This window comes from Neofelis nebulosa, chromosome 2 (assembly GCF_028018385.1).
Source record: "Neofelis nebulosa isolate mNeoNeb1 chromosome 2, mNeoNeb1.pri, whole genome shotgun sequence".
Taxonomy (NCBI): Eukaryota; Metazoa; Chordata; class Mammalia; order Carnivora; family Felidae; genus Neofelis; species Neofelis nebulosa.
In genome coordinates this window covers 159,407,704-159,696,061 of record NC_080783.1, presented here as the reverse complement: position 1 = coordinate 159,696,061, position 288,358 = coordinate 159,407,704, and the positions used below count along the sequence as shown (strand labels likewise).

At 37.2% G+C, this 288,358-nt stretch overlaps 1 protein-coding gene, 1 long non-coding RNA gene and 2 pseudogenes across 2 annotated transcripts; 3 read left to right on the top strand and 1 right to left on the bottom strand.

Moving 5' to 3' along the window:
* The first annotated feature begins 36,810 nt into the window (after nucleotides 1-36,810).
* Nucleotides 36,811-37,267, top strand: LOC131493441 (nuclear nucleic acid-binding protein C1D-like; annotated as a pseudogene).
* A 14,894-nt stretch (nucleotides 37,268-52,161) lies between these two features.
* On the top strand, nucleotides 52,162-53,208 carry LOC131491105 (14-3-3 protein zeta/delta-like; annotated as a pseudogene).
* Nucleotides 53,209-67,754: 14,546 nt separating this feature from the next.
* On the bottom strand, nucleotides 67,755-168,066 carry LOC131504547 (uncharacterized). The gene is made up of 4 exons (XR_009258050.1): nucleotides 167,937-168,066; nucleotides 125,580-125,662; nucleotides 108,776-108,931; nucleotides 67,755-67,787 (listed from the first exon to the last, which is right to left on the bottom strand). It is a non-coding gene; the product is annotated as an uncharacterized LOC131504547 (long non-coding RNA).
* Nucleotides 168,067-217,270: 49,204 nt separating this feature from the next.
* LHX8 (LIM homeobox 8) lies at nucleotides 217,271-241,131 on the top strand. The gene is made up of 8 exons (XM_058716949.1): nucleotides 217,271-217,515; nucleotides 217,923-218,084; nucleotides 221,977-222,098; nucleotides 224,238-224,458; nucleotides 224,968-225,071; nucleotides 230,033-230,128; nucleotides 236,409-236,592; nucleotides 240,408-241,131. Exons 1-8 carry the CDS (start codon nucleotides 217,441-217,443, stop codon nucleotides 240,482-240,484), a joined length of 1,041 nt encoding a protein of 346 aa, XP_058572932.1. The 5' UTR covers nucleotides 217,271-217,440; the 3' UTR covers nucleotides 240,485-241,131.
* The last annotated feature ends 47,227 nt before the right edge of the window (nucleotides 241,132-288,358 follow it).

Below are 288,358 nucleotides of genomic sequence, written 5' to 3'. Positions count from 1 at the left end.
AAAGTGAGAAATGACACTCTTTCTGAGGCAAACAGCACCAGCAGTTTTGCATGGAAGATGGATGTCCCAAAGGAAGCTAGGCTTTCATGGAAGGGAAGATATGGTGGGAAGTCTCCGTAAGCTCCTCAATGATATCAGACAATAAAGGAGAATTTGGAAGAATCACGAGCATGGAAGGTCAGTTTCACTCAGATGGCAGTTAATTCTTTAGATGTTTGAACTGACATCAGGGTGATTTTCTCTAATGTCAACATGAACTAAGACTGATTTGTCCTTAAAACATTGAAACTATAGAGAATATTCCTAACAAGTGGGAATCCATTTCTTATATCTTTTTGGTATCTTTTCATAGTTGAGTCTGTGAAAAAATAAAATATTTCCATGTTGGCACTCACATTTATTGAGCATGTATTCCATTCTGTTCTCGATGCTGGGCTTTAAATGTATTATCTCAGTTACTCTTCATAAAATACCGCCCAGAGTATTTTACTGAGCATGGTTGACATATATTGAGCATCTACTCTGCACCACTATGGATCATTTATGTATATTATTTAACCTAATCCTCCATAAAGTACACATGATTTTCTCCATTTTATAGACAGCAACAGAAATAATAAGTAAGAAGTTTAGATATAATAGTAACTTAAAAATTACTCCATGGCATGCATTATTCTAAATACTTTTTTTTAAATGATTATTTTATTTACTTTGACAGAGAGAGAGAGAGAGAGAGAATCCCAAGCAGGCTCCGTACTGTCAGTGCAGAGCCTGATGCGGGACTTGATCTCACTAACTGAAATTATGACTTGAGCCAAAATCAAAAGTCAGATGCTCAACTGACTGAGCCACCCAGGCATCCCACTAAATACTTTTCATGCATTAAATAACTCTGTGAAACAAGTACCATTGTTACACACATTTCTCACTTGAAGCATTTGGCTGCAAGAGGTTAAGTAATTTGCCCCAAATTACATAGCCAGTGAGGACTAAAATCCACTCAGCTGGATTTCTATATCCATTATTTTAACCTCTGAATAATATTTCCCCACAACTTAGTAAGGTGAGACTCAAGAGAAGTTCAATATCCAATGTAAGATCATACAGTTATAAAGAATAGATGGAGCCAGGTCCTAGGGTTTTCTATGTTTGTTCTTGTTTTTGACTTCAAAGCCCATATTTTTCCACTTCATCGCCAGGCTGCCTTTATACATAGTATTTCTTTGGCAGTGAGATTCTACCACAAGGCCCACAACAGTTCTTTTTGTGAGATATTCCTGGATCTGAAGACTTTGCCTGTTAGACACACTAAAAGGTTGAGGTTGGTACTTCAAAGGTAAACAACAAAACTGTGAAAGTCATTACAAACAATAAAAATAAAATTGACATCTTTGGTTTAGGCAATTATAATATAGCTTGAAATAGATCTTTTTTTTTTTTTTTTCATCTACATTTCACTGACAGGACATGAAAACAAAATCTGGTTTTCTCTAAGAAACAGTATTTTCTAAGTCAGCCACATATTTGAGCAGTCAAATATTTGATCCATCCTGAAGTAAATTTTCAAATGACTTATTTGTGTTTTAATGATGGCAAGACAAGTGATCTGTTATTACACATATTAATATGCTCATATTCATAGTCCTGGGACAGATCCAGAAAAATATATCCATTTGTATTTTTTTAATGACATCTTAAATGAGACTTTTAAACCAAAGTAGGCAACATACTATATCACTTACACATTTTGTTTTGGCATGAATCCACAAGTCATATTTTATTAGGGGAAGCTTATTCTGAAGGTTTATTGATTATTTACATCTCTTAAAACTGATGAGTATGTTTTTAATGTAATTTATATACCTTTATCATTTTCCTTTCAATCTTCCATATTATTATCTGTGATGAGTTGCAGCCAAATGTAAGAGTAATTTCATAAAAATACATAAGCCATGCCCTCACCCTATCATGAAACAGATACAACACCAAACCCCAAAATGAATGCTAAATTTTATTTTAAATGAATGCAGTCTTGTTAATTCTGAATTCAATGTAGGATAGAATCAAATATGAATAATAATTTTATATATGTATATCATCAGAACCCTACCTTCCCATCACAGTATCTGTAATTGACATTGAGACAGTTCAGAGGGGGGAAAAACCACATTGTGAGAAAATGAATCCAATCTTTATTAGTATCTGAGTATTCTGTACACTTGTTACCTGCTGTATCACTCTTTATCCATTTCCCAAGTACTTAGGGGCAACCATTTTCACAGGATTATCTAGAGCAAACAAATTAAAATATTTGAGTCATATGTGCAACTACACAGGCTGAATTATATTGTAATTATATGTGCATATACTTGTATTCCTTATTAAATTTTAAGATCTTGAGGGTAGAGATCAAAATCTTAAGAACCTTTGTATCCTACATGGTACTTAGTACAGTGCTTTGTACACAAAGGTCTTCAATGTGTATTAAATAACTGGATGGTAGTTCATCATTTGGAATTGGATTTGACTGGATATAAAAAAAAAGTCTCTTCAACAAATGTGTTGGGAAAACTGGATGGCGACATGCAGAAGAATGAAACTGTACCACTTTCTTCCACCATACACAAAAACAAATTCAAAATTGCTTAAAGACCTAAATGTCAGGCAGGAAACCATCAAAATCCTAGAGAAGAACACAGGCAACAACCTCTTTGAACTTGGCTAGAGTAACTTCTTACTAGACGTGTTACTGAAGGCAAGGGAAACAAAAGCAAACATGAACTATTGGGACTTCATCAAGAAAAAAAGCCTCTACACAGTGAAGGAAACAGTCAACAAAACTAAAATGCAGCCTACAGAATGAGAGAAGATATTTGCAAACAACATACCTGATAAAGGGTTAGTACCCAAAATCTATACAGAACTTATCAAACTCAACACCCAAAATACAATTAACCCCATTAAGAAATGGGCAGAAAACATGAATAGACACTTCTCCAAAGAAGACATCCAGATGGCTAACAGATACATGAAAAGATGCTCAATATCACTCATCATCAGGGAAATACAAATCAAAACCATGACGAGATACCACCTCACACCTATTAGAATGGCTAAAATGAACAACACAAGAAACAAGAGGTGTGGGCAAGGATGCAGAGAAAAGGGAATCCTCTTGCACTGTTGGTGGGAATAAAAACTGGTGCAGCTACTCTGGAGAATAAAACTGAGGTTTCTCAATAAACTAAAAATAGAACTACCCAATGATCCAGCAATTGCACTATTAGATATTTACCCAAAGGATACAAAAATACAGATTCGAAGGGGTACATGCACCCCAATGTTTATAGCAGCATTGTCAACAATAGCTAAACTATGGAGAGAGCCCAAATGTCCATCAACTGATGAATGGATAAAGAAGATGTGGTATACACACACACACACACACACACACACACACACACACACACTGGAATATTACTCAGCCATCAAAAAAGAATGAAATCTTTTTACAACATTTACAACAATGTGGATAGAGCTAGAATGCTAAGAAAAATAAGTCAGTCAGAGAAACACAAAAATCATATGATTTCACTCATATGTGGAATTTAAGGAACATAACAGATGAACATACAGGATGGGGGGGGAAGAGAAGAGATGGAAACAAACTACAAAAGATTCTTGATAGAGAACAAAGTATGGATTGACAAAGGGAGGTGGGTGGGAGATGGGTTAGACGGGTGATGGGTACTAAGGAGGGCACTTGTGATGAGCACTGGTGTTGTATGTAAATGATGAATCACTGAATTCTACTCTTGATCCAATACTGCACTGTTAACTAACCAAAATTTAAATAAAAAATAAATTAATAAAAATAAATTTAAAAATAAAAAAATCTAAAAGTAACAGTTGCAATGGAGATAAATACATATATATTTTTCATGTTAGAAAAATTGCATAGGTAGGCAGTCCAAGAATATTATAGTAGCTCCACAATGTCTTGCTTCCTCTGTCTTGCTGTTTTACTATTTATAGTGCATTGACTCAAGACCTGGAGTAGTTGCCCGAACTCCAGTCATCATATCTGTATTCCAGGAAGCAGAAAGTAATAAGGAAGAAAAGAATATCATGGCCTTCCCTTTTAAGGAGGCTTCCAAGTAGTCCTACATCACACTTTCATTGAGATCTTACTGAACAGAGCTTAGTCACATGACCACACCTAACTATAAGGGAAGCTGGCAAATGTAGACCAATAGCTAAATTTATTAGTGTGTCAAAGTTTAATTGATAAATTACTAAAATTATTAAGATGGAATCTTAAGGAAGACATATTTCAGTATGTCACAACTACCCATCAAAGATGAACAAAGCCATTTCAAATGGAATACAGTATTTTTTCCATGTTCACACCACTTTTATTACAATATGTTATAATTATTCAATTTTATTATTAATTATTGCTGTTAATCTCTTACTGTGTCTAATTTATAAATTAAATTTTGTCATAGTTATGTATGTATGTATGTATGTATAGGAAAAAACATAGTATATCTAGGGTCTGTACTGTCCCTGGTTTTGGGCATCTGCTGGGGGTCTTGGATCAAATCCCTGCTGACAACGGGGACTACCTTGGAACTTTAATTAAAAATTTAGGGCTTCACATGTTAGCAGGTCTGAGGTAAGATATGGAAAGAGTGGAAGAAAATCACCCGTGAAAGCGGTTAAATGACTTGCATGGGATCACACAACTGGCTGAGTCTGAATTAGAAACTTGGATTTATATTCCAGACTCTACATGCTACACTGTGTCTCCCAAATTCAATTCTGTCAGTGCTAAGTGCTATAGAGGACTGGATTGGAATTCCCTGCTCATGGGATTATTATTTTATTAGGGTATGTCTCCAAAAGTTCTAGAGGGAAAATTTTAAAATATTTTTTGGAGGAAGAGACAGTTTAAGTTAAATCCCCCCCCAAACCTTACAAACAACACTACCAGGTATTTATTATTATACAATAATATAGATGAGATGCAAGCAAATTTTTAGCTACAAGTAGTGAAGAAAAAACAAAACCCCAAACCACTGGTCTTATTTTTCTGCCTGTCAAAATAAGTAGGGAAGTAGGCAGTTAAAGAAAAAATGAATACTAAGATGTTTTCCTTACTCAAAATATGAATAGGCACTTTTCCAACATCACTCTAATGGAATATAATATTAAGATTTGGAATATCTTCTCAAATATTTATACAAAAACCTCTTTCAGTTTATTGCATTTCAGCACCAACTTATTAACCACATGCTATATAACAGGCACTCATCTTACCATTGGAGAGTCTTCTTTTGAGGTGTTTATAATTAGAATAATCAAAAAATTTTCTGCTGACACTGACAGAAACCCTACTCAAATTAATGTTTGTTGATATTAAAAAAAAATCTACCTATCATCTATCTATCATCTATCCATCCATCCAATTTATCTATATATCTTCCCATTTGCTTATATTTAAAGCAAAGAAGGGAACAGTTTCTGAGTCAAATGTGTGATTATGAGCATACTAATAGGTGCAAAAACATATCACTTGTTTTGTTTGTCATTATTATGAATTTATGCTTACATACCTGGAATAAACCATTTGAAACTTTAATTCAGGAGGGATCAAATATTTGGGCACTAAATTGTGTAGCTAACTAAGAAAATATATTTCTTCAACGTTTTTTATTTATTTTTGGGACAGAGGGAGACAGAGCATGAACGGGGGAGGGGCAGAGAGAGAGGGAGACACAGAATCGGAAACAGGCTCCAGGCTCCGAGCCATCAGCCCAGAGCCTGACGCGGGGCTCAAACTCACGGACCGCGAGATCGTGACCTGGCTGAAGTCGGACGCTTAACCGACTGCGCCACCCAGGCGCCCCAGAAAATATATTTCTTAAAGAAAACAAGATTTTAAGGGCATCTGGGTGGCTCAGTCAGTTAAGCAGCCAACTTCAGGTCAGGTCATGATCTCACAGTTTGTGAGTTCAAGCCCTGCATCAGGCTCTATGCTGACAGCACAGAACCTGGAGCCTGCTTAGGATTCTGTGTCTCCCTCTCTCTCACTTCCCCTTCCCCTCTCTCTTTCTCTCTCTCTCTAAAATAAATAAATAAACATTCTTTAAAGAACAAGATTTTATTTTCATTTTCTAGAGAGAGGTAAGTAGGTAGGTAGGTAGATTGATAGATACATAGATTTTTAAAAATAGCATGCATGAGTGTGTTGTAAGTACAGTTCTAAGTGTATCATCTCACGTAAATTCACAACAACCCTATGAACTAGGTACTACTATTCTTTATAAATGAGGAAATAAAAGGATTAGTAAATAATGAAGCTGGGATCAAATTCAGATAGTCTTGCTCTAGAGTTATCCTTCGTAATAATATTCTATCCCACTTCTTAGAATGAATGCTTTCTAAGCAACATATATTGAAAAAACAAAAAAAAAAACAAAAAACAAACTTGGGGCACCTGGGTGGCTCAGTCAGTTGAGCATGAGACTTCAACTCAGGTCATGATCTCACAGTTCGTGAGTTCTAGCTTACCTCAGGCTCGTTGCTGTCACTGTCAGAGCAGAACCCACTTCAGATCCTCCGTCCCCCTCTTTCTGCCTCCTGACTTGTGCTCTGCTCCCCAAAAATAAAAATAAATATATAAAAAAAGAAAACACGCCTCATCAAAATAATTGTAAATATGAAATAAAATGTAAAGAAACCATCTTACAATCACCTTTCTTTTATATTACCTTTTTACACATTTTTATTAACTTGCTTCTTTTAGGCAACATTATGAATGCTTGCCCAATCCTAGATTCTAGTTGTTTTGATTAGTCACAATTATTATTCTCTTTGTGATGCTCAGATTAACTGGTGGGAGCCCCCTATGTGACTTCATTATATTTTTAACACTGCTTCCAACATCATTGCACATGTACTTGCTTTCTGACAAGAGGATATTCCAGACCCACCCTGAATTTGCCAACCTTTCTGCTAAATGGAATAGAAATTTGATGGCTAGAGCTTAAGCAACCATCATATACCATGAAGTATAAGCTTATCTTGAGGATGGAGGAAGAACAAATTATAAATCTTAGTCCTTATTAGCTGCCAAACAAGTCTTAGTCTGCTTGCCATTAGACTTAATTTATGTGAGGAGAGAGATAGACTTTGTTTATGCCACTCTTATTCTGATTTTCCATAATTTGCAGCTTTATCTAATTCTGTTATACCTAGATCAGAGCAGTTGGAATTAACGTGGCTGCTAAGACCCAGACCTTCTGCAGGGCTGATGGTTACAGACAAGGGATTTTGGATGATTCCATCACTTCTAAAAATCTACTATATAATATGATATACCATCAAATGTCTGATCAAGCATCAACTAGGTTATTATCCAGGATTAAGTACGCATCAGGATAGCTCCAAGGCAAGAGTGAGAAACTACTCTGTTGAACTCTGTGATGCTATTCTGGTATGTACACACACACACACACACACACACACAGCCAATGAACCAAGAGTTGGCTAGTTTAACTTCTACTGTTATTCATTTGTTCATTCATTCATTCATTAAAATGTATTTAGTACGTATTTAGAATGTATTCATTCACTAAAAATGTATTTAGTGACTACTATGCACCAAGCACCATTCCAAAGTTGCAGCACTAAGTGTAACAGACAAAAAATTCCTGTCTTCATGAGCTTGTATTATAGTGGAGGGAGACAGAAACAAATCAATCAAAATAAGTACAATAAATGTATGTCAGAAAGAGAAAAATAATAAAGAAGGGAAGAGGGAGGGAATGTCCAGTGGGTGACAGTTTCAGATGGCTCAAGCAGAGAGGCCCTCACTAAGAAAATGGCACCTGAAGGATGCAGGTGAGGTAGGAAGTCATTTGATATTTGTATTAGAGCATTCTAGATAGAGAGAAGAACAAGTCCCCAAGTCTTTTGGCTGCTGTGCTGTGAACAGACTAGGCATGGGGCAATAAACACAGAGAATAGTTCATTCAAGAGAGAGGTGATGGTAGCTGGAACAGGGTGGTAATACTAGAGGTAACGAAGAGTAGTCAAATTCTGGATACCTTTCCAAGATCATACTGACAGAATTTGCTCTGAGGGGTTGGATGCAATTTATGAGTGAAAGAAAGAACTTAAGAATGACTTCAAGGTTTTTGGCCTGGGTAATTTTAAAGATGGTGATATCATGTACTGAGATGGTAAAGACTATATAAGGAAAAGGCACTGCAAAGATGATCCCAAAGTCTGGAGAATCTAGAAAATTTTCAACTTCTCTGTTGATATTCTAGTTTCTTTCTAAAGCCAATAGTCAAGTTGACCACTTAGATCTCTTCACTATGCCCATACTTTAGGGGGTCCTGACTTGGCTCTCCTCTGGCCACACTCCTCACCACAGGGTGAGGCTTTCATGGAACTAAGAGGATGTGTCACTCAGCCTCTTCTAGATCGTGCTCCATGTAGGATTTGTATTAGAGAATTCTAATACAAATGACCCAATCCCACTTCCATAGTCTATGTAGATGTCCATCTTTCCAAGAGTGGACCAGACTATCAACACATGCACATCTAGGCCAAATGCATAGCTAAGGGATGGCTGAATGTGAGTAGGAGAGGTGATGGACAGAGCTTGGCATGAGATGCCCACTCTAGAGGGGTACCTGAGAGGTAGGGTCAGGCCTGCATTACTGTACATAACCTTCTCTTTTGTAGTAACAGCATGTATTTTTCTTTTCAGATGAAATCCTAAAAGGAGTACTCCTGAACATGCTCCCACAGTCCTTAGCTCAGTGTTGACAAACTGTTACAAGTGTTGGAAAACTGCTGACCCCCTATTCTCAGTTTCCACACCTGTAAAATGTAGCAGACACCTCAAAGGCTGCTGTGAGAAAAAGTGAACAAGTAAAATGTGAAATAAAAAAGTAAAACACTAAGCATATTGCCTCACACATAACAAGCATTTAAATGATTGTTGTTCTGTTCTGTCTAAACAATATCTTACATTTCCATGCCTTCTTAAATTCTTGAAAAATATACATTAAGTGCAGAGGCAATGGAAAATTTTATTTAAGTGTTCTTCTAATGCCCACTGAATTCTCTTTCCCTTGAAATCCTGGGACAACATTTAGATGCAGGTCAGTAACTCTTGCGTTCTGTTTTAGGAGCTAGTGCTGTGCTTACTTCTTGAGTCAAATACAGAATTCCCATTAGTGTTGATGGTAATTACCCCTGCAGAACAAAGCATGATGAGTGGAGCCCCTGCTGAGGAATTACTTTAATGACTTTGAACTTTAAGAAAGAAACTTAAGAAAGATACACATGATGACAACCTCAGGCCCTGAACTCCTGCTGCCTCCCTAACTACTATTTTCAATTGGTCGCTCTGAGTAGGTTATTCTGGGGCTTGTTTTTCTTCATGGCCAAATAATGAGAAGGATATTATAGAGAAAGTGCTTCGATTTGGTAACTCAACATTTGATGGCTCATAGTGGTATAGACTCATCACTTACCATAAAATGCCCCAGGTATCAACTCAAAAGTCCATCGATATTATTGTGTAGTAGTAGTAACTGTATTAACAGCATCTGCCTATATTTCCGTTACTATAAATTTCTGATCACCAGCCTAAACTGGGACCTCAACTCTACCTAGCATTTTTGGCATGATCTTACTATGTTTCCATTGTGACCTCATTCTCTTGCCCATAGTAAAACTATGTCTCTTATGCTCTTCATAGCTTTTATTAAACCATATTGGGAAACAGACCATACAGGTATGAAAACAAACTTCTAATATGTTAAGTTAAATTATACTAAATAAAACTTTTTCTTAAAATTCAGAATAGAATTACTATATTATCCACCAATCTCACTTCTGGGTATTTGCCCCAAAGAATTGAAAGCAGAGTCTTGTATTTTCACAGTCATGTTCACAGGGAACTATTCACAATAGTCAACAGGTGGAAGCAACCTAGATGTCAGCCAGTGGGTAAATGGATAAACAAAATGTGGTATACAATGGGATATTATTCAGCCTTAAAAAGGAGGTGACACACTACAACATGGATAAACCTTGATGACATTATGAAGTAATGAAGTAAATCAGTTACAAAAAGATCAATACTGTATAATTCCACTTATGAGGTATCTAAAGTAGTCCAACTGGTATAAAGTTTCAGATTTGCAAGGTGAAAGAGATCTATTTCACAACAATGTGAATATTGTTGCTACTCCTCAACTATACACTTAAAAATGGTGAAGATGGTATATTTTATATATGTTTTCTTCACCACAAAAAAAACTCTGAAAAATAAATAAGCCAAAAAAGAAAAGAAAAAGAAAAGAAAAGAAAAGAAAAGAAAAGAAAAGAAAAGAAAACCCTCCACCTTTTTATGTTTTGCCATGGTTGTTCAACAAATGTATTTATGTGCTTACTGCATACCATACACTGTGCAGTTTCAAGTTCTGGCAGTACAGGCTTCCCTTTCTCTCTGAAAGTACAGTGTTCCTATGAAATCTTTCATAAGCTGAAATGGAGTAAAAAGTGCCCCTTGCTTTCCATAAGTTTGTGTTCCACCACTTTGCTTTTACGAAAGACCTACATTAATTAGTCAGTGACGGCTCTCTTCGTAAAAGTGAAAATCTTTGAATTTCTTTTCGTACTAATGTAGGTCTTTCATAAAAGTGAACTTAAGGAGAGCCTTGGAAAAGCAGGGATACCTGTATTTATTTGGCAATCAATATTAGGGAGTTGAGACTGTGGCAGTATAATAAAATTTATAAGTGTAGCAACATAATTCTGGGTATTTATCACCTGAAAATATTATGTGAATATTATGAAAATGTTATGGAATGCTCTCTATTGCTGGGGAAATACAGTGCTGATTTCTTCCTCCTTCCTTCATGCCCACCCTTACTTTAAACACATTTCTTGATTCTACAAGGCCGAAGCATCTACAAGAAGCTCTGACTATATAGCAGGAGAGATTTTAAGCAGCCTCAGACAGATTCCTTGGCCTGAAATCACCTGGACAAATTCTAGAAGGAAAGACCAAGTCGGTGTTTACCTATGTACAAGAGCAGATGTATTCCTGAGAAATTGATTTTGATGCAAACTTTTGAGTAGCAAAGCTATTTTCCCACTTATATTTAAAAATTGAAAAAACTGGTTTTCTACAAAACATGTTCATCCTGAGATATAAGTAGTATTCTAATTACATCAACACAGGCAGTTTTTCAAGAATGTATCTGCTCTACTGGCAGAATTCTTAGAAAGGCACAAACTTAGAAATTCTATCAGGAAATTTGTTGGATAAGTCATAGAATGACTGGCAAAATTCGTGGCATGTCTAAAGAGATAACTGTGAAACCAAAGACACTCAAAATTCCTTAACTTGGACTTCAAGTACTCTTCAATTTGCGTGTGCACGTGCGTGTGTGTGTGTGTGTGTGTGTGTGTGTAATTATTGTTTTATTTTTTCTTTCTTTTTCTATCCCCACCCCCAATATGAAGATGTCATGGATTTGGGGTTGGCAAATATTTTCTTAATAAGCCAGATAGTAAATATTGTAGGTTTTTTAGGACATACAGTCTCTGTTGCAACTATTAAATTATGCCACTCCAGCACTAAACCAGCCATAAACAGTAAGTAAATAAGTGGGCATGGCTGTGTTCCAAAAAGAGATGTTAGGCTGGATTTAGCCTGTAAGCTATAGTTTGCTCACCCTTGTTTTAGGTCATAGTCAGGAACTTAGATTTTATTCTAATGGCAGTGAAAGTCATTGTGTAGTTTTGTTTTGGTTTGCTTTTGTTTTGTTAGTTTTGTTTTGTTTTTTAGAGAGAGAGAGTGAGAGCATGGGAAGGGGAGAGGGTCAAAGGGAAAGAGAGAGAGAGAGAGAGGGAGAAACTGAAGCAGGCTCCATGCTCAGCATGGAGCCAGATGTGGGGCTTGATCCCATGACACTGGTATCATGACCTGAGCCAAAATAAGAGTCAGATGCTCAGCCAACTGAGCCACCCAGGCACCCTTATTGTATAGTTTTAAAGTAGGAAACTAATATGATCCTATTCAGCCTTTAAAAATGTCACTTTGGGGGCGCCTGGGTGGCGCAGTCGGTTAAGCGTCCGACTTCAGCCAGGTCACGATCTCGCGGTCCGTGAGTTCGAGCCCCGCGTCAGGCTCTGGGCTGATGGCTCGGAGCCTGGAGCCTGTTTCCGATTCTGTGTCTCCCTCTCTCTCTGCCCCTCCCCCGTTCATGCTCTGTCTCTCTCTGTCCCAAAAATAAATAAAAAAAAACGTTGAAAAAAAAAATTTTTTTTAAAAAAAATAAATAAATAAAAATGTCACTTTGGCTCCTGGACAGAGAATGGATGGAAGGGAGTGGCAAGAATGGAAACAGGAGTTTAGGCAATATATAAAGGTGGCTTTAACTGAAGTGGTGGCAGTGAAGGTAAAATGTAGTTGAATTCAGAGGAGGGACGAGGGTTGGTGATAAAATTCTGAGTCAGCAGCATGTTAATGGTATTTAAAGCATCCAGTCTCTGTCACACATATTTAACTCTGTCATTGTAGTTCAAAAGAAACCATAGACAATACATAAATGAATGAATGTGGTTGAGTCCCAATAAAAATTTATTTATAAAAACAAGTGGCTGATATTCTGGCTATAGTTTGCCAACCCCTAACTTAAAATATTACTCTTTGTTCTTTTCTTTTCTAGACTTCCTTTTATGTGGCCCTTCCTCTTGTTAGTCAAGTTAGTTATTCAATTAAAGTTGTTATAAATGGGATGCAAAGAAAAAAGAAACAAACAATATTTTTTTTACTGCCAAAATGGGTTCCTGAGAATTAAAACAGAAGTTTCGAGGGAAGAAAAGCAAAGAGTTTATGCTGTAATTCTAGAAATAGGAAGAGAATAGAAAAGATGTCAGAAAATCCTACCTTTTCCATCTTCCCTGCCCTACTCTTATCCTTAGCCCTTGAGGAAATAGATGACAATCACTGGAACTGAGGACATTAAGGAATTGGAGATGTGGTATCCTCTTGATCATGGGACCAGAAGTAATAAAACATAACAAGGATAAACACAGGGAGAAGATAGGAGTGAGCATTAGAAGGCTTTGACTATAGCCCAGGGACAGTGCCAAGAAGACTAACAAATTCTGTGCCAACATCTACAGACCATGAATTACCATTTGTGGGAGCACCATTACCGATTCTTTTCATATCTGTAGGGTAACAGGCTTATGTCGATAGCCTCTGGTATATTACCAGGTATATTATTATTCAATAGGACATTTACCCATTTATAGCCTTTGCTCAGCCCTATCCAGTGAGCTTCATGTGCATATTCCCTTTCTTTAACATCCAAACACTTTTAAATTGTCATCTGGCAAATTAGATAGTGGGATCCTTGTCTCTTGGTAAATGGTTGGTGGTATGAAAAGGAAATTCCAAGTAGATGGTTTGGGAAAAAACTGAAATGGTTGAGACCCATCTCTATTCTATAAAACTATCCCAAACATCTTTTTTTTTTTTTTTTTGAGTGAAGTAGTACCTGATAGACTTAATTGTTTCCCATAGATTTGCCAAAATTTCAAGTTGGGAAAAAGAAATACTCTAAGCCGGTTGTGTGATCCATAGTTGCTGATTTAGGGATTCAGTTTTCTTAATCTTTCAATGTATTTTATTTTCTGGTTGTTTAAAGGTCTTTGCTATTTGCCTGACTCAGATTATATTAGTTAGCATTTTAATCTAAACAATAATTATTATCAGTTAATTATTACCATTTAGTCACCCTGAAAAAAATGTTATTTTATGTCAACCACCTGGGATAACACCATTGAAGCACTACCAGTAGTAGAATAATGAGATTATTAGAGATGCAAGGGCATGGAAACTCATCAATTCCAACGTCCACATCTTACATAGGGGGACACTGAGGCCCTGATGAATGAAGCAGCATATCAAACGTCACATGTATAGAACTAAGACTAAGATGAGAGGCCATCTGACCCTACTCCATGTTCTTTCCATGATTCTACATCACTGGTGATGCCATTTAGTTCAAAAGTCTCCTGTAAAGATTGAAATATGTCTTAATAATTATTTTAGATTTCCAAGGTAGAGAAGCCCCCCTTTCAGCACAAAATAATTTTGCTAAATAAATATAAAAATAATCAGTGACTTGGGGTGCCTGGGTGGCTCAGTGGGTTGAGCGTCTGACTTCAGGCCAGATGGTGATCCCTCACTTCATGGCTTTGAGAGCCCCACGTCAGGCTCTGTGCTGATGGCTCAGAGCCTAGCCTGGAGCCTGCTTTGGATTCTGTCTCCCTCTCTCTGCCCCTCCCCCATTCTGTCTCTCTATATCACCAAAATAAATAAACATTAAAAAAATAAAAAATAAATCATTGACCAACTGTGACATTCAACTAGCCTATTCAGATGTCACCAAAGACAATATAACTCAATATTCTCTTTCTTCACAATCAGGTCCCTTGGATTATTTCAAAATCAGTAAGCCACATTTAAACTAACCTTAGTAAAGAGAGATTTATTATGAAGAATCAGGGATATTACCAAAACCCCAGAGCAAGAAACTCAGCTCAAGCTCACACTTTATCAAGAACTCTCTGGAATCCCATGGTTTCTCACCTCTTCTATTTATCACATATGCTTCCATTCTTCTGTTCTGTTGTTGTTTGTTTGATTGTTTACATTTAATTAGGTGGGTTCTGTCAGCACTTGCTCTTCAACACATACAATACAAAAATTACTGCTGAGAAACAGCAGCCTTGGTCCCCAAGTCCACATTCCTAACAAGTAGAGTACCTCTTCTAAAAAATTTGTGGGAGCATAATAAATTATTGATATATAATGTAACTGAGTATAGAAATAATGCTCAATGTAAAAATTCCTGTTGTAGGCATAAAACTGTAGAATTTTTTAAATGCTTCCACATTCTCTTATGTTTACCTCACCTTAATCTCTTAGAGGAGGCAGGCAATTGTCACTAATCTCATTTTACAGCTGGAAAAACAAACTCAGAGACTTTAAGTCTCTTTTCCAAGCAGCAAAGTCAGATCTTGAATCCAGGTTTCTTGGCTTCTAGGCCATTTGCCCTTTCAATACCCACATCCAAAGTCACCGGCTTATGAAAGGAAGAAGCTGGTGATGTTGTAAAGATAATGACAGTGGTCAAAGATTGGTGAACTGAGTAGCCACCTGACTATTTTAAATCTTGGTTCAGAGTTCTATCGTTCTATAAACTGATTATTATTCTTGGACCCAACCGTACCCTTCTGTTTTTCCTGCTCTTCTATGTGAATACACCAAATTATTTTAATCTGTGTTTTCAAATTTTGCTTAACCCTTAACTTCCTGTAGTCTGATTCCTCTTCTGATAGTGAACCAGAAGTGACCTGAAAAACTGGCAGGAAATAACGTGGATGATGATAATAATGACAATAACAACCCAAGGCCAGTCATCTATAGGATTAGAGTTTCTTTTGAAATTGAGGAACAGCACACAGACACAAATGTGAAGGCAAATGTTAAATATCTGCCACTAGATGAAAGAATTCCATATTCAGTGATTGGTATGAAGCCTGAGGAACTAACTCCATGTGTTAAAACAGAGCAGAAAACGTGAGGACAAAGGTATTAATGCAAACAAAGCACAGCATTTCCATGTGTATAAGTTTAACTGGGTCTGGCTGCAGTAAGCTCTGGGGCACCTTCCCTGACACAGACAAGAGCATCTGGGATTTGTATCTAAAACATTTTGCATGGTTAGATCATTGTTTACATAAATGTAAGGTGGTAGTTTCCAGTAGGGTATCCTGAGTGAGAATCTGCTAGTGAAGAAAAAATGGGCACAAATTTGAAATGTTTCCAAGACATATAAACAAATGCAACATTAATATGCAATGACAGCATCAGGGTACATGTAAAGCAGATAACATCTCGTTATCTGGTGGAAGTTTTCTTCCACCTAGCAGTGTGCCATCTGAGAACACCAGGGATCAAATCTCGAAGAATCAAGTTTACATTCTAAACTCAAAGCAGAAAAATCTACTCATATGGCTCATAGACCCAGCCCAAAAGAAAACCGTGTATAGCATTCTTATTCAAGTGGAAACTACAACTGATCCTGCTTGCTAAAACATTCATTTATACACCTTTTAATTGACCACTATAAAATGGATGTGTGCTTTCTGCTCTTTACAAAATGACTATAGCCCTGAATAATGTCAACAATTACACTAATACACAAGAAAAAAAATAATGCCTCCTTGTATGTGGGGAGTGAACATTCTTACGGCAACTGCTAGGCTTACTTTTATTTAAAACTTCCTTTTTCACTCAGTACACAAAAATCTTCCTGTGCCTGATCACTATTTCACCAAGCCTCTGTTCCTCCATTTTCACCTTTCCCTAGCCCAATGCCCTGGACTATGAGACTAATGGGGACCAATGGAAGAAATAACCAAACCAAGCTATCAGGACATAGGGAAAATGTTGGCCAACAGAAATCCAATCCTTGAGTCCTGAAATCTCAAGGTTTAGAATTTGAAAAGAAACTATGGAAGAAAAAGCAGTGAATTATGCAGACCAGTGGCAATGAAAATTAAGCAGGGACCTTTCCCTCCTTTACCTAAGGATCTCTACTGGGTGTGCCCAAGTCACTTAATCTCTTTTTGAAAGTCCGTTTTGTCATTTGCAAAAAGAGACATGGATGGTCCCTGACTTCCAATGGTTCATTTCAACAATTTTTCAACTTTGTAACGGTGCAAGAAGTATATGCATCTAGATGACACTGTCCTTTGAATTCTGAATTTTGGTCTTTTTCCAGGCTAGCAACATGTGGTGCAATACTGTCCTGTACTGCTGGGCAGCAGCAGTGAGCGCAGTTTCCAGTCAGTCCTGTGGTCACCACGGTAAACAATTGATACACTGCCAGGCATTCTGTGTCTCACTTTCAGTAGTGTACTCAATAAATTACATGAGATATGCAACACTTTATTATACAATAGGCTTTGTGTGAGATGATTTTGCCCAACTGCAGGCTGATGTAAGTGTTCTGAGCATGTTTAAGGTAGGCTAGCTAAGCTATGATGTTCAGCAGGTTAAGTGTATTTAGTACATTTCTGATTTATGATATTTTCATCTTACAATGGGTTTATCAGGACATAACCCCATCATAAGTAAAGGAGGATCTGTGTTTAACCCTTCTTAGTTCAGAGAGCTGTTGAAGAAATAAGTGTAAAAGTTATTTAGGAATTTATTTTGCCCTATGAAACACTACATAAATATGAGTGTAAACATAAAGTAATTTTTAAAAAAAATTTACTGCTGTTTATGGCCTCTTTTCTAATAATCACTCTTTTATCTAACTTCTCATTAACCTCTTTTCCTCTTTCTTTAGTCTGCATTTAACTTTAAAATGTTAAGGGCTTTTATTATAATTCATCTCTAGTTGAAAGACCACTTGGCCTGACATAGTACTTCCACTCACAGTAGTGGTGAGTTCTGCTCATGCTGGTGAGTGCAGCGTCAGATGTCTGCACCAGGGGCAGGCTGAGCCTTTCACCATTCCTAGCTCATGTAGCCAGTTAAGGATAGGTGGGGTATTAAAGCCCCTTTTCATCTGGGTTTGGTTGGTGCACAAAACCAACTAAAACTCCCCTGGTACTACATAAAGTACAGTTAAATCTGGAAGAAGTGGAAATAATTATGGTTTTTGGGGTCACTTTAAAAATACAAGCATCTTTTCTATTATTTTCCTTTTCTTTCAAATAACCCAGAAGTAATGAGACTTCCCAGGGATTAACTTGCTCATCTGACCAAATCTGGCTCAACATCCTAACAATGTCTGGTTAAAAGATGTGACTACCACAAATATAGCTTCTCATCCCCTACACCATGTTTTACTCATTACCTGGCAAAGGTACAAGCCAAAATTCTCGTAAACCTCCTGATTTCCCGTTCATAATTTGGGGAAGTAAACCATGGCTGAGAAACCACATGAAGCTCCATTAAATGAATCTAAATAAATGATATCTCTGCAAATGAATCACCACTTACCCAAATTCCATGCACTGCAGAGAGACAGGAATGGTCAATAAATACCAGACTCCCAATAACTACAATGCGCAGACTTGATCTCAGGGACAACTCCACCACACTGCATGAAAAGAGGAAAAAATATCCACCATTCCCGGCCACATCTTGAAATGTACAGCCCTCATGTATCTGTGTAACAACTGCCTTACCATGCAGGATAAATTAGAAAAACTGAGTTGGACCATTCAAACACATGCTGATTTTAGATAGGAGCAAAGAAAAAAAAATTAAGGACTGATGACTGCTTTGAAAGAATGCACAAAAATTTACTTAAATTGTACAACTTTTTCATGGTCACAATGAGGTTATTTTCTTGGCCACACTTATGAGATTGCCCTTTATTCCCTAAATACATGTTTGTGGAATTCTTACTGTGTTTCAGGGACTATGCTACATTGTGGGGACATAACAATCAACAAAATATATTTCCTACTATTATGGGACAAATTGAATCCATTGCCTGTTTTTATAAATAAAGTTTTATTAGGACATAATAATTTGATCATGTTTTGTCTAAGACTGATTTTCTATGGCTATCCTACAATGACAGTGTCAAGTTGTTGTGACAGAGACTGTATGGCCCACAAAGCCTAAAATATTTACTATCTGTCCCTATACAAAAAAAGTTTGCCAAGCCCTGTTATAGAGGGAGAAATGAACAAAAATATAGGCAATTATAATACTGTTTACTAACAGCTATCATGTGGGAATTTTGTAGATCCAAATCAGGATCTAAAGAATCAAGGAAGACTGAGAAGGTAACATTTAAACTGAGAATCTAAAAATGAACAAACAGCTAACCAGTTGATGGATAGAGAAAATATCCCAAGGGAAGGCCACATGCAAAGACCAGGAGGCAAAAGAGATAATATCCCATTCAGGGAACTGAAAGTATAGTCTGTCAACTTGTCTGGAACAAGTCAAGTGGGGGGGGAGTGACAGAAATGATGGCAGAGAGAATCAGAACACAGATCACAAATGTTCCTCTATATCAGGCTTAGAACTTTTGAGGTGATAAATTGTGAAATGAAATAATTCAGCTGTACAAATTTATGATTTGGTGTTTATATAAGATTTATGATAGGGCTCCTTTCTGAGATAGCCACCAGGAAAACAAAAGGAATGAACTTAGAAATTGAGATTCATCAGGAAATGCTAACATTCAAATTAATCCATCCCTTCAACCCCTACCAACCCATGGCTCTGGGAATTAAGTGGCCGTGACAGCATGATACAGGCATACCTTGTTGTACTGCACTTCACGGATATTGCACTTTTTATAAATTGAAAGTTTGTGGCAATGCTGTGTTGAGCAAGTCTACTGGCACCATTTTTCCAACAGCATTTGCTTACTTCATGTCTCTGTACCACATTTTGATAATTCTAGCCATGTTTCAATTTTTTTTTATTTTATTAGATTTGTTATGGTGATCTGTGACCAGTAATCTTGGATGTTACTACTGTAACTATTTTAGGAAACCATGAACTGCACCCATATAAGACAGTGAATTTAATAAATGCTGTGTGCATTCTGTCTGCCCCACTGGCTGGCTGTCCCTTGTTTCTCCTCATCAGGCCTCCCTATTCCCTGAAACACAACAATATTGAAATTAGGCCAGTTAGTAACCTTCAATGGCCTCTAAATGTTCAAGTGAAAGAGTCACACATCTCTCACTTCAAATCAAAAGCTAGATATGATTAAGCCTCATGAGGAAGGCATGTCAAAAGGTGAGATGCGCTGAAATCTAGGCCTCTTGCACCAGTTAGCCAAGTTGGGAGTGAAAAGAAAACATTCCTGAAGGAAATTTCAAGTGCTACTCCAATGAACACACGAATGATAAGAAAGTGAAACAGCTTTATTGCTGACATGGAGAAAGCTTTAGTGGTCTGGATAGAAGACCAACATGCCCTTAAGCTGAAGCCTCATCCATAGCAAGGCCCTAACTCTCTTCAAGTCTATGAAGGATGGGAGAGGTGATAAAGCTGCAGAAGAAAAGTCTGAAGCTAGCAGAGGTTGGCTCACGAGGTTTAAGGAAAGAAGTCATTTCCATACACACAAGTGCAAGGTGAAGCAGCAAGTGCTGATGTAGAAGCTGCAGCAAGTTATCCAGAAGATCTAGCTAGGATCATTAATAAATGTGGCTATGCTAAACAACAGATTTTCATTGTAGACAAAATTGTCTTATGTCGGAAGAAGACGTCATCTAGGACTTTCATAGCTGGAGAGAAGTCAGTCTTCAAAGCTTCAAGGGTCAGGCTATCTCATAGAAGTTAATGCACCTGGTGATTTTGAGATGAAGCCAATGGTCATTTACCATTCTGAAAATCCTAGAGCCCTTAAGAATTAGGCTAAATCTACTCTGCCTGTGCTCTGTAAATGGAACAACAAAGCCTAGATGACAGTGTATCTGTTTACAACATAATTTGCTGAACAGTTTAAGCCTACTGTTGTGATCTACTGCTCAGAAAAAAAGTTTTTTAAAAGATTCCTTTTAAAATATGACTGCTCTGGGGCACCTAGGTGGCTCAGTTAGTTGAGTGTCTGACTCTTGATTTTGGCTCAGGTCATGATCCCAGGGTTGTGGGATTGAGCCCCATGTTGGGCTCTGTGCTAAGCTTGGAGCCTGCTTAAAATTCTCTCTCACACTCTCTCTGACCCTCTCCCCCACTCAGGCACTCTCTCTCTCAAAAATTAGAAAAATATATTTAATTTAAAATATGACTGCTCATTAACAATACACCTGGTCACCCAAGCACTCTCATGAAGATGTACAATGAGATTAATATCTTTTTCATGCCTGCTAACAGAACATCCATTTTGCAGCCAAAGGATCAAGAAATAACTTTGATTTTCAAGTTTTATTTTTTAAGAAATACAGTTGCTATAGGTAGTGACTCCTCTGATGGATCTTATCTGGGAAAAGTCAGTTGAAAATCTTCTGAAAAGGATTCACCATTCTAGATGGTTATTAAAAACATTGTGATTCAGGGTTAGAGGCCACAATAGCAACATTAACAGGCGTTTGGAAAAAGTTGACTCCAACCCTCATGAATGACCTTGAGGATTCAGGACCTCAGTGGAGGAAGTAAATGCAGATGTGGTGGAAATAGCAGGAAACTAGAATTATAAATGGAGTCTGAAGATGTGACTGAATTGTTATACTCTCATGATTAAACTTTCATGGATGAGGAGTTGCTTCTCACGGATGAGCAAAGAAAGTGGTTTCTCGAGAGGGAATCTACTTCTAGTGAAGATCCTGTGAAGACTGTTGAAATGACAAGAGAGGATTTAAAATATTACATAAAGTTAGTTGATAAAGCAGTGACAAGATTTGAGAGGATTGACTCCAATTTTAAAAGAAGTTTCATTGTGAGTAAAATGCTATCAACATCATTGTATGCTACGCAAAAATTGTTCATGAAAGGAAGAGTCCATTGGTGCTGTAAATTTCATTGTTACCTCATTTTAAGAAATTACCACAACCACCTCAACATTCAGCAACCACCACCCTGATCAGTCATTCACTGTCAGATTGAGGCAAAATGTTGGAGGCACCAGCGAAAAGGTTATAAGCTAAAGAACTCAGATGATGGTTAGTATTTTTTAGCAACACAATGTATGTATGTATGTATGTATGTATGTATGTATGTATGTATGTATTTCAGTTTATTTATTTTGAAAGAGAGAGAGAGAGCACCAGCAAGGGAGGGGCAGAGAGAGACAGAGAGAGAGAGAATCCCAAGGAGGTTCGGTGCCATCAACACAGAACCCAATGAGGGGCTTGAACCCACAAACTGTGAGATCATGACCTGAGCCTAAGAGTTGGATGCTTAACTGATTGTGCCACCCAGGTGACCCACAACAAAGTATTTTTAAATTAAGGTATGTACATTGTTATTTTATACACATGTTATTTATACTTAATAGGCTACTGTATAGTGGAAACATAACTTTTATATGTACTGGGAAACCAACAAATTCATTTGACTTGATTTATTGCGATAGTCACTACTGAGGTGATCTGGGACCAAACCCACAATATCTCTGAGGTACACTTGTCCTAAAATTTCCTATAACAATTAAGTCAGTGCTTCAGCTCCAGTTTTTGCTGACATTACAGCCAAGGCACATCTGAAAAGACAGTCAGTGATGGTGCTGAAGGGGAAGCCAGCCTTCCCTACCTGAAAACCAAGACAAATGAAGCAACTTAGGTCTGATTTCTGCCTTTCCCATAAAATGTCTATATTAATCAACAATGGTTTTCATCCTCTCTCATCAGCTCCTCCATCTTAGGCATATTTCCTTGTTCTTCTTCTTCTCCTAGAACTTTTAACATAGGTATGCCCCAGCACTCAATCTTTAGACCTATTCTCCAGTGCTAACTCATTTAGTGAATGAATCCAGTCTTACTGTTTTAAACACCACCCATAAGCCAGTGATGCTCAAATGCATATCTTTAACACAGCTTTTCTCCCCAACTTCAGTCTTGGGTATCCTCTTGCCTATTTGATAACCCCACTGGGTGTCTAGAAGACATCACACACTCAATATGTCCCTCGCAAACTTCTTGCCCTCAAAACTACTCAGCCTGCAATCTTTTCCAACTTACTTGACAGTAACTACATCATTTCCACTATTCAGACCAAACATGTGGAAGTCATCCTCGACTCCTCTCTATTTCTCACTTCCTTCATCCAATCTGTCAGGAAATCCTCTTGGTCCTCACATCAAAATATATACAAAATTTAATCTTTCTCACCACCTCCACTGTGGCCACTCACTACTATCTCCTACTTGGATTACTGAAATAGCTTCTAAACTTCCCTTTTAAATAAACTAATCTATTCTCAACACAGGAGTCAGAGAGATTCATGACTTAAAATGTAAGTCAAATTTTGTCACTCTTCTGCTTATAACCTTGTATCGATGATTATGCTCTCTCCACACTATCCTCCATCACTTTTCCAATCTCAGTTCCTATTATTCTCCCTCTCACTCACTGCATTGTTGACCTACTGATCTCCTTGTTGTTTCTCAAATATACCAGAAATATACCAGGGATTCTCTTGCCTCAGGATTCTTGTACTGGCTGTTTACTCTACCTGGGATGCTATCCCCCAGATAAGCACAGAGAAAATTACTTTGCCTACTGTAGTAGATTGAATTATTGACCTCAATTCTTCATCCCTCCCTACATCCACACTCCTTTGGTTAAGCTTATTTATTCTGAGAGAGACAGAGACAGCACGAATGGGGAAGTGCAGAGAGAGAGACAGAGAGAGAGAGAGAGAGAGAGAGAGAGAGAGAGAATCCCAAGCAGGCTCCACACTACCAGCACAGAGCCTGACACGGGGCTTGAACTCATGAAACCATGAGATCATGACCTGAGCCGAAACCAAGAGTTGGATGCTTAACCGACTGAGCCACCCAGGTGCCCTCTACATCCACATTCTTGCCTCATCGTGAGTACAGTGCTGTCCCTTGACTTTAGACCTGGTCATTTGACCTCCTTTTGCCAATGTGTATGGGTAGAAGCAACAGTTTTGAGCCTAGCCCTGAAGAGATTTGCTCTCTTGAATTTTCATCACCATGAAGTCTTCCCTCTACCAGATGGTACTACACATGTTATGCCCCAGAGTAAACATACGTGGAACAGAACTGCTTCAGCCAACCTACAGACTATTACACAAGAATAAATTATTGCTTTTTTAAACCAGAAATTGGTAAACTTTCCTATAATGGGCCAGATAGTAAATATTTGAGGCTTTATGATCCATATAGTCTCTATTGTCTCAACCATACCATTGTAGCTTGAAGACAGCCACAGACAATATGCAAATGAACATGAGACATGCTAGTGTTCCAACAGAACCTACAGAAACAGGCAATGGTGAATTAGGATTTGAACTGGGTCTCTCTGGCTCCAAAGTCCTCTTATTGTCCACTATATCACTATAATATCATTTAATTCCATTAAGGCCAGGTGTCTGGAGAAACCCATGACATTTTGCTTAAGAAATAAAAACAATGGTCTATAAATATGGTTGATAAAATACATACCTAACAAATTCAACTGTTACTTCATCACTTTTTTTTTGACCTGACAATCATGTAGGATTACTCAACTCCTTGTTCCTTTATATCTTAGTATATGATTGCTAATTTTGCCAATTTTTCCTTAATTGAATAAGGTCTCTCTGGCACGCTTCATACTCATGTTCCTGACTCAGTCTATGCTTTCCTTGAAGCTATTAGACCAAGCATCCCTAAGTTAGTCCAACATATGTAAGTTCTAACTGGTATTTGGACTTTCTTGGCCTGCTACTCCACTTGATTATGCATTTGAATTACCTCAGCATGTACTCAGTTATTGCCAGTACTCAAGACCCCCATTTCTCTCTAACTAACACCCATGTTTTTCTCTGGTACAGCCTTAGAGCATACGTAATGAGCTATCAACCTCTCAATATTTTGAGTATTCACTTTCACAAGTTAAAATTACAACACTGCCAGTCAGTGTTAGCTACCATCCTTCTTCCTTTTGCAGTAAACTAAAAAACTTTAACCTTTAGCTTCCAGAAAACAAAATTTTAGAGTCACATTTCTGTTCCTTGTAGGCATTCAGGGAGACATGACAGGGGCCTGTATACACCACTCAAAAGACTATGCTATAAAGGCAGGTAGACCTGCCTTTAGATACTGGTTTCACCATTAAATAGGTGTGTACATTTGGCCAAGTTGCTCATTGTTCTCAGTTTCTTTATCTCTGAACTATTTCAATGAAAATCACTTCATAGGTTTTTTTTCTCCCTGCCTTTTGTACTTTAATTTAGTTTCCGGAAAGTTGATGAGACCTTTATGCCTATAAGTTGGGGGAGAAAGTAGAAAGATCTTATAAGGATGACTGGTTTTTGTTTCAAAATAATATTTAGGGAAAGGGGTGCATGAGCATAGTTAGAATACCTTGAAGATACATGAAAGCAATTTTTTTTGGCATAAAATATAAGGATTCCCATGTGCTAGGGAAGGAGAAATAAGGGAAAAATTTCTGAATTTCAAAACTAAACAGGATATATATCCTGCTTCTGGCAGTACCTCTGAGATTTGGCAAGATCTCAAGATATTACATATGTCTTGTATGTCAGGTTCACGAAGGATTATAACGAGAAAGAAAAATCTAGGCAGCTAGCTAAGGGTCAGATTTTGCCACCTTACAGAGTTTACACTTTGTTTAATAGAGAATGAAAAGTTTTAAGATGAGGTGAGACTTGATTCAAGAGCTATTTTAGGAAGATTAATCTGAGAGAAATCAGAATTAGAGACAGAAAACTGAAGGAGAGAGAAATTGGTGGCAGAGAGATTAGAGGGAGAGATAGGAATTAGGGTTTATTGTAATATTCAGGGCCTAAGGTGATAAAACCTTAAACTTGTATTGTTTGAACCTCCTAATTCTTGGATTTTAAAGGCTGGGTGAAGAAAGCAGGTTGGCCAAGATTTCAAGATGCTCTTAGCCTTGCCAGACACAATTACAGCCACCTGTGACCTAAGCCAGCGTTTGAAACACAGAAGTGCTAGGAATCCCATTTAACCTGGCCTCTGTATGCTAAGAATGTTATGGGATGGACCTTTTGTCTTCTCTTCAGCAATTCACTTAAGACAACCTCAGGTCTGAGAGGTAGGAAATTGGATGCTACTGAAAAGTGCTCCTGAGAGAGGATTGAGTAACTCACTGATTTTAAGGGCTCCCAAATCAGGCTTGCTGCACTCTTAAAGTCAAAGGGCATATGTGTGGTGTTTTCTTTTACACAGCACTTTTTTACACAGCACAGAATCTTCTTACCTATTTTAAAGATCATATTGCCACTGAAATACAAATTGTACTTTCATTGGCATTAAACAACATATATCACTAAACTTAGACAGGTGTCAGTTAGGCTTAGAGAAGCTTTTCATTGTTCTTGGAGCTGTTTTCCCTTCCCAATGAGAAAGTCTGACTTTCCCTGGGTACAGTAAAGCATTAACACACTTACTGACTCTGCCTAAATATTTAGTAACCATTGAATATAGGTATAAATATGAAATTATCAGTTATCCAGTAACTATACAAAGTAGTTCTGGCCTAAAGATTACTTACCTAATTTCTGTTTTTGTCTTGAAATGAAGTCTATAGAGAGGAATATAGTTAAAATATTTTTTTAATGTTTATTTATTTTTGAGAGAGAGAGACAGAGTGAGAGCAGGGGAGGGGGAGAGAGAGAGAGAGGGAGACGCAGAATCTGAAGCAGGCTCCAGGCTCTGAGCTGTCAGCACAGAGCCTGACACAGGGCTTGAACTCATGAACCACAAAATCATGACCTGAGCTGAAGTCGGAAGCTTAACCAACTGAGCCATCCAGGTGCCCCAGTATTTTTTTTTTACTTAAGGAATAAAGGAAAAGAGAATCAAATCTTTCGACTCTACAATGTTCCATATACTTTGCTAGGTCTGTGGAATACATTATTTCATTCAAATCTTATAGCAACCTTATAAGTTAAAAATTGCCACTTCATTTTACAAATGAGAAAACAGATCCTCAGACAAGTAGAGTCACATGACGATAATAAAGCACGTAAACATGTACAGATGCTGGGCTTCTACTCCAAGTTTGTCTCTCGAATTTTAGAAAATAAAGTGTATGACTAATTTCCAAAAGTAATAAGAACTACTGATTGGCATTAAAAGTAAAGAAAGGAAGAAAGGCATTTCTATATGCAAGGCACGTTAATCTGCTACATCATTAATATTAGTCCCATGTTATAGACCTAGAAATTGAACTCTGTGACTCACAAACTCCTGCTGTCTCCCACTGCATAAAATCATGTAATTCTGGAATAAAAATGTACCTTATCTCATCCAGCATCTTCATTGAACAGATGAATGAGTAGAGGCCCATATAACCTATTGTGATTTGTTCAAAGGCAAACAAGTTGTTAGTAATCAAGAGTCCTTGTGTCTGCTTCTGAGGCTCTTACTGAAGCACCGAGGCCCACCGTTCCCCTTAAGTATGAGGACTATAACTCAAGGTCTATCCCTGTTGAACTTTCACTAAAGGTACTGTCATCCTCAAGATTTCTCCTCTGCTACTCCAAATGTCTATCTTTCGTTATATCTTTCTTCTCAATATTTCTAGAATAATGATCCCTAACTTCAGGTTTTTAATTCTCAGTTTTGTTAAATCTGCTCCTGTTTCACTCTTCTCCATTTCTGTGCATCCATGTGCCTCCATCCACCTGGTTGCTCATGAAGGAAAATGGAAGCCATTCTTAATAATTCATTCTATTTCGTTGGCTCATCCAATCCATCCCATGGCCAATTTTACTGCCCTCATAATATATGCCCCACTTCATTTTGTCTCCACTGACTGCCATTAATCTGATGCAAATTACTATCATCTCTCACCTAGCCATATGCAGTAATCTTCTAACAGATATCCCTCACTGAAAAACCCCATCTCTCTTCACCTTTGTTCTTTTGCAGTCTATTCTCCACACAACCAGAAGTCAGAGAATCTTTTAAAAATACAAATCATATATTTTTTTAGATCTCTTTAAAACCCTTCAATGACTTCTAATGCATTTAAGATCAAATTTTAAAACTGTAGCATAGCCCTCAGTTGCCTATGAATTGACCTGAATCTACCTCTTGGTTTTGCCTTGTTCCACTCTCTCCTTCCATCACTAATTCTTCAGACATACTGACAATCTCTCACTTCTTAGACACCTCCAATCAACCCTTCCAGTATTTTACCCATTCAATTGTAATTTCCAAAGAAGCTTTTCCTGTTCTCTCAATCTAAATTAGGTGCTCCTTTTATTTTCAATAATAGAAATCTGTATTTTTCCTTCATTGTACTTATCTCATTTTCTTAATACATGCCTATTTTTGTGGTTAGTTGTTTACTGTTTTTCCCCCTGTCTAAAATGTAAAGATCATAAAGGCAGGGAACAGGTCTATTTGGTTCTCTGCTAAATCCTCTGCCTTATCAAAGCGTCTCATGCATAGTAGAAGCTCATGAATATTTGGCGTAAAGATGAATGCCTAAACACTCAAGAATGACCCAGTCATTTTAAGTTCCCAATGGGATTCTCTCAAAATAAATTTATTTAAATGGGTTTAGTTAATTTTTTTTAAAAGTAAAGATTTTTATGCTGCACTTAATGGCAGGGAGAGAATGAAAGTATAAAAAATACAAGTACAGGTAGGGATTAACATGTTATATATACCTCAAATATTGGGGAATTGACTTTAAATATGTTTTACTTCCTGGAAAGTATTTAATGAATGACCACTTTGTCTGCCTGTTCCAAATTCAGTTTCTTTTAAAATAATGAGAAGTAAGAAAGATCTGGCCTTAATCAATTTTTCCCCCAATATTACTGTTCTCTGATTAAACTTAGTCCTGGAGATGATAAAATATCCACAAAGTGAAAAAGGATTCCTGGCTTCCATGAACAAGGGCAGATGTAGTAACCTACTCAGAACAAAGGATAAATTGTATATACACAATAAGATATGACATCAGACTGGTTTTATATACATGAAACAGAATGTACTGATTCATCAATGGTATCTGCCTAAGAAATACATGACAGTAAAGAAATCAGAAGTTCTGGTCAAGCATTTACTGACTGACAGACCTCATAATTCAGTTTTGTGCTGATGGAGTATCCCTGAAAAAATTGCCTGACAAAGTGTTTCTGCAAGTTTTCTGTCAATGAACCACTAATACTGAGCACAGTAACTAGGAAACCATGAAATTCAGGTAATTCAAGAAAAATCATATATATATGTATATATATATATATATATACATATATATATGATATTTTATATATATACATACACATATGCATATATTTATATGTCAATGCTGTCATTGCTATTGAAACCAAAAGAATTGTCCTTAGCATCTTGAATTGCACACATATTTTTCATGTAATTTTCTCTGTATAGACATAGCCACTGTAACATATATTGTCTTATGTAAATTCTACAAAGAATACAACTAAATCAACACTTAGAGCTAATTTCACTATAATTTTGACAGCTTGTTAAGTAACATACTAGCTCTCAATCAACTCTCCTACCTAACTCCCTCAAATCTTTTGTGGAATGAGGCAGAGTAGAAGTATTTAAATAAATAAAATAACCCACTGACTTTATCTTGCTTTATGAATGTTATAAATGGGATCTCCACTAAAATGCATAAATCATTCTCCCTTGTGAGTCCCAACTAGGCTTCTGTTTACCAGATGGATGGAAGTAAAAAGTGACAGGGCATGCAACATGTGCTCCAAATCCTCCTGTCAAGACTTTCAGAAAATGATGCCTCTAAACATCCCACCATAGTCCAGATGTGTTGGGCCAATCCTTAAAAAGTAAAATAAAATAAAATAAAACAGTTATAGGTACAGGCAGGAATCTGTTCCAGCTTCTTCCTGAAGAATGCTTGGAACTTTTTTTTTTTTTTGGAACTTCTTAATGATAGTTAAAATAAAAGGCCATACAGAGCATAGCTAGAGGACTTATGCTTGAAAATGGCAGGTTATTTTACGCTTCAATCACTGTGCTCTGGAAAATAGGTCAAAGAAAAAGCCAATTCATGAGGTTACTGGAAACTTCCTGGCCAGCAAAGGGCAAGATCAAGAAAACCAGACTTCCCTTTACATTAATTATTAACAAAGTACTTTCATATACCTTCTGCTATGGTCCAAATGTATGCTTTCTCTCAAAATTAGTATGTTAGAAATCTAATCTCAAAGTGATGGTATTAGGAGGTGGGGCCTATGGGAGGCTCTAAGTATATGAATGGGATTGAGTGCTCTTATAATAAAAGAGGGCCAAAGAGTTCCCTAGCCCCTTCTCTGAATACAGGATACAATGAGAAGTCTGTGCCTGGAAGAGGGCTCTCATCTGACCATGATGGCAGTCTGGTCTTGGACTTTGGCCTTCGGAACTATGAGAAGTAAATTCTTGTTGGTAATAAGCCACTTAGTCTGTGCCATTTTAATATAGCAACCCCAACAGACTAAGATACCTTCTTTAATCTAATTCTTACTGCAACTCCATGATATAGGTATTACTGCTCCATTTTGCAGATGAAGAGAATAAGACCCTGAAAACTTACATGCCTTGCCCAATTCCATCACTGCTAACTGAGTCACCTTTGCATACAGTTCTTCATACACCAAATTTAGTGCCTTTCCCACAATATTACCAGCAAGTTCTATCCACCAAGCTTAAACTCCTGAGGGTTGCTTGACTCCTGCCTTTGTTCACAAATGTAACTAAGATTACATTTCTTAGTTCAGAACAAATTCAAGCATCTCTATTAAAACTATATAGCAATGTGAGTGTAAGTGGTGGACAGCATGGTGCATGATAACTAATTGAACTGTCCTCTGTAGCATCTCCAGGCCTGAGACACTCTGCCAGAATGGGAATATGGCCTTGAATGAATGAATGAATGAATGTTATCTCCTGAGCCCCTTCAGGCAGATGTGATTTTAATTACATTTTTTTTTAAATTTTCTTTTGTTCTTTGACTCTCACAGCCCTGTTCTCTTTTTGTTCTTTTCTTTATTAAAATCTAATCTGTTGTCTTAAGAGACAGCTAAGACAAAATTAAACAAAACCCCACATTTTAGCTAATAGCGACCCACATTATTTTATTTTATTCTAATGTCACATTCTTTATTTCAATCTCTGCTTTATGAGTCAGATACAGCCTCATATCTTTCACAAAACCTTTCCCCATAACTCTGATCTTCCAAGGATTAAGGAGAAACAGCCCATCTCTGCCTGAAGAGTGTAAACCTTGGTATCAATTGAGCATAACACTGTTGCACAAGAGAAAATATTCTTTCCTCATGACATCTTCTTACATATTTTTGCTGTATATACCATTATGGCTACACTATTATTATGGAATTTTTCCAAAGCTTAAAATAAAGCAAAAAGGAGACCACATATTCTTTCAATGTCATACTACAGGATTGTCTAGCAGGTCAATCCTGGATTATTTGTCTACCTAAGGGGGTGTAGCATTGTTGGACTGCTGGTCAAAGGGCCAAATTCTAAAGTCCATGTTACTTTGCAGATTTTTTTTATACTAAACTGGAAGTTTGTGCCTCTTAATCCTCTTCACCTATTTCATTCAACCCCCCATGGTAACCACCAGTTTTTTCTTTGTATTTCTGTTTCTGTTTGTTTTGTTTTGTTTCTTAGATTCCACATATAAGTGAAATGATAAGGTATTTGTCTTTCTCTGTCTGACTTATTTCACTTAGCAGAATACCCTCTAGGTTCACCCATGTTGCCATAAATGGCAAGATTTAATTCTTTTTTATGGCTGAGTAATATTCCATTACATATCTTCCTCATCCATTCATCTATCAGTGGATACTTAAGTTGTTTTCATATCTTGGCTTTTGTAAATAATACTCCAATAAACATAGGGATGCACATATCTTTTTAAATTAATGTTTTTTTATATTCTTTGTGTAAATATACCCAGCATTGGAATTATTGGGTTATATGGTATTTCTATTTTTAATTTTTTAGGAACTTCCATACTGTTTTCCACAATGGTTGCACCAATATACATTCTCGTTTTCTCTCAGATAGTGACAAAAAGTAGAAGAGGAGTGAATATCCATGAGCAAGGTGTTCTTTGTTACTATGAGTTTATATAACATGAACTATTCATTCAAAAATTCACTCAATAAATATTTATTTATTGAGCACCTATAAAGTGTCAAGTCCTTTGTTGACTGGGGGAGGGTAAGCAATCAGTGGTAAAAAGATAAATCAGGCACAGATTCTATTCTCAAGGAAGTTATACTCCTGAATAAAAATCACTTTAGAACATCTCCTACCCTATATGCTTTGATGCCATCTCATTATGCCCTTTATCCCTGGTTAGCTTAGTCACCACAAGAAACTCATGACTCCTAACTCATGCTGTATTCCCTAGAACTTTAACCCTTTCATCTTTGTTAAGTTTTATTTCTGTCCTTATTTCTTACCTTTAGTCTGTTCTGGAGAGACTTGTTGTCTTAGCAGATGCCAAAACCTACAAAGTGATAGTAGTTAAGAATTGCAGTACAATTCAAGTTAGAAAAAAATAGAAAAAATGATCAATAAAAAGCTCAGAAGCAAATCCACACACATGAAAATAGATATATTACATAGGTACCTTTGTAGATACATCATTAATATAGTTATTAATACTATTTATTTATTTATTAATATTATATTATTAATTATATTTCCTTGTCTTTTCCTTCTAGGTACATGAAAGGATTGCAGTTTCCCCTTCTCTTTGATGGTAGGTGTGAATTTGTGACTTACATTGGTCAAAAAAATGTGAGAACAAGTATGTTACTTCCTTGAAAAAGCTTCAAAAGCCAGTCACTAATTTGTGTTTCTCTTCCTCTTTCAAAGTAATTCTAGAAGCATATATCAGAACAGAGCTTCCATCAACATTGGCAACAGGGAGTGACTATGATGAGCAGGGTCCAAGTTGACTTGTCTCACACATATAGCATGAGCTGAGAAATAGACTATTACTATGTTATGTCATAGGCATTTTTGGATTATTTGTTACTACAGCATAACTGAGGTTATCTAATTGATGCAATAGGGACAGGATGGATTATTTAATAAATTATTCTTGATCAAGTGAGTATTCATTTAGAAAAAAATGAAATGGGTTCCTTACCTGCAACATATATAAAAAACAATTCCATATCAATAAAAAATTAAAAGCTTTAAAATTTTTAACAAAAATATAAGGTGACATATTTATGACATCAGACTTGGAATTATATCTTAAACCAAACACAAAATGTCTTAGCCATAAAAGAAACATTGGAAAATTTGACATTAAAATTCATGTTGTAGATACAACACCAAAATATTGATGCATTAAAAGAACAAAATAATAAATTGGGTTTTCTCAAAGTTAAAAACTTCTACTTTATGAAAGAGAATAAAGACAAGCCATAGACTGGGAGAAAATATTTGCAAATCATCCACTTGATAAAGGACTTGTATCTATAACATATTTATAAATAACTCTCAAGATTAAATTATGAGAAAACAACATATACTGGGGGTGTGTTATTTACATTAGCCAAGATATGGAAGCAACCTAAGGGTCTCTGATGTGAAATATATTAATTAATTAAATATATATATATATAATTATAATATATATATAAATATATTATATATTATTAAAAAGATGGATATATATATATGTATATATATATATATATATATGTATATAATAGAACATTACTCAGTTGTGTAAGAATGAGATCTTGCCATTTATGACAACATGGCTGGACCAAGAGGGTATTATGCTAAGTGAAATAAGTCAGACAGAGAAAGCCAAATACCATATGATTTCAGTTATATGTGGAATCTAAGAAAACAAAACAAATGAACAAAAAAAAAAGCAGAAATAGATCCATAAATACAGAAAACAAACTGGTGGTTTCCAGAGAGGAGGGGCATAAGAGATGGAAAAAATGGGTGAAGGGGAATGGGAGGTACAGGCTTCCAGTTATGAAGTGAATGAATAAGTCACAGGGATGAAAGGCACAACATAGAGAATATAATCAATGGTATTGTAACCACGTTATACAGTGACAGACGGTAGCTACAATTGTGGTGAACACAGTCCAACATAGGGAGCTGTTGAATCACTATGTTGTACACCTGAAACTAATGTAACATTGCGTGTCAACTATACATCAGTAAATAAATACAATAAACTAAGGAAATAACACAATTCAATTTTTTAAATGGGCAAAGATTTGAATAGACACTTTACCAAAGAAGATATCTGGATTGCAAAAATAAGACGTGAAAAAGTGCTCAGCATCATCAGTTATTATTATTAGCAGTCATTATTTGTTATTACAGGTTAAAACCAAATTGAGATGCCATTATACACCTGTTACAAAAGATAAAATAAAAAATTCAATCATACTAAGTGTTGGCAAGAATATGGAAACAACTGGAACTCTCATACACTGCTGATGGGAATGTAAAATGGTGGAATCACCTTGACAGTTTATCAGTCTTCTAAAGTTAAACACATCTACCATGTGATTCAGTCATTCCATTATTAAGTATCTGCCCAAGACTAACGAAAGCATATGTCCACAGAAAGACCTGTATTTGAATCTTAATAGCAGCTTTATTTGTAAGTGGTAAACTCTGGAAACAATACAAATGCATAAATATGCAAATAAATACACAAACTGTTATACTGATGTAGAATACTATTCAGTAATAAAAAGAAAAGTTATCAATATGTACAATATGGATGAATCTCAAATAATTATGCTGAGTGAAAGAACCTAGATTTCCACCCCCTAAGGCAGAGTATGTACTTTTTATTCCATTTACATAAAATTCTACAAAATGCAAACTAATACATAATGCCAGAGAATAGATCTGTGTCTGCCTGAAAGTGGAAGGAGGTGCAGGAAGGGATAGGAGGGAGAATTGCAAAGTTATAGGAGGAAACATTGGGGGGTAATGAATTATCTTAGTTGTGGTAATTTTTCACAGGAATACATAAGTCAAATTGTATCAAATTGTATACTTTAAGTATGGATTATTTTCTTTATGTCAATTATACCTCCAAACAGGTTTTTTAAAGTTAAATTTATCCAAAGAAATCAAATAAACTTGTTCACATGTTCCTTAGTAGTGATATCTAGTTCCCCCTCTGTCTGCAGAGCCACATGTGACCTTCCTGCTCCCTGGCACATGCTACTTCTGATTGCTCACCCCTTCTGGACACCATCCTCCTAATCAATTGCTACAGGCTATTTACTGATGGGGAGTCTCAATCCTTAAAGGAGTGAACAGTGAAGTCCAAGGTCCTCATCAGCACTCTCCCAGGTAACAGCCTCAAGAGGTAAACCTTCTCAGGTCAAACACACACTATGCAATAGTTAGCTCAGAGTAAGTCCGACTAGATGCTCCTGGAGATTTCACGCTTCATGAGCAACTGAAATCAGAAGGTTCTGAAGATCTAAAATAGAATGCCATTGGTGGCGTAGTATGAGGTATGCCTCTGCCAAGGCACTCCTGAGTTGGCAGAAGAGAAACACCTGTAAACCAAAAGAATGCATACATTTTGGTGTCCATATGATGAGGCAAAACTATGGACAAAGTGAAACAGATCATAAATCTCAAAAAGTTGTAAAATACTGGCCCCAGATATTAAAGCCAATGTTGCTAAAGCCAAGACAAAGAAGTTTAGGTCAATCTTGAAAATAGTGGGTGACTCTTTGGTTCTGCCCTCAGGAGTAGTGGCCCCTACTTACACTGTTTCCTGTCCCTACCTCTACTATATGTTATTAACAGACTTGAAAAGGATGTCAGAAGAAAGATCTGCTTGAGCTCTGTGGAAAATTTCATTTGGAGAGGAAAGGAAACAAAACTGACCTTCAAAATGATGGTGGGTGAAGGGGTAAAGCAACCTTTCTTTAAGAAAAAGTTGAGAGTTAACTATAACACATGTTAGGAAGTTGTTGTCATGCTATAACTGGTGAGGAAAATAAATTATCTAGTTCCATCGCTTCCACCTAAAAAATAAAGAAAAAACTACAAGCAGCAATACAAGGGAGAAGATATACTTAACAGCTATGATCAGCAAAGGATTAAGGATTAGTATATATTTAAAATAGAATGTTTCAACAATAAAAGACACAAAACTCAACAGATAAATGGTCGAAATACATAAACATGCATCTCATAAGAGAGGAAACATAAATGGCAAATTAGTATGTGATAAAAAGTTTAATCACATTAGTAATCTTGGAAACCAAACTAAAACAATACAGTGCCATTTTATACCTTCTAGATTGGCAAAACAAAACAAATAAAAGCAAAAACAAAAACAAACAAACGAGAAGTCTGATAATAGCATATAGGCACAGATAGGAAACAACAGGAACTTTTCCACATTACTAGCTATAGTGTATCGACTCAATCACTGTGAAAAATGATTTGGAATTTTCTGAAGTTCAACATGGGCAATTTCACTCCTAAATGCATACCCTAGAGAAGACCTTGCATTTATGTGCCAGAAAATTTGCATAAAAATATCCATAGCAGGATTGATTACAACAGGAAAAAAAAAAAAGCCCACAAAACAACCCAGCAGGAGAATGGAATGATATATTCCTACAATGGAATAGTATATAACAGTGAAATAAATGAACTATATCCTCAACAACATAGATTCACTTTAGAAATCTAATTTTAGATTTTAGGACTAGTGAGTCAAAGAAGACTTAGTATGACATCACCTTTATACCTGAAAAGTCATGCAAAACTAAAAAATAAGTAGGAAAGGGACAAGAGCAGGGAAGAACAAAGTTTGACTCTATAGCATGGTAGTGTTTGTGGTTCTTAAGCAAGGTAGTGTATTTATGGATGCTCATTTTTAGCATTTTAGTACAAGTAAAATGCAAAAATTAGATAAGAGGAAATATCAAAAATAGCAATAGATAAGAATTTTCCATAATATAAAACAAATTCTTCAGATTAAAAACTGCACTCTCCAGAGACAGGAATAGAAGGCCAGCAAGCTGGTCATAATGGCAGGTGAGGAAATTAACAAAGACTACTCAGTAAAAATTCAGGAGTATTTATCAACAATTGAGAATTCCATTGGTGCTGTGGATGAGATGCTGAAGACCATAATGTCTGTTTCTAGAAATGAGTTGTTGCTAAAGTTGGACCCTCTTGAACAAGAAAAAGTGGATTTAGTTTCTGCTTACACATTAAATTCATTGTTTTTGGTTTAGTTGGCAACTCAGCAAGTTAATCTTAAGGAATATCCAGTAAAGCAGGAATTGGAAAGAATCAGATTACACATGAATAGAATTAAGGAAACAACACACAAGAAAAAGGCTGGCAAGCTGGGTAGAGGTGCAGCTTCAAGATTTGTGAAAAATATCCTTTGGGAACCAAAACCTAAAAATGCATCCAAAGTTGCCAATAAAGGAAAAAATAAAAACTAAAAAAAATGCATTCCCCCAAAGTAATGCATTTATAAAAGTAAAAATAAGAAAGCAAATACACGCATATTATGAAATTTGTGATTTCTTACAAGATTCCAGACAGAAAAGACAAATTTTCTAAAAGACACCTCTTCAGGGGCACCTGGGTGGCTCAGTCAGTTAGGCATTGGATTCTTGATTTTGGCTCAGGTCATGATCTCACCATTGGTGAGATCAAGCCCCATGTCAGGCCTGTCCTTGGGAATCTGTCTCTCTTTCTCTGCCCCTCCCCTGTTTGCATGCACATGCGCTCTCTCTCTCTCTAAAAAAAATAAATAACCTTAAAAAAAATCCTTGTGAAGGAGATGGTCATTTAAAAAGACACTCTTCAGACAGAGAACGAAAGATGTGGGGTGCCTGGCTGGCTTAATCAGTAGAGCATGAGACTCTTGATCTCAGGGGTGTGAGTTCAAGCCCTGTGTTGGGCATGGGGACTACTTAAAAATAAAAAAGACAAAAGACAAAAGATCAGATATACAGATATACAGAAAATAATGAAAAATAAAGTAGTAAATATGAAGGTAAATAGAAGGTAATTTTGACTATATAAAACAATAACTACAATAGAATGTGGACATTTTTAAAACTGAAAATTCACAATGGTAATAAATTATAACAATAAATAAGTTGAGAGTGAAATATTAAAGTTAAATGTTAAAAAACATTAAATGTTTTTTAATGTTTATTTATCTTTGTGAGAGCAGACAGAGTACAAGTGGGAGAGGGGCAGAGATAGAGGGAGACACAGAATTCCAAACAGGCTCCAGGCTCCGAGTTGTCTGCACAGACGCGGGGCTCGAGCTCATGAACCGTGAGATCATGACCTGAACCAAAGTCAGAGGCTCAACCAACTGAGCCACTCAGGCACCCTAAGAGTGAGATATTAAAGTGTCCTAAGGTCCTTGAGCTCTCCAGGAGAATAATAAAAGTACTAACTTTAAACACTGATAAGTTAAGAATTCATGTAATAACTTCCATGGTAACCACTAAAAGACTAGAAATATTGTGTATAGCTTCTAAACTAGCCAAAGGAAACAAGGATTGAATCTTTAAAAATTTAATCCAAAAGACAGCAAGAAATGAGAATAAAATAAATGAGGGAGGCAAAGGTGTTTACAAAAGATCTCTCTAAAATACTGGAAGTACAGAACTATTAGCAGTAAAAGTGTGACTCAAAGTATGCCATGGAGACATTCATGAATAGAAAGCTAGTAGAGCTGTATTGCTATCAGTTAAACAGGCTTTAAGTCAAAAACTTTCCCAAATTATAAAGAAAGCTATGCAACAATTCTCACTTCTTATATACTGAATATAGCCTCAAAATAAATACGGGGGAAAAAAGTAACAGAACAAAAGAAAGAACTTCACAATCATAGTGGGAGACAACAAAATTATTTTTTTTCAATTATTGAAAGAATAAGCAGACAAAAAATTAGTAAAGATACAGACTTCAACGAAAATAGTTAGTAATTGACCTAAGGGGTGTACATTGGATACTGCACAAAAGAAGTGTAAAATATACATTCTTTTCAAACATTTGCAGAAATTATCTCAACTCATTTTAAAGGAATGAAACTACAGATTTTATTTACTTTTTTTAACGTTTATTTATTTTTGAGACAGAGAGAGACACAGCATGAACGGGGGAGGGGCAGAGAGAAAGGGAGACACAGAATCCGAAGCAGGCTCCAGGCTCTGAGCCATCAGCCCAGAGCCGACGCGGGGCTCGAAACCGCGGACCGCAAGATCGTGACCTGAGCTGAAGTCGGACGCTTAACCGACCGAGCCACCCAGGCGCCCCAACTACAGACTTTTATTTGCAGCTAAGCTAAAAATAAAATTTTTAAGAAGTAGAAAAAACAACTAATTTTGGAAATTAAGATACATCTAAATAATGTATTATTAAAAGAATTATAAACATAAGAAAATATTTCAAATTGAGCAGTAACAAAAGTATAGGAAGCCAAAATGTGTGAGATGTCGCTAATTAAATACATATATTACATAAGATGAAGAACTGAAAATTGATGGACAGAGTATGTATCCTAAGAAGTTTTAAAGGTTCATCTGTATTTTAGGGCCACTATAATTCATTTACTTTGCCATAAAATAACACACTGTTTGAATATACCAAAAATATAGTTACCTACTCTCTTTTAGGAAACATTTGGGATTTTCCAAGCTTTTACTGTTCTAATGTAGCTACAGACTTTACTATAAACATCTCTGCAGTGAAAGTTTGAGTTTCTTTTGGGTAAATATTTAAGAATAGAATTGTTGAAATGTTGGGTTTGTGAACAAATGAAGTTGTTATTCTGATTTATATTCCAGCAGTAAGTAAAAAAGATATTCCACATCCTCTCCAACACTTAGGTTACTGGACTTAGTATCTGCCATTCAAGTGAATGTGAAATGTGATTGGGAAATGGCATCTCACGGTGGCTTTGAATTGCATTTTCCCTTCACAGCTGGGGTTTAACATCTGTTTATCAGCCATGATAACATGATAAACATGTGTTTATCAGCCACGGTTTTTCCTGTCCATGGTTTTTGCTCATTTTTCTATTGAGTAGTTTCTTTCCTTATCGTTCTTTTATATTCTTTAAAAATATTTTTTAGTTTATTTATTTTGACAGAGAGAGACAGAGAGAGAGAAGGGGGGGGCAGAGGCGGGGGAAGAGGAGAGAATCCCAAGCAGTTTTCATGCTGTCAACACAGAGCCTGACTTGGGGCTTAATCTCATGAAACATGAGATCATGACCTGAGCTGAGATAATGACCCGAGCTAAGATCAAGAATGGAACACTTAACTGACTGAGCCACCCAGGCACCCTTAGTTCTTTTCTATTCTTGAGGTATAGTTGCTATAAATACTATCTCCTAGTTTGTAATGTGTTATTTTCTTTATTGTAATAAAATATATAAAAAACCATTTTTTTTAAAAAAAAAAGGTTTATGTATTTATTTTGAGAGAGACATAGAGACAGAGAGTGAGCGGTGTAAGGGCAGAGAAAGAAAACAGAATCCCAAGCAGGTTCCGTGCTGTCAGTGCAGACCCAGACACAGGGCTCGAACTCACAAACTGTGAGATCATGACCTGAGCCAAGATCAAGAGTCAGACATTTAACCATCTGAGCCACCCAGGCACCCCCATTACAACCATTTTTAAGTGTGCAATTCAGTAGCATTCCACACATTCACTCTGTTGTGCCAGCACCACCACCAGTCATCTCCAGAACTTTTTCATTATCTCAGACTGAAATTCTGTACACATTAAACAATAACTCCCCATTCCCTCCACCCCTCTGCCTCTCCTAACCACTATTCTCCTTTCTTTCATTATGAGTTTGTTTATAAGTTCACCTCATATGAGTGAATCATATATTTTTCCTTTTGTATTTGGCTTATGTCACTTACCATGTTTTCAAGACTCATCCATATTGTACAGTAATATTCTATCATATGTATAGACCACATTTTATTTATCCATTCACCCATTGATAGCTATTTGGGTTGTTTTCCACATTCTAGCTATTTTGAATAATGCTGCCATGAACACTGGCATACAAATATCTGTTCAGGTCCTTGCTTTCTGTAATATGTTATTTTTACTATATTAAAAGTTTCTTTGATGAAAAAAGATACTAATTTTATATAGTCTTGCTAAAAATAATTCCCTACACCAAGATCAAGAAGGTATTCTATGTTTTCTTTATGCAGCAATCAGAATGAAGTAATTTAATATGGTCATAAATTCCGGAATATTATATACAATATAATATCTCTTACAAAGTTAAAAGAAATTAAAATTATACTATTCTTTTAAAGGAATACATATATATGATAATATTTTAAAACATTAAATAAATTATTAAAAACAAGACTCAGGAGAGTGGTAGCCTGGGGAAGGGGTGGAGGCAGGGGGAGGGATTAGACTAGAAGGACAAAGAAAAGTGTATGTTAAAGGGATTGGCATGATGTTGTAAGATAATTTTTAAAAATCTAAAAAATTGTTGGAATTAATTATCATTTATAAGATTAGTAGATTAAAAAATCTATAAACAGAAATCAGTTAGGTTTTATACTGGCAACAAAGAAAATGGTATTTATTAAAAAAACAGTGCAGTACAAAAATATGATGTACATAGGAAGATGTGCAAGATCTTTATAGAAAAATTATAAAATTTACTGAAAGGCAATAAAAAGACTCTAAATAAATGGAAAGACATACTGTGGTCATGGACTAGAAAAATCATTATTTTAAAGGTGTCAGTTCTCTCCCAAACGATCTATAGACTTGAAGCAATTCTAGTCAGAACCTAAACAGACTGTTGGTGTCTATACAAATGCAGGACTAGAATAGCATATTCAATAGTGTATGGAAATTTATAGGGCCAATCATAGCCAAGATCTACCAAATATGAAAATGTATTATAAAGCTGTAAGTAAGACTGTATAGGATTACTGCTTAAGGAGTTAGTTATATGTTAGGAGTTGATGCAAAAAATACAAACTATTCAACTTCTATCTTATTTATATATGTTCCTTAATATTTCTTGATTTTTAATATGGCATTTGGCTATTTTCCTATTTAATAATGATTAAATAAGTAAGACAAAAAGTTTTGATGGATATTAACTCAAAAGGAAGTTATGCTACAGGACTCTGTCCCTGTGTTTTTTATATTTAAGATTCTTAAACAACACAGAATAATGAAAGTCTTGGGTTTCAAAATCATCTCAATATTTTTTTAAATTTGCATATACTATGCATTTTATAAAAATATTTTATAGGCATTATCATATTTAATCTTTATAGTAAACCTCTGAAATAGAGAATGTAATTTTGGCTGGAACAAGTTGGAACTCATTATTGCCTAAAGCCAGCAGAATTTAATGGACTAAATTAGTTTTAAAAGATGACTTATGCAAATATGGATGGACGGGATCTAGTTCAATGGCAATTTTTATGGAGTTGAAAAAGAGTCTTAATATGAGAAAAGATAATACTAAACAGAAATACAAATGTTTTAGTCTGTTTAATAGTAGCAAAATATACATTTCAAGGGAAGTGATGGCAAATTGTACTCTGCATTGGTCAGATAATACTAGGAATGCTGTGTTCAGTTCCAGGTACTATATTTTGAAAGACATGAATAAACTAGAGAACATCTTGGGGTGCCTGGGCGGCTCAGTCGTTGAGCGTCCGACTTCAGCTCAGGTCATGATCTTACAGCTAGTGAGTTCGAGCCCCGCATTGGGCTCTGCGCTGACGGCTCAGAGCCTGGAGCCTGCTTCAGATTCTGTGTCTCCCTCTCTCCCTCTCTGCCCCTAACCCACTCGCATTCTTGTCTCTGTCTCTCTCAAAAATAAATATACACTAAAAAATTAAAAAAAAAAAAAAACAACTAGAGAACATCTGCTGCGGAAAGACCAAGATGATTAAAAAATTAAAACTGTCATGAGAGGAATGGTTGAGATTATCCTGGAACATGTAAGCTTTCATCAAATATTTTAAAAAGCATCCTGTAAAAAGAGAAATAGAGGGGCGCCTGGGTGGCGCAGTCGGTTAAGCGTCCGACTTCAGCCAGGTCACGATCTCGCGGTCCGTGAGTTCGAGCCCCGCGTCGGGCTCTGGGCTGATGGCTCGGAGCCTGGAGCCTGTTTCCGATTCTGTGTCTCCCTCTCTCTCTGCCCCTCCCCCGTTCATGCTCTGTCTCTCTGTGTCCCAAAAAAAAATAAATAAAAAACGTTGGAAAAAAAAAATTTAAAAAAAAAAAAAAAAGAGAGAAATAGAATTATTTAAAGTTGGCTCAGAGAATAGATATATGGCCAACAGATGAAAATTATAGGAATACATATTCAAATTAAGTGAAGAACTTTTCTAATAATTCAAAATGTTCAACTTATCCTCAGGGTTTGGTATTGTGCAGATTAAATTCCAGATAAGTGGCTATTTTTTTTTAGTTCTCATTTATTGAGGCATAATCTGCACAGAATAAAGTGCACTAATCTTAGGGTTTTGTGGTTTTTTTATTTTTATGTAGGTAAACCACCATCCAAATCAAGATACAATACATTTTCCAGAACCCAGAGATAAGAGCTGTGCTGTCATGGAACTTACAATCTAGTGAAGACAAACATTAGAGAAGTACAATAAAATTTGACAATGTGGAAGCTCCAAAGGTGCTCTGAGAGCATCTAGTGGAGCCTGACTGATCCAGGGGTAAGGTAAAGTATCTCAAGGATGTGACATTTAAACAGAGACTTTGGAGAAGAGGAGAAGTTAACCTAACAGAGGATGAGTTTGTTGGGGAGATTTTTGTAAGATGGGTACAGTATATGCAAAGTTCCACCCTTCAAAAAGCAAAAGAGAGCATAAAGTATTCAAGAAACAGAGTCAACTCTGAAGGGAAACAGAATAAAAATTCAGATAAGCAAGCACCAAGCAACTGCATTATTTTCCTTTAGCTGATCCTAAAATGCTTCTATCATCTTCATATAATATTGATGAGAAAGAAACCAATTGACTTGAACAAATAAAAGAATATGGTAGCTTTTCTTCTCTGAATTTCCAGAACCTTCTGTTTAGGCCAAAGTCCCCTTTCCTAACTCTGTCCTCTCAATTTCAGCCCAGGCTTCCCATGCTTTATTTCTTACATCTCGTAGTACCTGATTTTTCCAGCTGCTTATTACATAAATATTTCTCTTGGGCTACTGTATGTTTTAGGTGAAAGACTTGATTCTTATGTCCTCAAGGATGAGAAAGAAGACGAAAGAAGCAACTGATACTTTGTTAGGAAACATCTTTATGGAATAAAAATTACTGAACTATATCATGTGTCCCAGTCCAGAAAAAAAAAGGGTCTCATCAAAGTGCTATTAACTATAAAATAAAAAATGTCCTTATTAAGAAAAATACTAACAATTACTATAAATTAAAATTTCAAAATTTGGGGGTACTCATTTCAATTATATCCATACTTTTTGTGGCATGCCTTGATTATAATTTTCTATGAATTTTAATAACAGCTAAATTCATTGAAAGCTTATTCTGTTCTAAGATCTTTATATGTATTTATTTATGTAATTCTTACAACAACATATGAGGTAGCTACTATTATTATGACTATTTAACAGATGAGGAAATTGCCCACAGGCACATAGCTGGTAAGAAACAGAGTCTAACACAGGGAATCTGATTTCCGGATCTTCCAGCCCTAAAAGAGTGCTTGTTAATGATGATGATGAAAATATTGTAACTGTAGGAAACACCTGATTGGTAGAGAGGCTCAGTGTGCTTCACTGCCTCCCTCTTCACTTGGATCTAAAGCATCTTTCCAGCCCTCTCCCAAAGCTGACCCACAAAACTGCTAAACTATCCTATGTACTAATTAGTGAGCCAGTAGTCTTTTCTATCCTTGTTGTAATGTAATGATAAAAGGATTAGATTTGGAATCAGAGGTTTCCATATACCATTAGTTATATGACCCTGAGCAGGTTACGTAATTTCTCTGAGCCTCAGTTCCTCATTGCTAATAGGAAAATGAAGAGCTTCGTAAAATATAAAGTACTGGGGGGAATACTAAATTATTGACATGTGTATCAAAAACTCTTTAAGGGAGTTTTATTCCTGGATGTAATGTCTTAACTCATAGGTGAATTTTTATAATAATATCAGGTGATACAGGTAACTGATACAAGAGTTAATTTGGGAACTGAGAGGATCTTTATGCATCCTTTGAACAAACATCAAAAACAGGTGTCTAGTGTTCCCACTTAACTTCCATATAGTCATATACTTCCATATAATACTCAGGTTCACAAGTTAAAATATATGTATCTCCCATAATGAACATTTACCCTCCAATCTATTAGCAATCTACTAGCAGAATATTGGGAGATGCAAAGGACTAGGCTATTTGTGACTGCTTTGGTTTTGTACTGTCCTAACCAGACCTCTGAACAGTAAATTGTTCTGCATGCACATCCTAATGAGCACCAAGCTTCAAAGAGGTCCCACAGACATTTCAGCAAGAGGCTTTCATTTGGTACAAACCCCAGATTACTGCTGGAAGGCTGTTTTGTATTTTTGAATGGCTGGAAAATATACTACCTTTTAAAACTGTAATTAACTATTGTTTTCTTAAGCATAAGTCATTGAATTTGGTCATATGCCACCTCTGGATTTGTTGATATAAATTTGTATTTGGGAATATTAATAGCAAAATATAATATACAATCTTTGTCCACACAAATTGCAGTAAATTACAGTTCGCCAAATTGCCGTACAAAGAGGAAAATAGAAATGGTTGTGGATTTCATAAAGCAAACATAGTATTCCAAAAATAATTACAGAGTTGTCACCTTAAAATATACAATTGTTTCTCAAAAGTGATCAGTATTAAGTAAAGACACTTTTATTCACATTAGATATCATCGACTTCATAGTTACAATCTTTCCCCCCATCTACTTTTTTGGTATTTATTTTAGAAAAGTTGGTTCTTTTTCTTTATTTTTCTGAGAAAAAAGGTAATGTATAAAAACATTTATATGTGTACACAAATTTTATTTGGAAAAAATTATATGCCACTGATATTATATGATTCATTAACTAACAATATAATCCATTAAGTATGGAGAATTTGTTATATTTTAAGACACTATGAAACAAAGTCAATTGTTAATTTGTTTTGTTTTGCTTTTGAAGCAATGCTCTCTTGAGCAAACTGAAGTTATTACAAAACAGGCCTTTTCAGCTTCCACTGTCCTATGCAAACTTTAGTTTTAAATAAATAAACTATTCTATATATATACAAAGCATATGTAAATGTTCACATAGTACACAAGTTTCTTATATATTAAGTTTATATTGAAAAAACAGAAACATCTATTTCTCAACATACAACTAAAAAACAAAACAAAGCAAAAAACAACTTTAAAATCTATGTTCAGTCCTGAATAACTGAATAAAAGATGGCTGAGAAATCTTGGAATCCAACAAGTACACAAACATGGAAATTAAGAATTGTCCTCTAAAATAAAGTTGTAATCAAAATGTTTATCAATAAAAGTCTATGGGTCTCTATGTTTTAATGACTTTCAGAGCTAAGTAGAAGTGATTCAAGCTTGATTCCAAATCTTTTATAACCATTTTATAGCATTATACAACCAAATTAAAAGTTCACCAAAAGCTGATGAATCCTATAGTATATTCGGTTGTTTTATGTAAGCTCAACTCAGAGGGGGAAAGTCACAAGGGGTTGATTTTTAATGCTAATTTTGATTTCTAATGCTTACGATAAATTAAGTCAACCACGTTCTAAGTTCCGGACTGCCACACATGATCTAAAATGCTCTGTGGGGATAAAACACTTTAGAAGCTTATAATTCCTACAGAGTGTTTTGATTATTTTATACAAACTAAACTCAAACAGCAAAAAATTTCACAAGGGAAATTGTTGTGTGGTTTAAAGCCATATAATCTGTTTTCAACCCTTGTCTTTGCCTTCAGTTAAAGGCATACTCATTAACTTGAAACAATAAACTCAAACCTTAACATTTCTGGAAAGAATTCAATTCAGAACTTTGGCAGTATCGATGGTAAATATTACACACATGCCTAATGTGATCTTATACAGATACACAGGACATGTAGGTAACGTAGGCAATGCCAAAGTTTTAAATGAGCAACAGATATACTGTATATCATTGCCTTATATATGGGCATTATCTCCTCACACACATATGCAAAACTCTGGCTTTCTCAGTACTGAATTGGAAGCTGTGGTTATAATTTAAACATTTATTTAGAGAATAAATGTAGAATAGAATTGAAGTGGTATTAATTATATATTACATAAAGAAATGCTGATCAATAACAAATTAAAAAAAGAAAAAAAAAAGGTTGGGCCATTCATAGACTAAATAGACTAAAAAATAACTATCCACTTGAGGTTTATAGTTAAAAAGGAATGACACAGGCTAAGTAAACAACCTCCTAACACCTTAGCTAAATGTGATGGAAATGGATTAGGCATTAACACAGGGAAAAGAGAAAAAAATGGATTTTTTAAATGAGTAATCATTTTATTTCTTTGTATAAAACTAACCTGAGTTAAATTTAGGTGGAAGAGATAGTAGGATGCAGCATTTTATAAAGAGAAGGAAACATTGTTGGAACAAGTAGAGAAAAAAAGAAAAGACCTAGAAGGCAGAGAGATTCAGGAAGGAAGAAATTATGTTCACAAGTCAGAACAGTCCACAGCTTGGCACATATTTCACTCATGAGTGTCTAAAACATAATCAGATAGTTTAACTCACTCAAACATAAAATAAGACCATGAACAGGCAAGAGAAAAACAGAATGTGGTGGTTTTAAACAATTTTTCAAAGTTACAACTCTCCCACACTAGCTATACATTTGTCTTTGTAATAGCAAGGCTGGAAATCACTAATCCATACAGAACTAGGCATTGTATATCTTTTGAAAAATTGTCATATATTCACTCTTTGTTTTAAAAGAGCGAACATAACAAAGTACTTCCATAACGAAGTAAAACCATGACAAAGAAAATTCCATTTAATTACAAATAGGTTTGCCCAAGAGAAGCCATGACTCTATCTCCTCAAATTTAGGGACTATTTTCAAAATTTTACTAGAGTGTAAACAAAATATCTACTGCTGCCTCCATCCCCACCATTCTAGCCCCAACCCTAAACACTATGGATTTTGAGAATATTAGCAGAGTAACCTCTAGCTCTATCTATATTGTTCAAACCTGATATACCTTATATAAATATGTGCCATAAGTTGTAGTGTCTATTCAAAGTCTTCCACCTGCTACTTCTATACTATATTTTCATTTATTGACTCATTTAGTTGAAGGGGATTTACTGAGTTCCAGACACTGGCACTGTAAATAAGACATTCATGAATCCCAGCCTTGAGGAGTCAAGAGCCTAGCAGTGTATTTTGATAAGTTTCAATATAATATGGTAAATGCGAGGATATGGGAAATACAGATTATTATAGGAGCACTTAAGAGAAATACCCAATTGTTGTGGTATAAGATGGAGAGTCAAGATAGGCTTCCTGAAGGCTGAGATCTAGAGATGCAGCTCCATCTATGTAGGAGACAAGTGAAAATTAATTTCTAACTTATTTCCTATACCCTTGTAAAATCTTATCAGTTACTAAAAGACTTCATATATTCCTTTTGCTTAAGTCTTTTCATGGCACATTCTGGTTTAAATCCTTGCTATTCTGGTCATTATCTCAATGTTTATCCATCTAAAGAAGTTTACCATTGTCCCTTGCATTTTTTTAAAATTAATATCTAACATTTATCAAATGCTTACTGAAGGCTGGGTATTAATTCTATGTGTTTTACCCATTTTATCTCAATAATCCTCTTGACAACTTTATGAGACAGGTATATTACTATGCTCATTTCACAAATGAGGAGTCTGAGGCTTAGAGTGTTTCAATAATTTACTCATGGTCAGCTAGCTGGTAAATTGTACAGCCAAGACTTGTATCAGGTCTCATTTGAATCTTCAGCCTGCATTCTTGGCCACTATCATCTACTGCCTTCTTCCCTTTTGCTACTCCAAAGCCCAAGTTAACCCCATCTCCGCCATGTATCCTCTTTCTGCAGAAGCTGAAGTGGAATACTTCCAGGCACAGGAAGAAAACAACACTTTTCAACTAAAACAATGTGAAAAAGCCCTATGATGCCATTACCCTAATACCCAAATCAGACAAAAATATTATAAGAAAATTAAAACTACAGACTAATATCTCCCATGCAAAAAGATGCAAAATCCTCTAATAATGTATAAAAAGAATTATTATACCATGACCAAGTGGGAGTTATTCCAGGCAGGTAAGGTTGGTTCAGCATTCAAAAATTCATGTAATCCATTACCTTAACAGGCTAAAGAAAAAAAAAAAATCACATGCTCATATCTCACATGCCTGTAGATGCAAAAAAAAAAAAGAATTTAATAAAATCCCATTCAAACTAGGAATAGAGGGAACTTCCTCAACTTGATAAATAAAATCTACAACAAACAAACAAAATAAAATAAAACAAAAATCCTGCTTCTAACATCATGCCTAATAGTGAAAAATTAGAAGCTTTCCCACTAAGACCAAGAACAAGGCAAGGATGTGCCCTTTCACCACTGCTTTTTAACAGTACTAGAAAGACTGGAAGTCCAAACTAATGTAATGAGAGAAGAAAAGGGGGAAAAAAAGGTATACAGATTAAGAAGAAAGAAATAAAACTGTGTTTGTTCACAGATGACATGGCTGTCAGTGTGGAAAATCCCAAAGAATCAACAAAAAACCTCCTGGAACTAATAAGTAATTATAACAAGGTGGCAAGATACAGAGTTAACATACCAAAGTCATTCACTCTCCTATATCTGAGCAATGAGCAATTGGAATTTAAAATTAAAAACACAAAACCATTAGCAGTCCCCAAAATGAAATACTTAGGTATAAATCTAACAAAATGCATTCAAGATATATATGGAAGACTACAAAGCTGTGATGAAAGAAATCAAAGAACTAAAATTTGGATAGATATTCCATATTCATGGATAGGAAGACTCAATATTGTCACAATGTGAATTCCTTCTAACTCGATAGATTAAATGCAATTCCAATAAAAATCCCAGCAAATTATTTTATGGATATCTGATTTATGACACCAAATAACCAACATAATATTGAAGGAGAAAAACAAAGTCAGAGGACTGACACTGTCATATTTCAAAACTTACTCAAAGCTATAATAATCAGCACAGTATGATATTGACGAAAAATAGACAAACCAGTGGGACAGAATAGAGAGCTAAGAAACAGACCATCACAAATACTGTCAACTGATCTTTGACAAAGGACCTAAGGCAACAAAATGCAGCAAAAATTGTCTTTTTATTTTTATTTTTAATTTTTTTAATGTTTATTTATTTTTGAGAGAGACACACAGTGTGAGTGGAGGGGCAGAGAGAGAAGGAGACACAGAATCGAAAGCAGGCCCCAGGCTCTGAGCTGTCAGCACAGAGCCCAATGTGGGGCTTGAACCCACAAACCATGAGATCATGACCTGAGCTGAAGTCAGACACTCAACCGACTGAGCCACCGAAGCACCCCAAAACTGCCTTTTTAACAAATGGTGCTGAACCACTGGACAACCACATGCAAAAAAATGAACTTAGACACAGACTTTACACCTGTCACAAAAATTAACTAAAAATGGAAGATAGATCTACATGCAAAATGCAAAAATATAAAACTCCTAGAAGATAATATAGAAGAAAATCTAGATGACCTTGGGTGTGCTGATGACTTTTTAGATACAGCCCCAAAGGCAGGGAGAGAAATAATTAATCAGCTAGACTTCATTAAAATTAAAAACTTCTCTATGAGAGACACTGTTAGGAACATGAAAAGACAAACCACAATATGGGAAAAAATACTTGTAAATGATATGTCTGATAATTAACTGATATGAAAATATACAAAAAACTTAAAACTCAACAATAAGAAAAGAAAAACTATTTTAAAATGGGCCAAAGAGCTTAACAGAACCCATGCCAAAGAACAAAAATAGATACCAAATAAGCATATGAAAAGATACTCTGGTCGCCTTGGTGGCTCAGTTGGCCAACTTGGCTTAGATTATGATCTCATGGTTTGTGGGTTCAAGCCCTGCATCAGGCTCCATGCTGACAGCACAGAGCCTGCTTGGAATTCTCTCTCCCTCTCTCTCTGCCCCTCCCCAGCTCATTCTCTCTCTGTCTCAAAATAAATAAATAAACTTTAAAAAAGATATGCCACATCATACATCATCGAGGCAATGAGGTACCACTACACACCTATTAAAATGGCCAAAATCCCAAACACTGACAACACCAAATGCTGGTGAGGATGTGGAGCAACAGGAATTTGCATTCATTGCTGGTAGGAATGCAAAATGGAACAGCCACTTTGCAAGACAGGTTGGTAGTTTCTTACAAAATTAAATATGCTCTCTTACCATACATCCCAACAATGTGCTTCTTGGTATTTACCCAAATAGGTTGAAAACTTACGTACACACAAAAGCCTGCATACAGCTATTTATAGAAGTTTTATTCATAATTGTCAAAATTTGAAAGTAACCAAAATGGCCTTCAGTAGGTGAATGGATAAATGAACTGGCATATCCATACAATGGAATATTATTCAACACTAGAAAGAAATGAGCTATTAAGCCATGAAAAGGCATGGAAGAATCTTAAATGTATACTACTAAGTGCATAAAGCCATTCTGATACATACTGTATGATTCCAATTATATGATATCCTAGAAAAGGCAAAAATATGGAGACTCCAAGATCAGTGTTTGCCAAAGGATGAGGGGCAGAGGGTATAATAGGCAGAGCACAGGGGATTTTTAGGACAGTGAAACAGTTCTGAAATATACTACAGTGGTGGATACATGTCATTGTACATTTGTTAAAACCTGAAAATGTACAACTCAAGACTGAGCTCTAGTGAGAACTATGGACTTTGGGTGACAATGATGTGTCCATGTAGATTCACCAGTTATAGCAAACACACCATTCTGGTGTGGTACATTGAGTGTTGGGGAAGCTGTGAATGTGTGGGGCTGGGAGCACATGAAAACTTTGTACTTTCTGCTTAATTTTGCTGTGAACCTAAAACTGCTCTAAAAAATAAAATCTATTTTTTTTAAAGATAAACTCCTGAGAGCCTCAGCCTTACTTACAGTGCTGCCCAGAGAGCACTGAGCCCTCATCCATCCACTGCCACCCACTCTGAACACAAAACATGTGGTCATGGATAAAAATGAGCTGGGGCAGGGGACCAAACTGACCGAGCAAGCTAAACAATATGATTACATGACAGCCTTCATGAGATCTGTAACTGAGCAAGGAGCTGAATTATCCATTGAGGAGAGGAGTCTGATCTCAGTTGCTTATAAAAATGTTGTAGGAGCCCATAGGTCTTCATGGAGGATCGTCTCAAGTATCGAGCAAAAGACGTAAAATGCTGAGAAACAACAACAGATGGATGGAGAATACAGAGAGAAAACAGAGACCCAGCTAAGAGAAATCTGCAATGATCTACTGTCTCTTTTGGAAAAGTGTTTGATCCCCAGTGCTTCACAAGTAGAAAGCAAAGACTTCTATTTGAAAATGAAAGGAGGGGCGCCTGGTGGCTCAGTCAATTAAGTGTCCGTCAGACTTCAGCTCAGGTCATGATTTCATGGTTCCTGGGTTCGAGCCCTGCATCGGGCTCTGTGCTGACAGCTCAGAACCTGGAGCCTGCTTCAGATTCTATGTCTCCCTCTCTCTGCCCCTCCCCTGCTCATGCTCTGTCTTTCTCAGTCTCTCAAAAATAAATAAACATTATTATTATTTTTTTTAATGGAAGGAGACTCCTAGCATTACTTCCCTGGGGTTGCTGCTGGTGATAGAAAGGGATTGTGTGTGGATCAGTCACAACAAGCATACCAAGAAGCTTTTGAAATCAGCAAAAAGGAAATGCAACCAGAGCATCCTATCAGATTGGGTCAGGCCCTTAACTTCTCTGTCTTCTATTTGGAGATTCTGAACTCCCCAGAGAAATCCTGCTCTCTTGTAAATACAACTTTTGATGAAGCCATTGCTGAACTTGACACATTAAGTGACGAGTCATAAAAAGATGGAATGCTAATAATGTAATTACTGAGAGACAACTTGACATTGTGGACATCAGATACCCAAGGAGATGAAGCTGAAGCAGGAGGAGGAAGGGAAACTCACCAGCCTTCTGACTTTTGCCTGCCTCATTCTAAAATTTACACAGTGGGCCATTTGTCACCCATGCTGTCCCACAAATAATTTTTTGTTTACAATTTATGACAGGTTTATGTTACTTCTTTTTAAATTTCCATTTTTCTCATGTGGCTTTTATGTTTACCATCAGGGGAGTAGAACCAGTTAACATTTAGGGAGTTATCTGTTTTCATCTTGAGTTGGCAAATATGGGGATGTGGAATTTTTATACTAGTTATAAACGTTTGGCATAATACTTGGTACATTGTGGTCTCACAAAGGCCAGATTAAAACTGCTACCATGTCTCAGCGGAGAAAACTGCCTACATACTGGTTTATCCTGGTGGGGAATAAAAGGAATAATTGGCTCCATGGGGTGCCTAGGTAGCTCAGTCAGTTGAGGGTCTGACTTTAGCTCAGGTCATGATCTCGCGGTTGTGAGTTTGAGCCTCACGCCAGACTCTGTGCTGACAGCTCGGACTAGAGCCTGCTTTGGATTCTGTGTTTTCCTCTCTCTCTGCTCATGCTCTCTCTCTCTCAATAATAAACATTAAAAAAATTAAAAAAGTAAAAAAAGTAAAAAAAGTAAAAGGAAAAAAAAAAGGAATAATTGTTTCCAGACACAGTTATTGTGGGTACTTTAAGGTTTGGAGCACTTACAAGGCTGTAGTAGAAATGGGTATCCCATGGATTTTACATGTTGAACCATGTGTAACTGTGGAATACTCATTCTCAGTGTACACACCTTGGACTATAGTTGCAGAAGTGTTCCTTTAGTCGCAGACCAATTTACTCTAGATAAAGGCAGAAACAGTTCATATTCCATTATTTGTAAAGTTACCTGCTGTTTGCTTTTGTTATATTTGCTATACTCATTTTATTTGTACGTAAATGTTTTAGGCAACCTAAGAACAAATGTACAATAAAGATGCAGTAAAAATAAATTGGTTAATTCCATTACTTTATGTATTTCAAGAACAGCAGCAAAACAAAAATCCCATGTATTTAACATTTTTAGGATTTTTTTTTTGCTTTTGTGATTTCTTTTGTGTGTGGGGGGGGACAGGGGGAGGTGGGAATACTTGCCTAACATGCATGTGCTGTAAAAACAGTTAACAGGGAAATAACTGAGATGATGGCTAGGTTTGTTTAATGTCCTATGAAATTTTCATGAACAGTCTAAGTTGTTAAGAACAAGTGTGTTAAGTTCATGTAAGTGGAATAAAAGTTTTATGAGTGGATGTTTCAACTACTTTCTCTATACCATGTCATGCCAATTAGTCTTTTGTTCTGAAACTTCTCTAAAGGAAATTGTTGGAAATTTTTGGAAATTCTTTCCTTATTTCCTCTTGGCAGCAAATGGGCTTTTACCAAGTTTAATACAAAGTTTATCATAACAACAACAGCAAGGTATAAACTCCTCAGGACAAAGAGAAGAGGAAAGGAAACAAAGTTTTGAAAGATGGAAAAAAGATGGAACAAATAGCGACTGACTCAGTATGGCAGAGAAAGGTGAAGCCCAACTACGTGGAAAGAGAGATGCCAAGGAAAAGTAAGCATGTTTGTTCTGCTAAACTCTAGAAAGATTCAGGAATTAGAGGTACCAGGTGACTTTGAAGACTAAAGGGCAAGGTAGCGTGAGCACAAGAGGATGGAGTTTTGAGTCTGTAATGGGAGTATTCAGAGTTTAGTTGTCCTCCCCTAGCCTATATCCCCAGTCCACCAAAACAAAATAGGACATTACTCTAGGTGGAGATTGACTCAGAAAGGCTCTGGTTTGGGGGACACTATGAGAAAGACATGCAACCCAGGATACAGAAAATCTTCAACAAAAGAAAGTATCCCCAGGGTAGAGATGAAGACAGATCCCAAGAAAACTATGGTATAGTAGACTTAGAAAGCAGTCAGTTAGTTATACTGGATCAGCAAGATGGAAAATCTAGGAGGGATGTTTCCAAGGGAAAAAAGTGGAACTCATCTATTACCAATGAGATCTGACAGTAAGAAGAGGAGCTTTAGTGCTTAGAAAGAAAGCTTGGGCTGAATGAGCAACATGTACATGGAAAACTAGACAAAAATAAACAACATGATAGTTAACTTTGGGAAAAACAGTGAGCGTTTTTAGTGCTTTTTTTTTTTTTTAAGACAGAGCACGAGTGGGAAGAGGGGCAGTGAGAGAGGTGAGAAAGAATCCTAAGTAGGCTCCACACTGTCGGCATGGAGCCCAATAGGGGCTCGATGTCACAACTATGAGATCCCGACCTGAGCCGAAACCAAGGGTCAGAGGCTTAACTGACTGAACCTCCCAGGTGCCCCAGTGCAACTTTATTTTTAAACAGGCATTCAAAAACATAATACTCTCAGATGAAAGTTATTTTGTTTAAAGTAGTCACTTTGAGATTTAGGCCCTGTTCAACACTGCTGCCATTTTTATTACTATACAACCTATAATACATTCTTCCGTATAACTGCAGTAATAATGAATTTTCTTCCTATGAAAATGAAACTTATGTTGCAAATCAGTAGTTATTAGTCACCAAATCTAGTACCAAGGCAAGTGAGTCAGCAGAGTAATATTTCTACTGTTTTGTAGCTTAGTTTTTAATAAAATTCCTGAAAAGGAGCTCCTCAGAGTTTTTTAAATGTAGTAACTTTAAACCTACTACTGTTTTGATATTGTTGTAGTCCTTACTTATTTTTATATATCATTTTAGGAATGTTTGTTTGGTTTTAGTCTCAAATCCCACCCCCTCCCCTACATTTTTCAGTACTTTGTAAAATGAAGACACATGATGGGCACTCAACCAATGTCTATAATGTTGAAACTTCTCTGCCTTTCTTTCTGTAGGAGGCAACCAGCAATCAGAAAGAGACATAATAAAAACCACCTGGGTAACTCCAACCAACTCAGAACCTCTAGATTGAAATTAGTGGTTCCATTTCCATCAAAAAAATCTTTTTTGTTTGTTTCTTTTCTTCCATTTTTAGAAGCAAAGACACCCATTCAAATACCTGGTGAAAATTTCTAGACAGGTCTGGGTTTCCAGTTCCAGAAAACTAAGATAGAGTTGCTGGAATATTATGCCCAGATTCTCTTGGCTTTACCTCCTGTACAAATAAATCCATCCACTGATGTGCTTGGCAAGGTAACAAAAACAGCCGCAGGGGAGGCGAAACCCATCCTGGCACAGGCTCTGGGTTGATTCCCTTTGTTAAGGACTCTCCTCTTTCTAGCATGTGGACCCTCCTAGGTTGACAGGAAGAGGCCAGGCAGCAATGGGTGGAGGGAGAGGAGAGTCAAGCACACTGACCCTTGATTGAGCTCTGCTCCCAGCTGTCCCCAACTTCTGAAATATGGTAACCTTTTCCACGCTTGCCCTGGAGATTCCCATGGGAACAGTAGAGTTCCTGAGCCACAGTCCTACAAATGGGAAGAGATGTTACAGGTTCAAATAACCCAGAGATGGGAGGGAAAGAGGAAGGGAAGAGAGAAGAAAAAGAGGTCAAGGAAAAAAAGAATCGACTGGGAGTGATAAAAGAGACTACAAGGACAGATATGAGAAGATCAGATAACTAGAAATTAGGTTTTTTGGGGTTTTTTTCCATTGGGAAAATAGAGAAAGGGAAAGGAAATAGCAACAAAAAATTTCTGAAAATTCAGGGGAATTCTGCCAGTCACAGGAGGATTCTTGCAACCGTCTTTTATCCTCAGCTACTCTCAAGGTAATGTGTCACACCTGTGCCTAGGTTAGGGCTTAAGAGCATAGACTTTGGAGCCAGATTTCTCTAGATCTACCATTGTCTAGGTATATGGCAATTATTTCACTTCTCTGTTTATAAGTTTGCTCATCTGAAAATGGAGATGATTACAGTGCCTACCATATGGGATTACTGTGAAAATTAAATATGTTAATGCATGTAATAAAAGAGTGTTGTATAGTATATGACATATAGTGTACACTCAAATTTTACTTGTTATATTTTGATGGTACCAATGAATAGCTTCTGACAATTAAGTCACTTGGTGGAGGTAACCCAATTCACCACGCATATTCATTTATTTATAAGTTTTCATTAGAGGTATTCATTAAAAGGATTGCTCATACTTTTCTGATCTTGAAATACCTATGTTTACCTCCTTATCTCATCCTATCAAAACGTAGCATTCTTCAAGCACCTGTCAGTTTCACAACACTTATGCCAACCTCCCCCATGACAACCATTCTTGATGTCACCTGTGAACTCTTAACAACATTTAACATTTGTAAGTTTGGCACTTAGCGGTTCATATACCAGCATAATCTATATAGTGTCTTCTAAAGCTAGATGGATGGATAGTAATAGTTACAGATTAGCTTCTCATAGCCTTCCTTGTATTAGGAAGGGAAAAAGAGGATGGTCAAAGAATATACACAGAGACATCACAGAAAAGTATTTCTTATGTCTTTGTCCACTACAAATTATGCAGGTCTCCAGTGCTGAAAGACCCTCCCTTTTTTGAGAATCTCTTGAAGGATGAAGTCTCCTTGAATGGTGGTGGGAAGGAATAAGTGGTATGGTATGAGTTGCAAAGGGAGGCAGAAATATCCAGAATAACTCAACTATATCCTCAGTCCATAATTATAACTGTTAAAAGATGTCACCAAATGGGCTTTGAAGTCAGAAAAGGGATTCTTCCTTGGCCTTCTATTTACTTGCTGTGCAATTCTGGAAAATTTATGAAGCTATTTGAGGTTCACTTTCCTCATCTGGAAAATTAGGGAAACAATGTCTTCATTATAAGATAGCTGTAATATTTAAAGAACTACTATGATGCCAGAGGCACCTGGGTGGCTCAGTTGGTTAAGTGTCCAACTCTTGATTCTGGTTCAGGTCATGATCTCATGGTTGGTAAGATGGAGCCTTGCACTGGGCTCTGTGCTGACAGCGTGCAGTCTGCTTGGAATTCTTTCTCTCCTTCTCTCTCTGCCCCTCCCCCACTCACACATGTTTTTCTCTCTCTTTGTCTCTCTCTCTCTCTCTCTCTCAAAACAAATAAAAATAAACTTAAAAAATAAAAGAACTTACTACAGTGCCTGGTCAAGTATGCATTCTACAAATGTCATTTCCTTTTCTCTTCCCAAGAATCAGTGGAGGCAGAAAACACCAAACCATTCTTGAACCAAGTAATTCCAACTAGTCTACTGCCAGTCAGTTTTTCACAGTGTGTCTTTGTAAATTTGAAGCGCCCCAAGAGTCACGTTAGTCATAGCTGTGACTAAATTAGATACTCTTCTGAAAGATCATGGTCCCAGGAGCATATTATCTCAGCAGGCAGAATTAAAAACCACATCCACAGTAAGCTGGAGGAATAAAAGAAATAGGTCACAAATAGTTTTTTTTTTTTTTTTATCCACTGTCATAGTTTGTTTGCTTACATGCTTTTTAATTGTTTGCCAGGCCTTCACATGACTTTGGTCAATTTTCACCTGTTCCTATAATGGAAGGGAAATAAAGAATTCAAAGTTCTAAAGTATTTTTTTAATGGGAAATTCTTTCTGAACTGAGATTTATTTCTCATATCATATACTGGAAGATACTTGTGAACTAGGGGAACAGAAGAAACCCTTTAAATACAGTGTTAATGTTTCCTGTACTATTCACTATAACTCTGTCAGAAAGGCAATCCTTTATTGCCCCAAATGAAGGTGGTATATATGTGGTCTTTTCTATCTGTAGATGGACAAAATTAATACTTATAGTCAAACTCAGAGAAAACTGTCATTAATAAAACTAGTAAGATTCAAGATATGTGAAAGTCAGTGCATGGCTTGCATGGCCTAGAATCAGACTGACAAGCATGACCCCTATAGCCAGAGTAGTCAGCATGAGCAGAATAAAACACAGTGAAGTGACTGAGACTGTGACCAGGCAGAGAGGTCCCTTACAGGGGACCTGTGATCTATGTTATGGCGTATGCATCTAAAAAACATACAACCTTGCCAGCAGAAGGGAGTGAAAAGGGCCCTGCAAACATAATTCATAAAGGTATAGATACAGAGAAAAATGAAAGAAGCATAGTAAATGCAGGCCAGAAACAAGAACAGCCACAATAAATGCTGCAGGAACAGAAAAGATTCACAGAAGTGTTGCCCCTATAGGAAGAGAACCTTCATTCATTCATTCATTCATTCATTCATACAACAAATATGTATTGAGAACCAACCATGTGTTAGATAAATAAGGTTACAAAAATGAAAAAAAACAATCCTTGCCTATAAGGAATATAGTGAGGAAAGAAACACATCTAGTTAGCATTAGGAGGAAGGAATTCTGGGAATGCCTGGGAGTATGTTATATTTTTCCAGAAACTAGATGTCTAAGGACTTTTCTTAGCAGACAAAAAAGAGGTGGGTTCTAGCAAGAAGGAACAATATGTTCAAAGTTTCAAAAATTTAAAAAAGTAATCAATTTTAGGGGAACCTAAATTGGCACATAATGGCTAGAATATGATATGCAATGGAAGCTATAGTAGATAATAAAGCTAGACTGAAACATAAAGGCTACAATCTGAAGAGCTTTGAATGTCAAACAAAGACATTTAGGTTTTAATTTTTATAGCTATTGAGGAACAATTAAAATTTTCAAGCAGAGGAGTAACAACATCAGATTTTCAGGGTAGAAATGTCATTCTGGTAGAAGTGGAAATAAAGAAGGACAAGGACAGCAGGGAGGATACAACAGTAGTTTAGGGATGTTAAGTATAGGGATGTCAAGAGCTGAACCCAATAAGAAGTAGAAGGATGAAAATGAAAAGAAGGAAAGTTTTAGGCAGCAGAATTGATAGTGTGTTTGCGCAAAGGAGAGTGAAGGATCTAAACAAAGTCCATATTTCAGGCATGGGCAACTGGTGGTACCTGGGGCTGTTCACCAAAGTAGGACATACTGGAGAAAGAGCAGGTTTCAGGAAAGACAATGAATTAGTTTAATTTTCAGTACACTATATTTACATGCTTTTGTGACAACTAAGTGGAAAGAACATATAATTAGGTCTATGCAGAAAGAAATCTACATGACATAGAGGGGTAGGAATTGAAATAAGCCAGATAATGAAGATACTAAGAATTGAAAAGAGGATGGACCTACCTGTACTAAAGTCAGAGTTCTTATTAAAAATGAAACAAAACAAAGTGAACGAACAAAAACAAAATTCACGAAGTATGCTCTGACTAGATAACACTGATGGAGGACTTAATAAAGCATATTAGGTGAAGGAATCTCAAGGCTAAGGAATAAAGCCCGCCAGTTTCTCCATCAAACCCCACCAACACCAGGAACTTGACTTCACTGAAATCACTGAAATCGGCCAGTGATACTCATGTCTCAGAAACCCTACAAATACAGGAAAATTATCACCACTCCTGCTCCTACCACCTTCACCAGAAAAACCGTAAGCTTCATTTACAGCATCTCACTCAAAAGCCTAAGTCAAAGGTAACTTAAGTGCAAGGGAAATTTGGAATTTAAGTTATGATACATCCCTTAGGGAAGAGGAAAAAAGGGGGGCTCAAACTAGACCAAAGTGAACAATAGAACAAATGGATCAGAGAGGAAAAAAAGGGATTGTACTTTTGAGACAGAAAGAGATTTTTAACTCTATGGAGGGGGTTAGTGAACATAACAATAAAAACAATCTATTCAATCTATTCAATATGACTTGATCTAATCAAATCTATTTTATCAATTATTATATGCCACACACTCTATATACACTATTTCTAAGCTTCATAAAAATGCTTTATGGCAGGTGCTACTATCTCCATGTTATAAATGACAAAAGAAGAATCACCGAAGTGAAACAACCATTCTCACAGAGCTAGTAAATGGCTAAGCCAAGACTTGAGAGTAAGTCAGTCTGATTTCTTACCCCCTCTATGCTCTTCTGTCAGAATGCTATCTACATAGAATACCTGTAGTTAGGTAAACATTTATATATGAGTAGTGTCATAAATTTATTTACACTTTAACTGTAAATTTTAGGGGTTTTTTTTCCTAAACAATTACTTTGATTCTACAAACCACAGTCAGCAACATCTGTCTTGGATACTACTGTAAAAAAATGTCTAAGCCCAAGTGAATGCCAATGAACAAGAAATCAAGAAATGTTTCCATTCAGAGATGGCTACAGGGTAGACAATGTCACACAGGTGACTCTAGACATGGAGGTACATGGAGATTTGGCCTAGGAAGGCTATAGAACTACATCCTCCTATGAATGGGAACATTGAACCAGGCCATCATCCCACTCTTTTGTACTCCTACAACAAAGAAGATTTTTCCTGACCAAGGAAGGCCCTTCTGATAATACACAATAAAATGGTCCTGCCATTTTTAAAACTTCCAACAAGTATCATCAGAATATATTTTTACCTTCTGAACCTGCATTAGTTTTTTTCTGCCAAAGAGTTAAAAGATATACTTCTGTGTTCTGGCTGAAATATAATTTTGAGAAGGTTTATGAAAGGTCATGAGAGTAAATCCACATGTGGGAGAATATGAAGGCAGCAAGATAATTCCCTGGTCTGATTCTGACACATTTAAATTTTTCTAATCATCCTTGAAGATTTCAATAACGTGGACTTATTTCTGTATAATGTGTGTGTGGTAAAAATGATTCAGTTCACATGAACAACCCTTTCTTTATTATCAAAATAAAAGCATACTTGATGTGCCTCTATGTTTATTGCAACATTATTTACAATAGCCAAATTATGGAAACAGCCCAAGTTTCCATCAACTGCAGAATGGATAAGGAGGATGTGGTATATACATACAATGGAATATTATTCAGTCATAAAAAAGAATGAAACCTAACCATTTGCATAGATCTAAAGAGTATAATGCTATGCGAAATAAGCCAATCAGAGAAAGACAACTGATTTCACTCATATGTGGAATTTAAGAAACAAAGCAAAGGAACAAAGGGGAAAAAAAGAGACAAACCAAAAAAACAGCCTCTTACCTATAGGGAAAAACAGATGGTTACCAGAGGAGAGGTGGAAGGAGGGATGGGTAAAATAGGGGAAGGGGATTAAGAGTACACTTATCTTGATGAACACCGAGTAATGTATGGGACTATTGAATCATTATATTGTACAACCAAAACTAATATAACACTCTATGTTAGCTACACTGGAATTAAATTTTTTTTTAGAAAATAAAAAGGCATACTGGAGTGATATATTTAAAAGTTAAATTGGATCATGTGACACCCTGCTTAGATCCCTTTCATTGCTTTTGTAAGAGAATCCAAACTCTTTGCCACAATGAAAAAGGCCTTACATGCTCTGACTCCTGCCAACCTCTCTAACCTCTTCTGGCATCACACCATGCTTTAGCTCTATAGGTCTCCTTTTGATTTCTCAAAAGCACCAAGCCCTTCCCCACTCTAGGCTTTTACATTTATTTTCTCTCTACTTAGAGTGCTCTTAGCCACCTCTCTGCATGACTGCCTTTTTCTCAGCCTTTGGGATTCATCTCAGATGCTGCCTGCTCAAAAGGCCCTTCCTTCATCACCCTATCCCTGATGTTCTACTCCCTGTCTTCAACATCGCCTAAACTCTCCGTTACTTAGACATTTCAACAATAATACCTGGACATTTCTCCTGAAGTACTTATCTCAATAGATTTATTTGTGTATTTATCTGTTTATCACCTCTCTCACCCAATAGAATACAGATCCATGACAACAGGGATATCACATATCTGCACTGTTGCATCCTCAGTACACCTGGCAAGTAGCAGTCACTCAATAAATGTTCACTAATGGAATAAATGAAGCAATGAAAGAAAAGAATCAGTGTGGTTTGTGCTATGCACCCTTCCTTAAAGTTGTGTAGCTTTTTATTCTATGCCACAGCTTATTATCCTAGTCACAGCTAATAAATGTTCTTATACTTCCTGGTTGGTTTTTAAGCCCTGTTTCTTCTACAGTAAGAACATCTATCCTGGTTTGACTCTTTTCCTCAAGGCTTGCAACTCAAAAACTACTGAATCCCTATTCCACCCTCAGCTGTTTGGAGAACTTGGGAATTTATTCTATGGTCTACCCTTTGTGCCAGCTAGAATTTAATGCACTCTGTGATGTGATCTGTTACTTCAACGTGGCCATTGTTAGTCACTGGCAAGGCAGTAAGACTTCCCCAAAGTCATTTCATATGTAGCCTTGGTGCCAAAATAATGTCTCAGGAGTGCTGAGGAATTATTTCAGAGGCTCCTTAAAGCCACAGATTTGGGAGTACCTTGCTTATATATTCTGAATAAATTAGTTCCTTGGGATATGAAATCATCTAACAATGAAAATACAGATTTATTCATACAGGTAAGGATTTTTCTTTTCAATAGCTGGGCAAGAAATTCCTTTTCATAAGTCCTACTCCCTTAAAAATTAACCACTGTGCCCACAATACCAACTATGAAAATTCCCATCAGGTAATTATAGCTTTAAAAAAATCTCAAATGTTATGAGGGAGAAGCTAAACTAAAGAGTGCAGAGCAGAGAATGCAGAGCAGAGCATTCTTGTGCATGTGCTTAATGGCACTTAGGGGCATGGCTTTTCATGTAGTATAAAGCTTATTTTCAAAATAATTTCCTTAATTGTACTTCTACCTGAAGGGACAAATTATATTTGATAAATGATCTTCTTGTGCAAAACATCCCAGGATAGGTATTCAATATCATATAGCACTCACTCTCATGGTATCCACTCTTTACAAAATAGACTAAAACAGTATTTGAAAGAAACACCTCCTCATCATGGCTGAGAGTGATTTTAAAATGGCTATCAGACAACCAAAATCTGTTCTTTCTAAAGAAACTCAGTGTTTGCTATGTAAGATAAACATTCAAAGTTGCTAATCATAAGATACATATTCTTCAGGTACATAAAATCCTCATTTTTTACTTAAGTATGTTTGTAATGGATAACAAGTGTTGTATACTTTACGATTAAAATATACAATAATGATTTCCAGTACTGTCACATCAAAACATCCCTGTCCTTAGTCTAGCTACTGTGAAAACACAACATATATCTAGCCTAAAAACTAAAAATCACTTAAGGCCTTTTGTTCCTCAACCCCCACATGTCCCCAATCATTTACTGACCCCTTAATATTCCAAATGCAGTTGCAATTCACAGCAGTGTGTGTGCATGTATGTGCACGCGTGTGTGTGTGTGTGTGTGTGTGTGTGTGTGTGTGTGTGGTGTCTGGCTGGATAATGATGAGCTAAGCTTAATTACATCATTAGGCAGGAGGCCGCAGATCTCCTGCTGCCTTAAGGGACTGATTGGAATTTTAAAATATTATTTTCACTTAGTGGAATTTAAATTAAATAAATAAGTTCCATTAAAAGAGAACCATGGTACATTTGCTGTTGATTTTTGTCCGTTTACAATTGTGCTAGAGGCTGAGGTACCCAAAGCGGTATACAGTTATCATCTTACAAACTCATAATTACACCCTTTAAAATATAACTGACAAGACTTTTTCTGTTGTGCCAGAATAAACTTATTTTTTAAAGTATCTTCCTTTTATTTCACTTCTAATATATTTCCCTAACATTATTCTGTACCTCCCAAATTACTGTTTAATGTAAGTCATTACTGTATGATGAATGTGTTATGTTTTTTTACATTTTTACATATTTATTTCATGGTGCCATTTATGGCCCTATCCCGCCAACCACTGCAATCTGAAGAACACAGAGAGCTAACATTTTTTGGTCTGAGTTATTTCTAGGTAAGTCATGAGAAAGGTGAAAAGACAGGAGAACTTAGAAATCTGACTTTTGGTCCTGAAAAGCTGAAAGCATTAGATAAGTTCCCTTAGTTCCCATTCAGAGTCAGACTACTTCTCCTTCATGTAAGCAAGGTTATAAAATTGTCTCTATCCTTCCTAATTAAAGACCTGAGAAACATGAATTTTAGGTTACTTAGAGAGTCGGGGTCGGGTTTGAGGCACCACAGGCCACCCAAGGAAAATCCAGCTGCATCGCATTTGAAGCTGTCCTATCATAGTCTGGAAAAAATGTTCCAATCTTAAAAATATGTCTAGACCACTTTATTTCACCCCTTTGTGACTCCCAGGTGAAGTGGGGGGTGGGGTGGGGATGGATGGGTAAGATAAGGGTGGCAAATGAGCATTCTACATGAAAAGTCTTTTCCAAAAGGAACCCATCAGTCTCTAAGAAAGCTGACTTATATTTTTTTAAAAAACCCTGACATTACAGATCATGTGTGTAATCCCTTCATCAGTCTGTGGTAGGGAGTTTCATACCCTGCCTACAAATGAAGCATATGGCAAAGGTCCTCCTCTAACTCAGGGATTCAGGAACGGCTCCAGGCACGCTGGGGGCAGAATGTCTTCACAATGGCCTCACTTCCCCATAGGCATGCCCCTCCTTTTCAAAGCCTGTGCCCCCATGATCCCCAGATCTTCAGATTCTCATGTGCAGCAATTTGCCTGGGTCTGTTCTCCCCAGCAAAACTACCCCCAATTTAGGATACATCGATTCTCTATGATGTCTTATGAAAACTTAACTGCATTCACTTAAGATCCTACTTAGATAAACTTAACATTTCTGTTTAGGGACAAAAATGGGTCTTGGCTAAAAATGCCTTAGAATCTTGGACTTTTGGGGAATGGGACCTCAAATGTTATTTTACAAATGAGGAAGCCAAATTCCCAGATAAGGTGTCTAATTTCCCCAAGGTCACACAGTTACTTAATAATTTAGCTGGGGCTAACATCTCTGTTTCTCAATTCCTAATCCGTTGTTTTTAATCCATGGCATCAAGCTGCTTAATTTTTCAGCCTTCTAGGGAAATCTTATCATCTATACAAAGGTTTTCTAATTCCTTGACCAAATGAATATGAGATGGGAGATTTAGGCTCTGATACACACCCTTAAGAGGTGATGTAACCAATCCTCTGAGAAATTGTGTCTCTAAAACAAATCTTTACACCACACAACTTATTTAAATGAATTGCTTTGCATTCCTTTTCATTTGTGGCTGGCAATGCCATCCCTTAATCACAGGAGAGGAGGGAGGGACTGCAGGAGTTTCTTCTAGAAATACTGGTAAAAGTCACTCCCTGAGAAGCAGGGAAGAAACACTGACTCTGGTGTTTGGTTAAGTGGGTCACTTAATGGCCGAGGTAGGGACTACCTACATATCCCCTCATGCCATCCCATTAACACACAAGAGTGTGCATGAGTGCAGGAGGGCGTCATTAGGGTAAATGAACGGGGTTTAGGGATTAGTGCTGTTAACACTGCTGCCTGCTGATAGGAAGACAAGGCAATCTCAACCTGTTAAACAACCTACCACCTGGGAAGTTGAACTGCCCATAGTCAGCAGAGACCAGCATGGTATTGAGAATGAGTTTCAAAAAAAAAAAAAAAAATCTGAACCACAGGGATATCATTAAAAAAAAAAAAAAAAGGATGCAGAGATATTTTTCAAGGAAGAAAGAAAAGATGGGAAAACCAACAGAATTAACATATTAAGCTATTTTATAAGACTTAAGAGTACTGTGATATGATTTGGTCCTAAAGAAAGTATTTGATACAGATATGAAGTATTTCAGCTTTTCTAATATTTCTATTATATAATTTGAGAAGGTCACCTTGTTTGGGGGTTTCAAGTAGTTTTTAATTGGTAGTTTATTCCAAAATATCTCTGTACTACCATTCTTACGAATATATTCATAAAATATATATGTGGCTTCCCAACAAGATGGTGTAACACCAGAATGTGAAGTCCTTTCCCCAAAATCAACCCTGGGGAAACATGGGTCAGAATAACTATTATAAAATCAATGAGAAACTCCTAGGGAGAAAGCTGTAGAAACTGGTGTATAGGGTTGCAGCACCCTGGGGAAAAGGCTACTGTGTCACAGCATTAAAGACTGGTTTAGGGAGGGTTTTAAAACTCTGTTCTTATCTCTGGATGGTCACAATCTGCCCCTTCACCAAAGAATCCACAACAGCAGTTCAGGTCATTACCATGGGTAATATCAGGGCAAGATAAAAGTCCTGCTAGAGTGAAACTACAGTCCCACCAACCAGTCACATGACATGAATCCCTCCTCTACTTCTTCCCTGTCTAAACTCCCTAAGGGGATTGCTCATCCCCAGGAATATAAAGCAGATGCATGGTGGAGTGCCAGTTAACCAAAATGTTCTGTAAAAATAAGTCCTAATAGTGATTACTATAAATTTAAGTGGGTTTAATACTACTTAAAAGGCAAAAGATTCTCATACTAATTTTTAAATTTAAAAAAAAATTTAATAACATGTTGTTCGTAAGAAGTACCATTTAAATAAAATGATACAAAAAGGATGGCAAAATGTAATCTGTCAATTGTTCAAAATTCCAAAGAAAGCTGGAATTGCACTTTAACATCCAACAAGATGAAAATTTATGGGAAAAAATCATAATAAAGAGGATAATTATATGTTGATATAGGGAATAATAGACCAAGAAGATTTAGGTATCATGAACTTAAATGTACCTAATAATACAGGTACATTGCACTGAGGGGAAAAATAGGTAAATCAAAAAAGTATAGCTGGAGACTTTTACACACACCTCCTGAAACTGATAGATAGAAATAAATAAATAAATAAATAAATAAATAAATAAATAAATAAATAAATAAGATTATCTTCTAGCTTCTTAATTGGATTGCAATAAAATTAAAAATTTAATAAAATTTTCAATCTCATATGTTTTAAATTTACAAAATAGGTACTAAATAGCCTATGGAAATCATAAAAGAAATAACAAAGTATTTAGAAATGAACAATGAAATTAGTACTATATGTCAAAATTTGTGGGGCACATCTGAAGCAGTATTTATGGAGAAATTTGTAATTTTTAATACACTTATTAAAGCACAAGAAAGATTGAAGAAAAATAGAGCTAAGCAAGAAGATGAAAGAAAGAAAATATCATCCTAAAGGAAACAAATAAGTTTCTTAAAAGTAAGAGTAGAATTCAAATAAATAAAAAATTTAAAAGAAAATAGAGTGGATCATAACACTAAAACATTATTTTAAAAGATCAATAATGATCTTCCTCAACCAGGACTAACTGAAAAAAAAAAAAAAAGAAAAATGAGATATAAATCATATACAATATAAAAAGAGAAATAACTATAAAATCAACACAGATTTATAATAATAATAATGAAATAGTATTATGAAATGTGAAAATTTCAATAAAATGGATGTTTCTGAAGAAATATAAAATGCAAAAGTATATACAACCAGAAATAGAAAATGTGAATAGACAAATTGGCATTAAAGAAATTTAAGTGGTGAGCAAAGACCTTCCACAAAAGTCTCCTGCCCATGTTTACAGTTGAGTTCTACCAAACTTTCAAAAATTATAAAATAGAAAGGGAAATAAGACTGACCAGTTCATTTTATGAGGCTAGTGTAATCTTTATTCAAAAACTAGGTAAGGATTAACCAGGAAAATAAAATTATATATCATTTCACTTTTAAGTCTTTTAAGTACAGATGGAAAAATTCAAAACAAAACATTATCTCATGAATCCAACATTGTATTATTTAAGTGCCACATTATCAGGTAGAGTTTATTTCAAGAATGCAGCAATGTTTAACAGAAAAAAAATCTATCAATTATATATATATATATATATATATATATATATATATACCAAATTAATAGACTAAAGAATACAATCATATATTTTTAAAGAAAGAAAGAAAAATGAAGGTTCAACATGTTATAAAAGGAATTAGCAGAAACTTCCCTAACTAGGTAAAGGTTATGTATACAAACCCTTCAACTTTCAACACATTCCCTTGAAGCTTAGAAAAAAGACCAAAATACCTATTGTTTATGCTATTGTTTAATCTCCTACAGTAAAGTATTCAAAGCAAAGAAAAAACTCTCATTATTTGAAGACTTTCTATACAAGAAAAACAAATAAAAAGCAACATATAAATGATACTATTAAGAGAGTTCAGGAGGTGGCCAGATTCAAATTCAATCTACACAAAATCAATACTATTCTCTGTATCAGCAATAAGCATCTAGAAAATATAATAAAATGAAGACACCATTCATGAGAGTAATAAAGACTATACAATTTCTATGCATTAAAAAGTACCCAAGGTTTTATAGAGATAAATTTAAACTCTATTGAATACCATAAAAAATAGAGGGATATTTATTCTCTACAGTTGGAAGAGATAATAGTTTAAAGATCCAGTTCTTTTCCATATTAATTCATAAATTTAATTAATTCACAAATTCATAAATTAATTCATAAATTTAAGAGGCTTCAGGTTCCAGGCTCCAAGCTGTCAGCACAGAGCCCGATGCAGGGCTCAAACTCATGGACCTTGAGATCATGACCTGAGCCAAAGTCAGACGCTTAACCAACTGAGCCATCCAGGTGCCCCACAAGTAGATAATTTTAAAGTAAATCATTTTAAAATTGGTTTCAAGGAATAAAAATCTATGATCAGTTTAAGGTAACTTTGAAAAAGAAGAGTAAATAAAAGAGACAGTATAACAAAGTATGGGAAAAATAGATCATAGAACATAATGGAAAACTCAAGACAGACACATGCAAATGTGAAAACATTATATATAATAAAGTTGGCCCTACAAATCGTGGTTAGGAAAATGCATAGATCAGAGTTTCTGTTGCAGAAACATAATTGATTGATGGCCCCAGATGCTCTCCCTCTGCATCCACAACCACATTTATGCCAAGGCCACTTCCTGGAGGGTGTTCCCAGCCAATGACTGAGCACATGGGCATATTAATTCCCACAAGATGTGATACTCCTATGACAGGCAGCTTTGGTTTGAGGACTCCTTACTGGCCTGGCCAAAACTTTCTTAGAACTCTACGGTAGTTTGAGACTCTTCCTATCTAATCCACCTTCTGGCTTTCTCTCCTTCACAAGTGTTAGACATATAGGAGTGGTCTTCTGGGCACTCCCCTTTATCCTTCACAGGTGTTTCCCCCAATTAATCTCTTGCACATCTAAATCCATTCTGGCATCTGCTTCTAGGAAGACCTGAACTAACATATAAAAAAATGATGAAAAGATAGATTGTTGAATAGATGTTATTGGGAAAATTGCCTCCTACATAAAGAAACATATAACGCATCCCTCTCTTATACCATAATTGCAGGTGAATTCCAGATAGATTTAAACTTATATACAAAATGTATAACTAAAAATTAAAAGATGTTAGTCATCTAGTGGTAGTGAAAGATTCCTCAAACAAAACTCCAAAAGCACAAATAAAGCAAAAGTATTAATTTGAGAATATTGAAATTCAGGATTTCTATTCACTAAAGACCAATGTGGTATGATGGACTGCTGTCTCCCAAATTCACTTGCCCGTCTCTAAACCTAACAGGACTCCTTAATTTTTGGTGGAAGCATGGTCACCTGGGTAAAAGACTACATTGCTTAGCCTTCCTTATAGGTAGATATGGCCCTGTCACTACCCTCTGGCCAATGAAATGTGAGCAGACTTCCAACAAATGCATGTAGCATTTATGTCATGCCCTTAAAACAAAGGGACTTACTACACTCTTATCCTTCCTTTCTCCTTCTCAACAAGCTGATAAGAACCACCTTGCATCATGCTGAGAAACCACCTTGCATCATCCTAAAAATGGTAGAATAGTAAGACAGAAGGATCACCTTCTCCAGACTACTACTTGAGAGAGAAATAAACCTCTTTCTTGTCAGAGCCATTGTTAATATGGGGCTCTAATACAAATGCCAAAGTTACCTCCTAAATAATATAAACACCATGGACAAAGTTAGTGGACAGAGGACAAAGTGGGAAATTATATTGGCAATGTCTAAAATAAAAAAGGTATAACAACCAAGATTAAAAAAAAACAACCTCATTTAACCAAGCAAACAAAAAATGAAAATCAGAAATGTTTAAAGCTATTAACATGCAATAAGAGGAAACCCAAAAGACTAAAAAGCATATTAGGAGATGCTAAATTTTACTAGTAACTAGAGAAATTAAAATTTAAATAATGACATATCACTTACACTCATCAAAATAGCCAATATTGAGTAATGCCAAGAATTAAGGATATAGGTATTTAATGTAAGGATATAGAGATATTCTTGAACTTTTCATGGGAATGTAAATACAATTTGGAAAGCAGTTTGACAGAACCTAGTTAAATTAGGTATATATATATATATATACCCTTTGGCCCAGCAATCTTACTCCTGGGTAGATATCCCAAGATATCCTTATACAGATCCAGAAGAAGATACATAAAAGACCATTTATTACAGGGCTATTTCTGGTAGTAAAGAAATGGAGATATTGTAGCTCTCCTAAAGTCAACAGAAACAACATATATCCAATATACATTACATAGATACTAAAAGCACAGTGCTAAATAAAACAAATGAGAAACAGGATGAAATTTATAGCACTGGATCATTATAGACAGAAAGAATGTGTGAACATAAAAATAATAAAAATAATATATATTTATAATAAATAGATAATAAAATATATATTTTACAAAAACACAAAACACACATAAAACAAACCACATTAGAATGGTTAAGAAATAAGAATGAAGGGGAAAATAAATAAATAAAACAAGAGAGAGTCAAGGGTGACTTGGTGGCTTGGTCAGTTGAGCATCTGACTCTTGATTTTAGCTCAGGTCATGATCTCATGGTCCATGAGTTCGAGCCCCACATTGGGCTCTGCACTGACTGTGTGGAGTCTGTGTGGATTCTCTGCCCTTCCCACATTCTCTCTCTCTCTCTTAAAATAAATAAACTTAAAATAAATAAATTTTAAAAAAAACAAGAGAGAGTCATTGCATGGACTGGTGACAACAGTGTGCCATGCCCTAATATAACTCAGACTTCTGCACTCCAAAATGAGAAAAATGATAATAAAACAATATAAAGTGCATACAAATATTCTGCTACGAAATTAAGTCTGCTTTTATTACATATATTATTGCTTCCTTTGTATACTCCTTAAAGTATTTTTCTAATATAATAAGCAATCCTGGGAATCTTGTGAAAATTAACTTTCACAAGTCACTAATCTAGGAAGTCGGCCAGAGGGTAGGGGTAACAGGAATATGGGAGATACAGAGAAAGTAACTGTGTTATCTACTTACCTCTGAAAATGTGAGATATTCTTTTTTTTTTTTTTTAACAATTTAACGTTTTTTTAATTTTTATTTTTGAGACAGGGAGAGACAGAGCATGAACAGGGGAGGGTCAGAGACAGGGAAACACAGAATCTGAAACAGGCTCCAGGCTCTGAGCTGTCAGCCCAGAGCCCGACGCGGGGCTTGAACTCACGGACTGCGAAATCATGTCCTGAGCCGAAGTCGGCTGCTCAACCGACTGAGCAACCCAGGCGCCCTGAAAATGTGAGATATTCTAATACTAGGTCCTGGTGTTATCTTCCTTCATCACCTTAGGCCCAGTAATACAAATCTGTTTCCTAGTGAACCTCTCTGTATTCGCAATTACCAGGCCAAAAAGGAAATGGAAAGGAGGTTGACAGGAGAATCAGAAAAGCACCAGAAGAGAGGTGAAAAAAATATATATGACTAGTGAAATAAGTATCTGGCTCTTCCACTCAATGTAGATTCCTATGTCTTCAGAGTTAGGAGAATAAAAGGAAAGAACTGAGTAGTGTAGAGCTTGGTCTTTGCATCAGTGAGACCCCCAGCCATTCAACAGAACCCTTTTATGTTTGATCTCCTTTTTAGCCAGCTAACTTTTCTGCTCTATACGGTTCTCAATGGCTGCAAGAGAAAATTGGGCTTTTTCCTCCATGTTCAATAATACTATTGATACCCATACTTATTTCCTATCAGAAATGAGGACACAGCTGTATTTTCAAAAACAGATTTGGCCTTTTTTGCATCTCACTTTGACAATTCTTTACTCTAAAAAATTGAACTTCAGGGTACCTGGGTGGTTCAGTTGGTTAAGCACCCGACTTCAGCCTAGGACAGATCTCCCCATTCCTGAGTTCAAGCCCTGCCTAGGGTCTGTGCTGACAGCTCAGAGACTGAAGCTTGTTTCAGATTCTGTATCTCTTTATCTGTCTCTGCCCCTCCCCACTCATGCTCTGTCTCTCTCTCTCTCAAAAATAAACATTAAAAAAAATTAAAAACAAACAAACAAACAAAAAAAACCCTGAGCCTTGGCTTGCTAACAGGACACCCTCCAGGCCATACAACGGGATCTGTAGTGAAAATCAGTTCTCCTACAATGAAGTGTTCTATCAGTTATCTTGTAAAAAGAAAATCTAAAACTAATCCTTGCTTCAGGTGAATAAGCACTAATCCTTCACTCTACTAGGGCAAATATAAAAAGTAAACAACTATGCTTGTTTACTATGCCACAAAAAGTGCTTAGGGAAAGAGGGTCAGGGCCACAATGTGGATATAAAGGTCTACTATGCCCTCTTTAATAAAATATATCCTACTTTCAGGACCAGCTTCATGGGATGTGCAACTGGTGAAGTCTCACAGGGTCTCATGCTCAGAAGGCCCCTGCTTGGGTTTAATGCTCTAAGGTGGCTATCTTGAAACTCTCCCAGCTCTGGCCCTCAGCCACTGCCACCCTCTATCTAAGATATAGTTTGAACTGGCTAAAGGAGGTCACATCCCCTTTGTCCAACCACCCTCCCTATTCCTTTGCATGGAGTTGGGCTCAGGGAGGTTCTGAGTCAGGTATGTGCCTGCTGAGTCTCTGGCTGGCAGAGAGGCAGTGCCTTCAGGGGTGACTCCATGCACTCTTTCCCAATTCCACAGAGGTATCAAGTAAGGCCTGGTGCTGGACCCCAGTTGCAGTAAATTGAGCAGCAGCAGATATGTGCCAAAGGGAGATTGATTTTCCTGTCCCTGGCTGGGGCCCTACATTTTCATTTTGCCATTTGCCCTGGGCCCTGCAACTTATATAGCCAGTTCTGCCTAAATCCCTCCAGGATCGGTACTGAAAGGAAACTTTTCTGATGAGAAAAAGCAGCTTAACAAGTAATATGACTCTGTTCCTGTGCGTCTGACCTTCTTGGTGAAGGTCTCTCACTGGGGGCCCTGGTGCCACCATCACATTGGCATCTGGGGTGCACACCTCTCTTAAATACTCTGCAGATTCAAGTAATCCTCATTATACCACTTTATGCAACTGAACCAAGCCAGAAATTTCAGATAGGTTTATTAAATAGTAAAGAAAACAAGAAGGAAAATAAATGCACATTACACAAGGAATAGAAATAGTAAATCTGACAGAATAAAGACTGTGGCCCTAGGATAGTGAACTCATTCTTAGGAACCCCATGACTCAACCACTCCACATAACAGTCCTTTCTACTCCCTTACCTCTCTAACTTTCCTTTTAAATAGTTTTTACTTCTATCAGATAGTCATAGTTTCCTTTTAGAGAGACTTACCTCTTCCATGGATGACTAATAACAGGAATTAAGTCAGACTTGAAAGGAAATGCTTTCTTCTCAAAAAAATAAATAAATAAATAAAATAAAGGTAGGTTTAGCTTTGTAGGCCTACCAGAATAGCCAAATCTTAGTAAAGCATAAAATTAGTTCATTCCTACACTGGGGAATAAGTGATATAGTAGCAAGGACATCATTCTCTAGTGTTGGAAATGTTAGGATTATTTTTGTTTTCATTTTAAATCCTTTCTATTCAAACAATGATGTGGTCTATAGGTTCCACTAAAAAAATAACATGGATATAGTGGTAATGAAAATAAAGTACCATGTTTAAGCTTCTTTCTAGAGCTCTGACCTTCACTGTTTCTAAAAGTTTTCTTCTATTGTTTTAATTCCTGATTATTATTATTATTATTATTATTATTAGAGAGAGTGTGCGCATGCATGCGTGTGGTGGGGGATGGACAGAGGAAGAGGGAGAGAGAGAATCACAACAAGCTCCATTCTCTGTGTGGAGCCAGATGTGGGCTCCATCCCACGACCCTGGGATCATGACCTGAGCTGAAATCAAGAGTTGGACGCTCAAGCAACTGAGCTACCCAGGTGCCCCGATTATTTTTTTCTAAAACGTAGGACATAATTGTAAGAGTATTTGATAATTTCTTTACTTGTGGTGTCATAGCTTGCTAATTGCCCCCCCCCACTTCTTCCTCATGTAATTGGTTGATGTGTGGCTATGACAGATTCTTTGTACCAGCTTAAATAATAAAAGGGAAATTCTGCTGACTAATTTCTAAGTTCTCTTAAGCTAGCAGATGGCTAACTTTTGGGTTTCACAGGATATTTTTAAAGTGAAGGTGAAACCCATAAATGCCAATTTTTAAAAGTTTTATCAAGTAGAGATTTTTAAAAGTAAAACATACTAATAGTATTATTTCATAAAAGAAAGGACATTTTAATTCTGAAGGAAGTCCTTTCACTGAACAAACTGAGCAATGAACTCACTGAATTCTCATTTCTCTGAGGAACACTTAAGAAGACCATAGAGATCATTACCAGATAACCTCCTGAGTCAGAGGTTGGCAAAATTTTTAAATTATTAATAAATATTTCCCTGCAAACTTTTCAACTATTTTGAATATTTCTATCAGTTTTATGAACTTTTATGATGACCATGTATGAAATTCAGCAGTATGTACTCTGTGGGTTTTCAAAGCCACCCTAAATTTAAAAACCTCTGAAGTAAGCATTTCATTATGCTTTTTTTTTATTACTAAGAACACTAAACAGAAAGCACTGTAAAGTGCTATTGTCTTCTCTTGAATTGCTCCTTACACCAAAAATTTCAATTATAAGACAATAGAATACCACATATTACATGATTGAGATATGCCATGGGTATTTTTAACACCAAGGACATAACTTTATAACTGATAGCCTGTTTTGATAAAGTAGGCCTGTAGTCTTGTCACTTGTTATCAATATAAACATCTTCATTCTTAAGAGGCTCTCTTCTATATCTAATTCCTCTTGGAAAACATACTTTAGATACATTCACATAGATAAAAATGTGTTAGGAATTTAAAAACTTCTGATGAAGATATTTGCTTAATAAATGTTGCATTAGCATGGCTGTTTAGAATTTTTTCATTAACTGCATAGAAAACAGAACACTATATAGAATTAATAAACCCTCACCCTTCATTGCATAATAATCAATGTAAGGATGTTATAAGGAAGTATTTATTATATTAAAACAAAGGACATTATTCTGATAGCTGTTGGGTCTAAAATGTAACATTTGATTTGCAAAGCAAGTAAATCAGCAGAGCTCCAAATAGGGAGACTCAACCAACAAAGGATCATAAAGTTAAAAAGTCTCTGTTAATCAATGACAAATTTAGTACTTGTTGCTACAATTACAAAGATAATAGTTCCTTTATGTCAGTGCCTTTGGTTTTGCAGCTGTAAAATAGCTTTGAAATTCAGCATTTCAAGGAATAGAAATTAATAGGAGGTCATTTCTACCAGAGAAATTTTAGGGGCCCATCCTCTCTAATCATCATTAAAAACTAAATCCGTAGGAGAAGAGGCACTTTACTGATTGTCAAGTGGAAGCTATTATTCATTTGATGAAGCTCTTGGCACTGTGCCATTGATTCTGCACTACAGCCTGCTGCTTGTTCGCCTTCATCTCGTGCAATCAGAGTTGTTTCTGCCTGCCAGGAGCTATTTATAGAGCAAAGGGTGGGGGGAGAAAAGCTGATATGTTCTCCTTCTTGAAAAACAACTTTCAAACTTTGTAAGTACAAATCTGTTTTTCTTGTCATCAGACTGTCTGCTTTTCCCTTCAGTGTAGAAGATAAGGAAGCTGACTTCAAGACAATTGCCCTTCCTAATAATGACTGTGAATTTGGTGGAGTTGCAGGCTACAATCACACTGAGTCTGACTCCCTTGGATTAATGCTCCTCAAAACTACATACACCATCATATGTCTACAGTAATGCTTTCATTTCTATACTTCCATGTCCATTCCAGTTTTCTATCTTAAAAATTTCTAAAAGATACCCCCTGCTTTCTTATACTTATTAAAAGCAAATATATCTTGCAAAAAAAAAAAAAAACACTAAAAATAAAAACCTCCAAATATAAGTATAGGAAAATATTTGGGGGCTCAATTATTTAGGAGTTGATTCAAAGTGAATCAAGTGTTGGTGAAATTGTTTTGCCTATAATTGTAAAAGAAGTTGGATTTGCATAAGTTTTACTTAGAAGATTCATTGTCCCACGGCAATATAAATCTCTGTTAAAAGTTATCCACATGATATGAACATGGCATTCTCAAAGTTATTTGCAACTCTCATTGTCTTGGGTTGCAGTTGTGAACATATTTTAAAACCTAAACTATTCAGAATCTTTATTTTTGGAAAAGTTTCAGGCTTTATCTCAGCAGTTGCAAAATCCACTTAAAATGTTTCATCCTCTAAAACAATAAATAGAGAAAATTTTTTTAAAAGTATGCATTTAAAATACTTCAGGATAGCAATAGCAATACTTCTGAATGCTAAAATTTAATATAATGGAAAGGAATTGTATTTGTTGAAATACAAAACAACAAAACCAAAACCTGAACCTTTAAAGCATATGGAAATAAAACATATGGCTATGAATTGCCTGATATAATTTTTTTTGAGAAATTTAGTGTCAAATGTTTTAACAAAGTGAAATTTTTTCTTTTTTTTTTTTAATGTTATTTATTTTTGAAAGAGAGACAGAGAGAGAGAAAGACAGAGTGTGAGCAGGGGAGGGGCAGAGAGAGAGGGAGACACAGACTCCGAAGCAGGCTCCAGGCTCTGAGCTGTCAGCACAGAGCCTGATGCAGGGCTCGAACTCACAAACTGTGAGATTATGACCTGAGCTGAATTTGGATGCTTAACCAACTGAGCCATCCAGGTGCCCCACAAAGTGAAATTTTTTAAAAAGTAGCCATAGAGCCACAGCATTGCCAGTAAATGTTTGATTTTAAATAGAACTCAAAATACAACCTTAATCAATTGAAAATACAATAAAAGATCAGCCAAAGTAGTTAGCAAAACAACTTGAGTTAGCAGGGTGGAAAACAGACCACGGATTTGTTTTGTTTTGCTTTAACTTCATAGAAGACCCATATTTCAGCACGCCTTTTAGATTGTGGTATTTTCAGAGCCCTGGCTTGCAGCAGGAACCAGAAAGGTATATTTACCAGGGATTCTATAGTGTCTTCTCTCCTGAAACTTACATGCCTTACCACTAAGACATTTACCTAGAAGAAGCTAAGATTAGATGAAATGCTCTGTTTCAAACAAACCTATAGGATATCAAGTGGAACTAAGTATCGTGGATCCAGGTATTTTAGAAAGTCAAATGGAATAAGAAAATTAAAAATCCATTTGATTCTGAATTGCCCAGAGTAACTCTGCATAGCCTGAACTTCTGAATAATTTTCAGCTCTTCCTCCCCTTCACTTTTAGTTATCAAAACTTTCTTCTTATAGTCTTTCATTCCAAACAATAAAAAATTGAGGCATTTTTTAGAATAGTATTTTGAAGGGAACCTGGGTGGCTCAGTCATTGAGTGTCCAACTCTTATCTCAGCTTAGGTCACGATCTCACAGTTCGTGAGATTGAGTCCCTTGCTAGGCTCTGCACTGACAGCAAGGAGCCTGTTTGAGATTCTCTCTCTTCCCTCTCTCTCTCTCCGCACTGCCCCCCACCCACCCACTTGCACTCTCTGTCTCTCAAAATAAATAAACAAATTTTAAGAAAAATAAATAGAATAGTATTTTGAAATCTCTGCCATTAATTCAACAGATTACACTGGGCTCAGAGGTTAGGTTTGTGGAGCTAATCTCCCTCTTACACATTCAATAATTCACTCAACAAACAATTTATTGAGTACCTATTATTTCCCGGCACCATCCTAGTTGTCAAGATATATTTAGGAACATAAAACATGCAAAGTTCCTATCTTTATTTAATTTATATTACAATGGAGCTTCAGCTACGAAAAAACAGAAATCAACCTCAAAAGACATCTTTCTTTCGTGAACATAGTCCTATATTTCTCAAAATTGCACAACATTCAACTGAAGGGCAACAACTACATAGCAGTTACAAGTTTTTGAGCACTGACCATATATGACGGATACCGTGTTGAACACTTTTTCATGCATTATCCCTCTTAATCAGTGCCTTTTAATCTTCAAAAAAAATTTTCCCATATTGATAAAAGAAATGAATGAATGAAGAAATGAATACTTAGAAAAGTTAAATAACTTATTAAGCTTGCACAATTAAAAGGGCAAATTTAACAGAGGTCTCTCCTGTCTATAAAAATAATTTCAGGCAAGTCTTCTACTGAGGACTTAGTAGCACTTATTCATTCATTCATTCATTCATTTGGCATTTATTCAACAAATATTAAGACCGTCTCATATGTGCCAGGCACTGTTTTAAATACATGGGATACATTAATGAGCCAAAGAGGTAAAGACCCCTGTTCTTAGGGAGCTTAAATCTTAGTGAGAGGAGACATACAATAAAAACAAACATAATAAATAAGGAAATACATAATACATTAGAAGGTTAACATCCATTCATTGGGAATTATATAAAGTCTAACTTGTTTTTCCTAACAATTTGAGTTCTTAAGTTAGAAATAAAGATAACTTTTAAAATGAAAATAAAAAAGGGGCGCCTGGGTGGCTCAGTCGGTTAAGCGGCTGACTTTGGCTCAGGTCGTGATCTCACGATTTGTGAGTTAGAGCCCCACAACAGGCTCTGTGCTGACAGCTCAGATCCTGGAGCCTGGAGCCTGCTTCGGATTCTGTGTCTCCTTCTTTCTCTGACCCTCCCCCACTCACACTCTGTGTGTGTCTCTCTCTCAAAAATAAATAAATATTTAAATTTTTTTAATTTAAAAAAAGAGCTCAGGAGACCAATGACAAGCACCCCAAGAAGGAAATGCTACAGCAGAACAAGGTGTTGAAGAAATGACTTCATACTGGGGAAACTGACACCTTTTTGCCACCACTGTAGAGTTGAACGTGTTCTAAGTCTTCGTTATTTTGATCATCAGATGCTTGGAAATAAAGGGCAGAGCAGGGCATCAGTAATTGCCCATCTGGAGTACAACAAACACACGTAAATCACTGGAAAATCACGTGCGGTTCGATGACACTTATCCACTTTGGTTTCCACAGACTGGTATGCCAAACCCCAGACACCAAAATGACTAAGGTTGGAGAATAAATACCCATCATTAAATTTCCAGTGGTTTAATAATTATCCCTCTTCCTGGGGACATGATTAAACCTCACACAGCAGCAAAACAAGAAACTAAGTTGCTGGGCATCAGAGGTGAAGAGAAAGTAAATGAGAAAGAGAGAGTGAGAGTAACAAGGGAAATGAGAGAAGACAGGGGGAGAGGGAGGAAGAGCATAGAAGGGAAAAACCTCTTTGGTGATTACTCTCAACCATCCTGGCGCTTAAGACAATCACCCACAGGCACTAAACAAGTGATTGAGCTGCAAACTGGATGTGTCCCTCGTTCTCATAATTCCAGGGGCTGGGGGACGTTGCTCCACCAATGGGAGCAGAAAGTGCAGTAATACGGGAAATATCATCCCACTCCAGTCAATGCTTTTCTCCTCGGGGTAAGGCTGAGCTTGATCCCTTTAAGACAAAAATGGTGAATCTTCTCTCTTACTGAAGTACTGACTTTCAATATTGCTTTCTTAAGAGGGAAAAAATGGAAGCTTTCTTTTAATAGTATGTTAAGTGGTCCCAGAGTTATAACTGACATAAACCTCAAAGTTCCTTGTAATGGTTAAAAAACCCAGCATACCTTCCTATCCATGGAGTTTCCAGGCACAGCCTAAGGAAAAATTCCCAATTGCTGACTGGAACTAAGAGAAATCAATTGGATACGAGATGGCGATAAATCCCATTTGAGATAATGGTACCAGGGATTATATATTAACTAAGATCAAAGTCAATGCTCCTTAAGTAGTTTACTTCCAAATTTTTCCTTTTATAAACTGAAAATATTCTAGCAGTCCAACTCCAGAAACCATGTCTATGTTACTCACCTCTGTATCTCTAGTACCTTGCACAGAACTTAGCAAATGATAGCACTCAATAAATGTTTTGACAAAAACAGTACAAATATATGAATATATTATTATTATTATTATTATTATTATTATTTTACCTGGAGTACAGCTGAGAAACAATGTTACATTAGTTTCAGGTGTACAACATAGTGATTTGACAACTGTGCATTATGCTATGCTCACCACAAGTGTAGCTACCATCTCTCACCATGCCATTGACCATCTTCCCTACGTTGTACCTTTTATCTCCATGAATAATTCATTCTTTAAGTCTATGCCTCCACTCCCCTTTATCCTTTGCTCATCCCCATGCTTTTCCCCTCTGACAACCCTCAGTTGTTCCCCTCAGTTTGTTCTCTGTATTTACAGGTCTGCTTCTGCTTTTTTTGGTTCATTTGTTTTTTAGATTCTACATCCAAGTGAAATTATATGGTATTTGTCTTTCTCTGGCTTATTTCACTTAGCTTAATACCTTCTAGGTTCATCCATGTTGTTGCAAATGGCAAGATCTCATTCTTTTTTGTAGCTGAGTAATATTCCATTGTGTACATATGTACCACTTCTTTATCCATTCATCTATTGATGGACACTTGGGTTGCTTCCATATCTTGGCTATTGTAAATAATGGTGCAGTAAATACAGAAGTGCATATATCTTTTCGAATTAATGTGTTTTGTTTTTTTTTTTTTATTTCTTTGGGTAAGTATCCTATAGTGGAATTACTGGATCATATGGCATTTCTATTTTTTAATTTTTTTTTTTTTTAGAAACCCTCAAACTGTTTTCCACAGTGGATGCACCAAGTTACATCCCCACCAACAATGCACAAGAGTTCCTTTTTCTCCACATCTTTGCCAACACTTGTTGTTTCTTGTCTTTTTGATACTACTAGACATTCTGACTGGTGTGAGGTGATATCTCATTGTGGTTTTGATTTGCATTTCCCTAATTATAATGATGTTGAGCATCATTTTTTTTCCTGTGTCTGCTGGCCATCTATATGTCTTCTTTGGAAAAATTTCTATTTGTTTTTCAGTTCTGAGTTATATAAGTTCTTGGTATATTTTGGATATTAACCCCTTATAGACAAATCACTTACAAATACTTCCTCTCATTCAGTAGGTTGCTTTGTCCTTTTGTTGATTGTTTCCTTTGCTGTGCAGAAGCTTTTTATTTTGGTGTAGTCTCAATAGTTTGTTTTTGCCTTTGTTCTTATTTTTCTATCTTACAAGAACATGGTAGCAATTTATATATAATTATTGGGTTCCCTGTGTTAATTAGGCACCCTACAAAGTATAAAATGACTCTTAAATTTTATTATATTTGTATGCCTCATTTTTTACTTTTATATATGTTATTTTATTTTATCTTATTAAGCCAAAATTCCAGATAACTCTCTGGCCAACATATGACAGGAAGGGAAAGTAGCTAATATTTATTAAGAATTCATTAAGACTCACATGTACCACATGTCTTCATTTGCATTTTCTCATTTCTTAATTTTTTTTTACATTTATTTATTTTTGAGAGAAAGAGAGACAGAGCACAAGTGGGGAGGGGCAGAGAGAGAAGGAGACAGAATCTGAAGCAGGCTCCAGGCTCTGAGCTGTCAGCACATAGCCCGACGCACGGCTCGAACTCACAAACCGTGAGATCATGACCTGAGCCAAAGTTGGATGCTCAACCAACTGAGCCACCCAGGCACCCCTTTCTCATTTATTTCTTGAGTCACTCTGATAAGTTAGACATTATTAATCTCCTTTAACAGGGAAAGAAGTATAGGCTTAAAGAGGTTAATTAATTTGCCCAAGGTTATACAACAGTAAGCAGCAGATGCAGATTCCAATCTAGGCCCTTTTGACTTGAAAGTTCATACTCCTTCTTTCTCTTATATCAAACTGCCAAAGGAAAACATATGCAAAAACATATTCAAACTACAAAATCAAGCACCTATCTATCAAAAGAGAAGCTTGGGGTGTGCCTGTGCTGGCATGGGTGTGTTTTCATTATGATAAACAATTTCAATAAAGGAGAAAAGTGTCAATTGCCTCCTACCACCAAAATATCTTTTACTTAGAGATTTTATTTTATAGTAGTAGATTAAGAAATTATTCTTCTTTCTCAGGGGTTATTTCATTAAAAATATTTATTTCCCTCTTGTGTTTTAGTTTGACTTACCTTTAGTCAGATCAATAGGGAAAAATGTAATTCAAAGAAAGTCACAGATGGAAGCAAAAAACACAGAAGAGAATTGGAGAGACCCTGAGCAGCATGCCTATAAATCCACTAATGTCCACCCGGAAAGACATGAAAAGCAAAACTTTCTTGATGAATACCAGTTTCCTGGAAAAGGGCAATTATGCTCTTCTCTTCCAGAAAGTTACTTAGAAAAGCCAGCATGACCTCTGCTTAAGTCTCCTGTGAATAAGTTCTGGAAGACGTCCATGGAAGTGTAATCCTATATAAAACCGAATAATCTTGAGGCAATTAGACTGATAGTGAATTTGAGTCTTAGTGGAAAGAGTCCTACAATGGTAAGTGAAGTAAACATTATTGGTGTCTTACCCACTCATATCACCTGCACATGTACATTGCACACAGCACACTGAATTAATAATTACCAGAGTTCAAAAGATGTTTGTGTATGTCTGTGTATCTCTTGAGAAGAGAAAACTAATCCTTAGGAGGGAAAATGGCTCATTTTTCAACTGACTTAATATGGAAAACTCCCTGCAATAAACATGTGTTGAGTTAAACAGGAAATCAGCAAAATTTATAAAGAAAAATCAGTTTGATAAACCTCTGGCAGCCTCAGATTCAAAGTGCTCTGATTATCTGATCAAAGTTTCAGCACTGAGTATTGGAAACGTCTGTAAGTGAGACCCTGTCAAAAGCAGGTATTAGACCATAACCATTAATAATCAGAATCATAACCTATCAAATGCATTGTACTATACCTCACTTTCCAGTCGCCCTAAAATAGAGTCTATAACAGGCAATTCCTGTATAAAAGAAGATATAAACAACATCAGTTCTAGGCATAAGAAAATATCTGTGGTTTATTTTGAAGGATAGCAAAAGGTCTAGATGTCCTCAAAATGTACCATCCTTTGCCACACACTACTTGTCTCAAGTAAGAAATTCACCTTTAATGACATTTCTTTGGACTAGAACATAATATATGTTAATTATCCATTCACACACATGCCCTTTCCTTTAAGAGTAGAGTATGAGGGAATAGACAGAAACCAGGTTTATTTCATAGTGGAAAGAGAACAATTTGGAACATCCATGGAAAAAATCAGATCATTAAATACCAGTAAGTAAAGATGCCAGAAGATATGACAATAGAAAGAGTGAAGGTAAATTTTTCTAATATAATAACATAATTCATCTAGCTCACCTTACTCAGGAAGATTAAATCATGTATGCAGAGCTCTCTGAACTCCTTGAAAAAGAAGCACAGACATACAGAGAGTAATTATAGCTGCATTTTCTAGTACCTAAACAAGTCTTGGCTGAATGCCCCATTAGGTCATGCATATCATCAGACTACCATTAAGTAAGCCAAAAGAAAAACTCCTACATGCTAGTCAAGGAGCCAAAGAGTAAAATGCAGACTTCAACAGCTCTGATTCCAACTAGAGTTCAACTTGGGCTCCAAGTATAAGAATCTGGTTCACATATTTTTAATGGGCATCTTTCAGATACTTAAGGAAGAAAGAAATTAGTAAGTTCCCTCCAAAACCTATCCCTAACATGTAAGGAATGAAGACTGCCACCTGTCTAGGATTTGAGTTTCACAGGCATGTTCACTACATCAAAGCATCAAGGGACAGGCTTTGAGTGAAGGCAGACAAGATCAAGAGACTTGCATATTTTAAATAAGACACAGAAATTACAACATAAAAAAAGGATCAGAACCCCTCTTTATTCAAATTCAGAAATCTGAGGGTCCTTACTGGGTTAGGCTTAAATTTACTATATGTCCTAGAAAAAGTACCTTGTTTAAAAAGGAAATTTAAGGAGACACAAATGTATTTCATGGAGTTTTATAAATTAATAAAAGTATTCTACAAGGTGCTTTGAGATTCAGAGATTAAAGAAAACTGTGAAGCCTAATAAAGCATTCACTTTCCCTAATGCTGTGAGACTGAGTGGCTTTTCTCAGCTGTTGTCAAAGAATTTTTCCATATTTATTATTTCCTGATGCTATCTATACCAATAGCTATACCAAGAGTAACAATGTCTTACTTTTAATTAATTAAGCTTTAAAAATTGAAAAGGAATATTATATATGGTATCTTTTAAGATTCTTAGCTATATTGTGGAGATAGTTATTTTTACCTCAATTTTACAGAAAAAGCAACTAAGATTAAAAAAAGAAATTACCAATTTACTCAAGGTTACACAAGAGCTAAGTAGTAGAACTGAGTGTCAAACCCATGTTTTTGGACTCCAAATCTATGACATTTCCTCCCACCAACCTAGATTTTCCTACCAACTAATGATATAGACAATTCTTGTTTTTATTCACTGCTTATTTCACAAGGAAGACCTTCTAATCAGACCTGTTAAAATAGTTGATCTTATTATTAAGGCAAAATTATAGTAATTTTCATCACTGAGAGCATAGTGAAGGTGCAAATTACAACTCTTTTACATGACCCACTCTAAGCAAATAGATCGGAGACTTCAGATTATTCTCAGATCAACCTAATGCAAGGGGATTTCTTTATTCTGGACCTTAACTTGTGAAACTGAGTCTCCAAAGTGTTGATGCAATCCACATGTAGTGTTATGAAAGTCTGCCTGAGCCCCAGCCCCAGGGGCAGGTGGTTCATTTGATCTTTATAGTTGTAAAGGAAACATTTGGTAATCAGACTGAAAAAGTACTCTAGAGAAAAACAGGAAGGCATTTGTACAGACATGAAATTCTTCTTTTTCTGCCTAAATCTCATTCTGCCAGCAGTAAAAGAATCTGAAGAAGAAACCTAGGAGAATAGAAAGAGTTTTAGAAGCACTTATTAGAGTGGTTCTTGCAATAGCAATAAAAATAGAGGTAAAGAAAAAAATCCAAAATAGTTCTTTTTGTCATAGCTTATTACAGAAAGCCTCCACAATAGTGTATTTCTTTTTTTTTTAATTTTTTTTTAACGTTTTTATTTATTTTTGAGACAGAGAGAGACAGAGCATGAACGGGGGAGGGCCAGAGAGAGAGGGAGACACAGAATTGGAAGCAGGCTCCAGGCTCTGGGCCATCAGCCCAGAGCCCGATGCGGGGCTCGAACTCACGGACCGCAAGATAGTGACCTGAGCCGAAGTCGGACGCTTAACCACCCAGGCGCCCCCACAATAGTGTATTTCAATTGGACTTTGCTGAGTAACAAACCACCCCTAAGCCAAATGGCTTAAAACTTTTTTTTATTACTTTTCACTCCTCTGAGGTGGTTCCTCTTCTGACCTCACCTGCAACTTAGTCACGTGTTGTATTCACCTAGAGAATCAGCTATAGTGAAGGTGGGGAAATAGACTCCATCTGTTAATTGGAGAAGTCACATTGCAAAAGCTTATGGACACAGGAAGGCATAATTCCTTGGTGTCCATTATGACAACAATCAATTACTCGGCGGTCTTTAATTCCAGCTGTATATAGAATCATCTGGGATAATTTTAAACAAATACAATTGACTGGGTCTCACTCCTAGAAATTCTGATTTAAGTGGTCAGAGGTAAATCCCAGTCATCAGCAATTTTTAAAGCTCTCCAGGTGATTAACACTAAGCAAGATTTAAGAACAACTGTTTTCTATTCCAATGACTGAATTATAGTAGTTGCAGAATAAATGAGAGTATTTCACAATAAGAATTTCATTCTCAGGTAAATGATCAGGGGTAATAAAAATAGAAGACAGAAAAGTATTGGATCACAGTCAATAACAGAACCAAAACAAAGACACTAACTCAGTCAAAACTAGCTATGGATTTTTATCAATACCCTAATGAAGGGAGATAGATAATTAACACCAGACAAAAACTGATGAGCCATATAGCTATGTGTTATATCTGTAATTTGTTATATACATATTTATAGATATGCTTAACTATTTAAAACTTTGTGCACAGTTCATTCATTGGTATTGTTTTGGTTTTCACCAATTAACTTTTAATTTTCCTTCTAACACACCAGTTCTCAACACAAGTTGAAGCTAGTATAGTTTTAAAGAATAATGATGCAAAAGCCCAAATCCAAGTATTCTGATTTAATTGCCCTGGAACAGGACCAGGCATCAGATACCTGGTGATTCTAATGTAAAACCTAGCTTGAGAACTATTGCCGTAAGATATCATTTTTTTTTTAATTTTTTTAACATTTATTTTTGAGAGACAGAGACAGACAGAGCATGAGTGGGGGAAGAGGCAGAGAGAGAGGGAGACACAGAATCCGAAGCAAGCTCCAGGCCCCGAGCTGCCAGCACAGAGCCTGACATGGGGCCCAAACCCCTGAACCGTGAGATCATGACCTGAGCCGAAGTTGGACGCTAAACTGACTGAGCCACCCAGGCACCCCAAGATATCATTTTAAACAAAACTTTTCAAGTATTGTTAAGGAAAGTTTGGCATTAACTCTGACAGACCAATCTATATAATATTTTCCCTTAGGGTTGAACATAGTTCTCTGAAGACAGGACCTATATCTTGTTCAACTCAGTATATCAGTAGCCTGGCATACGTGTGGCATAAGACATAGAATGATAACTGTCTTACAGAATGAGTACCTCAACCTACTGTTGTGTAAATTTGGATGAGAGCTAAATATACTACAGTTTCTAGAAACATCAAATACCTTGATTCATTAAAAAAAAAAATACTGAGGCATCTGGGTGGCTCTGTCGGTTAAGTATCTGACTCCAACTCAGGTCATGATCTCACAGTTTGTGGGTTCAAGCCCCACTTTGGGCTCTGTGCCAACAGCTCAAAGCCTAGAGCCTGCTTCAGATTCTGTGTTTCCCTCTCTCTCTGCCCCTCTCCTGCTCTCCTCTCTCTCTCTCTCTCAAAAATGAATAAAAGTTAAAAAAAAAATTTAAATACAAATACACAGTGATAAAGCACTGTGCCAGTTACTTAATGTATGTATTCATTGTATTAATGCTAGGCCATTGAAAATATCTTTTAATGCAATTGGCAGTTACATCTAAGGTAAGCTAGTGGTTAGAAAACCTCCTATTATTTGAATACCCAAAGATTAACTGAAATAGTCCTTTCCATCAGAGACAAAACTTAAAACAGAACCCATTAACAGTCAATATTCCTATACTCCAGAGCCTCTAATACAGTAAACTGGCATCCCCAGAGACAACAGACTTGGCATGCCCACTCCATACTACACAATTATCTTTTAAACTTTTGATACTTCTTATCTTCAATCCTTGCTCTTTACTCCTCACTCTGCTCTTGCATTTATCCAACTCCTAAATCTTTCTGGCTTAACCTTCTTTCCTGACTGAACATTTAGTCTTTGGAGTTTGATTTTTCTAGTTTCAACCCTCCATCCTCTCTAGAATACAACTGAGACTGACTCTGACTTTTCTTACTCTCAGCCGATATCAGAAAATCATGTCAGTGGATCTTCAGTCATGGGGCACCATCCATGATGTTCCATTGGCCTATGCCCTTTGTAGGCTTCACCCTCCTTCCCAACCCACATACTTCCAGGTCAACCACACACTGAGACTGGCCCTCTCAAATCCCTATTTAGGATACGTGGACTTAGGGGACTTTAGAAATCAGAGATCACAAACTAATATTGGTCATTATCCTAGAGAAAAAAAAAAAAATATATATATATATATATGAGAAATTCTGGATTTAGGAAAATCAAGTAGATTTCTTTAGTGGAAGTCTTCATAGAGCTTTTATATACATTGCATTTCCAGCACTGGTAACTTGAAAAATTCTGATAATTCTATCTCAAATTTGGAGATAACTAAATTGAGATGAGATGATACTCCTTCTCAACCTCTCTCTCTCGCACACACATACACACACAATTAGCTTGGAAGAAAGGGTAGGAGGTTGGTATGGAGAGGGATGGATTAGAGACTGGTGAAATTAGAGAAATTTTTAGGGCTATCTATTGGAAACAAAGGCTCTGGACCTCCATACTGAATTAAAAGAGTTACTTCAAGCCCTAAGGTATCTCCTCACTATGGGAATGGGATATGTTCATGATAAAATAGAGTGAATTTTGATATACTATAGTTTGCAATGCCTCAGAAGATCAAATCTCAGAGTATTACAGTACTTCATATAATTTTATCTTAGCTCTAACCAATTCCAGAAATACTCCCATACTCTCAAGCTACAGTAAAGTGGATGGAATACAAATTGTCCAGCCTAAAAATTTAGGTTTAGAGAGAATAACGAACCAAATCAAGAGAAATCATCTATGTTATATCAAAACAAACAGAATGTCTGAAAAAGTAATACCTACATTAAACATAAACAACATTTTGGAGAGGAAAATGGCATAGCAACTCTAGCATATTGCACTATAGAAAAAAACCAGTGGACAATAAGGGTGTGCAAAATGGAATTCAATAGCCTATTCTGAAACAAAAACCTAAATAATGGGAAAAAATCCATTATGAATGCATTGAATAGAAGAGCATAATAAAAAAAGATTAAATTTAATAAAAGTAAGCTTTTCATCAACCTAAAAATGATATAAAAAAGCAGTAAGATGAGAAGAAATAGATTGAAGCATTAAAAAAAAATAGCACTTTAAAAGACCTACTAAAAAAAATAAGGGCACCTGGATGACTCGTTTGGTTAAGTGTTCGACTTCATGATCTTATGGTTGTGAGCTTGAGCCCCACATTTCTGCTGTCCGTGCAGAGCCTGCTTTGGATCTTCTCTCGCCCTTTCTCTCTGCCCCTCCCCTGCTGGTTTTCTCTCTCTCAGAATAAAATAAATACTTTAAAAAAATAAAATAAAGACCTACTAAAAAAATTAATAATAAAAAATAAAATAATAATAAAAATAAATATAAAAGTAATAATAATAATTAATAATAAAAAATAAAAAATAAAAAAATAAAAAAAGACCTACTAAATAACTTAGAAGAAGCAAGAAACAAAACAGAATTACTAATACAGAGGAAATGCTTGAGATAATTATGCAAACATGGAGGAAAAAGCCAAAACAATTAAAGCAATTAGAGAAAAGGTAATGGATATGAAGGCCAACCTGAGACAATAAAGATATAATGAATTATTTTGAGTTCTATAACCCCAGAACTATATGCAAATACATATCCAAAGATACAATACAACTATGCACAAAGGACAACCTAAGTTTGGTTATCAAAAAGACATTCTGTTTGAAATAAAACAAATACAATGATCAGCAAAAAGGTACATCTGGTAGTTACTGAATTTCAAAAATAAGAAAAAAATTTTTAGAAATTCCCTGCAAGGGGGAGAAAAAAAGTCATATTGGTTTCAGACTTCCCCAAAACAATGATTTCCAAAAAACCTTGGAGCAATATCTCTAAAGTTCTGAGAGAAACAGAGTATGGTCCAAAAGTATTATATCCAGCTAAGACATCTTACCAAAATTAAAAAAGATAACTATTTTAAAATGAAAAACTCAGAGAATACAGTAGCCACAAACTACTTTTTAAAAAACACAAAAATATCTAGATCATTAGTAGGATAGAAATGTTATAATAAATATATTAAAAAATGCATAGATTAAACAAACAAATAAATGGAAATACTTATTTGAAGTTGAGGGAGCAGCAACATACACTTGTGAAGAATTTTCATTGCCCAAATTCAAGGAGCACCATTCATGTTCTAAACTAAAACACTGAATGTGGTGGCTATAAAGTTTCAATTTAGATTTACTTTTATTAAAATCAAAGACAAAATTAAATTATCTTATTTATAAGAATATGAAATTTATGACCAGTATATTTACCAAATTATTTCTACCTGTCTGCCTATCTATGCCTTTACCAATAGGTATGCATAAGGATAGATTGTTGTTTACTTGTTCTTAAAGATTATTATGGAAGAACATTTGGATTTAACTATTCAGTAATGATTAATTTAATTACATATAGATATGGAGCAATTTATAAGTAATATTTGGTATTACAGGGAAACTATGTAATTGTCCTAGTCCTGGATTTTATCACATATCCTTTTCTCTGGTCAACCTGATTATTTGTCATCCTTTTTACTCCTTTTCTTTTTAAAAAAAAGTTTATTTATTTGGGGGGGAGGGGGGTGGCGGGCAGAGAGAGGAGATAGAGAGAATCCCAAGCAGGTTCTGCACTGTCACCATAGAGCCTGATGGGAAGCTCAAACCCAAGAACTGTGAGATCATGACCTGAGCTGAAACCAAGAGTCAGACACTTAGTCAACTGAGCCACCCGGGCACCCCCATTTTACCCTTTTAACATTCCATTCTGTCCACATATGTCTTAATCCTAAAGAATAACCCAGCCTAGGTAGGTGTTATGAAGATATCAAGTCCCACATATCTAATTCATTTTTCTGGATTTAATTTCCCTCTTAGAGAGCCTGAAAGGAGCATTCCTATATGCCATATGTCCATAGCACCATGACTACCACACCTTGTTAGAGAAGCATGGACACCAGTTCCAAGACCAATGCTTTGCTTAGCCACAAATAAATGAAAAATAAACACACACTGTAGTAATTAGTGATAGGACTTGAATTACATAATCAGGGCCAGGACAGTCATGTTGGACCATGTAAAAGATTAATAAGACAAAAAGCTGGTTGCTGCAGAGAGGAAATAATTAATTAGACATGTTTACAGAAGCAAAAAGAAGTATATGCCACTGCTCTAGAAAGAAAGATTCCACCTTCAGTTTGGGGGAAAGGAAAAAGAAGGAATAGATAAGGATTTAGGAAATAAGTTAGGGAAGAATTTAAGAAAAGGTAGCAAGGAGTCTTATTTTGGCCTTAGCCTCAACCATGTGCCCCAGCTTAGTTCAACCCATATTTAGGGATATGTGGTACTTAAAGATAAATCAATATATTCATACTTTATTCTTTGATGAACTGCTATTAACTCTGTATAATTCCTTTAGAGAAAAGAATAATAAGTGATAGCCTTCAGGTAACTGAATCTTTAAATAAGTAATAGTCATGGCCCCTGACCTTTAAGGGGTTGAAAAGTTGGTATGCACAAAATTAAAGCCCTCCTAAATTAAAAAGTCTATGTTATAAGAAAGAGGAAAAGTATAGAACTGAATTGTCCACCTTATGTAAAATGAGCAAACACCAAAAAGGGAAAAGAGAGAGAGACAGAGAGAGAGAGACAGAGAGAGAGAGACAGAGAGAGAGAGAGAATGTGTGTGCACAGAGATAAAAAGAACATCTTTCAGGGCCACCTGGGTGTCTCAGTCGGTTAAGCATGTGACTTCAGCTCAGGTCATGATCTCACCACTCGTGGGTTTGAGCCCCACATCAGGCTCTTTGCTGACAGCTCAGAGCCTGGAACCTGCTTCATATTCTGTATCTCCCCATCTCTCTGCCCCTCCCTTGCTCATGCTGTCTTTCTCTCTCTCTCTCTCTCTCTGAAATAAACAAACATTTAAAAAAATGTTTTTTAAATACCTTTCAGTGCTAAGACATATGGAAGTAGGCTGTTTTTCATTTCTTGTTTTTAAATGTTCCTAAAATCACCCTCTATATCCTCACAACAACTCTCCTTTATTTGCACTAGCTTGAGTTGGTTTGTTTCTTCACAAACCAAAGAGCTTTGTTTGGACAAGTAAAGGGTAATTCATGATGACCTATTATGTTGTTTGGGTTCCAGAAACACCTGTGTGGCCTGTGATTACCACTAAAGGTAGTGAGGAATAGGTATAACAGACACATGAATCCAAGCCAAAGATTTTAGAAAATGTGAAGATTAAACCAGGAAAACTGAGATGAGTAGACAAGATTAAAGTGCAAGAATAGGGACACATGGATAGCTCAGTCAGTTGGGCATCCAATTCTTGATCTCAGCTCAGGTCTGATATTGGGGTCATGAGTTGGGGCCCTTCTGAGCATGAAGCCTACTTAAAAAAATAAAAATAAAGTGGAAGGGAGTAAAGAGCAGGACTGAGCCTAGGAAGAACTGAGTTACACTAATGGCATTAGCTGACAAGGCTGCTTAGGTCAACCTTAATGCCAAGAACAACTAGAAAAAAGGGAAACAATTTTTAATATCAATTAGAGAAGAGACTTCCAGTTTTTAGGTCCAGATACAAGGAGTGTGGGACTTGTCATTCTGCCCTAACAACAAGTAAAAGTCTGAATGAACTGAAGAATCAACAACTCTTCTTGAATTCACAGAGAGGGGAAAACACAGAACAAACTGCTGTCCCCAAAACTGAAGAAACAGGCAAATACAGACAGTCACAGTTACCAGAGTAGAATTTACAAGCAGAAACTGCCTCAGGCACCAGTGCCAGGGTAGGAAACCTGAATTGTAATTGATGAATTACTGAAAGTTAACTATCGACAACTCTGAGAGTCAAAAACTCAGGGGAACCCAGTCAGAGTAGGGCCTCCACAATATTGTGAGATTTACCTCCAAGAGCTCAACCAGATTCCCACAGTGAACATCAGAGAAAAATCCCCTTGGGCAGGGGAAGGGGAAAAGGAACCATTTTGGAATACACCAGCTCCCTCTGTTCTCAGTAAGGCCTGCCCTCTGGGAAATCTAGTTTACCAGAGCATGAGTTGCTGGGGTATTATGAGAGCCTAACTGACCTGGGAGAAAGAAAATACCCAAATCCAGTCAGCTGTAGCCCTCCACATGGAAGAAAGGAAATACCCAACTCCAGCCTACTGTAACCTTCCCTTCCTACCTAAGGGGGAAGAAAAAAACCAGAAGCATGTGTGATGTTCATAGTCCAGAAGCACAGAATCACTGAAAGACTGAGACTTAATCATAAGACTACAAAATGCTTCTCTCCCCCTCACCACTAAATTACTGAAGGCCTATTTATAGAGATTCCTTTTTTAAATTATTTTAGAGAAATAGAGAACATGGGAGGGTAGAGGGGCAGAGGGCGAAAGAGAGGGGGAGAGAGATAGAGAGAGAAAGAGAAAGAGAGAGAAAGAGAGAACCTTAAGCAGGCTCCATGCTTAGTGTAGAGCCTGATGTGGGGCAGGATCCCACGACCGTGGGATCATGACCTGAGCAGAAATCAAGAGTTGGACATTCAACTGACAGAGACACCCAGAAACTCCTATAGAGGTTCCTTTTACCTGATACATCACGTCTGGCTATCCAGAAGAAATTACAGGGAATATCAAAGGGGAAAGGCATAGTTGCAAGACACATAGCAAACATCAGAACCAGACAGGAAGTTGGCATCATCAAGCTGAGAATTTAAACAGCAGTGATTAATATGCTGTAGGCTCTAATGTATAAAGTGGATAACATGCAAAAACTGATGAATAGAAAAATATAAACAGAGAGAAATTCTAAGAAAGAACCAAAAAGAAATGCTAGAGACCAAAAACACTACAACAGAATTGAAGAACACATCTGATGGGCTTATTATAAGCTGGACATGGCTGAAGAAAGAATCTCTGAGCTTGAGAATGTATCAACAGAAAACTCCAAAACCAAAAACCAAACAGAACAAAGACTGAAAAAACAAAAACAAAAACAACAGATTATCCAGGGACTGTGAGACAACTACAAAATATACACATAATGGAAATACCAGAAGAAATATAGAAAGGAACAGAAGAAATATTTGAAATAATAATTACAGAATTTCTCCAAATTAATGTCAGAAACCAACATATCCAAGAAGCCAAAAGAATATCAAGCAAGATAAATGTAAAAAACAAAAACACAGAAAAAAAAGGAAACAAAAACAATAAAACAAACAAACAAAAACTATAACTAGGAGTATAAGTTTCAAACTATACAAAACCAAAGGTAAAGAAAAAATCCTTAGAGTAGCCAGAGGAAATAAACACCTTACCTATAGTAGAACAAAGATAAAAATAATATCCAACTTCTCAGAAACCAAACAAAGAAGAAGAGAGTGGAGTGAAATAATCAGTATTGAGAGGGGAAAACCCCACCAACCTAGAATTCTTTACTCTGCGAAATTATTTTTCAAAATGAAAGAGAAAGAAAGGCTTTCTCAGACAGGAACTGACAAAATATGTTGCCAGTAGACCTGGCTTTTAAGAAATGTTACAAGAGTTCTTTAAAGAGAAGGAAAATAATATAGATAAGACACTCATATCTACATAAAGAAAGGAAGAGCATGGGAAAAGGATTGGTAAGTGAAGGTAAAAGGGAAAAAAAACATCATTCTCATTCTTAATAGATCTGTTTGTTCAAAATAATAGCAGCTACACTACATTTGATTATGTATATAATATATATATATATATTGCATATATACATATATACATACTAATGTATGTAAGTGAAATACCTATATCCTACAGATAGATATATAGATACATGCAGTGATACAAATGACAGGAGGGAGGAATTAGGATTATTTTATTAATAAGGTATTCACACTACCCACTAAGTGGTTTAGTGTTATTCAGAAATGTCATTGGATTAGTTATAAATGTATATTGCAAGCTCTAGGGAAACCACTAAAACAGGTTAAAAAAGTAAGTGATATGCTAACAAATATGATAACTGATAGCTAAGAAAGAAAATAGAATCACATTAAATTCTCAATGAAATATCAGTTAGACAGTATTAGAGACCAAGGCAGTGAGGATTTGTGGAACAGTAAGAAGAGAGAAGCCAAGAAAAGGGAGCATAGATATTAGAGTCACTTTTTGCCACAAGTGAATATTAACATCAAACAATAGCACAGTGGCTAAGAGGCTGAGCAGCTGAGCAAAGCTTTCAGCACTTTCATGATTCAGAGAACCAGCTAATGGTTCCAGGACTTCTAAAAAAGTGTGGCCCTGTTAAAACACCTCTAGCATTTGGTTAGGAATCTGAAGGGCTACATGGTAAAGAGTAAGAAGTAGATAAGTCCTCAAAAAAAGTGAAGCCCAGCTTTGAATCATTTCAGCTTTTACTGGATTATAGTGATCTTCCCTGAACTTGATTTTCTGCCAGAAGTAAAATTAAATTGTCTCTGGAAGAAGATACCATCTAGAGCTTGAACTAGTTTGTCATTTTTCATGCACAAATAACAAACAGAAAATAGAAACATACTTACAGGATACCTCGATACTGATATTTTAAATACATGCTATAAAATCACTATGATTAATATGTTCAAGTAATTTACTAAGATGTTGGAGAATTCCATGAGATAAATGGAAATTATGGAAAAAGAATCATATAAATTCTAGAACAAAAATTAAGTTTTTGAAACACTTGGTGATGGGCATCAACATAGCTGTAAAGAGTATTAGTGAATGACATGACATGGCATAAAAAGAAATCCAGTCTGAAACATAGACAGAAAAAAAGAGAGATGGAATACAGTGTACAAGTTTAATATATCTGTGACTGGAATCTCAGAAGACAAAGGGAGAGAATGAGAGCTACTTAGAGAGGAGAGAGGGAAGAGATAAAAGCAACATTTATAGATACAATGTTCAAGAATTTTTTTTTTGAAATTGATTAAAGATCTCAAGTTACAGATTCAAGAAGCAATCCAAACTCTATCCAAAATAAATAAAGAAAACCAAATCCAAGCCTATCTTATTCAAACTGCTAAAAACCAAACATTAGGGGAAAATCTTAAAGGCAGATAGGAAAAAAAAATGTTAATACTTTAAACAGGAACAGTAAGACTTACAATAGACCTTTTCAATGGAAATAGTGTTCAGTTTTTATGTTTTCCTTTATTCACTGGATTTTTTTTTAAGAGGAATATTCTGAATTCTGAATTCTCTGTTAGACTGTTCATGTTATCTCCATTTCTTTAGGGTCTGTCATTGAAACTTTATTAGTTTCCTTTGTTGGTGACACCTTTCTTTGATTATTCATGACCCTTGTAGCCTGAGGCCAAGGAGCCAGCCTTGAGTCTAACTCCGTGGGGCCTGACACTGGGGCTTGCCAGAAGCCTGGGGCCACAACAACTGGCCCAGTGATAGGGAGGGGTCAGGAGCCCACAAAAGGTGGTCTGGAGTCTAGGTCAAGGGGGCCAGCCTGGAGGTGGAGTAGGCTGGAAGCCTGTGGCCATGATAGCTACCTAGGCTTGCAGGAAGTGGTCAAGCATGGCTGTAGACTAATGCTGTCAGTCACTTACTTCACATTTCAACCCCTCTCTTTGCTGGGCTGCCCAGGCTTCTGGGAGGGGTGATGGGGTAATATGAAACTGCCTTTCCTACTGTCTTCAATGCATCTTGTCTTATTTCTGTGTAGGTTCTGTTAACCCTCACCTGGAATCATTAGCTTTTATGAAGGTATTTTTATGCCTGGATAGTTGTTCAAACTGATGTTTCTGGGAAGGGAAGAGCTCTAGAAACTCCTATACAGTCATCTTGCCAATGTGACTCTTAATAACTAAATAATTTAAGGAGAACTAGAATTCAGTTCTGCAGAAAGTGGCTCATTAAAACCCAATAAGAAATTTAGAATCTCCAGCCTCCTGGCTAGGATTTAAAGTTAGACTTCATATTCCATGAAAGAAGAAGCAAAGGGAAAGTTGGTAGAATATCCAAATTTCAGATCATGAGCCAGGGTTGATAAAGCAGACTAGTCATATGTAATGAAGGTTATGGAAGTTACTGAAGCACAAGACAGTGAATTCTAATGCATTAATTACTCTCCAGGTCCTTATATAACTGTGAAAAATGCTGGAATAGTCTCTTTTCAGGTCCTATTTGTAAGTGGGGAGAGAGAGAATCAGAAAGAGAGAGAGAGAGAGAGAGAGAGAGAGAGAGAGAGAGAGAGAGAGAGAGAGACCGAATCTCACTGGACCGTGAACAGCCTGCAAATGATATACATAATTATAAACCATGGGTGGAAGTAGGGCAGGCAGGTCCTGACCAAAGTAGTATTTCTTCTGAGCTAAGTGCTACCTGGAAGACTTTCTCCTCATAACTTGAAATTCTTTTTTTCTAAGGTGGTTTCTTGTCTCTTAATTTTCAAGTTTTTCTTAACCATCTCATCCCCACCTGAGGTCTCTTCTCTTTAACCACATAATTCCCACAACTTACAGGCTACAGAATTTGTGTTAAGGCTAAGAAAGAAGGGAAAAAGAGAGCTGAGCAGGCTCTAAGCATAAGAATACAGAGCCCAGAGAGAAACACAGATTAACTAGCCATTAGAATCTGATAGAAAGAAAAATAGAAAGTGACCACAAGGGGATCAGGTGGTAGAAACCCTGACTATGGAAACCTGGACTATGAAAGATACTGGATATATAAGTGCATATCATAAGCTCTAAGAATTTAGCAAATGCTGGCTTATTTTGGAAGAATGATCAAGAAAAGGAAAAAATGTGAAAGTTGGCTGGACTTATACCAGTAAGCCTAATAAGAATCAAGAACTTTCACATACTATTTAGAAATCCATGGTTATGTGGTTAGAGAAATCTTAAAATGCTACATGTCAGTCATGTGAAATTTTGGATAAATTTTTCCTGTGGGTAGGGAATTTAAGTTCAAGCTGAACTTTTATGAGGAGAAATTGGCTGGAATTCTTTACCCTGCAGCCAAGAGAGGAACTTCAGATATGCTAGGCAGTGATGTATTTATAAAAAATTTGAATCTAAGCCGGTCTTCATAAGCTAAAGTCACAGATAGAGCTTAGTTTGAGCAAAAAGGTAAGTTTGTGTTTTATAACCCCTTACTTCTTGTATGTCTGCACCCTATCTCCCATTACCTTTCTTCTCTATCCTGAAGATCCAGGCCCTTCATACTTCAGTTCAAAGCTGAATTCTGTAAAGGCCTGGATTCTTTCCAAGTGTCCTACATACTTAACTTCTAATCTCTGGTTTTCAGGTGAAAAAAAATGCTCAGAGTGGTTAAGTGACTAGCTCAAGAAAATACAGATTATGGGGCACCTGATTGGCTCAGTCAGTTAAGTGTCTGACTTTGAGTCAGATCATGATCTCACAGTCCGTGAGTTTGAGCCCCCTGTCAGGCTCTGTGGCTAACAACTCAGAGCCTGGAGCCTGCTTTGGATTCTGTGTCTCCCTCTCTCTCTGCCCCTCCCCTGTTCACACACTCTCTCACTCTCTCTCTCTCTCTCTCTCTCTCTCTCTCTCTCTCAAAAATAAACATTAAAAAAAATTTTTTTAAAGAAAAAAAGGAAAATACAGATTGAAAGTTGTAGTGTTAATGTCCAGGTATTTTGACTTCTTTCCATCTTTGGTGAATCCATTAATTCATTTATTCATTTCTTTAACAAATATTTACAGAGATCATTCTATGCACAAAACACCCAACTTTTACACAAAATGTCATAACTTTTTTATATACTTTTCATTTAATCTCCATAGTAACTCTCTAAGACAGATAAGTTGTTATCTGCATTTTACATGACATGGTCAAGGTTCAAAGAGGCCAAGTAATATATGTAATTAGCTCAACAGACTTATTTAGTTCCAGTGCAATGATTTGAATTGGGGTCCTCTGATACAAAGTTCAGTGAACTTCCCCTTAAACAGTGCCAGTGACACAAAGATGATAAAAAACATATTTTTCCAACCTTCACAAATTGTGTCTAGTTGAAAACCAAAGACAGATTAAATAACAACATAAAGCAATATAGTCACACAAAAACAGTGTTTTAAGTGCCAACTAAATTATGTAGGCACTAAGTGCCAAAGATTCAGAGAAGAGTCGCTGATAACTGAGGGATCCTGGAAAGCTTCACAAAAGGGGCAGACACTGAGATGGCCTTGAAAGTTTAAGATTTTTGGCCTCCACAGATACCTTCTTAGGTGGGTGCAGGTCCCCTCACACAAGAAACCAGCAAGGACCTTGCTGGCACCACAAACCCCGCCCCTGCCCTTCTTGTGGATTCACCCCTTTAATATGTCCTTAGCTGAACCCCATCCAAAGTGGTGTTACAAGTCTGTCAGTGTTCAACCAGCCATGACAGTGGCCAGCACCACTCCAAAGTGACTCCTGCCCTGAGGAAAGGGGAAGATAACCACAAGCACCAGTTTGACTGCAGCCCCTACAGTGTGCTGGAGGCAGACATAGGCTCTGACTGCAGGCCACCAACAAAAGCTTCACAGGGAACAACACCCGGAAAGTACCCTGCAGCTCCATGGTTCTGCATTTCTGGCAAATGCTTGGTCTGATTCAACTCAAGCCCAAATTGGTGCCAGACTGGCCTACTAACCAAACCCTGTCCACAACAAGCAAGAGAGCCATTGCAGACAACTGGACAGAGATCAAACATGGCTTAGCCACAATAGTAGGTACCTAACACATATAGGACATGCCCCTGAAGCACCAGGTTCTGGTAAACAGAGGACACTGCAGTGTGGGGCACTACAGGACCTCTTCTTCATAAGGCCATTACTTTCAAGAGCAAGAGATGTAGCTGACTTTCCTAACACATAGAAACAGACACAGAGATCTACACAAAATGAGGACAGAGGAATTTGTCCCAAACAAAAGAATGGGACAAAATCTCAGCAAGAGAGCTAAATGTAATGGAGATAAGAAATATATATGCCTGACAGAGAATTTAAAGTAATGATCATAAGAAGCACCTGGATGGCTCTGTCAGTTAAGCATCTGACTTTGGCTCAGGTCATGATCTCAGGGTTTGTGAGTTCAAGCCCCGTGTCTGGCTCTGTGCTGACAGCTCAGAGCCTGGAGCCTGCTTCAGATTCTGTGTCTTCCTCTCTCTCTGCCCCTCCCCTGCTTGCACTCTGTCTCTCTCTCTCAAAAATAAATAAACATTTAAAAAAAATTTTTAAGTAATGGTCATAAAAATACTCACTGGACTTGAGAAAAGAGTGGAGGACTTCAGTGAGATGCTCAACAACGAGAGGGAAAACATAAAAAAAGAACCAATCAGAGATGAAAAACACAATAGACAAAATTAAAAATACACTAGAGGGAATAAATAGTAGACTAGAGGAAGCAAAAGAATGATGGATCAGTGACCTGGAGCACAGAGTAATGGAAAGCAATCGGGGCGCCTGGGTGGCGCAGTCGGTTAAGCGTCCGACTTCAGCCAGGTCATGATCTCACGGTCCATGAGTTCGAGCCCCGCGTCAGGCTCTGGGCTGATGGCTCAGAGCCTGGAGCCTGTTTCCGATTCTGTGTCTCCCTCTCTCTCTGTCCCTCCCCCGTTCATGCTCTGTCTCTCTCTGTCCCAAAAATAAATAAAAACGTGGAAAAAAAATTTAAAAAAAAAAAAAAAAAAAAAAAAAGAAAGCAATCAAGGTGAACAGGAGAGAGAAAAAATAATAATGAAAATAGATTAAGGAAACTCAGTGGCACCATCAAGCATAATAACATTTGCATTATAAGAATCCCTTAGAAAAAAGAAAAGAGAGGAAAGGGGGCAGAAAATTTATTTGAAGAAATAATAGCTGAAATTTTCCTAAATCTGGGGAAGAAACCAGAAATCTAGATCCAGGAGAGACAGAGTCCTCAACAAAATCAACCCAAGGAGGTCCACACCAAGACACATAGTAATTAAAGTGAAAGAAAGTAGTGATAAAGAAAGAATTTTAAAGGTTGAAAGATGGGGCCACTGGGTGGCTCAGTCAGTTGAGTATCCAACTTTGGCTCAGGTCATGATCTCGTGATTTATGGGTTCAACCCCATGTCTGCTTTGCACTGGCAGTGGGGGACCTGGTTTGGATTCTTTGTCTTCCTAGCTCTCTGCCCCTCCCCCACTTCTACTCCCTCTCTCAAAAATAAATAAACACTAGAAAAAAAATTTTTAAAAAACCATAAAGGTTGCAAGAGAAAAAAAAGACAGTTATATACAAGGGAAACTTCATAAGTTTATCAGCTCATTTTTCAGGAGAGCCTTTGCAGGCCACAAAGGAGTGGCATGATATATTCAAAATGCTGAAAGAGGGGTGCCTGGGTGGCTCAGTTGGTTGAGTGTCCAATTCTTGATTTCAGCTCAGGTCATTATCCCAGGATCATGGGATTCAGCCCTGCACCGAGCTTGCTTAAGATTGTCTCTCTCCCTCTTCCCCTTTCCCTGCTCCTCCTCTCTCTCTTAAAAAAAAAAAAAAAAAAAAAAAATCCTGAAAGAAAAAGAAAAACCTGCAACCAAAAATACCTATCCAGCAAGGGTATTATTCAGAATAGAAGGAGAGAGAAAGAATTTCTCAGACAAACAAAAGTTAAAGGGCTACTAAACTAGCTCTAGAAGAAATGTTAAAGGAGACTCTTCGAGAGGAAAAGAAAGAACATAAGTAGTAGTAAGAAAAGGAGGAAGAAAGCAGTAAAATTAAGCATATCTATAAAAAATCAGTTAAGGGATCCACTAAATAAAAGGATGTAAATTAAAAAATATATATATATCTAAAACATAGGGAGGAGTCAAGTAAAGCATGGGTTCAAACTTAAGTTCCCATCAACTTAATATAGAACACTATATGCACAAAATAGTATATACATAGTGGTATATACCTAATTGTAATCACAAATCAAAAACAAGTTAAAAATGTGCAAAAAATACAGAAAAAGGAATCCAAGTATATCTCAAAAGAAAGCCAGCAAATCATAAAAGAAGAGAGCAAAAGAAGGAACAGAGAACAACTACTTAAACAACCATAAAATAAGTAACAAAATGCCAATAAATTACTATCAATAATTACTTTGAATGTAAATGGACGAAATGCTCCAATAAAAAGATACAGAGCAATGAAATGTATAAAAAAGCAAGACCCAGGGTGCCTGGATGGCTCAGTCATTTGAGCATCCAACTCTTGATTTTGGTTCATGTCATGATCCCAGGGTCATGAGGGAGCCTGCTTAAGATTCTCCCTCTCTCTCTCTCCTTCTTCTAGGCCTCTCCCCTGACCACATTCTCTCTTTCTATAAAATAAAATAAAATAAAATAAAATAAAATAAAATAAAATAAAATAAGTAAAACCCATATATATGCTGCCTACAAGAGACTCATTTCAGACCTAAAAACACATGCAGATTGAAAGGGAAGGGATAGAAAAGTAGTCATCATGCAAATGTAAGTGAAAAGAAAGCCAGGGTAGGTATACTTATACTGGACAAAATAGACTTTAAAACAAAGACTAATGAGAGACAAAGAAGGACACTATATAATCATAAAGGGAACAATCCAGCAAGAAGGTACAATAATTGTAAATATTTATACACCCAACATGGAAATGCCCAAATACATAAGGCGGTTAATAACATAAAGGAAGTAATCAATAGTAATACAATAATAGAAGGGGAATTAACACCCCACTTACATCAATGGATAAACCATCAAAACAGAAAATTAGCAAGAAAGCTTTGAATGACACATTGGACTAACTGGATCTAACAAATTTTTCAGAATATTCTATCCTAAAACAGCAGAATACATCTTCTCAAGTACACATGGAACAGTCTCCAGAAGATATCACATTTAGGCCACAAAACAAATCTCAACAAATTCAAAACGACTGAAATCATACCATGCATCTTTTCCAAACACAACTCTATGAAACTAGAAATAAACCACAAGAAAAAATCTGGAAAGAACACAAATACATAGAAGTTAAATAATATGGTACTAAACAATGAATGGGTCAACTAAGAAATCAGAGAGGAAATTAAAAAAAAAATCAAAAAAGAAAAAAGGAGCACCTGGGTGGTTTATTTGGTTAAGTGTCCAACTTTGGCTCAAGTCATGATCTTGTGGTTCGTGAGTTCAAGCCCCACACTGAGCTCTGTGCTGACAGTTCAGAGCCTGGAGCCTGCTTCAGATTCTGTGTCTCCCTCTCTCTCTACCCATCCCCTGCTCTCTCTCTCTCTCTCTCTCTCTCTCTGAAAAATAAATAAACATTAAACATTAAAAAAAACAAAGAAAATTAAAAAAAAAAACATGGAGACAAATAAAAATGAAAACACAATGGTCCAAAATCTTTGGGCTGCAGCAAAAGCTGTTCTAAGAAGCAAATTTATAACAATGAGAAGTGAGAAAAATCTCAAATAAATGACCTAACCTTACATCTAAAGGAGCTAGGAAAAGAAAAACAAACCCAAAGCCAGAAGGAAATAAAGATTAGATCATAAATAAAAACAGAAACTAAAACAAAACAAAACAAAACAAAACAAAACAAAACAAAAAACAGATCAATGATACCAGGAGCTGGTTCTTTGAAAAGATCAACAAGATGCATAAACTTTATCAAACTCATCCAAAAAAAGTGAGAGGACTCAAATAAACAAAATCACAAATGAAAGAGGAGAAATAACAACTACTCCACAGAAATACAAAGAATTATAAGAGAATAGTATGAAAAATTAAATGTCAACAAATTGGGCAATCAAAAAGAAATAAATTCCTAGAAACATATAACCTCCCAAAACCAAGTCAGAAATAAATAAAAACTCTGAACAGATTGATTACCAGCAATGAAATTGAATCAGAAATCAAAAAACTCCCAATAAACAAAAGTCCAGGATCAGACAGCTTCATAGAGTTCTAGCAAACATTTAAAGAAAATCTATTCTTCTCAAAGTATTCCAAAAAAATAGAAAAGGAAGGAAAGCTTCCAAATTCATTCTATAAGGCTAGGATTAACTGATACTAAGACCAGATAAAGACACTACAAAAAAAGAGAGTACTGGCCAATATCTTTGAGGAACATATATGCAAAAACCTTCAACAAAATATTAGCAGACCAAATCCAACAATACATTAAAAAACTCATTTACCATGATCAAGTGGGATTTATTCCTGAGATTCAAGGGTGGTTCAATATTTGTAAATCAATCAACACGATACACCATATAAAGAGAAAGGATCAAAAACACATCATCATTTCCTGCTTCAGATTCTGGTGTCTTTCTGCCCCTTCCCTACTCATGCTCTGTCTCTTTCTGTCTCTTAAAAATGAATAAATGTTAAAAAAAATTCAAAAACACATCATCATTTCAACAGATACAGAAAAAGTATTTAACAAAGTACAACATCCATTCATGATAAAAATCTTCCATAATGTAGGTTTAAAGGGAACATACTATACTATAATAAATTTCTAGAATATGAAATTCATATAAATATATGAATAATCCACAGCTTTCATCATAGTCAACAAAACTGAGAGCTTTTCCCTAACATCAGGAACAAGACAAAGATATCCACTCTCAGTACTTTTATTCAACATAGTAGTAGAAGTCTTAGCCACAGCAATCAGATAAGAAAAAGAAATAAAAGGCATCCAAATTGGTAAACTTTCACAATTTGCAGATGACATGATACTCTGGATAGAAAACACTAATGACTCCATCAAAAAAAACTAGTAGAACTAATAAGTGAATTCAGTAAGGTCACAGGATACACAATGAATAGACAGAAACCTACTGCATTTCTATACACTAATAATGAAGTAGCAGAAAGAGAAGAAAACAATCCCATTTTAAATTACATCCAAAAAACTAAAATACATAGGAATAAACTTAACCAAGGAAATGAAAGACCTACAGAAAAAGAAAGAAAGAAAGAAAGAAAGAAAGAAAGAAAGAAAGAAAGAAAGAAAGAAAGAAAGAAAGAAAGAAAAGATTAAGACGATTCGTATAGAAAAGTAGAAAACACTTTCCTGGCATAGTGGAATGAAATGAATATTAGCAAGGAGGCAGAGATAAGCATTACGTGTTTAAGATATAGTAAGTAGAGTATTAATATAATATTCACCATTTATTGAAAGGTAACATGGTTTAGTGATTAAAAGCATGGCCTCTGAAGACAGACTTCCTGGGTTTGAAATATACTACTACTTATTAGCCATTAAAATGGTAAGTTAATTAATTTCCCTATACCCCAGTTTTCTGTTCTCTAAAATTAAGATAATGATATTACCTATTTTAGAGGGTTGTTACAAGGATCAAATGAGTTTACAAAGTATTTAGAACAGTATCCAAGCACTTTGTAAGTAGAGTTAGCTAAATGAAGTACTGAACGTAGTGTAAATATATGGTACTCCAGGCACTGTACTAAGCACATAATGTTATTTTGCTTAATCTTTATCATCTTATAAGATATATATTATTATGTCTGTGTTATTGGTGAGAAAGCTAGAAGAGAGAGTTAAATTTCTTAAGATCACACAGTTGGTAGTTTTCAAAGCTATGATTCAAACAAATGCAAAGCTTGTGCTCTAAACCACTAACCTATACTTTCTGAATTTAGGTAGCAGTGGAAAAATAAAGCAAAACAGGTGAGGCCAAATTATGTAGGCCTTGAAAACATCAGGCTAAAATAATTATATCATCTACTATAGGCAGTGAGAAGTCACTGAAGGTTTCTGGGCAGTGATGTGTTTTAGAAAGATTTATCTGGCCACAGAATTCTGGATGGATTATAAATCCCTGGGTCATAAAAGTATCAAGCAAACACAAACATATCTGAAGTGAACTTGCAGAAAGTAGGCCATTTTTTTTTCCTTCAAACTCACCCTTAGATATTCATCCATCTACCTAATCCCATTTGGTCTCTAAACCATAATCAATACTAGCATCAGCACCAAATAACCAAAGAAAAGTTGAGACTGCTATTGGCTGATTTCTAAATCCACCTACACCCAACAACAGTGTTCCATTCTACTGCCTAAATGCAGGTGCAGACATTCATGTATATCCATAGTCTCTTTGTAATCTACAACTGAAAGGTATTTAACAACTAGAAAATGAATCACATGTGTAATGTCTCTTGATTTAATAGCCCAACTCATCTCCCCAGATGCTATCCCCAACTATAAAGCATTGCTGGAGAAAATCACACAGCCAGGGTTGCTGCTACTACAAATTCATGATCTTCAACCTCAGCTGGGCCTGAAATGCTGCCAGGCAGCTCTAATCAGACATTTCTCCTATTCCCTTCAGTGGCTGCTTCAAACTTTCACCACTTTTAAGCATTTTACACCTCTCCCCCCATCCTACCATCACTGACGCCTCCTATTCCACACACACATGCTCAACAGATGATTTTTTCTGTATTTTGCCGAGGAAATACATTTAAGTGCAATAATGTAAGAATTCCTCAGCTCCTCACTTGCCACCACCAGGATATTTGTTTGTAAACCCACTTATTTCTATGTCTTTACCTCCTCGATCAGTAAAAATGTGTCCTTCCCTGCATCTAGAGCTAATCATTTCATCTGTACTCCAGACTCCCTGCCAACTCTATGATATCACTCCACCAACCAATTTCTCTCATTTCTAAAGTTTCAGTCTTCCTTCTCTTCTGGTTCTTCCTTTTCTACTGCCTTTTCCCTTTATCACATTCCTGCAGGCAGCTCTATTATTTAAAATTCTCTTTTAACCCATATTCTCCCCTCCCCCAACCCCCTACCTACTCTTTTTCCATTCAAAGTCAGACTACTTGAAAGAAGAACTTTATATTCCTTGAATTCCTTCCTCTCTTCATCCATTCTTTTGATTTTTCCTTGGACCACATGTTCATAGAATGGGATTAGTCATAACCCTTGGTTCATGACACACTCGTCACTGGTTCATGCATGGTCCACTTTTAATAATTAAGTTGGTAAAACTACTTGCTCTCTCCCCTTCTCCATCCTGCCTTACACTTTCCCTTATAGGTTTTATCCTCAAGAAGAGCATTCCCTTAATGAATCTCATGACCTGAATCTTCATATAAGACACAGCTTCTTGGAAACCTAACCAAAGACACTAAGGACGATAGAACAGAAAGATAAAAAGAGCCCGAAACACTGGTGAAATCATAGAACTACCACATTAATTCTGGACTACTTAACTCTGGGGTCTTTTTACTTAAGAAAAATAACAATTTGGTTAAGCTCCTGTAGCTGAGTTTGTTAGACTTGCACTTGAGCATAGTCCCTAAATAATCCACTCCTAAACCTCACTTCTCCAGTTCAGACCACTCTTAGAAGAAATTCCAGACACCCGCATCTAAGTACTTTCCTAACACCTTCATTTAGTACCTCAATCCCAATTTGCCAAAAACTGGACTTCTAAATTTCTCCCAAAATAGGCATTTCTTTCTGTATCTCAAACAGTGGATGTCACCTCTAACTGTTCACTATCCCAAACAAAATTCTAAATGACAAACAGAGCCCTTCATCCCCTACCAATCTTTTCACACCTCTGCTCTATCATGTTCCCCTATACCATTGGCCCAGATTGATTTAGTCACTGAGTCCACTCCTGAGGATTCCCTCTTTGAAATATATCTCAAATATATTCTTCCCTCACCATTTCTACTGCTAATGCCACTGCCTTACTTCAGGTCTTCAGCATTTTGCTCTTTGATAATAGCTTCATACCTGGTGTACTTGCCTCTTATCTTGATGTTCTTCAATTTATTACTTACCCACACTTCCATCAGATCAACTTTATTTTGCAGGAGGCAAAAAGTATTTTCCTCTCTTCCCACAAGTAGTCTTCATGGTAGAATAGGATGAATTTGAAGTGGTTGTTTCCTGAAAGAGAACAGAAACAAAAAGGAAAAAAGGAACTAAGTTCTACATCTGTTTTTACACAATAAAGATTAAGAAAATGTGCAGGATAAGGAGAGAATCCATACAATAAACTAATTCAGCAGATGCAGATGCTTTGAACCAGAAGGGTCTATGAAATCCAACAACCCCCTTCTCTTCCCTGTTCTTCAACCAAATCTGTAGAGATTGGGAGGAACACGTGTGGTTCAAACTTCAAGCAAACTTCATCTTACTACCAAATGTCCTTATACTTTGCTGACTGCTGAGTTACTGCCCAAATCTGCTATCATTCCTCTTAGAATTTTTTAATGATATTCTTCAGAAAAAAAAAATGTGAACATCTAAGTCAAACTCTATGATCTGGCTATAGTAAACTACCCTCTTAGAATTTTTTAATGATATTCTTCAGAAAAAAAAATGTGAACATCTAAGTCAAACTCTATGATCTGGCTATAGTAAACTACCCAAAGTTTACTATACCAAACTAACCAAGTAACACTATTTCATGCTTCCATGCTTTTTTGCATCCTATTCCCCCTACATGTCACACCATTTTATTCTACCCTTTGCTCTTAATTAATAAGTTCTATTTATCCTACATGATGCAGTTCAAACCTTTCATAACCTACTAAGTCTAAATACCCTGCAGATACTGGACTTCACTACCACTCTAGGTGAACTGTTGAAACATTTCTTTTTTTCTTTCTTTTTTTTAACATTTATTTATTTTTGAGAGACAGAGACAGAGTGCAAGTGGGGGAGGGGAAGACAGAGAGAGGGAGACTCAGGATCCGAAGCAGGCTCCAGGCTCTGAGCTATTAACACAGAGCCCTATGCAGGGTTTGAACTCACAAAGTGCAAGATCATGACCTGAGCTGAAGTCAGAGGCTTAACTGACTGAGCCACCCAGGCGCCCCTGTTGAAGCATTTCTAAAACTATGTAGTAATAGTTAGCAATGAACTCCTTAGGGGAAGAGACTACAATGTTGTAACTCAAGAATGAATCTGTCCCTCATACATAGTAAGTTCTTCCTCCCCAAAATTTGTTTAATGTGATACTTCAGAGAAGTATGTAATCTTCTCATGGGCACATAGCTGGGAACACAACAGGTCTTCTGACTAAATTTCATGTTTCTTCTTCTACATCACAACTGTGTCTCTTGAAAGATCAGTAAATACAAAACCCACAAGCACTCATATAAGCACACAAAATTATATAGCAGCTACTACTCTCATCAACCATTAACATGTAGGTCTCTTCCCTCTAAACGCTTTCCACCAGTTTTCCTAAATTCATTTCCCTCACAGGTCAGAGAATGGAATTTCCTAATTTCAAAAGTATTGGTCTTGGGGTGCCTGGGTGGCTCAGTCGGTTAGGCATCCGACTTCGGCTCAGGTCATGATCTCATGGTCCGTGAATTTGAGCCCCGCGTCAGGCTCTGTGCTGACAGCTCAGAGCCTGGAACCTGTTTCAGATTCTGTGTCTCCCTCTCTCTCTGACCCTCCCCCGTTCATGCTGTCTCTCCCTGTCTCAAAAATAAATAAACATTAAAAAATTAAAAAAAAAGTATTGGTCTTTACATATGCTATCACTTATTTAATGAAATATTTTCTTGCATTCTTCCTGAATTATGACCAACAGCAAGGCAGCAAACTGAATCATGTGAAAATAATTTAGAAACAAAGTGTCTTTACCATGTCCACTAGAAGATAGCACCATAAGTTCACTTAATACTTACTCTCTTATGTTTACAACCTGCACTACTGAAATTTAAATAAAGTGTGTTAATTTAGGGCAATGTAATCCATTTTAGAGATTAACTTCCTAACAACTGTTATGATCCTCAATAAAGAGCCAAACAGACCTTTTGAACCAAACTGAAATATGGTTTAGATACTATTTTTCTGTGAAGGCGGGAATAAAAATGAAAATTTACAAGAGCTAGGAATGCAACCAAAAAAAAATTTTTTTGTTTAATGTGGTGTCTTGTTTTCCTGTTGTTATTGCCATCATTAACTAATTAACTTTCTTTTTCTTTCTCTCTTCCTTTCTTTCTCTTCCTTCCTTTTCTCCTTTCTTTTCCATCTTTCTCTTCTTTCTCTTCTTTCTTTCTTTCTTTCTTTCTTTCTTTCTTTCTTTCTTTCTTTCTTTCTTTCTTTCTCTTTCTTCCCTTCTCTTCTTTCTCTTCTTTCTTTCTCTCCTTCCTTCCTTCCTTCCTCTCTTCTTTGCAGGTTCTGTTGCCTAATTTCCTTTGGACTACCATGATTTTACTCAGTCTTTGGGCATACATGTGAAAGCTAATGCACATATCTCAATTGAAATTCTGCATAGTTTTGTTGGAAATCAGATACTTTCATATTTAAAAAAATATATAAGATACTTAGTGAAGTAAAAGGAAGAAAAAGAGAAAAACACAAAAAGAATTCATCACACATGAAATATTTGGGGAAAATAAGTAGCCATGTTAGTTTACTAACCAGGAGAGATAGAATACATCAAAACTGAAAATAATTGTACCAAAATAAAAAACCAGGTAAATTTGAAGCTTCAGAACCCTAAATCCACTACTCAAAATAGCCCAACACCAACTGAAATGGATGTCCAGTCCAAATATACAGCAAGAAGTAGATGTATTCAAATAGCATTTAGTCTAAAGCTGAGTGTTCATTTGCCAGGCAGACAGGCCATTAAAAAACTGTGGTTTTGGGGTGTTTTCAACTGAACCTGAGTTTTCAGATGTATGAATTAGTTTACCTCCTTGGAAAGACATGATTTCCTGTTTTCAGGAGAAATGCAAGCCTCTAAAAGCTTATTTAAAAGGTTCAAAAGGCTACTTAGGCATCAAATAACTATTAAAAACAATATTTTGACTATTTAAGTGTAAACGAATCAGAAACATATGGATTAAATTTCCCTTAAATTGCACATGCTCCAAACTGAAGAGTATAAGCAATGGGTGAAACCTGTTTTGGATTTCAGTGAGCCCAAAACATTTGAAAAATCATATGAGATGTTCAGTGAACTCAAGAGTACAGCTGGATTCACCCATCCCTAATTCATTCCTATCCTATGCTTCTGGTCTTAATATAAGGAAGGGTGTTAAGTACACAAGTAGCTTACAGGTAAAACGTGTAGATCTAAATATAGATGTGATTTAAAAACAGAGAGAGAGAGAAGAACTTTTTAAAAAGTATTTTAAAAACCTGTGTGTTAAAAGAAAGTCTTCCAGTTTTAAACAAAATCTAAAATAGCCTTTAGACTCTTCATACAATTTTATTTTGAGTCTTTTCCTAGTTAAAGACAATTTATATAACTCTAAGATGGAGAATAAAATAAACTAAATTTTTTTTAGCTTCCACTATGTTCCAGACACTGTGCTTGATATTTTTACACACATTATTTCTTCATCCAATCCCACAAACCAGTTTCATGTGCCTATGCACAGAGATAAGGCATTTGTATTTCACTCGATTATTTTTCTCTTCATCTTGAGCAAGCAGTCTGTTTACAATAAACAGCCAGAGTCTAATAAGCCAGCTGAAAAACATTATATTTCCTCATCAAATTAAACTGATAATATTAAGAATTAAAGTCCTTAGCTACCAGTTGAACTACATAAAACTGAATCAGAGCACATGTTTTGGGATAAAAAATTACTGTATATTTTTGTACCTTCTTTGTATAACTGGGAAAATAATACCTACCTTATAGGATCATTATGAGTATAGACTGGGGAGTTGTATGTAATATGCTTGAGAGTAATGTGTCCAATAAGTGATAACTATTACATAAGAAATATGTGTATATTGATGTATGCGCTCAAAACTTCTTTTCTCCAACAACCAGTCAGATCCAGACTGTGTAACTGCCTATAACCCTTATCAAAATGAATCCCTCTGATCTCTCTCCAGACTCTCTGTGATAAACAATTCACCATTCACTCAGTAGATTATGAATGGTCCCCACATATCTTGAAGAGGTTGCTTGAAACCACCTCCATCACAAGTTACAACTCTCCACAACATGTGTGGACCTAGAGGGTACTGTGCTAAGTGAAATAAGTCAGACAGAAAAATATAAATACCATATGATTTTACTTATATGTGGAGTCTAAAAAACAAAACAAATGAATAAACAAGCAAACAGAAGTAGACTCACAAATACAGAGAACAAACTGGTGGTTGCCAGAAGGGAGGGAGTTGGAAGGATGGATGAAATAGGAGGAGAAACAGGTATTAACTTCCAGTTATAAAATAAATAAGTCATGGGGGTGAAAAGTACAGTATAGGGAATATAGTCCATGATACTGTAATAACTCTGTACAGTAACAGAACTAAACTTACCATGGTGAGCATTTTATAATGTACATAATTGTTGAATCACTGTTTTACCCCTGAAATAAATACAACGTTATATGCAAACTGTACTTCAATAAAAAGTAAAAATTAAAAGAAAAAAGTTACAGCTTTCCACCCCATGATGCCCTGTAAAATGCCATGCTGGTATCTTGAAGATGGAGGCTATCCCCACACCTATCAGAAGTAACCTGTGTCAAACAGCAGGGCCTGCCGTGCCCCAGCTCCTGCTAACTGAGGTATAGCACTACTTTTACAAGAGTCTTCCTTTCCCCATCAAAATCCAGCTGACTCCTCTACCACCAGTTCAAGGAGTTTACTTGGGGTCCAAGAAGTCATAGCTCTTTCTTTGGTATACTTCAGCTCCAGCACTCTGCTCATCCACTCTGCCACCACTGGAGTAACTGGCACAACGCAATGTGCAGGCATATTCAGTGTAGCCCCAATGCTCAAATACACTATCTTTGAGAAAGAGATGATATACTGACAGCCCTCTCCCTACATACCACTCATGCTGTCTTATCTGAGGGTCATGCCTCTGCCCCCTTATGACTTTTGCTCAGAGAAACAGAAATGGGGTGGCTAGGAAGAGTTTCCAGAACCATACCACAATTCCACACAGAAAAATGACCATCAGACAGTTTTTGTTGACTGCTCCCCCACCTTTAACACCAGCTTGCATGCCTTTTTTTTTCCTTGGAAAAAGATTGGATTCCGTAGCATGGCAGCCTATGAGGTTTCCAAAAGTCCCTGTGCAGGTTTTAAACTTCTGAGTTATATTAAACCTTGTCACATTTGCTGGTTAGTCAACGTTCCAATGCCTGTCAGCAATGAAAACCTTACCAGAAGAGGTGTTCTTGCCAGCAGGGATCTTTGAGTCACTTATCTCCATGAGGTTTAATGAGCTGCATTAAGTCAAGCACTCTGACAAATCTGTACATAAGGTAATTGGTTTTAAATGCCTAGTGAGAGGTTGCACATGGAGCAAAGGTGTTGAATATTGTGTACTCACCACAGGTAATAATTTTAAGAGCGAACCTAATGGCTTAAGAGCCTTCTAATTTTTATTAGGTCTCTCTTTGGTTGGGTCGCTCTTTGTTTTAGGTTAACAAGACCAAAAACTAGTTTCAGATCATACCTAAGAAGATGAAAGTGACTGGCACTTAATAGAGGGCCCACCCTTCAGCTATGTGCTCTCTGGGAGAGGGAGAAAGGGAAATAATGGGAAAGTATAGTAGTCCTCCCTTATCCGTGGTTTTGCTTTCCCTGGTTTCAGTTACTCACAGTCAACTACAGTCCAGAAGCAGATGACTCTCCTTCTGATATATCATCAGAAGGTTAATAGTAGCCTAAAGCTACATCACAACGCCTATGTCATTCACCTTATTTCATCTCATCACATAGGCATGTTATCACTTTATATCATCATCATCATCATCATCATCATCATCATCATCATAAGGGTGAGTACCATACAATAAGACATTTTGAGAGAGATCACATTCACATAACTTTTATTATAATATATTATAATTGATCCATTTTATTATAAATTATCATCAATCTTTTAATGTGCCTAATTCCTAAGTAAACTTTATCTTAGTCACGTATACATAAGAAAAAACATAGTATATATAAGGTATAGTACTATCCATGGTTTCAGCACCCACTGGGGGTCTTGGAATGTATCCCTTGGAGATAAGGGGGTCTACTGTGTACCCTTCCTTCCTGCAGCTTCAGTGATATTAAATAGTAGTTCATCTGTCAAAGACAGGGTTAGAGGTGGCAAAGTAGAATTCTGTGTGCTACTTAAGCTTCCAGGCCCCTTTTATCCATAGTGTCATCACTCAGGCCCGTTTGGGACAGGGCTATAGGGTTGTCAGCAGTATTGGGTTACCAAGGAAGGGGAAAATTCATTATTGGCGCTGCTGGCCTGGTAATAGAAGGTGAGCGAAGTGAAGCAAAGGGAAGTGTAGTGAAGTGAAGTGAAGACATAGGTCAATGTCATGCACCATCAGGCACAAGGCTCTCAGTACCAAGAGTACATTTGTCAGGCTTAGCATGGTAGAGAGGGATCTCAGCAGGAATTTACACTGATGTCCTGGTATATTGTAACTGTGGTTCAAGGAATTCTGTCCATATCAGAGAGATCTCCAGGCCATGGAGGTGGTGACTATGGGCTTGTGTCTAGGGGTACAGTTGTAGCCCTCAAGGAGACAAATGAGATTGTCAGGCCCCTGCAACAGTCTGAGTTCAGGGGGTGAGGGGAAGCTAGATCTCTAGGAAACTTGACTAGAATACTAAGAAGGGTAACCCTCAGACTCTTCTCTTTCCCATATTTCCCCCTCTTGTTACTTGCCTTAATATTTCAAATGCCCAATCAGAAACCTACGCACCATACATGATACTTCCTTCTCCCACTCTTCATATCCAAACCAAATAACAATCCTTTGTTCCACATCCTTAATGTCTTTTAATTGTCACTCCTTTCCATCTCTACTGTCATTACCTTAGTTCAGGACATGATCATTTTTGACCTAGATTACTAGAGTAGTCTCCTAACTATTCGTCTTGACTTCCCACCAATCCCCATTTCCTACCACTACCTCCCTTACAGTCATGCTCTAGCCCTCCCTAGTTACTTGTAGCTTCTTGCATGTGCCATATTCCCTCTTATTTCTAGGGTTTGCACATCTTCATTTGGTTAATTCTTACACTTTTACTTTCTCAAAGAGGGTTCCCAATTCCTCAGGAATGGCCTCAGTGCTCCACCCCATGATACCACAGAACACTGTAATAAGGGCTATTAATACCATACTGCAGTGTCTCTTTTCTTGCTTTTGTCTTTTTGATCAACTCTGTACCGCCAGCTATTAGTGCATTGCCTAAAACACAATATGCAATCAGTGAATATTTAATTAGTAGACTGGATTCTGTGACTGGTGGCTATACTCCTGACCTATCTGATTGTGAATCTAACTGATATTATAAAAAATATATATAAAAAGATATTATAAAAACAAATTAGACAAAAAGTTAAAAATAGAACTACCATATGGTCCAGCAACTCTCTATATAGGAAATTAGTCATTATCTTGGATATATCTGCACTCCCCTGCTCATTGTAGCATTATTTACCATAGCTAAGACATGAAAACAACCTGTATCTATTGACATATTAATAGATAAGAAGAATTTGGTGTATATACAATGGAATATTATTCATTCATAAAAAAAGGAATCCTTCCATTTGCAACAACATGATGGCCTTTGAAGTCATTATGCTAAGTAAATCAGATAGAAAAAGATAAATACTTCATGATATTACTTACATATGAAATTTTAAAAAGCCATACTCCTCCTGTTAGTCATTCTAACACTGAGTTTAGACCAATATTTGCTCCAAGCTGATCATAAATTCTCTTTGCCTTTCCACCCCCATGTATAAATCCCACCTATCCAAATTGAGGTTATCCCAGGTACAAGAAAAACAGGACCCAACCTTGATAACAAGAATTAAGATGTTAGTTTGCTGAAATGAAATCAAACCTTTCTTGCACATATAGAAAGCTGATCTTTTTTTTCTTTAATGTTTATTTATTTTTGAGACAGAGAGAGACAGAGCATGAATGGGGGAGGGGCAGAGAGAGAGGGAGACACAGAATCGGAAGCAGGCTCCAGGCTCTGAGCCATCAGCCCAGAGCCCGATGCGGGGCTCAAACTCACGAACTGCGAGATCGTGACCTAAGCTGAATTCAGACGCTCAACCGACTGAGCCACCCAGGCGCCCCGAAAGCTGGTCTTTTTATATAGAAAGCTGATCAATTGAAATAAAACAGCAGTTTTACATAATAAAAAGCAAGGATCTTTAGGGCACAGTAATGTTGCATCTAAGGTTGGTCAGAAAATAAGGCTTCCTAACTCTGTTTTCATTAATTAGCTAGTCAAAACACCTTCTGTTGATGTACTTGATACTCTCACACATTGAGACTTGCCAGAATCTGCTAATCCTATCCTTCGTGTACTTTCTGTAAAGACTGGGAAGCTGGATCCTGTATGAATGTGAAGGCTGCCTACCAGATAAAAATACCCACCTAAAACAATGACTAGGGTCTGAAATCAAGCCTAAACTCTGCTCATCAAGCTTTGTGTCCTGGCTTTGGGGCTTGCATCACCCAGGGGACACGATACCTTTTTCTAATCCACGCAAAAGTACTTTGTGGGTGGTAGGGATCCTGCCTGAAAGCGTTAAGATTCAGCACTGTCACAGCTCTCAAGTAACACTAGAAGACCAAAATTCTGAATTATATGTTCCAGAGATCCCAACGGCATTCATCAGTCTCAGGATATACCATTCTGCCCTCTAATCATCATGACTTTGAGCCTGAACCATCAAATGAATCCACTCAACCTCTGCCCATCAAGACCTTGGAAACTGCCAGACCTTTAAACCATGCAGAACAAACAACAAAGGCTATAAAAGTCAGCTTGAGGCTAGGAAGTAAGCAAAATCTAGTCTTCTGTCTATATTTCAGACCTGCTTGATTCCAAGTGCTTTGAGCACACTTGCATCTTTGGCTGGTAGTGCAATATCTCAACTTTCTGGGAACACCATCTTTGTTGGGACTTAGCCTCCTAGATATCAGCCTGCTGACTAACTTCCTGGATATGATTTTGGGCTCCTGACTCAGCCTTTCTAATGCTACTCTCCCCTGAGGCTGACTACCCTTTCCACTAGTGATGAATGTGATCCCAGGCCCAGCATTCAGCCCAATATAGATAATGATATGGCCCAAGTGATGATGTTAACAATATGGTATATTCCATGGGCTCCAAAATACCAAACTTCACAAAAGTGGGGGTTTTCTACATATTATTTCATTATCTTCCTTCACTATTCATCATAAAAATCTCATCCAGTAAGACCAAAAGGGCTCATCATATTCTTATCTTTATCAACAATAATAAAAACAATAACAAATATCCACTCTGGTAAAGACCATAGAGCTAAGTTATAGAGAACAAAGATTTATGAAACCCAGATCATATTCTTGAATGTTGCCCATCAGTTCTGTATTGTGTCTCAGAACAGCTCTCATTGGTGCAAAGTTCTGGCCATAACCAGGATGCCAGAGGAACTGCAGAAGGGCAGCAAGAAAGCAGGTGTAGGTTTCCTGGCAGAAGCTTCCTTCCAGGCTAGCAGACTAAATCTTTAACCCCTAGTGTTTCTGAAGGCTGGCTCTACTGCTGAGCCCTCTTCCTCCCTTAGTAGATCCCATCGAAAATCAACCTGATCTCCTCCTTACTGTCTGCAGTCTTTCCTCACCCACATCTCTGCCTATTCTCCTCTAAATCACACATTTGGTTTCCATTCCTGCCTTTAAACTCTGTCTCTGGAAATAAAAATCCACGCTGACATCACTTAATTTTCTTGACATCACTATTTTTGGCTGCATCATTCCTGTGACCTGCATGTTACTATCATTCATCTTGCCCTACTATGGTTTCATTGGTCTCATAACTCAGTTACAGTTTTTGTTGTCTGAGGGAGGAGGATGATGGAGGTAGACGTAGCTTTAGGATAAAGCAGATGCTGTGGACAGCAAAGAGAAAAGAAGGAAAAAACCTGGGTCTCTGATGACTTTTTAAAATTGTGGTAAAGTACATATAACACAAAATTGGCCATTTTAACCATGTTTAAGTATACAATTCACCGGCATTATATTCACAATGTTGTGCCACCATCACCGCTATTTCCAAAACTTTTTCATCACCCCAGAGACTTTGCAACTGGCCATTCAGCAACAGCTCCCATTCCCCAGTCTCCCATGCCCCTGGTGACCTCTAATCCACTTTCTGTCTCCACAAATTTGCCTATTCCAGATATTTCGAGTAAGTGGAATCACACAATATTTGTCCTTTTGGTTCTGGATTATTTCACTTGGCATAAAGTTTTCAAGGTTGAAGGTTTGTGAAGTATGGTACCCATTATCAACAGTGTATTCCTGATTCAATTCATATTTTGTATATGGTTATAAATCTTATATAGCTTTTAACTTGACACTTAATATAAACCCATTTGATTTGAATATACAGGCATAACTCATTTTATTGCACTTGTCTTTATTGCACTTCACAGATCCTGTGTTTTTTACAAATTGAAAGTTGGTGGCAAACCTGTGTCAAGCAAGTTGATTGGCACTATTTTTCTAATAGCATTTTCTCACTTTGTATCTCTGCATTTCATCTTGATAATTCTCATAACACTTCAAAATTTTTCATTATTATATTTGAATTGCTGCAATCTTGTGATAAAACTTTAATGAATGAGGAGTTGCTTTTTATGGATGAGCAAATAAAGTGGTTTCTTGAGATGGAATTGACTCTTGGTGAAGATGCTGTGAAGATTGTTGAAATGACAACAAAAGATTTAGAATATTACATAAACTTAGTTGATAAAATAGCAGCAAGGTTTGGGAAGACTGACTCCAATTTTAAAAGAAGTTCTACTGTGAGTAAAATGCTGTCAGACAACATCTTATGCCAAAGAGCCTTTATGAAAGAGAGAGTCAATCAATGTGGTAAATTTCATTGTTGTCTTATTTTAAAACATTGCTGTAGCCACCCTAACCTTCAGCAACCACACCCTGGTTAGTCTGCAGCTGTCAACATTGAGGCAAGACCCTCCACCAGCAAAAAGATTATGACCCACTGAAAGCTTAGATGGTAGTTAGCATTTGTTAGCAATAAATTATTTTCTATTTCAGGTACATACATAGTTTTTTTTCAGACATAATTCTATTGCACACTTAATGAATTATAATATGGTAAAAACATAATTTTTATATGCACTTGGAAACCAAAAAAAATAATTTGACTCACTCTATTGCAATACTTGCTTTATTGTGGTTGTCTAGAACTGAACCTGCATTATCTCCAAGGTACATCTGTAATGTATGTAGTATGTGTATGTGATTGGTGCACACTTTAGTTCCATGAACCTTGGGAAAATGATTCTACAAATATCATATATAGACATAAATGTATAGGTTTTTTTTTGCAAAGTGATACATACATTCTTATTTATTAAATCACTAGTTTCAGTGTTGTATAGAGCTATTTGTAGAACAATTTCAGAAAAGAATTAAAATATTGTGAAAATTTCAGCTTAATAAATATTTATATAAAAACTTCAGAATTTCATTCTTTTTTTACTGCTAAATAGTATTCCATGGTACATATATACATTTGTTTATCCATTCATCTGTTGATGAACACTTGGGTTATTTGCACCTTTTGGCTATTATGAATAATGTTGCAGTGAACACTGACATACAAGTATCTGAGTCCCTGCTTTTTATTCTTCTGGTTATATATTTAGAAGTGGAATTGCTAGCTTAAGGTCATTCTATGTCAAGCTCTTGGAAGAACTGCCAAACTGTTCTCCATAGGGGTTACATTTTACATTCCCACCAACAACATAAGAAGATTCCAATTTCTCCATATCCTTGCCAATATTAGCTATTTTCTTTAAAAAATATATTATTATAGCCCTCCCAGTAGGTGTGAAGTGGTATTTTATTGTATTTTTGGTGTGCATTTCCCTAATTCCCAATGATGTTGAGCACTTTTTCATACACTTATTGGTCACTTGTATCTCTTCTTTGGAGGAATGTCCATTCAAATCCTTGCTCATATTTTAATTAGGTTATTTGTCTTTGTGTTGTTGAGTTATGGTAGCTCTTTATATATTCTAGATATAAACTTTTATCTGTGATAAAAAAGATTTACAAATATTTTTTAGATTTCTTTTCACTTTCTTGACAATGTTCTTTGATGCACAAAAGTTTTTAATTTTGGTGTCCAATTTATCTATTTTTTCCTTCAGTTATTCTTGTTTTTGGTGTCATATCTAAAAATCTATTGCCAAATCTAAGGTAATGAAAAGTGCCCCTATGTTTTCTTCTAAAAATTTTATGGCTTTAGCTCTTATATTTGGGTTGTTGACCCACTTGAAGTTAATTTTTATATATGATGTGAGGTAGAGATCCAACTCTTTCCTTTGCATGGGGAAATCCAGTTGTTCCAGCACATCTGTTAAATAGAAAATTCCTTCCCCATTGAATGGACTTGGTACTCATGTCAAAAATCAATTGGCCATAAATATATGGATTTACTTCTGTAATCCCAGTTCCATTCTATTTGTCTATAGGTCTATCTTTATGCCTTTCATGATTTTTTGAGTTGCTGAGTGAACAAACACTGAAGGTTACTATATTCATTGTATATTGCTGCTATAACAAATTTCTAAATTTGTCTTAAACAAAAACAAATTTATTATCTTATAGTTCTAGAGGACAGGGTTCCAAAATGGGTTTCACTGACATAAAACCAACATGTTAGCAGGGCTTCATTTCTTTCTGGCAACTGTAGGAAAGAATCCATTTCCTTATCTTTTCCAGATTCTAGAAGCCACCCACGCTCCTTAGCTCATGGCCTTCTTCCATCTTCAAAGCCAGCAATGATAAGTCAAGTCCTTCTTACACTGAATCGCTCTGACTTTTGCTTCATCATCATGTTTCTGTCTCTGACTCTCACCCTTCTTTTGCCTCCCTCTTCTACTATGTGATTATATCGGACCCACCCAATAAGTCATGATAATCTCTCTATTGTAAATTCATCTGATTAGCAATTTCAATGTCCCTTTACCATGTCATATAATATATTCACTGGTTTTGGGAATTAGGACATGGACACCTTTGCGGAACTATTGTACTGCCTTTCATAGCCATTCTGGGTCTGGACTTGTAGTCATTTGATACAAGAAAGTTTCCTATAGTTAAAGCTTATATAATTTGAGGCTGGGCCTGATTTATTCACCAGTCTCCCTATCACCACTCAGCACAGTGCCTGGAATATAGTATATGACTGATAAATACTATTGAGAAATGTATTTACTGATGCTACTAGTCCCCAGATAGTTTTTTTTAAATTTTTTTATGTTTATTCATTTTTGAAAAACAGAGAGAGACAGAGCACAAGCAGGGGTGGGGCGGAGAAAGAGGGGGACACAATCTGTAGCAGGCTCCAGGCTCTGAGTTGTCAGCACAGAGCCTGACATGGGGCTTGAACTCAAGAACTGCGAGATCATGACCTGAGCCAAAGTTGGATGCTCAATGGACTGAGCCACCCAGGCGCCCCAGTGCCCAGATAGTCTTTGTCAATGATTTTCAAACTAAGTCCCATAGAATTCTAAAGTTTCATTCCTGTGCCTTGGGAACCACTTGAGGTAAGAAGTAAAAACTGCCGAGGAAGAAGCTGAGCCTTTCTTCAATCCAAGCAGTTTGCCTTTATCTATTTCATTTTTTGAGATTCTATGCAAAATTATAAGAAATCTACTGATATAGGAAGTTAAAAAAAGAAAAAACTGGGATTAGCTCATTGACAATATAGCACAACTCCAAAATGTTTGCTTCATGAGGATGTTGATTTTATAAGATAAACTGAACCAGCTGTCTAGGTGAGTAACCCCTGTAGCAAGAAGGACGTGCTTCACATGGTGCCCAGCTGAAATTGGGTTGAATAGAACTAGAACATGAGATAGTCTCTTTACAACTCAGCATTCTAAATGTAGTTTCCTGTTCAATCCCCCAAATATTTCCTTCCAATTAAGCAATTCCCTTGGCCCTGTAATTTCAGAAAGCTCCTTGGAGTTCAGTTGGTAATGAAGAACTGCCTTTTCCAAACTACTCAGAGAAGAAAAGCAATTGTGAGCATTATTAAGTGCTTACTCTGTGCCAAGCACTGTGTTGAAAAATTCACACACATTATTCCTCATGTGTATGTACTCTTTGCCATAATCCTGCAAAGTATACCATATCTCCATTTTACTGATAAGAAAACTGGGACAAATAAATATTAATCTACCTAATGCCACAAAACTTGGCAGATCTTTTTTTTTTTTTTTAATTTTTTTTTTTTTGTTTATTTATTTTTGAGACAGAGAGAGACAGAGCATGAATGAGGGAGGGTCAGAGAGAGAGGGAGACACAGAATCTGAAGCAGGCTCCAGTCTCTGAGCTGTCAGCACAGAGCCTGACGCGGGGCTCAAACTCACAGACTGTGAGATCATGACCTGAGCCGAAGTCGGCCGCTTAACCGACTGAGCCACCCAGGCGCCCCTTGGCAGATCTTTTAATATTTCCCCCACATGCTATTCTCAAAGACACCCATAAGAATAGGTGACCTTTTTCCTTGCTGTCCTAAGATGGTCCTTTCATCTACATAATGTCCATGGAATTCAGAGATTCAATCATGTTTAAGTGAAAAGTAAGCTATAAGCAGTGGGAAATCTGGGTAAATTCCACATCTTCACTAAGATATAAAATTTCTAGTTGACTTAGGAATAACTAGGAAGTTATTTGTTGAAATCTCCACAAAAAGTCTAATATGCTTCCTGAGTGAAGCACAGTAAGCAGCTGACTAGAGGCAGTTTAGTTACCGCCTACTCTGAAGGCAGCCAAACTTGGGTTTGGGTTTGAACCCTGGCTTCAACTGACTGTGAGACTGTGGACAATTTTTAACTCTTCTAAGCTTATGTATTCTCATACACTAAAAGGGGGTGACAATAAAGGCATGGAGAGGATTAAGCAAGATAATGACAACTGGAAGCGTTTGAAATAGTCCCAGTCATACAGTAAACAGTAAATATTGGCTATTGGTATAACTGTAGGATTTATAAAGCTTTTACATGTGAATTTTAGATGTCAGTTCTCATATAACAGTAATAATTAGCAGCAAGGATAATGAATCAGTAAAATAACAATAATAACTGTTCCTTCCCTTCCCTGATGGTTGATATTTTCCATCTACAGGAATGATCCCATCAACATCAAATCTGTTATAACATATATCATCTTAAAAACAACTCTCCTGTGTACCACATTTCCCTCTAGCTATCATCCAATTTTTATGCACCCATTACAATAAAAGTCTTCAAAATCACGTTGACACTCAACTGTCTGTACTTCCTTTCCTTCTGTTCTCCTTTGAAATGACACTAACAAGGTTTTGAACACCTTTTTGAAACCTCTTTGAAACACCTCTTTGAAAACCACTTTTGTCAAGATCACCAATGACCTCCTCATTGCCAAATTCAATCTCATTTTGTCCTTTAAGCAGCATTTGACACAGATGACCACTTTTTCCTTTTTGAATCATTTTCCTCACTTGGTAACATACCAGCACTGTGTTCCTTCTATCTTCTCATTTCTTCTTTCCAGTCTTTTCTACTGGTTCCTACCTATCTTTCACAATTCTTTTACTAGAATGCCCTTGGCCTCAGATTTCTCTGTGCATTACCTAACACTCTCTAGTAATCTTATCCTGTTCTATGCTTTAAATACCATATATAGACCAACAGCTCTTAAATGTATATCTCTAACTGCAGCCTTTCCTTTGAATTCCAGATTTGCATATTCAATTGCCCACTGGACATTTCCATTTGGATGCCTAGTAAGTATCTCATATATAACATTTCTCAATCTGAATTCCTATTTTCCTATTTTACCCTCCACTTTGACCCTTCCTTAACTGTATAAATGGCAACTCCGTTTTGTTTTGTTTTGCTTTTCAGTTGATCAGGTCAAAAACTTTTTTTTTTAATATGAAATTTATTGTCAAATTGGTTTCCATACAACACCCAGTGCTCATCCCAACAAGTTGGACAAGTTACTTTGCTTCCTTACACCTGTTTATTCATGTGTATAATAGGAAATAATATCTATTTCAAGGTACATTGTGAAGATTTAAAGGAATAACATGTGAAGAGCTTTGTACAATGCCTAAAAGTTATCTAACATTAATATAAATAAGAAAAGTAAGAATCAGAAAGTTTAAAATCCAAAGGCAAACAGCTAGGCTATAAAAATAGGAGAGGGCTGGATAAGGAATCCAGAGCTGTAATGCTGGAAAATTGGCTTATTTGTGTTTGTCTTAATATTCTTGAAACTAAATCTAGACGAGCAGCTTTTTCTCCTCCATTTGGTGCTAACTCTAAAGAGCAGAGTGAAGCCTTTGTTTTCAAGTTTTAGGAGATCCTGTTGATGTGTCCTGTTTTCTGTAATAAGTACTATCACTTTTCTATTGTTTACTCACACAACAAACATGAATAGGAATTTATAATCTACTTGGGAACATAAGCCACATGTTTTGATAACAAGGAAGTTAGGAGAACTGAAAAAGTGCTAAGGAAATTCAGAGGTGAGAAGCATACCTTTATTTCTTCGAAGGTGAAAACACTCTCCTATTCCTTTCCTCACTCCCAATCCATAGGGCAGTTTCTTTGTAAACTCCTTGCTATGGAAACAAATATATAAGAATGATTGACATGCATACATACTTTTCTCCTAAGTGTTAAGGATTCCTGTTTAAGTTCCTAACATCAATTTCTCAAAACAAAAATGCATAGACAATCTTTGGAGGAGTTAATCAGAGTACTTTTTATTCATCTCATTTGGTTTGCACACCTAAGTGGTGCCTCTGGGTATACCATAAAAAGAGCTTTAATTGAGAGCAAACAAACTTGGGTTTTACTTACCTTGGATCCACTAATTAGACTCAAGATAAAGAGTTCCTTCCAGGGAAAGGAGTGTGGAGCAGATACTTGTTTTTCCCAAAACTTTTGTCTACTTCTGCAGTTATATATTTTTTAAAGCACATATATTGTGTAGGATTATTTACAACCTCTGGAGAGAATGAACATGAAGCATTAGTGTGCATGGATACTGTCATGTGTTAAAAGAAACACACTAGCAGTGGGCCTGTAACTACAGAATTCTGAGGTTGAATTTCAGGGTTTATTGGGGTAAGGGAGTGATTCATAAGGATGTTGATATTTTAGCATTTTCTATTAAACATGGGAATTTAAAGATTATCCTAGGAGAAATGAAGGAGAAAGCTATATGTCTCAACTCTTATTTTTAATGAGGGTGAATTTGCAGGGATGTCAAAAATTGGATAGTCCATCTGCCAAATCTCTGTTTTACATATGCACTTTTTTTTTCGCCACCTTATTCTTGTCAAAAGGTGTTGCCAAGAATCATTCCTGTCAAGGTGTTTAGTGCCGGCACTGTCCAAATAAGAAGCAATGTGAGAAAGAACTGACTTTAGGGGCACAGATGCTATATTAGTGTTGGAACTATTCCTGTGTGGAAGCTTCTCTGCTTCACACTGAATAAAACTGTATGATATTTACTACCATTTAATCCAGAGACCCCTTCTCCCTTCCCCTTATAGTAACAGCACTGTGTGGTTGGTTTTTTTAACTACATCTGGACTGCAAATATAAAAAATGCATCAGCTGTAAGTAGAGTTGTGACAATAAGACAAAATTCTTGCCATTACTGCTTTCACTCAAAGCCCTGAAACTCTTGCTTATGATTCTGTCTCCCAAAGTAAAACCCCTAAGTAAACCTCTCTAAGCCTCAGCATCCACACTAGAAAATTAGGAATTATAATACCTACCACACACACACACACACACACACACACACACACACACACACACAAAGTTGCCAAGGTTTAAAATTATAGCCTTCACATACCATTTAGCACATACAGCACAGGAGACATAAACAATAAATGCTATTGGAAGGGAATTAGAGTGCGGAGGTTTGTCAACAAACACACCTAATTTTGATCCTGCTCTACTACTTATAAACTGTGTAAACTTAACTTTAAAATGGCCAACTTAATTTTCCTGAACCTCAATTTCTCAGAATGAATCAGAATGATATATTACCTATTTCATAAATGTGGGATAATGAAGTGTGATAATACATCTAAAGTGCTCACCACAGTGCCTGACACATTCTAAATACTCTACATTAGCCATTATTATTAATTCATTACTTCTTGAATGCTTATAAAAATAACATATTTTAGCATACGTGCAGGAAAATCCCTGCCAAATAAGTTCATTTATTTTCCTCTAAGAACGAACCCTCTGACAGAGAAGCCTCTATATAAGTAGAGAATTATACAGTCCTAAAAACAGTAAATAAAAAAGTATTATTAAATTGATTAGATCATCTTAAAATTTCTCAATCTGGAAATATCCATCCTGGCATAGAGTTATACATACATTCCTGGTCCACGTCTTATTGAGAAGCTCTTTGAGCTTCCAACTGTGTCTTCCCCTGGAACAGGGTAGATATCTAAAGGAGAAATAGGTCTTATCTTACCCTTTGGGATCTTGGCCCCAGCTAGACTTATCTCCTAAACCAGTTCTTTTGGCTACTTGCTCAACAGCTCTCTGGATCCCAAATTTCATGAACTCACATCTTCTTCTGCTGGAGTTAGGCTTTTATCTCTAGTTCTTCTGGAATCTGGACTCATTTTATCTCGTATACATGCTTGTTTTCCTATTTCTAGTTAATTCTGAATAAATGATTACAGACCCACAAAAACTATCCATCATTCAATACAAGTACACAAAGAGACTCCCACCAAAGTAATCCAATGCATGCAGTCAAAACAATGGGAAGGAAGTCACTGAAAATGCAGTTGGAATCACAAACATTTCAGCACCAAAGAGATTTTATGGTTGTTCCTGTGTTCGGTGAAGGATGTGACATTCTGAAATGGATATGTGTGTGTGTGTGTGTGTGTGTGTGTGTGTGCGCGCGTGCACATGTGCATGTGTGTGTGAATACACTTTCTGAATAGATCACCACATGAAAATCAATTCAGGAATATTTAAGTTCTAAATATTTTTTCAAAAGACATTTGATTCATCAATTCACTTCTTCAACAAATATGTGGAAAAGTAAGAACAATGGCTAACATTTATGGAGCATTTTCTGTGTCAGATACTGTTCTAAGCACTGAAAAATGACCATCATAATAGGAAGTTAATAATCATAAGAGCTCCACCTTACTAAGTAAACTGAGGCACAAAGGGGTAAAATAATTTGCTCAAAGTTACAATGGATACTAAGTGATGAAACCAGGTACTTACCATATGCGAGGCACTTTGCCAGAGGTAGAGCATACAAAAGGAATAATATCTAGTCTCTGCTTTCATGATGTTTAAGTTCAAGTGAAAAAGTCAGACAAAAAGAGTAAACAAAATAATTTCAAATAAGCACTATAAAGGGAGTAGAAAATGGGATTATGCTGTTATAAACTAAATTGTGTCTCTCCCAAACTCCTATGTTGGAATTCCCCAGTACTTCCAAATGTGACTGCATTTGGAGATGGGGCCTTTTTTAAAAATTTTTTTTTCAACATTTTTTTATTTATTTTTGGGACAGAGAGAGACAGAGCATGAACGGGGAGGGGCAGAGAGAGAGGGAGACACAGAATCGGAAACAGGCTCCAGGCTCCGAGCCATCAGCCCAGAGCCTGACGCGGGGCTCGAACTCACGGACCGCGAGATTGTGACCTGGCTGAAGTCGGACGCTTAACCGACTGCGCCACCCAGGCGCCCCAAGAGATGGGGCCTTTAAAGAGGTCTCGAAGGCTAAATGAAGTTATATCAGTGGGGTCCTAATCCAACATGACTGGTGTCATTTTGACAAGAGAGGTTAGGACACAATCAGACACAGAGAAAAGAGTATGTGAGGACATCTGAAGAAGACAGCCATCTACAAGCCAAGGAGAGAAGACTTAAAAGAATCCAACCTTGTGGACACTGTGATTTCAGACTTCCAGCCTCAAGAACTGTGGAAAATAAATTTCTGTTTAAGTCATCCAGTCTGGGGTACTTTGCTATAGCAGCCCTAGAGAACTAATATAGTAATCAAAGAAGGTCTCTCTCTGAACTGATTAAGACTCACAGAATGAAAAGAGTAGAAGGAAGTCCCAGACAGAGGCAAAAAGAGCAGAGAGAGACCTTGAAGGAAGAATTAAACACTTAAAATATTCTACTAATCTCAGAAGTCATCATAGCCACTTCATTGAGTGATTACTCACAAAACACTTCATAATTGGGGAAGTGTTTTACAACATTGTTCTCAATTAATCATCATAATAGTCACAGGAGGCAGATATTAATAGATTAATTTTACATATGGAAACTAAGGTACCAGAGATGCCAAGTGACTAGAACTTGCACCTAGTTCTTCTGATGTCAAAACCAATGTTCTTTTCATTATACCAAAGTTGTTTCCTAACCAAGACCACTCCTATTTTGTAAAAAAGTCTCTAGTCATCATAAGGCCATATTGCACAGGGAAGGCAGATTAAGAGTTCAGAAATTATAAACAGGGTAGAGTTCTTCATCTCTTCATGTTTCACATCCCAACCCCCACACCTTCCTCTAATTGTCTTCAATAATGATTGTGCTATATAAAGGATTTTATTGTTTTTTTTTTTTTTTAAGGTTACTTATTTTGAGAGAGAGACCAAGGTGGGAGGTTCAAGGAGAGAGGGTGTGTGGGGGAAAGAAAGTGAGAGAGAGAGAGAGAGAGAGAGAGAGAGAGAGAGAGAGAGAGAAAGGATCCAAGCAGGCTCCACAGCCAGCGTGAAGTCGGATGCGGGGCTCAATCTCATGACCACCGGATCATGACCTGAGCCAAAATCAAAAGTCGGACCCTTAACTGACTGAGCCACCCAGGCGTCCCTTATTGGTTTTCAAAGTCTGTTTTCATGAATAAAATATTTTAATTGCTTTAATTCCCCTCTTCACTTAGACCGGGTAGACGCATGAATTCTCTTCAAAATGACTTTGAGTTTAACTGTAGCCTTTGCAAAATGGAACCTCAACAAGTACCTACAGTGCTTGCCAGCAGGACATGGGGAAGCAGTGCAAGCAAGGGAGATTTCCATATAACACATGTGTTCTAAGTACAAAATTACAATAATTAGAGATGGCAAAGACTGAGAAGTCTATCTCCAGGAAGGTCAATGAAAGATTATGAAAATGTTTAGTCTGGCTGGTCCCATTCTCCTAATAGTACATACAGTGAGCAACCAATATATGCATTCTCTAGCAGACTATTACATGATCTAATCAAATGTAGTTTTAGCATATTTGTGCAATGTCATGACCCATAACTTTATCATATTTCACAATCAGTTTTTCCCACTGAAGCATTTGGGAATCTGAAAGTATAAACAAAACAGACTGATTGTCTATTAAAAGTTATTCAATAAATGTTTTTGAGAATCTGTTTTGGAGACGGCCTTCCACTAGAACTGTGAACGTTATAAAAATAGTTAAGAATAAGACTAGTCCACAAAATGAATATAAAACTCTAACAGAGAGATGTCATCCTTACTTATACCTATAATTCAAAGGCAGGATTTGTAAATTGTGGAGAAAGGATTGACAAAGGGAAGGGGGAATTTACATCCAATTGTGAACATTTCCCTTCATAGAAGAGAAAGTACTTAAACTGGGCCTTGAAAGCTGGTTAGGATTGCAACTGGTATAAATGAAAAAGGGCTGACTTTCAGATTAAGGGGCGGGTGGGTGGGATGAACAAAAATAAGAAAAAGTGAAGCCATTTCAGGGGACAATTTGACGAGAGTTTGCATATCAGGCTGAGAAGCACTGGATCTATTTTGTAAACAACAGAGAGCCAGCACAGGCATTTATTTTTTTTTTCAATATATGAAATTTATTGTCAAATTGGTTTCCATACAACACCCAGTGCTCATCCCAAAAGGTGCCCTCCTCAATACCCATCACCCACCCTCCCCTCACTCCCACCCCCCATCAACCCTCAGTTTGTTCTCAGTTTTTAACAGTCTCCTATGCTTTGGCTCTCTCCCACTCTAACCTCTTTTTTTTTTTTTTCCTTCCCCTCCCCCATGGGTTTCTGTTAAGTTTCTCAGGATCCACATAAGAGTGAAAACATATGGTATCTGTCTTTCTCTGTATGGCTTATTTCACTTAGCATCACACTCTCCAGTTCCATCCACGTTGCTACCAAAGGGCATATTTCATTCTTTCTCATTGCCACGTAGTATTCCATTGTGTATATAAACCACAATTTCTTTATCCATTCATCAGTTGATGGACATTTAGGCTCTTTCCATAATTTGGCTATTGTTGAGACAGCACAGGCATTTAAATAAGAGGAAGTCCAACAGTGAATGCCTACCGTGTACCAGGCACCAAGTCTGGCCTATTACATATGAATTTATACTTTAGTCTCCACAATCCAAATACAACACAGTAGGGTGGAGAAACTGAGGCTTAGGAGGTTAAACACAGAATCAGCAATGGGAATGACACGAACAGAACTATGCTCCAGGAGATGAGTCTTGCAACCATTTAAGAACACCCACTTATTATCAGAAACAAGGAAGTGAGGAAAAGATGATTTAAGATCAGGATAATGACATGCTGACTTTGAAGTGAGTAAAAGACAGTGAAGTGGAGATTTCCAAATAGCAATTTTAAACAAAAGGATGGAACTGATTTGAGAGGTCAGAGCTAGATGTAAATTTGAAAATAATACTACAGAAATGATAGCTTAAGTCATGGAAAGCACAAGACAGCAAAAGAAAATATTAAGAGACAATGATAGAAGACACAACCTTGGGAAACACCACCATTTGTGGGGGGGGGGGGCAAGAGGAAGAAGGCATGCCAGTGAAGCAGAGAAAAACAGAAAAGTGAAAGAAATATTAAGGTGGAGAATAGCAAAGCTCAAATTCTTATCATATAATAATCACAAATCTAGTCACAAAGTTGGAGATGAAGATGAAGGGGATGAAACAAAATAAGAGTGGAGTAAAGGAACTTGAGAAAAGCACAGAAGATTTTTAGAAGGTGTGGGAAATGCAGCAGGGAGTCAATCTGACAGGAATCTGACAGGAACTGCTGGCAAAAGCAGCAATGAGGTCCAGCTAATGTTAAAGCAAAGAGGGGGAGGGATACTGGGACTTTATCTAGGAACACTGATAGTCTATGAACATAACCAAAACAAGGAGTGAAATAACAAGAAGTCAAGGGGAAAGGAGAATGGATGGTTATAGAACCCATCATGGAGCCCAGACTGAGAAGAAATACAAGTGAATTCTGCTTTTTCCTTTGTCTCTGCCATTGCAAATGCCATTGAAATGATTTTTTTAATGCAATGATCAATGGCACTCATACTTTAAATATTCAAAATGAGCATCTAAACCAACGTTAAAATCTCTCTTGTTCCAATTCCATAAACCCAGAATCAAGTGCCCCCAAAATCCTTTTAGAAATATTTTTGACACAGAATGATAATTAACTTTGGAGTAGTGATAGCATCGTTCCACTCCCTCCTAAGTGTTGGCCAGGCCTTTCTTTTATTAAAATCTTGTTATTGTCCACTCACAATGACATCTCATCTACTCTGAACTCCTTCTTTCCTCTGCCACTTATCCCTTGGTTTCCTGAGATATTACGTTAAATAATACCAATAGGAAACGATACATTATCAATCTTTGTTAATGCTTATGATAGCTACGGTCTTCAGAGTACTTTACCTTTTCTTTTCTTTATAAATCCTAAACATGTTTTAGGCAGTACAGCAAATGGCACACATAATACCATGACCTGTAATGGCATGATACCATGAGCAGTGGAAGGATTTTCCATGCAATGTTCATATATTTTTAAAGCACAGGGAAGTGTTGAAGCCATTTGGATTTTGAAGCCTGACACATGAGGAAAAGAGACTGTTTTTGTCAATCATTTGATCTCTGAGATACCTATCTCATTAAAATCCGGCCTTATTTGATGGTCATATTGATTGAGTGAAAACATACCCATGGTCCTCTTAGGGAATTATGAACCAAGAATGTTTTTTCACTTATTTTGTCTTTAAGCTTCCCTTTCTGGATATGCAAAATATTTTTCTTAAAATCTTACTTTTGTCATCTTCTTTAAGCACAGTCTTCAATGAAAATAGAAAAAGGCTTATTCTGATTCTGCAAAGAGAACTAAGACAATCAGATAAAAGAACTCTAGAATTTTAATTAAAGTTAAACCAAGTGTGTGCTTTTTGGCTTATGTGAATGACTGAATGTTTTTGGTTTTGTTATTAATCTTGGCCAACACTGGTTTTGTTTGTCTGCAAAGCCCAAATTTTCTAGACATTCACTAACTCTACAATTCACTTTATGTAATAAATAGTTAAAACCACACAGATAAGGCTTCTGAATTTTCATAATAAATGTATTTTTAAACAGTGTAGGTTCATGATTGGAAAAAAAAAAAAAAAGAAAGAAACCACTTGTGCTCTTATTGGTCAACAGCTGTCTTTCCATCTTTCTGTAAGAAAGGCCTGAAGGGGCACTTGGGTGGCTCAATTAAGTGTCCAACTCTGGGTTTGGGATCAGGTCATGGTCTCATGGTTTTGTGGATTGGAGCTCTGCAAGGATTCGAGCTCTGTCAGTGCCCAGCCTGCTTGGGATTCTCTGTCTGTCTGTCTCTCTCTCTCTCTCTCTGTCCCTCCCCCAGACAGACTTGTGCTGTCTCTGTCTCTCTCAAAATAAACAAATAAACTTAAAAAAAGAAAAGCCTTAAAAAAAAAAAAAGAAAGGCCTAAAAACTTGAACATCTACTTTTTACTTATCTTGAGTTATTTTGGAAGAACTATTTACAAATTCCCTAGTACAAGGAATATACAAATTTGTATATTTCCAAAAGGGATGCAAAGGATCAGAAAATAGTTTTGCTATCCTCTTGTGTCTTTGTAAATGTTCTTTCATAACTACATATGTCAAACAGTATTCAACACACTATAATACAGTGTTCCTTTGTCTATTTTATAGGGAATGATAGCTGCTTACCATATGCCAATTGTGTCCAAACATCCCATCAGTTTGCCACCCAGTAATTCACTAAAAGAGTTAATGGAGAAGAAAAAATCTGATACTCAGTTACTTAAAACACAAGCTGCATTTCAAGAATGATGAAAGATGGCTAAGAGAATGTAAGGCATGCAAATGTCTTCTATTAGTACAAAGGAAATGCAACACATATATCCTCAAAAAAGAGATAGTCAGCTACACCCAGTACTGTCTAATTCAGGACTATCTGAACTTTTTGGTTCTTTTTCCCACTCTCATCCCACTTGTGGAAAAGAATCTATTCATAGTGGAGGATAAAGGTTACTAAATAAGACTATTATAGAAGGTATATAATTTAGAGTCATTATATCCTACATCTATATAATTTCTATAACTGTTTAGTATAAATAATAGAAAACACTTCAGTATGTTGGCTCTGTGTGTTTCCCCATTATACCATTTGTAAGTTACAATCATTCATTTTTAGCCTAAACTTTTCTTTGTACATGGTATTAAAAGCCACAGTCAAGTTAGATTGTTGGGATATACTTTATGCAAGGGTCATCTAGAAGATTAAGTACACAAACACAACCAACCCTCAGAAGCTAACTCATGTAATTATTACTTTTCTAGCTTCCATAACTTGTTACTAGCATGCTATTTCTTATCTCAAAATTCTTGCTAAAATCACTTATTTAGGGACAAGAAAATCTAACAGATGTTTTACGTTCTTCCAGTGTACTGTTCACATTCCCATTCCTCAAAGAGGGCTCTACAGCCAATGAAGTTTAAATATACTGTAAAAAGCCTAGGAATATGGAATGTGATTTGCCACCATTACATTCCACATGACAGGCAAGCCGACTCCATGGTGAATTTTGCATCAGCCAAGCAAGAGACTAATTGAGAGAATACTTCAGGTTTTAAAAGTCTACTACAAATGCATATGTTTATCAGTCATATTCTAAATGGAGCTGAACTCAGAGAGAATGACATGGCTATTAAACTTTATTGGGCTGTGTTATATAATGCAAAGACATCTGGATCTGTAGCCAAAATAATTAAGTTTGAGTCCGTCTCCACTGATATACTCTGTAGCCTAAAGTAAGTCTTAACTCTTAAACTCTCTGTATCCTAATTTCTCATCTGTTTTTTTTTTCATTATCAAATGAAACTAACTTACAAATAAGATAAGATAGGTGGACAGCATTTGGAAAGTTTGGAAGCTCCATACACGTACAGATAACTCCTATTGTTATTATCTAGGCATTTCAAGAAAAGGATTCTTGGCTTGTGTTGCAGCTATTGGCTACATATATATTTATAGACAATTCAATAATTTGCTCAATTTGATGTTTGGAGTTTGAATTATCTGAACAATGGCAGGACTTGCCTCTTCTAAGACCAGTCTGTACAACACAAAACAGAGTAGAACATTTGTATATAGAAATCTCTAGGTGGCCAAACTCTTTTTTTTTTTATTTTTTCAATATATGAAATTTATTGTCAAATTGGTTTCCATACAACATCCAGTGCTCATCCCAAAAGGTGCCCTTTTCAATACCCATCACCCACCCTCCCCTCCCTCCCACCCCCCATCAACCCTCAGTTTGTTCTCAGTTTTTAAGAGTCTCTTATGCTTTGGCTCTCTCCCACTCTAACCTCTTTTTTTTTTTTCTTCCCCTCCTCCACGGGTTTCTGTTAAGTTTTTCAGGATCCACATAAGAGTGAAAACATATGGTATCTGTCTTTCTCTGTATGGCTTATTTCACTTAGCGTCACACTCTCCAGTTCCATCCACGTTGCTACAAAGGGCCATATTTCGTTCTTTCTCATTGCCATGTAGTACTCCATTGTGTATATAAACCACAATTTCTTTATCCATTCATCAGTTGATGGACATTTAGGCTCTTTCCATAATTTGGCTATTGTTGAAGGTGCTGCTATAAACATTGGGGTACAAGTGCCCCTATGCATCAGTACTCCTGTATCCCTTGGATAAATTCCTAGCAGTGTTATTGCTGGGTCATAGGGTAGGTCTATTTTTAATTTTCTGAGGAACCTCCACACTGCTTTCCAGAGTGGCTGCACCAATTTGCATTCCCACCAACAGTGCAAGAGGGTTCCCGTTTCTCCACATCCTCTCCAGCATCTATAGTCTCCTGATTTGTTCATTTTGGCCACTCTGACTGGCATGAGGTGATATGTGAGTGTGGTTTTGATTTGTATTTCCCTGATGAGGAGCGACGTTGAGCATCTTTTCATGTGCCTGTTTAGGTGGCCAAACTCATGCCAGGCTAGAAAATCTCACTGTAAAGTTCCTTGATCATTGCTTCAAATATCCCATTAGTTTAAGAAACCTGGCCATCATTGTCCTGATAATTCTCATCCTGATTCATTTATTACTGAAAAACTTGGCGATTGTCTTAGTCCATTCAGGCTGCTATAAAAAATTACCAAAGACTAAATGGCTTATAAACAATACAAATTTATTTCTTCTAGCGCCTGGGTGGTTCAGTTGTTTTATCATCCAACTCTTGATCTCGGCTCAGGTCATGATCCCAGGGTTGTGGAATTGAGCCCCATGTCAGGCTCTGCACTGACAGCCCAGAGCCCGCTTGGGATTCTTTCTCTCCCTCTCTCTCTCTCTCTGCCCCTCCCCTGTTCACATGCTCTCGCTCCCTCTTTCAAAATAAATAAATAAACTTTAAAAAATTTATTTCTCACAGTTCTGGTGACTGGAAGTCCGAGATCAGGGTGCCAGCATAGTCAGGTTCTTGTGAAAGGACTCTTCTGGGCCTTGCAGACTCCCAAGTTCTCTCTGTATCCTCACATGGTGGAAGAGGCTAGAGAGCTCTGTGGGGTCTCTTCTATGAGAACACTAATCTCATTCATGAAAGCTCCACCCTCAAGACCCAATCACTTCCCAAACATTCAACCTCCTAATAATATCACAGTGGGCATCAGAATTTCAATGTATGAATTTTGGGAGATACAAACATTTACACCATAGCACCTTTCAAATAAACTGTAGTCATAACAAAAAGAAAAAACTGAAAGTCAGAATTTATAAAAGTTGAATAGTTTCTCAGAACAAGAGACCTACCTAAAGATTCTGTCCCCTCTTCTTCCTATTCCTAATATCTCCATTGGCCAATTTTTTCAAAACTCAGTGTCTGGTCATATTTCATCATCAACCTACCCAGCAGAGAAAACACCTGCTATGGCTTTAGAAATACAATATGAAGAAAAGTTAAGAGATTGTAACTAGCCAGAATACTTATTAGAGAGAGAAAACATCTTAATATCCCAGGAGGTACTTTAGTGCTCTTCACTACAGAATAAACCACAGTGACAGCCCCATATTATTAGGTATGTACACAGAATCACTGGTAGATTTTGAGTATAAGCTCTATATATGATTAAAACCCTAAGAGAAGAATGATGTCTCGGGCCCAGTGTAATATCAAAGTACTGCTCCAAATTCTAAGACCAAAAAAATGCTAGAAATAAGCTAAGTGGCTTCTCACACAAAGCTAAAAAAAAAAAAAAAAATGGTTACAAACTCCTCTAGAATAGCAACAGCACTCTGCTTCTTCTGACTGACTCCTTACACCTAGTCTGGAGATGTATTACAAATTTTTTAAATGGCTATTGCTGGCTATGGTACTAAATGGCTACTAAATGACTATGGTCTGAATGTTTGTGTCCCCCAAAGCTCACATGGTGGAATCCTAATGCCCAATGTGATGATGTTAGGGGGTGGGACTTTTGGGAGGTAATAAGGTAATGAGGGTATAGTCTTTATAAATGGATTAGTGATGGGGCACTTGGGTGGCTCAGTTGTTTAAGAGTCTGACTTCAGTTCAGGTCATGATCTAATGGTTTGTGAGTTCCAGCCTCATGTCAGGGTCTGTGCTGACAGCTCAGAGCCTGGATCCTGTTTCAGATTCTGTGTCTCCCTCTCTCTCTGCCCCTCCCCTGCTCATGCTCTCCTCCCCCATCCCCGTCCCCACCCCGACTCTCAAAACATGAATAAAAACTTAAAAAAAAAAATTTTTAAGTAAATGTGATTAGTGCTCTTATAAAAGAGACCCCACAGAGCTCTCTAGCCCTTTCCATCATGTGAAAATACAAGAAGTCTGCAACCAGAGAGGAGCCCCATTTGACCATGCTGGCACCCAGATCTCAGACTTACAGCCTCCAGAACTGCAAGAGATAAATTTCTGTTTTTTAAAAGCTATCTAATCTGTGGTATTTTGTTACAACAGCCCAAATGGACTAAGACAGTTACTGTCTTATGAATGAAAGATACCATAAGCAAGATTTCAGAAACTGGAATTTATATATATTAGAATTAATGTCATCTGAAATGGATATTCTGATTAATCAACAGCTTGGATGAAAAGTGATATGTATCCCATACAGTTTAATAACATTTGTCAAATCATTAGAATATGTTAGAACTGTCCAGAACAAGTTGGATTTTTATTTGCCAGATAATATTTATGTATGTATTTATGTATGTATTTATGTGCATTAACTAGCTTAAATCTTTTTACAACCTGTGAAGAAGATATTACTATCCCAGTTTACAGTTGAGAAAACTAGTCACAGGGCTTGGCCTAATTCCACAGCTGATACTTAGAACTATTACACTATAATCTCCTGCCTTTATGAACCAATGTCTCTGAATACCAATTACTATTTCAATGTCTTGAAATGCAGTTATAAAAATACTTGCTATTGACAGAATGCTGACGAAGTAAGTTTTACTGTTCCAAAGTCTGTGTCCCTGGAGTTCACAGGCTGGTGGAACACCCAAAGCAAAAATCTCTGGTTAAATCTGGCTAAATGAGGCACCTGACAGGGCTGCGATCCAGAAAATGTTGATCCAATAACCTGCCTAACTGTCTATAGCAGCTAATATTCCAGAAGTATTAGCTGACTGCAACTCTGATGTGAAGCAGCTGTGTAAGGTTGCTTCTGGGTAGCCAAATATCTATTATCTCCCTTTTATAGAGGGAGGCAGTAAACTGCCCCATACTCTAAGGTCAGCAGCAGTTCTCAAAGACCTTTCTAGCTACTTCCAGGCCAACTGGCTAAGGACACATGACTAACAGTGCAAACTAAGCAACTTGAACATAGACTTAAGAGCTAGAGTGTGTTGCTTAAAAGAATGCACATCCACCAAACTTCCAAAACAGATGTGAGAGCACACAACCATAATACAAGAATTGTTTTCCCCTGTTCTGCATGTTCTAGCCAGGCAGAAGAGCATTGTTGCCAACAACAAACCAGCTACCATGGGTGGAATGTCCAGTTACTCTAATCTGAAGAAATATTTCAGAACACTTGTTTCACTGTTGGTCCATTTCCATTAGTTATTTAGAAGCTTCCTAGCTAAACCTTCATAGATGCCTTAAAGAAAATGTTATTGATATCTTCATATTGTGAGCTTAAAAGTGACCTTAAAATCTCTTTTATTTTTTATTTATTTATTTATTTTAATTTTTTTTCAACGTTTTTTATTTATTTTTGGGACAGAGAGAGACAGAGCATGAACGGGGGAGGGGCAGAGAGAGAGGGAGACACAGAATCTGAAACAGGCTCCAGGCTCCGAGCCATCAGCCCAGAGCCCGACGTGGGGCTCGAACTCACGGACCGCGAGATCGTGACCTGGCTGAAGTCGGACGCTTAACCGACTGCGCCACCCAGGCGCCCCCTTAAAATCTCTTTTAAATGAATGTGATTTTTCCCTCAAGTGGAAGGAAAAGGACATCAATAGGATAAAAAATTCAATTCAAAATACCACTCTTTAAAATATTAAATACAACTACATGACACCAATGCTGTCATTAATGAAGAAAATGTAAATTTGTTTGTATGTGTCAATACTATCAGTGTATGCATATTGCATAATAAGAAATAAAATTTGCATTTCTTTTTACTTTCTTGACCTTGGCAAATATGTTTCAATTCATGGTGTCTCCAAGTTGTATAAATTAACCTCATTTCCTTAAAATAATTTAAAAGAATATCATATGTACATAAATATTTTATATGAATTCCAGAATACAGCATTTTTACCTCAAAAATTTAAAGATGATTGTATTTAACGTTATAATCCCAAGTTGATAAATTTGCAATTATAAACATCACCAAGAAAATCATAATTTTCTTAGAGAAAATAAACCACTTTGTTATAACCATTACAACACAAAATCAAGAAAAATATACTTACCTTGATTTTTTAAAATTAATTGTTTAAAACACCCCTTATAAAACAATTCCCATTTATTCATCCAGTATACTATTATGTAAAAGGCAAATTCTTAGCATTTTAATTCTTTTTATCCAAAAATCACTATAATTATTCTATCTGACAGAAATACTCTAAGTCTACAAATCCCTCTTACTTTCATCTTTACATTTAAATCTCAAAAATAATTTAATATGATGTTCGAGTGCCATGTTCCCAAGATGTCTGATTTCCCTCTAACTGGTCAGCTTAATAAACCAGCTCCAAAGATTTCTCATAGTGATACTGATAAAAGATCTACAAAGATGAAGAAGAATATACACTCATAGTGCCAAAAAAAGTCTCCACCAAGAGAGTCCTTCAAGATTAATTTAGTCTGTCTCCCTACTCCAAACTCTCCTAATTCCTCATATTTCTATAAGGTAGTGATCAGAAGAATGTGGTCACTTCACATGTCTCTACAGTGAGAATTCCTGGGTTTGAGCACCAGGTTTGCTGCTTACTAGCTGGGTGACCTTGGACAAGTTGCTTGACCTTTCCAACTTTAGTTTCCCCTGCTGTAAAATGAGGGCTAACAAAAGTACCAACTACATAAGGTTTTTGTGGATATAAAATAAAATAATGCAAGTAAAGCACTTCATAAAATTGCTGACAAATACTAAGTTGTGACTGCATGTAGATTTTATTATCTCTATAAGATGACCCAGGAGGGTTAAGTAAGGCATACTTACATTATGCGAAGTAGAACAGATGGGAAGAATAGGATTTAGTCACAAGTTTCAACGTTGTTTCTAATGACATACAGTAAGTACCTTTGAATAATGTCATACAAAAATGAATTCAATATAAAATTCTCTGCTCACAAGACAATCTGATGTTCAGATCCACAGAATTTAACAGCATTTCTGGAAAAGATGATGTGAGACAAATGGGGCTAGGAATCCTCAGAGGGGTGCATTTTTCATTAGTTTTGGTATAACTCAATAGGAAATATGCAAAAGGAAACACTTCTGGAATAGTGATGAAAAGACCTCAGAAAAGCCACTCCCGTGTAAAAACAATGCAAATACTGGAATAATCAAACTTTTTCAGAACTCTGGATATTAACTAAAGTCTTGCAACAATTCAAGGAGAGTTAATTTTCAAAAAGACAAAAATTCATTGACGGTTAACCCAACCAAACAGAGACATGAGTGGCCTCATATCATAAATAAAACAAATTTTAGGTAACTAAGCCCAAAAGTCACTTAGCCAACAGAGATAATGAAAACCAACAGCAACAAAAAGACCTGTGGAGGAAAGAATCTGATCTCAAGAGTTGTCACATTATATCATTTTAAGTATCTAGTTTTGAAAAAACAGTGATGAAACATACAAAAAAAAAAAAAAAACAGGAAAGTATGGACCATGCACAAGGGGAAAAAGCAAACACAGAAACTTGGCCTGAGGAAGTACAGATGTTGGACTTACTGAACAAAGACTTTAAAAAACTACCATAAGTATGTTTGAAGGTCTAAAGGAACAGACTAAAGGACTAAAGGAACAGACTAAAAGTTATAGACTAAAGAATTAAAGAAAACCATGAGAACAATCACTTACAAATAAAGAATATAAGCAAAGAAATAGAAACGATTAAAAAGAAGCAAACCAAAGTTCTGGAGTTCAAAGTATAACATCCATTAGAGGGTCTCAATAGAAGACTAAGCAAACCAGTAACAGAATGAGCAAACTTGAAGACAGATCAGTCGAGATTATCCAGTCTAAAGAATAGAAAAAGAATGAGGAAAAATTGAATAGAACCTCAGAGACACACGAGAAATCATCAAGCATACCAAGATATGTATAATGGGAAGAAAGACAGAAAGCAACAGAAAGCATATTTGAGAGGAGAGAGGTTAGATGGCAGAGCAGCATAGAGATCCTTAGCTTATTGTGTCCCTGAAACACAGCTAGATCAGTACCAAACCATTTTGGACACCTAGGAAATTGATCTGAAGATTAACACAAAAATATGCATAACTTAAGCCACAGAACCAGCAGGTATGTGGTGCAGAGAGGTGAACTGGGAAAGAGAAAAGCCACGAAGGGTAGGGAGCTGATTTTGTGGAGAGAAGACAGAGAAAGAGAAAGGGGGAGAGTGTGGCACATCAGGAGTGCAGGAAAAGCACTCCCCTGAAAGTATTTGGAGAGAAAAAGAGAGAAAGAGTGAAAACATTCACAGGGGACTGAACAAGAAATCTGTTCCACAAAACCATTGATAGGAAGAAGAGAGAGGGTTTCAATACCACCAGGATTATATAAACAGTGGAACACCGACTGTGAAGTTCTGGAGCTCAGTGCCTGGCAGTTCTCTGATGAGGAAGCAGGGGGAATCCCCAGGAGCAGGCACTAGGGTCTGAGGGGTCCATATGCTACATGGGGAGAAGCAGTTCCCCTGCTTGGACTGCATTTGGTAGAGACAATATGGCCTTCCCATGGGCAAAGGTCCCAGCAGACCCCAGAGAGCAGCCACGTTTGCTCGTGTTGGAACAAAGACACCAGAGGGTGGTGAAACCTGGCTCTGGCTGTGTGTTGTGATTTGCCATAATCACTGAACCTCTGTCACTGCAATCACATGAACATTTTCTGGGGCAAGCCAACACCTGGCCATTGCTCAGCGAGACCCTCCCCCAGAGAGTTGTTGCAGGTCCAAGCCATAGGAGTCTCTGAAGTATGGGGTTTTGAAACACAACCCTATCTGAGATAAAACTCTGGAAGGAGGGGCCGCATGGCAGGTGGGCAGCTTGGACACTGACAGGGTGAAGGTGGGGAGTGGACAGAGGCCTGAGACAAAGGAGGGGTGCTTGATCATGGGTCAGTGAGAGAGTGAAGTTCCTGTGCCAGAGACTAGGGACCTGAGTGAGGCTATTTCCACCTCTCCCACACAAGCACACACTTGCAGACACATGGGGCCACACTGATCCACCCCAGTAAGCTAAGCAGCACCAACTACTGGAGAATGGAGCCATTACACCAAACCCCACCCAACTGCTCCCTCCAAGCACATCTCCTAGAATACCAGTACAAGTCACTACACCTGCTTAGAGTATGGACTTTAGAGGGCTTCATGGTTTCCGTTCTAGGGGAAACTGGATGTAACTTAATTCAGGTTCCATTCTGTTTGCTGGTTCATTTATTTGTTCGTTTTCTTTGCTTCTGCTTTTGCGTAAATTGTTTTCTTTTTTCTCTTTTTTTCTTTCTTTTCTTCCTCATTTTTGGATACAGAAAGAGAAAAATTAATTTTTATTTTTATATACTTTTTCTTTATTTTTATTTTTTAACTTGTTCTATTTAATTTTATTTAATTTTATTCTATTTTATTAAATATATTTTTTAATGTTTAAATTTCTTTCTTACCTTTTTTTTCCTCTTCTTTCCTTTTTCCCAATTCTATCAAGCTTCTTTAAACAAGCAGATCAGGGGCGCCTGAGTGGCTCACTCGGTTAAGTGTCCGACTTCGGCTCAGGTCATGATCTCACAGTTTGGGAGTTCGAGCCCCACATCAGGCTCTGTGCTGACAGCTTGGAGCCCGGAGCCTGCTTCGGATTCTGTGTCTCCTTCTCTCTCTGCCCCTCCCCAACTTGTGCTCTGTCTCTCTATGTCTCTCAAAAAATAAATAAATGTAAAAAAAAAAAAATTTAAACAAGCAGATCAAAACACACCTATGACCTTGCTTCCTTTATTTGATTTTTTCTTTTGTTTCTAATTGTTTAATTTATTACTTTTTTTCTTCCTCCAAAATGACAAAATGAGGGAATTCACCTCAAGAGAAAAAAAAAAACAAGAAGGAATGACAGCCAGGGTCTTAAGCAACACAGATATAAACAAGATGTCTGAACTAGGATTTAGAACCACAATAACAAGAATACTAGCTGGGGTTGAAAAAAGGATATAATCCCTTTCTGTTGAGATAAAAGAAATAAAATCTAGTCAGAACAAATTAAAAATGCTATAACTGAGATGAAATCTCAAATGGATGCCACAATGGCAAGGATGGACAAAGCAGAAGAGTGAATCAACAATTTAGAAGCTAGAATTATGGAGAATAATGAAACAAAAATAAAGAGGGAAACAAAGGCAAAAAAAAAAAAAACACAATACAAGGCTTAGAGGGGAACTGGCTCAGTTAGTTAAGCATCTGACTTCAGCTCATGTCATGATCTCACAGCTTGTGAATTTGGGCCCCACATCAGACTCTGTGCTGACAGCTTAGAGCCTGATCCCTGCTTCAGGTTCTGTGACTCCCTCTCTATCTGCAGCCCCCTTCTCATGCTCTGTCTCTTTCAAAAATAAATAAACATTAAAAAAAAGACTTAGAGACCTCAGTGACTTATTAAAAAGGGATAACATCTGAATCATGGGAGACCCATAAGATGAGGAGAGAGAAAAAATGGCAGAAGGTTTATGTGAGCAAATTACAGCAGAAAACTTTCCTAACCTGGGGAAAGACACAGACATCAAAATCCAAGAAGCACAGAGAACACCAATTAGATTCAACAAGAACTGACCATCACCAATGCATATCATGGTCAAATGCAGAAAATACACAGACGTGGAAAGAATTATGAAAGCAGCAAGGGGAAAAAAAAAACTCAACCTGTAAGGGAAGATAGATCAGGTTTATAGCAGACCTATACATAGAAAGTTGGCAGGCCAAAAAAGAGTGGCAATATATATTCAACATGCTGAATCAGAAAAATATGCAGCCAAGAATTCTTTATCCAACAAGGCTGTCATTCAAAATAGAAGGAGAGATAAAGAGTTTTCCAGACATATCAAAACTAAAAGAGTTCCTGACCACTAAACAAGCACTGCAAGAAATTTTATGGGGGACTCTGAGTCGAGAAAAGACAAAATAAAACAAACAAACAAACAAAAAACCCAAAAGCAGCAAAGACTAGAAAGAACCAGAAAACATCACCAGAAACACCAACTCAACAGGCAACACAATGGTGCTAAATTCATATCTTTCAGTGCTCACTCTAAATATCAATGGACTAAACGTTCCAATCAAAAGACATAGGGTATGAGAATAGATAAGAAAATAAGACCCATTTATATGCTGCTTACAAGAGACTCATTTTAGACCAACAGACATCTGCAGATTGAAAGTAAGCAGATGGAGAACTATCTATCATGCTAATGGTCCTCAAAAGAAAACTGGACTAGCCATATTTATATAAGACAAACTAGATTTTAAAATAAAGACTGTAACAAGAGATGAAGAAGGGCATTGCATTACATTGTAATTAAGGGGTTTATCTACCAAGAAGATCTAACAATTGTAAGTCTTTACACCTTCAACGTGAAAGCACCCAAATATATAAATCAATTAACCACAAACACAGACTCATTGATAATAATACCATAATAGTAGTGGACTTCACCACCCCACGTACAACAATGGACAACTCAGGTAAGCAGAAAATCAACATAGAAACAATGAACTCGAATCACACAATGAACTAGGTGGACTTAACAAATATATTCAGAACATTTCATCCTAAAGCAGCAGAATCCACATTCTTCTCAAGTTCACATGGAACATTCTTGGAATAGATCACATACTGGGTCACAAATCAGCCCTTAAAAGTACATAAAGATCAAGATCATACCTTGCATATTTTCAGGTCACAACACTATGAAACTTGAAATCAACCATAAGAAAAAATTTGGAAAGAACATGAATACTTGGAGATTAAAGAACATCCTACCAAAGAAGGAACGGGATAACCAAGAAAATAAGAAGAAATTCCAAAGTACATGGAAGCAAATGAAAATGTAAACACGACAGCCCAAAACCTTTGGGATGCACCAAAGGCTATCATAAGAGGGAAGTATATAGCAATCCAGCCCTTCCCAAAGAAGGAAGAAAGGTCTCAAGTACACAACCTAACCTTACACCTAGAAGAACTGGAAAAAAGAACAGCAAAAAAAGCCCAAAACCAGCAGAAAAGGGGAAATAATATAGATTAGAGCAGAAATAAATGATATCAAAATCAAAAAATAGTAGAACAGAGCAATGAAATCAGGAGCTGGTTCTTTGAAAGAATTAACACAATTGATAAACCCCTAGCCAGAATAATCAAAAAAAAAGAAAAGTACCCAAATTTTAAAATCACAAATGAAAGAGTAAAGATCACAACCAACACTGCAGAAATAGAAACAATAATAAGAGAATATTATGAGAAATTATATGCCAACGAACTTTACAATCTGGAAGAAATGGACAAATTCTAGAAACATATAAAGTATCAAAACTGAAACAGGAAGAAATAGAAAGTTTGAATAGACCCATAACCAGTAAAGATATTGAATCCATAATCAAAAACATTTCAAAAAACAATAGCCCAGGGCTGGATGGCTTTCTGGGGGAATTCTACCAAATATTTAAAGAAATGATAACACCTATTCTTTTGAAGCTGTTCCAAAAATAGAAATGGAAGGAAAACTTCCAAACTCATTTTACAAGGTCAGCATTACCTTGATTCCAAAACCAGAGAAAGATTCCACAAGAAAGGAGAACTACAGACCATTTTCCTGATGAACATGGATGCAAAAATCCTCAACAAGACACTGGAAAACTGGATCCAACAATACATTTAAAATATTATTCACCACGATCAAGGGGACCTATTCCTGCGATTCAGGGCTGGTTCACTATCTGCAAATCCATCAATGTGATACATCACATTAATAAAAGAAAGGATAAAAACCACATGGTCTTCTCAATAAATGCAGGAAAAGCATTTGACAAAATATAACATCCTTTCTTGATAAAAACCCTCAAGAAAGTAGGGATAGAAGGATCATACCTAAAGATCATAAAGGTGGGTATGAAAAACCCACAACTAATATCATCCTCAATGGGGAAAAATTGAGAGCTTTCCCCCTAAGGTCCAGAACACAAGGATGTCCACTCTCACCACTATTATTCAACATATTGTTGGAAGTCCTAGCCTCAGCAATCAGACAATACAAAGAAATAAAGGGCATCCAATTGGCAAGTAGGAAGCTAACCTTTCACTCTTTGCAGATAACATGATACTCTATGTGGAAAACCCAAAAGACTCTACCAAAAACTGCTAGAACTGATACATGAATTCAGCAAAGTCACAGGATATAAAATCAATGTACAAAAATGGTTTGCACTTCTACACACCATATAGTGTGTGTATATGTTAAGCTATGGTTTCTTAACAAGAAAAAATTAATCATAGACAAATAAACACTTTTCTTCAAAGGACACTACCAACAACATATAAAAACATACACACACACACACACACACACACATATATATATATATATACACATATATATGATATTCAGCCATAAAAAAAGAAAGAAATCTAGGGGCACCTAGGTGGCTCAGTCACTTAAGTGTCTGACTTCAGCTCAGGTCATGATCTCACAGTTTGTGAGTTTGAGCCCTGCATTGGGCTCTGTGCTGACAGCTCAGAGCCTGAAGCCTGCTTCAGATTCTGTGTCTCATTCTCTCTCTGCCCCTCCCCAACTTGTGCTCTGTTTCTCAAATAAATATAAAAAATAAAATAAAATAAAAGGAACGAAATCTTGCCATTTGCAACAACACAGATGGACCTAGAGGGCATCATACTAAGTGAAATAAATCAGAGAAAGACCAATACTGTATGATCCTACTTATATGTAGGATCTAAAAATATACCAAGCTCATAGATACAGAGAAGAGATTGGGAGTTGCCAGAGATGGGAGGTAGGGGTGGGAAAAATGGGTGAAACAGGTCAAAAGATATAAACTTACAGTTATAAAATAAGTCATGGGGATGTAATGTATGGTATGGTGGCTATAGTTAATAATTATATTGCTTATGTGAAAGTTGCTAAGAGACTAGATCTTAAAAGTTCTTATCACAAGAAAAAAATTATAATTATAGATGGTGATATGTTAACTAGACTTATTGTAGTGATCACTTTACCATGTATACAAATATGGAGTTATGTTGTACACTTAAAATTATTATAATGTTATATATCAATTATACCCCAATTAAAAAAAAAAAAAGTAAACGGAGGATGGTTGATCTTTGAACGTGTGAATAGATGTCACAGTTTGTTCTCATTCTTAGCCCTTTTTGACAAAAAGTCAGACCGATGTAAGTCGGGCCCTAACTCGACAAAGACAAGCAGAGAGAAGGAAAGCAGGAGGGTTGCACTTGAGTGACCTGCCGAAATCATCTCCAGCCAAAACCTCAATCACTGGTCTCACTTGACAGATTCAGAAAACAATTTCTGGATCCATCCAAAAACCTGGAACTGTCATGACAACAATTTATCCCCTTTACCTTTTCCTAAGAGAAATTCTGAACACAAGAAAACCAGATTGTTCCATACCAGAATAGGCAAACAAACTTTCCTAAAAAACAAGATTGAAGGTAGCTAGAAACAGATCCAAGTCATCCTAAAATGTTTTAGTGCTGCTGCTAGCTACAAAAATCACCTTAGCACCCATTTTCCAATTTGTACTTATCAGACTCTCTTGTCTCAGCTCTATTAGTGGAAAAGGGTAGAAAAGCTGGTGGGCTTAAAACCCTAGATATACCACACATCACTGTGTGACCAGGAGAAATCTTTCAACCTCTCTGGAATTCAATTTTCTTCATTCCTAAAATAAGGATACACAAGGTCTGGTCTGCCTATGAAACCAGGTGGTTTGATAATCAAAAGACAATGTATGGGAAAGAACTCTGTAAATTGTAAAATTCCACATAAAACAAAGCAGTGGAATTAGTTTGTGGCTAAGGTATCTTGTGAAACTCTGCACTTTGCTTTATTAAACAAAGGGAAGAAGAGGAAGGAGTTCCTAGAAGAGGAAGTTTTACTAAGTCTAAGAGAAACAATAATAGAAGAGAAAGAAAAAGGCAGCAGGTAGGCTCCTTATGGAATTCTTTGTTACCACTGAACCCTGGCATAAAAATTTTCCCCCCAAAATTCAAAAGTCATAGTCTTCCTTTCTAAGAGTCTGGATGTTTAATTATATATCTCTGAACTCCTTTACATTAGTAGGGAGGATATATATCTAAAATATTAATAATTCTTTATTTCTAAATCTATGTTTTCATAGATTATCTGGCCAGCCAAAATGGACTCCAGTCCTTTAAACTCCTACATATATCAAGCACCTGTGATTGTCTTATGTTTCATTTTACAGTGAGATGTTCCAAGAAGCAGAAGGCCATGGTTGAAGGAACCTGGACTAGATGACGGGAAGAGACGTGGAACTCTGATCATAATTTACTCTCCAACCTTGGGCAAATCACGTAATCCCTTTGTTTGAGTAGGATTACTTATAAACAGTACTAATTCTATCTGCCTTATCTGTCTCACAAAGTAAAGGTAAAGCTATGTGAGATTTTATGTGAAAACAAGTCCTTTACAAGAGAAAAATAATTAGGAAAATGCAATGGACTAGTATTATAGGGTTTATAAGTGAATGAATGAATGAATGAATGAACAAACAAATGAATGAATGAAAGAAAGGGCAAATATCAAACATCACTCTGTATAAGTTCTACTCATGCATCCCTTCCAGGGCAATACAAAATAAGTTATCTTCCACATGGCAGCTTTTTATTTATTTACTGTTCAGACATTTATTAAGTAGTACAAGCCAGATATGTTCCTTTAGAGAAAATGGAAACAATGAGCTTCAAGGAAGAAGTACCCCAGTGAGTTGGAATTCATTGTGTGACTTTGAACAAATAACAGAATGTCTCTCACTGTTACCTCTATTGAAAAGTGAAAGAATACTACCCATTTTGCAAGATTGTTGTTGCATCTTAAAAGAGATACTATATATAAAATCACCTAGTAGAGCCCTGGCCCATAGAACTGTTCACTGAAAGTGGCTCTTATCATTATTTAAGGTATATTTTCCCATATCCTCCAACTTGAAAATTCTTAATCTAGATTCCATGAACCATGAAACTTCTGTAATTTCATATAAAATTTTACATATATATGCAATCTATACTGTTCCAGGAGAAAGTTCATAACTTCCATCAAATTCTAACAATAAAAACAGAGGCTCCTGGGTGGCTCAATCAGTTAATCGTCCAACTTCAGCTCAGGTCATGATCTCATAATTTGTGAGTTCAAGCCCAGCATTGGGCTCTCTGCTGTCAGCATAGAGCCTGCTTTGGATCCTCTGTCCTCCTCTCTCTGCCCCTCCCCTCCTCGTGTGCTCTCTCTCTCTCTCTCTCTCTCAATTTCACTCTCAAAAATAAACATTAAAAATTTTTTAAAAATAAAAACAGTAAAAAGTTTCTTCAGTGTAACCCTTAAACGGTGATATCCAGCATAGAACACAATATCACAAAAGGTGACCTACCAATGGGCAAGGTTGATGTCATTATCTTCCTTGGTACTACTCACTCCCACACTCATATAATGGTAATCAATTACTAAACAATTTTCCACTGAGCCCCAAAGCAAATTCACAATTCTCAAAAAATAGCTCTAGGAAGATATTACCATTTTACCAGAAGAATCTCTAAAGGTGAAATTAACCTGATATCTGGATCTGGAATCCACCTAGACTTCTCCCCTCTTTTCTTTCATTTGGCTCATTTTGAGCTTTTGGTCATCTAAAACCCTTGTGTCTTTTTTAAAGGAAGTGTCATGCCTTATAGACCCCCTTATAGACTCGTCCTTCATCCTATTACTTGGAATTAACTTTTAAAACAGTATTAAAATGTCAAATTTGACTTGAGTCTTTTAAGATCCTGTTAAATTGATAATATAGTTATCCGTTCACTTAAGTATTCATCCATCAGATATTTACAGGAATACCCCACTGGGCACCATTAGTCACTGTGTCACTGTTAGCCAGCTCTTCCAGCTTTAAGTCCTACATAAATTTGATTTATATGCCTCCAAGTCATTGATAAAAATAATATTAAATGAAAATATTTACTGTAACCAGTATGTAGGTGTGAAGCAAGACACCCACAAAATTTCTAATTCAGGTTACTTCTTCGATGTAAAATCAATAGAAATAAATATGTAATATTTGGTGTTCCAGTTACCAATTTATTCCTTCTCAGCTCCAAATCCACCTTTCACTGTCTACTCTGCAACCCGTGGATATTTCTCCTTTGCCAGCTAGCACAGTGTTAAACTTTGTCATCAGAAGATACTAAAGGAGTTTCTGTATATAGTTCCAGTGTACTCCTCTTGGAAGGCTCCTGCAGTGTGCAGTGTGAGCAGCCACTGTGGCACCCAGAGACCAGTACCACATGACACATCCCTGTGAATGGCCTCATTCAGTGCCCTCTAAGGTGACTTCCACAGTGCTCAGCTCCTGAAGGACATGAGGCTTAGCAGTACCTGGAGCCAACAGCACCTGGCACCACCCAAAACAGCTGACGCCCAGGGTGTGTAATGATTTCCAAAGTAGGACACATCTCTTTCAAAGGCTTTCTTTGGCATCTTTTGCAAAGCTCAGCAATGGGTTTTGAGACATGCCAGCTCTCCACAGGTACTTTTCTCCAGCACTCAAAAAGCATATCAGGATGTACTGCTGCCCGCAGCAAAGCCCTCCACTATCCAGTGAACTGCATCATTTCTTGTAAGTTCTGGATCATGGTCATGTTTGGCTTGTTAAGTTTAATAACTAATGTTGTTTCAGGAAATATAAATAAATTTGTTAGTAACAAATAAATAAAAAGTCTAACCCCTAAATTCTGGGATTGGTTCTCTTCAACTCTTGGTACTCTAAGCTCTTGGTTTTGTCCTCTACTTCATTTCCTGTATTTTATAAGTAAGGAGCTTTCTCAGCCTGCTTCCTGCCCATTGTAAGTTGAGGGCCCAGAGTCTTCTTTACATTTTGAACAGTGTGTCTCTTTAGTCCAAGTGGACATTATTTCTTTAAAAACTTTGTGGGCTTCCTGTTTATCAAATTATAGTCTACACTATGACAGAAACAACAAACCTACATGTCTTTTTTTTTTAATTTTTTTTAATGTTTATTTATTTTTGAGACAGAGAGAGACAGAGCATGAATGGGGGAGGGGCAGAGAGAGAGGGAGACACAGAATCGGAAGCAGGCTCCAGGCTCTGAGCCATCAGCCCAGAGCCTGACACGGGGCTCGAACTCACGAACCGTGAGATCGTGACCTGAGCTGAAGTGGGACGCTCAACCGACTGAGCCACCCAGGCGCCCCAAACCTACATGTCTTTTTGACAGTCTTCTCTTTAATTTGGATTGAGAGTCAGGGTGCTTATGGAAGACCATTGAAGATTCTTACAGCTCTTTTTTCTGACTGTGAAAGTCTATGAGGCATTGCTTTTAATTTTTCTAAGGTATCAACAAAGGATTCTATAGCTACACCCTTGATCTTATTTTTACCTTGAGGTCATGTTTAATGATGACTCCTTGAATTTAATCGTTTCCCTGAGGCAAAGTTTGGGCCAAGAGAAGCTAAGAGAGAAATAGTTGTGTCTGTATAATCAGCAACTCTCACTTTTATATTTCCTTTAAACAGTGCTTGAAAACAACTAAAATAGTCAGGAATGAGAAATGGATATTTATCATCACACCTTTTTAACAGATTGTAGCTAATGGAGTAAGACAAAGAAAAGAGACAACAGATGAAAGAATTAGTGTCTAATAAATAAAAATATCATTATTGCAGATGATATGACTGTATACCCAAAGAACACAAGAGATATTATTAAAAGTAGTAAGAGTGTTCAGGAGGATTGCTGGACGTAAACATACAAATATCAATAGCATCAAAATGTTAAAAAAAAAAAAAAAGCTGGAAATAAAAAAAATGTGTGAGACCTTAATGTAAAATCAAAACATTATTCATGGACAATAAAAGATCCTTACAAATGAATACATGCTGTCCCAGTATATCAGAATCAAGGCAAGGATGTCCACTTTCACCACTCCTATTCAACACCATTCTGGAAGTCCTAGGTAATGTAACAAGACAAGAAAAGGAAATAAAAGGTATACATATTGGGAAAGAAGAAATAAAATTGTCTTTGTCCACAGATGACATGATTGTCCATATAGAAAATTTTTAAAAATTAACAACAACAAAAAACCCTCCTAGAACTAATATGCTAGTATAGAAAGATTATAGGGTACAAAATTAATATAAAAATGTTTAAAAAGTCAATTACTTTCTTAAATATCAGCAATAAACAATTGGATTTTGATGTTAAAAACACAATACTATTTACTTTAGATTCAGAATCAGAATCAGAATCAGAATCAGAATCAGAAGAAGAAGAAGAAGAGAAAGAAGAAGGGGGAGGAGAAATACCTAGGTATAAATCTAACAAAAAATATATAAGAAAATGTTGAAGTAATTCTCCCTAATTTCATCTATGTGGCAAGCATTGCTATAGACAAAATTATATTTTTTTCATGGAACTTAAATCTACACTAAAATTCCTATGTAAGTATAGAGACCCCAAAATAACTGTTGATTTCGAAAAAAAATAAAAAATAAAATGAGGACTTGTCTACCCAGTTTCAAAGCTACCTATAAGACAACAGTAATTCTGACAATGTGCTATGTACAGGTAAGTTAACAAAAGAAACAGAATGAATTAAAAGGTCCATGTGCACCTAAGTGTAAGACCTGAAACTATGAAAATCCGAGAAGAGAGCACAGGCAGTAATTTTTCTAACATTGGCCATAGCAACTTTTTTCTAGACACATCTCCTAGGCAAGGGAAACAAAAGCAAAAATAAACTATTGGGGCTACACCAAAATAAAAAGCTTCTGCACAGCAAAGGAAACAGTCGACAAAATTAAAAGACAATCTACTGAATGGGAGAAGATATTTGTAAATAACATATTTAATAAAGGGCTAGTTTCCAAAATGTATAAAGAACTTATAAAACTCAACACCTAAAAAACAAGTAATCCCATTAAAAAATGGGCAGAAGACATAGACAGACATTTCTCCAAAGAAGATATACAGATGGCTAACAGGCACATGAAAAGATGTTCAATATAACTAATCATCAGGGAAATGCAAATCAAAACCACAATGAGATATCACCTCACACCTGTCAGAATAGCTAAAAAAAAAAAAAAAAAAAAAAAAAAAGAAAGAAAGAAAGAAAAGAAAAGAAACAAACAAGTGTCTGCAAGTATGTGGAGAAATAGAAACCCTCATGTACGGTTGGTAGGAATGCAGACTGGTGCAGCTGCTGTGAAAGACAGTATAGAGGTGCCTCAAAAATTTAAATATAGAACTACTGTATGATCCAGTAATTCCACTACTGGGTATTTACCTTAAAAAAAACATGAAAACACTAATTTGAAAAAAATATATGCACCCCTATGTTTATTGCAGCATTATTTCCAATAGCCAAATAATGGAAACAGTCCAAGTATCTACAGATAGATAAATGGATAAATAAAAAATATATATATATATATATATATACACATACATAGATACACACATACACACACACACAAATACATACAGTGGAATATTACACATCCATAAAAAAGAAGGAAATCTTGCCATTTGCAACAACATGAATGGATGTAGAAGGTATACAGCTAGGTAAAATAGATCAGTCAGAGAAAGACAAGTACCATATGATTTGACTCATATGTGGAATTTAAGAAACAAATGAACAAGGAAAAAACAAACAAAAAAGAGAAGCTGAAAGACAGACTGTTAACTATAAAGAACAAACTGATAGTTACCATAGGGGAGGTGAGTAGGGTAGGGGGATGGGTGAAATAGATGAAGGGAATTAAGAGCACACTTATCAATGGTGAACACTGAGTAACGTACAGAATTGTGCAATCACTATATTGTACACCTGAAACTAATATAACACTGTATGTTAATTATATTGTAATTAAAATTTTTAAAAAGGCCCATGTGCATACATATAGATAATTAATTTATGACAAAGGTGACATTACGAATCAGTGGGAAAAGGATAGTCAATTACCTATCCATATGAACAAAGATAAACTTTTGTTTATGTAACTTGCCATACAAAAAGGTAAATTTTGAATGGATTAATATCTAAATGTGAAAAACAAAACTATTATAAAAACCTACAGAAGACTTTCTGCATGGCAGAAGAGACTGTATCAGTCAGGGCTTCAATCAGAGAAGTGTTAGAAGGTACACACACAAATACTTGTTACAGAATTTTGACCTTAGGTGACTGTGGAAGCTGATTAACCAGTTTGTGCTAGCTTCCCATGTGATGTTGGAGCTTTAAACCAGAAGAGCAGAAGGTAACATGAATGTGAACTGGGAAACAGCAAGAACAACTTGGAACTCAAATGCATGAGCTGGAACGAATGAGGACTGGCTAAAATATCTTTCAGTTCTTGTTGCCTCTGACCTTGATGAAAAGTGTGTCGTATAGGAACTGTGGGGCTCTTCTTCACAGAGCTGAAACACATATAACTGGCCAACGTGTTAGAGGAACTAAAGAAGGATCGAGGAAAAAGTAAAGCAATTACAGCCTGACAGCCGCTTCCTGCCAATGAAATGATCTATCAGGTGAATGATAAAAATATATGAGCTACAAAATCCCTGATGCTTAACTTCAGCCCTCTAAATCTCACACAAGAATCTCTTTCTTGGCCTACCTTGCCAGAAACACACAGAAGGAAATTTTGGGAAATATGGTTTAGCCTAGCAGAACTGACACATTAGAAAGCCACTATAATTAGGAAAGCATTTCCTATGACCACCAAAGAAGGGCATAAATCATTTGAGAGAAGATAGGTCACCATGAAAATTATAAGCTCCATATGTCAAAAAGTACAATAAAATTAAAAGACAATCCTCATACTGGTAAAAGAAATTTTAAATCTTTTTAATCACAAAAATATTCATAACCAGAGTATTTTAAAAGTTCCTTCAACTCAATAAGAAAAAATCAAGCAATCTAACAGATAAGTAGACAATTCAGAAAAGGCAAATCTATAATGGACAATAAAAAGATGACCAACCTTACTAATGAATTAGAAAATAAAAATGAATTAACAATACTCTCCAGATGGGCAAATTGTAGTAAATCTGAAAACACCAAGTATTAGTGATGATTCAGGAAAAGTATAGTTCTTATAGGTTGCTGTTAAAGTATATATGGGTAAAACCAATTTGAAGAGGTTGTAATTTAACAATATATAGTATATGTGAAGGTATATACACTACAGATCACAGCAATTTCACTTCTAAGTTTCTAAAAAAGAAATTTGCACATATATACAAGAAGACATGAAAAAGGATGTTTAATGGGATATTATCAGCAACAAAAAAGTAACATCAATCTAATTAGTCCTCATCTGGGGACAGAAAATAAATTGTGTTTATTCATATAATTTAATACTATTGCCAAATTAATTAAATAAGGAGGTCATTTGGCTGAAGCAGCTTTAATGCCTTAGCAGCCTACTGAGCAAACCAAAACCTAAGCCTGAAATGCCTCAAGGTTAAGAAATAAAAAATGGACAACCAATCACAAACAACCAAGTAGACTTTTGCAAATAAGGTAACCACTTAAGCTATAGCCAATCAAATCATTTCTTTGCTTTACTTGTGCCTTTTGTCCATAAAAGTCTTTCCCCAGCACCTGTTGGTAGAGCACTTCTAACCGCTTCTGGCTTGGTGCTACCTGATTCAAATCAATTTGTGCTTTAATAAACACTTAACAATTTTAATATGCCTGTTTATCTTTTAACTCTATATAGCAATCAAAATAAATTAACTGTATCTAGTGTATCATTATGGATACATTTTTAAAAATAATGTTAATAACTAAAGTTTCAAAAGGATACATAGAGCAGAATAATATAAAATTCTGAGTATATATCAATAGCATATATACATATGCATAATATCTGCATGTATGCATATATATTCTGGATACATACATATGTATAACATACATATATATGTAGTAAAAATACACATAGAAATGGTAAATGCCAACTTCAGAATAGTACTGTAGTTCCCTTTGGTGCAAGACAGAAAAGAAAGTGTTAGGAGAGTGGAATTTCCTGTCTACTTCCCTCAATGAATGAGTTAAATTTTCAATACATGTTCATTTTTATATCTGGAAGGATCATAATTTCATTTTTGTTAATTATCTTTTAACACATTGTAGGGTAACAAAATGAAAGGGGTACATTAAAAGAACAGAAGAGACAATTCCTTTATGGCAAACTTCACTTACTGTAATATTTTACTTATAGGAAGATTTCCTGCCCTGCTATTCCAAGGAAAATTCTAGTAGTGTAGAAAGCTCAAGTGTCCAGCCCTTTTTTTTTTTCTTAAACTATATCAATATAAATGAAGGGGAGATATCTGAGCAGCAATCTGGAGAATAATCAAAATTAAAATTCAGAATCTTTTCTCTTGGCCACAGGGGCACTGCCCAGTTTATCCAAATACTAGTTATATAATATTCATAGGCACAACCTAGAGGCATATTTTCTTTTCAAATTCTGAAATCTTAATAGCATTTGTTTTCTTTTAAGATTTTTTGAAACCTTGGCTCATTTCTAGGAGGTTCCTTCCAGATCAGCTTTGGCTGTACAGCTTAACATCCATTCACAGGATTTGGGGGGCAGGTTGTAAATACCAGACTTTCCAATTGGGAAAGTTTATGTATACCATCAAATACCTTCATCCTACACTCCCCACCACCCCCCCAGCCCCCACCAAATTCAGGAGTCTTGTTTCTATACCAAGGGACTCACAAAGGCATGTGGTATTTCTTTGGTTTCATACTAGTATGGCAGTATGACAAAGAAGAACCTATTTCTATAAACAATGCTAACTAAGCCACAATTTTATATTTAACACTCACCTAGCTGCTTAAGATAGCAAGAAATATATAAACAATGCTAGTTTTCACAAAGTAAGTATCTAATTAAAGATTTTTGAGACTCTGCTCTATACTCCCACCCCAAATCTGCTTTCTAGAGTTACTTTTAACTGCAGAGTTTTTACAGTGAACAGAAAAGAGAAACGAAGAGAGGATATGTAAATACACAGCCACAAAACTCTGAGTTCATCCCCAACGACTCCTGGGCACACTCTTGGAGAGGGGCTGGTCCAATTAAGGTGATTGTGGAGGTCATAATCACTATGAGCTTGTTGAGAAGTTCATGTGAATATTTGAATATCAATGCATGTAATATATGCAGAATGAATTCTCAGAAGCCAGACTACATTGTTTACATAGCACTAGAAATCTCTTCACTGCCTAGCTTGTATGCACGCAGTTCTGAATACAGAAACAAAAGGAACAGTAAAGATCATATTTAATGGGGTCTTAAAAGAAAAATGTTCAATGGAGGCAGCCATGATAAAACGAAAAAGTAGCAATTTTGCTTTTGGTAAAAATATTTTTTTTCTTCTAGATTCTCTTTATCTCCCCTTTCAGCTACCCATTCTCAAAGATCATTTGGTTTTTGAAGTTATTTATCGTTCTTTTTAAAATTAAACTAAATTTTACTGTTTTATTTCACATTTTATTCACTTCATGTTTTAGATGAGAAAATTGACCCACAGAAGGTAAATCACTGGTTGGTCAAAGGTCACAAATGACAGGGTTCAGGTTTGGATTCACATATTCTGGCTTGGTTTTGTCTGTCAGATACTTCCCTAATGTAATTTTGTTGAAATATCTTTAGTATTCTCCTTTTAGAGGTATTTGTATTTGGAGAATCTTATCCATTGTAGTGTGGCACCTTTCCATGCCCGCACGCAAACAGCTATCTATTGCCCCAAAGTACATTTCAAATACCCTAGTTCAAGATATTATCATCTCTCAACTGAACTACTACAATGGATTTCTAACTAGTCTCCCTGTTTCACTCTTCCCTTCCCTTCATTGTTTATTCTTTACCATAAATCAGATTTTATAATGCTACTGGTTAATTCCTTCAATGATTTCCCATAGCACTGAAAATAAAATTCAGGTTTGTGACCATGATGACCATGACTTATGTAACTTGACTCTTGGCCCATTTTTCCAGTATTACATCCCAGTTTGTAGTACTTCCACCAGCTATTTAGACTGCAGTCATGCTGGCCTTCTTTTTACTCAATAAATACATTAAATCAATTCTGTCTAGGGCCTTTGCACTAGGTGTTTTAATTTCTTGCCAATTCAAGTTTTAGGTCAAATACCATCTCAAGGAAGACTTCCTCTCTATCAGAGTTCCTTATTTTAGTGTCTTTATAGTGCTTACTACTATGAAGTCTCATTCATTATTTATTTTCTGCCCTCCCCTTTTAGAAGTCTGTCTTCACTGTATCCCTTTCTTATGAAAAATTCAATAAATATTTGTTAAATATATGAATATGAATGGACAAAATTAAAATGTCAAGGTCCTATTGGTTAACATTTCACAAATAGCTATGTCTGTTGGTGGGGAGGTGGACATCAAGGAAGAGATTTTTATTCTTAACTAGGAGATTGGCTTGCCAGAATCCTTGAGAATCCATTTATGAACACAATTTTCACAAGCAATTCCCTGAATTCCCTCTTCCATGACTCCCTACGAGGCCATGGAACCCAAGTTTAGAACCCCTGTTTCAGTGTTCGGTCCAAATACATTATCTTGGCTTATGTGATGCTAAAGAATTTGACTTTTGTTTAATTCTCCTCCTTCCCCCTCTTCCTGGATTATTTTTAGTTCTAGCCTCTTTCTAGGATTTTACTTGCCTCTGGACTTTGCTCTCTATCTGGAATCATCTCCAAATCCCCAACCTTCACTTTCATCTAACTTTCACTCATTTTTTAGGTCACTAGGTAAATGTCATTTCCTCTGGGAAGTCCTCCCTGATCATTAAGTTTGAATTTGGAACCTTAAAGGAGCTCTCACAGTTTATTCTGTACTTCCCCTATTGAAACACTTCCACAAACTACTGGGATTGTCGGTATTCACACCTGCAAGTTCAGGGTATATGTCTATTTTATTCACCACGGTATGAATAGTGCCCAGTATAATGCCTCACATGATGAAGAGCCCAATTAATATCAGGGTTAAAATAAACTCATTTTTCTTGGACCCCTATTTATTTCTTATAAGTGGTGGTTATTCATATCAGAAAACAGATGTTATTATCATCAATCATACTTCCTAGGTCCTTCAAATTAAAGGTTCCAAATTCGCTCACAAATTTTGTTTCTGACTTCCAGAAAAGTCTTTTCAGAGACTAATATAGGTTGTGTCAAGGTTTAAATTGTGCCTTTAAAATGTTTTGAAATAGGAAAATGAAAGGTAGTAAAATAAGTAATATGTGTAGTCACAGTAGAATGTAAGTTTCTCCACTATCACATTCATATTAATATCAAATTTGCCTGCCTGTGGAATACTTATTGCCATTTAACAAAAACCTGAGAGGCTGTATAAATTACTCAGTCTGCTTCTAAACTCAGCTAGCTTAAAGATTTTTGTAGGAAAGGTGGAATAAAGCAATAATATAGAATGAATGTATGCTGGGGGAGACCAATGAACCTAATGAATTAACAGTATGATCAAGAGGCAGAACTAGCAAGGAACTTAGGGTAATAATAAATGTTGGTACTAATCTTCTCTAATGGCTTCCTCTGTAGTCTTATAGTAGCAAAAGGACTTTTAAAGGCAAAGGATCTTAATACTCTACTAAGAAAAACTCCTAATAATACTACACGCTTCTAGCCCCATTCATCTCCAGAAGAGCTTAAATATACTCCCCTGTTCTCATTTCATATGTACATGGGAACTTGAACCAAAGACTGACTCTTTACTCACAATTCCCCATGCAACAGTTCTAGTATTATGAAGGAGACCATCATTTTGGAAAAACATGTGTGATTCCTAAAACAATTCATTTTTTAGTTTATATGAGAACCAGAGATGAAATATGAATATGAGCAAAATAAGCAGAATCACAATTCAGAGATATGGCTTGGAAAAACAAAATAAAAGGATGTGTTTACATAAATTATAAGCACTCCAGGGCTGGAATATTATTCTTTCTCCAGCACTGTCAACCATTTATAGAGCATTGTGTACACTTGTGGCAATATAGAATGAATAATAATAATTAATACAGTATGTTTATCCCGAATCCCACAGACTTTTCCTTATCAGATTCTTGCAGCCTCCTTTTTTTTTTTTAAGTCAATTCATAATTGACCATATGTATGTCCCAATCCTTGCCTGTTAGGCTTCTTTCTCTCTTATAAACCCACTAGTGATTATTTTGGACAAATATCTTCTATATCATTACTAGCGAGGCATGGACTTCAAAGAGTTCAACTTGGATAGTGTTGAAATGATTGGAATGTTGGCCAAGAGCTTTAACCTCAAAGGGGTGTGATTTCAGTGATTTCTGGTTTCAGATGGCTCAGAAACAGAGAAAATAAAATGGAGAATGGGGTAGGAGAGTAAGGAGAAAGAGGGGTTAGAGAAATTAATCATGAAGCCATACCACTATTCTTTAAAATACCAAAAGATCAAAATTCAAAGGTATCTTTTTTTACCTTAGGCATTTATTTGTTGAAGGAATCAACAAATGAATGTGGAGAGTCCCTGATGAAACAAACGGCTTTTTAACTGGTTTCCTGACCCAAATCTTTTTTCCCTCTTCAACCTATCCCACATGCTTCTGTCAGAATAATCTTCCAAAAGTATAGTTCAGCAATAATCTTTCTTTAATTTTAAAAGAAAATCAAGTTAATCACTGTCTGTATAGTAACTCCTTAGCATGGCCCTCGGAGTCCTAGGATTACCTTTCCAGCCTAATCTCCTTCTACTGCCCTCCACACATCCTGTATCCGCACAATATATATCCTCCCTGAGTTCCCTCAAACATTCCAGCTCTTCAATATCCAGTGCCTTTGTTTTTATTACTTTATAACACTAGTCCTCACTTTGTGAGCCTGGAGAACTGAGCACTTAAGATACAGAACAAATGTCACTACCTCCATGTTATCTTTTCTGCCTGTCCTCTTAATAATATAGATGCTTCCTCCTCATCAACTCTTAGCCCATGTTACAAGCCACTAAGCACATTTGTGTGTTATTTGCTTTATATGGTAGTCTCCTTCAACAGACCAAGCTTATGGGCAGAGATAATCTTTCGGAGCCCTGAGTAGAGATGATCTTATTCAGCCCTGGGTCAAGGATAGTGACTGACTACATGGTAGGTACTCAGTACATGTTTGTTTAATAATAACACTGAAATAAAATATGAAAATCATATTTTCTTAGCAGGTAATACAATGAAATTTCTGGCAATGCTAATCACCTACCGTCCTTAGCATTTGCCTTTAATTAGAATAATAATAAAAAATGTCTGGTAGAAACAATTAGTCTATAAAGCAGGTGCTGGCTCAATCCCTCCCTATGTTATATATAGAGGTTCCATTCCGGGTTTCATTTAGTTTGTAAAGCCCAGAAACGGACTGCCACCCCCACTCCAGCAGTAGGCATAAACAATACCAAGAGCTAAATCCAGCAGCCTGTAAGTGCACTTAAGTCCCATTCAAAGTCAAGGGAAATTATGCATACATGAGAAGTAGAAGGGGAGGGGAGATAAGAAAGATGGCTTGCTGCTTCTTGGAAAACAGTCAAGGAAAAGACCACAAAGGTTCAGTTCCTGAGAAAATTGTCACCTATTTGCTGTTGCTTTTTCATCTTCATAGGAATTTATTGGATTAGGAAAGACCTTTGCTACTCCACATTATCCCAAGCTCCCAGTTGCCTTTGCATTAGTTAATGTCTGAGCTTCCTGGTTAATTGTGGCAGGCGAGCAGCAGACTGCACAGATGTCAGATGTCATACTCTATCAGATGAAGAGGTTCCTGCCTCAGGCTGTTTATATATGACCTACCAGGATTTCCTGCTGCATGATGAAATAATTAGGGGGCCGCCATGCAGGGAATAATGTTGCAGCTAAGTTGTAACAGCATTACATTAAAAAATGAAAATGAAACATTTGTCCTTATCTGCATCAGAATCTTCCTAAGGTTTGTTATGAACATGTTGTTCCTTATTTTTATAATATTCACATGGGTGCTAATTTTAATGTTCACTGGAGAACACAGTGAGTGTAGTAAGGCTTTCTTTATTGCCTGTGCTGCAATTTGAGTCAAGAATAAACAGGTTGGGAGATGTCTTTTGTGTGTGTGTGTGCTTTTCTAAATAAAGTTTGTCTTTTGCCTCTTATAACGAACCAATTTTACAGACTCAACAAAGTCTAAATGATTTTTAACAGAAGTCAGTAATGTTTTCTAAATTGATTAATTCCTAAGTCTTATTGAATTCTAACTTCTGACTTTCTGACCTAGAAGTATACATCCTGTTTATAATGTAATATTTTAAAATATTTTTTTCCATAAGAGCACATTATAAGACTATAAACTCTTACTCACATCCGGTTTCCATGATTCAGGAAATTATCCCATATACAAAGACGATTCATGATTAAGAACAAAAATTCTAAGCGACTTTGACTGTTAAAAAGGTTACCAATCTCCTGAATTCTAGCAACACAGCTGGATAAATGGGACCAATCAGACCAAGCTATGCTTTTTAGCATGCTTTTCACTATCATCCTATGCATCCTTCTGCTTTAGTTCTTAACACCTTCCCTAATAAGACTGTAAATTCCTTGAGAGCTGTTTGTCTCATGCATTTTTGTATCTCCTATTCCTAATACATTACTTAACACAAGTAAGTACGTGGTAAATTTTTGTTAAACTGAATTAGATTGTGTATAGTGAGAAATGGAGAAGGGATTAAGAAAAAGATAATGATCATGATGATTCCTCACTTCTCCCTATTTTTTTTTCCTGTGTAGCTAAAATATCATCATTCTTCCTCCTCAACATCGCCTCTGCTGCAATTTTTCTAAAGACATTAATGTTGTTCCCTCATCTCACCAGTGGAATTCATACTATCTATTTATATACAGGCATATAATTCATATAATTTACTAAATAAAATAAAAATCCATCTGAATGTCATTGCTTAAAGATCATATACACCTGAAAATGGCCCAGGTCAATTTCTGGGGAACCCAGGGAACACAGTTTTAGAGCTGAAGGAGGGTTTCCTATTATATTTCTAGAAACAGTTTAAGAAAAACAAGGAATCTCTATGAGATATATAAGAAGAACAAATAGTTTTTGTCCCAAGTGTTAACTGTGATCCATTAATAATAGCTACCACGTAAAGAAGTAGCACCCAGGTTGTGCAAAAAAGTGCCTGTCGTTGATTACCTGTATCTGCCTTGGTCTTGGAACAAATGACAATATGAGTACTAATTATCTGCCATACCAGCACCTTTTCTTAATGACCCAGCAGGCTGTAATTATTTTCTGGGAGGACTAGGGAACAAAGAGACATTCAAACAAGTATCTTTGAAGCAAAGCAAAGGTTCATTTAGGTACCATTATACCCAAGTGTTGCCCTCTTTATTTTGTTTAGTAAACATTTATTGAGCACTTATCTGTCAAGCAATGTTCTCTAGCCTCAAGGAATTAATGGCCACCTTTAGGAGGCAGACAAATAAATAGGAAATTTGAATACTATGTGATTAATAACATAGAAGTCTACAAAAAAATGTTAAAGGAGTTCAAACTGAAGTGGCTAACCCAAGCTGAGGTGAGGGTGAGGAGGGGATGTCAGGAAATGTTTCCCAGAGAAAGGAGTCATCTGAACAAGCCCTTAAGGATAAGTAAAAATTAACCAGGCTAAAAAAGAAGGAAGAAAGAAGACGAGGAGGAGTGGTGGGGGTCGGGGGAGGAGAAGAAGGTGGTTGTGGGTAAAGGAAAGGCATTTTGGGCAGCATATACAATGACATTCAAGTAAATGTCCTTATTTCAGTTGTATGGCATAGTTTGAGTGCATGTAGAAGATTAGAGATAAAGCTAGAGAGGTAAAGAACAGTCAGAATTCAAAAGATTTTGTATGTCAAGGCAGAGAGACTGGAGAATTTTGGGCAGAAATCAATGGCTTGCATCTCTTTGTTGGCCTGTATCTACTATCCCTTGTCTACTATCTCTGTTCCTTCAATATATAAACATATCAGTGTCTTTCCTCCTTGAAGAAGAAAATCTTTCTTGATCTGACATTTCTGTATCTTTTCCTCTATCTTTCCTTCTCTTTCTAACCAAGTAGCCAAACTTGTGAAAATAAGAATCAATACTTTAGGTCTCCATGTCACATTTACTGCTAAATCTACTGCAGTATGTCCCCTGTCCACCTGCTTTTATGAGAAGTCTTCAATTAACTCTGTTGTCTTTTCTAACAGACATGAGCTTTAAGTGAGCCCTTAGTGACATCTGACATGACTGATGAGCACTCCACTGATGCTGTCTTTCTTGGCCTCCAGGACTCTGGACTCTCTTGCTTTTCTCCTTGTCTCTCAGATCTCCCTGAGCCTCCATTGTGAGCTCTGCTTCCTCTACACATATCTGATGCTGATAACTCCAAGAGCTCCAACCTCTCCCCTCTCAATACAGACTGTTCTTTACTGAATTCCTTTCCCATTCTTTAAGATCCAAAATGTCATCTCTTCTGTAAAGCCTGCTCCTCAAGTTCTTTGCCTACAACATTTACCACAACATTTTGCACATACTCTATGTTAGCCCCTCCCAGTAAACAGTAAGACTTTTGAAGGCAAAGCCCATGCATTATCCAGTTTGTATCTATAGTGCCTGACACTTGGTATATCCATAATCTTTCCTTGTTGCATGAAGGAAAGAAGGGTTAGTCAGTGGTGACTTTTGCAGAGAATTTTCATCCAGTCGTAGACTTCTAAAGGGTAGTAACCCCTCCTCATGTTACAAATGGGGAAACTGAGATTCAGGATGGCAAAGTAGCTGACCTAAAATTGCAGAGCTCCTCAAGGACAGAATTTCAAAATTCTAGTTTCCAGTTCTTTCATTGTTTGTCTGCTCCATTTTAAGTAAAACACTCAAATGAACAGTATGAAAATTAGGAGAGTATGGAATCAACAGTTCTGAATTTATGAGTAACTGAATCACAGAGGAAATGAAAACAATTACTTTATACAAATTCAGGTGCTTTATGTTTCTCAGGAGTGTGAAAGCTGAGCAATATCCCACCCTGCTAAAAGATGAGGTACATTTCTAGAAGGAACATTCCCTTGAGTTACAGAAGCTTCTGTGAAATATGTTTAATCCAGTCAGGAGATACTCAGAAATGCAAATTGCCCACTTGGAATAAGAAGGCACCTATTGTTTTGCCTTGATTGCCTCTGCAGGCCTACAGGCAAGGGGGAAAAAAATCCTTGAAGGAGGAGGCAGTCTAAGTAAACTGCACACATAGAGGAAAAATAAAAATGAAGCCAAACTCCAACAGGGCTTCCATTTAACATCTGCTAAGCAAGCAAGGACTACAGAGCAAAAACCATTTATGATTCTGAATCCTTTATAACTTCACTATCTGTGTTCCTTTTTGTTTTCCCCTATTCTCCCATAGACATTGATAAATCTGAAATCTTTAATTTGTCCTGTGGGGTCCTACCTCACCATCAATGAGTAGATAGAATGAGAACAATTAGAGATGTCCTTTAGTAATATAAAATACTTTATACCAAGAGCATATACTTATAGCAATAGGAGAAATAATAGCTCTCACTTTTGTCCTTCATTTAGACATGTCCTTTGTTTAAATTTTTTGTTCCTAACTTGTTTCTATAAGTTCTGTTCTTTTGCTTTGGAGGGAAATATGCTGGTTTTTAAATTTTATTGCTAACTAGATTTCTTTTTGTAAGAAAAGACTTAGTCACAAAAAAAAAGCATTAAAACTTCCAAAGTCTGATTTTAAAACATAATGAATCTTTCAGGAGAAAATAAACAAGGTGCCATTTTTTTAAAAATAATCTTCATCTAACCTGTTTACCAGCTGAGAAATAAAAGACCTTGGTATTTAAATTTGAAACTTTCTTCCTCTCTTTATCCCATCTCCTTTTCATCTTTATAAACAGAAGAAAGTCTATAATTACTATACTAACAAAGAATACAGCTGAACTACACACAGGTTAAACCATTCTAAATAAAGTAGAGAATAATAAATAATAGAATAGTCAAAGGAGCTAGCATAATAAACACATGGAGAGTAACACCACATCCTACAATGTAAGATGTCTCCATTTCTAAGTATTTAAAACTTATGGAGGGGAAAGAGACCTTAGAAAGTATAAGCTAACTATCTATTTTCATAGAAATTAGAGAGATCATCCAGTCCAGCCTCTTAGCTAAGCTTAAAATTCCCAGTAATAATAATAATGATAGCAGAAGTGATGGAGGCGATGGTGGCTGTGGTAGTATCAATTACCGTTTCTCAAATATTTGCACTGTGTCAGGTACTAGGGTAACCGCCATACCCATATTATCTCACTTAATCCTTACAACAGTCCAGTCAAATGACTATTATCTTCACTTTACATGGAATATATAGGTACATTTCTGATTAGTGTCGGGCTAGCTTCTGCTGGAATATCTAGTGTTAGGAAGTTTATTACCTGATAAGTCAGCCCTTTCTATTTTAAAAGTTGTGGTTGAATATTTCTTCCTCACATGGAATCCAAATTGCCTTCATGAAGCCTCCATCCATCCATCTTAGTTCTGTCTTACAGAAATAAGTAAGTTCAACATTTCTTCCGATCGATGACTCTTCAGATCTTTTAAAACTGTCATCATGATGTCATTTGGGCCAACGAACATGTCTGTTTGGTGTCACTGCAGCTACACCTATCCCCAGAGTTAGTCTAACCAACTTAATTCTCACTTCAAAGCTCAGTTTTAAGCCAAATTCTGGGACAAAACTAGCTAACTAGGAGAAGTGTAGAGAATGCCACAGCCCTTACTCTTTATGACAGCCAGTTAGCCCTTCTTCCAGTTTCTGGCTCTGGGCCCTATGACAGATCCCCTGGCTTAATTGCATTCTACTCTGAATCCCTGGATAATTTCTAATAAGAAACGTAAGGGATTAGCAAACTCTACGGGGCAAGTAATTTGAGGTATCACTCTTGAACTCTTTAAATAGCTTCTTGCTGGCAATTCTCATTGCATGTTAAAAGAACTGGAGTGCTTACTATTATTCTAAGCACTTTACTTATATTAACTCACTTAATCCTGGCAACAATCCTATGAGATGGGTACTGTTATTATCCCCATCTTAATAATGAAGAAACTGAGGCACAGACAGAAGTTGACTAACTTGTCCAAAGCCCTATAGTCCTGTGGGAGTCAGAAAGCAAATCCAGAAAATCTGACTTTAAGAACTTTTAATTGCTACATCATGCTGCCTTGCAGTAGATGCTAAACTCTTCCCAGGCTGGGATCTGGGAATTGTTTCCTGTAGTTTCCCATGTTTCTATGTGTTAGTAATTTTCCAGGGAAAAGAGAAAGAGCAGCAAAGCCATTTTCCTGGACCTTGCCACTTCCTCTTTTGTAATGAAGGCATCTTTCTACTTAGAAGGGTGGCATTGAGTGGGCTGGGAGCAAGGAGACTGACTCTAAGTTCAGGGATCAGGAATGCGGGCTGAGGAACAAAAGACTCTGTAGGAACCAGGCCTTCCTGAGAAATAGAGGGGGAGGGATAGCACAGCTTCTTGTGGTATTGAAGATGCAGCTTCTAATACATAGAAGATGCAACTTCTAATACACTGCCACAGGCAGCTAGGCTGCAAAATGAAAACCCACTGGTCAACTATGTCTGTATTTGGTTCAGTCTGTATCTTTTCAGCTCTGTCTCCTGTCAGTTATTGCCAGGAGATTAGGTCTGCTTTGCAAACTCATTCTCCTGGATCTGAAAATACAAAAAGCCAGTTTGGCTTGGAATGTTGCCCACTTGAGTTCTATAGTCTTGTTCCAAGCCCAAAACTAGATCTAGTATAGTTGTATAAACTAGAGATATTTAACCTTACGGCCTTTCTTATCTCAACTGTGAGGATACAATATAAGAAGATAAACCCAGCCTTTCATATTCAACACAGTTATGGAAATTGAAGAAAAGAAAAACAGCTCTTTATAGAGATCTGTCTGTTCACTGTAGGCAAAAAAACAAAAAAACAGTAAGTGAAAATTAAGACTATTTTTAAGATATCTCACCTTTGTATCACACTCAAATGTCAACACAACTGTAGTAAAACAATGTAATAACCATCTGTATAGTTAGAACTCAAAGGAAGAATTTATCTACTTTGATCATCCTAATTATAACTGAATGAGTGGCTCAGCTATCTCAAGAGAAAGTTTATAGTGAGCTATTCCACACACAGGCAATTTTAACATAAACCTTCTCTCAACCTAACTAAGCAGTGGAGATACTTATTTTAGAATGGAATGAATCTTCCAGATCTTGGCTCTGTCTTTCCTTCTTGGCTCCCTTCTAACTATTTGCAGCCTGTTGTTGGTTACTTTTTTTCCCCTTCACATCCTTTCCTCCACTCCCACTCAACTCTAACCCCTGAAATACAAATCTTTCTTATACATCAGTCTCCATTTGGCAAGCTAGATTACTGATTCAGTCTTTTTTCTCTGACTTAAAAAAATCACTTATCAGTTATTTTTCTGTCCCTAGATCCCAATGCTATGATAGGGAATAATGAGGATACTTTATTCTCCCATTATCTTTTTTTAAAGAAAACCATGCCTAATCATCCTACATGTGTAAACACACACACACACACACACACACACACACACACACACACACACACAAATAGCACACCTTAAATCCCACAATCTGCTGGAGTTTCAATGGACAATAATTTATTTCTTGAAACAATACAAATATATCTTCACTTTAGGAAGAGATATGGACAGTTTATCCACATGTATCTTTGCTGCTAGTGAAAGAAGACAAAGTATATTGAGAATTGAAGAACTTTCTCCATCTTTGTCATGTGATAATTGTGAATAGTCCCAAAAGAGCAGCTTTTTCTCTATACACATCTGTGTTGTAGCTCTGGCTACATGTGTTCTTGTAATATTTTTTTCATTCAATATTTCATCCTCCCAAATAGTTTCTCACAGCCTATTAGCACCTCTCCACAAATTTTAGCAACCCACAGCCCACAAAATATTCCTAACCATCACAGTAGTTGGTTTTTTACCCAATGTATGTATACAAGGTTTCTTCATCAGCATTTCACCTTCTGGAAAACAGCAAATAAAACAATTTCTTTGACCTATGGGATACAGTTAGGTTCATGAAAATCTGTCAATATAAATCCACCAGCTTCAAGGGGAAAAGGCACTCAGTAGTGGAAAGTATTGATGTTCACCATTCCCTGGTATATGCAACCTTATTTGGAAATGGAGCCTGCTCTATTCAATAATCCAGAAATTTTTTGGTCCCTTTTTCTAAGTAGAGAGAAGTGCTGCAGGTACTGAGAAAACCATCTGTTATGGCTACAATTATCTTGAGACAAAGCAGGGCTTCTGCCTATGGAGGTGTAGGTTGTGCACAAAAGCACTCAGCTAAAGGAGAAGTAGGGCGAAAATCCATCTTTATTCAGCTGGACAGACCCTGTATCCTCAGACTGTGACCGCTGAAAGGAGGTACTTTTTACTGTTTCTGCAAAGGTACTAATGTGGGCTAGTCGTGACTCTAGCAACAAAGACTGTATGTATCTGCCTCATCTACTGCTGTATCTTCAGCATTTCAAATAATGTATGCACCATAAAAGCAACTTAATAAGTATCTGAGGAATGAAGGGAAAGAAAAGAAAGAATTGTGTATGTGAAGTACCAGAAAGTGTAAAACTCAAGCAAAGAGTCTGAAATAAGTGCTCCTTTCTTTGGCTCTAGAAGGTGCATTGTTGGACCTGGAAAGTCAGAGAAAAAAGAAAAATGAACATCACACATTGCCATTATGTTTTTATGCACATATCCAAAAAATTATGACAAACATAAGTTGTATTGACGTGAATTAAATTACAGCCTAATTTTTATCATCCCGATACCCTGCTACTCTAGCCAAATGTTTTTCTAATGCTAAGAGTATATAAGACTCTTCATTATTAAAAAATGAAGAATGTTTTAATGTAACAAAATATCATATAACCTTACAAGATAATAATGGATTTCATCAAAGGTACAAATGTAAACTTTCCACCTGTAACCCAATACTGAAAGAAGCATTATGGCTTTTAAGTTGGGGAAGAAAATAAAACTTCCGCAAACCTATACCTCCTGTAGTAGTTTCCTGTGACCACTGCAACAAATTACCATACACCTAGAGGCCAAAACAACAGAAATTTATTCTCTCATAGTTCTGAAGGTCAGAAGTCCAAAATCAAGGTGTCAGAAGGCTGCATTGTCTCTAGAGGCTCTAGGGAGAATCCACCCCCTACCTATTCCAGCTTCGGAATAGGTTTGTGGCCATGTCCCTCTCTCCGCTCTGCCTTCACATTGCCTGTCCTCAGTGTGTGTCTTTTCCCTGTCTGTTTAATCTCCCTCTGCCTCTTATAAGGACATGTGATTGTATTCAGGGTCCACCGGATAATTCAGATAAGCTCATCCTGTCAGCAAAATTGATTTAATCATATCTTTTGACAAATAAGATAGTATTCAAGAGTTTGAGGATTATGAAATGACTGTATCTTTGGGGTGCCATTTTTTTCTACCACACCAAAATATTATCTTTTACTGCCATTATATTATCTGAGTAAATATTTACATTCTTCTTAGTTTTCATGATACTGTAAACACATTACAGTAGTTTCAGGGACTCTCTTGAAATATCAAGGATTCCTTATTTAAGATACTAGAATTTTTCATTCAAAATCTTAGAGTCCCAGGGCTCCTGGGTGGTTCAGTCAGTTAAGCATCCGACTCTTGATTTTGGCTCAGGTCATGACCTCACAGTTGTGAGATCAAGCCCTGAGTTAGGCTCTGTGCATGGAGCCTGCTTAAGATTCTCTCTCTCTCCCACTGTCTCTCTCCTCTGCTCAGGCTCTCTCTGTTTCTCTCTCTCTCTCTCTCTCTCTCTCAAAAAAAAAAAAATCTGAGAGTTCTAATTCAATTATAATGCTTAAAGAATATGTTTTACTTATATACAGTGAATTTCCTCTATATATTCTGAACTAGATAACTGCACAATTTTGAAACATTTTCTTCATAGGCACAATCATAAGTTGCATTGTTATATAGTTATTGTTGAGCTGATGATGCCAAAATACTAGGTAAATACACAATATGACAAGCCAGCCCTTTCTTTGTCAAATTCACCTCACATCTCAGAAAAATTTAATGAACTGAATCAATTAGTACTTGGCCAAAATTGTGTGTTCCAAATAAAATTTTATCAAATAATGGTGATGGTAGAATCTACTCACTATACTGACAACTACAGTATAATGCTTTCAATTGTTTAGAATGAACTTAAATGAGAAATTAGGGATAAAAGGAGAGGTGTTAGCTGTTCATACATATTTTTAAAATGGCTGATCACACCTATATCTTTACCCTTGAACAGGTTATTGGTTAGTGTTGTTTTCAGCACACTAAGAGTTGAACAGTCTCTAGAATACTGGTTTAGGCTAGCTAAACTCACCAGAGGCTGATTCAGGAAGCGACCTCTTCATTTACAATGAGAAACACAGTAAAACCTTGTACTGCAAGTAATTTGTTCTGTGAGTGTTCTGTAAGACATGCAAAAATTTCTAATACATTTTACATTGATAAATGAACAATGTTTTGAAATGCAAGTAGTATGTGAGGTTGAACATTACATGATCACAACTGAGACAATGGCTCTTCTCTCTTCTCTCTCTCTCTCTCTGTCTCTCTCTGAGGGATTGTGAGTGATCTTCTCCCACGCTCGGATGCTCAGTCTCAGGCCACAGTGTTTGGCAGAAATCAGTGATTTTTCAGAATGTTGTAAGGTGCCCACAACTGGCACTAGTGTATTTTTTGTCACTTCAAAGCACCTATGGACAGTCCTTGGCTTTTCCATACAAGAGTAAGCTTAGAAATGCTTTGTTTGGGGGCGCCTGGGTGGCGCAGTCGGTTAAGCGTCCGACTTCAGCCAGGTCACGATCTTGCGGTCTGTGAGTTCGAGCCCCGCGTCGGGCTCTGGGCTGATGGCTCGGAGCCTGGAGCCTGTTTCCGATTCTGTGTCTCCCTCTTTCTCTGCCCCTCCCCCATTCATGCTCTGTCTCTCTCTGTCCCAAAAATAAATAAAAAACGTTGAAAAAATAAATAAAAAAATAAATAAAAAAATAAATAAATGCTTTGTTTCATTCTAGGTCAGGCAGCCTGCAGATAAAGACCCTTTCCCTTGCTGCTTTATTGCCAGTTTCAGTAAATACAGTATATGACAAGACTTTCTTAATACTGTACTGTAGTCAACATCTGTGCAAGTGTATGCAATGACCTTCCTGCTGAAGAAGGTTAAAAATAAAGGTGGTAAGAAGAAGGAGATGATTATGGTGGAAGTTAAGAAGGAAATCATGGAGAAGTATGAACGAGGTATGCAAGTGGCCAAAATTGCAAGATTTTATAAGTCTACGTCTGCATCTCGTGTGTAAAGGAGAAGAAAAAGGCAGAGGAATTCCTCACTCCAAATGAGATTAGGGAGATGTGAAAAATGTGGGAAAAAAATGCAAAATTTTGTAGAAAAGCACCATAAGGCTGTAGCAGTGCAAGTGATGGATCTGTTCAGTGACAATGCAATGTCACATTTCCACGAAATCCTCAAAAGGAGGCAAAAGCAAGTGTCTCTGGATAGGTTCTTTGTTAAAGTTGCATGAAAAGAAAAAGATTCCATTGAGCCAATACACAGCAGTGATTCCATTAGTGATAGTGAAAGTCATCCTACACAATAACCCTCCTCTCTCTTGTCTCCCTCGCACCAGCCATAAAGGTTTTCAAAGGTAAGTGCAAGCTAATTTGCTTATTTTTCTTTATATGTTGTATTTTATTTATTATTTTGTATTATATTACAGTATTGTAATCATTTTATATGAATATTTTTTGGGTTGTGGAACGAATCATCACAGTTTCCATTATTCCTTACGGGGAAATTTGCTTTGATATACAAGTGCTTTCGATTACAAGCATGTTTCTGGAACGAATTATGCTTGCAAACCAAGGTTTTACTGTATGTTTTTTCCAGTGACCATGGACACAGGTCTGTCTCTTATTTAGGGAAATAGATCTTGCACATCAAAATACCTGGAAGACTGACTTATTAATCAGAAACTAGCTTTGTAAACAAGGAATACGAGCAACTTGAGTTTGGAAGGGTATTTTACCTAAACCATGGACAACTTCAAACACATAGTAATCATTTCTACAGACAGCTACCCTTTTGATGACTCTTACTTTACTTTCAAGTTTTAGGGGCTCCTCTCTTGCTCCAGTCCACTGAATTAGTTGGGTTGCAATCAAATAATGGAGTTGGGGTTTTCTTATGCAAGTGTTTGGCAGCATTAACAATACTTCTTGAATGATCAAAATAAGTAAGTAGATTCCACTGAAGGTTAACATGAAAGCGGGCGCCTGGGTGGCGCAGTCGGTTGAGTGCCCGCCTTCAGCCAGGTCACGATCTCGCGGTCCGTGAGTTCGAGCCCCGCGTCAGGCTCTGGGCTGATGGCTTGGAGCCTGGAGCCTGTTTCAGATTCTGTGTCTCCCTCTCTCTCTGCCCCTCCCCCGTTCATGCTCTGTCTCTCTCTGTCCCAAAAATAAATAATAAAAAAATTAAAAAAAAAAAAAAAACATGAAAGCTAAAATCACCTCAGCTAATCCCAATAAATAGCTTCAAAGTACTTCTTTTGTCTTTGACATTGAGTTTGTTAGTTACTACAAGCTTAATAAAATGAGGCTAAATCTACACTTACAACAGTTTTAGTAAATTCCAGAAAGTGTGCAGATGATATAGTGAGGAGTCATAATTCTGAACCAGACCTAAATTTAATGATTCCCAGACGGAAGAAAGAGGTGTTGTTTTGTTTTGTTTTGTTTTCAAAAGGAATTATAAAATTCTATGGTTGAATTTATAAGAATAAAGAGGCTATCCTTGTCATGCGGTCTTATTTCAGTTCACAGAATTGTTCTTGCTCCTTGTTATTGTTTCCTTTCCCACTGGACATAACATACTTTTTCTTTCCATTATTTAAAAAAAAAATGCCTAAGGGCATTAGGGTAGAGCTAGTTCAATGAAAGACAGGCATTGTTGAACCATATAGGGATAGTTGGGATGGTTCACTAATTTGTTCACAAAATATTTTGAAGTGTTCGGATGAACTTTAAAAAATAAAAAGTGTTATTTTCCACTGGTAACGTAAACTTGCACTTTTAAGAAAGGAACAAATCCAGGATCTAGCAAAAATACATGTATGCTGACGTGAGCCATATTCATTCATTCATTCATTCATTCATTCAACAAATATTTATTATGTGCTATGCAATTTGCTAGCTGCTAGGGACATAATGTGAGTAAAAATATACAGCCCCTGTCTTCATGAAGTTTACAGTCTACCAAAGCATTAAATTCAAATTCTATCAGATCACCGTATATCTGTATTTCTAAGTCACATTTTGAGACTGCTTTCACAATAGCACAGTAAGGCAAAATGAAGTCCTAAAGAAGTAGACTGTGGCAATAAATACCATCTGTGAATAGCCTGGATCTCAGTATATATGTGGACATTTAAGGACTGCCATGTAGAAGCAAAAGTAGATTAACTATTTGCCACTGTAAAGACAGAAATAGATGGATTACAAAATGCTACATTTTAACTCAATACACACACACACACACACACACACACAGAAGAAAATTAAAAAACTAGAATTGCCCAACAACAGAAATATTCAAGTAAAAGATAAACAGCTATCAAAAAACTACAGAAAGAATTACTTTATAGAAGACAGTATCACTGCCAAAATATCTTCCAGTTTTAATATGGTAGGGTTCCATGGATCAGTTTTGGTTTTATGGATAAATCAACAAAGGTAATAGTTACTTAAAAATAATAACATTTTTTTGTAATACCTGCATATTCCAGACTGACTCCTTATAAACCTATTTCATCCATCAGAAAATATTTTACCTCTACCTCATTTTTGTGTAGATTCAAACTAGGTACATTAATTCACTGTTCAAGCTTTTTAAAAATGGAATCAAGTTCCTTTTCATGCTCAGTTTTCTGCCTGAATTCATCTTCAACAGAGAAATTTTTTTAACTGAAAGATGAAGAATTTTTCTTTACATACCCTTTCACTAAAATACTAAAATCCAACTTAATTTCTTTACATATTATTAAGCTGTTCTTCACCACTCATAATTTTTAGTAAAAAGTAGATAATTTTCTTCCAAAAAGGACATAAACCTTCTTTTCCACAGCTACACAACTGTTATGTCTCAAGTCCTAAGGTCATATTTCAGTGAAACTATTTTCATTTTATGGCAGTTTGGGTTCAATATTCTGTCAGATTCCATTATTGTCAACATATTTCTAATGGTCATTTCTATGGTTATATTAGAATTTCAGCAAAAGTAATTTATATCACTAACTAGGGTTGACCTGAGTGACTAACATGATATTGCAGAAATAATATGTATGTAACTGCTGATGCTACGTCATAAAAGCATTACAGCTTCCACTTCGGTTCTTGGATCATTTGTTGTGGGGAAAGCCGGTCATCATGCCCTGAGAATACTCCACCAGCCCTATGGGGAGGACCAGGAGGGGAGGCACTGAGGCCTCCCACCAATAACCAGGACTAACTTGTTCAGCCTTTTGAGTAAGTCACCTGGGAAGTGAATACACCCTTGTAAAGGCTTCAGGTGACTTATACAGGCCAACAGACATTTGACTACAATCTCATGACAGGGCCTGGGCCAGAACCACCAAGCTAAGCTGCACTTAAATTCTTGTCTGGGAGAAACCATGAGGGATAATAAATGTTTACTGTTATTTTAAGTCACTGAGTTTTAGGGTGATTTGTTTCATAGCAATAGATAGCTAATACACAGCATAGCCCATATTTATGCAATCATTAATACAGAAAGGAACATATATTGCTCACCTTTTAAAGTTGATTTTACAGTGTTTTTGTTTTAGTTTTTTTAAATTTTTTGATATTTTTTAATGTTTTGGGTTTTTTTTTTTAGAGAGAGAGAGAGAGAATATGTGCAAGGCAGTGGAAGGGACCAGAGAGGGAGACAGAGGACCCAAAATGGGCTCTATGCTGACAGTAAACAGCCATATGCAGGACTCAAACTCACAAACTGCCAGATCATGACCTGAGCTAAAGTCAGAGGCTTAACTGACTGAGCCACCCAGACACTCCTCTTTTAGTTTTATTTTTAATTCTCTTTTGGTTCTTATAAAATTCAAATATTTTGAAGATTAATTACACAAGGAGATATTCATAGTACAATGTTAAGTGAAAAAAAGCAAGTTACACTCTATACAATATGAATTATTTCAAAGTATTAATTTATGCCAAAGAGGTTGGATTACACATAATTTTCTCATATATGAGCTAATTTTTGCTGCATAACAAACCATCCCCCAACTTAGGGCTTAAAACAACCATTTATTTGCTAACAATTCTGCACTATGGACTGAGTTCAGTTAGGCAACTGATATCGGTTCCATGGTATTAACTGGGCTGACTCATGCATCTGCAGTCACCTTGCAGTTTGACAGGAGCTGAAGCATCCAACATGGTTTCATCCACTTATCAAGGTCCTATGCTGTTATGGCTGGAAGGGCTAGGGTCTCACTGAATCTCTCTTTGTAGTCTTTCTGCAAAGAAAGACTCTCTTTCCATAAGACCTTTCATCCTCAAATGAATTCAGTCTTCTTTATGTGGTGTCTCAGGACAGCAAGAAAACGTTGCAATACTTCTTAGGACCTAGACCCACAACTTGCACATTCCCACTTTTACCACATTCTATTGGGCCAACAAATCATAAGGCCAGCCCAGACTGAATGCAGGAGAAGACTACACAGGGCTTGAATTCATGTAGGTGGGGTTCCATTTTGTAACAAATTACCACATATAACATCTTTATTTTACAAGTATTCTTAAAAAAAGTACATTTTATTTCGATAAAACAATAATTTTGGGGCACCTAGGTGGCTCAGTCAGTTAAGTGTCCAATTCTTGGTTTCAGCTCAGGTCATGATCTCACAGTTTGTGGGTTTGAGCCTGCATCAGGCTCCCCACTGATGATGCAGAGCCTGCCTTGGGTACTCTCTCTCTCTCTCTCTCTCTCTCTGCCCCTCCCCTGTTCTCTCTCTCTCTCTCTCTCTCTCTCTCAAAAATAAATATATTTTCTTAAAAAACAATAATTTTTAAAAATTTGGTGGCCATAAAGCTAATGTCTTGGAATAGGGTAACTGTTGAACCTGGTTTTGAGAGAAATAAGTCTTTAATCTCCAATGCCTCACCCAGGAACAGAGTTCCTTTGGTCGATAAAGACTTGGGGTTTTTGCATGCTGGTTTGATGTGAACATATTTAAATAGTGTTCTTATACCAATTTCATGTTTAATAGGTATATGTAATGCCTAATTTAAGAACTTGTAGGGATAAAAGACTTCAATTCAATTACTAGTCTATACGCTTTGTTTTGTCTGTAATATTTGTGGATGGGTATAAGCACAGTGGTTAGGGGTAGGAAAGCTTTGGAGAAACCCATATTGTTATAATTCTCAAAAAAAAAAAACCCTCATAAAAAGGTCAAGTCTTCAGGGGAAACAGAGATTTTTAAATCAATTAACTTTTATGTTAAAACTCATACATGCAAGACTCTAACTTAGGCACCATGGGGAATTCAAAGCAATAAAAGGCAAATCCTTGCTTAAGTGAACATTTAAAAAATAATAATCAGAGAACTCTGATGAGTCTTAAAAGATTGCCACATAATAACTTTATAAAGCATTTTGTTGATATAAAAATAATAAATATAACAATCAAATTTAACAACTTCTTTTCCTTCTTAAATAATAGAACTAATGGACCCATGACAGATGGTCTTTGCAACAAAAACCATGCTGGCCCCATAGGTTGTGGTGGCTATAATAATGGTACCAACTCTTGGAACAGCAGAGGGATTACTGAGTTACCCTTTTTTTCTTTTCCTTTCCTCGCAGGGGGCCATTAACACTTTTGTCTTTCCTGTAGCTCAGAAGCAGCAATCCTGAGCTATAGATTTGGTTTCAGTAGGATAGTGGCCCAGAAATCCAGCATGGTAAACTTAAGCACACCAACTTCCAGCTTCAAGTCTCTTCATTTACCCCAAACCATGTACCAACTTATCATAAGATGACTAAAGTCAACATAATATGATCAAAAAACAATACTAGAAAAAATTGACATCAGAAATAAAGCATAAGAAGTTTATACTTTTTTTAATTATGAAATGTCAGGAATTAAAAAGCTTAGAATAAAGTAATATAACCATTGTGGCCACCATTTATTGAACTCCTGCGTGTATCAGTTATTATTATTACAATCCTTGTCCCCTTTATATTATGAGGAATCTGTTTAAATGACTTGCCCAAAGTCACCCAGGTTATTAGTGGTACAGTTGGGATTCCAGCCCAGGTCGGCCTGATGCTAAGTCAGGGTTCTTTGCACGTATGCTATATAAGACCTTCTTAATTTAAATAAAGAATTCTCTCAAAAAGCAACCCATTGGATGCAAAAACTACAGTTTTAGACATATGAATCAATCTGACATTCTAAATTATTGTACTTGTTTCTTGGGCATATAAATTGGGCATATAAACATCCTGAGAAGTTCTCTACATTTCAGATAGATAACAAGTGTTTTTTATCTATTATTTCTTGGTCATCATCAATATTGTCTGTTTTGCAACTGCTCCCATAAGACAAAAGGGATCAACTGAAATCTATTGATTGTATTCATAAATTCTATCTTTAGCTTTTTAGCAAATAGTATGAACTTAGAGTATCCATTATATATTAATGATTATTCTAATTACTTCAATTAAAAAATGTCAGAAACTAATGAGGTTTGGTGACCTCCTAAAGGATTTTTTTCAAGTCTAAAGGTTTTTGAACTTTAAACTCAAGTCTGTTACAAATATTTTTGAGTTGCATATTGCTGAGATTTATCTGTATGTTATCTTTTTATCTTTATTCAGAATCTTTTTACTAAAGCTATAGGACTCGAATATATTTGTCCTCCAAGTACACTTGAAATTCTCAGTCCATCATGTTTTCTTATTAAACTATATATTTTTATTAAACTTCTTTACATGATAGCTTTACATATTTTATTGGCTGAATCTGAGGAATAGTGAGTTCAAGAAATAAACTTGCTAGAAACTACATTTAAAACTAGCACAACTGTGGTGAAGGAGTAACTTCAAGAGCAAATTTCCAGGTCATAGAATTGATTTGACCGAAATGTTAGAGGAAATCTATTCCTAGTTGTCCAGTTAATAAAATCTATTTAAAGACTAGTACTTGGTATGTCAAGGGCAGGCAGAGGGGGCAGGGAGAAGAAAACTAGCCTAAAGGGACTGAGTCCTCTTCTTTTTCTAGCCTCCTTTAAGTCATTTCTGAGAGTCCACTGCATCCTAGATTTTGAGTTTGTCTCAGTTTGCTTCATTCAGTATACTTCGAAGTCTTTTCTTGATAATAATTTTATTCCCCTGTCTGCTTGCTCTTGGCAACAGCTGACCTGGCTACAAGCCCAAAACATGGTAAATGACAAATCACTACCAGATGAATCTGCAAGTTTTACATAGAGTGTTTCCTCCAGGCTCAGAACACTTTGAGGCCCAATAAAATTACTGGAATGATTCAGAATCACAGTGAGATCCATTTTTTTGTGGAAACTCTCTAGTTCTGCTAGACAATAAAGCACTAATGAAGAGTCCCATTAATTTTCAAAATCAGAATATAGAAAATAAATTATGACAGGCAAAGAAAAATTGTAATGGTGACTAGAAAGAAAGTTACTAAACAAAAGATATCATGATAAATTCTCAGCTTTTAAAATATTTTCCTAAGTAGTTTTTTTAATAAAAAAAAATACTATAAAAATTATGCATGATAATTCTGTATTGAAACAGTAAAAATCAATTCCTCAAAAATAAAAAAAAATCACACAATCTGACCATTAAAATGTTGAGTATATATATTACATATATAATATACATTTTAAATATTTGTGATGATACAGTATTTGTGTATATTACTTTTTATTTTGCTATTTTTTATGATAAGACTTTTTAAAGTTTTACTTTTTAAGGCTGCATTATTGGGTTTATGGATAAGTTTTTAAGGATAATTTTTCTAGGATCTAATGAACTAAAAATAAACTAAAATAGAAAATTCAGGTCTATGACAAATCCACACACACAAAAAATAAACCTACCCATCTGAATTAAAAGTAATTCTTCTGGATATTTATAATATGCAATTTTTCATCTCTTAGGAGTCTTAAGAATCTACCTTTCTCGGTCCCTAACCATAAATATCAGATTTAAAAATCTCACTTTATCAAAACTTGTTCTGAAAAATGGTTGGAAACCACGTCCTAAATATATGTGGTATAGTTTGGGGGAAATGTTTATGACATATTGATGGTCATGTATACAAGTAAAAATGTCCAAGGTCTATCAAAACGGAACATCTGTAAAATGCTTTGTAAAAGAATGTAAAAGAAAAAGTTATAAATCAATTTGTGGGAGTTTAAAACAATGCATATTTGCCCTGTGCTTTGCAGATTTGATTTATTCTCAGACTGAATGATGCTTACAACATTTAGCCTTTGGCAAATCTCAAGAAACCAAATGTCTCTATAATTCCCTTCTCACTGAGGTATCCTCATTAAATTTTGGTTTCCTGGCAAGCTCTTGCGATCAGAAGGCCCAGGTTTTAATCCTTTGCCCTTCACTAACTACACACATTTAAGAGTGTCACTAAGCAGGGGCACCTGGGTGGCTCAGTCAGTTAAGTGGCCAACTTCAGCTCAGGTCATGATCTCACAGTCTCTGGGTTCGAGTCCCACATAGGGCTCTGTGCTGACAGCTCACTGCCTGGACCCTGCTTCGGGGATTCTGTATCTCCCTCTCTCTCTGCCCCTCCCCCACATGTGCTCTCTTTCAGAAATAAAAAATAAACATTAAAAAAAATTTTTAAAAAAGAATGTCATCAAGCAGGAGCCTCAGCTTCTACACCTTGAAAAATGGAAACTTGGTAATGGCTACTTATGATAGCCTATTTAAGAAGGATTACTTTTAGGATCAAATTTGAAGTGAGATTATATATTGGCAAAATGCTGTTTGAAAGTATGCAGTACTCCATATGATAAGAAATCCTATTCCTAGGGCTGTTTTCTATGGCCTAGCAATATTCATGCTGCACCCTCTCTTCCATTTTCACTCCCCTTTCATAGGAGTTGATTCAAAATATCACCCTTCCAAATCCTAGCACTCAGTTCAATTATGTGATCATAAGAGACCTAGAACACTACCTAAGAAAATATAAGCGCAGTTCTCGGGGCTTTCTAAAAGCCCTGTTCTCGCAATGTTGTCTAACTGATTAGAAAGGTTCCCCCTTGGAATTAAGGCCTTGGCAGAAGAACTGTAAAGACCTACTTACAAAAGGCTTTTGCAAACTGCCCACTTCTATCTTTCCCCTGAAACTATAACTCAGACAAGGCAGATGTGAATTTGAAGTGAATAGACCTCATTCCTACAGTAGGAGGAAGACATACATGGGAGTTACCGACATTAAAAAAACAAAATGGGTATATAAAATGAAACACGAAAGTTTATCCTATTGTCAGTAAAAGAACAAATCTGGAATTACTCTGCCACTCCCACTCTACCCCCTCTACCCCCCATCCCTCTCAAAAGGTACAGTTTGGCTATGAGACTAACTTCTGAAAGTTGCCATTTTTTTTCTAGGTGAAAGTCTAAAGGAGTTTCAGGGTTTATTCAAGTTACCATTTTTTTTAACATTGTACTCACAATGAAGAAACCAAAGACTATGCTAAACACAGAAATAGCAACCCCTTATCCACAATCTACTGTAACCATTGGGAGAAGTGGGGTACATTATAGGGGATGAGCATTTTCCCTAAAATTATCATCTTTTTTGAAACTTTGCCCAGTGTACTAATATCAAGAGAATTTAACTGTATTGTCTTATGGGGGTATTGTAAAAAAAAAAATAAAACCAAAACAATGCAAGCTTTTTAGATTAGTTAAGAAACTGGCTGGAGCATCATCCTTTTCTGTCATTGATTATTACCAGTTTTAAACTGCAAATTTGCAATGAATGCTCTATTCTTCAGGAAAAAAAAAAATTACTATTGCATGAGCAAGATAAACTCCCTTGGACCTTCCCAGTTTGCAAAGTTCTCTTCCCAGCTTCTCCCTGTCTTCCTCCCTGGCTTGAAGCCATTGCCTGGGGAGGGGCCACCCAAGACTGACACCAAATGAATTTCAGGCAAATTCCATAGGCCAGCCTGACTTCTCTAGTACAGAGTACTAAAGTAAATGGTTATAATAACTAAAGCAGCATTGTCCACAGGCTCTGAGTGTTTAAGGTTGATGCCCCTCCAAAATGAAATTTCAGTGAGCTGAAGATAGAAGTAAAAGAAACTTCAAAGGGTCACGTCTAGACGACACCTTCCTGTCTCAGGGAATTGCCTGCAACCTCCACTCAGATGCAGATGAGAGAGAAGGAAAGCCTGTCAAGCCTCATTGACCATAGGTAATGGTACAGGGTAATTTCTTCTGATAATGTCACCCAAAAAGGAAATCCTACAGACTAAACCGATTAAGACCTCAAGGGAAATATCATATGAACAAAATTGTTTTTTGTTTTTTACTTTTGCGGGATCGTGGGGAGGCGAAAGCGTTGTGGATGGGATTTTTTTAAGCTGATTCACGTCTTTTTGTGCAGACAAAGAAAATGGAACTAAATTTGAGGAAAAAAAATGTGATATGTAACAACAAATATGCCTTTTACAACCCCCCCCCCCACATTAGATATTTATGAACTCTCCAATCTTTGGTTCCCCACAATCAGAAACCATGTGCCTTTTCTAAGACAGTTATTACTTTAAAAGGAAATAAAGTTGATTTTGGTAAGTTGGATAAATTAAATCTTCCCATGTGTTTCTGAGATGAGATAGAAAGATAGGACTTGTGATTGAACTGATTATACGTGAATATATATTTAACATGAACATATTTATAGAACACATGTATTCATCTATAGTGACTAAAGAAATAAGTAGGAACATTTAATTCTAGTATTTTCAAGTTAAGATATCTTATGTGAGTAGATGTTTATTATGATACTACATATTTTTACTTGAAATTGATTTTTTAAAATAAGACATGGGGCACCGGGGTGGCTCAGTCGGTTAAGCGCCTGATTTTGGCTCAGGTCAGGATCACGCCGTTCGTGAGTTTGAGTCCTGCATTGGGCTCTGTGCTGACAGCTCAGAGCCTGGAGCCTGCTTCAGATTCTGTGTCTCCCTCTCTCTTTCCCCCTCCTCTGCTCATGCTCTCTCTCTTTCTCTCTCAAAAATGAATAAACATTAAAAAAAAAATTTTAATAAGACAAAATCTTTGTTTTAAATTATTTTATTTTCTCCTTTTGTCCAAATATCCCCTTTAAATCACCTTTTGAAAAGAACAAGTGTTTTGGTTCTTTATTATGACCACTGATGTATTTTGAAATGTATGTGTATGTTAAGGGAATGTGCTTGACAGTCCAAGATACTACTTGTGATGATTCTATAGTTATATGAATGTGAATAGACTGTGAAAAGCTGATCTTGCCAGCCATCCCTGGCCTGTTATATGGGTGGAAATAACTTTTTTGTTAAGAAATCTACATCTTTCAGACACTGTAGCTAGTTAAACCTATAGTAGCTAGTCAAGTGGATCTATCTTCTTATTTACCAGGGTGGGCCCTACAGTATTCTGCATTGTTTGAAAATAGGCTTTGGTGTACCTTTCTTCTCACTCAGTTTGACATCGTACATAGTAGGCCCCATCCATGTGTCATCCTAAGACAGAGAAACAGTCACCTCTACACCTTCCCCCATGCGACTGCATTTTTCTGCAAAATAAGACTTAGACATGATTGTCACACCTCTTTTTAAAAGTTACCCATGGGGCGCCTGGGTGGCTTGGTCGGTTAAGCGTCCGATTTCGGCTCAGGTCACCATCTCACGGTCGGTGGGTTCGAGCCCCGCGTCGGGCTCTGTGCTGACAGCTCAGAGCCTGGAGCCTGTTTCAGATTCTGTGTCTCCCTCTCTCTGTGACCCTCCCCCGTTCATGCTCTGTCTCTCTCTGTCTCAAAAATAAATAAACGTTAAAAAAAAAAAAAGTTACCCATGATACTCTAGAACTTCGATTTGGTGAGAAGCATGAAACCATACTGTCAGGCACATTTGCTAGCCTTTTTCTATTTGGTTTTCTGCTTTTCTTTGAGCATGTTTTTAAACAGTGTGACTCAGGGGTGCCTGGGTGGTTCAGTCAGTTAAGCGTCCAACTTCAGCTCAGGTCATAATCTCACAGTCTGTGCGTTCAAGCCCCACATTGGGCTCTGTGCTGACAGCTTTAGAGCTTGGAGCCTGCTTCAGATTCAGTGTCTTCCTCTCTCTGTCTCTCCCCCACTCATGCTCTGTCTCTGTTTCTGTCTCTCTCTCTCTCAAAAATAAAAAAAAAAAAAAAATTTTAAATGATAAAAAATAAACAGTGTGACTCAGGTATCAACATTTTAATAGACCATCAGTTATTTGTTACTAATGAAATTATATGCTTAATCTGAAGAGAAAAGAATTCTCTCCACTGGTAAAAGTCAGATTGGAAACTTCAAAGCTTTTATTATTTTTAAGTTACTACTTTTCAAGTTACTAGTTTATAAGTAGTATATGTTATTAGGTAATTAAGGTTAACAAATTTTACCCAGGAGAAATCTTTTAAAAACTTGCTTATTAAAAATTCCTATTGGTGCACCTGGGTGGCTCAGTTGGTTAAGCACTGAACTCTGGATTCTGGCTGAGGTCACGATCTCATGGTTTGTGAGTCAAGCCCCACAATGGGCTCCGTGCTGACAGATCAGAGCCTGGAGCCTGCTTTAGATTCTGTGTCTCCCTCTCTCTCTCTGCTCCTTCCTGCTCATGTGTTTTCTCTCTTTCTCTCAAAATAAATAAGCTTTAAAAAAAATAAAATCTTTAAAAAAAAATTCCTATGTTTTCCTGATTGTAAAAGTAATTAGAGAAACATTTTGAAAATATTTGAAAAATGGAAAAGCATTTAATGAAGAAAATAAAAATCACCAACATTTGATACATTATATTCTATTCTTAATTTCCCCCATATATTATTTCACATATGGTTAAGATCATATATATGATATTTTTTAAATTATTTTTTAATATTTATTTATTTTTGAGCAACAGAGAGACAGAGTATGAGCAAGGGAGGGGCAGAGAGAGAGGGAGACACAGAATTCAAAGCAGGCTCCAGGCTCCGAGCTGTCAGCACAGAGACCAATGCTGGGCTCGAACTCATGAACCGCGAGATCATGACCTGAGCCGAAGTTGGACACCCAACCAAGTGAGCCACCCAGGCACCCCTATGTAAAATTTTGTCATTTGAGTCTCTTCAGAAAAAAAAACTTTAATAACCATATAATATTCTATTCTAGAAATATACTATATCTTAAAGATTCACCTATATTGGATATCTTGCTTGCTCCAAATAGCATGCTATTAAACACAACAAAAAAAGTTGTACTCCCTTTGTACAAATCTGAGTAAATATTTAGGATTCTTTGCTCAGGATACATTTCTAGACAGCTGAGGCAAAGGGTATGGATTTTTTTTTAAGGTCTCTCCTCCCTAATTTAAAAATAAAATAATACTCTTTGCTCAGTAATTGTAAATAAAAAAGCAGTAGGGAAAAAATACCCATAATGTTCCTCCTCGTGTAACTGCATTTTGTTATATTTCCTTCCAGTCTTTTTTCTTTCATTTTATCATACCTGTATATATACTTTTGTATCTAACCTTTCTCATCTAATGTATCAGAAGCATTTTTCATATGGCATTCAAATAATTTAGTTATTATAAATTATTGCATTATGTTCCATCATTTGAGTGAAGCATGATTTACCTAACCATATCCCTAAGAATGTAGATTGTTTGCAATTCTTCCTTGTTACAAGAAAGGTTGTGTCAAACACCTTTGAGTATAAACCTCAGTGAGAATTTATATTATCTCCTTGCATAGATTATTTAAAAAGGAAATGCTGCCTTATAAACATTTTATAAAGTTTTTTGCTACATAATGCTAAAAGCTGAACCAGTTTTTCTCCCAGAAAGGGTATAGCTGAGCCTCACCCTCACCAGCATTAGTATCAAGATCTGCTAATCTGATTATTTGTATTTTTTCAGTAACTATAGTGGTTGAAAAATCTTTTCATATATTTCATAACCATTTGTAATTCCCCTTTTATAAAATAGTCATGATTTATGCCCATTTATTTATGAGATTTCATGCTTATCATACAGAGTTGTATGAACTCTTTATCAAAGTTTTCAATTCTTTTCCATATTTATTGCAAATTTATTTCATCTTGTTAGAAAATTTATTGTTTAGGGGAGCCCAGGTGGCTCAGTTGGTTAAGCATCTGACTTTGGCTCAGGTCGTGATCTCACAGTTTGTGAGTTCAAGCCCACATCGGGCTCTGTGCTGACAGCACAGAGCCTGCTTTGGATCCTCTGTCTCCTGCCTCTCTCTGCTCCTCCTGCACTGGTTTTCTCTCTCTCTCTCAAAATAAATAAATAAACAAATAAGAAAATTTATTGTTTAAATAATACAAAAGACAAATTGCATTTAACATGTCATAGTTTATATATAAATAGTACATAAAAAATTCCCTGAAGTATTTTAAATATTACTAAAATAATATTGTGTAAATTATTCATGAGTACTCTCTCTTAAGAAAGGCTAACTTCCATTTATATGAATATCAACTCTAAATTAGCAGTGTTTAAATTAATAAGGCTTTTCTGAAAGTAGGTTAAGTGTACTACCTATCTTTTGTCACTTTAAAGACTAGGGATGACTATAAAATAATGACAATTTTATTTTGTTTTCAAAGTTTATTTATTTTTGAAAGTGAGAGGGTGTAAGCAAGCAGAAGATGGGCAGAGAGACAGGGGGAGAGAGAATCCCAAGCAGGTTCCACACTGTCAGCAAGGAGCCTGATGCGTGGCTCAAACTCAGGAACCACGAGATCATGACCTGAGCTGAAATCAAGGGATGGGCGCTTAACTGACTGAACTATCCAGGTGCCTACATGGTATTTGTTTTTGTTTTGTTTTTAAGTTTATTTTACTAATTTTGAGAGAGAGAGAGAGAGAGAGCATGGGAGGAACAGAGAGAGGGAGAGAGAGAATCCCAAGTAGGCTCTACACCATCAGCAGGGAGCCCGATGTGGTGCTTGAACTCACAAAAGGCAAAGTCCTGACCTGAGCTGAAGTCAAGAGTCAGTTGTTCAACCAACTGAGCCACCCAGGAGCACCCCTCTTTTTTTTTTTTTTTTTAACATAGAAAAGCCTGAGAATGTACAGAGATACCACTAGATCCAAACACTCCTATAGGGATTTCTTTTACAGATATTCCTTTACCTTTTTTTGTTGTTGTTGTTTCTTTCTTTCTTTTATTTTCTCTCTCTCTCTCTTTTTTTTTTTTTTTTTTTTTTTTTAGAAACTTTAGGCTTGGATACATCAAATAAAACCAATATCTGAGGGGAAAAAAATAAAAATCCACAGTAAGGGGAAAAAAAATTAACTGATATGGGCCATAACAGAACCCAGAGACTATGTTCTTTTAATTGAAAAATTTGAGGTGTTTCATAATTGACCTTTTGATAGAAAATGACCTATTAAATTTGCAATTTGTGGTTTTTGGTGTTAAGGTCTATAGAACAAGCTAGGAAGGAGTATAAAAGTATTTCCAGAAGGTAAGAAACAACATATAGCATCAGCTTCAGGTCCTCTACAGCATCTTTAATTATGAAAGAGTAAAATAAGCACATAATGATATTTTTAAGTGCAGAAAAATCTAAACAAATTTGGCAAAATACTTCCTTTCATTACATGAATAGTAGGAAATAAATTTCACAAAAATACTACTTAATCCACTCGAGATTATAAAGAAAGTATTTCAATCACAAGTGTAGATATTAGGTCAATATAGGCATTTATCATGATTCAACAAAATTGTCAAGTGACAGATTATTTTTCTAGCTTCACAAAGTCTTTTCAAATAATTTTATTTAGTTATATTATAGATTTTGAAAATTATTTTATAAATTCTAGAGAGCTAATCAAATTATTACTCATGCTTCTTATTTTGATGTTTTGGGGGGTTAGCAAATTTTGAGTAAAAAATTACATTTTTAATATCTACTTGGGTAAGGAGTTGAGTCATTCATTTTATAAGTAGAATATATTTATTTTAATTTATTAGGAACCAAGCGGCCAATGAATAATAATAGCTTCTACATAAGCATCACATTACCCATAAATGATTCACTCTTGTAGAAGCTTAACCAAGCATATATATTAGAATGTATTAGGTAAAACCTTGCCAAAATAACAGATTATTTTCAGAAATAAAGCAATTCCAACTTGATTTACATCCTTTTCTTGATTGAAAAAAAATATGATGCAAATTAAAGCTAATTCATATATTCTCTATCAGTAATAAATTGGAGGAAGGGGAATAGTAAAAGGTCATCACACACATAATCTAATTTCAATATATGGGTCTCCTTAATTTCTTTATAAAAGATTGGAAAACTTCCATGTTTTTCCCTCACAAATATGTTCATATATTAACATTTCACTGACTGAAAGCACAGCCATTTTTCTCATTAACAATGAAATCAACAATAGGCATTTTGAGAATTGGTACTTTTTCCATAGGATCCAAAAAGGAAACAATCAAAAAAACAAAAAACAAAAAACAAAAAAAAAAGGGAACAATCTTTTATCACTTAAAATGTAACCCAGTCTGCATATGAGATATTATGTGGTTTTTTATTGTAATTTTACAGTAAGTATATATACATAATACTTGTAGTTAGAAAAATAATAATAATATTTAATGAGTCCCAAAACATTTTTTTCTGATTTACTTTCATGGAAAAAAAAAAAAAAAAAAAAAAAGGTTTCTTAACACAGCAATACATGTTTACATGTATTAGGGGAGAAAATGTTAATAGTCCTAAAAAATGAAGCCATGAAGTCATCATATCTACTGTTATAATTAATCAAATCAAATCAAATAGTTCACAAATAGTTCACAAATAATCTGGCTCAAAATTATACTTTCTTTAAACAATTGCTATAACTAGGGATCCATGCATGGCTTTCTCTTTGAGAATGTCTGAATCATCTAAGTACCTCACGATCATTGCTGTTCTTTCTTCCAAAGTAAGTCAAACATAAAACAAACCTATCCTGATTCACATACATATAAGAGCTTTGTGTCCAATGATTTGGATATCATGAAACTGCTGGAGCCATGCCTTTGACAAAACAGATGGAATGCAGCTAAGAAAATAAAAAGTAGTTTCCAACTCTAAATGCACTGTTACTTTGTCTAAACATAACTCATTATTTCAAATTATAAAATATAAAAATATATCTAGTGCTGGCATACTTTGTGAAATGCAAAAGAAAACAAAATAACCTAACCTCTTCATTGCAGTGTCTTTAGTTTGATTGAACACAACAATTATTTCAAAATGCCTTTGTCAAGGTTTTTGGTTTTTTGGTTTTTTTCCTTGACAGTGGCTTTGAACATTTTGGAGCAGATTAATTTCTTATTTGTGGTCACACAGAGAAATTCATATAAAAGTAATGCCTAAATTGTGACCCAAAAAGATGTTTGTAATGACCTATAATCTTCATTAATGAATATATATTATATTATTGTTAACCATACATAACTATAATTAACAAAAGATTACAGATGTTAACTATCTTTATAATTCCACCTACATTAAATATTATGTAATCTTATACAACTTAATTATAATTATTTAAGTATACTGATTAAAAGAATGAAACTGCATATTCTAATAGCTTTTCATATATAAAGTAGTATTTTAATTTAATAGCTTTTTATATATAAAGTAGTATTTTAATTTTTATTGTTCTTAAGAAAAGCTTAAAGTTAGGAGCATTATTTCCTTAGCTGTTTAATATGTTGTTTATCAGGAGGCAAATAAACTATTATAATTTCTACAAAGTGTTTATTTCTTTTTATTGTTTTGAAATTTCATTTTAGTAATGACTTCAACAGTCCATACACAAAATATCCAAAGAAATGTATAACTATTTTTAAATGGTTGTTTTAATATCATTTTTCCCAAAAAATATTTTACTTCACCAGCTCAGTAACAAGTTAATCCTTCAGGCCTTAATATTGTTATTTCCCTTCACAGTAATAACAGCTTAACAGAGAATAAAGATGTCAGGGGCAAAAAAAAAATACTGAAGGCCCTTGCTATTTTACCTTGAATAAAGGCTCACTTTCCAAATTCTTTATCAAAAACAAATAATAAAGGGCAGCTGGGTGGCTCAGTTTGTTGAGCAACCAACTCTTGATTTCGGCTCAGGTCATGATCCCAGGGTCATGGGATCCAGCCCCATGTTGGGTTCTGCACTGAGTGTGGAGCCTGCTTGGGATTCTCTCTCTCTCTTTCCTTCTCTATCCCTCTACCTTTCCCTTGTGCGTAGGTGTTTGTGTGCACATGTGCACACTCTCTAAAATGAAAGGAAGGAAGGAAGGAAGGAAGGAAGGAAGGAAGGAAGGAAGGAAGGAAGGAAGGAAGGATGAACAAATGAACTTGGAGCAAAGAGTCTATTAAAATATACCTTATTTACACTCTAATTTTGATTAATTGCCTTTATACACTCATAGATAATAAATTCAATGTATTACTAACCAAAATTTTAAAAACATTATAATAACATATTTTCTATAATGTGGTTATTTTGTAAACTTTTTCCAAATAGAATTACAACTCTTCATTGGGTAATTTAAATGAAATTTTGGTTATTTCTTGTATCATTTTAGTCATTTCATAAATCTATACTTAGCATTTTTCTATGATAATTTAGGACGTTTTCTGAACAGTATTATTTAAAACATTTTTTGTTTGTTTCCAAGGAAAATAATTTTTAAAAATGGCCTAAAATTAGAAATGTTTTACTCGTAATTTAAATTTTTATGAGACTCTCAGCCTAGTGTTCTTTTAAAAACAAAACAAAACAAAAACAAAAACATAAAACAAACCAGCCACATTTACCAATAGATAACAATAGCTAGGCAACCAAAATAAGTTATACTTGAGTATTAAGAGTTTTTTTTTTTTATTTCCTCTTTCTCCCAGATACCTAAAATCCTTTCTAAAGACAAAATGCTGATTAAACTATAATATTCTAGGTAGATCTAACAGTAGTATTGGCTGAAAGACAAGTAATGGCATTTATCCATTATATTTTTATTGAACATAAAATATATAAACTAATTAATTCCTTGTGAACACTATAAACACATCAAATACAATATTTACTTACAAACTGCTAGATTTGTAATGAAGCATTTTCTTATACTTACAGATTTATTAGGAGGAAAAATGAAAAGATACTAGAGCCCTAACCTAAAAAGATCAGCAGTAAACATGTTTAAAACTGCATGTACTATACATTAGTAGCTTACCTTAAAACTACCAATATCCTGGAAAGTCTCTATTACTAATGCATAGGACTTTAGTCAATTAGCTATTGCCACCACGACTGCTGACCATCCAAGAGACTAAGAGGTTGTCAATTGGTAAGCCTTAGATAAGCAAAATGTGAAAAGAACCTAAGCCAAAAAAAAAAAAAAAAGAAAAAAGCGCCATGTAAGTCCTCGGCCCAATTGTGTTCTCTAATACTCAGTCCTCATGCAGAGAACTATAGACTTTCCCACTTGACCTCACCATTAAAGTTTCTTCAAAACCAGAGTTCAAGCCAAAGAGAGGCAAACACCTGAAGATAGTGATATTTATTATAAAGTTTTTAAAATTCATTTTCCCCAACAATTAAAATAGTGAGATAGTGAGAAAGGTCTAGATGAATGGTATATAAAATAGGTAGAAACCTTCAACTATCAGAGCTGAAGCATAACTCTCTAAATTTTTGGCTGGCAATATCAATAATATGTATTTACCCCCTGGATTTCATTATTTTCAGAAGTGTTCAAGTGGAGGTTTTAATTTCCTCTTTGTTCTATTTAGGACAGATGTATATGTTAAGAGACATTTACAAAAATATGCAATTACTATGCTTTACTTTAAAACACATAACTTTTCTGTTTATAACCTCAAAATTCATGAACGTATTAAAATTTATTTTAATATATCCTTTATTTCTTGAAAATCAGGAAAAAGTAATCAATGAGGAGTATTTGCCCCATGTAATTCCACAAATTGGAAATTATAAGCAAAACAAGTGAACAGTAATTCAATAAAGAGAGAAGAGGCAATACCCCAAAGCAAACTCTCAAAAGCATTCCGGAGACAGTTTCAAGTTTAGCAAAAAAGAAAGTCTAAATTCTTTATCAGACGCTGAATTAATGACTGAGTTATATACCCCACAGCTTAAAACTATTTTGTAAAGTAAAAAATGGTGAAATTGACTTGATGGTTACTTAGACATGTAAAATACTTTCTTAAATATGGAAGCTTCAGCTGCATCATGATAAACAAGCCAGTTGGACTATTATTTTTCTCTGATCTAAACTACTAGATCAGCTAGCAGCTAGAAATAATTGAGAGATGTGGAAAACCTCTTTGCAAAACAGCTTTGTAAATAGCATGTTTGTGCTGAAAGTGAGATAAGTAGTAAATGCTTAAGATTATCTCAAGCCAGCAACTTTTGAATAGTGTTTGTCTTTGAGGTTTTTTTGGTTTTTTGGTTTTTAGATTCCTCCTGTCCTGTAGACAATGAGGTTTTGGTACTGCTGGCTGTCTTTTTTAAATTGTTTTTAACATTTATTTATTTTTGAGAAACAGAACAAGAGTGGGGGAGGGGCAGAGAGAGAGAGAGAGAGAGAGAGAGAGAGAGACAGAATCTGAAGCAGTCTCCAGGCTCTGAGCTATCAGCACAGAGCCTAAAGAGGGGCTCAAACCTACAAGCACTAAGGTCATGACCTGAGCCAAAGTCAGACGCTTAGCCAACTGAGCCACCCAGGCGCCCCTGATATTGTTGCCAGTTTTTTAAACTATATTCATCAGCTCCATAGGGTCATGGCCTGTAGGAGGGAAGTAAAATTTCATTTTTCCCCACTGGGTTCCACATCCTTCAGTATCTGGCCATGAATTTATACATTTATACAATAAATATTCATTGAGTACCTACTACCAATGAGATAAATAAGAAATAATAAGAAATATGTTTTAATGGACTTTTTACCTTTAAAAAAATTCACTAAGATTTATTCAAATTAAAAAGTTTGCAAGAGTGTTTACAGTTAAACTATTTATCATAACTTAGCTTTGCTCTTAATTCTTATGTTTTTTAATTATTTGTTTTATTTACTTTGAGATTTTAGAGAATTTGCCTATGTCTACTTTCAGGGTTGAATTAAGTTGTAAATCTTTAAACAATCAGACTTAGCAGTAACCTTGAAGAAGAGAAACAAAGAAGGACTTTTAAGTTTATTTTGAAGGATGTAAGAAAATTCCTTTGGAGAGAAAAGATGGAAAGAACTATAATACCCTACATTGGAAAATAGGCTCACAAATATTTTTGTATTATCATCTATTCCCATGTATAGGAAAAATTATTTCAAGAGTAAATTGTTTAATGTCTATGTCAGCCATTAAGCATCAAAGGACCAGGAAGGACTATGTCTGTTTTGTCACCAGTATGTCCCCAGCGTCTGTCAGTGCTTGGCAAATAGCAAGTACTCAATAAATATTTCGAGAGAATATCTTCAGGACATTTTTTCCTTTCTCTTGCTGAGAGAAGACAAGGTCTACTGATGTTCTCCTCATCACTTAGGTTATCTATATATGTTTTTAAAAAAAAGTTCTAGGGGCGCCTGGGTGGCGCAGTCGGTTAAGCGTCCGACTTCAGCCAGGTCACGATCTCGCGGTCCATGAGTTCGAGCCCCGCGTCAGGCTCTGGGCTGATGGCTCGGAGCCTGGAGCCTGTTTCCGATTCTGTGTCTCCCTCTCTCTCTGCCCCTCCCCCGTTCATGCTCTGTCTCTCTCTGTCCCAAAAATAAATAAAAAAACGTTAAAAAAAAAATTTAAAAAAAAAAAAAAAGTTCTAGTGGCTCAGTCGGTTAAGGGTCCGACTTTGGCTCAGGTCATGATCTCATGGCTCATGGGTTCAAGCCCAGCATCAAGAACTGTGCTGACAGCTCAGAGCCTGGAGCCTGTTTCAGATTCTGTGTCTCCGTCTCTTTCTGTCCCTCCACCACTTTCACACTCTCTCAAAATAAATAAATAAATAAATAAATAAATAAATAAATAAACAAACAAACAAACATTAAACAATTAAAAAAAAAGTTCTATCTACTCTCCCCCTTGGGGGAAGAAGAATCTTAGTGCCACAGCTTTTACTTCTCCATGGAAGGGTTTAGACTTCACCTTCCTAAGGGGCTGGCTGTGAAGGGAAGACCAACAATCAGCACAAATTGGAGGAAGAAATGTAGTTAACCCTTAGGTATGTAACTTTGTAATTCAAATAGTGTCTGAATCTATTTGTTATTCCATGAGGACTTCCCAATGAGTTTTCACTTAACAGGAAGTCTTTTTGGACCTCATCATATAAACTCTTTAGAAAATTCCAAGCAGTTCCAAATTCCTACGTGCACACTATCTACCAAAATCAAGTTATTTGAATTTATATATGAATTACAATAAAAACCACTGTCAAAATTCTTTGTTATGTTCCGTAAGTGCTAATGAGCCTTTATCCCTGTGGCTCTTTTTGTTTGCACTTAGAAAGCCCCCCATAATTTATGCTCCTACAAATTTATAATGTTACCTAAGAATTATTTATTGCTATACATTTTTAAAAAATCTCTGATACATTATCTCATTTGATCATCACAATGATCCTACAAGATAGTCAAACAAGTTATTATCTTCATTTTATAAAAGAAAAACAGGCATAGAAAAGTCACAAGGCTAGTAAGCAGCATAGATAAGTCTTTTAACTCCAGGTTCAGATTTTTTTAAAGAAGACCTAATGCAGGGATCCCAAACTACCAATCTTCATAAGCATCTTGACATTCAAGTTTTTTTAAATCAATATTAATTTTGAATGTACATAAGCAAGGTATGTCACAGGCCTACAACTCCCTATTATATTTTATTGGGCCCCTTCCCACATTCGTGTTACTACCTGGTCACTGAAGTTATCTGCATTCAGATCCCATCAAGAAGAACAGCCATTCGTTTATTCAATGATCCATCCAATTGTTCATCACAGTACAGCCACTCTTCGAAACACTAAGAATCTCTAATTTCGTAAGATATGGTCACTGCCTTCAAAAAGTTTTCAAGCTAGTAAGGGACTCAGATAAACCCACCTGGACAACTGGGTAGCAGGTAGAGGAATGTACAAAGTGCCAGCCAGACACAAAGATCAGGTATTTAAATCAGAATGTGGGGATCAGATAGAAGACAATCATTGTATGCCTAATTTAAGTCTCCATTACCTCTCTCATTTTGGCTTTCAAATGGCATTCCAGAGTGCAGCTTTCAAAATTTAAATTCTGAGTCTTTATTACCTATTCTGTCATATAGAATGAAAACTACAGAGACACCCTCAGATTAAGCTCAAATCGTTACAGATTTGTGTTAAATTTTGGTAACTATGTTTTGGAGGAGAGTCTAAGGCTACAATTCTACAACATATTTAAATAGATCTTCAATGTATAATGGAAAGGCAGAGAAAAGACATGCCTTATTTCTGATCAGTAAAGGAAATTATAGTCATTGTAGCTAGATCAAAGCCACCTCAAATGTTTTATTTCGCACTATGTATATACCACTGTGTTCTAAGTACACATGATCTTATACCAAATTCAGGGAAGGTAAAAAGCCACATAAGCAAAATTTACCTAAAAGGAACTTACCCAGTTTTCTATGTATTACCTAAAACTCACTAAGCTTCTAGATGTAGAAAAAATTGTATTTTTAAAACTATTTGTTGATTTGTTAAACAGGCTCTGGCTCAACCACAACATGAAAACTTCTTAGGTTTCACATCTCGGAATTTTTACCAAAAACCCAAATTAAGTCACAGATTGTCATGTGACGGTTTTGTATTCAAGTCTTTAAACTCTTAGCCTCAAGGCTTAGTATGTATAGAAGTGCTATGAATGTACTGTTCTTTGTTTTACACCTTGAACCATTCTCAATAAATCATTTTGGATGTTGCTCTTGGTTGAACCAAAAATATAGAATTCAAGATAAACTATAGGAGTAATGTAATCAGGGAAATACAAAATCAAAACCACACTGAGATACTACCTCACACCTGTCAGAATGGCTAACGTTAACAACTCAGGCAACAACAGATGTTAGCGAGGATGCGGAGAAAGAGGATCTCTTTTGCTTTGTTGGTGGGAATGCAAGCTGGTGCAGCCACTCTGGAAAACAGTATAGAGGTTCCTCAAAAAATTAAAAATAGAACCACCCTACCACCCAGCAATTGCACTACTAAGTATTTATCCAAAGGATACAGGAGTGCTGTTTTGAAGGGGCACATGCACCCCAACGTTTATAGTAGTGCTATCAACAGTAGCCAAAGTACGGAAAGAGCCCAATGTCTATCAACTGACGAATGGATAAAGAAGATGTGGCATACACACACACACACACACACACACACACACACACACACACAATGGAATATTACTCAGCAATCAAAAAGAATGAAATCTGCCATTTGCAACAACATGGATGAAACTAGAGTGTATTATGCTAAGTGAAATTGGAGGAAGACAAATACCATATGACTTCACTCATATGTGGAATTTAAGATACAAAACAGATGAACGTAAGGGAAAGGAGGCAAAAATAATATAAAACCAGGGAGGGGGACAAACCATAAGAGACTCTTAAATACAGAGAACAAACAGGGTTGCTGGAAGGGTTTTGGGTGGGGAGATGGACTAACTGGGCAAGGGGCATTAAGGAGGACACTTGTTGGGATGAGCACTGGGTGTTATATGTAGGTGATGAATCACTGGGTTCTACTCCTGAAATCATTATTGCACTACATGTTAACTAACTTGGATGTAAATTTTTTTTTTCAACGTTTTTTTATTTTTGGGACAGAGAGAGACAGAGCATGAACGGGGGAGGGGCAGAGAGAGAGGGAGACACAGAATCGGAAACAGGCTCCAGGCTCCAAGCCATCAGCCCAGAGCCCGACGCGGGGCTCGAACTCACAGACCGCGAGATCGTGACCTGGCTGAAGTCGGACGCTTAACCGACTGCGCCACCCAGGCGCCCCTAACTTGGATGTAAATTTTTTAAAAATAATTAAATAAATAAACTAAAGGAGTAATGTAGAAGTACATGTTGACACAGAGGCTCTGTTACTCATCCATTTCTTCTCTCCTCCCTGTGTTAGTTTCATCCTTAGGCATTTCTTTCATGGCCTCAAAATGAATATATTTGCAACATGCTTCCTTGTTTATTTTTATGGAAAATAAGGACAATCCAATATTCTGGGGATCAAACAAAATTCCCAAGCATCATTTTGATCAGACAATCTTGTTTCTTTCAACAATATTTATTGATCACTTACAGTACATCAAGTACTATTTTTGCTACTGAGGATATAGCAATGAACAAAACATATTCCTTATTTTTGTGTAGCTTAAGTTCCTATAACCATTTCAGAATCAATCACAGTGAGGACTAGTTTACCCCCCATTAGTTTGGAACTGGTGGACTTAGGGTTAGGATAAATCCTAATCAAACCGTATGGCTACTACATGATGCTGTAAGGAATAGATATTGGTAAGACAAATGCAATCTTTATCACTCTGACCTGGTAACATTTTGGCAATGGATATTGATAATTACTTGATCAATTAATATGGAATTCTATATGAGTTGAAAAATATATACAGAATTATTTTATATGGAAATAACCTATACCTTGAGGATAATGGAAGTAATCTCCTACAGATGTGAAATGAGCTGCAAATCCCAGCCAAACAGGATGAGAAGACTTCTGTTCTACTCAGCTACTACTGAGATGTCAGCCACACAAAACGAAAACAAAAACAAAAACAAAAACAAAACTTTGGCCATGCCAGTGTTTTTACCACCATAATTAAAGTCAGGATTATATTGTATAACATTTTTTAATGTATATTTTTAGAATATAAAAAATATATAAAATGTGTATTTTTAGAATGTAAAATATTGGGGTGCCTGGGTGGCTCAGTTAGTTAAGTGTCTGACTCTTGATCTCAGGGTCACGAGTTCAAGCCCTGCTTTGGGCTCTGCACTGGGTGTGAAGCCTACTAGAAAGAAAGAAAGAAAGAAAGAAAGAAAGAAAGAAAGAAAGAAAGAAAGAAAGAAAGAAAGAAAGAAAGAAAGAAAGAAAGAAAGAAAGAAAGAAAGAAAGAAAGAAAGAAAGAAAGAAAGAAAGAAAGAAAGAAAGAAAGAAAGAAAGAAAGAAAGAAAGAAAGAAAGAAAGAAAGAAAGAAAGAAAGAAAGAAAGAAAGAAAGAAAGAAAGAAAGAAAGAAAGAAAGAAAGAAAGAAAGAAAGAAAGAAAGAAAGAAAGAAAGAAAGAAAGAAAGAAAGAAAGAAAGAAAGAAAGAAAGAAAAAAAGAAAGAAAGAAAGAGAAAGAAAGAAAGAAAGGAAGAAAGAAAGAAAGAAAGAAAAGTAGAACATTATCATGCTCCAGACCAAGCATATAGTGTTCTAGTTTCCCCTTCAGTTTCTTCCATGGCCAGTCTTCATCCTTGACTTTAGTCCACTTCCCTACAAATATCCACTAAGGAGACCTGTATAGAGGATGGCCAAATTCATTATAATTATCAGAAAACAAAAAATGCATGTCATACTCATGATGGGTGGGAAGTCTTCTTGGAAGAAAGGACAGAAAGAATATGTTGAGCTTATTAACAAATGACCTATCAGATCATGTTACCAATTTCTAGCTCTGCCTCATCTGCATCATTAGTAGGGTTTATTTACACCAAACTCTAACGCTGAATTGCCAAAAATAAGATGTCATAGCTACAGCCTTAGGAGAATTACACTCAGCTGTGCCTGCAGTGGACATTAATTAAACAACCTACCAACTGCCCAATTCGATGAATATGGCTGTTCAAAGAAAAATCACCTCCAGCTTGAATGGAAATGCTCAAGAAGGCAGCATTTAAGCTAGACTTTAAAGATTGAGGGAGAGGCACTGAAAAAAAGAAGCCTGCTTAGGCATTTCTCATTTTGTTAGACTTGGATTCATACTCTGGGCTGGGGTCACTTAACTTTTAAGGTAATTCTGTCTAGCTTTGGAGAAGGAACTGCTGTTGGTTAGATGTGAAAATTCAGTCTCAACTTGGATTCAGTAAATAAACTATGACATGATGGTACTCTTTTTATTTTTTTAATGTTTATTTTTATTTATTTATTTATTTATTTATTTATTTATTTATTTAGGGGGGAGAGTGCAAGCAGTGGAGGAGCAGAGAGAGAGAGAAGGGGACAGAGGATCCAAAGCAGGCCCCATGCTGACAGCAGAGAGCCTGATATGGGTCTCGAAACTGCAAACCATGAGATCATGACCTGAGCCAAAGTCAGAGCTTAACTGAGCGCCCCCCTCCCATTTTTTTAAATATTTATTTTGAGAGACAGAGTGCGAGCAGGGGACAGGCAGAAAGAAAGGGAAAGAGAATCTCTCAGGTGACCTCCATGCTTAAGGCTAAACCAACTGAGCCACCCAGGAACCCCAACATGATGGTACTCTTAAACAGAGGTATAACCTAAAGAAAAATTTCTCTCTGAGGGACAGTCATAACTAAGATTTCAAAGGTGGTTTGAGAAAAGCTCTTGAAAATCTGTGAACAGTGATTCACCTTTAAAAACTATCAAGATTTTCAATGATAACTTACTCTGATGACCCTTATCTGAACCCCCCCCAAAAAAAAAAAAATTGGAGGAACTGGAGCTCAGAAAGTTAAGTGATTTGCCCAAGGTCATCACACATCTAAATATCAAAGGGGCTGAAACCGAACTACACAGGTCAGCAGAGTACAAAGTCAAGAGCTTTCATTTCAGCTGGAGTGGAAGCAAGGAGTTGAGGAAAATGGAGAGGATCAGAAATGAAATGTGTGACAACACCCAGTATGAATTAACTGATCACATAAAGAGATCTGTGATTATGGTGAGACAAAATGAGATGCAATGTCCTCTAAAAGGAAAGCATAATACAGAATTACTCCAAAAACCATGATTAAAACAGAAGACAATTAAAATACAACATCTCCTCAAGGGTAAACGGCATTCAATTAATTCAGTCAAATGTTTGCTCCTTTCTCTCCTGGTATTTTTCATCATTGTATATAAAACATGGAAATTATACTCTAAAACTACATTCTAAAAACTAATCTCTAAAAGTATTAGAAAGAATAAATTTAATTTGGCTTTAATTCTTGTGTTAAAGAAACTTAACATCTATAATTTTTACTCTAAATTCCCAACAAAACTTTATATAAATAAAACTTTTTTAAAAGTCTGCTAAACAATCACCAATTTGTTTGTATGAAAAATAAACTCAGCCTTGTAGCTTTGTGATAATTAATTCTGCAAGTTAGCAAATATATGCTGGAAAAAATAGCAAATTGACTTAAATGATAGTCTTTGTAGAAGGCTCCTCTCCTTTCCTAATCACCTATAAAAATTTACAGTGATGAAAATATAAAATTATTTTGCAGGAGAGAGGGAAGTGGTAAGAGGAAAATAACTATTTTAGATTTTAGAATTAAACCTAGAAATTTTTTCTAGCTCAATTCAGTGTCCCACCACTATTCTTTCAGCAGATTCTACAACAGACCCAAGAATTAATTGTGATGCAAGGCTCAAAATAAGCGAGCAGATGTGTCAGGAACAGGAAGCTAATACTGTCCCCTTTCTACACATGAAAAAGTACAGAAATATAAGTTATCTCAGAAGCCATACAGCTTTCTGGAGATAGTTCACTTTTGTTCACTTTGTCCCAAACGAATGTCTTTAAAAATTTTTAAACATACAGAAAGTATTGTTGTGAGACCATCTGATACCTTACCAATTCAAAGCCCAAGGAGTAGACAGAAATCATTACAGATTGCAGGGATGAACTAGTTGTATTATTGTCAGTCTCCTTAATGGACTGGAAATTTTCTGAGAGCAAGGACCACCCGTGTCTTAATCTTCTTTATATTCCTAGCACTGGTATTTGTAGGTGTTTGATAAATTGAACTCATGAAGATGTATATAGTGTTCTTTCAATGATTATTGACATTCATTTTGAGATCATCTCCCTTTTATACTAATGTAACTGCAAAAAAAAATTTAAGAAAATACATCTAGTTACTTATTCTTCTAATCCCAGGTTTTAGTTGAGTATAACCATGAAGTAAATATGTGTAGGAAAAGGCATTAGACCTTAAAGGGGCACACAGAAAATTGGTGCAAAACTCCAGATTGACTAAATCAGGTTTGTTATTTTATCCATTAAATAGTCTAAGCAGATTAATTGGAACCAGACATGTGAAGATTCGTAAGGTTTGCTTTTTTTTGGTAACATCAGTTATTAAAAACAAAATTTATAGGTTATATTTCAGCACATCTAAATTAACAGTTTAAGGAAAATATGGATCTTGATAAATAATTTTTTAGAAGTGTGTGTAGGCAAAATGTTATGAGACTGGTTCCCTTTTCTATAACCAGATTTATCTCACAAAGTACTAAATTCCAACAGTCTTGCATAAATAATGCCAATTACCTACATCACCTATATAGAAATGAAATACACCAAAACAAAGATTTGTCTTCCTAAAGAAACAAATAGAAAGAAACTATACACCTCTAGGCAATTATCTAATGGTCACACCTTTAATCATAGCATCTGCAATAAGAGCAGTCTGTCCAGGTAACAAGTGCAAGAATGTGACAACCTATTTTGGGCAGATTTCAATCAAAGGGAACTTCTTTGTCAATTAAAGAATACTGATTTCCCAGAATGAATGTCAGTGGCATATTAACTCAAATGTCAAGGCATATATTTCTGGGCTTATAACTAAACTGTCATGTGAAATCATTTTTAAGGCTTTATACTGGGATATACACATGGGCTACAAACAAAATAGGTACTGTATCAACAGGAGTGTTGCATTTTAGAAAAGATTTTAAAAACATGCACCATGTTTTCACTTTTTCACAACTCACTTTTTCAACCCAATTCCAGTCTTGTAATTGTACCACTATTAGCTATATATGCTTAGCCACTAAATATAAATACTTGAATATTTTTTGAATTGTCACAAAGAGCTCTACTTTTAAAGAGTTCAGAAGTGGGTATCATTGCTTGCTAGCTTTTGATAATAGTATCTAAAACCTTTATGAGTGGCCATAGGATAAAAAGAATAAAAAATACCACTTTAGTTAGGCTCAATGATTAAGTTTATCTGAATGTGTTACACTTAATATATATTTGATACAGTCACCTTACAATGTTATTCCACTTTATTGTTTAAACTACATTATTTTACACCTTTGGGCATAGTGTCAAGAATGCAAATTCCTAAATTTAGTATATGTAATGAAGAAATACATAAATCATCAGACCTATACATTAACTCCCATAGCCACCGCATCCAAATTTGTGTGTGTGTGTGTGTGTGTGTGTGTGTGTGTAGCAGTTGTTTATGTGGGTGATTAGTTGATTTTAATTTAATAGTTTTGTTTCCAAATATTTTTATTTTTAACATCTTTACTATTTTAATATTGTTCTTCCTACCCAACATTTAGCTAAACTTCTGGTGACCTGCACAAATGTGTTTCTGATGTCTGTCAGCAAGTATAAAAGCATAATTTCATTAAAGTGTATTATATATGCTTGGGACTGAGAGAACATTATAAAATGAAGAAGTTTGGCTAAAGTTCAACTGGGCATCAAATAGCACTGGCAACAACTTTCTTAAACAGATGGTGTAAAATCTTGCTAACACAATAGTGTGTGCTTAACACAGGAACAATATCAAAAACAGATGTGCCACAAATGACCAAAGTACCAAACAGAAACAATAAACATGGATATATATTAAAAACGATGCCCTTGCCAACTGAAAAAAACAAAAGAAAAGAAAAGCAAAAGCAAAAGCAAAACACCAAACAAATGCATTTCCTTGTCAAATAAGAAATGCTACTGATATTTTTCCACACCAAGCTTGGCACACACATATTTTTCCCTTTGGCTTCCTCATATGTATTGATATTATACCCCTGTCAGGGTGGCTAAGATTAAGAACATGATTTTGTTAGACATGTTAAAAAAATTAATCATAGTAAAAGAAAATAAGAGAAATTTAGCAGATCTGTGGGCTCCTAGCCATCATTTGAAACTGAAAATACTCTCATCAGCCCAGAAAAATCTCTCTCTCTCTCCTCTCTCTCTTCTCTCCCTCTCTCCCTCTCTCTCTCTCTCTCTCTCTCTCTCTCACACACACACACACACACACACACACACACACACACACCTTTTAGAAGAGTGTATACAGGTGCCTGGTCAGTTAAAAGGATTTGCCCAAACATTACACAGCAGTATTAAAGTACCAAAGGACTATGACTGGCACTGAAACTAAAGCCAAGTAGAAGAAACTCGAATCCCTTATACAGGCCCTCTGAGGCTGTAATATTCTCCCCTCCCTGGATTCAGGTCAGGCCCACCACACCTAGGGCCTGGCCTGCCTATGTAGACACCGGTGCCTGGAGGAAGACTCTTCCACAGGCAACTTGGAATCCGCAGCGGGTCTCGCATCTGTATGTCCCACGCTCCGGCCTTCTTCATTCCTCGCTCGGGCATCCCGAGCCTGTCCACTTTACTGAACAGCTCAGACATACGTTGTTCTGGCCTGGTCAGGCTTTGCCCCATTACCTTGCTTGTGGTTGGCTTGGGTTTGGGGTTTTACCTCTTCATTTAACAGCTTTCTCTGGGGTACTAGGATGTGCACTCTGGGGCTTTTGAAGACTTGAGCAAGTTACCTACCTACTTACGGGCAGATACGGCTGAGGGGAAGAAGGGCTTGCTTGGGTCTTGGGCTTCCTCAGCAAAGAAAAGTCTCAACGTCCTCTGGAAGCCAGATCTGATTCCTGGAGACAAACGTTTCGCATTTGAAACTCAACCTTCCTCCCTAGGGTCGCCCACGGAAAAGGGCGCGAGGAGGGCAGTGGTCAAACCCACCAACACGCTGAGCCTGACTCAGCCTGGCGGGGAGTAGGCATGGGAGCTCAGAGCCGCGGCCGTCCCCCTCCCCGGGTTTGGATTAGTGATGTGGGGTTCACGCAGGGTCCCCGGCCTGCCTTGCGGCCCAGAGCACGTTTCTGGGCTTTCTCCCTTTGCTGCGCGCCGCGCGCCCACACGCTTGCGCCTCCCGGATGCGCCGCGCGCGGCGGGGTGTTCCCGGCTAGTCCGGGGCTGTAGCCTGGCTGGGACCAAGACCCAGGGGCTTGAACGCCGCGAGGAGCTGCGTGGGGAGTTGCCGCCAAAGACCGCCGCCGGCGGGGAAGGGCCTCAACCCCCACAGGAGGCGGCCTGCAGGCCTCCGCCTCGGGCTAGGGGGGTTACCAAGGAAATACAACAATATTTATGACCAGCAGGCGATGAGAAAGTGTTCTCCCAGCACGCGATCTACCCCCATCCTCCGTCAACTTCTCATCCCTCTAGCCCGTTTCCTCCGCGGGTTCCACACGTGCATCTGAGCCTTATGTAACTGACCACGGACCAAGGGCGGAGGTCAGGTCCCTGCAGCCTCGTCCCCCGCTCACCCCCGCTCCTGAGAGAATTCCGTCTTCCAGGACTCCAGGAGAAAGGGAGGAGCCACACGACCAACCAGCCAGGAGCGGGGACTTGGCTTTACACTCTGTAAGGCTCACACAATATCCTTTACTTAAAGCAAGGTTGAGACCTTGGAATAGGTTTGCATCCATACTCGGCCGCTAATTTGCCATGACAACTTGGCCCTTCGCTCTGAGCTTTAGGTACCCCATCTGTGAATTGGGTATCCTGATAAATACCTCGTAAATTATAACGCATTTGAAATCTGGGCGATGTGAATGATATATAACAATAAATGATATTTCTTATCATAAAAGGATAGCTACATACATGTACACATTCATCTCTAAAAATTCAAAGGCTTTTTAGGAAAAGAAAACATCTCAGCCAGGAGGGGGGGCAGTGTAAATAATTAGATATTATGGTTTCATTTACTAACTGCTTTTTCCCCCCACCCTGATATTTGAAAGATAGATTTACATGGATTAATGCTCGTATTTCTTTGATACCAGAAGTTTTCCCCACAATATCCCTAAAATTAATTATTGCAGGACGGCAGAAGTTTTCTGAAAGGAAGAGGAGGAGGAAACCTTGAAAAGACACCTGTGTACTAAAAGTCTCCAAGAAACTGTTGCCTATTGTTTCCGATGACTTTGAAATTCAATAGTAAATGCAAACTATAAAGCGCTGAGGCAGGTCAAGGCATTATTCCTGAAAGATAATGAACTTGAAGGCACCCTTTTTTAAAATGCCCTTCTGAGTCCTCCAGAGGAAGGGGTGACTACTCAAAGGAAATTGGGATTACATTCTTCTAAAACAATTTTTGCCACGTTGGTATGTTGGCAGCAGCTTTGACTCTGTTGTGCAAACTTTCTTGGTTTGTCTGGCAAGGTACTCGGGTCTTCAAGATAAAGCGTGAGTGTTTTCCTCCCTTAGAGTCAGCATAAATTCAACAATAAGGGGGCTGGTGCAACCATCCCAGATATAGAGACCTCTTCCAGCCCTTTTCCAGAACTCAGGGCTAATTTCTGAGTCCTGCAAGCTACTGTTCCTGCTCAGGACCTGTTTCTGTTAGAGACCAGCTGGGTCTGGGGAGACATTAGGCCAAGCCACCCAGGCACTCAGGACAGGCAGTTATGACCTGGCACTGAGACGGGATTCATCCTGTTTAAGACTCCATCTATTGCCATGAGTCTCCTCCATGTTCTCCTGCTGTTTTGCAGACTGAAAACAGGGGTGCATATTCTTTCCAGGCCAGAGAAGACTGAGAGCACCAGTATTTGGCTCCACATGACCTTGGCTTCCATCCTGACTGTCCACCTCAGGTCCCCTTCTTGCTCTGGAGCAAGCCAAAACTTATGCTGACTTATGTCTGGCCAACACCACACATGTATGCAATCAGAAAGGGGCCATGGAAGCTTACCTGGCCACTTTCACAATATTCAGAAGTTTGCACAAATTCAGAGGACTCGGGGTGTTATGGAGATTTCTGACGTCCAACATGTTCCTACTTCAACTCCTAACAGCCTCCTCCTCTGCAACTGAGACTCAGACCCTGATGGTTTCTTAGACACCCAGAGTAGGTTTCCAATTTAACTGCAAATATTGAAGTCCGAAGGACCCTCAAGAAGGGTGGAAATGAACCATGATGCCAGAAGACCCGATGGAGTTGCAAGTCTCTCACCCTAAAGGAAAAGGAAGCCCAGGAATTCCCTTAATTTAAATTGTCAGAATCTCCATGCCCTTCCTGCCTCACTCTTCTAAGGGATTAAAAGATTTGAGTTCTGGACAAGAAAGTCCCAATGTAAAGAAGTAGCAAGATAGAACTAAAAACACACAGGCTGTACCTGCCAGCACATACTTTCTTTCATTCAAAAAGCCATCCTTTATTGCCTGGTACCAGGCACTAAACTAGGTTTCAGAGAGTCAGGAACAACACAAGGTTCCTGCCTTCAGGGTGCTTGCAGCCTACAGGAAGATCTGGTGGGGTCAACATTATTCACCCGTTTTGTCCGGAAAACTGTTTGCCACTGAAGTGGCAAAAGAAGGTGCCACGAGATGACCTGTGCACAGCCAGAGCAAGGCACCATGGGCTGTGCTGCATTCCACGCAGTGACTGGAACTTTGGTCCAAGCCAAAGGAAAGTTCCAGAAGTGAGTGCGGTCTTTCCGACACAGGAGGTAGGGAAAGCTGAGTTCACTCGTTCAATCCAGGCTTTGATCCACTTCCTGATGATTAGCCATTGGGTTCTGTAATTTGCAAAGAAGAGAGAGATTTTTACCACCCAATTAAAGGCTCGATTCTTTTCCCCCCTTTGTGGCTGGTTTGACACTCCAAATCTTCCCATGGAATTTAACCTGGGCACAGTGAAAATGGAGGTAGGAAGAGGGCGCTCTTTGCCACTGGATACCAGGTGCCCTGTATCTCGGGGGCAGCCTGAAGCCACAGCTGGTAGCTGGACCAACTGTGCTGGAGCTGCAACCCAGGCCAGTTGGACTATGTAAAGAATCATCTCGGGCATCCATGATGGGTGAATGAATCCATTAATTGAAGGTGTCTGTTTTTGAACTCCCCACAAGGAGGGCAACCCTGGGGAATGGTTAAAAGGCAGGACTTGAACTTGGCCTGTGGGTTCCAATTTCAGCCCAGCCTGGTAAAATGGCCTTAGGGGAAGTTACTGAAGTAGGGTTATATACCTCAGCACCAGTGGGGCATTTGACAAGTAATGAGAAACGACTATGATTACCGCCACTTTCACAATAATCAGAAGTTTGCACAGACTGACAGGAGTCAGGGTTCCAAGCATATCAATGTGCCAGATTAACCCCCAAATAAACAAGTGACAAAGGAGGAGGAAAAGTTTTTCATTGTGCCTTCTTGGGCCAAAATGCCATGGTAGAGTGGTTCCCAGCTGCGAGCTCTTCTCCAGCATCTATGTAGCTCTGAGGGCCCTGTTTGGTATTGGCGACCGGATCTGTTGAACTCCTAGAAATAGACAACTGGAAGCCAGGTGGATGCTGAGGAGCACTGGCCTCCCTGTCCTCTTCAACTGGGGAGTGAGACCTTTGGCGAGGCCTCTGCATCCAGACCTCTCTTAGGGCTGCAAAGGAGGACGCAGGGGGGAGCGTAAGAAGATTAAGAAGAATCTACTGCACGTTTGGTGAACACATTTCAACGTCATTAGTGCTGTCATCTCCATTTTACGGATGAGAAAGCCGAGGTGTTAAGTTATTAAATTGCTCTGGAATCCATTATAGGTTTGACTAACTTCAAATCCCATACTCTAAGAGCACGTTGCCTAGTTTCTTCAACCTTGAGCTCCCACGAATGGACGCAGGCAGTCAGAAGTAGGGAAGAAGGAAGGGAGGAAGAGAGAGGGAGAGAAGAGGAAGGAAAGGAAGAAAACACTGCCGCATTTACAAGAACTAGTCTCCTGAAGCAGAAATCCATGTAAAAAGTTATTTAACTTAAAAAAAAATTGTGTTTCAAGATTATTCCGCAGGCCTTTTTTTTTTTTTTTTTTTTTAAAGCATCATTTTACCGGAAACATCGGAAAAGCAACGACGGGGTGTGGCAGTGTTGTGGGAAGATGTTGTCGCCGAGATTGTGGGCGGGACCGCCCGGGTTTGCGTGGGGCGCACCCACACTGGCTAGCAACAGGAGCTGTGTGTTCTATTATCCAAACCGGATCGAACTCTACGAATAGGAGACTCACACAGCCCCACTCAACCCGAGAAACACTCTCAGGCGCCCACGTTTTTGCCCTTAAACTCTGGCTTCCTTGCTCCCTGGCCGGCGTTTAGTACGACTCTCAGGGGTCCCTGGGGAGGAGGAGGGTGAAGGGAACCCTGCGGGCTAGGCTTTCCGTTCTCCTTTTAGATTAGTGGGCTCCTGGCTAGATCCGCCCTGTGAGCCTAGTAGGATGTACATTAAAACACAGGGCGGGAAAAATACGGGGAGGAGGTTTAGAGAGCTGTTGGGTTTTGGGTTATTGCGGGGTTTTTTTCCCCCTCTCTCCACCTCCTAGTTCGGTTCTTACAGAGTTTTGTGGACAGAGGTCTGTAGAAACAGGTTAGAATCAGGTTTCCCCTGGTCCTGCCGCGTTGCTTATTCTGAACGGTAAAAATGCATGTAAAATTAGCTGCTCCAAACCACAAGTGTGCTTAAGGCGAGATTGTGGACTTGGAAATATCACAATGGGTAAATAGTGAGAAGTGGACTTCCGCGCTTTGCGCAGTAGCATTTAGTCCGGAGCGTCCCAGACTGCGTCTTGACAAATTTCGGGCTCCACAGGGCTCCTAACTCTCATCACTGCTATCACTGGTCCCATCAGGCGAGAAACGCTTCCCCGCTCTCCTTCCGCAGAGGACTGGGCGAGTTTACTCGCGCTCTTCAGGGACGAGCGCACCAGATGAAAAGAAACACCGAATCCACGCGTACTACCCTCTCGGACGCAGAACTTGGCTTTCAGTTGAGTCTCTAGAACCGCAGGAGACCACTGGCCCAGGCAGGCGACTACAGTTAGCGAAACGGACGCCTGGCGGGGCGGCAAAGCCCAGGAGGTGTCTGCGCGCCAGTGCGTTCCCGGCTGTCCCGCGCATAGCACGCTAGCCTCGCTCGGAAGCCCCGTGAGCCTCGGCCGGGCCCGCAGTGGGGCAGAGACCAGGGGGTCCCAGACCGAGGCCCTCGCCACGTTTGGGCGTCCTCCACTGGCGTGAATAAACACGCTCCTCACTTCCCCTCAGAAACTGGGTGACAAGGTCTGAGAAGAAGCCTGGGACCGGTAAGTCCCAAGGTGAGCGCGTTGCCCGCTGCTCGATCTCCGAGGAGTGACGCGGTTCTGAGCTGCGCCAGTCTGGGAGAAAGCCTCTGGAAGCTATCTCCTTCGGTCTCTTTCCAAATTAGTATATTAATAATGGTTAGACGGGGTGGGAAAAATCAAAGGAAACACTCCAATCCCTGGACCAACTGTGACCTTCGCAGTTTCGGAGCTCTCTAGGCTGACTTTTTTACCATCATGGGTAAAGAGTTTTCCACAAGAATCAGCCAGAAGCTGTGCCTTCTCTTGGGCGCGAAGGTCTTCCCTACCTCACCCTCTCACAGTGCTCTGGCCGGCCCCAGGCGCGGGACCGTGGGGGCCGCCAGCGAGGGTCGCCGGCGGGGGAAAGCGTAGGGGTGCGACGACTGGCGCTGGTTCTGCGCCCTCGGGCCCAGGAGTCGCGGACGCGTCTGGTTTGCCCGTGCTTCCGCCCAGGCCCCAGCTGTGCCTCGCCCAGGTCTCCGCAGGTCTGACCCGAGCGGGTTCTCGAAAGCCGGTGGAAGGCTGGAAGCCGGGGCGCGCGCGCGGATTCAGGAAGCCAAGATGCCGAAGGTTTCTTGAGGAAACTCCAGGTTAAGTTCCCTCAAACATGTGGTTACTCACCGCGAGGAGCTCAGAGGCAAAGGGTTCAATAGTCAAGTTGGTGGGGACTTTCCCTACTTAAAGTAATAATTTGCTAATTCGGATCTATTGCTTTTAAATATCGAGTTCCAGAGACCTTTGTCAATGCAGGCTTAATTTCATCCTACTGATGAAGGATGTTTATAAACGGCTCCTGTGGAGGAAGCCGAGTGTGAAAATATCAGTTTTATGCCTTTTGATAAGAATAACCGAGGTGGAAGGCTTATTAGGCGATTACAAATTTCGCAGCTGCTCGCCGCCCAATTAGGCAGCTCTTCGCGGTGAGTGGAAACTGTAGGGGTCAGAACGGGCTGGTGTTCCAGCTCTCCATTCCCGGACCTCCAATCAAGGCCTGGCTCTCCGAGACCCAGACCCCTTCCCTGACGCCCTCCGGGTTTAGGGAGACACACCGAGCGCCTCCCAGCTAGCCAGGGCCTCCTCCCAAGCCTCTCTGGGGTTTTTTTGTTTGTTTGTTTTGTTTTTTGTTTTTTCCCCCCTGAGCCTTGCAAAAAGCCCTGCAGTCCAGGGGTGTTGGTTAGTCCCTTGGGTGGGCTTGCGGTCTCTGATTTTCATTTAAGGATTTTCATTTAAAGCCATCTAGAAATTTCTAGTAGGTCGGAATCGCCCCCAACGCGGGCCATTTCTCTCCCACCTGCAGAAACACAAGTTGATGTTTGTTGGTGCGTCTTCCTTCGACCAAAATTGGCTTCAATTGGAGTTTGGGCTAAAAACCCTTCTTACAAAGACAAACAGAGCACTGGTTTTTAGCGCAAGAACCTAACTTTGCAAAGCAGCGGGCGAACTTTTCCTTTGCCCCCGCGGAGGAGGAGCGTGGGTAAGAAGTGTGACGCGAGCTCCAAGAAGCCGCGCCACGTTCAGGAGCAACCCCTCGGTGTCTTCACCCCTGACAAAGGGTCAGGAGGTCCTTGGGCCCAGCACCAATGGGACGCTCAGCACCGATATTCAGGGCAAGTACCTACACACACACCCCTCCTCCCACCTCCGCACGCGACCCCAGCCAAGGCTTACATTGCCGAGCACATTGAAATAGACTCACCGCCGGGAGGCCTACAGTGCTAGGCTGTGGGCGCACAATCACATCGCGGGAAAAGGTCTGCGTCCGGCAGTGCGTCAGCAGTTAAGTGAACGCCAGACCACTCTTTTAGGTCTTCTTATGTCTGACGACCATTCCTCTTCTCCATGCCCAGAAGCCTCTAAAAGTGAATCATTTCCAACACTGATGCAGAGATAGGGGCTCTTAGATCAAGATTAGTATTTTGAAAACTTGATTGAGAGCCGAGCCGACTGATTAGGCGAGGGTGGGTGGAAAGACCGCATAAACGCCCGCGCCCCCGCCCTACTTCCCCAAACAGCTCAAAAGCGCTCTCGGGATTTCCGAATGACCCGTGCGATGAATTCTCCCGGATAGTAGCCAAACAGTACCCCAGATTCACTTTGCAGACCCTAATAAACAGAAACTGTAACTAAATCTCTGAACTGGATCTTTATTTCTAATTTTTCAATCCTCTCTATGCACGGCCTGATAGAGCCAATGTTCTGACGACTCTCTTTCCATTCGGAAGAGCCATCTCGAGATTGATGCTATTTCATGGAAAATGCATTATGTGGATTTTCCCCCAAATACTAATTTTTGCACTTGATGAAAAACACAAGAGTTTCTGTTCTCCACGCACAGGTTAGCGTTTTGAGAAGAAGTTGGTCCACCCTAAGTCTTCAATTCTGTAAGAGGGCACAGATCACAGCGTCCTCTATCCCCCCTCTTCGTCATAACTTTAAGTGAGATCTCCCAGAAAGGACCGGAAGGGGGATGGCTAATATTAACGTGTGCGCAGCTGCACAAAAAGGAAAACAATGGCAATAGGAAAATGCTCTAGGGACCCTCGTGTTTATGGGAGAAAAATGTACTTAAGGGAAAACTAAATTTGCAGTGGTTGTTTTGTCCCAGACTGTTATACAGGCTCACTGCAGTACAGGAAAGGGTACCTATCTCTGCTTATGCCCCTCCTGTAGGCTGCTGTTGACCTTTTTAGACAAGAGTCCTTCCATCTTACTCTTTAGACAAATAAGGCAAGGAGATAAGAATCTGTAAGATTATATATATATATATATGTATATATATATATACATATATATATATATATATATATATATCGCCATCTAATTGAAGCAACACCACATGATTTTACTAAAGGCCTTTAGGAAATAGAGACTCCCAGGTATTCTTACGTTTTGCTTTGTTTTGTTTCTTAAAAGGGAAACTTGGATATAAAAATTATTGTTAAATAGTCCCTTTACATACTACATAATGAAGTAAAATTTGTACCATAAAGAAGCTATTTAAGGAAACATACCCTCCAATCCTAATCAAAATTATGGTATTCTGAGAACACCGCCCCCTTCGCAAACCCGCAGCCAAAATTTGAGGCAGGAGCTGGTCCCTTCTAGGGCTTAAATTTTGTCTAGGAGGAGATGAAAGAGCAATACTATTAGCAACATACTTTTGTCTTTCTTGTAGCCTTGATTTCAAATCTAGTCGCAAATCATAAGCTTTTGTGCTGCTCAGATGTTCCTTCTTTATCTTAATGAGAAAACTTTTCGCAAAGGGAGCGCCAACCTCTGATAAGTCAGCCCCCAGGCTGCCAGGGAGCGGTCGAGTTCCCCGGCTACACAGGAGAGCTGCATGTTTCAGAAGAATGACTAAAAAGTTTAAGTCACTCAGACCTCCGCTTCCCCTTCTGCTTGCTGCAGAAAGAGATGTAACCTGAATCTTTGTTTAGGTTTTGGTTGGGGAGCGAGAATTAAAAAGCCACGGCAAATGCAGAGAGCAGATTTTTTTTTTTTTAAGTCAAAAGTTAACAGGCCATTCCCAATGTTTTTTTTTTTTCTTTAATACTAAATCTGGAGTAAGTTGGCTTGCCCTGATAAAGATCTTAACATGTACAGAAGGCGGGTTTTCCTTAAGGAGGTGAGGCTATTCCTCCAGGAAAAGACTTCCCCCCACCCACCCCCCCACACACACCCCCTTCCCTCCCTTTATGCAAGGTTCCACCCTCTGGAAAACAAAACTTTTTTTTTTTTTTTTCCTTTTCCTGGAGGGACAGAGTTCAGTGAAGTTGGGATAGGAATCTTAGGAACTGCCCGTCAGTGGTAACGGCCACAGCGGCCTCTTTGGACGAAGACTTGTTTGTAGCTTTCTTACTCTTCTCGGGGTCGGCTTTTATTAGTGTGTTGGGGCGGGGGAGGGGGGCAGACCGGCAGGCACGGACAGCCGCTGACCCTCTGGAGTTGGTATGTGATAAGCAGCCCTAGCAGTGCCATGTATTGGAAAAGCGATCAGATGTTTGTGTGTAAACTAGAAGAAAAGGACGTGCCGGAGCTGGCAGTTCCCCCTAAGAAGGTGAGCGAGCCGACGTCTGGCCAGACCAGCTGAATTGCAGTTTCCTTACAACGCGAGCTGTTTGGGCTCCTAAACGAGGTTCAGAAATTACCTGTAACGGCCTCAACTTCAGACCTGGCAATTTTTTTTTTTTTTTTATTACGTAGTAGCGTTAGTCAGTAATCATTGCCTCCCCTCCCCACAAGCTCACTTAACCTCAGGCATGGAGACTGTAATTTGGGAGACGAAGCCTCGAGCCTAAGGCGTTCTCGGGTACATGTGAGTCTTGCTTTTGTTCTATTTGCCGTGGTGATTGATCTTGGCGGTGGGGAAGAGCGTGTCGGGAGGTCCGGGCGGCTGTCGGGTGGGACTAGAGGCTTGGCTCCGTGCGTGCAGCTGCCCGCGGGCACTGGCCAGCGCAAAGGCGCGGAACCCGCCGCAGCGCGACCCGCGCTGACGCGGGCGCACGCACAAACACAAGAAGTCGTGGCTCCTGGAAGGCCCTGGGGCATCCCAGGGAGTGCCAAGAGGGCCATTTTACTTAAAATACAAAAAAAAACCCAACAACAACAACCCCCAGGGCACGCGAATCACACCTTTCGTCTAGTTTAGTAAGTGGGGGAAAACTGACAAGCTCTCACGTCACTCTGGAGGCAGGACCCGTGGGTGTCTCGCGTTTTAAGTTTGAAAATCATCTGCAGCCTGTTCGAGCGCGGCAGAGGGTCCCGCACCGGATACCGCTGACTTGATCTTTGCTGGGACGGTGGCGGGGAACACCCGGCGAACGCGGGGCTTTACTGCTTAAACTCTCCTCGTGTCTGCGAGGATGCGGCCTCCGTGTGGCGGCGCTGGGTCCAGCCCAGGGAGCGCACCGGAGGGTCCCCGCTGAGGGCCGGGGGACTCCCAGGTTCGGACAGTATCTCGTCTGGTGCAGCCAGAAGGAGGACGAGGGAGGCGAAGAGTCAGAAACGCAGGTGTGGGCCGCCGGAGTTCGGCACCCCCTCCGCGCAAACAGGAGTTTTCGTAAACGAAGGCAGAAAAAGCCTAGGAGAGGCTGCGTTTTCGTTTAGGAACAAAACTCCAGTAAAGGCTTGGGAACACTTGAGTAATGCGCGCTGTTGCTTTAAAACAGTTTGACCGAGGTTGGGTGAGTTTTAATGGCACAAATTAAATTCAGCTGGATATTTTCCATTATTCGACCCGCTTTTTGCGCTGGTTAAAAATAATTCTCTAGTAGCTCAAATGTTGACTTACTGAGCAGTAAGTGGCAATTTACACCTTAAAGAAACGAGTGTAAATCACTCGCAGCTCTAATTGCTGTAAGTTTACGAAAGAGCTGCTGGCTCGGTTTAATCTGAAGCATTTTCATTCAAATTGTCATCGGAACAAACACCAGGCTTCTTAAATCCCGCTGTAATTAGCTTTCAAGTATCCTATTAAACCTCTTCACCTTTCGGGCTATCCAATTCAAAACGCTCCTTTTTAAAAATATATATGTGTCTTGCTCTTTTAATTGAGGTTATTAAAGAAATCAAGTTTCTTCCCCCACCCCCTCCTCAATCCTCTTTTCTTCTCTCCCACTCCACCCCCCCTCCCTTCCCGCCCCTTGCACCCGCTTTAGTCTGGTGATCCCCGCTCCGCCGTGATTGACGTCTAGAAAGAAAATGCTTTGTGCTGGGATGATTGTTATTAACTTGTTACCCCCGGTAGGGGGGCGGGGAACCGACTTGCTTCGGCGAGCGCTAGGGACCCGCAGCCGCGAGAGCGCCGCGGCGCGCCGGGCAAGCCTTTAGCGCCCGAGTGGCCGCCTCGCCGCGCGCTGGGGCTGCGCAGCCGCCGCCCGCGGCGGACAACGGAGAGGCTGCGCTCCCGCGCGTTTGCTCGCGGCCCCGGGGCCCAGGAGCCCTGACGGCTGCACGCGCGGCTGGGCGCGCTGGGGGCCTTCATTAGCCCGCTCCGCGTGCCAAGAAGCCGAGGCTCTGGGCTGCGCTTGCCGGCTCTGAAGTTTTCCTCATCGTTTTTCCCCATTTTCCCCTTCCGCTCACCCCGCAGTGCCCGGGGCTCATGTCGGAGGAGTGCGGGCGGATTGCAGCCCTGGCGGCCGGGAGGACTCGGAAAGGCGCCGGGGAAGAGGGACTGGTGAGTGGGGAGGGACACGGCTGTTGGAGGCTGGAGGTGTGGAGACGGCCCAGGACGAAAGGCCGCTGTCCGCGCGCTCTTCCGTGGGCCCAGCTGGCCCTCCAAGGACCGGGTGCAAGGAAGGCCTGGGGCAGGGCGGGGTGGAAAGCTGGGCCGGCTGGACGGTGGTGCAGGGCTGTAAGGCGCCCTTGGGTCCTTGAGGTCAGGGTCAACAGCCCCAGCGGGTGGGTGGCAGGAGCTTGGACTTGGCGGGGGGGAGGAGGAGTGAGAACAGGAAGGGAGACCTCATGAACTGGGGGTGGCCTGAGGAAAAGGAGGGGAAGGGGGGGATCCCGGTGGGTCGGTGGGATGAGGAGAGGAGGAGGGGTCTAGAACCGCCTGAGACTGCGCCTCACGGCTTCCTTCAGGTGAGCCCCCAGGGAGCGGGGGACGAGGACTCGTGCTCCTCCTCGGCCCCGCTGTCCCCGTCGTCCTCGCCCCGGTCCATGGCCTCGGGCTCCGTCTGCCCCCCTGGCAAGTGTGTGTGCAACAGCTGCGGCCTGGAGATCGTGGACAAGTACCTTCTCAAGGTAGGGTGGAGCCGTGAGGCCCAAGGGGAGCGGGGTTACTCTAGGAAAAGAGAAAAGTTTTTCCTTCTTTTCCTTTCAAGTTGTCTCTGCAGGTTGTAGGCTTTCTCAGCAGAACAGCCCGGTCCAGGGAGAAGAAATCTTAGAATCTCCCATGTTGTAATACAGCTTGTTGATGACACGTCGTGGTCTACAAGTGCCGATACCCCGGGTGGACTACTGGAGTCAGCCACCTACTTATAGAAAAGCAAAAGTGGGCTAATCCTTTTACTCATTTGGAAACAGAGTCCAGGTTATGGTCCCTCCACCCCCGATAACACCCACACACCTGCCTGCTTCTAAGAGCTCCTGGTCAGTATATGTTGGCTGATTCCCCTTTGCAGTGTCTCCTTTGGTAAGGACCACTGCAAAGCGCTTTAAAGGGCCTTTTCTGGACAGATTTTTTACATAGTCTTATTTTTAGTAAGTTACTTCAGGCTTTTTCAAAGAAAAAATTTGTAGGAACATTTAAATAAAAACCGTTTTCAGGCTCTTATTAAGAGCCTCTTGTTAAGGCTTGATACTTGGAGGCCACCCAATGCTTTTTTTCATGTCACCTCCAGTGCTTGTGGGGAAAAAAAATAGAAATTGATATAAAGTTAGACCAAAAAAGAGAGAAGGAGGGAGGGAGGGAAGGCAGGAATGAAAGAAAACAGAAAGGAAAGCAAAAAGAAAGAAGAGAAGCGTCTATGGATGCCTGGGATGAAGTGCTTCATGTGGTAGTTGGAGAGGTGACTGTCTTAATTGGTTTCACTTCTTATTATTGTGCGGGAGTTTTGGAGTCAAAATTCTGGTAGGCCACAGTTACCCATGCCATTGAATGAAGGATCATGGTCCCATGTGTCTTAATCCTAATACCATGGGTTTTCAACTTCAATGGCTTTTTAAGACTACTATTTAAAATAATCTCTCCTACACTAAATTAGTAGCAAGCCAATTCACTTTCTATTCCCTCCTCACCAATCTGTCCACACCCAACATCCCCATTTTTTCAAAAGGATTAATTATAGAGAGTATGAGTTCAAAAAGCTAGTTATTGGTCTCCTTTAAATTTCTACCTCAGTGTATAAAGCTGCTTAATCTGTAAAGTGGGAATAAAACCCTATAGATACAACCTAGATAAAGCATCAAAAGAAGTTTTGGTGAAAAAATTAAAAGTAACTAAATCTTAATTGGTGATTGATTCTTAAAGTTGACAGATTAGCATGGCTTTCTCTTTAAATCTGCATTCCTAGGATACCCTTTTCACTGTTTCTAGACCTGAGCCTTTCACTGTTTCTAGACCTAATATCTCAAAGTCATTTTTTGGATCAAAATTAGTTTATTGTCAATGAAACCTCTTCATAATTAGCATAATCTTTAAGAATGTTTCTGGACATTCTTAAAGGCTATAAAGGCTTTTCTAGCTCCTCCAGAGAGAATCTAGAAAAAAAGGGTATTATAAAGTGACTCTTAACACACCTCTGAAATACATAAGTTATTTCTAGTGTTAACTTTTATATGTTAAAACTTTACTTGTACCTCATATTATTTACTTGTATGATGTAAAATATCTAAGTTACCTAAATGAGTTACATAAAGCTTTTCTTTGTAGGAATGTAATCCAGTGAGGTCTTCTATGCACACCCTTATTCTGTCCCTTTTGTACATATTAGTATATTAGCTCTAACTAAAGTTTGACACTGTATGATTATATAAAAATGTTGAGTTTTTTTTTTTAATTTGTATACTTATTCTAAAAGAGAAGTTTAAATTCAATTTGAGTCACTGGTGAAAATTGTTGGATCTAGACCTAGTAGAGTATTTGAGGGTACAACGATCTATAATAAAAACCATTTAATATAGAAAAACATCACCTCGTGAGGCAAGTAAAATGGGGTTAAGACAAAAATGTAGGAGAGGAATTAGATGGGTCTTTGGTTTCATCTAATATTTCAGTGCCCTGTCGTTTGGGTAGACTTTCTGGCTTGGTCTTATATACATTTATATATTGGATCAATACCAGCCATCAGGAAAGGTCTATGTTCTTCAGAATTTTTTCTTTACCTTACTTTCCTTTCTGGAAAGTAATGGAAGATGAGGAGGGTTTTTGGGTTTTTTTGTGTTTTTTTTTTTTGTTGTTGTTTTTGTTTTTGTTTTTTTTTTTAAGTAAACTTTAAGGAAAGGTAGCAAACCAAGCATTAGGTTTGGCTTTAGGAAGTTAGAGGGTGGCCATGACTCTGCCCTGAAGCCTGAATCTACACTTGCTTGAGGAGAAGAAAAAAAAAAAGATCCTGGATAAGATCAAAATATAGAAGTCCCTAAGCATTGAATACTAAAGGAAGCTTATATTTTTAAACTTTAATTGGACTATGTTAGGAAAAAATAGAAGGAAAATACACACTTATTTCTAGGACAATATTAACCATTGTTAGTACTTTTTTATTCTGACTTCCTCAAATTCATTTTCTTTCTTTCGTTCTCTCTCTTTCTTTCTTTCTTTTCTTTCTTCTATTTTCCAAGTTTTCTCGTGTAGTAAACATTGTAGTTCAAGACCCAAACTTAAAATTTTAAAAATTTTACCAAAATGATATTCTCATTAATGCTTTGGAAGGAGGCCCATAACTGTAATTAGAAGTAAATGAAACTTTTTCCTTCAACTTTAAAGTACCTTTTATGTCTTGTATCACAGAAAAACATTTTGAAGAGTAGTACTAATCTTGGACAAATTATTGGACAAATAGGGCTTTTGCTACAGTATTTCATGATAAAGACCATTTCACAATTTCCCATTTTCACAATTTCCTAAATATTTGAAACATTAGATCCACTTGTAGGGTGTAACTGTGTTTTTGTATCATTGCAGTTTTTTCATATGAAATGAAATTATGCTTAATTAGTGAAGCATAAACTCAGTTCTTGTGTCCATTTAACAAAAGCAAACTTTGGGAGCGTGTGTTACGTACAGGCAGGTTCAATCCTGTACACATCTTCATTCTTGAAAGCTCAAGTTGTAGTGCTTTATAGTATGATAGCAACAGTTTAAGGTGAGGGTTATGATTTGTTCTCTGAATTGATAATATTTCACGTGCCTATTTAAAAAATATAAGGTGGCGTGATTTATTAAACCCTATTTTATGCCTTACTACTTGAAATACAAATGGCAAACAGTGCCTAGGTGCCTTCTTAGAACCACTTATAATCAGATTATTTATTTTTTTCTCCAGTAATCAAATCATTAGGTAGGGTTACCAATACTTTACTCCTTGATTCTATTATTTAATGTTAGAAAGTAGCCCGGACTTCTGCCATATCAACAATTAAATCTACCTTAGCCATTTCTGTTTGGTAAGGGAAATGGATTGCCTGCCTTCTTTATAAGGGTAAGTATCTTACAAGGCTTCTTTTTCACCGTCTTTCTCTCTCACTTTAGTACACCATTTATAATTGGCCAGAAAGTAGATTGAGAAGGTGTGTGGCTTGACTTCTTCAGCCACCAGGTTTCATGGCAGGAAGACCTTGGTAAAAGAAAAAAATAAAATAAGCCTGTATGTGGGATTTCAGAATGACTAAAATTTTCCGTGTTCATAGAAGTTTGATTTCAAAAAGAAAAAAAAAAAAAAAAGCACACCGATTTCTTCAGAGAAATAAAAAAAATAAACACAAAATAGAAAATATACAGTTGTGATCTTTTGTGGTGTCTAAAAGAGAATATATCTAGACCGATATTTGTGTAAATGACACCATTTAGATAGAAACATTCAGAGCATATGTTAAAATATTAAGGATCTGGGTTTTAAAATTGCTCAGTGTGCAAAACCGGTGGATGATACTCTGTAAATATGGTATTAAAATGGTTTCTTATTTCCCTTTACAGGTGAATGACCTGTGCTGGCATGTTCGGTGTCTCTCCTGCAGTGTCTGCAGGACCTCCTTAGGAAGGCATACCAGCTGTTATATTAAAGACAAAGACATTTTCTGCAAACTTGATTATTTCAGGTACACTATGGAATATTTTTTAGCAGGCACTCCAAGGAATTATTTTGCAAAGAAAATTTTGTAAATAAGCTTTCTGGTCTGGTTTTACATATTAAAAACCTGTTTTCTTGTATAATGGACTTCAGAATGAGAATGCTTCACATTTTTAAGGTATAGCTTCTACTAAAACAAATAAAATAAGCATGTTTATGTGTTTTAAGAATTCAATATACAAACACTAATTTAAAATAATTATTCCCACTTGGAGGAATGAAAGTTTGAGATATTAAAAAAAAAAAAAAAGGGAAACTTCTTGCTGTGCATTGATAAAATATAAAATAAAAGATGATTTATTGTGACAGAGACCCTTGTTTGCAGGGCATGATAAGATAAAATGAAATAATTATGGGGTGGGGGGAATCAAGATTTTGTTAAGTGTTTATCAATTTACTATAGAATAATCCCTAGCTATACCCTACAAAATGTCAGCAGTTTGGAGACTATGATAAATCATATAATTTAGAGGAACCAACCATTCCAATATCAAATACACCAAGTTTGATTATTCTGTGTGAATATCTGATTTCTTTTTGTCTCTTCTTTGATTTTTGTTTTGTGAGATTGTATTGGTCTAAGATATTAACATTTTCTCTATGAACTCTCTAAACATTTCTTAAATGTATAGTTTCTTCTAGGATATAATTCAGTTTTTAATGGATAGCTATCTAGAAATTGAAAGTATCCCTAAGCATGATTTTTTAAAATTGCTATATTTTTTTCTTTATTTGCATTTCCAAATGAAGAATAATGTTTATTGTGAAATTGATACTATATAATGAAGTTTGTAATACCAATTATGTTGTTTATTCTCAGCTTCAGAAACTGGTTTCAGAGAGTTTAGTGATTGATTTGAATAAAATTGCTAATTTAAAGCAATTCATAAAACGTAGAGTCCTTTATTTTATAAAGTCACAGAATTTTATAATTACTAGAAACATATTTCTCATCAGGTTTACTCTCCATTTCCTCAAAAATAGTAGCAATTTGTCTCCTCTTTGACTTAAAATATGAAACTCTTTAATTTTTTAAACATAATTTAAAGCTTTTTGAAAGGTTTGGTTTCAGAGACCTATTGAAAATCTAGTTCTTGGGGCGCCTGGGTGGCGCAGTCGGTTAAGCGTCCGACTTCAGCCAGGTCACGATCTCGCACTCCGTGAGTTCGAGCCCCGCGTCAGGCTCTGGGCTGATGGCTCGGAGCCTGGAGCCTGTTTCCGATTCTGTGTCTCCCTCTCTCTCTGCCCCTCCCCCGTTCATGCTCTGTCTCTCTCTGTCCCAAAAATAAATAAAAAACGTTGAAAAAAAAATTAAAAAAAAAAAAAAAAAAGAAAATCTAGTTCTTCAGGATTTTCTTATACTTCATATTTTATTATATTTTGAAATTTAGTTTTAGGATTCAGTTCTTCAGATTGACTTAAAAAAACAGGCAGTCCCTCTAACAATATATTAATGAATAGAAACAGACACCCATCTAGTTTGATGTGGATATGTATTTCTCCCCCTCCTGTGGCTAGTGATATGATAGCTTATTCACCATTGGAAACATACCTGAGTTTTCCTTCCTCACCCTCAGGGTGAAAGTCTTCTGTTCTACCCATTTTTTGATACTATCAGTTTTAAATGTTTAAATATTTTAATTTAAAAAATATTGAAAGCATTTTTAAATTATCTCAATTTGGTTTTAAGAAGTCATTTATCTTCAGTGGTATGCTTTTACACTTTTAGGTGTCAGTCTGCAATGTATGTATGTTTGTATCTTGAGTTTCTAGGTAATTTATAAAATATAAACTTATTTATATTTGTTACAAAAGGGATATTGAAACTCATACTGCATTTATTTTAAAAGGAAAAATCCAGTCTTCCTTTAACGTAACAATGAGGAGTTTTTGTTTTATAAACAGGTTTGAATTATGACAGTTATGTCAAGTCTTGATTGCTTACCATATTGACTTCTAGAAAAGTAATTGATTCCTGTTTCACTTTCAAAAGATTTAAACACTTAGGTTAATCTAGTGAGTATTATGATGTGTTAGTTTACTCTTAGGCTTATAAGTATCTCATCAAACATTAAAATCTTTACCTGCTGCTCTTCTATTTATGTAGAAGGTATGGAACTCGCTGCTCTCGTTGTGGGAGGCACATCCATTCTACTGACTGGGTCCGGAGGGCCAAGGGGAATGTCTATCACTTGGCATGCTTTGCCTGCTTTTCTTGCAAAAGGCAGCTTTCCACGGGAGAGGAGTTTGCTTTGGTGGAAGAGAAAGTCCTCTGCAGAGTGCATTATGACTGTATGCTGGATAATTTGAAAAGAGAAGTGGAAAATGGTAAATATATACTTAAAATACTTTAGAGTCTTTGGGGACGGTGAATACAGGGAATAAAAAAGATTTTTTCTAAGGTCATTTTAATGCATTATTTTGTGCAGTGTAATTGTGGTAAAAGTCATTAAGCATATACTGTTAGTGATGATCTCCATCTGTTTATTTACAGGGAACACCATGGCATGCGTATTAGCTTTGTACCATATTTTCAGGCAGCAGCCTTGAATTTAGGGTCTGTTTGGCTTTTTGTAACCAGTTTTCCTGTGTTTGTCTCCTAAGGATGAATCTTAGATATGTGCTCTTCTAATTTTTTGCACTTTTGACTAAAATATACGAGCCTATAAGTGGAGTGTTGTTTCCACAGAATATTTGTAGTGTGTTTTAAAACTTAACTCCCAGATTTGGACAATTTACAATTTTGCACTGAGCCAAGAGATGCAAGAAATATATTGCTGCTTGATCAGTAGAGCCATTTGAGTTACTAGTATATATGCTGTTGTTTTTAAATGCAGGTAATGGGATTAGTGTTGAAGGTGCCCTCCTCACAGAGCAAGATGTTAATCATCCAAAACCAGCAAAAAGAGCTCGGACCAGCTTTACAGCAGATCAGCTCCAGGTAGACATGACAATGAATTCATGATTTTTGAATTCCCTCCTGATGAAAATAAAAAACACACACAAAGAAAACCCAATCCCTCCTCCCTCCAAAAAAAAAAAAGAAAAAAAAAAAACCAAACAAACCCCAAAACAATCTCCATGCTGCCTGAAAACAGTTTCATGTTTTCAAAAAAGTTGGCCTGTGCTTTTAAAGAAAGCTAACTTGGTGAATGTATGAAAACATACTTATTTCCCTAAAATGTTTATCAATATTCTCAGAGTCATGATCTGGTATTAGTCATTCAAGTTTTATTTTCCTGGGTTCTATTGGTATTAATGTCAAAGTGCAAACAAAATGTTGATCTGTCCTGATAAAATCAATGTAACTCAGGCATTTATTTACATTACTACCTATAATTGTGATAGAAGACAAAATAGTTTAAGACTATTAACAGAAAGAGACATACAGTGTGTGGGTCTGTGGGACACTAATGTGCTGCCTTTTTAAGAAATTGCGATGAGCCTTTTAATGGCTAAGATTGTACATTTTCTGAATAGGAAAGAATTGAATATGCCTTACCATAAACAGGAATCTAGTTATTGACTCCAATCAAGTAGACATTTTCTTCTTTTTAAAAGGGATAAAGGGAGGTAATTCTATATTATGCTAATGGTTGATTATGTCTCCTGAAAAAGGAAGGATTATTTTCTGTTTGGTTGTCCTAAATATAATTGTTATAAATTCAATCCATGTCACTTGTCAAGAAAATAATTAAATAATTACTTATAATTAAGTCTACACATATAATGATTCTTTCTGGCATTTTTTCAGATAAAGAAATCAAGTTTTCTAAAAGATTAATGTGGATGAGGTATTTGTTTTATATTCAGGTAAAGTAACATTTATTGAGCACCTACCTTGTACTGCTGGGTGCTTTACACATAGTATTGGCCTTAGCTCAAACTTTAACGGTTAGTTATACAACATTAACAACTGAGTAAAAGTAATATTCTGAAAATCACAAATAGTATTCTAAGACTTGCCAGTATTTAAGATGAATATAGTAAAAGGGTTTCAGGAGAATTTTTTTTATTTGGAGAAAGATTAAGAAAGATATCTTGATGTGATACAAATATTCCAAGGGAACTTGGATTACATAAAACCCTAAATTAGGAGATATGAGTACCTGTGAGAGACCTGGAAGCAAAATATCCAGTAGCTACAAAATGTCCGAGTTAAAATAGAATTTCTAGTATAAATATATTCTGTTTTTAAAATGGGCTGTTTCCATGAAGGTCTGGCTATAATTTTAATAATTATAAGTCTGACAGTAAAATTTTATATGAAATTAAAGTTATTAAAATTGTGAAAATTTGAAACAACTTTAGGTAGATATACCATTTCATACAGGAAGATAATTATAGGTACTGATTAAAGAGGGAATATTTGTGAAGGTCTTTGTGTGTCGATTCCTACACTAGGCATTTATCTACACTGTCTCCTTTAATTCTTAACAATAATTCTTTGATGTAGGTAGCCTCTTCCAAGAGGTGTAGGAACTCCCCTCAAATCAGACTACCAACGGAATGGCAGAGAAGAGATTTGCAACTTCCCCAATCCTTTGGTCTTTTGCTTGGCCTCCAGACCATGAGTGGAATAAGAGTTCCACTTAATAGCAGCAGCAGCTAAAACAAGAGTTAGAGTCTGAATCTTGTATATTAGCCTCATAGTTTTATTTTATTATTATTATTTATTTTTTTTATTTATTTTTGGGACAGAGAGAGACAAAGCATGAACAGGGGAGGGGCAGAGAGAGAGGGAGACACAGAATCGGAAACGGGCTCCAGGCTCCGAGCCATCAGCCCAGAGCCTGACGCGGGGCTCGAACTCACGGAGTGCGAGATCGTGACCTGGCTGAAGTCGGACGCTTAACCGACTGCGCCACCCAGGCGCCCCTAGCCTCATAGTTTTAAATTGCACACATGCATGAGCTGTTTGTATCATCACATGCATTTTTATATGAAAATGTGATCTGACTCATGAGTTTTTAAAGATGTATTTGGGAATCATAAATTTTAAAAAATGAAAATAGAAATGACATGCTTTCAAAGCATATACTCATTTTTTTTTTCAGTATTTATTAGTATCTATTCTATGCCATGAATGGCTGAAACAAATGAGATACAATCTTTGTCCTCAAGTGATTTTTTATATCTTGGGAATCTGAGGTACATAGCTGTAAAGTTGGTTTTTTTTAAGTGTTTGTTTATTTTGAGAGAGACTGCATGCCTGTGGGCAGGGGGAGGGGCAAAGAGAGAGGAGAGAAAGAATCCCAAACAGACGGCACTGTCAGTGAGAGCCCAATGCAGGGCACCATCTCAGGAACCATGAGATCATGACCTGAGCTGAAATCAAGAGTCAAGCGCTTAATAGACTGAGCCACCTAGGCGCCCCGTAGCTGTAAATTTTTAAACACTTAAATCACTATATTTTGCCAGAACCTCTGATACATCAGGCAGTGTACCCTTTATGTCAAATTGTCCTTTCAGAAAGCTGAATATATTCTAGTAGTGCTTGAATTCAGCAAAATAATAAAATACTATAGATGATCAGTAAGTCAAGACTATTAATGAAGCACTGCTTTGGACAGAGGAGAGTTAACATGAGAAGAATAAACAAGATGATTTCCCAAAATTATTTAGAAATTTATGGGAAGAAAAGATTTTAAGGTTCACAAAACAGAACAATATTTTGTGTTGGCAAGAATATTTCAAATATTGCCCCATGTGTAGAAATGGTATTTAAGAAGTTCCTGCCAATATTATGGTTTGCTTATTGTAGTTGGAAGCACTTGCTCAGTGATTATTAATATTAAACATTCCAAAGTTAGCAACTACTTTAATCTACTTTCAGATTGAGTTGGTCAGTTGCTACTATGCAGATGCCTGTCATCTCTGAGATTTCCTGGCCTTAAAATGATGAGTGTCTACAAAGGTTCACTCCTTGACCACATTAAAAAGAGCGCAGAAAAGGAGTGGGGTGGGTTTCAACATCATTAGTGACTGGAGAACAATGAAATTAAGTAGAAATGAAAACACTTATTTTGTGAGATTAAACATTGATAAGCATGTGTTACTTTCCCTTTAGTATATACCAATTTTAAACCATCAGTATTCATTTAAGTTTTTGCTTTATTCCTTGATGAGAAATTGCTTTATTAAATGTAACTTGGTTCCATTATTAAACTTGTGAATTTGAAATGCATTTGTGATAAGAATGCTGTCTTTTGTTTTATAAATTATCAATAATGGTCTAACAAGCAAATCCTTAAATATCTGTTTAGCTTTTCTTCTTGAAAAATTAAAATATAAAGACAGTTAACTTGCTCATTCTTTTTTCTCTTTGAGATGTTACATGCTCAGCTACATATAAACACAACTATTTGTACATGACAGTGTTGAAACAACACATTTTGAATAAGAAAGGGAGAATGAGGTGAACTGAATGAGATTATAAACGTTTAGGCCATTTCTGCCCATTTTTTAAAGTAAAAATACATGTGCTGTTTACAGAGAGTGTGTGAACAAATATGGTTGGAGAGGAAGTCAGGAATACCTTATTCTAGAAGAGTCACTCTTCGGAACTTAAGTTAAAAAAATTGCAAACCTCATAAGGTTTCCTGGAACAACATTGGTCTTTTTCTCTACACTATCTTCAGATTTTTCTCACGTTGTCAGGGTCCATTCTGTTACAAACACTTAAGCATGTACTATGTGATGGGAAGGGGTATTAGCTCCTGGGGAAATGAAGAGTAAGACATTTCCTTTGCCCTCAAGATGCTTACTTTCTGCTATTGAGAGCTATACTTGCCACTGAGTTATTTAGCTACCTTGTGACATGTGTAGTGGCAGAAGACTGTATTATACGAGGAGCATAGTGGAGCGTGCAATTAATTTTGCCTATTGGAAATGATGCTGAGGCCACTGGTGCTTAAGGTCTTTAGGTAGGTTGGTTACCCCCATCCCATACCTATGGACATGCATAATCATGTTGGATGACAGACTCCCCCTCTTCCATATTTTATACTAGTTCCCTAAGTTGATTGGCTTTTAAGTTATAAAATTCAAATATCCCTCTTGATTCCCATGATTTCCTCTTCAGAAAGAATACAAACCCCTTGACTTGTGCTTTACTCTGATATTCCCTATCCATGTTTCTCCTTTTACTTTGTATTCTTGGTAGTTATTGACATGTCCATATTTTTGTCTCAAAAAGTTGAGGCCAGGGACAATTTTTTCATATATCACTGTCTCATGACCCTTGGCACCGTGGTTCTAATCCAAAAGTCCATATTGAATCACCTGGGAGCTTTTTCCATATACAGATGGTTAGATCCCAGGAAGTTCTTATGGGTGTCAGATCCCAGATATTGTTTTACATAGAACAAGTGTTCGAAACAATTAATGTTGGACTAATTACAATTAAATGGTATCTATCTTTTGCACTGTATGCTATTTGCTGACTGATGAAAGTTATAGTATGGGCCTGTTTAGCTCAGTAGCAGTTGGAGATAAATGTGATAGTATTTTTGTATTTTTACAAGTTTTCTAATGCAAGAAATTTTTAACAAAATGGAAAAAAATAGTAAACAGGCTTATACCATTTATTCATTTCATTTGTATGTTGTAAGAAAGGAAGAAGAGCAAAGGGGAGCTCATTTTTAACAGCATAGTTGAGAGAGAAGTTTTATGCTGAAATGGATTATTTTTTTAAAAGGTTTCAATATAGCAACTTGTTTGTAAATTTACAAGATATGCTTTCTTTTATACATATTTCCCCATACTGATTTTCAAGTAATAAAATACAAGTATCCTATCTTCTTGTTCATGTCTTATCTCTCCTGTCATCAAAATGCAGAAGATTGAGCTTCTTCTATATAACTATTTACTACCTATACTTTTTTTTTTTAAAAAAAACAGGTAATGCAAGCACAATTTGCTCAGGACAACAACCCAGATGCACAGACTCTCCAGAAACTGGCAGAAAGGACAGGCTTGAGCAGACGTGTGATACAGGTGATTATTTTTAAGGTTAATCAAGAGATACTAAAAGTTCTATTCTAGGCCTTTATAAGTGTGCATTAGTTTTTTGTGTGTGAAGAAATGGCAAAAAACATTTGCATTCTATTTTAGGTCTCTTTACACTCTACTTCAGCTTTTTAACTCTGATAATTGGCTTGCAAGGGCTAGGCTACCAATTGTTAATGGCTTTGTGCATAAGTTACTTCATTCCATGCTCACAGCAACCCTAAGATCCTCAAGCTGAAAAAGGCAAATATGGTTCCAAGCTAGATCTGGTTCTGAAGCCAGTAATTTTTTTTCCAACTTTTCTGTGATTGTATAAGTGAGTGTGTGTGTCTAGGGGTGAGGTTGATGGCCTTTGTTAAAGATCCAGGTAGAGATAGTGGTATGAATAAAGTCAGGGAAGGATAAATTAGAGTGAATTCATTGAAACGTAAGATTTATATTTGCAAATTGTGAGAGCTGAAAGTGCTGGAACTGAACTTGGAGGGACCTGCAAGTATAGAGTTCTCTCCTGAGCAGGAGAAAGCCATGGTATGTGAATTCAGGAAGAAAGGGCTAGTGGCAGTACATGGGAAGAATTAGGGTAGAAAGAAGCTAGAGATATATGGTTAGTTGGGATACCCAGCAAAGTAGTCGTTTTTTGAAGATAGTCTTAAATGAGGTAGTGACCTAGAGTTCACTGAGAAACATTTTATTGATTGCACAGATGGGAGAAAGACAAGAAAAGGACCTGGACACTCTAATGGGACACTAGCTGTGCTAGTCATGCAGTGATTGTGGAATTTGGGGATTTAAACAAGTATTTTAAAAGATGATCAGGACTAAGCAAAAAGATCCAATGCCATGAAATTGGGTAAAATCCTTTAGAACAAGATCATAAACAGTAAAAAGAGAAGAATGGACTTTAGGGAGAGAGCAGGGTAAGAGATACTATTTGAATGGGATGCAGTGACAGCTGGGATCAAGGAATGAGTCTAGTATGGAGGCATCATGGAAGCCAGAGGAATGTGTTCAAGGTGGAGGTGATCAATTGTGTCAAGATCTTATAGAGAAATCAGGGAAGTGGAAAATAATTTTAAGTAACACTCAAGATTCAAAAAGTTTAAGGAATTAATGCAAGTAACCATAACCAGCAAGATGAAATTCAGTTGCAGGGAGCAGGGGGAGGTAAAGTCCAACATTATACATGTGTTTCATTTCCTCAGTTGAGTGGTTGATAAATAGGTGCTCATTTTTCAGTTTATTCTTGTTAAGGCTGAGCTGTTTCATAATTAATAAATCATCTATATAGAGTATCTGATGGGGAAAGACCTGATGGTACTGCAGCTCCTCTAAAGACTTAGATTCTCAGTGGATTTGGCTGACAGCACTCTAATGAGGTTCTCTGAGGAAGTGAGCCACACAACCTCAATGCTTTTCAGATATCCAGGGTATTGTGTTTATTTCAGAGTGCCAGATTTTAAAAAGGGGTCTAACAAGGAACCAATCTGAACAGACTGCTTCCTTTAGAGGCAGGCTAACAAGGTCATGACAGAACTAGAAATCATGTGCTAATATTGACAGTAACAAGAATACTTATCTGGAGATGAGATGCTAAGGGAAGGAATAGGATAAAAAGACTAAGTAACTTTAAGTATATGTGGAAGGCTGCCCTGCAGACTAGCAAAATCAGGTCTTTGCAAAGGAATATAGGAAAAAGCTGAGTTTACTCATAATGAAGAACTTTTTCAGCATGAAAGTCTGTGAAAATGAGTGGGCTGCCATTGGAGATAGTGAGTTTCCTGTGCCTGAACATGGAGCTTCCTTTGTTGAGATAGTACAGACTGAACGGGTTGAAGGCTCTTCTAATCTGAGAGTCTATACGTTCAATGACCATGATTGATCCAGCTGAGTCAGTTCATGATTATTATGTTTTAGATTATTTTGAATTTGGAAGCAAAGGAAAATGAAAGATTTTCTGAGGTTTCTTATTATTTCAATAAATAATGACCCCAGACAGTGTCATGTGATTTCTAAGTATTTAGGTCACCAGTATTATGTGCAAGTTATCTTGGATCCAAGTACTAGAACCTGGAGAATATATTGTTTGATGGTGGCTTCTAATATGTGAGGATTGGATTTAAATATTTTTGATAGGATGGCAAAGGAAGGAACATGCAAATATATATATTATTTGTATATATACATATCGTCCTTCGTGGTAATTTTGAAGAGTCAATTTCTGTTATCTCAGATAGTAATCATAGTCTCTATGTCCAGTCTACTTCCTGGGATTGGGCACATTTTAGAAAAATTAGAGTTTTGATTACTAGGCCTTGATTTTAATGTGCAAACTAGGTTATCCAACGATTAGGTAAAAACAGTGGTCTGATACACAGAGACAGTCTCACCTTTACCAACTAAAGTCTGCTTAGCGAGATATTAGTAACAGCAGATCTTTGTTGTACTGAAATCACAAAATATAGATGATTTTACTTTTAACACTGCATTCAGATACAATCACCATTCACATACCCTTTCCAATAGGTGAATTATGAATTTTTCATCTTATGGAAACAGGATAAAGCAATGCTATTTCTTCCAATTAGTGTCTTGGGAGTACATATCCATATTGAAATTTACATGATTTTTATTGTTGCACATCTTAAGCATTAAACAATTTAGTTTATTTGCAATTTTTCATTATCATAAAAAATGCTGAAATGAACAACACTCTATAAACACCTTGCTCACTGGTTCAATAGGTTCCATAGGATAAATTTCTAGAAGGGGGGTTGTTGAGTCAAAAGCTAAAACATTTTAGGGCCTTTAAATAATTAACTAATAGTACAAAAATCAGCTTCCAGAAAGTTCATACCAGTTTATTCTGCCGGGAGCTACATATGCAAGTTCCCTTTCACTAACTCCTACAAATCCTGAATACTATCATTCTTTTACATTCTTTCTAATTTTGGCAGAAAACCTCATTGTTTTTGTTTATGCTTCTTTTATTATCAATAACTTTAACATGTTTGTTTATTTTGTAATTTTAGAAATTGTATGTTTTTAGTCCACTTTTCTATTATGTGGTTACTTTTCCATCTTACTGATTTTTATTGTTATGTTAGACTTCCATAGTTTCTTTTTCATTTATTTTCTCCACATAGAACTTTTATATTTTTATGTATTAATATCTCTCAATACTTTTTTCTTATAGCTTTGGCCTTTTTTATACTTCCTCATCTAGAAGTTATCAATATTAACTTTTGTTTTCTCTTAAACATTTATGGTTCCAGTTATTTCCATCTAATTTTTAATTTACCTGGAATTGACTTTTGGTTACTAGTGAGGTGTAGGGAGTTTACCATTTTTTTCCTCACAAATGATTAGCCAGGTTTCTCTAAATCAGTATTATTCCATTCATTCTCAATAATTTAAAATTCCATTTTTTTCATACACATAAGTCTTCTGTTTGGCTCTTTGGGCTTTCTCAGAGATTCATCTTATGGATTAGTCTTTTCTTTCACAGAATATCTACATAGCCTACTCTTAGCTTATAGAGTTTACAATTTGGAACTCAAAATATTTTAAAGTTTTTTTAACTCTTTTAGAGGTTTGCAAAACAGAAGGAAGAAATTTTGAGTCAGTGCGGAAGGTTAAAAGTACTTGTATTTGAATTCTAAAGCTGGGTGGCCCTCATGTCAGAAGTTATTTTCTAAAGTCTGGAATTGTCAACTATATTTTTCTGTACAAGTTACATGACATTAAAATTTTTTTTTTTAATGTTTATTATTTTTGAGAGAGAGAGAGAGAGAGACAGAGAGCAAGCAGGGGAGGGGCAGAGAGAGAGCAAGACACAGAATCCAAAACAGGCCCCGGGTTCTGAGCTGATGTCAGCTCAGAGCCCGATGAGGGGCTCGAACCCACAGACCATGAGATCATGACCTGAGCTAAAGTCAGCAGCTCAAACGACTGAGCCACCCAGGTGCCCCCATGACATTTTGTGTTTACAAACCTCTCTGCTTGATTACCTGTTGATGATCTTTCCAAAGAGCTATTTGAATCCGTATTAAGGTAATTTTTCTGTTTATGTCATACCTTTTTCATATTATTTCCAAAATCTGGAATTTTTTTTTTTAAACTACTGAGTGGGTTCCATCCAGTACATAATTTATTGGAAACATAAGATACTTTGAAAGAACTCTGGCAACCATAGTACCATGTGTATTAGGTTGCATGTAGTCCACTGGGATACATGTCTTCTGGGTACTGTTGGGGAAAAGACCGGTGACAGCCGTTTTCTCTTACAAGTTTGAGAACGTGTGAGTGTATCTTCTTGACTGGGTGGGTGACAGTAATGACGCTTACTGTTAAGGAACCTGTGGAGGGAATTGTGAAGACTCTGGGTTTCTATTTACATATCTAAGAGCCTAATACTCCAGAAAATGGGGGAGAAGGCTGTGACTTCCCACTACTTTTTCTTGATATATGCCTACATCTTTTTCCTGAAACTTCCTCAGGTGGTACCTTTCAGCCACCTGGCCAGGGATGCATACCCCATTGCATTATTTTTAAAAAAAAAAAAATTTTTTTTAACATTTATTCATTTTTGAGAGACAGAGCACAAGTGGGGGAGGGGCAGAGAGAGAGGGAGACACAGAATCCCAAGCAGGCTCCAGGCTCTGAGCTGTCAGCACAGAGCCCAACGTGGGGCTTGAACCCATGAACTGTGAGATCATGACCTGAGCTGAAGTTGGATGCTTAACTGACTGAGCCACCCAGGTGCCCCTACCCTGCTGCATTATTAACTTCTGTTACTTTAGTTTTAACCCCTTGAGTTTATACTTTGAAAGCCCTCTATTTTTGAGTCCCAAGGACAGGATTTGTGTTTGAAATCAGGTCAGCTTTTTTATATAAATCTTTTTGCAGGTTCCTTCTGTTTGACATTATTCAGCCCCAATTCCCTTGTGCCATCAAACACCTACCAGCCCAGGGAAGAAGCTTATGTTCTTGATCTCTCCCTGGCCCTCTGTCCTGAAACTAAAATGTTCTTTGTCTTAATTTCCTAAAAGTTTTTATTCCTCCACTTCTCTTTCTCCTCATGACGAAGTGTTTGGAGTGACAGCAAATAAGTGCTATAATATTTTAACATTTTAATAGAGTAACACTCTATAGTCTAGTTTCATCTAGTGATAGGGAGTTCGAACACAGGCAGATTAATTACTGGAAGTATTCTGGGCAGCCTAGTCTCCCTCACCCTGACCTAGAAGCAAAACGATGCTTGCCCTGAATTTGATTCCTTTATTTCTATGATAGAGTGGACCACTCTTTCATGATTAGCTTTTTACATTTTGTGAACTGTTTTACTAATGGATATGTTTGTATTTTATTTTGCTTAAATATTACTCATTTTTTCTTATTATAAACCTGACCTTAACATACTTCTTAGGGAATAGTCTATGTATTCACTAAGAAAAATTGAACTCAGCAGGTTAAAATGTGATTGGAATAACTGAATCAAGAGGTTTGTAGAAAGCTTTAAGTTCTCAGTAGGGATTTTAGTCATTTGGGAAAAGATTTGAAATAAGTCCAGCAGGTGTCTAAGAATACATTTAGTTGTTTTTTTGTTTTTTGTTTTTTTTTCTGATTAAAATGGCTTTTTTGTTTGTTTTTCTTTTTGTCCCAAATGCCAGTGGTTAAAGACGAGGAAACTTTTCTGGAATTCTCGAACTTCCTCCCTTCCTTTTTATTTTCGAAGATGCCAGTGTAGTATAGAATTGGCTTTTAAATAAATCACCAGATAGTTATTATTTGAGCAAAGAAAATGACCATTGATATTTGTGCAAATGTTCTCTTCAGTCTATAGAACTGTTTAAAAACCTTACTTAGATTTTTTTTTTTAAACTTTTATTTCTTTTGAGAGAGCACATGCTCGTGCACTCAAGTGGGGTAAGGGCAGAGAGAGAGAGAGAGCGAAACAGAGAATCCTAAGCAGGCTCCGCACTGTCAGTGCAGAGCCAAATTAATGCAGGCTCAGTATTACCATGAGATCATGACCTGAGCTGAAATCAAGAGTCGGCCTCCCAACCAACTGAGTCACCCAGGTGCCTCAGAAGCTTATTTCGATTTGTATTGTGCTTATATGGTAGAGAAATTTAGGATACATTTCTTTTTCTTTTTTAGCCTTAATAGTGAACAGTTTGACAGGGGATGCATTTCTTTTTAAACTGAGTTGATAATGTACTCAGAAGCTGAGATGTGACGTACCTACATTGCTTTTCTCCTCCCTCAGGTGTGGTTTCAGAATTGTAGAGCACGCCACAAGAAACACGTCAGTCCTAATCACTCCTCCTCGGCCCCAGTCACAGCAGTCCCACCCTCCCGGCTGTCTCCACCCATGTTAGAAGAAATGGCTTATTCTGCCTATGTGCCCCAAGATGGGACGATGCTAACTGCGCTGCATAGTTACATGGATGGTAGGTATCCCAACCTTTAACAGCTGTTTCCCAAGCAACCAATAAGTGATCATTTCTAATATTAGATTGTTGATAGGACTCATATTTTGAAATATTACCTCAGTAGTAGATGAAAAATATTGTGGGGAAGTGCAGTAGGGGGCAGAACTGTCCAAACATTCTTATTTCTATAACAACATTTTGAGGGACAAGTTTAACACCCACTTTACAGCTAAAATACAAATATTAATAATGACTATTAGTGCTTGATTTTTTACTTAGGACGTTAATTTTTTTTTCTTTTTTTTGCTTTTCACCTGGTATTTAAATAATTTATTTTCCTATGGTCAGAGAAAGTATTCACACTCAGACTTTTAGATTGGAATTTATGGAGTTTTGTCAAAGAAACTTTTATATTGAAGCAAAACATACATATAGAAAAGTGTACACGTAAAAAGTATCCAGCTTGGTGAACTATTACAGTGAACACATCCACGTAAATACTGACTAGATGAAGTAGTAGGACATAATTAACACCCCAGAAATCTGTCTTCTGTACCCTTTCAATCATTATCCTCTTCTTCCATAGCAGCGTTGCCTTGACTTCCAAAGTCATGTTTTAGTTTTGCCTGTTCTTGAGCTTTACATAAACTGCACCATATGGAACGTATTCTTGTGTATCTCACTTCTTTCCACTACATTGGTCGTGAGATTCATCTGTATTGTTGCAAGGATCAGTGATTTGTTTTATTGTTCTATAGAATTCCACTGTAGGAATATACCACAGTTTAACCATTTTATGGTTGATAAACATTTGTGCTTGAGCGTGCTTAGGCTTTTATGAATATGCTGCTGTGGACTTTATTGTGCATGCCTTTTGGTGCACATTAATTCACACTTCTATTTGGAATACACCTGGGAATGAAACTTAGGGTCACAGGCTATACATACACTCAACTTCAGCGGATTCTGCCAGTTTCCCATAGTGGTTGAACCAGTTTACACTCGGACCAGCAGTAGGTGAGACTTCAAGGTGCTCCACATCCTTGCTAACACTTGATATGGTGTGACTTCTTACTTTTAGCCAATTTGATACTTGTGTAGTGCTTATCTCCTTGTTTTAATTTGCTTTTTCCTCATGACTGGTGAGATTGAACATGTTTTCACTGGACATTTGTATATCCTTTTTTTGTGAAGAGCTTATTCATGTCTTTTGTCTGTTGGTCTGTTGGTTTGTCTGTTGTTTTTTTCCTTGATTTATCTTCGTTCTTCCTATATTCTGCATATAAAAAAGTTTTTTGATGATTATATGTATTGCAGACATCGCCTACTTTTCAGTGGCTTGCCTTTTTATACCCCCTTAAGGGTATGTTTTGTTGAGCACAAGTTCCTAATTTTAATATAGTTCATTTCATCGGGTGTGTTTCCCCCCCCCCCCCCCCATTCATGGGCAGTGCTTTTTTTGTGACCTGTTCAAGTAATTGTTTCTCTCAAAGATAATGAACATGTACCTCTTATACTATCTTCTAGAAACTATCTTCCCTTTGATCTTTAGATTTACGGCCCATCTGGAATTGAATTTTGTATGTGGTATGAAATAGGAAGCAAAGCTCTTGTTATATTGATTAAAATACCAATGTCTCAGCTGTTTTATAGTGCTACATTTCTCATAAATCAACTTTTCATATAATGTAGGTGTCAATTTCTGTACACTCTATTTTGTTGGTCTGTTTATTTTCATAATAATACCTTAGTGTTTTAATTACGCAAAGCCTACAATTCTTTATATCCAGTAGAAAAGTCTTTCTACTTTCTTGTTACTCAAGTTTGTGTTGCTCATTCTTGACCCTTTGCATTTCCATAAATTTTACCAGCTTGTCAATTTCCACCACAAAACCCACAAACAATTGAAATTTTGATATAGTCTATTAGACCAATTTGTAAGAAACTGCCATCTTAATAATATCACCTTCCATGCTATGAACTTTGTCTATTTATTTAGACCATCTTTAAGTACTTTTTTTATATTCCAGAGTTTTTGGCTTAGCACATCTAAGGTTCATTCATAAGTATTTGTTTTGATGCAGATGTTATTGGTATTTCCTCTGTATGTGAAAATCTAGGTTGCCAGCTATTTTTCCCCCCAGGACTTTGAAGGTAACATTGGGTTCTGGCTTGCATTGTTTCTATTGTTTAGAATATGGGTAGTTAATCTGATGCTACTTGTTGAAATAAGCTATTGGTCTAATTCTTGCTCTTTTGAAAGTGAATGTCATTTTACTGCAGCTTTTCTCTTTGTATTTGTTTTTCAGTTTTATTATAATGTGCCTAGATATGCTTCTTGAATATGTAGTTTGATGTATTTCATTTAAGTAAAAGTCTGTTTTTGTGTCTTTAAATATTGTTTCTACCCCTTATGAAAATATCCCATATTTTCCACCCCTTTGAACTTCCATGTATTGAGGTATTTTCTTCTGACTTCTCTCCAGTTCACTAATTCTCTAATATGCTGTAAAACTCACCCACTGAGTTCTTAATTTCAGTTATTGTATCTTCAGTTTTAGAATTTCTATTTCATTCTTTTATAGTTTCCACTTCTATGCTGGAGTCCTCTATTTTTGCCACTTTATTCCTTAACAAAATTATTATATTAATTATAGTTATATTAAATTTATGTCTGATAACTCCAATGTCTGGATCTCTTTGTTTTCAGTCAAGTCATGTCTTCTTATTTGCCTTTTCATTTTTATTGCACTTCAGACATTGTGTATGAAAAATTAGAAATAATTTGAGACTCCGGATGATCTCTTCCACCAGAGAGGATTTGGTTTCACCTCTGGCAGAAAGTTAGGCTAGGATAAGATCAACTTAATCCAATGAGGCATCACTGCTTACAAAGGCTGGTATATTTCTGGGTCACTATTTGTGTTTAGCCTTCTAGGATCCCAGACAGAGCCTGTGTTTTGTTTCTGTTGTTTTAAATGAAGGCTTCTCTTCATTGGTCCCTGATCTTTCGTGTTTGTTCCCCACCACCCAGCCAAAGTCTAAATCCTGAAAGTCTGGTCCAATTCTCAGCCTGTCAGACATTTCTTTTAAAATTGTCATTAAACTTGGAGTGGGTGGAGGGTAGTAGCCTCGGTTCATTTCCCTTCTCTTCTGGGACTTGCTTTGCAAGTTCTCACTGTCTCGGTATCTTTCAGATGCCTTCCAACAGATTTGTAAAAATTTTGTCCAGCTCTCCTAGTTGTTCTCAGAGGGAGGTTTGGTTTGAAGCATCATAGCCCTTGCTGAGAATGGAAACCTCATTTTAAGTTTGGGTTAAATAAAAAAAACAGAGCCTGTACCATGGTTGCTATTATACTAGCATTAAAATTGTATGTGTTCACATGAATGACTATAGTTTTTCCTGAGTCAAATGTGCTTTGATGTATGTTTAGAGAAGAGGTGGTTAAGCATTCATAAATGAGAAATTGGGGGTCATCCTACAGACACCTTTATATGGAAGCTAGCAGTGTCTCTGCAGACAAAGCTTATGTTTTCTAGCTGCAAGGTAAAGTGCAGTGAATGGGGTATGGATGGAGGACATTAAAGTGTCAAAAGCTTGTGGCCCCAAAAGAGGTTTTGGGGGTAAACTATTCCTGGATTCTCATTTAATACTATATTCATTGTGCTGAATAAGTTAATGCTTCTGCTGAGGTTAGTGGAATGAGTGTAGCTTGGTGCCCTCAGCTATAAAGAGTAATGAAAGTGCATTGCCTTGGATTGTTTTGGTTTGTTTTTAAATCAGTTTTATTCACCCTACAAAACTGATCCACGAATTTCTTTCTATTTTATAGCTCATTCACCAACAACTCTTGGACTACAGCCCTTGTTACCCCATTCAATGACACAACTGCCAATAAGTCATACCTAATTCCTTTTTTCAGGGATAGAAATGATTAAGGATATAATCTTGTCATTTATTATGTATAAAATACCATTTAAAAGATATTAATGTTAATTTTTTATTTAACACTCAAAGCATTTTCGACATCACTTTGCTGCCCAGGTATGTATCTGTTGTTGGCCTGCAAGACACTTTTATTGATTCTTCATTTTTTGTAAAATTTATGTTTACAAGAAGAAAACAAATCAACTTTTTTTTTTTTTGTATTGTCTGGAAATAGTTCACTCTAGTGTGTATCTGTTAATTTATTTGTCATCAAAAGAGCACTTTGCCTAAAAAACAAAAGGACTGACAAGTGTGCAACATGTTTACAATCCTTTGTGAAATCGTAGTTTACCCTTAGTTTGTATCTGTAAGTTATTGTTATAAATATTACCTGTATTTTTTGTTATATACAACTTTATACTTTGAAGCTTGTATCTGTGAATTTTGCAACTGCAATTTATTTTGCCAATGTTTTCTGAATGAATTGAATAAAGCTTCTGTTGTAGCATGCCATGCAAACACATTATTGTGTTTGTGGTTGATGAATTATGGCTGTAAATAACACTATAGTTTAATAAGCCCACCCCTCCAAGTTTATTAAACATTTTCCATTCTTGTGAAAGTTTCAACCAATTTGTCCTTTCTTGTGTGTGCTTTCAACATTAAGTCGACGTTAGTCTCTTTCAAATATAACAACTCTTAATTTTAAAAAGTCATTTTGTTTTGAGCTGTGTTTTGAGTACATTTTAATAGGAAACTTATTTGTAGACGATTGCACTTACTCAACAAAAGAACACGTGAAAACATCTAATTTGGCAAATTATCCTTTTAAACTAGCTAATAAAATTAATGTGAAAGAAAAGGTAGAGCACTTTTCCAAACGATCTTTTTGGGTAACCCAAGTCAGAAATGAAATATGGGCCATGAGGATATATTTCTTCAGGGGTGAAAAAGGAGAACTAAAAGTATTTGGAGTTTATGAGCAATGTTTCTAGAGCAGACTCTTTACTTTTTCTTCCTAGTGAACACTCTTTAGGGATTGTGATTCTGAGAGCTGAAATCTAAACCCCAGGACTTTATCCTATGTAGCAGTGGACGCTTGTCTTGGAATTACAAAAGTAAGTGGTGCCACCCTCACTAATTTTTGGATTTAAAGAACTTAATCAGTACTCACTTCTTGTTTTTCATATACCAGTAAGGGAAAAAAAAGGTAATGGGATAAAAAACAATTCTTAAGAATCTTAAGTTTAAGTCTTTGTTTAACTTAGCAGATTCACATCTGGCTGAGGACTGGAAGTAATAGTGGAGTATTTGTAATTCTATTCTAGTAATCATAAATGCAACCAGAAAGCAATCACGTGGTTGTAAGTAACTCACTATCTGCCTCAAACCAGAAGTAACAAGCCTAAGTTTCACTATGGGAGAAAGGAGGAAAAAAAGCTTTGTTTTGTTTTGTTTTGTTTTGTTTTTAACCTGCTACTCCAGTTAGATTTTTTTTTTTTTTTTTTTTTGGCCAAAAACGAAGAGTGTAGCCAATAGTCACTCTAACTGATCGTGTGAGATTGATACTAATCTCCATGGGTTTTTGTCTACCTGTCCCAGGCACGAAGTGGTGAGGTCAGCTTTACCTCTACCAGATGTTGAGACAAGCTCTTCTAGTCTAGCCAAGCTCTGCACTGTTAGCAGTTTATAGCATTTCCCAGCTGGATGTAACTGGCATCATTTAGCTTGGGAGGTGCTTGATTGTGAGTCAGTCTGTCTTTTTCTTTTTCTTTCTTTCTTTCTTTCTTTCTTTCTTTCTTTCTTTCTTTCTTTCTTTCTTTCTTTCTTTCTTTCTTTCTTTCCTTCCTTCCTTCCTTCCTTCCTTCCTTCCTTCCTTCCTTCCTTCATTTCTCTTTCTTTCTTTCTTTCTTTCTTTCTTTCTTTCTTTCTTTCTTTCTTTCTTTCCTTCCTTCCTTCCTTCCTTCCTTCCTTCCTTCCTTCCTTCCTTCCTTCCTTTCTCTCTCTCTCTCTCTCTCTCTCTCTCGTCATTTTCCTGTGCTTACCACCCTCTGACTGTTCAGAGTTTTTACAAACCATATCACTACACTTTTTAGTTCTGAAGATGAATGCCCAAAGTTGAAGTAAAACTTCCATAACAAAGAGGTTCAAAGCTGTCAAGGTGAATGAGATTTATATCCTGCACATAAAGCTGTTAATAATGAAATGAGATAGATAAGAATGCACTAAAAAATTTACACATAATACAAACATACGACTGTGTTTTCATTTCTACTAGTGGAAATCAGAGATCCTAATTTTATAACATTAGCAAAGAATTGGAGTACTTCCGTATTAGTAATAGTGTAAGCATGTAGGCACAGTGCTTATTTGCTTGAAATTGGGGGTGATCAAACCACTTTTGTGAGGATTGAAGGAAGATTTTTTATCATTGGATTAGCAAAGACCTGGGTAACATAATAGTTATCTTTTAGGGATTCAGAGATTCATAACCTATGAGAGAGTAAGTAAGAGATTAAGAGAGCATAACTTTTTGCTATGTAAATCAATTGAATCACCAATTCAGACATTGAAACTAAAGTCACATTAAGTGATTCTTATTAGTTGTACAAGGTGGCATTAACATTTAGCAGTACTTCTATATTATGCAAATGTCATTCTTAAAATCCCACATTATTTTAAATTAGAAGTACATTTGTTTTGAGTATCATAATAAACATTATTAGAATCATATGTGTTTTTAAAAATTGTAGGAACTTGAACACTGATAGCTTGTAGTATTTCTTGGTAAATTATGTATATAATTATTCTAGTAGCATTATGACACTGGGTAGTATCTTGGGACTTTGTTATGACATTGAGGACTATACCTGTTAGTAAAAGAATTTTTTTTTTTTTTTTTATAATTAGAGGTCATTTGGATTGCAATATAGTAAGTACCAAAAGTATATTAGCCCAGGAAAAATTCTTATTGACCTCCCCCCCCGCCCCGCCATGGGAAGTAAGGAACTGAAATTAACACTATTTGATTTTTGCTCTTGTGAAATGCAACTAAATTTTTTAGAGAGATAAATGCATTTGATTTCAAAACAAGTTCAAGTACACAAGATAGTGTCTAATAAACATCTGCTTTGATTCAGTCACATAGTAAATGCTATTTTATAGCTTTCTCTTTCCCTTTAATATTATAATCATCTTTCTAAGTCAAATATTCACCTGCAGCATCATTTTAATATATAGCACTATATTGCTGGGATGAAACAAACTTACCAGATATATAGATTGTCTCTAATTGTTCACTATAATGAACATATATAACATCATAAGTACTTTTAGTATGTTCTGAGTGCCTTAGTTGTATTTTGTTAAATATTCATAGCCACATCATGAAGCAGGTTCTGTTATTATCAGCCTTATTTTACAAGTGTGGGAATTAAAAAGTAGTATGTCCAGTATCTCAGTAAGAAGTAACAAAGCCAGAATTTGAATCTAGCAGTTCAGTGATACTAGATACCACATTTTTTTTCCTTAAGTTTATTTATTTTGAGAGAGAGACCTTGAGTGCTCAGGAGAGAAGCAGAGAGAGAGAAGGAGAAAGAATCCCAAGCAGACTCCACACCATCAGCACAGAGCTGATGCAGGACTAGAATCCACAAACCATAAGATCATGACCTCAGCTAAATCAGGAGTCAGACCTTTAACCTGCTGAGCCATTCAGGCGTCCCGTAGATACATTCTTAACTTCTGTATTTCAAGCACTATTTTAAATAATACCATGATGCACATGTCATAGCTACTTTTTTATTCACATCTATATTTCCCAAATATAAATTCTTAGAAGTGGAATGGATGTGTATATACAATTTAAAGTCTCTTGAAAGTCATTAATTGTCCCCACAATGCTGCACTAATTTACATCTCCACTAGCAGTGTTTGAGGTATATTCCAAAGCACATGTCTCTCCAGCCTACCAGCGGAATTAATATCTTAATTATTTTTCCAATTTGGTAGTCAAAAAGATCATTTTTACTGCTTGATATGGGATTTTAATTTACATTTCAGAAAACTAATTTCTTGCAAAAGGGGTAAAGTTAAAACACAAGCCACCACTTTTGTTACCTTTCTTCCTTTAGTTATTCTACATTCATGGCTAAATGAACATCCTTTAGGATTTGTTCTGCTGAGGTTTCATTCACTTGCAATCAAATATTTTTCTTTAGTACCTGGCACTTTTTATACCATCATGTTTTATTAGCTTTGTTGATGATTACATTGTCACCTTTATTTACATGGTCCCTCACATCTTTCTAATGCTTTTCTGTATATTGTCATGTCCCCATATGGGGGACCTGAAATTTAAGGAACATTGATGAATATAGTTAGACTTTTGGTTTTGATATCCAAGAGGTCTCCAGAGCATCATATTATTTCAATAAATCTGTGTAAAGACATCAGGAGAATAAATTCATAAGTTCTTCCCAGTTGCCTGGGTTTCATAAGGCACTCCAAAGAAGATAGACTTCCACAGGCCTAGAGGATGTGAATACCCCCCTGCAGGAACTGCTCTTCTCCCTTTCTCAGTTGTGTCCGTATTTACAGTACTTACCAAGGATCTGTAGCTTGTGGGAGCTGATGGCAGAGTTTAGGAGTGGAGTGTGTGTGTGTGTGTTTGTGTGTTGGGAATATCACAGCAAGAGAAACAGATGTTAAGAAATAAGGGCTAATGAGTCTTGGGACGGACTTGCTTTCCATTGCATTCCACTGTGTAATACAGTAAACACTAGACAAATAGTTAAGTGAATGAGGTTGAAAGGAGAATAATACTTGAGCATCCTAGGAAAACTTCAAATTCTAAAGGAGTTCTCCTTAATTTCTCTGAATATCCTTCCATCTTTCAGCAAATATATATACCTATGGCATTTTATATATTTACATGCCATCTAGTACATGAGATATAGGGCACCTGGATTTTAGCACATTCTGTGATGCCAATCAATATATAAAAAGGATCCACTTAACCTCCCTGGAAACCAGTTTCCTCAACAGTAGAAGGAAGATTTTTATGAGGCAAAAGTGACATGATGAATGAGAAACACATAGTAAAAACATGATCTATTAATTTAGGAGGGTGGGGGTAGTGGCAGAAGATGAGGCAAGCCCAGGCTGGATTGTTGGAGCATGAGAAGTCTGGCAAGCACGGCTCCTACCCCCGTCAACCCCAGGAGGACAGTGCCCTATCCATTTCTTTAAATAAAGTCAGAGGTGGAGTATCTATGCTGGTAATGAGTTCCATCTTCTCATATGAAGTTCTTCTCTTATCCCAACCTCAGCACAAATGGAAAACATCTATTGGTTTTCCACATAAACTCACTCCTTGATCTTAAAGAGTTTTTCAGACTAGTAGAGGTGTTACCTTCAATAATTTGGGTGTAGAAAATCTCTATATGATTTAGCTTACAGAGGTGATGTGAAAGTTTGCCAAAATATGTTTTTTTCACCCAAAGGAGTTATGATGCTACATTTGAAAATGGAAACCATTGTTACAAATTCAATTTCAAAATATTTACTTCCCGGAACGAGGGTGAAGTCTCTAGAGAACCACTACTGGTTATTAGCTCACTTCTTTCAGATGCACTGGAATGAGTCTTCTACTTTGCCAGCATGGTTCTGAACCACAAAATTTCATCTTTGGTTGAAACTCCTCCAAGCGTGAGACCATGTGTAATTCTCCTAGTTCATCATTTATCTTTTAGACATGGCCTGCTGCATTTCATGACAATTGTAGAAAAACATGTCTTAGGAGTCTTGGTGGGCAAAACTAGCTTCACAGGCTCTTTAGCAGAGCCTGGCACTTGCAGGAGATCAGTAGTAGAAGGAAGGTGGTAGAGGGATCAAGAAAATTCTAACAAAGACATGACTCCCACCCTCTGACAGGGTTGCACTTCTGTTAGGATGGCAGAAGGGAGATTGTACTGAAACTAAGTGGAGATAGAGTCGGCAGGGAATCATGGATTCTGATGAGCACACTGGGCTCACATGCAGCTGGGAACAAAGTGCCACGTACCAAAGAGGGCAGAGTCTGGGTAGTATTGAGCTGATTCAGGAGCAGGCAGGCCATTTGGCTCTAAGAGCAGATTTCTGGCCTCTGTGAAGCATGTGTTTATTCTGATCTGTCATGGACATGTGTGGAAACTGCATGGTGGTACCAGGGCTACAGAAGATGCATTACAGACAAAGTCAAAACTGAAAAGATTCTCAGGTCATATAGTCTGAAGTCTTGGCTTTGCCACACTCCATTGGTGTGACTCTGGGAAAATTATTGAACTGTGCCTTGGTTTTTTCATAAAAAGAGAAAAACAATAATAATAGCCCCATCCCCAAATGGTTGTTGTGAAGATGCAATACAATGCCTATAAAGTGCTTAGTGAGATGTGAGGGGCATAGCAAAGTGGGAAGATGCCACAAGCCTTCACACTAGCCTTCCTTCTCCTTTCCCCAACTCTCTTTTTCTGGCTAATAACTACTCATCTTCTAGGACTTACTCAGGCATCTGAATTTCTGCTCAGGCATCATCTCCAGGAAACCTTCCCTGGCTCTTCCCCACCCTCTGCCCCATCCCAGCGTGGACCAGTTGTTGCCTTTGTGTTCCCATCATTTCTTCAAAGGATAGCTCTATATTTCACCTTTTTTTTTTTTTTAATAATTTTCTTTTTTCAAGTTTGTCTTAAGACTAGACTTTGGGAAACATCAGAATGAGGATCGTTCATGTTAGGGTCTCTAGAACCTAGCAAAGGACACTGACCCAGCAGTCTCTTTACCAGGGCTGACAGCTTCATGCCAGCCTGAAGGCAAGCTCCTGGGGGCAACCTTTCCCCTGCCTGCTTCTCAGCTTGGGCTGCCCCATAGCCCATGGAAGGTCTCCAACTTGGATGGACCTGTTTCTTGTTCTCTTCAGCTAAGCAAAACAGACAGTTGGGCCATTATCGAGTAATTCAGGCAAGAGAAGCAGCCAAAGCATATGTTTTTATCTGAGTTACTCAAATTGGCTGATTCCCCAGCCTGCAGTTACTAGGTAATTGCTCAATCTTCCACTTGGCTTTTGCTGTGTAAATGTGGCCACAGAGTCTTTTCATTTATTGAGTGGCTCCTCCCATCCTCTACCGAATACAGCTTAAAACATAAAATTTACCTTTCACCATGCCTATGGTAGCTGTTCAAGGCCACAGCTGACCTCACTCCAGTAATCTTGTAGGCTGAAATGTTTGGCTATGAGGTTGGTAATTGTCTTTTTTATCTGTGTTTTGGATTATCTGTCAACTCTTTTTGGTATGAAGAGAGAAGAGCCATGGACATACAGGATACATACACATGTGCACACACAAACACAAACAACTCAGTCATGTTACACATTGGAAACTTTCTATATCTTGGCCTCAGGTTCAGGAAACCCCTTTCTCAGTAACCTATGGCCATGGCTCACTCTAGTCAGGGAAAGATCACCGGGTTTGGTTTCAGATAGAGCCTTGTTCCAACCCCAGCCTAGTCCAACTTTATTACCTACGTGACCTTGGACATATCATTTACCAATTTATCACAGGCTGTTTGTTTTACCCTTAAAGTGTTTGTAGAATCTACCTACTTCCTTACATCTTTACCACTAACGGTGTAAACCATCATTTTTCATCAGGGCTATTAAATTAGCTACACAGTTATTTTCCTGGCTTCCACCTCTTCTCTAAAATATATTCACACAGATCTATTTAAAACCTAGGTTAGCATGTTTCTGCTCAAAACACTCCAGTGGCTTCCCTTCATATTCAGAAGAAAATCCAACATCCTCCATAGCCTTGAAAGGCACTTATTACCAGGTGGCTGCCCCCAGCTCCAGCCTATTATTTTTTACCTTGTCTCTTGCCCTTGTCCCCACTCACTCACTCACTCCTCTGCTCTCTTGCTTTCAGCACACTGGTCTCCTGGGCTTCAGGCAAGTGGGCAGGATAAAATAAAATTTTCAAGATTTAGAAGAAGGCATCCAGTCTGCCACTTTCTGACTCTGTAACCCTGGGAAAGTTGCTTAAACTCATGGACCCTGTTTTCTTTTTTATAAATGAGCATACAATTATCCACACTGCAGGACTGCCATGAAGATTAAATAAATGAGAAAGGAAAGATAAAGCAGTTAGCCCAGTATCTGGCGTATTATCAGCCCTAAATCAGGAACTAGTGGCTGCTAAGAGTAAGAGGTGACTGAAGCAGGGGAGAGGGGAGAGGGTTCTCTAAAGCAGGAAAGCAGCACTAGAGCTTTCCCTAAAACACTAAGAACAGAATAACACTCTCCCTTACAACCAGGTCTTCAATTTCAAGCCCAATTTCTGCTGAAGTTCAGCCTAAGCTTCTTCTTTTGATGTTGTTAGAAGAAATATTTACACTCCTAACTATCAGTTACCCATCTAAATGCACTGTTAATCTCCTCTGTGCAGCCACCCTCCCAGCCCACAACTCATTGGTCTAAAGGAAGCCAATCCCTCCAAGAATGTATTCCTCTGAAGCCTGATTGATCTTGATTGCCTTTCATGGCTCCTCTCCAAATTCTCTATATCACTCTTCAGCTCTGGGTCCTATTCAATACTGGCTTCACTAATGCTGAGGAGGAACTCCCAGTCTTTGCCAGAGAAATTGGCTCATATTTCAGGCTTCATGGGGCTTCCCTGGTTTCACTGCTACATGAACACTGGTAATCTGACACCTCTGCCAACTTCATTTTTGCTTTTTTCAGCAGATACCCTAGGGCCACACTTCTCCATTGCCAAAGGAGTGGCCAGTATTTGCCATTCAGACTCTTACCTTTGTGCTAACATGTATCCACCCTAGCCCAGTGTCTCATGCCTGCTGAATAATTTTCTCTATTGAACTGTAAATTCAAGACTTCAGTGCTCCTGGGTCAAGAATTTCTTTTGGACTGTGGAGTCTAAGAATAAGTGGATTTGAGACCAAGCATCTTCTACAGCACTTGGAGTTTTATTAAGCTAAATGAGCAAACAATATAAAGCTGTGTTTAATAGCCCAGGGAATTTGGTAAGTGCTGTCCCTTTGGCCTAAATAATAACAGAGAATTACTCAATTGGCCAACGAACCAAGGAAAAATAAAAAACTTTCCTACGAACTACCTTGACTTTTTAAACTTCCCCAAATTGACTATGTTATGTAATCTTTCAAAGGACCTGTGGACATCAGGACTCAGAGAGTGCTTTTAAATCACTGAAACATAAGCCCCATCTATGTCTTTACAAACCAATGGCTAAAAAAGAGTAATATGTTTTAGATAGTGCTCTAATTCAGTGTTCCTCGAGTTTTAAGGTACTCAAGAGTCATCTGGAGACCAGGGAGATGTTAGAAATGGTTATACCCAGAGATCCTGATTTGCCATATCTAGGATGGGGATCAGAAATCTCTGTCTCCCATATAAAAGCACCATGAGGTACCTGCAGCAAATGGTGAGAGATCCCACTTTTGAGAAACCCTGAGGCAGTAGGAGGAGATTTAAACAGCAGTTTTTTGATAAATGATTGTGTCCTGTGCAGGTGCTAATTCACACTCTTTGCCCTTATCAAGCTGCTGTTAACTTATCAAGGGTTTGTTGTAAGCTGGGGCTTACAGTACTTATGTTTACTCACAAAAATATCACAGTGTAAATTATTCTTATTCCCACTTTATAGATGATACAACTGGGGTTCAGGGTAGCCAAAATGTTCCTAGTAAGCTGGAATTTGAACCTAGGTCTTAGTTTTGTTTTGTTTTTTTTCCACTACATATGTCACCGTGAAGGTTGAGAAAGAGTGAGACAGGTGGCCTGGGAGGGAACCAACCAAGGCACACTCAGAGCTAAATCATCCCTGGGGGTTCAAAAAATTATAATGAACATTGAGTCTGTTTTGTTTGTACCAAATATTCCTTTTGCTGATTTTTTTTAATTCCATGAAATCTTTGACCGAGATGCTATTTGGCATTACACAGTTGCCAAAATGTGAGTCAATCCTCTGGATGAGTGCTTGTTAGTACCCTACATCTACATATTTTCAAATATTCAGATGTTTTGGATAGTCACAGAGACACTGGCTTCAGACTAGTTTTCTAATTTTCAGGTAGGAAATCTGAGTCACTCAGTGACCAAGAGATGGGGTCTGTCTTTCTCTCTTTCTTTCTTTCTTTCTTTCTTTCTTTCTTTCTTTCTTTCTTTCTTTCTTTCTTTCTTTCTTTCCTTTCTTTGTTTTCCTTCCTTTCTTTCTTTTGGTACATTTTCTCTCCTTGGTATGCATGAATATAGCCACTTCTTCCAAAAACAGTTGGGACTCAATATGCTTGGTGTTGTTAGAGGTCATTCTCATATGAGAATCCTTTTCCCAAAGAGGCTGGCAGCTGGAGGTAAAGGGAATCAGTGTTAACAGGTATGTCCTCCATGCCTCAAGAAAAGTTTGCCCAAGCTGGAACCACAACATGAATGGTTTGCTTTGCTTCTTAGAATTGTGCTGTTTTTAAGATGGTGAAACTTGGTGTGAGCAGGAAGACAGCACTAGGGAAAGACTGCTGTCTCATCTCAGATTTCAGTTGATGCTGTATAACTATTTCCCTTCCCTTCCCTTCTTTCCTCCAAAGAAATAATGGTAAGCAAAGGCTGTATTAGAGACTGGCTAAGAGAGAAGGAGCCTGGTGAGTCTGAGACTTTGCTGATGAACTGAATAGAGAGAGTGGCTTTAGCTCCTACACTGAATGTTGAGTCAACATCTTGGCAGAATGATTGGTGTTTGTGTAGGTCAAGAGATCGTGGACTAGAAACTTCAGGGATGCTCTGGTAAAATAATAGCGTAGAGATTTGCACAGCAGCTGCATGTCTCATCCCTGGACTTGCCAAAGCTTCCCCCATCTTTCATCTCTTGAAGCACAAGAATTCCTCTCTTGCAACAATACTTTAATTCCATTTTAATATCCTTATCCATCAAATGGGGTTTTACAGTCTAATTTCATGACCTTATAGCACACAAACTATACTCCATATCACAACTCTTTGGACTGCTTCGTATAGACATGTGGGACCATTACATTAGTCCTGAGATCTTCTGACAGTCACACTTGAATATAATTTGCAAATTATTTTACCCTTGTAAGTCTGGGCCTAATAACCATTGCTTAAACAGGAGATCTTAAAAGAGAATAGGGATAATTTAATTGTAGCCACTGTTGAACTTGTCCATCCAAATCCTTTTAAAGCTTTCTTTGACAAAACATAACTTCTAGCTATCGTGAAATGAGACTGCCTGGAAAAGAGGCTTACCTCTCTGCCAGTGTATGACTTTCCCCCAACCTTTTGTGCTTCATTTTATTTTCCATGACTTGAAATGAAACTCACATCATTTCCCTTACCAGGATATTTTGAGGCTCAGCAGGAATTTGGTTGGGACATATTTTCCTGAGCATCTGCCTGAATTCTCCTGCATTGAATATTTTTTAATCCCCCTTCTTTTAGTCATGCTCAGAGACTCAGTGCCTTGCAGGATGCTGGAACAGTCTTTAGAGATCATTTCATCCAGTACCCTCAATTTACTCTCTCTGAATCCACATGCCCCTCCCTTCTAGCTTGTCTTTAGAGATGGAAACAAAAATAATCCATTTCAGGCCCCCTGCATGAATCTCTGAGGAGCACCCTGGGCTCTGCTAAATGATTTGCTTGCCAGTGGCATCTCTGTGGGATCACTGAGCTGCTCCCAAGTCTTCATGACAGTACCTGTTTGTACCTTAAAATAACTCTTAGCTGGAAACCCTAACGTCAAATTCTGAATTTTGTCATTCTGACTCTTTTCAGCCCAGTCTCTTTCTTTTGAAGAAAGGCTCCAGCATTAAGAGTTGATCGTGAGCACGTTCAGCCTATTCTGGGAAGCTTTTGGTAGCCTCCATTTCCACAAGGGAAGGGAAGATCTCTAGGGGGGGAAGAAAAAGGCTATATTACTACTTGACATTTAGTAAACATTTATTATGTGCCAGGCACTGTGCCAAATACCCAATTTTTTTTTTAATTTTTATTTTTTGAGAGGTGGGGGAGGAACAGAGGAAGAGGGAGAGAGAGAATCTCAAGCAGGCTTCATACCCAGCATGGAGCCCAATGCAGGGTTCCATCCCATGGCTACCACGAGATCACAACCTGAGCCAAAATCAAGAGTTGGAAGCTCTACCGACTGAGCCACCCAGCTGCCCCTGTGTTAACTTTCTTTAATCCTACCTATATCCCATGAGTTAGTTATTAGGGTCCCTATTTCACATTTGAGTAAACTAAAACATAGGTCACAAAGTTTGTAAGTGGCAGAGCCAGGACTTAGATGCAGGCAGTTTAACTCCAAAATATATATTCTTAATCATTATGCTACTCTGTCTCCAAAAAACTAAGACATAAACAAGAAACCATCTTAAGTTACCAACTCAGGGAATTAAAAAAAGGACCTGATCTTTCAAATATTTTAATGAAATAATTCTAAGACCTTCTAGGATCAACAAGTGTGTCTTTCTTCCTTTCTATTGTAGTAGCTTCTAGACTCCCAACTATATAGTTCCTCAGTCCTAGAAGGTCTCTATATTAGGATGGTCCTAAAAAGGGAACACTTTTTGTTCTGTGTTGAAGACTCCCTTCTTCATATGGTGTCACTGAAACATTGGTAGCCTAGTAACTTAGTCATGATCCCCCACTCCTCAGCCTGGCAATCCTGAAGCCTGGTATAGCCCCTGTCCACTGAAGTAGGGAAGTGACATCAAGCTTGTCCTGTCTCTGGTGTAGCTGGGTGTTCTCCAGGTACAGAGAAGAGGATGTCTTTCTTCTGAATCCCCACACTAGGTGTACTCACCTATTGAATCTCCCTACCCCCATAAACCCAAGTTCTCAATCATTTTATATGCTTGGTTCTATAGATTCTCTTTCATACACACACACATGCACACATGCATGCACCCTACACTCTGCAGCCATTTTTCCCAAGATAGGTCTGTAAGAGCTTAGAGCCTAGGACCAGCTCCTTCCTCTAATTATGTGCTCTGGTCCTGAACTCCAGCCTCAAAATCCATCTTATTTCCTGTTTCAAGATAAGTGACATTTCCTTTAGAGAAATCCCTCAATCCACCCCAACAACTTTGTATTCTAGGTAGGACATGATAAAGTGTTACAATTCATGGTAGCAGATGGAATATGTCTTCACCACTCCTGGTCTTCATGAGAAGGTACTTTCTGTAAACACTCATGGCTGACTGATGCACCCTTTACACCTTCCTTCAGGAACAGGCATACTAGATAAGTGAGGTTAGGAGGAGTGCTAGGAATGCCCTCATTCCTCTCTCCCTTCGGAGCCAGCTGCCCTTGGGGAACAGGCATTCTGCTCTGCTGTTATTACAAAATGTGACTTATGTGCACAGCAGCAACAGGCTTGGCCCCAGAATTAGACGGACTGAGCCATTTAGTCAGCCTTGGAATGTTTTAGCCCCTGCTCCATGTGGGGCTACCCCTGTGCACTCTCTGCATGGGCTAGCAATAGCTATAGTTTTCACTCATTAAAATCATCCCCAAGAGCTGTGCATTATGCCATCCAGTCCTCAAACCATTCCTACTATAGTTTCCATATGTTATGTTGTGGTTCCCATGTTAAACATGAGTAAATTGGAGCTTAGATTGGTCAAGTGATTTACTAAGGCCATACAGCTAGTCTTAGCCCAGGTCTTTTGAAAACAAAAATTAGGGGTGCCTAGGTGGTTCAGTCAGTTGTGTGTCTGACTCTTGATTTCAACTCAGGTCATGATCTCATGGTTCGTGAGATCAAGCCCCATGTTGGGCTCTGCACTGACAGTTTGGAGCCTGCCTGGGATTCTTTCTCTCCCTTTCTCTCTGCTTCTCCCCTGTCTGTCTCTCAAAATAAATAGATAAACACTAAAAAAATTAGATAAGCCTTGTATGTCGACACTTTGCTTTGGGGGTGTCTGTATAATTCTAAGGGATCATAAATGAAGGAAAGGGAAAAGTGAGGCAGAAGAAGGGATAGCAAATTCAAAAGAGTACTTTACTATGAGCTTTTCTCCACAATGGTTTGCTTGGTCACAGGGGCTTTTCTAGAAAGTCTGAACAACCATGTGGAGCCATTGTATCTCAGAACAATACATCTTGGAGAGAAAAGCACACCATTATCTATTGGCTCCTTCCTATCTCCTGTCTTTCTTTTTATCAATATTTATCTATGTGATGTTAATTTTCCTTGTTGGGGAGACAGAGTCTCCATGGGTTCTGTCAGTTGGGCCTTGGTGCTGAAGTCATTGTGACTGCTGCCATGAATGTGGGCAGAGATTACAAGCAGTATCATAGGGAATGACCTCGGCTGTGTGTGGGTGAGTTGCCAAGAAGGTGCAGGACTAAGCACAAAAGGTGAGTCTGATATAGGTAGTAAGTGGCAGGGCAGTGCTTTCCCATATAGAGTATAGTCTTGTGTCCACTTATGTTCTAATTCATGTTCAAGGAATGAAGAACTTCTCCCAAGAAAAGTCAGTTCAGCACTGTGCTTGGTACTTTGAGAGGTACAAAATGAGCTCTTTATCAGTCAGGGTCCTCCAGAGAAATGACCAATCAGATATATACAGATAGAGAAAGAGAATTTAATTTTAAGGAACTGGCACATATGATTTATTGTTGGGGATGACAAGTCTGAAATATGTACAGGAGGCCAGAAGGCTAGAAATGTAAGAGTTGATGTTGCAGTCTTGAGTTTGAGATCTGCATGGCAGGTCAGACAGGCTGAAAACTAAGGCAGGGTTTCTGTGTTGCAATGTTGGACCAAATTTCTTCCTCTCCAAGAAACTTCAGTTTTTGTTCTTAAGACCTTCAAATCATTGGATGAGGCCCACCTCCATTTATTCAAGTCTACTTGCATGCAACATCTAAGCCAAACAACTAGGCACTATAGCCTACCCATGTTGACATGTAAAATTAACCATTATAGGATTCATCCTTCATCTGGAAATTATGATATTAGGAATTACTTGCTGGGGACACTAAGAGATATTGGAAATCAGCAGACTTGAAGTGACTGCAGTTTCCAAGTAGAATCTATAACAGTTGCTAATTCTTTTATCATCATAAAGTTTCCTTCCAATGCCTTGGGGCTGGTCTGCATTCAACTTGGTGCGGGGATACTTTTGGGCTACCAACAATGAGGTTTTCTCAGGTTTCTGTTTAGGAACAGCTGCCCAGATGGATTCTTTGTGCCTGCACCCATGACAAAAATCTCCAAGGAAACTCTGAGAGGTTTAAATCTCTCATTTGGGGAATAGAAGAAGGAAATGGTTTGAGAGGACATGGTGATCCCTTGGCACAGGTATCACCAGGGCAAAATCCTTCAAACTGATAACATAGTAGAGGATGGTTTCTGGGAACATTGGTCATTTACTTTGAAGGCAGCTCTGAAAGGGCATATAGCTGTGATTTCCTGAGTATCAACGATGATAAAGACATCATGTTAGGCACTCAACACAGAGGATTCAAAACAATAGTACCAGATAGGTATTTAATAGATGAGAAAATTGAGAGAGAAAGAATTTCAATAACTCACCCAAGTTCCGCCAGTAGGTAAATGGCCTACCTAAAAAGAGCTCTTTTTCATTATAATTAGAATTGAAAACAGCTGATTAGCTGTGCTAGCCCAAGGTCAGAGTAAACTTGCCTAAACTGCTGTCTTGCTTACAGGAGGTGAATAAGTGAATGAGTCATCACAATGTTTTTAAGTGGGTAAGCAGCCTTTTGTCAGCATAACCCTCTTCCAATGAAGTCTTACATCAAACCTCAACGTATCAGAAACACAATAGTGTACATACTTCAGCTGATGCAAGGATGGAGGAGCCAGAGCATCCTTTGAGACATTCCTGTTTTCTTTACCTACAGCCCCTGAGGCACTGCCATAAAATTACAAAATAAGGCCAAAGTTTGGAAAAGTACCAACTAATTCAAGCCCCCAACTCAGCATGAGAGTGCACTATATACCTGAAAAAGTCCTCTTTTTGGGTACTAAGGTGTTAATATGGAACTCTCCTTATTTCAGTTCCTGTTGACAGCAAACCCAAATTCCAAAATGAATTGTGAGATAGACTGCTATGGCTGAGAAACTGCTGGAGGAGTTGTCTACAACATATAGGGTATGAAAGGGTCAAGTTCTTAGAAATTGGAAAGGTCTTCATGGAGGAACGTTTAGAGAGTCTCTTCCTTACCATCATCTCAATTCAAGGGAAAGGGGCTTCCCTTTCAGTGGTCCACTTGCCTCCTCCAGCTGGCAGGTGCAGGGACCAAGGGAGGAGAAATAGAGAAAGGCCTGGCCAGCTAGAACAGAGGAGAAACGCTTCTGCATTGGGAAGGGCCTGCACGTTGTATCTGTATAAGGGAAGCCATTGTGGGGGTTTTGTTTAATGGCCAGCCAAAGAACACTAAAGTCTCAGCAGAAGAGAAGCTGCATAAGATTACTAGGGGCAGAAGGGAAAGAAGCAACTGTCAGACTAGATTGTATTCACCCAGGTCAAGGGCATTGTGGACATGAGACCATGTAGCAGATGTATTGGCCTCTCTTGCCCCCATCATCTCTCCTTCCTTCCTTTGCTTCTGCCTGGAATGGAATGGTCAGAAATCAGTGAGCGGGCTGAGAGAGGAGAAACAAGAGGCAGGGAAACAGAGAAGGGCCATTCCAACATCTCAGTCATTTTGTTGTTGTCAGCAAAACTTAATTCTTTTATTGTCATTTAAAAAAAAATTAATTCCAGTATAGTTAATATAGTGTTATGTTAGTTTCAGGTGTATAGTATAGTGACTCAAGAATTCTATACATTACTCAATGCTTGTCAAAATAAAGACTTATTTCACTTAGCAGTATGCTTCTTACATCCATCCATGTTGTTGCAAATAGCAAGATTTTATCCTTTTTTATGGCTGAGTAATATTCTGTTGTATATTCTTTATCCATTCATCTATTGATGGACACTTATGCTGCTTCCATAATTTGGCTATTGTAAATAATACTGCAGTAAACATAGGGGTGCATATGTGTTTTCAAATTAGTGTTTTCATATTCTTTGGATAAATACCCAGTAATGGAATTATGGGGTCATATGGTAATTCCATTTTTAATTTTTTGAGGGAAATCCATACTGTTTTCCACAGTGGCTACACCAGTTTGCATTCCCACCAGTTCACAAGAGTTCCTGTTTCTCCACATCCTCACCAACATTTGTTGTTTCTTGAGTTTCTGATTTTAGTCTTTCTGACAGGTGAGAGGTGATATCTCATTGTGGTTTTGATTTACATTTCCCTAATGATGAGTAACATTGAGCATCTTTTTGTGTGTGTGTTGACCATCTGTATGTCTTTGAAGAAATGTCTGTCCATGTTCTGCCCATTTTTTAACTAGATTATTTTTTTATTGGTGTAGAACTGTGTAAAGTGTTTACATATTTTGGAGATTAATCCTTGATCAGATATGACATTTGCAAATATCTTCATCCATTTAGTAGGTTGTCTTTTAGTTTTGTTGATTGTTTCCTTTGCTGTGCAGAAGATTTTTATTTTGATGTAGGCCCAATAGTTTATTTTTGCTTTTGTTTCCCTTGCCTCTGGCAACCTATCTAGAAAATCTTTGCTACAGTCAATGTCAGAGAAATTACTGCCTCTGTTCTCTTCTAGGATTTTTATGGTTTCAGGTCTCACGTTTATGTCTTTAACCATTTGGGGTTGATATTTGTGTATGGTATAAGCCAGTGGTCCAGTTTCATTCTTTTGCATGTAGTGTCCAGTTTTCCCAACATCATTTGTTGAGGAGACTGTCTTTTCCCATTGCATATTCTTGCCTCCTTTGTCAAAGATTAATTGACCATGTAATCATGGGTTTATTTCTGGGCTCTCTATTCTGTTCCATTGACTATGAGTCTATTTTTGTGCCAGGCCGATACTGTTTTGATTACTACCACTTTGTAGTATATCGTGAAGTCTGGGATCGTTATTTCTTCCGTTTTTGTTCTTTTTCAAGATTGCTTTGGTTATTCAGGCTCTTTTGGGGTTCAATATGAATTTTAGAATTATTCTAGTGAAAAATGCTTTGGTACTTTGATAGGGATTGCATGAAGTCTGTAGATTGCTTTGGGCAGTATGGGCATTTTAACAGTATTTGTTCTTCCAATCCTTAAACATGCAATATCTTTCCATTTGTTTGTGACATCTTCAATTTCTTTCATCAGTATAGTTTTGAGTACAGGTATTTCACCTCCTTGCTTAAGGGTTTTCCTAGGTATGTTATTATTATTGGTGCAATCGTAAATGAGATTGTTTTAATTTCTCTTTCTGCTACTTCATTATTAATGTATAGAAATGCTGTGGATTTCTGTATGTTGATTTTTATATCCTGAGACCTTACTGAATTCATTTCTCAGTTCTAGTAGTTTTTTGGTAGAGTTTTTAGGGTTTTCTACATGTAGTATCATCCCATCTGCAAATAGTGAAAGTTTGGGGGCACCTAGGTGGCTCAGTTGGTTAAGCATCCAACTTCGGCTCCGGTCATGATCTCACAGTCCGTGAGTTCGAGCCCTGCGTTGGGCTCTGTGCTGCCAGCTTGGAGCCTGGAGCCTGCTTCAGATTCTGTGTCTTCCTTTTTCTGACCCTCCCCCGTTCATGCTCTTTCTCTGTCTCAAAAATAAATAAATATTTTTTAAAAATTTAAAAAATAGTGCAAGTTTTATTTCTTCTTTACCAACTTAAATGCCTCTTATTTCTTTTGTTTCCAATTGCTGTGGATAGCACTTCCAGTACAATGTTGAATTAAACTGGTAAGAGTGGACATCTTTGTCTTTCCTGAACTTTGGGAAAAGCTCTCAGTTTTTCAACACTGAATATGATGTTAGCTGTAGGATTTTCATATATGGCCTTTATTATGTTGAGGTATGTTTCCTCTAAACCTTTGTTGAGGGTTTTTATCACAAATGGATGCTGTAATTTGTCAAACACTTTTTCTGCAGCTGTTGAAATAATCATATGGTTTTTACACTTTCTTGTGTTGATGTTATATATCACATTGATTGATTTGTGAATATTGAACCACCCTCACATCCTAAGAATAAATCCTACTTGATCATGGAGCCTAATTGTATTAATGTATTGTTGGATTTATTTTGCTAATATTTTGTTAAGGAATTTTGCATCTATGTTTATCAGAGATATTGGCTTGTAGTTTTCTTTTTTGTTATGTTTTTAACTGGTTTTGGTATCAGAGTAATGCTGGCCTCATGGACTGAATTTGGAAGCTTTCTTCCTCTTCTATTTTTTGAAATAGTTTGAGAAGAATAGGTATAACTCTTTTTTAAATGTTTGATAAAATTCACCTGTGAAGTTGACTGGTTCTGGAATTTTTATTTTTATTTTTATTTTTTTAAGTTTATTTATTTTTGAGAGAGAGAGAAAGCATGCAAAAGTGGAGGAGGGGCAGAGAGAGAGGGAGACATAGAATCCAAAGCAGGCTTCAGGCTCTGAGCTGTCAGCACAGAGCCCAACGTGGGGCTCAAACTCACAAAACTGTGACATCATGGCCTGAGCCAAAACCAAGAGTCAGACGCTTAACTGAGCCACCGAGGCACCACTGGTCCCAGAGTTTTTAAATTACTGATTCAATTTTATTGCTGGTAATTAGTCTGTTCAAATTTTCTATTTCTTCCTGATTTAGCTTTGGTAGGTTATATGTTTCTAGGAATTTATGCATTTCTTTTAGATTTCCAATTTTTTGGCATTTAATTTTTCATTATATTCTTTTATAATTCTTTGTATTTCTGTGGTGTCAGTTGTTATTTCTCCTCCTTCATTTCTGATTTTATTTTAGCCCTCTCCGTCTCTCTCCTGCTGTCTCTGTCTCTCTCTCTTCTGCTCATGCTCTCTCTCTCTCTTTCTCTCTCATGAGTCTGCCTAAAGGTTTATCCATTTCATTGATCTTTTCAAAGGCTGAGCTCCTGGTTTCATTACCTGTGCTACTGTGTGTTTTTTTAGTTTGAATTTCTTTTATTTCTGCTCTAATCTTTATTATTTCCTTCTTTTCCCTGGTTTTGGATTTTCTTTGTTTTTCTTTTCTAGGTCCTTTGGGTATAAGATTAGGTTGTTTAGTTGAGTTTTTTCTTGTTTTTTGAGGTAGGCCTGTGTTACTATAAACTTCCCTCTTAGAATAGCCTTTGCTGCATCCCGCAGATTTTGGAATGTTGTGTTTTTCATTTTTATCTGTCTCCACATATTTTATTTATTTCTTCATTGATTGTTTGGTTGACCCATTCATTGTTTAGTAGCATTTTATTTAACTTCTATGTGTTTATTATGTTCTTTCCAGATTTTTTCTTGTGTTTGATTTCTAGTTTTATAGCACTGTGGTCAGAAAAGATGCATGGTATGTTTTCCATCTTTTTGAATTTGTTGAGGCTTGTTTTGTGGCCTCATGTGATCTCTACTGGAGATGGTTCGATGTGCACTTGAGAAAAATGTGTATTTTGCTGTTTAGGATCCTATGTTCCAAATATATCTGTTATATCCATCTGGCCTATTGTGTCACTCAAAGCCATTGTTTCCTTGCTGGTTTTCTGTTTGGATAATCTATGCATTTGATGTCAGTGGGTATTAAAGGTCCCCTACTATTATTGTATTAGTATCAATTACTTCCTTTATGTTTGTTATTAGCTGCCTTGTGTATTTGGGTCCTTCCATGTTGGGTGCATACATATTTACAATTTTTATGTTGTCTTGTTAGATTGTTCTCTTTATGATTATATATATTATATATATATATATGTAATATATATATATATATATATATGTAATATATATATATATAATAGTGTGTGTGTTTTATCTTTGTTACAGTCTTTGTTAGAAAGTCAGTTTTTTTCCTGACATAATTATTGCTACCTCAGCTTTTTTTTTTTTTTTTTTTTTTTTTACTTCCATTTGCATGATAAATGCTTTTCCATCCCTTCCCTTTCAATCTGTGTGTGTTTTTAGGTCTAAAATGAGTCTCTTGTAGGCAGCATATAGATGGGTCTTGCTTTCTTATTTTTTCCCTTTCCATTACCCATGTATTTTGATTGGAGCTTTTAGTCCATTTACATTCAAAGTAATTTTTGATAGGTATGTCTTTATTGCCATTTTGTTACTTGCTGTATGGTTGTTTTTGTAGTTCTTCTCTGTTCCTTTCTTCTCTTGCTTTCTTCTTTTGTAGTTTGCTGGCTTTCTTTAGTGATATACTTGGATTCCTTTGTCCTTATTTTTTGAATATCTATTATTGGATTTTGATTTGTGATTACTGTTAGGTTTATATATGACATCTTAGGTATAGCAGTTTATACTAAGTTGATAGTTGCTTAAGTTTGAATCTATTCTTAACATTTCTCCCCCAACATTTTAGGTATATGGTGTCATACTTGACATCCTTTCATTTTGTGAATCCGTTAACTGATTTTTATAGGTATATCTAATTTTACTGCTTTTATGTTTCCTAATTTGCCTACTCCTACTTAGGGCCTTTCCTTTCCACTCAAAGAGTCCCCTTTCACATTTCTTGTAGGGTGGTTCATTGGTCATGAATTTGTTAAATTTCTGTTTGTCTGGAATTCTCCTTATCTCTCCTTCTATTCTGAATATGCCTTGCTGCATGGGATATTCTTGGTCGAATGCTTTTTTTTTTTTTCTTTCTTTCAGCACTTTGAATATATCTTGGCACTCCCTTCTGGCCTGCTATATTTCTGCTGAAAAATGAGCTGATACATTTAACTGTCGTCTTTTCTCTTGCAACCTTTAAAATTATTTCTTTATTGCTTTTTTATTTTTTGGCCATTTTAATTACTATATGTCTTGGTGTCAACCTCCTTGGGTTCATTTTGTTGGGGGCTCTCTGTGCCTGCAAGATCAGGATTTCTGTTTCCTTAGATTTGGGAAGTTTTCAGCTTTTATTTCCTCAAATAAAATTTTAGCCCTCTATTTTCTCTGTTTTACTTTTGGGATCCCCATACTGCAAGTGTTATTATGCTTGGTAGTGTTGTTGAAGTCCCTAAGTCTATTTTCTTTTATTATTTTTATTTTTTCCTCTCTCCTGTTCAGTTTGATTGCTTGCCATTACTCTGTCCTCTTCGTCACTGATTCATTCTTCTGATTCCTTTAGTCTACTGTTTAATCCATGTAGTGTATTTTCTAATTTCAGTTACTGAGTTCTTCATCTCTAGTTCTTTTTTATGTTTTTTATCTTTGTCAAAAGTCTTATTGAGGTCCTCCACTCTCAAGCCCAGTGAGTATCTTTATGACCATTACTTTAAATCCTCTATCAAGCATAGTGCTTATCTCCATTTCATTTAGCTCTCTTGCTGTGATTTTGTCCTGTTCTTTCATTTGGGACATATTTCACTGTCTTTTTATTTTGTCTAATTCAGCTATATCTTCTGCTCTTGATAATAGTGGCCTTAGGGAGAAGAGGTCCTATAGTGCCCTATAGTGCACTGACCCTCTTTCTCAGAAACTAGCACCTCTGGGGTGTCTCCTGTGTGTATTATGTGCACCTTGATTTTATGACTGAGCAGCTTTTGCCTTCAGTTTAGACATCTGCAATGGACTGTGGGACAGAGTTTTGTCCCTGTGTCATTAGTGGGCTAACCCAGGGCAGCCTTGGGATTGAGTTGAGACAGATCAGGTCTTTGCCAGAGACGCAGTAGTGCTGACCTGCAGCAGACCATAGTGCCATCAGGGTCTGCATTGTCTGGGGGCATCTTCAGCTGTCAGGATGAGATGGGCCTGTTTGGAGGTGGCAGATCTGCAGAAGTGCATAGGTGTGGGATGCATGGTGTTAGCAAGGAGGGGACCTGGTGCTGAGGCCTGGCTGGAGGGAGCTCATTTGCTGGAGAATGCAAGGGCATGGTGCCCTGTTATGTAGTGGGTATTGGTGGTATGCAGCTGTCTATGTGTTTATGCCAGGGGGTAGGGGAGGCCAGTGGTGCCCACTGACTCCTTTGTTCTTAGAGAAGTCTCCCAAAGGTCCCTGCCACTCCAGCACAGGCTCTGAGATAAATAAATAAAACTCCCTCCTGTATATTCCAGGTGTTTTTCAAACCGCTGTTTCTATGCTGTATCTCTGTAGGGCTGTTTATTGTGTTGTCTTTTTTTAAGAGTAAGGACTTTGGGGGTGCCTGGGTGGCTCAGTCAGTTGAGCATCTGACTCTTGGTTTTGACTTAGGTCATGGTCTCATGTTTTGTGAGTTCAGGCCCTGTGTTGGGCTTTGTGCTCACAATGATAAACCTGCTTGGAATTCTCTGTCGGCCCCTCCCCCATGTGTGTGTGTGTGTGCGTGCGCGCGCGTGTGCGCGCGCATGTACCTGCGCTCTCAGTCTCTGTCTCTCTCAAAATAAATAAATAAACTTAAAAAAAAAGGAGTAGGGACTTTATTTCCTCTCACTCTCCTAGCTATCCCATAAGCCTACTGATTTTTTTGAATATGTTTTATTTATTTTTGAGAGAGGGCACAAGCAGAGAGAGAGGACAGAGAATCTGAAGCGGGCTCCACGCTGACAGCAGCAAGCCCATATGGGGCTGGAATTCATGAACCGTGAGATCATGACCTGAACCAAAGTTGGCCGATCATCTAACTGAGCCACTCTGGTGCCCCTGATTTTTAAAGTTCTTGGTGTTAAGCCCCACTGATTATAAGAACTCACAAAAGAACTGATTGAAAACTCTGTTAAAGCCAAATGTTAAGGGCGTTTGTCTTTTCTGAGTGGGTTCCCTGGTGTCAGAGTCTATTTCTCTCCCTTCTTCATGCCCGCAGTATCTCTCTCTCCTGTGAACAGTCCATGGGTCTGTTAAGCTTGGAAAACCACTCTCTGCCCTTCCTATCCTCTCTGATGTGGCCTCTTCTCTGTATTTAGCTATGGAGCATTTGTTCTGCCAGTCTTCAGGTAGTTTTCTGGGCTCTTTATACTGATGTGGGTGTTATCTAGTTGTATCCATGAAACAAGGTGAGCTTAGGGTCCTCCTGTTCCTCCATCTTCCCTGGACCCTGTCATTTCTAATTACTGGTGTGAGGCTGTGATTTTTTTTTTTTTTTTTTTAATTTTTTTTCAACGTTTTTTATTTATTTTTGGGACAGAGAGAGACAGAGCATGAACGGGGGAGGGGCAGAGAGAGAGGGAGACACAGAATCAGAAACAGGCTCCAGGCTCCGAGCCATCAGCCCAGAGCCTGACGCGGGGCTCGAACTCACGGACCGCGAGATCGTGACCTGGCTGAAGTCGGACGCTTAACCCACTGCGCCACCCAGGCGCCCCTGTGATTTTTTACCTTAAGTAGCTGTAGAACTTTCTTTCACTTAAAAGGGAACAGAAAAGTCATGTAATTGCCTCAGTTTTTAATCCAGGTTAGGGCAACACAATTCTCAAAGAGCAGGTTTAAAGAGATAGTGTGAAGTGAAAGTCAACTTTCATTTGTGTTTATAACCCTCACACTTTGCTTATCCAACATACTGATTTAATTTCATATTATACATTTTGTGACTTTTTTTCTGTGGATTCTAGTCCAGTCTCCAGGAACTCACAGACCAAGACTGTATATGACAGCTCTTAAAACATTTAATGGAAGTTTGTCCTGTCTCTCCTTAATCCCTTATCCCATGTTCATTTTTCATGGATCATACCTTCACAGTTCCCTCTCCCTGGATCTCCCTTTTCTGGAACTTCTGCCATTTGTCTTGCCTCTCATCCATGTGCATCCCAGGTCTGGGTCCAGCACTGTATGTGTGGAGACGATTCTTCTTTGGTGACTGTGAGGAGAATTCTTCATGTTCTTTAATGGGCAATCACCTCAGGTAAAAAAAAAAAAACCAAAAAAAACCAAAAACCTAGCTCCAAGCATGTGAAAACTTCTGAGCTTTGCTTTCTCTTCCCTCCATTATTAAACTCAGTCCCCTAACCTTCATTATGAATGACATCTGCAATGATCTGGCACCGGTAACAGTGGCCACAGTTTTCAACTTCCAGCCTAACAATCAGACAGTTTTATCAGTCCCCCTTTCAACACACTTTGTGGGCATTGCCTGTTTTTAACCACCTTCTGAGCCTTTCCTTTGTCCTTCAAAGAGGACTTTATATTCCTTGCTACTTATTTTTCATTGACTTTGGCATGTATCAGCACTAACTATTCCTGACATCTTGGCCTGTTTTTTATTTTTTTTTTTTAATTTTTTTCCAACGTTTTTTTAAATTTATTTTTGGGACAGAGAGAGACAGAGCATGAATGGGGGAGGGGCAGAGAGAGAGGGAGACACAGAATCGGAAACAGGCTCCAGGCTCCGAGCCATCAGCCCAGAGCCTGACGCGGGGCTCGAACTCACAGACTGTGAGATCGTGACCTGGCTGAAGTCGGACGCTTAACCGACTGCGCCACCCAGGCGCCCCAATTGGCCTGTTTTTTAGAAAACCCTCCTACTATACTTCAAAAGGGACTACTCCCTAGAAATGGTATCACATAGCATCTGCCTTTGTAGATAGTGCCATTGTCATTTCCTAAGATATCTTTTTGGTAAACAGCTGCCTCCTGCCTGTATCATCAACAGGTAAACAGCATCATCAAAATATAAGCAGGCTGCTTCTTTCCTGGAATGAAGGAAAACAAAACACCAGTGAATAAATAGAAAATTAGGATGCTTTCTTTCTCCTTGGCATTCTTGTATTTAATTAAACCATTTTCTAAAAAGAAAGTTTGCATCAACATTTGGCTGATTTGAATGCAAGTTACTAACTAGGTTAGCCAAGCAAACCATGAATTTATAAAAATATCATAAATATAACTCAAACCTTAAAGTGAAGTGTAAGTCACTTGATTCTCTTCAATGTCAGTACATTGGGCACATGCAGCTGTGGGTACGATGTAATGTATGGAATGGGTCTAAAGGCAAGTTTTCAGCATCAAGTGTGTCATACCTCAACCTTCCAGAGATTTTAAAATTTCACCAGAATTCATAAAGTAATGGTATTAGGTTGAGGTAGTAGTTGTATTTTTTCAATTGCACTCACGTAAGTTTAATTTAGTGCCAAATTCTAGTATGTAATAAAAATACAAGTTAAAGGCTGTCTGGTGGTTAAAGCTTGTTTTTTTCTTCCACCTGCCTTACTGAGAAAGCCCCTGAGAGGCCTACCTTCTCCACTGAATGGCCTATTTGAAGGCCTCCATTTATCCACTGTTGCTGACAACATCAATGCTGAGAACATTTCTATATGATACATTCTTAAGATGAAAGTTTCTTAAAACCTTGAAGAAAAAGTTATAATTTCCTCTGAGTGTATCTGTGGTAGGATTCTTAAATCTAATTGGGCAGTCCCAACTGTGGACACCTTGGATAATGTCAAGAACTATTTCAGAATTCTCCTACAAGAACTCAAAGAGTAAGTTAAAATAGAAAAGTAAATGTCATTCAGACCCTTCTTCTCCTCTCCTCTTTTGCCCAAATAAATTGCAGTTAATTCTAGAAAAACCTAGAATCAAATCCATTTTCCTCTCTCTACAGAGTAGCTTTTTCTAGATTCCTCATTTATGTTAACTGGGCCAGTGTGCCTAACAGAGAAGACACTCAATAATTACTTCCTTGCTTGAATTGGATAACTTACCTAAAATTTGCAATATCATTGTATTTTTAAATTTATTTGATTTTACAGTTTTTATATAGGCCACACAACATTGTTTTTTAGAGGTGTGAATGCTGAGAAGAGAGAGATCTGTTAACATTAAGGACACAGAGTTGCTTAGTGGCAAACCTAGAGTTAGAATGGTCATCTTCTAACTTGAATTTTTTGATGTCTTTACCAGATTCCACTAATCTTTAGTATGTAAAACTAAATCTTTATATATTGTAACTTACTAAGACAAACAAGAAAACCCAAGAAATGAAGACACCCATATATTTTCTGATTATGTTGCCATCATATTTAGTAGCCCTTTGCTGAAACTAATATCTCAGAGTAATATCAAATGTTAGTAGTGCCATAAAAATGATATAGGAAATTATATTAACCCACTGGATTTAAAATGCATTCTACTAATCAATAAAAACATCCTCTCTAAAATTGATATTTTTATTGTTCTTTTCCCTCACCAGATTGTAAGCTCTACAAGGGCAAAGACCAAGGCAGTTTTGTTCAACATTGTATTTCCAACATCTTGTTGTGCCTAACTAATAATAATAATTTGAATGAATATGAATATTGGCCATTTAATCAACTGCTCAATGATAGTTACTCATTCATTAACAAGTGGGTTATTTGCTAGGACTCTGCCAAAATAAGGGTGAATAGGCCATGGCCCCTTACTCAAGGAGTTCACAGCTCAAGGAGGAAGAGAGACTTATAAATAGATGTTTGTCACACATAATGGTTATCTCTAGGAGATGTTTGAACTGAACACAAATGAGGGAATGGCTAATTCCACCCTGAGGAATCAGAATTGATTTTCAGAGAAATATTTTTCTCAGCTGTGTCTTAGAAAGTGAGAGGCCAGAGAGAGAAATGGACGAAGTGTGCAAAGACTCTTCAATAAAGAAATCTAAGGGAAAAATATTTTTTCTCAAGAACTTACAAGTTAAGACTATTTAAATTGACTTTCTGGGCTTTTGTTTTGCCATTCAGAATCAAACAGATTATTCTCCATTAATCAAATTCTTTTTCCCCCTGTATTTTTTAGTTTCAAATGCAAAGTTGAAAACAGATTGTTACCCTTAGCCACATTCTCACATGATGACTACTTTTCCCCAAATCCGGAAATTGTGATTTGAAGTGAGTCAAATTTGACTACATTTGTGTCCCTTATTTTGTTTTCACAACACTGTTTTTTTTACATTATGAGATGTAAATATCATTTCTCAACCACATAAGATTTATATATCTTGCCATAAATGAATAACTGCTCAAAGTAATAAAATCAAGATTCTTTAAAACAAATCTTCAAAACACCATTTATACTAGTCCAAGAAATTTAAAGGTATATTTGGTAGAATCAATTGTATTTAACCATGAAAATGTTAATTTTGTTCACTTATATCTGCATATTCAGATTTCTGCATTTCTCTTAAAGAGAAACAAAACATTGCAATGTTTAAAATGTCTGGAATAACAACCTTTAGGGAAATAAAAGCCACCAAGTCTTGTGCCAGTAATAGTTTTATTATGTTATATGAAGTATTAACATGTTTACTTAATATTTTGTCCCAAGAGTTGGAGTTAAAAAAGAATTGATTATGCTGATGGTTACATGACTCTACATTTGTTCAATGCATAGAATCATAGATTTAAAAGGTCAGTTTTATTGTACATACATTTAAATTTTTTTAATTAAAAAAAAGGGAAGGGAAGAAAATAGACTTTGTTTTATAATTTGGAGAAAACTAAACTTTGGGTCTTTCTCCTGAGACTGCTCTGGACTGTTTTCCAGAAGGCAAACACTTGGTACATTTCAAGCAGAATAATTAAAATCAATCATCCACACAGCCAGGCCAAGAATGAAGAGCAGCAAACTTAGGATTTGACAAGAAGGAAAGAGATCCAAGACAGGAAATTGACTTGGTCAGACGTGTGGAAAATCAAGGCAACCCACAAGGCCATTAATGAAGGTCCCCATAAGACAGCCTAGCCTCTGCTTCTGCACCCCGCCCTCAGCTCAGGCTCTCTCTCCAGCTGGGAGGATTTATTTCAGGGAAGCTGTGCCAGCATCTTCCAAGGGAAACACAGTCGGAGCACGTTTACCAAACGATGCTGCAAAGGAGGCGCAGGTGGCACGCTGGAAGAATCTTCCTTGGGATCAAAAGAAGGAGCCAACCACAGCCAGTAGCCCTGATCTCCATCTAAGGAAAACTCAGCTCCACTGAACAGATATCTCAGCTCCAAACAAGGGAAAACCCAGATAAGAAGGCTTTGTCCTTGGAAAACAATAGAAGCAGTGTCTTTTCTTGTTTCCTGTTACTGGACCAAATTGAGAGGCAAATACATTAAGGTGGTCACTAGAAATGACCTAAAGATAATGGGACTGAAAAGCGTTAAAAGGGATATGGAAGTGGATTAACATCACTGGATAGAAGCCAGTGTTACATCAACACTGTGCAAGGATTAACCAAAGAGGATATAAACTAATGCATGACCCCAAGCCAAGCACTTCTGTTAGCCCAACAATCTGTAGGGTTAGAACTAATGCTTGCTGAAAGTTCTACAGATTTACATGAAAAAGAGGCAAAACATGTATGATCACCTTCTAAGCAGTTGAATGTTTGAATCCTAGTGGTACCAGTTACTGGTAGTATGACCATGAATAGGCTATTTAGTGTGTTTGTGCCTCACATTCTCTATCTGTAAAATGGGGAGAATGTTAGTGCCTATTTCATATAGTTGTTGTGTTAAGTGAGTTAATATATACAAGGCACTTGTTAAAGTCCCCAACATATAGTAAGTGCTATATAAATGCTAGTTAGTATGATTGTCATAAAATAAACATTCCAGGTTAGAGTTGGTCTTGGTATGCCAATACTAAGTATGTTCTGAAATAACCCAAAAACCTGGCCAAGGTCTGGGAACTATGGAAAGAGGCTAGTTTACAAAATTCCTGAAGTTTTCTTGCGGAGGCATTTGCTAAGACTTATATGGGTTCTTTTGGGATTTCTAGCCATATCTTCCTTGAAGCCAATTTTGGCATTCCTAGTTCCCAAGGCCAATACTTTTAGAGTAACAGTGAAGTGGCATAAGCCCTGGGTTGGCAGTCAGGTGACAAGTACTTGGCTGAGGTATTTTTCTGAGTTACTTGTCAAAATCACTTCTTCCTGGGCCTACAATTTCTATTACAAGAGAGGGGTAGACTAGATAACATCTGTGTTTCCTTGGAGTTGTGGGTTGTTTTTTTTTAATTTTTTATTTGCTGTAAAATGACTTTGTGATCTAAATACCTTCTGGGTATCTATACCTAGACACTCCCTGCAGACTTCTCCACCTCTATAAGCAAAGAGTATTTCACCTTTCCTATTATCCCATGAGCCCTATATCCTTTCCTTCCTGAGATTCCTGAGAATGATCCCATTTCTTGGTCCCAGTGCAAAGCTTCAGATGCCCTGGGTTGTCTCTCCACATCTCTTCTCTGTCTCTTCCTTTGTCTTTGAGCAGCTGCTTGTGTTCAGGCTCTCTTTAGCCCTCCTTTGACCTGAGCTTCTTATATTTTAATGAGCACGCTGATCACCTGGGAATCCTGTTCTAATGCAGATTCTGATTCTGTTGGTCTGGGACAACCAGTTTCTACATTTCTAACAAGCTCCAGGTGGTGCCAAAGCTGCTGGTTACCTACCACACTCTTGGGAGCAAGGCAGTTAGTCTAGTGAGAGCCCCAGAATCCAGATGTTTTCTTTTTTAATCCAATTTTCAGGTTAGTATTCCTAAACTTTGATCCTGTTCTTCCTGCTAAAATATTATGGCTTGCATAATTGAATAGTAAATAAAATCTCTTCACAATAAAACCTCAGCCAGTGCTTCTGCCTTAACTCCTACAATCCCTAGCCTACATCTAATCTAATTTATCTAAGTAGCCTACATTTAATCTGCCTAGTTGCTTTCAGGATGTGTTTTTCACTTTCTGCTTTCATGCCTTGCACAGGCTCTATAATGTGCTTGAAATGTCATCATACTTTTTTTATTTCTGTTACTCAAAGTCTTTTTTACTTTATTATTATTTTTTTATTTTAGAGAGAGAGCACACACACATGTGAGTGGGGGAGGGGCAGAGGGAGAGAGAGAGAGAGAGAGATTGATTAAGCAGGCTCCACGATCAACTCAGAGCCCAACAGGGTGCTCAATCCCACTACCCTGGGATCATGACCTGAGCCAAAATCAAGAGGTGGACACTCAACCAACTGAAGCACCCAGGCGCCCCTGTTACTCAAATTCTTGACTCAGATATGATTCAGTCCACAAAACATTTCTGTTTCCTTGAAAGTCATCCTGTCCTTTAAATACCTGTGGTACTTTGTTTACTGTCTTTATGGTGATTCACATTCTGCTTTGTTATTTCTACATATGCATCTGCTACCTCTCCCATCAAACCAAGGGTTTCTTGAGGAGGTGCTTCAAAGCAGGAAATAATGGTTTAAAACAAATGAATGGAAGCACTCTGTCACTAATTATTTAAACTTATACAGGCTGAAAATATGAAACAAATTTTAAAAAGGCTTAGATAGCTTCTTACTGCATTGCACGTTAGCCATTACTGAGGGTGACTAGGATTTTGGGGGGCATACCTTCTACCTTTCACTCATTTACCCTGCATTTCTGAGTGCTGTCTCTATGTAGGACTCCATGCTGAGGGCTGTGGCAGTACCCAAAGAATAAGGCCAGCATCCTGAAGGTTGTTATCATCTGGTGGGAGGGATGGTAAGGAGCAGGCACGAGGCATTTCACCATGGGTTGCTTGGGACCTGGCCTGAGGCAGAGTCCTGGACTGGAGGCTCAGTAAGTCTGGTTCCTGACATAATTGTTATGTTCTAAGAATCTATGACTCTGGAGATAGTATACTTACTAAACAAACACCGTGAGGATTTGTGCAGAAATGTGCTTTCAATGTAATGCCGCCTCTGCATTTGATAGCCTTCCTTTCCAGCATTTATAGCCACCACCTGTGCTTTCATTATTCATTTCAGTGTCTCTGTCTGAGGCTGAGACACTTAATTTTACAGTGCCTCAAGGGAAATCAGGGAGTTTCTCTCTTGGACTTAAACCCTTCTATTAACTCATGAGTGATTCTCCTAAGAATTAAGTCTCATGGACACACCCATTGCCTATGATAGGAAGATCAGAAAGCATTGTCATGGCATCCTTAAAACTTATTGGTGAGGCTAAGTGAAGACTAGTGATTTTGTGATTTCTGCCTCTCCTGAGAAATTACATTGTTAAAAGGCTTAAATATGTGATTCCCAATCATTCCTCCTTATATTCTGAGAATTAGAGAATTTAGAGCTTGAAGTTTAGGGATAGACCTCATTCCCTCATGTTTTCCTCAGTGAAGAAACTAAGACACATGATCACACATTAGCTTTGTGGCCGAGACCTTAAAATTAAGTCTTCTGAGACTAGGACTAAATGGTTAAGTGGGAAGAAGAAAACATTATTTGTATCTATATCTATCTATATTTTATATCTATAGCTATAGCTATTTCTGTATCTATCTACCAATCATCAAGCTTTGTGAGGTGTCAGGTACTGTGTATTTAGTGCTTTAGATGCCTTATCACATTTAATTTTAATAATTTCATCCCAATACCAAGAGGTAGGTGTCATCCCAACTTCACTGAGAAATCTGAATTTCAGAGAGGTAAAGTACCTTGTCCAAGGATGAATGTGTGAATGATGCACCATGCCTCTAAACCCCTTCTCAAGGGAAGACTTTACCTGGTAGCCAATAATAGCAAGGGGCCCTGCCAGGTAGTGATATGAGAGGAACAAAAAGGAAACAGGCTATTCTTATTCCACCTTTTGGGTTATTCTCTCTTTCTTTCTTTTTTCTGGTCTCTGAGACTCATTGCTCAATCTTTCTGGACTTCATTCCAATAGGCTTCCCTAGCTCTTGTGCTCACACCCACGAGCACGATGGATACATCTATCAGATGGTATCCATTCCTGGGGCTTCCATGGTCCCCCTTCATCAAACATTTGTTATGTTAACTTCAAGCCCCTGTAGTCATTCATCAACATTGTCTGCTATGCCTGCCCCAACAATGCACAAACCAGTGTTCAAAACATGGAATTCATTTCTCTCTCTTTTCATCTCCCTTTTGGAATTCCCATTTTCTTTTTATCTCTAACATCTTTCTCCAATATCTCATATCTACCCCCAGTATCCTTCCAAAGACAGTGCAAGTCCTGCCTTCTCCATTAAGTCTTCTTCCATCTCATTCACTTATTAAAGAAGCATTCAATGAGTAGCTATATATAACAGGCCCAGGAGAGAGTAGAGAACAAGAGAGACAGTCCGTGCCCTCACTGAGCTTATAGTCAAGTGGGGGGCTATAAATAGCTTGTAATGACAGCTATGGAGGCAAAGCACAGGGCAGGGATAATTTAATATACTTTTATCTCATCCACATTACCCCCATGCAGAAAGAGTTTGCTAACTATGAAGTTGAGTTTTTTTCCAATCTGAGAAAAGACCTTGTGGCAGGATCTATACCCATGCATTTGCCTCTGGGGCATGTGAGTATCATTGCTGTACTCCGGGGTCTTTGAGGACTAGGATACCTCATAGATGGTTGATGTTCAAGTGGTCAGTGCCAGGTGGGAAAAATTCTTGGAGCAGCTCTGCATGGATGTAAGCACATCCTGGATCAAGCAGCTGCTTCTTCAGGGGCTTACTGGGTGGTACTGGCAGGAATTCCAATTCTCTGGAGCTTGAATGAAATACACATGGCACACTTTAATGTGAATTCAGTTAAAAGCTGGCTGGAGAACAAATGACAGCCAAATAGCTTGCACTGCCATACTTGTGAATTTTCCCTTTGAAGACTGTGTCAGTACTACCCTCCAAAATCACCATGTTAGAAACTTAATGAGGGTTTTCAGTGGTTTGGTGAAAGATAGCACACAATAGGAAATATTTTAGATCAGCTTTTATTTCTGTCCTTAAGGTCATTATGGTATCTGGCTAAAATCTTCTTACAGAGATAGAGATTGTTTTTAGTATTTCTGAAATAGTAGCAATGGATGAGATGGACTCACACTCATGCTCATACTGTATTCTAGGCACATACACCATACCACCCTCTGAATACACACACAGTTGCACTTCTTCCACACATGCAGGCACACACACTGTGGGCATAGTGCTCTGAGGCAATCAAGGCCCATCAAAAGGCCTCCCTATTTGTGGTTTATTTTCTGCTTTTAAGTTCCATTAAGTACCATTTGAGAGTGACTATTTCTTAAGAGCCTACCCCTGGTAAAACCAGCTAAAGAGGAGGTTTTATGCTCAAGACTAACATGCAAAACAACAACAAGGAGAACAATGTGTCAGGAACAGACCAAAATTATTTTAAAAAGAAGTTCCAAATAGCAAAAATAAAACAACTTTGTTTTCCAAAAAAGAGTTAAATTAAACATCTCAAGAAGTAATTTAATTTTAAAATTATAAATTAGGAAAACGTAGGAACATTTTTAACATTTGGTATGTTTTATACCATATTTTTTGTTCCTTTAACATCTACTTTTTATGAGCTTGGAAACATATTTTGTGTTCATATATCCTCTACCTCTTTCTATCATATAAATGCTACATTAGCAGTCTGAAAAATACCCTACTACTTCAAGTAAATCATGTGAAAAAGAACATGATTGTACAATTCCTAACATCTTTTAGTAGTTTGATTTCTCTTGATGTCATGTTCCAACAACACAGTGGTATTTCAAGTTTCCTGTTAAAGATGGCAAAATAATTTGCCTATTCATCAGTTTACATGGCAAGTTGAAATAAACACAGTTATTTACATGACATGGCATAAAATGATTTCTAGCTTTCCTTTTTTTTTTTATGGCCACCAAAAGATAATTAGGACCCCACCCCCCAAAAAGGAATACTTGACTTTAAGCTTGGATTTTTTTCTTGGCTGATTTTGTTTATGATTTGTGGGACCATATTGTTCTGCCTCAGGAAAATAGGAGCCCTCATAGAAGCCTGAAACAGTTCCCAAGAAAGGCCTGAAACCTGCATTTTATTGGGGACCTTCTGCCTGGGAAGCCACTGTAAGAAGCAGAATGAAAAAGATATTCCATAGATCTACAGAAACTTAAGTAGCAGGGCCTGTGGAGAAAAGCCACCAACCAGACATATAGAGTGCAGATCTGTGGCCCCAATTTTGAAGGCTACAATTGTTCAGTTGTACAACTTTAAATTGAAATGTTATTTGGTTTTCAGCATTACTTAGAGAACAAGTAAAGGTTAAGAGACTGTAGAAATGCCATCCAGTTTACCAACTTCACCAGCCTGGCTTAATGCTGGAATTTAGAAAAAAGAAGGTGACAGTGAGGAAGTATGAGTCAGAAGACCTGAAATCTCGGTGAAATTTCCCTTGGCTACTCAAAAAGGGTCTGTCATTAGTGAGCCAAGAACTCAGGCTTTGTTAAGTACATCTCATTTGGGATTTGAAATGAAGCACCAGGGAAGGATTGAGAGTGACCCATGTTCTGAGGACATTTACTCTGGCCTGGCTGTGGGGGTGGTGATGGGAGGAGGCCCCTACTGCTACCATGCCCTTCACTAGCTTCTCAAAGAGGCCCAGATAAGCTGTCTGCTGGATAGAAGGCAGTGGTAAAGTCAAGTTATCAGGGGGCCTGGGAAGTTCTCAGTCAAGAGAACATCATTAATGGCTACCGGGCACAGAGTGTTTCTGTTTAATTCGCCCTCTCAATCACAGGCACGATGCACATGATGCCATTTCAAGCTAAGAAAGCTTCTGAGCAGTTAACACCTTGTCTGTCCATGGTCACATAGTACCAGGGTTAACTTGGAACCAAAGCTTACCTGATGCCTGTTTCTAAACTCCATCCTAACATCCACTGTGCTCTATTCCTGGTCTCTGTCATTTGCCATTCTTTTTTTTTTTTTTTCTTTCAACGTTTTTTATTTATTTTTGGGACAGAGAGAGACAGAGCATGAACGGGGGAGGGGCAGAGAGAGAGGGACACACAGAATCGGAAACAGGCTCCAGGCTCCGAGCCATCAGCCCAGATGCCTGACGCGGGGCTCGAACTCACGGACCGCGAGATCGTGACCTGGCTGAAGTCGGACGCTTAACCAACTGCGCCACCCAGGCGCCCCTGTCATTTGCCATTCTTAGTGTCGTGGTGTTCAGAACTCATTCCATGAACCTGATACTTTATACCAGAACCCAAGCTTCTAGTGGAAGTCTTCATTTTTATTTTTCCTTTTCCTCTCCCAACCCCATTTCTTTGCAAGGACCTTATTAAAGCCTCAATTTCTTATAGGCAAGGGGAAATGAAATAGAGAGTGAATTAGAGTGAAGAGAAATACACCAGCTTATCATAACAGCAAAACTTTGGCTAACATACCGGAGCACCGAGAAAAGGAGGCAGATGTTTTTTAATCCCTTAATCATAAATCATGTTGGGACATCATTCTTTTTTCTTTGTTTACTTGGGCTAAATACATCTATGTGATTGATTTTGTTATAGTGTTTCAATGTTTATCAGAAGATGAAAACTATTTTATTACTGTCTTCTAATTTGTTGAGTTTCTTTTTCAATAAATTTATGAATTACATTCAGAGGGCATCCCACTTTCTGTAACATTGCTCTCTTGTATCCTGCTAGAGACTTTTTAAATCTCTCCATAGCTTTTTCTATTCTTTCCCTGGATACCAATGCTTTTCCCAACATCTTCCCTTCTTTTCTTTTTTTTTTTTTTTTTTTTTTTCCTGTGCACTGCAGACACTGTTGCAGCAGAAGAAATTCATCTGGCTGGAAAAATGTAGAGATTTTGAGGTTAATCTAACAATGCATCAAGTCAGGGCTCCCTTGAATTTGCATGCAAAGTGGAAACATCTTTTCTTGATAAGCTTCTCCCACCCCTTTTAAAACACAGTGCTTTTTAGTAGCAAAGGGCCAGAATATTAACATGCCCGTATTTGCAAGCCTTCAGTAGAAGGGCATTTTACTTCATTCACAAGATTGTTTTCTCCACTTCTTTAAATTATTCCAAATCATACAATAAATTCAAAGGACTGGAAGAAAAATAAGGCATTAAAAAAAAGTTAGTGACTTCAAATAGTTAAATTTATTGCTTTTTAAAAATTTTAATTACATATAGTTAGCATACGGTGTTATATTAGTTTCAGGTATACAATATAGTGATTCAACAATTCTATACATGACTCAGTGCTCATCATCTTAATCCCCATCACCTATTTCACCCATCTCCCCACCCACCTCCCCTTTGGTAACTATCAGGTTGTCCTCTATTGTTTTTAAGTTTGTCTCTTTTTTTCTTTGCTCTTTTTTTTTTTTTCTTAAATTCCACATATGATTGAAATATTATGGTATTTGTCTTTCTCTGACTGACTTATTTCACTTAGCAGTATATTGTGTATAGAATATTACTAAGCCATTGAAAAGAACCACATCAAAAAAAAAAAAAGAAAAAAAAAAGAAAAGAACCACATCTTGCCATTTACAATGACATGGATGGATTTAGGGAGCATACAATTAAGTGAAATAAATATATGTATATGACACTTCTTCTTTATCCATTCATCAATTGATGGACACTTGGGCTGTTTCTGTAATTCCATAATTTGACTATTGTAAATAATGCTGCAATAAACATAGGGGTGCATATATCCTTTCAAATTAATGTTTTCATATTCTTTGGGTAAATACCCAGTAGTGGAATTACTGAGTCATATGGTAATTTTATTTTTAATTTTTTGAAGAATCTCTATACTGTTTTCTACAGTGGCTGCACCCTTTTGCATTCCCACCATAGTACATGAAGGTTCCTGTTTCTCCACATCCTCACCAAAACTTGTTTCTTGTGTTTTTTATTTTAGCCATTCTGACAGGTGAGAGGTGATATCTCTGTAGTTTTGATGTGCATTTCCCTGATGATGAATGATGCTGAGCATCTTTTCATGTGTCTGTTGGCCATCTGTATGTTTTCTTTGGAGAAATAACTGTCCATGTCTTCTGCCAATTTTTAATTGGATTATTTTTTTGGTGTTGAGTTATGTGAGTTATGTAAGTTTAGAGACTAAACCATTATTGAATACATCTTTTGCAAATATCTTCTCCCATTCAATAGGTTATCTTAGTTTTGTTTGTTTTCTTTGCTGTGCAGAAGTTTTTTATTTTGATGTAGTCCCAATAATTTATTTTTGCTTTTGTTTCCCCTGCCTCAGAAGATGTGTCTAGAAAAATGTTGCTAGAGCTAATGTCAGAGAAATTATTGCCTCTGCTCCCTTCTGTAGGTCTACATTTAGGTCCTTAATCCATTTTGAGTTTATATTTGTGTTTGGTATAAGCCAGTGGTCCAATTTCATTCTTCTGCATGTAGCTTTCTAATTCTCCCAACACAATTTGTTGAAGAGGCTTATTCACATTCCATATTCTTTTCTCCTTTGTCAAAGATTAATTGACCATATAGTTGTGGGTTATTTCTGGCCTTTCTATTCTATTCCATTGATCTGTGTGCTTATTTTTGTGGCAGTGCCATATTGTTTTGATTACTACTGCTTTGTAATATATCTTGAAATCTAGAATTGTGATACTTCCAGCTTTGTTTTTCTCTTCCAACATTGTTTCAGCTATTTCGGGACTTTTGTGGTTCCATACAAATTTTAGGATTGTTTGTTCTAGTTCTGTGAAAAATGTTGTCAGTATTTTGATAGAGATTGCATTAAATCTGTAGATTGCTGTTGGTAATAGGGACATTTTAACAATATTTGTTCTTCCAATCCATGAGTAAGGAATATCTTTTCACTTGTTTGTGTCATCTTCAATAGCTTTCATCAGTGTTTTATAGTTTTCAGAGTACAGATCTTTCACTCCTTGGCTAAGTTTATTCCAAGATATTTTATTATTGTTGGTGTAGTTATAAATGGGATTGCTTTCTTAATTTCTCTTTCTGTTGCTTCATTATTAGTATATAAAAATGCCACAGATTTGTTTACATTGATTTTTATCCTGAAACTTTACTGAATTTGTTTCTCAATTCCAGAGTTTCTGGTGGAAACTTTAGGGCTTTCTATACATACTATCATGTCATATACAAATAGTATGAATTTTACTTCTTTCTTATCATTTTGGATGCCTTTTATTTCATTTTCCTTTTTTAAATTTTTATTTAATTTATTTTTAAAAATTTACATCCAAGTTAGCATATAGTACAACAATGATTTCAGGAGTAGATTCCTTAATGCCCCTTACCCATTTAGCCCATTCCCCCTCCCAAACACCTCCAGCAAACCTCTGTTCTGCATATTTGAGTCTCTTATGTTTTTATCCTCCTCACTGTTTTTATATTATTTTTGCTTCCCTTCCCTTATGTTCATCTGTTTTGTATCATAAAGTCCTCATATGAGTGAAGTCATATGATATTTGTCTTTCTCTGACTAATTTCACTTAGCATAATATCCTCTAGTTCCATCCATGTAGTTGAGAATGGCAAGATTTCATTCTTTTTGATTGCCGAATAATACTCCATTTGTGTGTGTGTGTGTGTGTGTGTGTGTGTGTGTGTGTGTGTACACATACACACACACCACATTTTCTTTATCCATTCATCCACTAATGGACATTTGGTCTCTTTCCATACTTTGGCTATTGTTGATAGTGCTGCTATAAACATTGGGGTGCATGTGCCCCTTCGAAACAGCACACCTGTATCCCGTGAATAAATGCCTAGTAGTGCAATTGCTGGGTCATAGGGTAGTTCTATTTTTAGTTTTTTGAGGAACCTCCATACTGTTTTCCAGAGTGGCTGCACCAGCTTGCATTCCCACCAACAATGCAAAAGAGATCCTCTTTCTCTACATCCTCGCCAACATCTGTTATTGCCTGAGTTGTTCATGTTAGCCATTCTGACAGGTGTAAGGTGATATCTCATGGCTTTGAGTTGCATTCCCCTGATGATGAATGATGTTGAGCATTTTTTGATGTGTCAGTTGGCCATCTGGATGTCTTTTTTGGAGAAGTGTCTACTCATGTCTTTTGCCCATTTCTTCACTGGATTATTTGTTTTTTGGTTGTGGAGTTTGGTGAGTTCTTTTTAGATTTTGGATACTAGCCCTTTGTCTGATATGTCATTTGCAAATATCTTTTCCCATTCCGTCAATTGCCTGTTAGTTTTGCTGGTTGTTTCCTTCACTGTGCAGAAGTTTTTATTATGATGAGGTCCCAATAGTTCATTTTTGCTTTTGTTTCCCTTGCCTCCAGAGAGGTGTCGAGTAAGAAGTTGCTGCGGCCAAGATAAAAGAGGTTTTTTTCCTGCTTTCTCCTTGAGGATTTTGAAGCTTCCTGTCTTATATTTGGGTCTTTCATCCATTTTGAGTTTATTTTTGTGTATGGTGTAAGAAAGTGGCCCAGGTTCACTTTTCTGTATGTTGCTGTCCAGTTTTCCCAGCATCACTTGCTGAAGAGACTGTCTTTATTCCATTGGATATTCTTTCCTGCTTTGTCAAAGATTAGTTGGCCATATGGTTGTGGGTCCATTTCTAGGTTCTCTATTCTGTTCCACTGATCTGAGTGTCTGGTTTTTTTTTTTTTTAATGTTTTTATTTACTTTTGAGACAGAGACAGAGCATGAGCAGGGGAGGGGCAGAGAAAGAGGGAGACACAGAATCCAAAGCAGGCTCCAGGCTCTGACTGTCAGCACAGAGCCCGATGTGGGGCTCAAACTCACAGACTGTGAGATCATGACCTGAGCTGAAGTCAGACGCTTAACCAACTGAGCCACCTAGGCGCCCCTCTGAGTGTCTGTTCTTGTGCCATTACCATACTGTCTTGATGATTACAGCTTTGTAATACAGCTTAAAGTCCGGGATTGTGATGCCTCCTGCTTTGGTTTTCTTTTTCAAGATTGCTTTGGCTATTTGGAGTCTTTTCTGATTGCATACAAATTTTAGGATTGTTCTAGCTCTGTGAAGAATGCTGGTGTTATTTTGATAGGGATTGCATTGAATATGTGGATTGCTTTGGGTAGTATTGACATTTTATTTTATTTTTTTATAATTTTTTTTAATGTTTATTTATTTTTGAGAGAGACAGAGAAGAATGCAAGTGGGCTGGGCAGAGAGAGAGATAGTCACAGAATCCGAAGCAGACTCCAGGCTCTGAGATGTCAGCACAGAGCCTGACGCGGGGCTCAAGCTCATGAGCTGTGAGATCATGACCTGAGCCGAAGTCAGATGCTCAACCCACTGAGCCACCCAGGTGCCCCAGTATTGAAATTTTAACAATATTTGTTATTTCTACCCAAGAGCATGGAATATTTTTCCATTGCTTTTGTGTCTTCTTCAATTTCTTCCATAAGCTTTCTATACTGTTCAGTGTATAGATTTTTCACCTCTTTGATTAGATTTATTCCTAGGTATTTTTGGATTTGGTGCAATTGTAAATGGGATTGATTCCTTGCTTTCTCTTTCTGTTGCTTCATTGTTGGTATATAGGAATGCAACCGATTTCTGTTCATCAATTTTATATCCTGGCACTGTTGAATTCATGGATCAGTTCTAGCAGTTTTTTGGTGGAATCTTTTGGGTTTTCCATATAGAGTATCATGTCATCTGCGAAGAGTGAACGTTTGACCTCCTCCTGGCCAACTTGAATGCCTTTTATTTCTTGGTGTTGTCTGATTGCTGAGACCAAGACTTCCAATACTATGTTGAATAACAGTGGTGAGAGTGGACATCCCTGTCATGTTCCTAATCTCATGGGGAAAGCTCTCATTTTTTCCCCATTGAGGATGATATTAGCGTTGGGTCTTTCATGTATGGCTTTTATGATCTCGAGGTATGATCCTTCTATCCCTCATTTCTTAAGGGTTTTTTATCAAGAAAGGATGCTGTATTTTGTCAAATGCTTTCTCTGCATCTATTGAGAGGATCATATGGTTCTTGTCCTTTCCTTTAATGATGTGATGAATCACATTGATTGTTTTGCAGATATTGAACCAGACCTGCATCTCAGGTATAAATCCATGGTCATGGTGAATACTTTTTTACTGTATTATTGGATCCAGTTGGCTAATATCTTGTTTAGGATTTTTGCATCCATGTTCATCAGGGAAATTGGTCTATAGTTCTACTTTTTAGTGGGGTCTTTGTCTGGTTTTGGAATCAAGGTAATGCTGGCTTCATAGAAACAGTTTGGAAGTTTTCCTTCCATTTCTATTTTTTGGAAACACCTATTCAACACAATAGGTTTTAACTCTTCCTTAAATGTTTAGTAGAATTCCCCTAGAAAGCCATTTGGCCCTGGACTCTTGTTTTTTGGGAGATTTTGGATTACTGATTTGATTTCTTTATTGCTTATGGGTCTGTTCAAATTTTCTATTTTTTCCTGTTTCAGTTTTGGTAGTTTATATTTTTGTAGGAATTTGTCAGTTTCTTCCAGATTTCCCATTTTATTGGCGTATAATTGCTCATAATATTCTCTTATTGTTTTTATTTCTGCTGTGTTGGTTGTGAACTCTCCTCGTTCATTCTTTTTTTTTTAAATATGAAATTTATTGTCAAATTGGTTTCCATACAACACCCAGCGCTCATCCCAACAGGTGCCCTCCTCAATGCCCATCACCCACTTTCCCTTCCCTCCCACCACCCATCAACCCTCGGTTTATTCTCAGTTTTTAAGAGTCTCTTATGGTTTGCCTCCCTCCCTCTCTAACTTTTTTTTCCCCTTTCCTCTCCCCCATGGTCTTCTGTTAAGTTTCTCAGGATCCACATAAGAGTGAAAATATGTGGTATCTGTCTTTCTCTGTATGACTTTTTACACTTAGCATAACACTCTCCAGGTCCATCTGCGTTGCTGCAAAATGCCATATTTTATTCTCTCTCATTGCCAAATAGTATTCCATTGTATATATAAAACATAATTTCTTTATTCATTCACCAGTTGATGGACATTTAGGCTCTTTCCATAATTTGGCTATTGTTGAGAGTGCTGCTATAAACATTGGGGTACAAGTGCCCCTATGCATCAGCACTCCTGTATCCCTTGAGTAAATTCCTAGCAGTGCTATTGCTGGGTCATAGGGTAGATCTATTTTTATTTTTTTGAGGAACCTCCACACTGTTTTCCAGAGTGGCTGCACCAGTTTGCATTCCCACCAACAGTGCAAGAGGGTTCCCGTTTCTCCACATCTTCTCTAGCATCTATAGTCTCCTAACTTGTTCATTTTAGCCACTGTGACTGGCATGAGGTAATATGTTAGTGGGCTTTTGATTTGTATTTCCCCAATGAGGAGTGACGTTGAGCATCTTTTCATGTGCCTGTTGGCCATCTGGATGTCTTCTTTAAGAAGTGTCTATTCATGTCCTCTGCCCATTTCTTCACTGGATTATTTGTTTTTTGGTTGTGGAGTTTAGTGAGTTCTTTTTAGATTTTGGATACTAGCCCTTTGTCTGATATGTCATTTGCAAATATCTTTTCCCATTCTGTCAGTTACCTTTCAGTTTTGTTGATTGTTTCCTTTGCAGTGCAGAAGCTTTTTATCTTCATGAGGTCGCAATAATTCATTTTTGCTTTTAATTCCCTTGCCTTTGGGGATGTGTCAAGTAAGAAATTGCTGCGGCTGAGGTCAGAGAGGTTTTTTCCTGCTTTCTCCTCTAGGGTTTTGATGTCTCACATTCAGGTCCTTCATCCATTTTGAGCTTATTTTTGTGTATGGTGTAAGAAAGTGGTCTAGTTTCATTCTTCTGCATGTTGCTGTCCAGTTCTCCCAGCACCATTTGTTAGAGAGACTGTCTTTTTTCCATTGGATATTATTTCCTGCTTTGTCAAAGATTAATTGGCCATACTTTTGTGGGTCCAATTCTGGAGTCTCTATTCTATTCCATTGGTCTATGTGTCTGTTTTTGTGCCAATACCATGCTGTCTTGATGATTACAGCTTTGTAGTAGAGGCTAAAGTCTGGGATTGTGATGCCTCCCACTTTGGTCTTCTTCTTCAAAATTACTTTGGCTATTCGGGGTCTTTTGTGGTTCCACACAAATTTTAGGATTGCTTGTTCTAGCTTCAAGAAGAATGCTGGCGCAATTTTGATTGGGATTGCAGTGAATGTGTCGATGGCTTTGGGTAGTATTGACATTTTAAGTATTTATTCTTCTAATCTGTGAGCACAGAATGTTTTTCCATTTCTTTGTCTCTTCTCAATTTCCTTCATAAGCTTTCTATAGTTTTCAGGATACAGATCTTTTCCATCTTTGGTTAGGTTTATTCCTAGGTATTTTATGATTCTTGGTGTAATTGTGAGTGGGATCCGTTTCTTTATTTGTCTTTGTGATGCTTCATTATTAGTGTATAAGAATGCAACTGATTTCTGTAGATTAATTTTGTGTCCTGCAACTTTGCTAAATTCATGTATCAGTTTTAGCAGACTTTTGGTGGAGTCTGTCGGGTTTTCCATGTATAATATCATGTCATCTGCAAAAAGTGAAAGCTTGACTTCATCTTTGCCAATTTTGATGCCTTTGATTTCCTTTTGTTGTCTGGTTGCTGATGCTAGAACTTCCAACACTATGTTGAGCAGTGAGAGTGGACATCCCTGTCATGTTCCTGATCTCAGAGGGAAAACTCTTAGTTTTTCCCCATTGAGGATGATATTAGCTGTGAGCTTTTCATAAATGCTTTTTGAAGTTTAGGTATGTTCCTTCTATCCTGACTTTCTTGAGGGTTTTTACTAAGAAAGTATGTTGAATTTTGTCAAATGCTTTTTCTGTACCGATTGACAGGATCGTATGGTTGTTATCTTTTCTTTTATTAATGTGATGTATCACATTGATTGATTTGCAAATATTAAACCAGCCCTGCAGCCCAGGAATGAATCCCACTTGATCATGGTGAATAATTCTTTTTATATGCTGTTGAATTCGATTTGCTAGTATCTTGTTGAGAATTTTTGCATCCATATTCATCAGGGATATTGGCCTGTAGTTCAGGCCAGTTTTTTGCTGGGTCTCTGTCTAGTTTGGGAATCAAAGTAATTCTGGCTTCACAGAATGTGTCTAGAAGTTTTCCTTCCCTTTCTGTTTTTTGGAACAGCTAGAGAAGGATAGGTATTATCTCTGCTTTAAATATCTGGTAGAATTCCCCAGGGAAGCCATCTGGTCCTGGACTCTTATTTGTTGGGAGATTTTTGATAACTGATTCAATTTCTTCATTGGTTATGGGTCTGTTCAAACTTTCTATTTCTTCCTGTTTGAGATTTGAAAGTGTGTGGGTGCTTAGGAATTTGTCCATTTCTTCCAGGTTGTCCAGTTTGTTGGCATATAATTTTTCATAGTATTCCCTGATAATTGTTTGTATTTCTGAGGGATTGGTTGTAATAATTCCATTTTCATTCATGATTTTATCTATTTTGGTCTTCCCCCCCCACTCCTTTTTTTGAGAAGCCTGGCTAGAGGTTTATCAATTTTGTGTATTTTTTCAAAAAAACAACTCTTGGTTTCATTGATCTGCTCTACTGTTTTGTTTTGTTTTGTTTTGTTTTGTTTTAGATTCTATATTGTTGTTTTCTGCTGTGATCTTTATTATTTCTCTTCTTCTGCTGGGTTGAGGGTGTCTTTGCTATTCTGCTTCTATTTCCTTTGGTGTGCTATTAGGTTTTATATTTGGGATTTTTCTTGTTTCTTGAGATAGGCCTGGATTGCAATGTATTTTCCTCTCAGGACTGCCTTTGCTGCATCCCAAAGCATTTGGAATGTTCTATTTTCATTTTCATTTGTTTGCATATATTTTTTAATTTTTCTATAATTGCCTGGTTGACCCATTCATTCTTTAGTAGGGTGTTCTTTAACCTCCATGCTTTTGGAGGTTTTCCAGGCTTTTTCCTGTGGTTGATTACAAGTTTCAAAAAAGTATATTCTGTTGCTTTGGGATGCAGAGTTCGAAATATATCTATCAAGTCCATCTGATCCAGTGTATCATTCAGGGCCCTTATTTCTTTATTGATCCTGTGTCTAGATGATCTACCCATCGTTGTAAGTGGAGTGTTAAAGTCCCTTGCAATTATCACATTCTTATCAATAAGGTTGCTTATGTTTGTGATTAATTGTTTTATATATTTAGGGGCTCCCATATTTGGCGCATAGACATTTATAATTGTTATTTCTTCCTGATGGATAGACCCTGTAATTATTATATCATGCCCTTCTTCATCTCTTGTTACAACCTTTCATTTAAAGTCTAGTTTGTCTGATATAAGTATGGCTACTCCAGCTTTCTTTTGACTTCCAGTAGCATGATAGATAGTTCTCCATCCCCTCACTTTCAATCTGAAGGTGTCCTCAGGTCCAAAATGAGTCTCTTGTAGACAAAAAATAGATGGGTCTTGTTTTTTTTAATCCATTCTGATAGCCTATGTCTTTTGGTTGGAGCATTTAGTCCATTTACATTCAGTGTTATTATGGAAAGATATGGGTTTAGAGTCATTGTGATGTCTCTAGGTTTCATGCTTGTAGTGCTGTCTCTGCTACTTTGTGGTCCTTGCAACATTTGACTCACAGAGTTCCCCTTAGGATCTCTTGTAGGGCTAGTTTAGTGGTGATGAATTCCTTCAGTTTTTGTTTGTTTGCTTTATCTCTCTTTCTATTCAGAATGACAGACTTGCTGGATAAAGGACTCTCGGCTGCATATTTTTTTTTGTTCATCACATTGAAGATTTCCTGCCATTCCTTTCTGGCCTGCCAAGTTTCAGTATATAGGTCTGCCACTACTCTTATGGGTCTACCTTTGTAATTTAGAGCCTGTTTATCTCTAGCTGCTTCAGAATTTTCCCTTTATCCTTGTAATTTGCCAGTTTCACTATGATATGTCGTGCAGAAGATGGATTCAAGTTACATCTGAAGGGAGTTCTCTGTGCCTCTTGCATTTCAATGCATTTTTCCTTCCCCAGATAAGGGAAGTTTTCAGCTATGATATGTTCAAGTACACCTTCAGCCCCTTTCTCTTTTTCTTCTTCTTCTGGAATTCCTATGATATGGATATTGTTCTGTTTGATTGCATCACTTAGTTCTCTAATTCTTCCCTCATACACCTGGATTTTTTTAAATCTTTTTTTCAGCTTCCTCTTTTTCCATAATTTTATCTTTTAATTCACCTATTCTCTCCTCTGCCTCTTCCATCCGTGCTATAGCCACCTCCATTTTATTTTGCACCTCACTTATATCATTTTTTAATCCCTCATGACTATTTTTTAGTCCCTTGATCTCTGTAGCAATAGATTCTCTGCTGTCCTCTATGATTTTTTCAAGCCCAGCAATTAATTTTATGACTATTATTCTAAATTCTTTTTCCATTATATTGCTTAAATCAGTTTTGATCAATTCGTTAGCTGTTGCTACTTTCTGGAGTTTCTTTTGAGGAGAATTCTTCCATTTAGTCATTTTGGCTAGTTTTCTGTCCCTTATGCATATTAAAACTTTGTGCTCTGCACCTGCAACCACTGCTATATTAATGGAGGGTCATACACTGTCCAGGGTCTGGCCCTTCAGGAGGTGTTTTTTCAGGGATTGTTACTTGCTTTCTGTTGTTGTGACTGGTTATTTTATTACCCTACTCATAGTAATATTTTGTACCCCTCACCAGGTGTGCTTTGATTTATTCCTTGGTGTAGCCCTGTAAAGGAAAACAGATAAACAGGAGACAAAGAGACTCAAACACGCAAACAAATAACACAAACAAACAAAAACCTAAAGACTAAAAACAAAAAACCCAAAAACACTGACTACAGGTAAAGAGGAGGGTGGAGGCAGTGCTGATAGTAGAGCATATACAAAAAGAGAAATGACTCGGTGCAGGGGATGAGTAAACGTTGATTAGGCAGAGAGACTAAATGGCTTAATCCAGAGAGAGAAAGGTAAAGAAGGAGGCGTGGAAAAGGAGACAAAGATAAAATTACTCAAAGTAACTATATGGCTTAATTATTCCGGAGAGAAAGAAAGGAGTGTAAAGAAGGAGGTGTAGAACATGTATCAAGACAATGAATTAAATATGCCTGTTTAGACAGA

Coding starts and splice junctions, on each gene's coding strand:
- LHX8 (XM_058716949.1), top strand. CDS start 217,441: ATGTCGGAGGAGTGCGGGCGGATTGCAGCCCTGGCGGCCGGGAGGACT. Junction 217,516..217,922: donor GCGCCGGGGAAGAGGGACTG/GTGAGTGGGGAG, acceptor GGCTTCCTTCAG/GTGAGCCCCCAGGGAGCGGG. Junction 230,129..236,408: donor TGAGCAGACGTGTGATACAG/GTGATTATTTTT, acceptor CTCCTCCCTCAG/GTGTGGTTTCAGAATTGTAG.